Source organism: Motacilla alba, chromosome 6, assembly GCF_015832195.1.
Source record: "Motacilla alba alba isolate MOTALB_02 chromosome 6, Motacilla_alba_V1.0_pri, whole genome shotgun sequence".
NCBI lineage: Eukaryota > Metazoa > Chordata > Aves > Passeriformes > Motacillidae > Motacilla > Motacilla alba.
In genome coordinates, this window is record NC_052021.1 from 8,073,624 (window position 1) to 8,361,981 (window position 288,358).

General features: G+C 40.9%; 1 long non-coding RNA gene across 1 annotated transcript; it reads right to left on the reverse strand.

The window, feature by feature from the left end:
• Window positions 1-242,532: 242,532 nt before the first annotated feature.
• On the reverse strand, window positions 242,533-258,136 carry LOC119702265. The gene is made up of 3 exons (XR_005257301.1): window positions 257,999-258,136; window positions 242,894-242,996; window positions 242,533-242,660 (listed from the first exon to the last, which is right to left on the reverse strand). It is a non-coding gene; the product is annotated as an uncharacterized LOC119702265 (long non-coding RNA).
• Window positions 258,137-288,358: the final 30,222 nt, after the last annotated feature.

The window sequence follows — 288,358 nt, forward strand, 5'->3', positions numbered from 1 at the left end:
TGCTATTTGTGTGTTATCTTTCTTCCATTTCTTTTATGTAATTGGTCCTTGAAATTTTCTTTATCTTATTATGAAAGCTGACAGCACTAAGTAGCTTTATTAATCCTTTCCCCCTGGCTTTCCCAGTAGTTTAATCAGATATTTACTAGGAAACAAGCACAGAATGAAAGCTTCCTAATCCATATGATACAGCTATCCCTGTCAGAAACACAAAACCTGACAAAATCTATTATTCTCTATGGAATCAACCCTGTTGAAATGCCAGGTCCTACTTTAGAGTACTTTTATAAAAAAATCTGGTTTCCTGCTCATGCAGTGAAGGATTTCAAGTGCTCATTGGAGGCCAGATGAGGCAGCCCTCCCTTCTTTGTCCTGGCTCATGCCAACCTCTTGGGCGGCCATCAAGTGCCCTGGCTGCTCCGTACCACAGGGGATGAAAACTGCCGGGAGAAAAATTGTTTCTCAGAAATCACCTGATTTCTGCAACTGGAACCTAAGGGTAAAGTTTGGAAGGCTGCAGAGGGCAGAACAGGAAGAGATACTTACAAAGAGATGTGAAAAGAACCGTAACAACCCTAAACATGAACATTTACACAAAAATTGTCTTGCATGCAGACACAGGTACAGTCATATTTCCAGGAATTCACATACAGTGAACTGCAGCAATGACACATGATGCTAACTTTGAATAAATATGTTGTTCCAGCCTCATCTTTCATAAAAGCAAAACCCTTTTGAACATCTCAGATTATCTGCATTCTTGGGTCTGAAGCCTTGTGAGTGAAATTTATGAGGTTTTGACTTGTGCTTGCCATATAAATGACAGACTTCAGTGGTGCAAGGTACAAAGATGCAGAAATGCTTTTAATAATGAATAGACAAGTCGTGGCTGGGATATACACTGTTTTTCATGAGGCTTTGAGAATCTTCAAATTGCCTTTCATATAGTTGCCAGGGAAGGCTGCAGGCTCTCCAGGGTGTCACCATTTCATTGGCTGGTTGGTTGTTCTCAGTTCTCTGCAAAAGTTGTGTGACAGAGACAAACATAAGAGCAAAGGGAGAAAAAAGGAGGTAGAAACTGATAGTGAAAGCAGCAATTAAAAAACCAAAAATTGTAAGAGTTTTCATGCTCATCTTCGCACAGATTATATAAAACTGATGACAAAAAATAAAAGAAAATGCAGCAAAACCACAAAAATAGCCAACTTACAAATTAATATTTGCTTGGTGTTGCATGTTTGATCATATTTTTCATCATCCTCATTTGTCATGACTAGGAAGAAATGAGCTTGTGTGACAACAGAACAATGGGGTATGGACTCAAATATGTATTGGGTGTAGGGGATGAGTCAGGTATTCTGCACTGTTGTTATGGCAAGAAGATCGTATAAACCTTAGAGGGTGTTAGCACAGAGATGAGTGCAGTAGCAGAAGTTGGGAAAAATCTTCAGTTATTTTAAAGTTTTTTCGTGCAGCTGCCATTAGGATCTGAAGGGCCTATGGGTTTGAGTTTTCATTTAGCAATCATGGTTTAAGCAGGAGCTTTCTTTGTCCAGCTTTCCTATTTCTACAGCAAAATATTATCATTTCTAATGATGCAGAGTCATGTGGGCACAAACACTTGACCAACACATCAGGTTCCTTGCCAAACTCTGAGCCTGCACACAGTTCTTCAAAGACAGCTCCATTGCACAGTGGAGCCAAAGCATTTCTATGTGTTAGACTGAGCACTCTTGGACTTGTGGCCATGAGATCTTCACCAAAAGTAGTTTACAGTTTGAATAATTCACACAAAGGGAAAGCAGAGTGCAATTTTATTGTATCTTTTTTCTATATGGCAGTTAGGTTTAAACTTTGTATAAAAAATGTCCTTGTGATTTGTCTTGCTCTGTTTGTTTGCTCCAGAAGATGCACAGGACCAATTGGAGTGCTAATGGTCTGGTATTGATCTGGAAGTCCTCATTCAGAAAAACATGTTCAGACAATCCATTCAGACACAACCTTTCTGGTCTGCTAACCATGCAGCCCCTCCGAGGGCAGGAAGGAGCAGTACAGAAGCAGAGCATGAAAATGTCATCTGCCATTTCTCCAGTGTCCTGCAGCCCTGGCTTCAGGCTCCACCTAGGAATCAAGCATCCACTGCCCAGATGTTCAGCCTCAGTTGGCTGCTGGGGATATTGCCTTTAAGCAATTACTTGCAAAGTTTGGAGGACCAAGGTTCAAAGTGTTCCCAGAAGCTTGCACACTGTCCTGCAGGGTATTTGTGCAATATTGCTATGCCAAGGGAACACATTAATAAATACCTGAGTCCTTTTGTCCTTTTTTTTTTTTTTTAAGATAATTTCTTCATGTTGGATTTCTTGATACCTGTCTGTTCCTTCCCTTTGGATGAGAAGTGAATTCTGTGCAAGTTTGCAGGTTTCTGCCAGCAAGAGAACCTTTTGAAAGTGAGTGAACAGGAGCTGCACAAGCACTAAAATGCACAGCATCATTTTTCTGCTCTCCATCAAAGTTAACAACTCGTATCTAAACGTGGCCAGGTTTGTTCATCACTGCTGCTGACCCCTGACCAAATTTGCTTTGACAGGTTTTTTCAGGTGTCCTGAAAGTTTAAAAATTACCATAACTGTCCTTTGATTTGTGCATATGTCCTGTTGCATCTGCTTATATCTGTGGGTATTTATGCTTTACCACAGCTTGGTAGTGTAACTGATAAAAAGAGCTGCTTTCAATTACAGCAGCAGAAAAAAACCCCTCAGACCATGCTAAATCCATGTTTGCTGTCTGACCTCAGCAGTGCAGTCCCTGGTTGGTGTCCTTGAACTATTTTTTAGAGTTCATTCCCTCCCAGTCCCTTTAATGTTTCAGTTCTCCTTTCCCTGTTTACCCTGTTCTTTGCTTCTCCTCCCTCTTTCATACTTTTGCCCAGATGATTGAATACTAAATTCTGTTGTGCACTAAAGTAATGTTTAATGTTTTTGCAGGCTTGTCTCTCTTTTTTAGTGCAATCATTACCATTTTCTCTGCTTCCTTTGTTTTCACCTTTCCACTTGACTTTCTCCTATACCACCTCCCTTGTTCTCTTCTCAAAAATCTCTTGAAATAAAAAGACTTTTGATTTCTTGGTGTAGCAAACCAGGACCTCTCCCTTTTCCGATCTGAGACCTGCACCCAAAAGATTCCCTAGCTTGTCCTGATGAGTCTGGAAAGTCTGTTCAGAGATGAAAAGGTGAAGAGAGATAATGGTGCCATTGCTTTGCTTGTCTGTGATGGATTTACAGAGAAATTTTGGTTTGCACACGCCTTACCAGGGAGGGAACAGCTCCAGCCATACAGGGATGACCTCCTTAATCCCCGAGTCTGGATTAAGGCAATTGCAATCACACCTCATCCAGAACTGTCCCACCTTTCTTAGCTTTCATTTTCCTTCCAGGTGCCTGCAGGAATCAATATCCTTTCACTGCACATGGTGTTCCTCAGAAGTCTAAATGCTAATGGTGCCATTTGGCAAGGTGAGCTACATCAGCTATATACAATATAAATGTGAATTGGAAATTGTTTAAGCTTTCAAATTTGTTTCATGCCATTAGATTTTCTCATGATTCATTTGTCATTCTAATTGGATTCTAACATGTACTTTACATTTCAAAACTTGAAATGACGAAGACAGCATAAGAAAGAATGCTTAAGAACAGGCAGCTCCGCAGGCTGTGTTTAATTTACACCAGATGAGTAAATCAGGAAGGTGAAGAGTCACAAAAATACTGAGTAACAAAGTGATGCTGCCTTAGAAATCCAGCAATTAATTGCAAGGATAATAAGAAGAGTGATTAAGTTGATTCATTTAAATCCTCCTGCAGCATTGTAATAGCTCAGTTGAGCAGGATGCTAAGGATGATTTTTACCCTTGGTCTTCCAACTTTTTTCTAGATCTTTCACCTACTCTTGGCTGACCTGACTTTGCACAGGATTACCTGAGGAGTGAACAGGAAACTTTTTCTGCTACAATTTTGTTTCTATAGCCCAAGGTGTTATGCCAGTGACCTCGACACTATCAGTTCATTCTTTCCCATTCTTTTATTCTGAATTGTGGAAGTCAAATCTTAGAGATCAGTGTTCCACTGCACTTCTCTGACAGCTAAAAGTACAGCACTAAAAAAACCCAAGGGGCCTAGCTCTTGTTTGGGATAGAAAACATACATATGTAGCATCAACACTAACTGGAATTTGTTGGTGTATGTCTGAGATGTAGATAACTTCTGCAGTATTTAATTTCTTTCTTTGCTCTGTGACTTAGCTACCTTTTTTAGAAAGATTGAGAATACTGTTTTTCTACATCAGAAAAGAGCTGGAGGAGCTCAGTTTAGACAGTTGTAAAGAAAGTTATTGCTAAGATATGAAAAGTAGGTCCATTTTTTGATCTTTTTGTTTCCTCTCCTCTGCCCAGCAAGCCCATCTTTGTGTGAAAATCCTTTCATTGAAGAATCCAGCAAATGCGGGTACACAAAAGTCACGGGTACATCAACAAGCAAGCATATGAAAAAAAAAATCCCTTTATTATCCATGACTTATTTTTACAACAAGGAATATTTAACACTTCAAGCATGAATACATAAAAACTTACACAGGTGCTGCATGTTTGTAGACCAGATGGGCCTTTTAGACAAGAGACAAGAACATATTGGATACAGCAAAACAAATTTGCATTTTTTAAGGTTTTTTTTTTTTCTTTTTTCCCAGTGTGTTCTTTCTCATGAATACATCAGCAAAGAATTGTGCCTCTCTTTCTAACCAAGTGCAATGCAGGCAGCAGATGTGCTGCTATCCCCACGTTGCTCTGCCCAAGCAGTGCTCACTGAGCTGTGCAGATGGACTGAAATTTCCAAGGTACCAGCTCCAGAGGTACCCAGGCCTTTCCCTGCCAGCTCTAACATGACAGAGGAGCAGCCATTTATGGTGGTGATTTGCATCACTCCACTATTCATTCCCAGGAGCTGGAATGGGACTCTTGAGCAGCTCCTTCCCTGGGCTCCTCTCAAATCACTGACTCCAGAGTGAAGTGTTCCTGCAGTGGGTGATTGGAAGGAGCTGAGTCATTTAAAAACAACAGTTCTGGTAGTATTAGTCACAATTTGTGTTATAATGGTTTCCAGATGAAGGTTCATCACTGTGCAATTATATAGACAGTCTGAGAAATCACAGTCATCTTCCACTTTGGAAGATGGGTTTCTGAGAGGATCACTCATTCCCAGGAACTTGGGATTTCTAAGGAATCTTGAAATGTTTCCCTGCATTTATAATGTTATCCCCTGCCCCTTAATCCCAGCTGCAAAAATCTTTATTATAGGAAGGAGCAATTTAGTTTTGTTGTTTTTCAGAAGGACCTGATGTCTGCTTTCCTTGGTACTGTGGTTCCCTCATCAGCCAGCCCATTTGTTACAGGGCTGTGTGACGAGGGATTTTTTCTAAGGAAAATGTAAACACAAACCAGGCCAGAACATTTTTTTAAACCTAATTTGCCTTACAAATAGTCAGCTCCTCATCAGAGAATGTGAAGAGCTTAGTCTAAAAAGAATTTAATTGAACAGATTTTAAGGAACACATAATATATACCATGAGAAAGACAAATTTCATGAAATGTTTTGTCTTGTCAGAAACTCATTTTTCCCTGACAAATGGATTTCAGGGGAAATTTTCCAGAAGGCCCTGCTCATTGGTCTGTGTGACTGGAGAAAAAATGAGAAGCCTGCACCAGGAGAAACAGAGACACAAAAAATTTTGTCAGAGAAGTTACTGTCTGATGGCAGCAGGCAAGGAACATGGTTGGAATTCCTATATCTTTTCTTTTCCAAGGAAAGCTTACACAGGCACCTACTGTTCTACAATAGTCATGTCTGCTTCAGACATTGCTGGAGTCCAGCACATTTCTATAGCCTGTTTTAACATCTCCCTCATAATTTTAACTGGAGGAGCAACACCTATGATCTCAACTTTGGTTTCTAAGAAGCATAAACCACAGTCAGGAGTTAAGCTGGGTAATTCTGTTGAGGCAGTTCATTTAACCTGTTTAAAAAAACCCAAACAAAACCAAATTTCTGCAAACCCTTTTAACCAGTCTTTGACTCCTAAGTGAAGAAAAGCACACCTTGACATTTTAGAGTGTTTTTAAAAGCATCCGTGTTTTGAGCCCTTTCACCCTGCATATCTGCTTACCACTCGGTATATTTTGCAAGAGGACACCTGCTACTTGTTTTCATCCTGGGAGACTCCTGCAGCACTGCTGTGTCATTGGGAGCTAGACTCCAGTCTATTTGATGAAATGAATCTAAAAAAGAATGAAAGGCCCTCTTGATGTAGCAGGCATGTGATCATAGATTTGGAGAATGCTCTTGATATCTGTTTGATCACATATGGGATCTTTAGACACTCTTAAAAAGTAAAAGCAGCAGTAGAGCTGCTCAAAGGAGAACCCCATAATGGCTCAGACATAATGAGATCCTATTTTCCTTATATAATGGAATCATCCCACCTCCTTTTATTTCCCCAGGAGCACTTGGGGGGTTTGTAACAGAGGTGGTGGTTGCCTGTTGCCATGAAACACAGCTGTTTGCAAGGCAGATAACTCTCTGATGAAGGGATTTAATTTTCTTGTATGTGGATGGGATGAAGCACACTCCTGCACGTCTCAGAAAGGGCTCTGTGTCTGTGTGTGTCTCTGTGTGTGTGTGTGTAGGAGGCTGCCTCAGTCAGGTTAAATTCATATTAGGTAGCACTTCCAGAAATGACTGGAAAGTAGAGCTGTTGTTGATGCAAAAGGTCACAGACATTAATAGCCAGCAGAACAATTCCAGGGTGCAGAATTATTCACAGCTGCCAAAACACAGAGAAAAGAATAAAAAAAGAACAAGGGAAAGAAACAGTTTGAAACAATGGCATCTCTCTGTTATTACTGCTGGTTTTGGTTTTGGGTTTTTTAAAAACATTCATCTTGGAGGGGAACTGGGGTGTTAATTCTGAGCTGTTTTCTGCTTTCATTTTTTAAACAGCAACAGGCAATGTGTCCTTTTTCTTTGTGCTGCTTTTATTGCATGTAGAAGCTTTTGTGGAAATATGAACAGCAGCAAGTCTTGATTAAATGCCTATTCTTCTGACTGAGAATGGCCTTTAAAGGGAGACCAGTCTTTTTTTTTTTTTTTTTTTTTTTTTTCCAAGGGCTCCAGAAGGGAGGTAGAGGGTCAGAAAAGGGAAAGGATGGAAGGGAAGAGGAGGAAAGCAGTGGAAAGGAAGGGAGGTTGTTGAAGATGCAGACAAGAATATAGGCTGTTCTTTAGGATTGAAAATATTTTGTTGCTCAAAGAAAGTCAAATTCCTCTATATTTAAGGCTGGTTGTGTACTTGTGGCAGAGGCACAGAAGGGAAAGGCATAGCTCTTGAAAGCCTTCACAGAAAAAAAGGAATGAAAAGCACCAAGAATATCAAATGGTAAACTTGTGTGTGTGCTGTTCTCCCTCCCTCCCTCTCACCAAGACTCACAGCCCCTCTTATTTTCCTCACAACCCCATGCAGACAGTCAGAGGTTCCAAGCAGGAGACAGAAAATAAAAAAATATCTGTTTGTAGTCAGATATATAGCTGGTATGATTTGATAGCCCAAGATGGTAGCCAGTGATTCTCTTCTATGTATACTGGCATTTATTACGCCAACAAAGTCAGAGATCAATCATTTTCACCCCTGCTGCTGACAGATCAGGTGTAGGCTTACAGCAAGTGAGGAATTGGGCAGATTAGGAGCTCACTCTATTGTTCTGATTACAAATCACAAAGTCTTTGACCTGCTGAGTAAAACAGGAACAGACATCTTCTCTTTTTCCTTTCTGACTGAAAACGGAATGACTGTTGTATTTATAGCCACCCTTTCCCTTCCCACCAGCATTGCCCTCCCCTTCAATACAGATCAATAGTTCTGTCCTTTCCAGCAGATATTTTCAGAACTCCAGCAGTCTGCACTCACCCTGTGAAAGGAGAAAGCCCTGGTTCATATCTGCATCCTCTTCATCTTACAAGCTCACTCCCTGACTGGTTTTATCTGTGTTTCCTCCATTGTTCCTCCTCCAAAGAAATTTTTGTAGGGATGGCTGAGGAGACAGCCAATGGTCTGTAACACCTTTCCCTCCTCCATTTGCTTCCAGCAGTGATTATTGTCTTGTGCTCTTTGGGGGAAGTGAGTTCTCTTCATGCTCCTGGCAGAAAAGTGTCTGTAGGATGGGATTCATGGCATTCATGGATGGTGGTTAATGGGCACAGCTGCAGTGGGATGTGTAGATCTGGGGTTGATGTTGGCTGTCTAGTGCTCTGAGAAATGTATGGACCAGGTGCCCCTTCCTGGAGGTATTTGGGGTTGCATAAAACTCAGTGGGTAATGGAAAATGATTGTATTAATTTTATATTTTTTTTCCTATCCTTACACCATACCTGCCATGTTTGAGTTGTCTGCGAGCTGGCAGAGTGCAGTTGGTTGTTAATTATCTGCTGTATGGACACCTAACAAGAAACTCCTCCTAGGGGCTTGCAATCAGATGCTGATACACAAAAAAAAAAACAAAAAAAAAAACAAAAAAAAAAAAAAAAAAAAAAAAAGAAACCCAAGCAATTCCTCCAAGGTAAAATAGATGTTACTATTGGTAAGAAAATGCAATGGTTTGTAATAGTTTAGCCAATGTTCCTGCTCTTAATATTGCCCTAGAGGTGTACATTAGTTTGTCCAAACTATTGACATGACACACAGGATCAAATAACTGTCACTCTGAATGAAGAGGAGAAGGAGATGAAAATCCAGCCCAGGGAATAATTTTTCTTCTAAGGGAGAGAAAGTAAGAGTCTGTATTCCTCTTGTGTGCCTGCTACTCTCCCATCCTGCCTTTTCTTTCCTCTGGTCGCTGGTAACCAAACCAGCCAGGGAATCCAAGACAGGCTTGATGGGGAATGTGATCCCATGTACAGGTGGTCAGTGTGCTCGCCTAACTCTGGTATCAGTGCATGCCTTGCAAGGTGATGGAGAAGGCTGGAGAATTTGTATTTAGCTCCTATTCCAGTGGCTGCTGTTGGCTGGAGCTGCAGCTGTGGGTGTGTGTAAGAGACGTGCAGGGAGTGTGTGTGGCAATCTCAGATGGAGGTGGTGGTCATCTAAGGAGCTAAGGAATGCTCAGGATGGCAGTAAATCATGACAAAGAGAGTTGAAAAACATCTGTTATCTGCATCAGGCTTCCACTAAACTTGATGTGGAGTGTGTGGATAAAGATATCAAGGATCATGCAATAGTCATCACTAGAGCAGGGGAGATCTCACCACTGTGCAAAAAGGTATAGAAATATTTCTATAGTGAAATTAATATAATAGTCTGTATCATAATATATATTATTAGACTATAATAACATATAATAATATAGATAACATAATAATTATATAGATATTATATAATATTATATAGATAATTATATAGATAATATAATAAATGAATATTGAAAATAAATAACAAATGAATATAATAAATGAATATAATCTATGAATATTAATTCAGCTGCCTCTGAAAGAGTTCCAAAAGCGTTTTGTAAAATGAAGGGGATTTTTTGTTTGTTTGTTGTTTTTTATTTGGGTTTTGTTTGTTTGGTTGGTTGGTTTTGGTTTTTTGTAGTAACTGAGGGCTGATTCCAGGGGACAGATCCTGTAGCAAACAGGCTGAGGTATCCCTGCTCAAATGTCTGCCATCCAAGTGCTGCACTTGGTGTAATGTGAAGAGAATATGAGCCCAGGCTCAGAGTGCACCAGAGGTTCCTTGGGATGGCAGGAATCTCATGCATTTGAAATGGTTCTACTTTAGCTATTGCCCAAGCTGTTTTTAACTTTTTACTTCATATCTATCTGTCATTGTGTCAGAAATCATCTCATAGCAGTCCCGGTGTCACCACTCCAAGCTCCAGACTCAGCAGTACCAAAATTCTGATGTGCTGCTTGCCTGATCTCAGACAGAGTGGACAAAGAAGCCCCGAGGATGTGCAGGCACCACTCACCAGGGAATTGCAGAGGCTTTTTCGGCAGCAGGGTTTCCTCCTCAGCATTTAAACAGGGGCAAGGAAACTGGTGAGAGTCAAACACACAGTTCAGTTGGGCTGCAAGCTTTCCTGGCAATGCTTGTACTTGATTTGCTCAGCTCACTAAGAAAAATCACATTTTTTAAACAAAAAATTCTTAAGAAAATTTTGGTCCCCAGTTTTTTCATGCTAGTGTCCCATGAAAGGACAGAAAGGACTTGCATGTGACAGGAAAGGCTTTTGCATCTGTTATTGCATCCTGTCTTTCCTTGTTTCACAGAAACCACGAGTGTTAACAAAATTTGGAGAAGGCAGAGAGTCTGACTGATTGCATCCACTGTTTTCTTTCCTACTTCAGGTTGTCATGCAAGTATTTTGTGACTTCTGAAAGTGCTTCTTCTGACATGAGCTCAGAAAGTGCTTCTGAAAGACATGAGGAGGGACAAGTCTTAGGTATTGTTTTTTATGTTTAAGTTTCATTGAAGTTTCAATGAATTTCAAACTTACTTGAGCTTGAAATTCACACTAAAGGCAATCTGAGGAGAGACAAAGGCATCTGTTCCTTACTGCCAGTGTTTCATTCTCATTCAAATCATTGCAGGAACTCAGCTGACATCTTCCTGGGGTGTTGGTAGTTCCTCATTACTGTGAGATTAATAGAGGGGAAATACTATGCTTTTTCTTCCCTCTGGCACTTTGAGCCAGCCTTTCTGTTTTTGAAAACCCTAGTGCATCAGACTGAGCCACTGTGGAAGGAAGATGCGGTGCAAGTGTTTTGGGAGCACCAGCTCTCCATGAGACCGGCTTTGGGAAACAATATGGTTTGGAAATAGATCTATAACACATTGGTGTATAACACACCGTCTGAGGCATGGCAGGGACTTTGTTTCCCATGACAGAGTCCTTTTGCAGCTACTATGCCTTGGCTCATTTTCAGGAGAACACCCTGCGAGGCTGACCCTGCCAGGGGCTCCCAGTTCTTGCTCCTCACCTCACACACAAGCCTGCATGGCCTCACTCCTGCCTTATCCTGGCAGAGACAGGAGCCAATGGCCAGGAGCTCCAAACCCCCCTCCCTGCCATGCGGAACAGGGGCTTGGCAGATGGGAAATATCTTTTTGAGGCTGTCTTTGTGTGCCGGCGCTCTCCGAGATGGGTGACCTCAGGGAGACTCTGGAGACAGTAAAAGGCAGAAAATCTTTCAGCTGGTGCCATTTAATAATGAAAACACATTTCAGCTCCTCATTTGCAGCCACATGGATGGGCTGCCTTTTTCGCTTGAAAATGAAATCTTCCAGAGAGGAAGAATAACTGCTGTTTTTGAAAGAGTTTTGCTACATGAGCTGTAACAAACTGACAGCACTATAAAGCTATTTATAGATCCCCAGTTTCAGACCAGGATGCTCAATAAAGGCTGATGGAGTAGATTTATTATGTGAATTTAAGTTAACTTATGTACAGGCATTGTTTCTCTGGGAAATATGGGTCTTTTTTTTCCTTTTCTTAAGCAGTTTTTCCAAGCAGTACTTTGACACCTGAATTACTTCTCCAGTGCAATGGGAATGAGGAAGGGAGTGTCCTTGATGCTCCCACTGGCACTGAATGGGAGGTCACACACTGATAAACGAAGGGTGAAGAAAATGTCTTTGGGGAGTTCTGATCTTCAGTGGTGTTTATACATCCTCTTTGGCTCTACTGCTTTCACATAGTGACTGCTGACACACTCCAGGTACCTTCCCTGAGGTCAAGAAACATTTCTTTGGTTCATTCTGGGAATAGAAGCAGTGGGAATTTTTACTGTTTTCCTCTTTTTTTTTTTTTTTCTCTGTCATGGATGACGCTTAGCTCATCTTCCTACTTGGGTGCTTTAGTTTGATCACTCCACAGTGTCCATCTCATTCAGCTGCCAAAATATGCCTTGCTGAAAACCTGCATCCCTCCTGTTCTTGAAATGAGACACACTTTGCTGCTTTCCTGGGAGCAGCATGGGGAAGTTGTGCTGCTGGCAGCAGTACACACCTGCTGGCACGGCCTGTGGCTGTGTAGGCATCCCTGTTCCTCACCAGGATGCTGCATGCCAGGGAGGGGATGAGCAGCTTCTGCTGGAGCTGCCTACCAGTGAGCAGTGAATGCCTCCTGATTCCACACAGGTGTGTAAAGGCTGCAGGATTTGCAGCTTGGGCATTTTGCACTGAAGGTTTTGCTCACAGGTACACATGTAATGTTAATTCTCTCAGGGAGAGACTTCTGTGGCTGGGAAAGTGGTAAAAAAATATTATCTTAAATGCCTAAACATTGGACAATTTAGTAATAATGAGCTATACTTGATATGTTGGCCCACAGCTTTTTCACACCCAAGGCTTGCTGTGAGTATTACAGTTCTTCCAATGCAGCAGTGCAGAGTAAGACCTTATTTCTTCTAAATGTGTAGATATAAAAAAAGTCTTTTGGCAAAGGGATGCCATGCTATTCAGCAAAGAGCTCCAGCAAACCACTTACTCCACCACTGAAATATTGCAAATGTGTTTCTCAGCAGAGAAATGTGTCTTGGTAAACTAAATCTTTTGCCTGGCACAGATGCAACACTGATTAAGAAACTAGAAAGCTTTATAGCTGTGTCTGTGTACACAAGTCAGAGGGTCTTTGTTCACTGTGGCTAATTATGTTGATTCTTATAAATTTAGAGACAACACGAAAAGTATGTTGGGAGGAGCTGCAGCAACAATGGATATTAAGGGAAAAATTCCCCTTTGAATGGGTTGTCAAGTATTGGAACAGACTGCTCAGGGGAGCAGTTGAGTCACTATCCCTGGAGGTGTTTAAAGATGTGTAGATGTGGCATTTAGGGACAGGATTCAGGGGTGGACTTGGCAGTGCCAGGTTAGTGGTTGGACTTGATGGCTTTAAGGGTATTTTCTGAGCTAAACATTCTAAGATTCCGTGACAAGAGTAACAACAATTGGGAAATTGTGCTGCATATCACATCTTCCTTTTGGTTACCAAGTAATTGGTTCTGCATAAAATGTTCACAGTGCTTGCCTGAAGTCTGTGTACAAACACAGGAAAAGTCCTTTAAAGGCTTGCTGGAAGGGCAATTTGGATATTTTTGTTGTTACTAAAACCCTCCTGACTGAGTTTATGCTGGTATGTACAGGTCATTCAAAAAGATACCTTCTAACAGGAAAAACCTTTGCACAAGGGAAAAATCAGTGTAAAACACGCTAAAACCTGAATTGTAGGGGGAAAAAATCACAGATTTATTTTGTCCATTCAAATCAAAGATTTGTATCTGGCTTTGTATAATTTCAGGCATCCCAAATTTTATTTTTTTAAAATACTACCAATTGGTACAAAGGAGGTTTAGCTCCTTGCAACAGGATAAATGTATGAAAAAAGAGTTATGTGAGGCTCCCTGAATCCATCCTGCCAGAGGGATGATAGGGCAGCCTCCTGGGTGAGAGTGTGCAGTGCTCTTTGATAAATGGCCTGAAGCTGTGGGTAGCCAGCAATAAAAACTGGCAGATTTACATTCTTTCGAGCACTCAAGAAGTCACCAGGGAATATGTCCAGCTTAAAGCATTTCAGAATTCATGAGCCAGAATTCCAAAATCATTGAGGAGCTGGTGCAAATAACGATTAGGAAAAAAAAGTTGTGATAATTTGCTTTCTGATGCTTTCAACTATATATAACTGCAGTTTGTTTGTTTGCTTTGCACTGACCACCTGCAGTTTGCTGTGAGGCTCACATCTCTCACATGAGCACCCCATTCCACCAGAATAAGATTGGAAATTGTGAGTGCTCCTGGTGAAACTCATGACAAAGTTCCTCTCCAACACTTTGGGGAAGAAATTATCTGCTACTTTGGATATATATATATATATATATCTATATACAGATATATAGATATAGATGTATAGGATACCTAAACTCTGGGGTCAACCCCCAGTTTTTGCAGTTTGGCTTATTCTAATCAGTAAGACATTCCTGTTTCCCACCTTTGCCTCCAGTTTGCTCTACAGTCTTCAGCTCTCCAGCCAGGGGTTGGAGGTGTCACTGCTGCGTTTGACCAGGACGGGTGCAGATATTTCTGTACTAATCTTGCCATTGGCTTTTCAGCCAAAATCTACCACAAGTCCGTGACCACCTAGACTGGGAAGAGTGGGATGGATTTCGTTATTGCCCAGTCTGTGCTACACGAGTTTGAGAGTGTCCCTGCTCGGCGTGAGCTCAGCCTGGCCCGCATTACCAGCAGCTCTCACTTGAGGGCCACACATCTTCAACTGAGCAGCTCCTGCCTTCCCCGGATTCATTCATTCGCTCGGAAAGGGAGCGGGATTGCGCTCTGTCTCACGGCAGCACTAATTTCCAAACAGAAGGCAGGGTGATCAATAACCCATTCTTCTGGCAGCTTTACTTAGTTTATTCCTGTGTCAGGTATGAGTTTCCTCAGCAATTTTGCCACCTGCCGGGTTGATGTCATCCATTCAGTCTGGCACGACCACTGGCCCGTCCCTAACTCTAGTGTCACACCGTGTGGTCCTGAGCCACAGCAGAGCTTGGCATGCCAGGTAAGATTAAATAATTCAGAGCTGCATGTAATTGGCCATCCCTGAACTAAGCAGTCATTTGTGATTTATCCCAAAGCATTCAGCAAATGCAGCTGTTTCCATCCACCTGCACAGCTAGGGAGCTGCAGAAGCTGAACCCAGCAGTTCTGCTTTCTACAAGCTGTGTTGTGGCAGGTTACTCTTTTTCTGAAAGGTCAGATTTTGAGGCCCTAATTCAGAAAGGTTAAATAAAAAAGGCCTTCCTAGTAAGAACATAGGTTTAGTTTTTGTTTTATCACAAAAAGGAAAATTGTCAAAGAAAAAGCTCCTGAAATTAATGAAATGAAGGGCTTAAGGTCACGATTCTATTTTCCTCATTTAGAACAAAATTAGCAAAAGCTGCCAAACAGACCAAGAAGGATTCCTTTGCAACCACCTAAAGCATGGGCTGGGCCTGACAGAGGAGCTGCACGTACATCTGCCTTTCCAGCTCTGACCAAGGAAGCTGTCTGTCTCTCATGCTAGGTCTGTCATTTAATACTGTTTAAAACCACAGGACATACTGTAATTTTGCACTGTTAAGCAGCAGCAGACAGACAATGAAAGAAAAAATGGACAGTCTCTAACCTCTTAGGACAATCACATTTTTGTGGCAGATATTCTCCATATTTCTCTTTCTCTCTTGTTTTTCAGAGTATTTATGTACATGGAAGAGGACTTCTGTTTCCTGAGACATCATCTGTCCCTGCTGCTTATACCCTGTTTGATGTCATGATCTTGGTTGCTGTGGAAATGATTAAGCTGTCATCAACAGATTCAGATGGGGAATAAGCTCTGGGAGAAGATGACACAACATTCCTTCTTTCATGCAAATGTGTGCAGTTAAGAATGGCAAACAAACAAACAAGCAAAATAAAGAGGCAAACACCCTTTAGCCTCCCAAATCACCATTCAGACTGAGCAGACTGCTTTAAATAAGCACATTTTTCCCAGGGGCTGTCAGATGGTGCCTAGAAGATGTCACCCACTGTTGTGGAAGTGGCAGAAGGGAGCTAGAGGCCAGTGAATGTCTTCTTGTCTCTTTGGCTTGAAAGGGTACAAATTCCAAAATAGATGCCAGAACCCCTTTTGTCCTGAGCTTTAAGCAGCTCATGACAGGTGCAATAAGTTACACAGGTAAGAGTAGCACATTTTTTTGTGAGTGCAAACGAATGTGCAGCAGGCAGAGCACCAGAACTGTGTTCTCTGCCCTTAAATAGCTTCCAGGGCTGTGTTAAGCACTGCAAGTCACAGGGGGAAAAATGATGCTCCCGGACATTAGACGAGGTTATGTTGACTCAGGAAAATGAAATGCCTCCCAGAGGTATCTTTGGATTTAATTAATATGTGTTCAGACTAGATGGCTATTCTCCAAAGAGGATCGGTGTTAACCAGCACCTGATTGCATGTGGAATTGCACAGGGGATTTTTCAGTGGTTGGTGCATATAAATGGGGAGTGGGTCACCTAGGCTGTGTATTTGTAGTTGTAATTAGAAAGACAAACTGTGTGGGAAGGGAAAGTCAACAATGATCCTGATAATTAGTTGAATACTGCTGTGCACATCTGCTGTGCTCTTTGAAGCAATGCCCCTGTCTCAGTGGTGGGTGTAAATACCTTACAGTAAGTCAAACCCAGCCACTATGACTTTCCAGCCTTGGCAGCACTAATGTCTCAAACATGGTGAGGAAAGGGTTGGAAAATGCTCAAGAGGAAACAAACTAGGGCTGTTTTCTCATTGAAGAACTCTCCTACAATTTTGGAGCTTTTTTTCCTCCTGGATATAAAGCTCAAAGCCTTTGGCTGCGCTTTACCTGCAGCTAAAATAATACACAGCATAAGGAAAAGTTGGTATGTGACTAAGATACTCTTATTCAGACATCAATAGAACTTTATAAGGCATCAGGGTTATATAGATTAAGGCTGATACCAGGAAAATTTTTCTTGAACTTTTAAAATAATTCCTGATGCTTCCAGACATGTGTTGAGGGAGTTTCCACTCAAGAAATATGTGCTGTTTCTTTGTTCTTCCTGATGACAACTTCTCAGAGAGGGCACGGCCTGAGACATGTTTTGAATCAGGGACTTCATTCTCTTTGGATGATGCTGTGAAACAGCACAGAGAATTCATCTTGGGTGTCATTTTTGTTCCCTGTTTCCTGATGCTATTTGGGGGCATTATGGGGGTGTTTGGGTCCCAGGTTTTAAAAACCCATCTACATCCTTGAACACTTTTTTGAAACACCTCCACAGTAACTTTTTTATGTGGCAAATTGTTGTATTGTAGGGTGAAAATAAGCACATGCACAAAGGGGAGGGGGTAAATCTAAATGTCACACCAGGTTATTGTTTGAATTTCTAATTCATAGAACATAGAATTGTAATATTTAAACTTCTCATAAAATAGCAATGCAGAGCAAACTTTCCTTTTCTCTGTTTTTGATGGGGGCTGAAAATAGATTTAATCTTGGATCTACTCAAAACTGCAAGGCTCTATCTACCTTCTTGTTTTATGCTATACAGTCTTTCCTCGTGTAAGTTTTACAGCTGTAAGTCCACTGACTTCAGGGGAGTTCTAATTTACAGCAAGTGCAAGAGAGGCAGCAAAGTCATTTGCAGTGGTATGTGAGAAAGCCAAAGAGTGGGCTTCTCCTCAGGACCTGATGTTATTCCATGAGGAATATCACAGGGACTTGTTCCATGGCCTCCTTGTTCCCAGTACCTTTTAAATGGCACACTGCAGCTCCTGGTTCAGCACTGGGACACACAGCACTTCCTGAGACATCCTGGACAGTAAGGAGTTGTCACAGGCAGGCCAGTAAAGGGGAACAAGGAGAGGCTTGGTCTCTTGGCAAGGCTACAAAGTGCCTTATGTTTTAATGACAGATGCTGTCAAACACTGCACAGATATGCCTCAGAATTAATATATTAGCAGTCAGCTCAAAAGGTCCTTATCTGTGACTAGAAATAATGCAAATATTGATAGCAATTTGGGACTGCCAGTGTAGTTTCCCCTTACCCTTGTATCCTTTTTTCCTTTTTTCTTGTCTTTCTTTCTGGAGAATTTTTTTTCGCAATGTCATTCCTTTAAAGAATCAATGCCTTCCATAGTAAGTTTTTGCACTTTTTATCTTCAAATTGTTGAAGAAATTTTATCTTCGTCATGCTTTGGTTCAGTAGTTTAGTTCATTCTGCCCTATGTAATGAGTGCTTCAAGTGTTTTAGAAACTTTTTAGTAGCTGAGTCCAGAAGCAGAAGTTCACAAGTTGGCAGGGAGAATGGTCACATCAATGGTCCCATCCAAGGAGCTGAGGGCTTGTGGGTCAGTTTTGAGGGAGTGACTTAAGCAAAGTGGGGCTCTTTGGGGGATTGCAGACTTCTCATATTCCTCTCCTGGTTAATGGAGGAGAGAGTGCTACAAAAAGTAGTACAAAAGTGCTACTGACACCTTCTTCTATGGAGAGTCCATGGCCATGGGTCACTTAACCACCTGTCAACACTTGCCAAATGGCAGGGGGAAGTAGTTATTGGTTTACACTGGTGGGAGAGCTCAGCAAATGCTAATTTTCTCTCAGAGGCTGCATGCTCCCAAGGATAAAATATTCACAGTGTCAAATCCTCTGCACCAATTACTGTCTAAGTCCCCAGGCCTGTGTATGTGGTTTTGGTTGGTTGGCAGATTTTCAGTGCCTCAGCACCCCTGTTCAGGGCAGTGAGCATGGTTCAGATGGCAGCACTGTCCACAGCCAGAAGTGTCCACAGTCCACTTGCACAGAAGATGCAAGTCTAGTGCATCTTCTCTCTGCTTTTTGCAGCATAGGAGAGGTTTGATGGATTGCCTTTGGTTCAGGCAGTAAACATATCCCATTAAAATCAGTCTTCTGAATCTAATGTTTGTCTAATAGATTGCTTCCCTCACATCTCCACATATTTAACTCCTAGTAAAGAGTTCAGGCCTCTTGGGAGGACTCCCTGTCGTTTGGCATCTTCTTAGCATGATTAGAAACACAGATCTTACAGGAACAACTTCCTCTGTACTGGAGCTGTTTGGTCAGATGCTATTCAAGCCCTGAAATAGGAGGTTTAATCAGGTTTAATGGGAGGTTTCCTCGTTCTGAGAATCAGAGTGAATCAGATGCTATTCAAGCCCTGAAATAGGAGGTTTAATCAGGTTTAATGGGAGGTTTCCTCGTTCTGAGAATCAGAGTGAAGGGATAAAAGGCTTATCCCTTTCCCCTTGCTGCAGCCTTGCATTCCTGTGCCCTGTGTTCCATGGGGGCTCCCTCCCGTTGGTTCTCCTGCCCCAGAGGCAAAGCCTTGCAGCCATCACCCACAGGAGGGGTCACGTCCCTGCCCTGCTGGAAGCAGCTGGCACAGAGCCACTGCTCCTCTTCCTCTCCTCCTCCCTTGCTGGGAAAACACCCACTGAGATCCAGGGCTGGCAGAGAGCTGGTGCTACCCTTGGACTATAAAAATGTAGGGAAAGGGAGGTGAATTGCTAAAATGCAGCCTGGAGGCAGATAGGGGCTTTGACAAGATGTAAAATTGTTTGACATCTTGGCTGGGGCTGAGGGACCTTTAGCAGCGCAGTGCTGGGGACTGGCAGAGCTCAGCACATGCTGCTGTGTGTCAGCCTGGTTCTACCCTTCCTTCCAGGTAAGGGAAGAAATGGCTCAGGTGAGGGACTGGGAATTCAGTGGTGAATCCAAGAGACAGAGACTTCTAAGAGCACTGTTGTCTCTGCTGCACTCAGAGCTCAGCGATCATCCCATCATCCCAGGCAGCTCCTACTGCTCCAGGCTTTGAAAGTGTTGTTTGTTTATTTGTTTGATTTGAAGAGAAATCTAAAAGATGTAATCACCATACTGCCTCTATCTCTGTTTTAAGCAGCAGCAGAGAGGAGTTGATTACACCAATCCCCCTCAAAGTATGGAGCTTGCAAAACAGGTAAACAATTATCAAAGTTTTTTTTTATCAGAACAAAGTAAATTCCCTCCCTTCAATTTCTTCATTAAAGCAACATTTTTCTTTCCTGGTTTACTCAGGTTTACTCTGTGCTGATGTACTGTTTATCTAGATTTCATCTCCACAGGGTTACCTTGCTGTTCTGTAAACACAAGTATGTCTAGCAAAGGGAAAGTTCATCCTGGGTTGTAACGTTTTGAAGACTGAATCATCAAACCACAGCTCCGGTGTACCATCCTAGCCCCATCAGCGTTGTGTATGCTTCATTCCAGGCAGCAGCTCAAACAGAGAATAAATTATTCAGACTGGAAGTCAGAGGACAGTAAGTTTCCAGAGTTGCCAGAAGTTGATTACTCATTGACGCCTTGTAGAGGCTGAATTCTGAGGGACAGTTTTCATGTAAACACTGTCTCCTTCAGAGTCCTGGAAGCTTTAATAGCTCACCCTCTTCCAGGTGAAAAACAATGCACTTGGTTTCTGTTTTTCTGGTTTTTTCTCTATGTGATAAGAAAAATAGAGTTATATTAAAGAGAAATGAGATAAAAACCAAAGAGGATCTCAGCACAAAAAAAAAAAAAAAAAAGTTAAGAAGAAGCTCCGATGTGTGTTTGTTGATTAAGCAGCAAATATCTCAAGAGCCAGGAATTAATTGTTTATATGCAGATATAGAAGTGCTGAGATGAAAATCAAGAGATTGCTTAGCAAACACCTTGCACCAGAATCAGCTCCAGTCAGTGGATTTGGTGCTCTTATGACCTGTTTTGTTGTCAGCATTTGAATATGATGCTGAATGTTTTGGCTGTTATTCCACAGAAATCTGCTGTGTGAGCAGTGTGAAGGGGGCCAAATGGGTGTGCAGGCTGGTGAGAGCACACAGCAGTTTTGTTGTTAAGGAGAGATTTGTGTGGCTGCAGTGGCACAATTCTAACCAGCTCCCAGCTGATTCCACACTCCTTTTCCCTGGGGCCCTGAAGGATGCAGTGGAATTCTGGAACCCCATAGAACAATTTTGATGTCCTTTCCCCTCACTGATGCTGCAACTTGAACAGTTTCATCGAGCACCAGAGAGTTCTCTGATGAGCAGAGGAAAGCAGAGGAACTCCAGAGGTTATTCATTACAGAAATAATTCAGATCTGTATACTATGCCTGAGTTCATCCTGGATTTGGTTTCCCTGTCTGAATGATACATGGATAAGTAAAAAGTATCTCTCTAGAACCCAGTTTATGCAAGCAAAATCTGAGATAATGCTGCTCTCCTCCAGAAGGCAACTTGAGCAAAAGAAAACAACCAACCAAACCACAGCCTTAGAATAAGCTGATTTTTTTTTCATACCTTGATTTGCCATTCCTTCCTTCCCACTTTTTTGTTGAACACTTTATCAAACACACATATGTTCATTTAAAGTTATCCATTTGTCTAATTTCTTGCAAAAATATTTTCAAGAGTAAGAATTATATAACTATGCATGCTGGTTAGTGGCATAATATCTCAAACTCAATAATTTTGTCCTTTTGACTGAACGTATCCTCTGACTCAAGGCTATGTGCAGCTGTAGTTGAAAAAGCAAAAAGGAAACTGGAGTCCTCTGATTGTTTTAATGTAACTGCTAGAAATCAAGGGAAAGGCTTTAATTTTCTTCAGCGATACAGGAATAAGATACAAAGAATGAACAGGTACTTTTCAGCTTTAAATGTGCTTTTTCTGATCTGATGTGTCACTTGACATGTGTCAAAATAATGTAACTGCAGTGGAATTTAAAATCAGGGAGCCACTGAGTGGTTTGGTACAGCAGTAATTGTTTCCTTTTCAAGTTCTTATGGATAATTATCATGAGTGACAGCAATAACTTTCAGCTGAGCTACCAATTGCCAGAAGGGCTATATCATGACCCTCATTAGTGATGATGTTGGACTGGTGAGGTTCCTTTCAAAATAATGCAGTGTAGTTGCTGTTTACCCCAGTGGCTGTGCAGGACAGCAAATCTGGAATGAAACGCTGAAGAGAAAAAGGGGTTTTTTGAGCTCATATTCTGTTTAACAGAAAGATTGCTTAGAACAAGAATCCACAGGCTCCTGGATCAAGCCCAGTGTTGAGCAGAATAAAATCTCGATTGAAAACTAGAATTGCAGTTCTCAACCATATGCTGATCGTGGTGTTTTAAAACCAATTCCACCCAAAAAATTCCTTAGATTGAGCTGTTCCTGTGAGAGACTGAGCACTGGTTCCATCTGAAGGTCAGCACTGCAGCTACCCACTTCTCACTGCTGAGCTCTGGAAAGGGCTTTGCATTCTAGAAAAGCCTTGCTGAAAGAGGTGTCACCAAAACATTTCCTCAGGAGGGTTAAAAGTCAGCACCTGAAAAATACAGGAAAGAGAAAGTTGAGGCCCTGAGGCCATTAACAGCCCATAACAGAGATACAGATAAAATAACAAGAATTAACAATGCTGAAAGAAGGATTAGCCTTAAATAGGGTTAAAAGTGGAAATAAAGATGTCGTGTCCCAGACTGACAATAATTAGATGAAGTGATCAAGTGAAGAGGGAGAAAATCATGCTACACTTCAAGGTTCTTTCTAATCAGTGGAGATTCATTACAGCTGGCTCAAATTACACTGAATGGAGACAGGTTACTCTGTTACTGAGGGATCTGCAATTAGGGTCTGAGGCAATACATTGGGATTATGAGTGTATTTTTAAGATATATGTCTTCTGCCACACTTCATGCCTGGCTCCATGCGCGAATATTAAACCTGGATTGAGGAGAGTGCAGCACTCATGCAACAGGTGCAATCAATTCTCCTGCTTCTGTAACTTACCACAACCTGCTGGCTCTTGTGGGTGAAAGCTTAGGGTGGAGGGGAAACAGCTGCACCCCGGTAAGTCATTAGTAGCTGCTGATTAGGGGAGGAGATAAAAAGCCAGTGGAACTCCTCACCGAGGATAGGAGGTGGCAGGTGACCAGGGGAGTGTGAGTAATTTTTTTTGAAGCTTTTTAGTTTTTCTGTCTGGGTTTCTTGTTTGTTTGCTTTTTTTTTTTAATAACGTCTAAGTAAAAGATATTTACCAAGTGAAAAGCATCACTGTGAGAGGGCTGAGAGTCTAGGCCTGATTTTTCTTTGCTCTGAGGAGAATGCTGTCTCCTCCCATAACTGGAGGATCTAAATGCTAAGTGTTGGTGGGTCGGCTTGCTGCAGTCTGTACAAAGGGAGTCTGCCTGCTTTCAGGAAGGTCTGGGAGCCTTTGTTTTGCTTTTTTACTGCGACAAAATGCAGGTGAGTTTTATGCTGTGGCTTCTGTGGGCTATGAAGTTGTGGTCCCTCTCTCCTCTTCCAGGGCAGCTGTTCTTTTCTCCCGGAGTTATCCCTATCATCGGTGACCCTGTTGGGCCTCTCAGCTCCAAACCACTGCCATTTCCAGGGCTGCTGGGCAGAGAGAAAAGAGATGCAGTGCTAGCTGTGATCCCATCAGCCATTCTTTGTTTGGTTTATTAGAACACTTTAAGCTTCTCCTTGTGTTTGAAAATGTATTTTGGCAGACTCTTGTGGGGAGTAGGGGCTGCCTCAGTTGGTGGAAAGTGCTACGCTTTTGGAGCTCTGCATCACAGCATTCCCAAGCATCCTGGACTCCTAACACACAAACAGGATTCTTTATGAGTGCAGTTTTCTGCATGGAGATTTAGGAAGCATAGCATGGAAGATAATTATGAGAGGTTAAGAAGCAAGATACAAGGAAATTGGCATTTCTCTCTAATAGAAAGACAATTGTTCAGATTAAACTGAAGAACTATGGGTTGTCACAAATTTATTACTCTGAGAGGAAAATAAGCTCCCAAATTGCATATAGTGCAGTACTTGGCTTGCTGAGCACTTTCCATAATGACTCATTGGTAATATTCCTCAAGTGCAAGGAGGGGAGGATGTTGTTCCTAACCAGACATGGTCTATCATTTCCTGTATTGGCAATTGTATTGTAACTCATAAGTTGCAGATGAAGGACTTGAAGTACTCTGCAGCTTTGTGATAAAAGGGGGAAATGCTTTTATAAAAATAACCTTGAAGGTAAAAGAAAACCTACATCCATCCAGGTGCAGGTCCATTAAATGTTCCCTTGGTACACATCACAATAGAAACATTTAAGCAGGCAGTGTAGCAAAAATTGAAAGAAATATTAAGTCTGAAGTCACTGTATCACCTCACTTTTTGCAGGATGATTTTTGTGTTGAATAGGTTGATCTCCATAGTTTTAGTCGCTCTCTTGGTAGTGAAGCAGTAGTCCTGTCTTGCCCTGTGATCAGGTGGAGAAAATACAACTTCAGAGATACAAGCTTTTTCTGTGCAAGAATATTTAATTTCCTTTCAACTTTATAACCATGTGTGCCATTATTTATCCATGAGCATTTAGAATGTTTCCCTGTACTGCTTTGATTGCATTACCTATTGGAATTTTGGAAAGGCAGATCTGACCTTCTGGGCTTTTTCCTTAGAGGTGATTTATTAGCAGCTGGCTATTAACTGAACAAGAGGAGATTTTAAGAAAGTATGAGAGAGGCATGGGCTTAAGGCAATGGGAGAAGAAGGAAAAGAAGCCCATAATGTGAAACTCAGTTGGAGGTGGAGTTTTGGTTGTGGGCCCTTTCTATAACTCTTAGAGTGATGAGAGGTGTACATATAGATATATACATACACAAATCTCTGTATGTTTGTTTATAATGCCTTATATATATGCCTATATATGCCTTATATATAATGCCTATAACATCCCCTCAGCACCTGTGGTGTGAAATAGTCCAACTCAGGCGAACAGTACCTGAGTTTAATGGTGCTAGAATGGGAAACTTGGGGCCTGAAGGTAGAAGAAGATGGAGAAGTCAATTCAAGTTTCTACCTCAGTCCTGGGAAGGTGTCCTGTCCCTAATGTAGAGGACAGGGGACTTGCACAGTAATTCTCCTGCCAATAGGATTGTGGAGAAAACCTGCAGGGGTGCCTGCTTTGAAACAAGCGCTGTATTTAAGCACAGAGCCCGGTGAACTGGAAAGTCTTTCCATGGCTCAGGGTCTGGGAGACTCCCTTAGCAGCCTGAGGGCTTCCAGAAATGTGTGGGCAGCCCCAGGGCCTTCAAGGACAGGCACAAGGCACAGGGGCTTTCCTGCTCTCTGAACACTGAGGGGAATCACTGCCAGATCAGCACTGATTGTGGCTTTGTGGAGAGACAAGGGGTGATGACTTACCAGCCTGATGTCCCGTCCTGGTCCTGCATTAGCTCCTTCTCTTAGGTGATGTAGATGTGAATTGAAGAAGGAGAGGGTCGCTCCAGAAGGAGATGCAGTCTTTTACCTTTCATCCTACAGTAGTCTCTCTAGAAAGGACATTTTTTTGTGTTTCTATGTGTGTTATCCCTACTAAGCTAAACTTTCAAAAGCCTAAGGGCAGATGCTTAGACACAAGCATTTCATAGAATCATAGAATGCTTTGGGTTGGAAGGGACCTTAAAAGTCATCTGGTTACAACCCTGCTGGTGTGGGGGAAAGGTGGAAGCATTCTAAAAAGCAGCCTGAGACAGCATGCTCTTGGCAGTGGGAATACCTTTCCTGACTGCTGTTTCTCTCCTCATTAAAAAATACCAGAACTCTCCAAAACTTGATTAAAAATTGTTACTACCCAACAGAAGCTGCAGGCAGATCTGCCTTTCCAAAATGACAGTAGGTAATGCAATTGAAGCAGTACAGGGAAACGTTTTAAATGCTGGTATTTAAGTAATGGCATACATAGCTATAAAGTTGAAAAGAAGTAAAAATTATGACTGTCACACAAAGATATCACTTTAAGGTTGAATAATAATGAAGTGAATGACTTGTGTGTGAGTGGTGGTAACAGTACAATGTTACTCATGGTTCCGTGACAGAGTCAAGAGACATTTCCATATATTTTTACTAGGAATATCAAGGCATCTTCTATGAAGCTAAAATGAATAGAGGAAATTACAACACTGAACTGATAACATGCACATTGAGAGATTTGAGGTACTATCAAATCAATGTCTCCTCCCACACACTAGTACTGCACAGAAATAATACATATGAAAATGCTGGGTTTTCCTTTTTTTCCCTTCTTCTGCTAATTTCTTGGGGAATGAAAACTGAAAATAGTCTTCATTGATACACTTGGAGGTTTTGAAGCAGCTGTAAGAGCTCAGGATGCCTTGTTCAGGGTTTAAGTGTTGCTATGTGCTCATATATTTCTGTAACTGGAAGATGTGGTCCCTGTAACAGAGATGAATGTTAGCAGTAAAAGTCAATTTTGTCAGCATTCAATTCTTATGTCTCATTGATAATATTTTACTGATAGTAAATTCCCTAATAGGAACAATGATGAGATTTAGTACCTACCAGCAGCCAATGCTCTTTGGCCATGTTAATAATAATACTAGGAAACACAGAGAAGAAAGAAATGCAGTGGAGGGTGAGATTTTTGTGTAGATTTCCTCTGGGAATCATGCAAATGTTTTTGGACGGTTCTCAGTTCCTTGGTATTAGGATATTTGGACTAAAGAGATTTCTAGTGGCTTCTGATAATTTCTGGGTCACCATGCTGTCAGGATCTCTGTCTTGGCAGATTCTCACAGAACTGGGCACACTTCTAATTTCTGTGACCTTGGACACGTGTGTGTGTGTGAGGTGGGGAAATGCACTCAAAGTGAAACATTTGACTACATTCCTAGGTAAAAGCCTGAGATGCTGAAGCCTAGTTGCAGTACTTGTGGTGTAGTTTTCATGAAGATCTTATTTTAAAATAAATCAGACACTCATTTTTCTTAGAGAGGCATAGCACTTATTGCTTTTCTCTGTTTCCTTTCCTCAAGTGCTTGTTAAATTCTGTAGAATTTGAATGGAAGCTCTTATTTTCTTTCCAGTACTGTTCTCAAAAATAAAATTGAGTTCTGTGATTTCAGCTTAGGCTTAAATGGTGGTTCTTAACAAGAATAAAATATGAGCTTGGGTGCAGCCAAGACCAAGTATTTGCTTCCCAGAAAGTCCACTGTATAAACGTATAAGGATACTTAACAGTAGCAGATACCCAAAATCTGTACTTAAATAGATTAATGATGGGGTAGATGACATCTGTTTTCATCTGTGTAAAGTTTGATGTTAATTTGGTTTTTTTGTAGCTTAAATCTGAAGTTTTGTGATGGAGGGTTAGTGGGTACCTGCAGGATTCGGGATGATTTTCTTGGTTATGTACTGGGTGTTGCATTGCAGGACCAAGGAAGGCTACTGTCCTAAAGCCCTGAAATGAACCAAATACAATTCTCAAGTTCTTTTTGTCAAGAAGATCCAAAACAAAGGATATTGACAGTTTTAATCAGACCACATATGTATAGAGCTCTTATTTAGATGGAGTTTTGAGGGGCTTTTTTTAGTGCTGCTTATTTATATTTGGTTTATGTAATCAGGATTGAAGTGGGTGTACTTTCTGACAGTGTACTCTCCAAACAGCAGCACTGTTTTGGGACCCTGAAAAAATGAACCAAGAGTAAGGAATTTTCCTAAACTCTGTGTTTATAATCAGGAGAGAGAAGGGAGGCAGAAGGAAAGTCATCACCTTGTGGGCCCTAAAAGCAGACAAAATAAAACCACTCTTTTTTGCATTTGTTTTATTAGTCTTGCTTGGGAACAGAGCCTGCTGCTCTGGTCAGCTGATGTCTGTGGCCAGGGCCACCTCCAGACCTGTGTCCATCCCTGTGTGGCTGTGGGGCAGAGGTGGTGGTGGCTGTGCCACCATCTTTTGCCTCAGCAGCCCCTGCCAGTGTCACCTCCCTGAGCGGTGCTGGGGACCTGCACACGAGTGGAGCTGGGCAAGAAGGGGAGAGGGGAGTGTGTGTGTGAGAGTTTTGGTTTGTTTCTGCAGTGCAGAGGGTGCCAGGGCTCCCTGCTGTCCCTGTGATTTGTGGCATTGGTGGAACTGCGTGCCAGGACTCTGTGGGGACACCTGGAGCAACAGGGAGCAGTGGATGGGCCCTGAGATGGAGCTGTCCCCACCTGTGGGATCTGGGAGTCCAGCTCTGGGGCTTTATTCCACTCTTTTCTTCACTGAAAGGGCGGTCTAGCACTGGGACAGGCTGCCCAGAGATGAGGTGGAATCATCATCCCTGGCAGTGTTCAAAAAAGTGTAGGTGTGGTGCTTAGAGAAAGGGATCAGTGGAGGACCTGGCAGTCTTGGGTTAATGGCTGGACTTGATCTTAGAGGGGTTTTCCAAACTGAGTGATTCTGTGAGGTGAGAGGGGACAGCAGGGCCAGGGCAGGTGGTCTTTGAGTCCTGCCACAGAGTGCAGCTGCTTTTGTATCTGAACTGGTTGAAGCAGTTCCTTTTGTTATTTCCACAGTTAACATTTACTTACAGGCTTCCTCAGATGCTGCAGAGGAAGTCAGTCATGAACTGCTACAAGGCACAGGAACAGTATAAAATATCAGGAAATAACAGTTTCTGTGACAGGATTGGAACATGAAGCTCTGAAAATATAAAAAGGTGGCATCAAGTGTCAGAAATAATACTGCTTTGAACTTTACAGCCCTAGAAATTCCTCTTCTGTAACTCAAGCTGTTTAGGATCATAAACAGTTATTCTCAGTACTGCTGAAACCACTGTGACACTCATATCATCATTTTGATGTTTGATGTCTGTCATGCATCAGAAGGCAAACACAATTACATATCAGGAATATCTCAGAGCTGTTTAAGGAGTCAAGGTTAGTCACAGGATGCTTTTGATGCTCCTCTTCTCTGTCATGACTGTAGAGTTTTAAGTGTAGTGAGGATATTCTAGTTAAGGTTTGAGAGATGATTGTTGGAGAAACAGGGCAAACACTTCAACTTACATTTCTAACAAATGACAGAGTCAGTGACCTCTTGTCAAACTGTGGAGAAATGATCAGTAGTACTGTGGGCTCTGGGAATCTAAGGTGAAAAGGTAACACTTCATTTTGGAAGAAGTGGAGTTTTTTAAATGAGCCTTGTGTTGTTTAGGTCATGCTTCTCAGATACCATTCATCAAAACTCCCTGGTTTGGATTCTGTGTCAGTGATGCAGCCCATTGCAAGAGCTGCTGCTTTGCCTCACTAATTTTGCTTTGTGGTTTGAAAGAAAATAGCTCCTATGGTGTTAAAGCTTCTTCCATCTGTGCTCACCTACCTGTGCTGATGCAAGACAGAACCAAAACAGCCCTTTCATCTTGGCTAAGGGCATGTGTGCAACAGGTGCACCATGTTGTACTCAGTCTATTATTTTAAAATTTGGTGGCAGAAAAGGCAAGGACAACATTAAGTCTGTTTTGATTATCAAGCCACAGTTGTTTCTAAGGGCCTTTTGAGAACTTGAATGTGTTGAAAATCCTTGAAAAGTCTACCGCAGTCCTTGGCAGATTTCCATCTGCCTCTCTTCCCCACACCCTTCAAAAGAAGTCCTGCATCTTGGGGTTGAGATCATCGGTGATGATCAGATGCTGCTATCATTGCTGCTGTGTTACTCTCTGGGATTGTTTCATCAGTGTGTAAATTCAGGCCACTATCTTCCAAATGTTTTCTGCTCCTTCTTTTCGTGCTCAAGAGTCCCTTCAAAGACAATAGAATGGCTTGGCAAGTGCAGTGCAGCACATGGGTGAGCACTTACAGAATGAGCACTTCAGTCTCATTAATATGCAAGATGGAAAAGCAGATTGTGAGAGTGAAAGCTCAGTGTGGAAAGAGCAATGCAAGAAGAAATTAATTTATATGAAGAAATATTTTGTACATAGGAACCCATATTGCACAGAAGCAGGCTGTGCTCCAGTAGTGGGGCTTCAGAAGTGAAATTGCCAGATAGTTGGAGAAACCACTGATCCTTAGCAGTTCTACAAACACAAGCAAATTTCATTAGCAGTTTTGTGTTTTCAAATTGTGTGATGGATCATTTAAGGTTTGGCAAACTCCTTTTATTTGTGAGCAAGCAGGAATTGTAAGGATTGATCTGGATCTTTTGTTGCTCTCTTGGGCTTAGAGCTGTGTGCAGAGGAGAGAAGGAATAACAAACTGGGTGCTAACACTGAAGGTGACTTTTGGGAGGAGTTTGAAGCAGGAAGTCAAAAGGTTAATTCAGCTAAAAGTAAAATATCAAATAATATGAGAAAGCTGTGTGGTCAGTCTGCCAGAGACATTTCCAGAAGAGGAAAAGGAGGAAAAGATTGTTGTTGGAATACTAGGTTTTCACCATTGGATGTAATAAAATCTTCCTGATTCAGCTTTGATAGGCTGCTTCTCACCTGTAGTTGTCTCCTTCCTTCTTGTTACCACTTTTATTTTTATTTGCTTTTTGCTGTGGAAGCCTTTTATTCTTTAAATAGCAGTGGTCCAAGGACTGAACTGTGCCTTCATCAGGGAAGTGTGGAATTCACTTTGGTCTTTAATACTTTCCTCTAAAAAGATTGTAACTGCTCCAGTATTTTGAAAACAGATTTAATAATGAAGAGTCAGTGTATCACGATGCATTCCTGAGAAGAAAGTGATAATAATGGTTTCTGTTGGAAACCTGGAAATGCCACTATAGGCCAGTGTGCCCACACGGTGTGTACACTCACTGTGTGGCTGTTATATTGCTCATGGATGCAGCAATAAATGAAGCCTTTTTCCCTGCTGTAAATTCCATGTTCAAGTTGTATTGTTCACAAGCACAATGCAATAATGCAGGTGACTGATAGTTTGGGCACAGCTTTTGTTGGCTGTTCTAAAAAGAAAACAAAACACAGAACCCACAGAAACAAAACTGAGCTCAGTTTGATTCAGATGTTTCCTCTCATGGCTGGCACGGGCTATGAACTCTTTGGGCCACCATTTAGCAAGTTTTCTGGCCAACCACAAAAACAGAAATCAGCTCCAGCCAGATGATCTCAAGATTGATAAAATCAGAGGTTTTTCACCTAAGCACAAGATGGGCAGATGCAAGTTTGGCTGTTCCACCAAGCACAGGTGTTGGGAAATGGGGTGAGGGAGCTCCCTTCTTTTCCCTATTTGGTCCTCCAGTTGTTAGTGAAAAAAAGGCTGACTACAAACCAAATCCTGTTAAATTTGAGAATTTCACCCTACTGATGCTGCACTTCTGTTGGAGGAAAAGAAGACCAGAAAAAATACTGTGTTTCAAGGCAGTATTTTTATCTGGAATGATATATGAAATATAGGAGGCAAAGAAGAAAAGGTTAATCAGTGTGCTGCAGACACAGCTGATAAAGCAGCTCTACTATAAGCAGAACTAAAGAAAGATTTCCATACTGAATATATATTGTGGTTTAAATTTTCTAGTAGCAACTAAAACATTTTTTGTTTGGAGTTTCAGTAATGGCTCTCTTTTGCATGAACTCCAAGATCTGCCTATCATGAATTGAACTCACATTACAGCCTTTCAGGAAGTAATTATTAGGAATTACCTCCTTTGCAGGCTGCAGTTCCATTAAATGTTTAAGTATTTAACCTTGTCAGACCTCGTTGTCAGATTTAACTGAAATTAGTCATTGGATTCCAGGGATGTCCTGTCCCTTGGTCTTGCTATAGAGTGGCTGAAAATACCTGATAGATGGGGTTTTTTTTTTTGTTTTCTCTGACTAGCTAAATGGATCTAATATTCACTGCAATATCCTGCAATAGGTAACTTAAGGTGCCAAAAATAACAGGCTCCATTTTAACAAAATTTTTTCAGTGACCTCTACTAAGCCTTGCATATGGAGGGAAATATATAGTAAGATGTAGGTTATTGTTCCCAACACGATCCCTACATGCTGTATTATTCTGGTACAAGTTAACACTTTTCAATTTTGTCTGCTGGGAGAGCTTATAGAGATACTTCTGGTTTTTGTGAAGATCTTGGGATATGGCAGCTGTACAATGTCACTTGTCATACTTAGGCATAATGAAATGCTGGCTGGAGTGCTGCAGTGGCAAGGACGGAGCAGCCTGCTGCATTGTCTGTTCCTGTCTGGAAAGGCCATTCCAGTCTGTGTCCTGCTTCTCCTTCCACAAAAGTGGAAGCTACTATTGTTAAAGCAGCCAGGTTCTTTCCAAGGGCAGCCTGCTTCTCCTAGGGTGAGTGCACATCTTCTGTCCTGCAGAGATAGCTGCTGCTGGCATGTCCTGGGGGTTAGGGGGGAAAGAAAAAGACGGATTTGCTCTGTTGTTTTTGTTTTTAAAATACTTAGAATGAAACAAACCCAAGCAAAACCCCCAAATCAAACTGCAGACACCAAAACCTCAATCCCCCCTTCCCAACAACAAGCCCAAAACCTTCAGCTGTTTCCAGGACCATTCTGTTGTGGCAGTTCCACACAGCATTGTGAGAAGTGAGCAGATAGATTGGATGGAATTAATGAGCTGGAGGGAATCCAGGCGTGCTGCTCAGCTGAATGGGGACACAAACCTGTTTTACACTGCAGAGGGCTGTGGTGTTGAGCCACAGCAATTTGTCCAGCCTTGATCTGAAAAGCTGCAGACACTCCTGCCTTTTGTGTGCTGTGTCCCAAGGGGTTGTCTGCTTTATGCCACCAGATGCTGAATTCCTGTTGTGAATGAGTGTGGTGAAAGGAAAATTCAGCTCTGCACAAGCACCATCTAAACTATCAAACCTGTGCCAGGGAAGGGTGAGCTGCTGGAAGGTGAAGCCTTTACAAAGGCAGGGGAGATGGGAGATTGCAGTACAGCCCCAGACATGGTCTCACTTTGGTAAATAAATGTTTCTTTAATGTTGATTTCCTCTTGGGACTCCTCTGCTGGTTAAAGATATGCTGAAGTGGTTTGATGGGCCCCAGAACTGACTAAGGAGTGATGTGCTCTAAGTCTAACTTGGTGTTTGTGTCCTTCCTTCCACATATGATAGGCCTCAACAGTTGTCAGTGTGGCTTTAGAAAAAAAGGGAAAAAAAGCCCTAAATATTTTTAATAGTAGAGTAAGGGTCTTTTGTGTTTATGAACCATTTAATGTTAGCTCTAGCATTTCATAACCATCTTTAAACCACCCCCAGGGCCTCAAGAAGCAGTTCAATGATATGTTTAGAAATAAAGGAAATGACAAGAACTCAGTTGTCTTGATTATACACATGGTAGGTGATAAGACTTGAATCTATGGTGGCTACTTGCTTTTAAAAAGAAAGCTGTGTTTTCATAACCTAGATATTTCCTATTAACCCTGTGAAGTGTACAGGAACAAAACTCACTTGTTATTAAAACTTTAATTTCAATCTAGTGTACAAAAAGAATTTTAATTGCTTTTATTATTTTAGACGAATCACGCAGATTTAAGTAGAAGTGTCAGAAATTAATTAGCATAATTAACAGGGAGAGATGCACTGACTGTTTTAAATAACTTGGGTTTTGGCCTCCAGCAAAATCTTTCAGTCTTTTCATTTGAGAAATGTTCTGCCTTTGGGTCTGAATGACTCTGAGTGACAGGAAAATTCATCAGCTTTCACCCTAAGTCACTGGTTCAAGTGTGGTTCAGGTTGGTAGTAAGCGAAAGTATTTCCTAATGCATGCTCAGTGATTTGAACCATGGTTCTAAGGACCAGAGGCAGCTGTCCAGAAACAGGGCTTGCTGGTCTAGACTTCCAGCGCTTGGTTCTCAGAGATGAGCTCCTGTGCTCTGTGGTTCCTAGGACAGGGCCTAGGGAGAGTGGAGTGCCTGAACACATGGCTCTGTGGCTCACGTGGAGAGGCGAGCCTGCACAACCCTGCTGAGAAGTGAGAACCTACCACTAACAGGTAGAATGTAGTGGTGAGGAGAATTTAGGTGAAATTTTGTCCCATTCCAGGGGTCTGCTGTCTGACTTCATTGTCAACTATTTGTTGATAATAAAAAAATGGGGCACTTCCTTTCATAGCTGAGTGCTCTGAGCAGTTTTTTGCATATCCTGGGTCTTCTGACACTCAGGTTATCAAATTCTTTCCTGGAATGGCTTCAACAGGCAGTGAATCTGCTCAGTTGCTCCAACTCAGCTCTTCTGCCAAACCCTTGTTCTGGGCTTAACACAAACCTGCTGTGAGATGCAGGTTTGCAGTCCCTCAGGCACAGTAGAGCACTGAACCAGGGTCTGCTCTTTCCAAATGGAGTTCTCCAGCAGCTACAAAGACTGCTATAGATGGAGGGGGTGTAGCTCATGCTTGCTCTCTTGCCCTCTGCCTGGGAGGTTAATATAAAATGTTAATGCTGCACTTGGATTTTTAGAGTTAGTCAGGAATTTATATGGCAATGTTGAGCCATCACAGCATTATGGCTTGAATTTCCAGCTTCTGAGAAGCAGTTTGGCCATGAGACCATTCCTTGGATCCTAGTTTCACATTTGCTTTCCACCAGATTTTGTACAAAAGAGACTTGAGCATGCACATTTATTGCAAGTGAGCACGTGTTCACTAATCACATTGGTAGCAACCATATGCTAAAATGCATTCAGTCAAAAATGTCTTTGCGTGACCTCCCAGCCAAAATCTCTTTGCAGCTATCAGAGATGTTTCAGCCCTCTTTTAAGGGTTGGCAATGAGCTCTATGTCATGTCTGGAAGCTAAAGAAGTTGGCTTTGCTGCACTTAGTCCATCTGTGTGGTCCTGGGTCCTATTTGCTTTGTCATTCCTAAAAAGACCTTTTGGGCCTTTGGGTCAGTTGTGATTGGTGAGGGAACTGGTCTCTGATGAGCTGTTTCAGGTGACTTGTGGAGTCATTTATCAAAGAGCCTGAGGTGCTCACTGCTTTCCTTGGAGTCTCCCAACAGCTCTGAGAGTCCCCTTCTCAATTAAAATTCCTGCAGAAGAAACAGTGGCTGCTGCCTTCATGGCTGTAGTCATTTCCTGATTGCTTGAGGAAATAGGTGGCCAGCTGGGATGAGGATAAATCAACCATTTGTCCTCCTGTCTTTCAAGCAAATGGTCCATTGATCACCTCCTAATAGTCTTGCTGGACTAAGTCAAGGATCTGAGCTCTAGCACTCTACTGAAATGGCAATTCATCCTGTGGCTATTCAGGTACTATTAATGACACCAAATGGGAAAGGATATGAACAAACAGAGTTTTGAATTTTTTTTATAAGGCAGAGAGGGAATGCATTCTTAAGAAAGCAGTTTGGCCACAAATTTTTTTCTCCATGGGAAAACGTCTGACACAAAATTACTCAGCCCTGCAAGGAGGTGTAAAAATGCATGTCCCACTGTTTCCTAGGCAAAATGGTGAAGTTTTTAATTCAAAGATGTTATGATTTTGCTTCCCCTTCCCTTTCAGTCTAAGCACTTTTTAAAAATTGTATATTTTTCAAACCATTGCAGTTGTGAAGCAGGAGAGGTTACTCTGGGTTGATATTTGGACACTTGAGCCTTGAAAGTGCAGAAAGACTCCTTCAAAGTTGAGAGCTGTCAAACCTTTCTCTTCCAAGAAAACTCCATCTATTTATCTGAACAAGCCATTTCAAAAGATGCAGGATGCACTTCAAAGCAGACTCTCCTATCTGGAGGAGAGGGGCTTACAGAAAGGTTGCATTTCAGACTTAAATACAGGACAAGGAACAATTGCACTAAGGCCTTCTCAGTGCAGATATTCAGACCTGTTCCTTCACTTTGTGTTTGGAATTTCCATTAAATTAGATCAATACTTGGCTTCTTTCCTGATATCCTATCACACTCTGCTGAAGATGTTTTCTGTGATCCATAATGAGCCTTGCTGCTATTCCAATACTAATCACTGCTGAATATTAGCCAGGTAACAGGAAAAGCAAAGAGCTAGGCTGAGCTGAGAGAAATCTGGGCCTGAAGGGTTTCTCCCATGTTCTCATGACTTCATATCTTACATTCAAGACTGTAGATCTGTGTGGTGGGGAAGGAGTTACTGGGGTTTGTTTAAAACATCCAAAACGTGATATTCAGTGGCTGAATTTTACTTTCATTTCATTTCAATGTAGATGCAAAATGGTACATGCTGAGAAGTTTGTGTGGAGGGAGGAGGGAGACGTTGTGAAAGAACAGTAAATAGCTCTGGGTGAGGTATTTCATCCAGGGTGGGGAAGAGACAGCTCTCCCTCAGGGGGCTTGTGCACCTTGTTCCTCTTTATACCATGACATTTGTGAAGTTGTTTTTTTTTTTTCATTCCTTCATGACAAAATTTCTTTTCATTATTTCTTCATATTTGCACTGAAAGCAGGTGCTGTAGACTTGTACAACTTTTGTCTTTTTATGTACGCCCTTCTTGAATTTGGGAAGGAAATTGTCAGCCAAAGCCAACCAATGTATATTTTTCATGTACGTTCCACTTCCTAAAGTGTAAATTGGAAGGTTTTAAAGCAAACTCATCTTGTTTGTTATATTTATAACAATAATTTCATAAGTGGCTTGCTTAGATGTATTAAAGAATTTATTAAATTTATTAAATTTTATTTTTATTATAATTAAATATTGATGTCTAACGGCTACTGAGCTTCTGTGAGGATAAAGGAGACCGATATGGTCTGCAGGGTGTTATCTCAAATGTTGCTGAAATGTTGAGCACGCAATTGCCATCTTATTAGGGTAATAATGTTGAAAGACTTGTTCAGACATTTAATTGGTATCAAACAACATGTGATTGTCTGTTGATTGGATATCAATTGCAACAAGGCAGGAGCTGACATTTGATAGGCAATGGTGACTGATAGCTTGCTTTTGTTATGCCAATTAAATGTCTAAATAGAATTATAAATCGTTAGAAAATCACTAACATGTTTGGCAGCTTGTCAAGTGATCCATACACAGGGGGGGCTCTGCCTGTCTGTGGGAACTTGGACATTTTCTGGCAGACTGGGACTGTTTAGCATAGACATTTTGGATAACAAAATACCCAATTCGTGAAGTTGTGCTGTTCCTCACTAGCAAATTAATTTGTTGAAATGGAGGTATAAATATTTACTGAATTGGGTTGAACACAGTTAAACCAGATAATTCACAAGATCTTACCCAATTTTGCCAGCAGACATCATGTCTGAAAGTTGTTCCTTGTCATGGTTTAATCTATGTATATCTATATATATATGTGCCTACACCTTGATTTACATTTCTCCATGTAAATTAAGATTTCTTCCTTTGTTAAGTTGACTAGAGCTTTAAGACAGAGTACAACTGAAAGTCTTGGAGGAGAGAATAATTTTCTTTTCCATACAACCAGGGTGTTATTTTCCTACATGCTCTGTAGAACAAGGATTTTGTTTCAACCTTGAAACAAAGTACTTTTGTACTGTTTGTGCTTTTGCACTGCACTCATTGCACATTGTAACTGTGACAAGAGTATAATATGAAAACTAAATCAATGAACATATAGGAAAGGGAACTTCTTAGGGAAGGAGAGAAATCTCTGGGTACAAACCTTGATAAGGCTCCTCATTAACTTGTATAAATGAAAATATTTCTGGAGTTATGCTTCAGCCCAGGCCTTATTTGGTTCAGTTGTGCTCTCGTGCTGCAGCACAGGAAGGGAAGGGATGTGTGTTCCTAGAAATCTCAGTGGAAGCTACAATGCCTTGCTCTCTCTGTAGTTGTGTTCACAAAAACAGCCAGCAGACCTTTCCTATTCTGAAAGAAACTCCAAGGGGAGAAGGAATATTTCCAGTCAAGTTCCAGTACAGATTTCTTCTGGCTGTCCTATACTGCTACACTGAATGCAAAGGCAGAAGCTCTCAGTCTGTCAATGACACTTGGCAGCCTTGCTTCTGTGTTGAGCCAGGTGATGGTGGCCAGGACAAGAGGAGGTGTCAATGATCCAGATGGACCAGTTTCCCTTTTCCCCTTCCCCTTCTCGTCCCTGCTGCCTGGGCTTTCCTGACACAGCTGATTGCTGAGTTGGGTGTCTCTCCTCTTTCGTATTTGCTACCCTGCAGTGGCTCTGACTTTTTGGTCTTTGCATCTGCACAAAAGAACATACATGGCTTATAGTTTTTTTTTCTGTGTTAACTCAGAAGGAACAAAATAAGCATTTCTGTCAAACGACAGATGATGGTGGTGTTTGTCTGAATTCAGTTTCCTTGAATGTGCAGCTGTGTAGAACCACATTTCAAAACACCACCTTATTAACTTCTCAGGCTCCTGAAGGTTGTGTCCTATGGCATATTTGCTCAGACAACCAATGCATCTCTTGCATAGAGCACTGAGAATAGCTGTGTGGGTAGTGTTTTGGTGCTTTTGTTCCTGTATGAAATGAAATTATATTTATTGCCTATGAAAAAAAAAATTCATCACAATGCAAGAAGGCTTGTCACTGAAATGTTGTAAATGTCAACAAGTGTTTTTATCATGATGTAATGTCAAAATTAACTTAAAATAGCTCTATTACATGCAAATGAAATGTTTCTTTGGGAAATGATCCATTCTGTGTCAACTTCATTACCTAAACTGTCTTTGATTACTTTGATGTGTAACATCTTGCTGTAATTCAAATACCTTAAATGAGTGCTCTGTAATCATCGTGGTGCTTTCAGCAGAGAGAAGATGGATAATTATGTGCTACAGCCTGTACAGCAGAGAGGTAGCTCTTGGCTACTGTTTGCTCAGCTGGGTTATTGCCATTTGTTTAAAACAATCTTGCTGGGAGGATGAGTAGAAGTGTACTGTTGAATAAATAGGGAGTTTTTTGAAGAGTTGTCACTAAAAGAGTGGCTGAAAACTTTGAAATATTCCAAGTGCTACTGAAGCCAATAGCAATCCTACTTTCTGTTATAGTATTGAACAGAAAGGTTATTCCTTTCCTGTTTCAGATGCTAAATATGCAGTCTTCCAGCTTTTCTGTGCAAAATGTTGCTTCTGGGGAGAGAAATGTACCAGATGGAGCATTACAAAGTTGTTGTGTTTGATGGTTTTTGTTTTGTGTAGTTTGTTGAGTTTTCTTGATTGTGTGGTGGTTTTGTTTGGTTGTTTTTTATTGGTATTTTTGTTGGGTTTTGTGGATTTTTGCTGTTATTGGTTGGTTGGTTTTGGGTTTTTTTGGTTTTTTTTTTTGTTTTTGTTTTTTTTTTTTTCTCCTGTGCTTTATGGAAAGAAAGAAGTCCAGACAGGAATTCTGTGACTTGTTTTTGTTGTTAGAGAAACTTTCATGGAATCTGGGCTCAGTCTGTGCAGACCTGTCTACAGTGAAATGCATTATGTGATATAGTGGTGATTCACTGGTATTTCATTTTAGAAGAGAAGAAATAAACCAATCTGATGTTGGAACATTCTATTTCAGTGTTTCCCAAATGGTGCTTTATTTTCTTTTGGCTGTGATTTGAATGTTTTGCCTTTAGATATATTGATACAGACTGGAGAAGTAAAAATCAAAATAAGGTTTTCCAATTCCCCAGCAAAAGTGTTTTGATTAGTCAAAAATGAATAGAAATAATCCCTCCTTTCTTTCCCACCTACAATTTGTCTGCAAAATATTTAAATTTTAAGGGTTTTTTTCTATATTAGATGAAGCAAGAGAGTTGAAACAGAACTTCTGCTGCCTTACTGCTGCTTTCTGCATTGCCTCAGCCATGCTTCTCTGATCTGTGCCTTTTCATATTGAGTACTTTGTGCTTCACAAATATACATGAAGTAAATACATAATTGCTCTTAATTTGACGACTGAACACACTTTACTGTAAGAGAGTCAGGGCAGTGTGCTGCTCTGTCTGCTCACTGCACTGCAGTAGGTAAGAAAGTTTTTGTTTCTCCCTCTACTCTTCAGAGCAGATTTTCACACACACACCACTCCCCCGTGGTGAGTTTCCCCAGTACTTGAAAGATGTGAGTCCTTCGGACCAAGGAATCCCCCCAAATGGGGTGAAGTTGTCACAGCATCTCACTGTCTTCACTATCCTAGGGAAAAAAAAAAAAATCTTCCCTTCAGAAAACTTTGGAGAAGCACTCCTGCTTGCAGCAAACACTTAATTTCTCCAGTTAATTAGCTTAATTGTAGCTTTGAGCAATCAATCTCCTGCTTGCATTGCTGGGGTAACTTCTGTTGCCTATCAGAATCTCGAGTTCCACTTGTGGCTTGGCAGGAATGCTTGGGGAGGGGAGAAATCCCGTTGTGAGCTGCTGGAGGTAATTAAAATGCTGACAAGGGTGGTAATTCTCCAGCTGGAGAGGGGAGGTAGTGTTAAGGGTGAATTTCTGAGCCCATTCAGATGATATTTGGTGCCAGTCTGAGGCTGGAGGTGAGGTGACAGAGGCAGTGCCACTTGCCATTGCCTGCTGCCAGCCGTCCAGACAGCCTCACAGCAGGCACTGTGCTCACACACTCCCCCATGATGTGAGAGGGCATGATGAGAACAAACTGAGGCGTTTCAAGAGCCTTCCACTTTATCATTCTCCCTAACCTGTCACATCCTGATCCACACTGGGAAGGGAGCCCTTTTCCCATTGCATTAGCTGAGATGGACAGAGCTGGATTCTGTTGGCCTCTTGGATTTTCTGTTGTTTCAATTTGTTTCCTGAAGTGCTCTCTTTCCACGAGGAACTTGTACAGAAATGCAATTTGCCAGTGAGTGAGTTTGTGTTTTCAGTTAGCTTTTTTCCTTATAGTACATGATTTGTGACAATGAAATAGCAGTGTAGTGCTCAAAATCACTGAAACAGAGCTGTTCTGGGGTGGGGAAAGAGCAGTAGCTCTTAAACAGTTCAACTGTTGATCATTTTGCTTTATCAGGTGTCAGTTTTGAGAATTTAAGGAGTGTTACCACCTGGATGTCTGCTCTGCTCTAGCTGCACTGTAAATTGGCTGTGTAGGACACAGTGCTTTGAAAGAAGTACATTTCTTGATGTAAAGCATGGAGTGGAGATGGTGTGACGGTATTAGGAACCCCCAGTTCCTCAGCTTGTACTTTGAGGGACATGTGAAGCTTGTGTCCTGCTCTCAGTGGGACAGATGTGACCCTCTTCCCATTACAGATGACTTTCCCTCAACCTAAATGCCCTTTCTTCCTGACAGAGGTTTCAAACATTCATTTTCCCAGGTCTGTTCACAAGAAAGAGGCTGCTGGTGCATGGCACAGGGGAAACAAAGAGCTGTGAACAGTGGGAAAAGCAAACCTGCACCTTTCAAAGTGTCTCTCGGACTGTGGGCTCCCATTAACTCCTGGGCCTCTTAGATCACAGGTAAAACTCTGTGTTCATGTTCTTTCTGCTCAGTACTAGCAGCAATACCTCAAAAATAACCTAGGAAATAAGAAAAGGTGTGGTGGTGTTATGTCAGGGCAGACTGTTAGAGTGCTCTGTCTCAACAGAGAATGCTCATTAGAAAACTCAAATTAAATGTAATAAGCTGAGGTGCTGAAAACTACCTACCAGGAAAGATCTTTCTTTTCACACAAGCTTCTTAAACTCAGACAGAGGCTGAAAAACTGAGAGAATAGGGCAGCAAGAACAGAGACAGGCTCATTAATTTTCTTTGGATCATAAAAATGAAGGTGGAAATAGCATTTACTTACCTATACACATTACACAGATCTGCCAGGAGGAAAAATAAAAACACTTTGGTAAGAGATGGGAAGGATTCTTTTATCTGAAAGTAGCATTTTAATTTTTCTTCCCTCCCCCCCCCCCCATGAAAACTGCTGCTCAAAGAGAAAATTTCGTCAGAACTGTTCAATAGTTTGGGACACCTGTGTGTCCACTTAAAGAGCAAACAAAACTTCACTTCCAAACTCTTCATGCTTCTTGTTGCTGTAATTCTACTGAAGTTGAGTAGAATTAGCTAGTTAGCATCTGCTTAACACATTAAGCATTATATTCTGATAAGTATGTGAGAAGCTTCTCTTCAACGCCATCAGTTTTGTTCTCTTTTCCTAGAGCAAAACAGCTCAGGTGCTTGTCTTGCATCCTCTGCAGCACATACTCCAGCCTAGGAATAAATGGCTGTACAGAGCCAGAGGAAAGGATCAGAAACCTTGACACCTGAAAAGTGTATCTGAATAATGAAAGATCCTCTTTTTTTTTTAAATCAGTTGTTTCAAACCCAGTCAGCAGCAGTCTGTTTAAAGAAACTTGCCCTTGAGCTGAGAGTAAGGATGATGAATTGCATAAAGGAGAGCTTTTCAGCTTGAAGCATTTGAAGATAAACTTTTGAAAAAAATAATTAAGTGTAAATTCCTGAAAACAAACTAGTAAAAATAGAAAATCTTCTGTGCCAATGATCAAAGCTCTAGGACAGAAGATGAGCTCACTGTTCTCCTGCCCTGTTTTAGTTCACTGGTTATAGGTAAGTGGATTGAACCTGTCACCTTGAACAACTCTGACCCACAAGCACTTGGATCTACTGTTTGTATTCCCTCACCTTTTCCTGGGGAAGTGAAGTGCAGGCAGCTGCATTATAAATATAGGCAAGGATTACTTGAAGAAACTAAAACCTCAGCTTTCAAAAACCCTGGAAATCACAGTCTAGAGGCAGCCACAAAAACTGGGTCCCCAGCACCTTTCAGTAACTAGTACCACTGGACCAGATTTATGAAGTCTTACTTTTTTAGATGGAGTCATCTGATTTTGTTGCATTTAATTGATTTCAGTGCCCACTGCAGCATGGGGACCCAGCTGAATATCTTGTGACTTTCATGTGACCCCACTGCTTGATCTTCCTTTGGGATCCATGGTATTGGTCTGGGTGAGGAAAGAGAAATCTGGTGCAAATGCAGATCTTTTCTTTACATAATGATACCTAAAGAAGAAGCTGTATAAAAAATTAGTTACAATCCTAGAGGTAAAGCTGCTTTAGGAGTTCAACCTGAGCTTGAGTGTGCAGTGTCTGGGGTTTATCTTTGCTAACTGCATATTAATCTTTTCAGTTCTCTTCTGAAAATATCTATATCTTGTAGTGTAGTCCTAATAGACGTCATCATTGCACAGATAAAATCTTTTACCTTGTTGAAGCTAATAGCAAAACACCTACTATTTTATTGGGTCATGATCGATTGCCAGCTGATTCTGCATTTTACTGACACTAGATGGCATTTAAAACTCTCATACTAGCTGGAAATGGTCCATTGTCTGGGAATTATTTCCTGTAGTAGTCCCAGTTTCCTGTGTGGTTCCTCCTCCTGTGCCACTTTTGCTAATAGAAATTGAATTCCACGTGTCAGATTGTTTGTTCTTTATGGGATTTAGTGCTACTTGCTGAACTCCAGATGCATTTTCTCTGCTTTTGTTCCTCCCCACATCCTATATATAGTGAAAATCTTAACTGGCAGTGTCCTTTGCATACAGGCAGTTCTCCATTCTTTCAGTGGTTGTAGGACAGCTGTTATCCGTTGCTACTATTACAAGTGGGGTTTTTTGGAGTCCAACGTTGTGCCCATTGTTGAAGTGGAGTTTTATACAGATAATTCTCACCTCTATTAACAAATAAATTGAGGCTGCAGGGGTTGGTGGGACATGGAGCTTATGTGTACATTTATTAGGCCTATATTTATTATTTCTAGGCCTTGACTTTTCATTTGAGACACTATTTCTTCCTCTGCTGTGCTTTGGAAGGTGTCCTCCATTCAGCTGATTTGATTCTTTCCTTGACTCTCTGCCTCCAGTCTGATGTGAGAAGTGCACTTAGACTGTAAAACCTCTGTTGAAACTTGATAGTCTTTTTTTACCAGAGAAAGTCCCTAGGGCAGGTGTTTATATTTCTTCAAGATTAGTCACGATGAAGTGGAAGACTAGAGAAAGATGGAGGCTCTGCAGATTTGCACCTTCCAATAATCCTCAGTACAACATGAGGAGTTTGCAAATGCACATGTCCCACACAGATGTTTCCAAGGCACAGGCACCTCCTCAGATCCAACAAAAGCCTTTGTTCTGACAGCCTCTCTGTCCCAGTTCCCAACTTCCATAGCTATTTGCACTAGCTGGTGTTTTTACTAATATAAGACAAATGTAACGGTGTCAAATGAGAAAGCAGGGGAAACACTTTGATTTTTCTATTCTAGCTGGTGCTTTGGTTCCCTGGGGTTGGTATTCCCAGGGTGAAGGTACCTGGGCAGAATACTCCAAGTTTTTGCAATGCTGAGACATGTTTATGGAGGCCACCCCTTTGCTTTGCAAAGCCTGAGATAGTTTCCGACAAAGTTGTCTATGTCTTGAACTCCAATCCATTGCCTTGAAAGTGAGTATCTCTTACTCCACTTTGGGTTCTGAGGTCATGGATGAGGATCTGTAATTCACTGTGTCATGTAACCACCTCCTCTTGTCACAGCCTGGCATTTGAACCACCCCTGCAGCCTTGAGGTTAATTCATAATAATGCTCCTGAGATGTGCTGGCTCCATATAAAAGAAAAAAAAAGGGTCCAAGGCCAAAGGTTCAGCCTTCTCTGAGGCCACAGTCAGGTCTGTAGCTCAGCTGAGGGCCTGTGCTGCCTGCTGACCCTTGTCTAGTCTCTAAGTCAGTGTTTTCCACCTGTGGTGATTACGGGGTGCTGGGCAGCCTCCCGTTCCCCCATTTATTTGATTTGCTGCTTGCTTTTGTGCATTCAGGTCATTTAAATATCTTCACCAGGGGCTCTGAGAGAACTCAAGTGCTCAGACACCTCTGAAGTTGAGAGCTGCACAGACACTCAAGTGTGTCAGGGAGCAGTGTACCAGACTTAATGAATTCCTAGATTTCATAAGAAGGGAATGTGCTTCTGTGTCACTGATAAACGCAAGAAACCAGAGATTGATGGAAGATTGAAGTCCTAGGCTGAAATTCAATGTGCTTAAATATATACAAATTGCTTACATAACTGTTTACCAATACAGTAAAGGCTGCAGCAACTCTTTCTCAAGTTTGATTTGATGTTTACTGATAGAAATTTGCTTCTGACACAGCCAGGAGATTACATTGTTTGTGTGACATGGGAAGAAAAGGATTACAGTAATCTTTTCTTGTTTTACGGCTTTATGTAGGAGGAGAAAGATTATAGCATGCTTCCATAGGAACATGGAAATGACGGGGGAATTATCTGCAGCACTTTGAATAGCAACCTGGCACACATTATAACATTGTCACATTACTGCTTTTGCCACGTAACCGAGTCCCCTGTGAGCCACTAGGCACAGCTCTTCAAAGGGAAGGCAATTATCACTTATTTGTGTGTGAGTGTAGACAGTAGCAGTTTGAGTAAAATCAGGCATTTCAGTGGCATGAAGGAAAAGGCCTGGCTGTTTAATAGAAATGCAGATTTTGAATGAACTGACAAAGGCATCCTATTACTTGACTGTGTACATTCCTTGTTTTTTCCCCCCTTAAAGAACTCGCTCAGGAAACAGGGACACATTAGCATTATAAATGGTATTGGCAAGGAAGGGAAAGGGCTAGAATGATTTATTTTTAACTTTATATTCAGAGAAAAGCTGTAGATACCATTTTTCTATGCTTTTCTTGATATTTAGTGTTGTTTTACCAGGGGTTTCAAGTGAAAAGTGTGAGGCCTTTGATCAAAGGATCAGAAAAGGGTTTTTGGCTTCAGAGAAGGAAGTCATCTTTCTTTTTCTTTTTTTCCTTTCATGGAAAGCTCCTTTGTGAGCTCTGATAGCAGAGCTTGTCAGGGGATCTCCCAGACTTTGCAATTGCATTAACAAAATCAGTACTTAGCTGAGAGTTTCCTCCAATCCTGCAGGATTGTTTCCTTTGAGTGTCTGAGGTTTCTTCTCTGAGCAAACCCAGGGAGGAGCAGGGAAGCAACACCCTGGGTCACAGGGTGACAGCCCTGTTGTCTTGCATACCTAAGTCACTTTGAACATGATTGTTTGCTAGAGCCAACACGTGAATTTTCCAGTGGGTTTGGGTGTGTTTTCTTCTTTCCTGTCAGTAGAGATCCTTGGAAACTGATGTAAAATTCAGCCAAGTGGCAGGAGTCTGAGTCCGTGGGTGCCCGAGGAGGTTTTGGTGACAGCTTGGTCTGGAGCTGATTCTCCTTGCCTGGTGCTGTTTCAGCAGATCCTTGACTGGACAGAGAGGGGCTTTGTTGGGCTGCAGTCACCTGTGAGAGTTGTTCTTCAGAAGATTGGAGGATGACAACTTGATCCCAACATTGGGGTCAGGTTTCTTCAGCCATCAAGCATTGCTCTGCCTTTGAAGCTGGATGGAGAGTCCCTTATGAAAAAAACCTCTTAGTTACACCTCTGAGATTCTTGTACTAACACTGTAAATCATCAGAGACTTTTGCTGGGTGCGTGATGGAATTTTTCTTGCATTTTTTTCCCTGTTTGATATTTATAAAAAAAAAAAAAAAAATCTGCCACAGGTGAGAAGATGGAGATATGAGTGTTAGTGAGAAAACCAAGAGACTGACAGCAGGAATGAAAAGCCGACTGTAACAACTGGCAGAACAAAACTGTGAATATTAAAGGATCTTGTTACCTTGGTAATTTAGCAACAGCAGGCTGCAGTGCAGAGATGGGAATAAAGAGAGCTTGTAAATATGAACAGGTCAAATCAAATCTGAAGCGAGAGAAACTTGTCCATAAATGTGGTGTCCCCCCAGGAGAGTGTTAAAATCTCTGTTAGGAAAACAGTTAATAAAACTCCTGGGCAGCACAGCTCCAGGACTGACATGATACAGAATTGTCCTGCCTGTAGCTACAATGCTGTGTCTGCTGCAGGAGGGCTTGTTAAACACCCAAAGTGCCTGGTGCTGCCGAGCTTGCAGCCCGATGTTTGCCCACAGTGGGTTTCCCCTTTATGCCAAGGACCTTTGAATTTCAGGTGTCACAGGTGTCAGGTTGGCTGTTGGGTTCCTCTCATAGATAGATAGTTATCAGGTCTCTGCTATTTCAGGGTACAGATAAAATTCTTCCTATTTTTCTTTTCTTCATTTTCCGCATTATTTCTTTACTTCTGATCCCATCTCAGTATTTTCCACAATACCCAAATTAGTATTGTGCTTTCTAGTGGAAACCCAGTTCAAACACTCAGGGGTGTGAGAACCTTAACATTCTCTTGGAGCTGAAGCCTTCCATGGAAAAATCATTTATTGCAGACCAGTTGCATGCAGTAAATGGGACTCTTGTATGCTGATTCTTACCTGGCAAAGATACCACTAGCAGGGAATCCAATCAGAAGTGATTTTCTTTTTCTAGTCTGTTTTTGTTGTCGTGCTTGTTCTATCAACAATAAACTAATCTGTGGCGGAGCCATTCTAGTAGCAGAAGTAATAGATTCTCACTAGAATTAGGGATATTTTGTGGTAGTTTCACTAAGGGACATAAATGTGATTTTTTTTTTCCTTGATGGATGTTTTTCAGCAGGTTTTTAATAGTTTCTGAGGCTGCCCCTTTCTTCCAGTTGTTACAACTTGTTTTAGAACAAAACCCAGACACCTCTGAACTGCAGAAAATTCTGGGCTGGCAGAATGTTCCTGTCACTGCAATGTGACAGCTACCATCAGGACAGGCAGCAGCGAGAGAGTCTTACCCAACCTACACCTCTCAAAACTTTGCTTGGGGTAGAGTGGAAAGAAGAGTTTTGTTGGTTTTTTTTGGGGTTTTTTTTCATGTATTTGTAAGAGGAGGCTATTTTTATAAAAGATCCTAAAAATATGCTCTGAAGTATTTCTTCAACTTCACAGAACATTCTGTGATTGAAATGTGTTTTAATCAAGTCCCTGTGGATAGATTATTTCCTCTTCTGAAGAGGATAGGAAGATCAATGTCCCACTTCCATTCTTACAGCCAAAAGACAGAGTTGATTAAAGCTGCCTTGTACACCCTGCTAAAGCTGAAGAAAAGCAGTGTCTCCTTTTAATTCAGAGATGCCAGAGGCTCCATCATATGAAGTGGACAAAGAATAGTCTGGGAAGCTTGGACTGCAAAAATGTGATTTACATAATTGCATTCATGTTTACTTTTGCCCTTCAAAATCCCAAGAACAACAAGAAAAAAGGTGGCCCAAAGACACAGTAAAAAGTGGCAGAACATAATCTGTGATTTAAGTTGTTAATGGGCATCTCCACTATGCTGTAATTTTTAATGCTTTTGACATAGTATAGCCATTTTATTCACAGCACTCATGCAGAAGTCAGCAAATTTTAAAATACTCTCATCTGACCCATTTTTATCAGCTTAAGCCAGTTGTGTAACAACAAGATTCCAAATTGTCATAAATTAAAATCAAAGTAAGAGGAGGAGTGGGCAGAAATAGTTGGTAGAACATGTTGTTGCTTTTCCCTCACACTCTGGAAAAGCGTGTGTGAGCCAAGCCCAAGCCAAAAAGCTTTCATGGTATTTCTATTTCTTTACAGTTGCTCCATTTTCCCAATATCCAGTATATTCTGGCATTCCATCCCACAGGATGTCCATTACCAGATGCATCAGAGAATAATTCAAAATCAGTGATGGAGATAATCAGCTAACACTGAGAAGCAGAATTTTTTTTTAGTCCTACAGGCTGAATATGAAATGCAGCCTGGAAAAGGAAAGAGCTGTTTTACTTCCTAGTTTGTGTGGTCACCACTGGCTGAATGCTTTGTAATCACCCAGTAGGATTTGACCCCAAGATTTACACCCATTCTTGCTTTATATTAAAAAAAAACCCAAAAAACCACAAAAAAACCCAAAAAACCACAACAAAAAAACCCAAACAAAGCAACAAAACAAACAAAAAAAAAAACCCCCAAAAACCCAAAAAAACACTCCGGGAAATATTTGAAGAGCTGACATTTTCTGCCTATTTTTTATGATTTATTTTTAATTTAAAGGTGTTACTGCAACATTTTTTTCTGCAGGGGACAGGATAGTTTGCAGTATTTCATGTCTGTCTGCAAGCACACAAATGTGAGGAATAATTCTATGGATTGTTGGCTCAAAATAAGCTTCTGTTCACTTCTGGAAATCTTAGGTTAAAAAGAAAATGTGGATTTGGTATCTAAAATGATACTGGGGAAGCTATGAAATAGGATTTAATGCCTATGAAAAATAAAACCCGTTAATAAAATTGACAAATTCCCATCACCACAACTCGTGGTGGGCAATTATCCTTTGTGAAGTTTCAACAGCCCTTGCTTTATTGCTCCCACAAGCCTCTTGACAGAGCATGGGGTTCTGTAGAAATAAAGCTTGCTCTGCCTTGCCTTGCTCTTTCAATGCTCTTTAATCAAATGGAGGAATGGACTGGAGGAGCTTGCAGCTCTCAGATTTCTTTGGCTTTCCCTGGTGTGATGGAGCTGGGATGAGGTTGCCCTGCTGGCCTCTGAGCAGCCTGCACAGTCCAGGATTGTTGGCTGTGAGACTTCTAACGTAACTGTCACACGTGCTGACTTTTGATGCATATCTCTTGTAAAATTTGCAGACAGGTCCTCTGGGGAACAAAGAAACCTCAAAATAGAAGCAGAGAAGTAAAGTGCTGTCAGGGCAGAGGTCAAAGCACCTTCTCTTTCCTTTTTCCATGTATATAGGGCAGGTGTGCATTCTTTTACATTCTTTGAAAACTCAAATTCTCTCCTAGGCAGGCAGTGCAGCACTATCCTTGTGGGGTTTTACCTCCAGAAGCTGTCACTGAAGACAAATCTGCAGGCTATGAAGGAGAGAGCACAGGATCAGCCATTTTGTGTCCTTGGAGAATGACAAATATTTTTTGCTGAGGAGGAAGCAGAGGACAGAGATTGCCAGAAAGCCCTTCTTTTTTTTTATGGTAACTGAAGTAATGAACTCAAATGAAAGGAATAAAATAGAGGTTTAGAGTGGAAGTGCCATTTCAGTTTTAAGTACAGTGTTGCTACTGCAAAGCTATAAATTAGGGCAGGGTAGTTAGGATGAAATAAAGGAAGCAAGGCAGGGTCCTTGGTAATAGGAAGCTCAGAGGAGCCCAACCTCTGGTAATTGCTGTACATCCCCCACTGGTTTGGTCTGCTCTCAGCTGGTAATTAGCAGGGTTGGCAGGAAGATGCAAAGAACAACTTGCACAGGAGGGCATGTGCTTTCCTAGCTGGGCAGGAAGCTCAGTTTTGCTGATGATTAAGTGCCTGGTTTTTCCAGTCTTGGACCAGAGATTTGTAGCTGATTACTACAGCATGTTTTTCTGACAGTGATACTTAGAGAAATCCATAGGCCACCATGCAGTGTCTTCTCCAATAAATATTCCTCATATTTTTTACCTTCAGCTATTCCAGGCCTCTATACCCATCTTTGTGACCCCAAGCTGAGACCCTGAAATTCTACCATCTTTCTCTGCCCAGGCAGGGAGAAGTCTGTGGAACTCATTGGCCCAATCAATCTCAATATCATCTATTTTTTTTCTCCTTCTGCTTTATTTTCTTGTGAGTAGAGACTCCTTTCTAAGAGTTCATGGAAAACTGGAGGGATGCTGGATTGAGAGAACAGAGAAAACACAGAAACTCTTCTTAAAGACCGAAAAAGACTCAGGAGCTGCTAAATCCCAGGGAATAAAGGACATCATTAGTTTAGAGCTTGCTGTGCTCTAGTAGGTAAGAAAATGCTTTATTTTCTCTGGAAACTGCCTTTGGTTTCCAAGAACCCTCCTGTACTTCAATTGCTTTGGAGGCTCTAGGCCAGGTCTCCAGCTTGCCTGCATTCATGGGAGGTCTCAAATGAGATCCTCTGCCAATTTACACTTGTGAGAATGTGTCCCTGTTTGTAAAGTACCAGCTGCACATTGTCTTACCACTGCCTTGTGTCTGATACGTGATGAAGGGAAGAATGGAAGTGGAACAAACAGTGATAGCCAGTCATAGCTGAAAACCTGCCTAATTACAGAATTATAAACAGAAATTATAAAGAATATCTGAATAGTTTTACCTGTGGGTAAAATTCACTGAGCTGAACTTGGTCAACTTGTGGATGCTTTGTCAGGTAGCTGAAAGCCTCATACATATATGGATGAATGTCTGTCAGACCTGCTTCCTCCTTGTGGCAAACCAGAAATGCTTCTATAGCTCTAATGTCACAAACAAAGCATGTGCTGCTCAAGGTTAAGTTGTTCTTGTCACAGAAAGCTGCTAGGTGTCTTGTAAGGGGGTGTTCCTGGGGAATTGATTTTAGTTAACTTCCTGCAACCTCTTTCATTCTGAAAAATGCTGAGTCACTTAGCAGACAGGGGTCTGAACTTTTTGAAGGAGTGATGAGATGAGTTCAGGGAGTTTCTGGCTAAATGTGTCATCGGCTGCTGCGTGATTCAAACAGGATGTCTCTGAATGACATCTAGTGCCCTCATAATACAGCACTTACTTTCCTTGCAGGGGAAGGATTACAGCACTGTTCTGAGTTAGATAACTAAGCATTACTTCTCAGCACAGCTTGATCTCTGCCTATTTTTCAAGTTACAAAATGGAGTGTGCTCATAAAAGCATCTGTAGTTTAACTTAGACTTCTTTCCTCCATTCCTCATCCCAACCTGCTGTAGTGCCCATGCCTGGTAATTCTGTGTAATTATGGCCTGAGATTTATTCACCTGAGTCACAGTAGCTCTTCAGCTTCATCCTGCAACACAGTAAGCAGGAAACTTCACTTGTGTTGAAATGGATATTTTTCTTAGGCAGAACTTCTCTTCTGGAATTTGAGTGGGACAGAGTTTTTGGGTTTTTTTTCCCCCCAAAATACATAGAGATGACAGATTTCAACCACTTTCATCTCTCTTTTGAATCTACTCCATGACAATCTTGCACTTACTTGCTCAGCATAGGGCTCAGTACATCTCCATCTGCTGTGTCATCCCTTTGCACTTGCCTGCAGTGGACAGAGGTGGTTTAAAGCCCCACATGCAGCTGGCAGCAGGGCCTCACTCCTGCCTTTCTGAGAGCTAATGGGATCACAGGCCGGGATCAAAAGGTTGCAGTAAATCAATAGTCACAAATCTGCACTCATAAATCTCTGTGCACAGAAGAGCTACAGAGGGGCCTCTGCGCAGGGCCTTACAGATAGATCTCATTCAGAGAAGACTTTGCCTGGTTACTGTGGCACAGATACCTGTTTTGACAGAATATCAGTGCTATGGTGAGCAGCCCTTATCAAGCTGTTTGTGCTGAGCTTGCTGGAGATGATGTGCAGCTGCCTGTCATTGCCACAACTCATCCTCTCACCTGCTCTCTTCAATGTAGTCTTTGTGTTAGATCTCATACGATACAACTAAAGGGACTGGGAGGGGACACCCCATCAATCAGTGCAGTGGAAGGAATTTCTGGGAAAAGTGAGATAATAGGTTTTTCGACTGGTCTCCTTGAAGAATCTGGATAGTCATGTGTGAATTATTTCAAGGAGCAAAGATCGAGCCTGTGGATGTTTTCTGTGGAACCTCATCTTTTATGACAGGGGAGCAATTTTACAGGGACAAGTCACCCATGGATTGGGTTCACTCTTAGAAGTAAGCAAATATCTTGTACTCAGATGTTTCTTCACATCTCATCTGGTCCTCTTACCTCTAGTGGAGAGATTTGCATATAATTCAGAGACTACTTTTAAGTTTTTGGGTAAGGTTCAAGCCTGATATGCTCTCTTCTGCTGGAAAACAAGCAGGCAGCTCCTCCCAGGCTTGGTGCATCTTGGGTTAAAAGCGCTGTACTGCAATGCCAGCTTTATCTCCCTGGGGGTTTAGCTGGTCCAGCTCTCTGCCCTGCAGATGGGCAGGAACAGCAGGTGCACTTCCTGTCCCCTCTGTGTCAGAGGCCCTCCTGCATCCCAGGAATACTCTTTACGGAGGTGTAGCTCTTTGCTGAGGGCAGGGATACCAAACCTGGTGTGACAAGTGCAGGTCAGTGCTGCTCGGGGCACTGCGGGAACAGCTTGCAGGAGCACACTGCCATAGATCATCCTTTCCTGTCTGCTCCAGTTTTCCTGAGGAAATAAATCACTTGGCTGTAGGTGAGAAGCCATGTGGCTTTGACACATATTCACTTTATTTCTTAAAGGAATAAGGACAGTGATTATGAAAAGATGGGACAATGCCGTGCCCTTGATTTGCTGTTGAGTGTGGAAGTGATTTAAAATAGGATAAAAGATACACAGGGAAGTGTCCAAACTGCAAACCATAACTTGATGTACTTTAAAACTGGAATATACATAGGGTGTGGACTTCAGTACAGGTTGTTGCTTGATTTTAAGCCCTGGACTTGGGTCCCTTTGCAGTGCACTTACCAGAGAACATGCATGAAAAGTAAATAATTTTTTACCTGTAACTTTTTGTTCAGGAGACAAAAATCCACCAAGTCACAGGAAATAGATCTTCAATTTGGTTTCTAATTTTGTTTTTAATTTTTGATGAGTGCAACCTTTGAACTTGCAGAAGTTTATCTCCCACTGTGATTTTAATGTTTAGTTCCTGGCCCGGATTTCTCCAAGGACTTGAGCTGAGACCGTTTAGGGACCTCAGGTCCAGTAGATGACTAGAGGCCAGAGTCTCTAAAAGGTTTGGTGCTGTAGCTAAAGCTGTATTGATAAACAGAAAAAGGAGAGAGGAAGAGAAAATATATTATTATCTATGGTGTTACTGATGATCCTGATAAATACAGAGTTTTTTATAATCTGAAATACAATCGCTATAGTCCCAAATTGGAATTTGTTTTTTATTTCCCCTCTATTGAAAGCATTTTACAACATGGTGAGAGTACCTGTTTACTGCTAATTATCTGAGTCTGAGCAGCCTCTCTTGGCCAGCCTTTTACTACTTCAGTTTTTCTTGTGTTTCCAGCATATGCAGCTCAGAGCTGGGTTTCCTTTCTGAATCAAGCACTGCACTCACAGATTCTGTAATGCACTACAACCAACAGGTTTCTATGATTAATTTTTTTAAATTTTGTTTTTGTTTTTTCCCCCAAACTCTTATAGGAGTTGTGCTTTCATGCTGCAATAACTCAAGTGACCCTCATCTGAACAGGGACTCAGGGATTCATTGCCTGAATTCTGCTTACAGATAGTTTTGTTTCTTGAGCTAGTGTTGCTTCTCTTAGATATTTTTGTTTTGTCAGTTTAAATCATGTCATTTACAAGCACAGAAATCCCTTCTTGTGCTCTTTTCTTTGGCATAAAATACTGTTTGAACCAGAACTCTGTATTTTACCTCTTGAGATACTAACTTTTTCCTACATGTGCCTTTAGGCACATGAAGAATTTGCTTGTAGTGGCTCTAGAGCAGCAGGAGGTCTTGTCCTATGGACCTTATTACTCTTTCTTGATTAAGCACAAGCTCATGGCAAATAACTAAAACAGTGAGGGGGAATTAAGGGTGAGAGTTTGAGAGGCTCAGCACTGCAGGTGCTGAGTGATCCCCAGCTAAAGAAACAACCTTGATCTCAGAGGCATTCCCCGGAGGGAAATTGGAGCATGTCCCTGCAGCCAGGTGCAGAGCCACGTTTCAGAAGGAAAGGCAACTGGCTGGGTATAAATAGTGCTTTGTTTCAATACCTAAAGATGAGTCCATGTGATTTGGCTTCTTCTTTTTTTAGATGGACTATTCTCTGAAAAGCTGTGTGACCTCTGTGTTGTTTCAACTGCAAAACCTGACAGACCTGAATAAGAGTTCTTGTTTCAAATTTGCTTTCCTATTTGACTGCATTTTAGTTGTGAGATTTTACTGTTGCTTAGGCTATGGTTAGGCTTTGCTTAACCATACCTAAAATACTTTGCCTCTGTTTTTATCACCATCCCAATGGTGAATCAATGAATTGGAGTCTGGACTAACTTGCAGGATTCCTGTTTTTAATAAATGAATAAAAAAGGAGGAGGTGGGAAATTGTTAAAACTGAGCTTCAAGAACTACAAAAGAGATGAGGAGAGAAAAAGGTGCTTGTGCTCAGATGCTTGAGGCAGTGCAAGTTTTATGTTGGTGTCTCTGCATATATGCAATGCTTGAAACTGCTCTGTGTTTATCTTATATCCTTCTTAGGTTATCTTATATCCTTCTTAGGTTAGGTATAACTCTTGTATGTCTATTTCTGTCTCAACATTTAGGAATAAATTAGGTTTTACTGTCTCTTGTTACTTTAGAGTGCTAATGGGACTTATGTATATTTTAAAGGACCAAAGAGCCAAGATGTTTCACTAGGCAGACAAATATTTTTTATTAAAGAGATAGTAGTCAATAAGTAAATTAATGCCTTTGCAAGAATTCATTTATTAATGGACTGAGCTATGAAATCAATCAGCTGAAGTGCTAGTGACAGACATCCTGCCTTAAACATTCATTCTGTGTTGGCTGACTCATGCTTGGAAATGTTGCAGCTTCACTTGGGACAGTATTTTTTAGTCAAGAATATCAAACAGTGATATAGATTTTTCTTTTTAATTTCACCATGCTTTAATTTATCTTAGTTGTTAGGAAATAGTTATTTTATGATGTTCTGGTACTGGGAGTCCTTTAATAAAGCCAAAAGCTGGTCCTCCCTTTGAGTTATCCTGTAGCTGTCATAAATGTGTCCAGCTACTTTTAATCCAGCAAACTGCTGCGGGGTTTTTATCATTTTCACTGTTTTCCTCTGAACTCATAATCATTGCTATCTTTCTAGTCATACTCCTAAACATTAACTCACTAATAACCATGTAGCTTCACTGCTTGAGCCTGGGAATCTGAGTTCAGACACAAACTGGCCCATGGGGAATAAACTCAGGTATAAAGTTTAGGCTGTATTGCAAAACTGAGTGCACAATGTTACATTCCTTTGATATTAAAGGCAATCCTAATGTTAAATAAAGTTCTTGTTGAAGAAAAAATTAGTTTTGAAAAATATCAGAATGTTTTCTTGAAAATGGTCCTGTTTTTCAATCAGGAATACAGTAGTTTTCTGATATCCTGTGAGGTTCCTCATAGTCAGGGAATTTCTGCCTGTATCTGCTCCATTTATGCAAATGCACATTATGTCTCTCTCTATAGGCATACATACATAACTAAACACATACTGCTTTATTGTGCTATCAACTTCCAGCTTTCCTTACTGCGTAAGATGTATAGACCAGCTTTTTGGATTATTTTGTTCCAGATGTCTTAGCTTATGACTTTGCAAATTGCATTTTGCTGGTAATTTCTGCTCACGTTACTAATCCCTCTAATCTGGAGTTTTCATTACATGCTGTTTCCTGATCATTGTTTTAAGTATTAAATAGGACTAGCAATGATGCCTCCAAGACTCAATCATTTGTCATTTAGTATTATCTTTTGTTTGCACAGCTTAAGCTATCTTGTATTTTGTAGGGTAGGTCTCACCTCCAACATGATAAGAATTTAATTGAGAGGAAATTTATGCAATGCAGTTTTGAATCTCTAAAAGCCACATCTTTTAAATCTGCTAAAGACTTCCATCAGCTAATCTTGTTTTGTCAATAAAAATAGTAATGCAATCAGCTCAGCTCAAAGAATCTGCCTGTTTTTCTTCTGGAATTTGAGCGTTGAGGCTGCTGCTGGTTCCAAGATATGTCTATCTGTTCACTCAAATTAAAAAAGTGTAGCTGTGCCTCTCTTCTGTATGAACAGAACTCTGGTGTCAGAAAAATGTATCACATGTTCTAAAGCTACTCTGCAATTATTAGCTGTGCCAGAGTATAAAATAGTGTGTTGGCAGGTCTCTGGACTTGTCAGGAAAGTTACAGGAAGAGGACAGAAATCTCCGCAAGGAATAGAGGAATTTGAAAGTCTTCACCTCTGGTGAAACAAGAGAAACTTGGTGTCAGAGTATACTTTGCAAAGCAGCAAATTAATTTCAAAAATAGTTGCAGGTGAGCAAGAACAATGTGAGATGCTTGAAAACTTTTACAAAAAGGTCATAGTGAGAATTTTATTTCTGCTTGTGAGGATTGACACCCCCTTCTCCCAGCTGTGTTTGCCAAAAACTGTTCTGTATTACTGGCTATTACTGGTTTGTGAAGATCTGACTTACAGTAGGCTGGTTTGTATTTTTGTGTCTTCTTGCTGATGGTCCAAGCAATTATTTATTCTCTGTTCATGCAGTGAATGTGTTGTGTCCTTTGGCTCCTGCAGTAGGAGCTGAATTTCAGATCTGGTCTGAGTGAACGTACTGATTGGCAATTCAGTTTTTCCTGCCTTCTTGCTGAAGACATTGCTGTGATAGAGCTGTCTGCTCCTCAGAAAAATGCTGCAGAGAAGTATGATTTTGTTTTTTTTTCCACTGTATTGGGCAGATATTTGAATTCTGGATAAACTGGAACATCACTTCTGCCTGGCTTTCACTGGAAAGCATGGCCATTGCTGTAAGGCCTCATTTCTCAGGGCAAGGGCTTCAGCAGCAGCACCCACCATGAGGCGGAGGGTAATGCTCTTCCCTGGTCTTTGTTTTCTCACTAGATTATATTGAGCTAGTGGGAGGTTTTGGCTCCTCTTCCAAAACTGAATGTCTCCAGTTATGCTGGCTCGGTAAGAGACCTAAAAGCAGCCAGTCAGGACAATCACAATTATTATTTTCTTTGTTAGGGTCACTCTGTTTTGGTTTCTCCCTTCTCAGGCCCATTCATCTTCTCCCAAGCACAGCATCCACTACTCAGCTGCAGGAGAAATCTGCTATTCTGTGGAAGCAATGTTCTCTACTGAACAGCCACGGCAGGAGCAAGGCATCTGCAAATAGTTCATAAAACTGAGAACATAATTCAGATGTAACCTTCTGAAGGATTTGACCAAAACAGATATAAAATAGTCTTCCAGAGCTTTCCAAATTGCAGTTCAAGGCCTTTTCTTCTAAATTATCTGGTTCTTCAGAAAGGCTAGAGAAGAAATAGGGAAAGGAAGGAAAGAACTGACCTAGTCCATTACTTCTCTCTGCAAATTACAACTAAAATCTCATAAGAGCACAATATGTCTTCAACATTTTCTGTTCTTCCTTTATTTTTCACTGACTGTGTTTAGACATTTCATCTTATTTAGAGATTCTGGCTTCAGTTATTTTCTTTTGTAAGTTTGGAGAAGAGGTGAGCTTTTGGAATAATCCATGTGTTGCCCCATTACTAAGTTTAGGTGAAGTGAGTTTTGTTCATCTCTCAGTAGATTGATCCAATTAGTGCTTATTAGTGCTATTCAGAGAAAAGCTGGTTTCATTAAAGTTAGTAGTGACAATAATATGCAGTTAGTTACTGACCTTTTGGGACAGCAGCTATTTCAGATGAGAATAGATTAATTTTTAAAGAGCTTCTGATACCCTACAGTACAAAAATTAGTTTCAGGCTATACATCTGCCTGGTTTTGCTCCTGGTTTTGTTAACACAATTAAAATGTTGTGCTCAAATAAAGAGTTCTGCTTCTCTAGCTGGTATTGTAGCATATCCCTAAATCCTTCTGGACAGGAAAGGGATGGCAATGCATGCTCTCATTAATTTAGAAGCACTGTGTGCAAGGCTTTTTAAACATTCCCTTTCCTGAGACTGTTCACCAGGAAACTTTTTCCAGGTTTCTTTTACTTTTGCTTTATTGGTGACTTTTAAAATATAGATATTGGTGTTCTCAACAATGCCAAAAACTATGGGGGAAAAAGAAAGTTAGTGTAGTTCCTAACATTAGCTGAGCATATTTCTGACAATTGTTGGAGGTTTTTTTTTTTTGGTAGATGAGAAGAAAGCAGAACAAGTCAACCAGAGACTGACTTCAGCTCAAAGAATGTAGTGCTTTGTGACTTACATGAGTTAGACTCATAGAAGATAAAACACTTTGTTGCAGTTTTTCACATGCTGCTGGATTTTGAGTGTTTGGAAATGTTTGTATTTTTTCCTTGCCTTCTCACTGTGTGAAATGAATTCAGCAAGATTTCTGTTTGTTGTTAAATCTTTCTATTAGGAAGATGCCTGACTGCAAGGTAAGTGTTCCACCAATGAACACAAGAAGGCAGATTGCAAATACTTGGAGAAGCGCAGGATGCAAACTTTTCCTGCAGCTATCAAGGTTCTACTGTGTGTGGGATAATAGATAAAATACTGTTTTGTCATTGTGCAATAGTAACATCAAAATGCCCCAGAATCTCCTCAATGCAAAGGAACTTGAGTCACCAACAGATTGTCTCACACAGAGAATTATATCAGTGTTGCATCTAATTTAACTCTATCCATACTTGGAAATGTGCCTATATAAATGCTTGGATGGGACCAGGATAATTTGTTATGATGTGGTGTTTTGAGTCCTGCTTTAGCTTGCAAAATTAAAAGTACCAGTAGAAGGATGCAGAAGGCCATGGGGGCGGCAGCATAAACCAGAGTGCTGATGGCTTGCTAAAGCCACAAGGTAGCCTTTGAAATATGTGTTCAGATTGCCTCTTCCTGTCTGTGCTTATCCTCAGGACTTTCCCTGGCTAGGTTTCAAGCAGGGTTTATGTTTTGAGATCCAAAATAGTGACTTAATTCAGCCTTTTCAAATTTTATCTTCAATTCTTATGAACCTGAAAATTACTAAATATGTCTGCACCTTTTGTCATTTTGGGTTTTTTCACCTGACTTAAAATGGATCTTAGTCTACACTGACCTTGTCTGCATGTAGACAAAGAAAAGGCTGCAATTCAATGTGGGTGGGTATGGAGGGAGGCTAATTTAATTCACTCTGTGGTGCTCAGAACAAGTACAGTGCTGGGAGTTGAAAAAAAAAAGACAAAAATCATAGTTGATATTCCTTTTATAATCTATTCCAAAATTGAGATGCAAATCTGTGGGCACAGTCCAGAGTAACAGTCAGTGGATGTATTTCCTTATTTCATTATTCATCTCTTTCACAAGATTATTTTGTTTCTGAATGTAAAAGACTCCCTAAGTCTTCACTACAGAACAGAATGTTAAGATGAACTTTTGTGTGTCTCAAAAACTTATGTAAAGTTAGGTCTGTCAGTTATTTTGGCCCTTTTTTCTTTGTTTTTCAGGTTAATGAAAAATGGCCTTTACAAAACACTGTTATGTCCCTGTTTTAATTTTTACCCTTATTTTCTTTTGACTTGACATACATGCCTTTCTTACAGGCATAAGTTATGTTCTATGATGTTAACTAGAATGAGCACATACAGCAGGCAGGATAATTTAGCTTGTATGTACAGTTAGAAATCATATTTTTGGGCAAATGACTGCATTTTTGGCATGGAAAGCATAGGGACATATGGCCATGTGATTGAATGCAAAAGAGCTAATTTAGTTTGTAACTCTTCTGACCACGTCTCAGAATGAAGGTGAGAAATAAGTCACAGATTTGTATAAATTAAGGCTGTAAATGACTACTGTGATTATTTAGTGAGCATTGACCTCTCCTGCATGCTGCTTTTCAATCCAGCACCTTTGCTTGAATTAGACCAGGTGCTGTGTTTAAACCTATTCAATTGTGATTTCAAGGTGTGCAGAGAAGGAGAATTCTGGGTAAGCTATTAATGAACCTTATCATAACAAATGTATCTCTTATTTCTTATCTGAATATGCCTATATTCAGGTTCAGTTATTGCAGCCTTGTTCTCTCTTTAATTAGGACACTGAAGAGCTTTTCCTGTCATCAAACTCTGTTCTCCTGCAGATCCCTATTACACCACAATGAAATCCTTCCCTGACCACACTTCTAGGACAAACAACTTTTGGAACTTTTAGTTTAAATTCTTAAGTAATTTTGTTGTGGTTGTTGCTTTATAAATATTTGCAATTTTTCCGTATTCTTACTTAAAGCTGGGTGTCAGAACTGTATGTGGCATTCCTTTTTCTGTAGACAAGTACACAATTGAAATACTTCTTTACATCTCAGTGCTTCTTTGCTTTAGAGTGTGTAGCTCTTTCAAGCTGTTGCAGTCTGTGCTCAGTTTTCCATTCTTGAATGACTGATAGATGTAAATTGGCTATGAAAATTCTGCCCTTAGCTGCACCTTCACTGCTAAAGAAAGACAGCACAAATCACTGCTGTTAGCAGAAAACTTCAAGACACTGGAAACCTGTATCACCATCTGAGGTATTTAAAGATTTGCTGTATCTGTGGTTTTGGTCACAGGTCTACAACAGAATTTCAAAAGATACAATCTTGGGTAGAGCCTTTTGAAAGCAGGCAAAGAGGGAGCTCAAGGGAGGAAGATGTGAAAAAAGTTGGTGGCAGGGATGTGAGTTTCATACAGTGATTAAAGTTTGGCAAAGCACCATGGGGATTGTGATGCCATCTGTTCTCTCTGTCTCCATTTGATTACAACCTCTTGGGATCAGTGGCAGCTTGATATTCCAGTGGACTTGGAGACAGCACCAGATAGCAGATCAGTAGCTTTGATGGGGAATTTTGCACCTTTCAGTCGTGCTCTTTTGCTCTTTAGTGGCAGATTAACGATTGCAAGGCCAGAGATAAGGCATGAAAAAGCCCATTTTGTCCATGTTTCAGGTTAAACTTCCTCCCTGTCCTCCTTGGGTTTCTGTGTTGAGTTTTGCCCCTGTTCCCTGCCACTCGTGGGTCAGAGGCTGATTGACTGCAGTCTCCGTGACAATTCATTATTTACCATTCCACTTTTTAGTCACATTTAGTCTTCATGGTAACAATTTTATGGATAGAATTTTATCAAGTTATTGACAACATGTTAAAATAGATATTTATTAAGCAATCACTTTGGCATTCACACTTGAAACAGTCTCTTAACAATGCTAATTTACAGTTAAAATTTAATTTTGAGAGCTTTATAATTGGATGGATTTAAATTGACTGATGGCCAGTCACATACTCTTTGATATAATCCTGGTTTCTAGCTCTCTTAAACAACTCTTACAATCTAGAGCAAAGTTTATATTAGGTACAGCAAAAGAAAAGTAGGCTTATGTCAAGGGCTTCTGGAAACCCTCCCTCAGAAAGAGAGTGTAAGTGGCTAGAACTGTTGTTTCATTTAAATGGCAAAAAGAAGAAACTAATAACTACAGATTACCTAAATAAATCAAAGTCAGGATGCTTCTGTTGAAATGCAAATCTGCTGTCATAAAAATTTCTATTAAGTTATCTAATTTCCATAAGCAGGCTTTCTATTGGATAATGATTTATTCATCTAATGTTTTGCCAGAGATCTTAGCTAGCTGCAAGAGAAGCTATCTTGAATAAAAAGAAATCCTTATTGTTTTTTAATTTATGTAGAAAAGGTTGACACTGTTTTCCAAAGATGTCAGAAAAAATGTTTTATTTATATTATACTTTTGTTTCAGAAAAAAAGAGGTAACCCAGTCTATTCAGCTCTGTGGTCCATGGATTGTTACCTGCCATATTTATATTTTTGCATTTGTTTCATCTCTCCAAGGTGTTGAGAGGGAGACCTTTCAGCTGTCCTGTAAAGCATCCAGTAAAAAATGTGTTTGAGACCCCCAGACTGAATGAGAGCTACTCTTTTGTTTCAGTCCTGCAAATTGTATAAAACAACAGGCTTGTAAATCTTTGGGTTTGCTACTTGAGACTGGTTTTAGTTCTGCAAGTGCACATCACTCTTCCTGAGTGACAGTGGGAAGGGCAGAGAGGAATGCTGAAATAAAATCACTGAAATAGTTGGGGGGAAAATTACGGTCGCAGGCTTGAGCTTTTTCTGCTATTGTCTGCAATAAAAGAATTTTTTTTTGTTCTTTGGTGTTTGTTTTTCATTTTTTTACTCTATTATTCTACTGGTATTGGCAGTGTGCATTGTAATCCTTGTGACAGGCTTCTGACTAAGTGTTTAAGCAAAGCTTTCCTTGTCCATAAGTGGAGATGAGAATGAGTTCATTGGGATATTTCATCTCTTGGTGAAGCAGTAGGAGTAGTTGGAAAGGAATAGGAGGAATATTGGTAACATTAAGCTTTTGTGCTTGTGAAAAGAGGGAAGGAATCCTGAAGGCTGGTGAAAGCACTAAAAGCTCTGCCAGGTGTCATTGTGCTATTTTATCCAATGAGCAGCAGGCAGCAGCCTAAAGGCAGAGGGTGGCTGGAATATTAGTCAGACCTGTTTGCAGGCAAAATAGCTTTCTAATATTTCCAGGTGTCTGGAAACAAAAGGCAGAAGCACAGGCCCACCTTTTCAGGATGAGATAATGCACTTTTTTTTTGTTTTGTTTTTAAAGCCACTAGCTGCCTTCCCAGAGAGCTGCTCTTGGAAGAGGCACCTGTTTGAGACAAGCCCTGGACCAGGGGCTGCCTTTGCTGTGAAAGCTCCAGCAGTTCAGGGAGGAGGATGAGAGTGGCTGTGCTCACTGAGCTGGGCAGTGTAACCTGCACTTCAGCCCAGGTACCCTGTCAGTGAGCACTAAAACTGCTCATAAAACAATCCCCCACTGCTGCAGGGAATTTTATGACCCTGCCTTGAGTATGACAGAATATCAATAGCCCTTGTTGAAACAGGACTTTGGAGAAGGTGAGCCTTGGGCTATGTGTACTCATTGTTATGGTCCTCTTTCAAATCTGGCATTTCAAAAAGTTATTGCAAGTGTTTTGTGAAGTGAGCCCCTTGGCTGGCTGGCCTTTGCCAGTGCAGCACTCCAGCAACACAGTGCAGCTCCTCAGGTCTCCCAGGAGTGCTTCAGACTGCTGCTCCTCAATAAGTGAGCAACCTCTCTTCTGGAGCCTCACAACCAGAAAATGTTTCAGGATGAAACAGTTCATTTCCATAAAATGTTTGGAATATCCTGTCAGTGCAGTGCTCTTGCAGTGAAGGGAGCAATGGAGCTCACTTGAAGTGACTCGATTTCAGAGGCAGCTTTTTACCCCAGGTGAGGCAGAGGAACCTTCTGGGAAGCTGTGCCAGGCACTTGAACACTGGCTTATGAAACCCATGGTGAGAAACTTTTGTACACTCTGTCCTCATAGGGATAAAACTTCAGGGGGTTTAGTTATTTTTTAAGTGTTGTGGCTTCAAAATTATAATGACAGCTATTTAGACACTTTTGAAAACAATTACAGGATATTTAATGTAATTGTTTATTCTTTCAAAGGTAATATTCAGGTCTGTGTGGAAATGTTTATTAACTGTTTGCTTTCTAGTTATGTAATAGAAATGGAGTTTAAGTGATACACATTCAATTGCTTGACAACTGACATATATTAAAAAATGTCAGATTATTTTCTTCTTAACATTAGGTTCAGAGGCACCCTGAGCTTCACAATAGGTAGACATTGAGTTGGATAGTGTGCTGCACTGGAGAATAAACGTGGGGGTTTTTAATTATTTCTTAAAAAAAAAAAAAGGCGCTTTGTAAAAATAATTTAAAAGAAATGGAGTGTGATCAGTCTTCATGGCTTGAATTTATATTTAGAGTCACTCGACTTAGGATGTGAGGCTTTTGTGTGTGTTTGCTGCTCAGTGAGGATAGCAGGAAGTGTTTGACATTATGCTGACAATATTGAAGTGAAGGAAAATGTTGTTTCTGCACTATATCTTTCTGTGAATTGAACAGCAGCACTGTTGTGATGTGGCATTGTATAAATGGCAAATATTTAAATGGTGTGCTTGCTATTGCAATGATAAAATAGTGATGCTGCTACATGATGCTGCTTCTAAGGATTTTTAGAGTTAGAGTTGCTGCAATTTCTCAGTCAGTGTCTTTCATGGTGTCACTAAAGAATTTATATGAAATGTCTATTTTTCTGGGGTTTTCTGTTTCTTAGACCCTGTATGCTTGTATTTATTGTATGTGGCTCAGTAATACTGTTTGTATTTTATAGTCTGTATCACCTTCCTGGCCCATCAGTGATTAGCTGACTGCAGGGCTGGTGATTTCACTGTGCCTAATGGTAGGCAAATGCTTTTTTGTTCATTTTTTAGCCGAATGATGTTGGCTGAGTTGTGAGCTACACAACTCATATGAGAGGAGATGTGTGGATTTACACTGAGCGTGAGGCCTAATAGTAATCTCCAGGAATGAGCTTAAAAAAGATGCAAGTATTGTGGACATTTGAAGACTTCTTGCAATTGCATTGACCCCAAGTTGGGTCAGTTTTCTGTGGCAGAAGAGTGTTCTGTTGGCTGCAGTCACCAGGCTGGTGCTGAAGCTTCAGTCTCTTTGTATGAAAAGATTCTTCAATGATCCAAATTTGCCAGCAAGTTTTCCCTGGGCACAGGAAGGAAGCACTTACAGTGGTGGTTGTCTTTATTCAGCCACATGCCAATGTTCTTCTCACCTGTTTTAACAAGGAAAGAAGCTGGAATAGGTGCTGATTTCTAAAAGGCTGGAAATATCAAAAAATGGTTGGATTACCTGTGTTAATTTGGTGCCAGAAGGAGGAAGTTTGGTTCTAGTCCTTGCTGCCCAAAAGAAAATAAATAAGACTACTTAGCTTGCTGCTTTTTTTTTATTAAAGCCATTAACTGTAGATGTAATATAATTTAGCAGAATTACCCTCTGTAGAGCCAGATAGCCAAGATATAATGAAATATAAATCTATTATCTATACACCAAATGGGAGAATCAAATGCAGAACTAATCCTCTGTGTGCAATAGTAAATAGAATGAGCAGTATATATTAGCTGCTGAGGAGGAAAAAACATGTGGAAAAGGAAATTTTGGCATTATATTTTAATCCTGTGGTGTATTTTACATTTCTCAAAATATTTCTCGGTATTGGGCATTTCCCTTTCTGCATCTATAGTACTTTAAAGAGAGGAGCCACACAGCTCCTAGTTAAAATAGGTTTTAACTATTCACTGTCAACCTTCAGGCCTAAGATTGTTTTTCTCTATTAAAAAAAAACCCAAACCCTTTATATTGTTTAAAAATATATGCAGAACTTTGTTTGATTGACTGTAGTGCTTAAATAGTTTACTATTGATTTTTACTGTTCTAATTAAACCTACTTTTGACATCTACTGTAGTAGTACAGGCCACATTAAAATGAGACCCTCAAATTACACCTCTTTCCCACCTTGTACCTCTTGTTTTTGGTAAATGAAGGCTCAGCACAAGGTGTGACAGTGGATCAGTCACCTGTCTGCTTTGCTTTGCCTGCCTTCAGGGCAGGGGGGCACAAACCCACAGTGACTTCCCTGCTGGCTGGAGGAGAATCGGTGTGTGCCCCTTCCTGTGGTCACACGTGAGCTGCCACAACACCTGGATTCCTTGGTGAATCTCCTTCCTGTCCAATTGTTCCCACCACTGCCTACTCAGAACAGGGAAGGGACAGTCCAAGAGAAATATTGTGGGTTTAATTCCAAATCATTATCTCATTTTGTGCCTTTCAAAGCTAAAGGGTGAACGTTATGTAAGGTGCCATTTAGCACGACATGTTGAACATGAAGCCTGGATCCTCAGCAAGCAAGAGAGCATCTGGAACTAGACAATTCTCAGAAAGGTGGAAAACCATCTGTGCTCGGCAAACCATAAATGAATCAAGCCCAAGACAAAAAGCTCCTCAGAATTCCAAGAGGAAATATTGAAGTTCAGCTGCTTTCTCTTCCTGGGATCGCTGCTTGCTATTCAGTGCTTCAGCAGAGATCAGTCAGACCAAGCTCTGCTGCAAGCCTTGCTCTATTCTAATTGTCAGCAAAAGTTTGCAGCAATGAGTTGCTCAAAGTTTGCAGTAATGAGTTGCTTAACTGTGAATGGTATGTGAGCAGTACAGAAGGCAAAACAACAGCAGGGGAGAGGTGTTTGCTTCTGCTTCACTGAAAGTATTGATGAGCACTGTGTTTAGGCTGGTACAAGAGCAGCATTGATCAGAAGGGGAAAAAAATTAGAGATATACCTGCGAAAACATGTTTGGAACTGATGAGATAGCAGATAGCTAAATGCATTATTAACCACAATTTTCAATAAAGAGATTTTGGGGCTAGTTTTACTACTACAAAGTTGGCTTGTATATTGTAAACAGTCCTTCACTATAACCTAGAATTAATCATCTGTTCCTTGGAGCTAATGCTCCAAGTACAAAAAATAAATGCACCAGAAGAGATAAATGAACATTGGCATTCATAAGTAATGTATTGTGCACTTCTTATATGGCACCCATGGCAAAGTTCCAGCAACAAAAGCTTTGGTGCCTGAGCTGCCTGTTACCTCTGAGGGAAGCAATTATGGTTATTTAGTGCAGGAGAGTTAGATTTAGAGACTGTGATAGCCACGAGCACTGTGTGAAGGATGTGGGAGTAGGAAGCAGGTATCTACTAACTGTATAGATTATTACTCACAGCATGCACACAAGGAGATCTCTAGATTATAAGGCTCATGTTTTGTGTTAAATGTTTTGATTGTTCATTGGGTGTGTGTCAGTAGAAAGGTGATTCACACCCTCTAATCCATGCTTCCCATCCAAGGTGCAGATTGATGGTGCTCTACAGGAGCCTGGATCTTTATCTCCCTGCAGAAATACCATCACACTCCAAGTGTCCCTTAAATCCTCAGGTCTGTGCTGTTCGGAGTTGGGATCTCTGCCTGTTGTTTCAAGGCAGTAGAGTGCAGTGGCTGGCTGTACTGCCAAATTTCCCCACACGTTTGGAAAGGTGCACCCCTCTCCTTCCTGGCTCTCTCCCTCTCAAAAAAAAAAAAAAAAAGAAAAAGAAAAAGGTGACTCCATCACTGCCAGATTTTATCAGCCACTTATGGATGAACTGGACAGCTGAGCAGGAGTTTTGGGGGGCCTGGGCTGAAATATTGACTGACCATGAGTGCTAGTGGTGCCACGAAAACTTGAAGTGAAAATGGCTGCATTTCTCTTTTATTTTAGAAGAGGTCTCTCTCTGATAGCAGTGAGACAAGTTTGCTCAATAGACTTCTGCCCTGAGCTAGAGGAGTCTTGTTTGTGGTGGAGGCCCCAGCTAGATTCATGACCTGTTGGGGTTTTTTTCATTTTTGTGAGGTGGGTTGTTTTTCCCTCTGACTGAACTGACTCAGCTTTATTGGAAGAGCTGAAAAAAAATTGTGCCAAAAGCAAACCCAAGCGAGAACAACAGCTGAATTTTTTCCTTTTCTTGCCTTCTTGTCTCTAGTAATGGAATAAAACTAGGCCAACTCTGATGGCTCCTTGGAGCCTATTTAATCTTCTGTCTCAGGCTGTTGTGCCTTTCTAAGAGCCTCGGAGGGCCCTGCTCTTCAGAGATCTGGTGAAGTAAGGCCATGGGAAATTCTGGGGACACAGACAGTTCCCTGCCCACCCTTTGTCCTGTCTCCATGCTAACATTGCTCTCTGGGACTCTGTTTCCCTGTCCAAGTTTTCCAGTGCAAACCAGACATTCTGGGCAGCAGAATGTTTACCACCTTTTGACAGGAAATCAGGACCCCAAACTGGGAAGTGTTCCTGGGTTCTTTGTTGTTTGCAATAGTGGCCTCTATCATCTTCTTCAAAAAGCACTCTCTCCTGCAATATAGATTGGGATTTTTGGAGACCAGAAGAAATAAAAAACTACTAAGTAAGCATGGAGTTAGAGATCAAAACAAATTACTTGGGCAATTTGCCAGAATGGGGAGTTAAATAGATTACAGATAAAGCTTTATTAATTAGTATCAAATCTGCTTTGGTGCCATATGGATCACAGTACTTTTTCCCTTTGCTTCTTCTTGTCATTATCTCTCCATTTCCTTTTCTCTTTCTGATGTGCACAAGTGATTGTGTTACTCTGAAAAGATTAAAAAATGGCTTAATCATATTGAAAGAAAATGCTATGAATCCTCTTGACTTTAATAGCAGCGGCATCTAAATACAGAAAAGTGCTCTAATTGGCAGGTAAAAATTGTTTGGGTCAAATAATCTTTATCTGATGGGAGAAAGATTAGTAAAGTGGTTCCAATTAATTCTGTGGTTCATTTCATCAGATCAGCAAAGTAGTGCTCTAGTTGTACTGTAATTAGCACTTTGTTTTACAGAAACATGTAAAAGTGTGCTGGAATACCTAATTTTTAATGTTTTTTAACAATGTCCTACAGAAAAAAAAACAAAACCAAAAAACAAAAACATATAAGTGTAGTACAGGAGTTCAGAGAAAGGCAAAAGTGAATTTGTTAAAACAATAGAACTTGTGTTTTTGGCTTTAGAGAAACTTGCTTAGTTCATCTCTGTCTATTTAAAAACAAAACAAAATAACACCCCAAGAAAACTTTTTTTTCCTAGATTAAAGGTGCAAAATCTTTATGATATTGCCCAAGCTTTGGCTTTGAAGAATATGCTCAGGGAGAGGCATCCATTACTTGCCAATCTGAGTTTTCCTTTTGGAACTTGACAGCCTCTGTAGGGTTTTACTGTTTGATGGATAATCCTCTCACAGCTGCTCTTCCATGGAAGGCTAGAGATTAAGTTCTCCTCTTTACCTTTTTCACCATCAGTTTCAACCTCCATAACAGACAGGAGATTTTCATTTGTAGGAAAATAAATATGGAGCCATATAAATTGACCAACAGTCAAGTTATCACAGAGCTGGTAGACTTGCAGCTGCTCTTGTTGCAAAATACATTTTTATCATTTCATAAAACAAATGTACAGATGTAATTCTGTAGAACAAAAGGAAATATGGAAAAAACACATGCAGTTATGGGATTTTTATATGTAGACAGATGTCTATATTTGCATTATATTAAAATACTAGACACTGAAATGTTTACCACCAATAACTTTGCGCACAGTCTATGCACCCATGATGAAAAGTAGCAGATTTGATTTTTATGAACACTTCCCTCAAGAAGTGAAAGACCAGAAATTATGTGAACAAAAGTATGTGCTGAAATTAAAAAAAAAAATTCCTTTTTATTCTTAGTGAAAAGCTACACCCTCCCAAATCTTGTAATGCTCAGGGAAGCAGCTTCTGTGAGGTGAGATGTAAGTAAGTAGGATAAGTAGCAAGGTCCTCTCTAATTAAAGAATTAGAGAGGACAGGGACTATTGTTGAAGGAGTGAGAGCGCTGCATGGAAATAGATATCCATGATATAGTTATGACAATTGGCAATACTGTGCAGCACAAATTGGGGTTTGTAATGTTTCCAGAGAGCCTTCCCAAACCTTTACAGAACTTGAATTAATCATGTGCCAGAGAAGCACATCACAGCTACAGGAAACCAAAGGATGTGATGGCTCTGTTCACCCCATATATTGTTTTAAGTTCTGCTGTGGTATTTCAGGGCTGGAATTCAGAAACTGAACTTATGCAGGAGTGTTACATATTTGTAAGCTTTCTAGGTGAATATATCATAAATTTTTAATCAAGAGCAATAGGTTGCTGATGGCAAGTGCAGCTTGGAGTGCTCAGGTGGGCTTTTGGAATTTTTCATTGTGGTTAAAAAATATATAAACAGCTTTCAAGTAGCAGATGCAGAGGACTTATAAACCACCTTCTCTTGTGTTATTTTTGAGCATGGTTTAGATAAATCAATCTCCATATGTAAAAGAGCTTCTTAATTGACACTGAAACATTATCTTTTTGTATTAATTTAGTAGAATTTAAAACTGGATTTGTGGTCATAAATAGATCAGCACATCAGTAGTATTAGAAGTACTTACTGATCTGGAAAGATCAGACAGTCTGGAGACTGAACATTATCTATGCTTCAACAATCTTGTTCTGCCCCTCACTTCATTCATTGGAAATTCAGAAAATTATCAGCTTGAATAAATGTCCAAATCCCTGTTCCACCTTGGAAATTTTTTCTTTCCTTCCTCCTACAACTTTTCAGAGAACATGTTAGAACAACATGAAGGTTTCTTGCACTTTGTCTGGTTTAGCTTAATCAAAAGCTGGTGGCACTGCTGTGTGTACTGGCACTTGGTTGCTCTTCCACATCAGATCCTGATCACATGGAAGCCTGCATCATTCTCCATGCTTCCAGGGCTTGCCCTAAAAATAAACAAGAAATATCTATTATGTAATGCCTGTCTTCTGTCTCAAGCTAAATAAGTGTTAATTAACAGCAGGAAAGAACACCTTAAGTTAAAGAAAAAAACCTTTAAGGCTTCTGCATTTTGGTTTAATTAAAAAAAAAAAAAACCCCAAAAAAAAAACAAATCACGAAACATCCAAAAAAACCCACCAACAACAAAAACCGAAACCAGACCCCCACGCCCCCCCCAAAAAAAAAACAAAAAACAAATCACGAAACATTGTCATTTCATGTCAAAATTAAAGATAAGGAAAATAATTATATCATGTTTTTGCTTCAGTACCCTTCAGTCCACCAGAAATGCTTTTAGTGCAAGCGAATGTGTGTAATTACTGCTCAGTGCTCTGATTGCTCATTACGCAACAGACTCTTACAAGGAGATCATTTGCCTGTCAAGGTTTAGTCACAGTCATTAGCACTCACCTTTATCTTGACAGAGAATAAAATGTTTTACTATAAGCTGCTTGTGATACATTCTCTGCACTGCTGCATTTCCTAAACAGGGACCCAATTAAAACTGCTATTACCCTGTACCCCTTCCTGGTGTATGTGGACACTAATTCTGTTTCACTGAGCAATATTTTTTTACTGGTCACCCTTTCTGTCACGCTCAGACATACACAAGCACAACATAATGAGGTGGTCACCAGTGCTGGGTCAGAGTCAGGATTGAAGCATGAGATAAAGCACAGGTGTTTGCTTCTGGTGCATTTTGGTTATGTAATTTCATACTGACTGCTGAGTGTCAGAACTGTAGCACAAAGATTTCAGGCTCTATGTAATGAAACTACATGAAAGAAGGGTTAAATATATTTTAATGATCTTTGATGATAGGTGAATGTGTCTGGGCCTTACCAGGTGTTTTGATCCTGGTTCTAGCTCCTCTGTAGTGTGAAGGTCCCACAGAGGCAGGCGTATGAGCACCACCATTCACAGTCCTGTGATTTCCTTTGGATGGGAATAACTGCTCTGCACTTGAGTGCTCCTCCACAGCTCATTGATAACAGCTGGTGATATTGACAGTGCTCAAACACCCTTGGATCTGTCATTTCAGAAAGGATTTTTGTTGGTACAAACTAATGCAGCTCTGCTGGCTCCAAATTTTGATTGAGTCTGAAGCCTTCAATTATTAAACAATTGTATTTTTACACATTGGGAAATTCAATTCTCAAGCACTCTTAAAAATTTAAAAGGAGCGAAGTCCACTGTGTTAATTTTAGATCAGGCCAGTGAACAGGGAGTGTCTGGTCTCTTCCAGTCCCAGTTTCAGGGAACTAAAATTATTGCATCAGGAACATGTTCCTCCATCCTCACATGTGTTCTTTAGTTTTGTTTTTTTTTTCCTGTTGCCATTAGTACCAAAAGTGCAAGCAATAGTGTTTTATTTAGTCAGGATTGTTTGAGGTTTTTTTTAAATATAGCCTTAACCCATAGAGACAATCAGTCATGAAAGAACCAGCTTGGTGGGAGAAAGAGCTTAGTCTGAGAGAGGGGGGTATGTGTTTGTACTGCTTTGTGTTTGTGAAAAACAGGACAAACAGGAAAATGCAAATATATTTAAAAATTACAATTTAGTGCTGTGCTACACTGAACTAAAACCTGCTGTCGAATCCTTGTCTCCAGAAAGTGCTATTGACTTTATCCACTGAGCTGGCCTCTCAGGGCTGTCCAACAGTGAGTGTCCAACAGCGTTACATTAGGGCTGATTTTTTGTTTGTTTTCTTTTCTGATCACTGGAATAAAGAAAATGGGATTCTCTAACAGTATTTGACACAAATAAAATCTCCCCCTTATCACCGAGGCTGTAGCAGGGAACAAGGACCTGCCAGGGAAGAGGTTATGGAGAACACATGATGATGAGGCAGGAGTAAACCTTGTCCCAGAGTCTGCACAACTCTGCATAGCTGTGTGGACTAGTGATGGAAGGAAAAAGGCAGGGGGAGGGCAGGGAGTGTTGTGTTCCTGTGTTCAGGGCTTTGGAGTGATGCAGGTCCTTGTTTTACAGACATTTATGGCTCTTCTTGCACTTCTGGAAGTATTTTAACTCTTCTATGGAGTGTACTTTATGACTAATGTGAATTTGGCCTAGACATCTACCTGTTTAATATTCCTCATAGTTACATCTGAGGCAGAGTTAAGGCTTCTCTTTCAATTGTTTTAGTGTTGGGAGCGAGCAGAGCTAAAGCAGCCTACACATCACACAGCCCTGGGTGCCTTCTTCAGTGAAATATTGTCAGGCATTCATTGGCATAATACCTGCAAATTCAATTCAGTTTTGTTGATGTTTTCTTCTGCCGAGTAGCCAGGAACAGAAATACATAATTTCCAAGTGTGGAAGAATGCTCACAGCAAAGTGAAAGTCTTTAAAACTAGGAGAGTAAGTGCTTGTGAGAGTGCCTGGGGAAAGAATGAGATGTCTGCAGCATGTTGGTTGCGCTGTTCCTGTTTAGAGAGCTACAGCCAGCCAGCTAGGAAGCAGAAGCAGTGGCAGCTCAGGTGATCAGTCTGAAAAATGGATTCCAAATAGATGTTGTTTGACATATTAGTTACAGTGGATTGTTTCTGCAAAACTTTGTCTGTATTGGTTGGTAGTGGAATAACTCTCAGTATCAAATTTATTTGCAATGTGTTGTGCTCGTGATGAATTTGCGGACAGAAAAATGAGCTCTGTTAGTTATGTAAATGGTGAATACTTCTGGCAGAGGCATTTTGTCAAACTGCCTCACCATTTCCCAGGTTTTAGTCAAAGCAGGGTCTGACCAGTGCCTGCAGGACTCCCTGTGGCAGTAGGAGAACTGAAGCCTTCTCATTCTGTAGGCTGACAAGACACCTTGTTCCACAGAAAGGCTGTCCTTAGTCAACCCAACATTTTCACAATTGCTTTGTTGATCTTTATCATAATCTTGTGTTCAGTTTCATTTTGAAATAATTCTCAGTTTAGGTTGAGGTCAAAGAGGGATCATTTAGCACTTAAAATTTGTAGTAGATATGTTTCCGATCAGTCATATTGAAACCATTCCAGGAAGTCATGGCATGCCCACTGCAGGAAGGGTGAGCATCCTGTAAGTGCTAAAACTGGAACATCTTGTTTGTCTTTTTTATCCAGTTGCTACCTGGTAGGCCCAGGGTGGGGTGATGTCTGGAAATATTGCCCTGGTGAAAACTCTAAGGCTTGTGCACTGTACTTGCATTCATTTATGGGCTTTGTGTTTCCCTTGCTGCTGTCATTAGCACTGCAGAATATCCACTTGTGATTTGCCTCAGGAATTGTCACATTTTGTTGTCTCCTGCCCTCGTGTGTGGCTGCTAAGGACAGACTGTGGAGAGTTGTGTGATCGAGCTCTTTGCATGATGCCCTCTTGAACCTGACTCGCAGGCTGCCAGGGACAAAGCTCCAGGTAAAACAGGGCAGAATTCTGAACATTTCAGTCTGTGCATAGTGAACTTTTAGTGGGGAGTTTTTCCTGTGTTTAAATGAAGCAGAACTTTAACCAGAGCAAGAGCTACATCTGTGCAGAAGCAGAAATTAGGACTCTTTAAACAGCATAGCAGTAGTCTACCAAAATACCCTCATTCAGGGCAAAGACCCCAAAAAATGCTATTTTCACTATAACTGGTGAGCATTAAGAATGTGGATGATTTTTTATGGATTTTCCTTTCCATTTCTCAACCCCATCTAAAGCTGTCAATGCAGAACAGAACAATTCTTTCCAGCTATTCACACTGGATAAGTGGACAAATCTTGTTATGCACACTTAACTTGTCGTGGTTTGTGATTAGGGCAGAAAGCACTTTTTTCCTCTCTAAAACACTCGTTATCAAATGAGATTTAAAATGCAATCCATGTAAAGCAATTCATGCAGCCCAGGAGATTTTCTTGGGAAATTTCATCTGATACTGGAACCCTTTGGGCTTCACAACAGCAGCAGTCCCACCAATTTCATAGTAACAGCCATATCTACACAAAGCAACACAGAAACAGTGGTCTGAACAGAAAAAAAACCCCATTAGATCCAAGTAGCTATGCTGTAAAGCATAATTAATCCAGGAATGCTGCATATTTCTTGTGGTAAAATGACATTCTTAATTTCTTCTAGGGAACATTTCCTCAAAGCCACTTTTAAGGCAAGTAACACTTGCAAACAGATACAGCTGGTAGCATAATTTGCTTGTGTAGTAGTTATAGCTCCCATTTCTTCTTAGAAGTTCTGTTTCTGTGACCCAAAATGCTGATGGTTTAAAAATAGATTTTTGGACTGGAATACAAGTACTATTAAGAAAAATGATTTGTTATTCCCCCAGAATTATACAGCAGATATTAGTGGTGCTCTGTAACAAGTTCTCCACAGAGAGAGTCTCTTAAAGAAATGGGCCTTGGTTTTGAGTTGTGTGGTAGTGGCTGCATACTCTGGTTACCAATCAAAAATAACTGGCCCATTGTAAGTGTATCCTCTGGGTTTTAGTTTTATTTCCAGATCTGAAGTGGAATAAACAAGGGCCACAGTTCCTCAGCAGTCTGAATTTTTGAGTCTGTTGAAAAGTTAACACAGCATGAGTCAAGAAGCCCTGAGAGCTAAAAATTATGTCCTAGTGATCTGTGCCTCTCATTTCTACTATGTACATTAGAAACTCCAAGCCCAAGTATTTAATCAAGACACAAAATTGAAAAAAAAAGGCAAAAAAAAAGAAACAATTTTCAGAAGATAGTGTTTAAATTATTTGCACCTGATAATCAGAATGACTGGGGAATACCTGCAACATATGGATTTTAATTCTTCCTCATTTTATGTACATAAGAACAGTCCTGGAATTCCATCACTCCCAAGAAAGATTTAAGGAACTTTAGGATCTTATCCTTTGTGGTAGAGCTGCAGAGTCTGAATGGCTCTGGATCCATCAGGACTAACTGTGGCGATTCTTGGAGAGCGCTCTGTGATGAGGATCAAGCTGGGACAGTGTGCTCAGCTGGGAAAGCATCGACACCGAGTCAGCACAGAGATGTGCCAGAAACAATAGGTGAGGCAGCAATCTGTAACTGAGATTGCTGGAGTGCTCAGTCTCCATTCAGAGGGGAGGGAGCGCTTGGAAAAAGAAAGGATCACAATCAGTTTCAACTGAGTGAGCAAAAAGAGACTTCATAAATATTGCAGGAAAGAAGAAAGCGAAGTGTAGTCTTCTTTAACAGGGGGAAGGAATAAACTGATCTCAGGGAATTCAGCAGAGTTATAGTGCTAACAAATCTCGTGAATAGCGGGAAGATAATTTGGACAGCATGGTTTTGGGCACCAAGACTCCCCACAGGACCAAACCCCATATAGTGCCAGTTGCTCTGCTCCCATAGGCACATCAGCTGAGGCTTCATTTTTCAACACACTGGTTCCCAGTCCTGACAAAGCAGGAGCAGTGTCAGGGCAGGAGTGCTAATCTGTCTGACAGCTCTCATGCAGGACAGTTGGCATCTCTGAATTTTGCATCAGCATGACCTGGAATGAAATACCAAAAATGGGCAAATGTCTGACAGAATGGAATTAATTGAGACTGAGTTTGCAATCTGTTTTCCTTGGAAAAAAATTAGTTTTTACCAGTGCAAATACTAAATAATTATTCATTTTAAAAATACATAACTAATGAACTTGCATATGGTAACACTGTAAATTTTTTTTCCAGTACAGGGTTCAGTGTTGATACCAAAGCAGGTCACTCATCAGCCTCACAGAAATTAAGGAGATGCTTCCTTAGTGTCTCCATGCAGTTTCAGAAGCTGTTTTACCATTTTGTTCTCTTTAAAATAAGAGTTCTCACGTTCTCACAATAAGATTTGCAGACAACACTTTGTAAGGATGAAATAAAGTGAAAAAGGAATGAAGCATCAGAAAAAAATAGTGCAGAAAAGGGTTCAGAGTTTTTCCTTCTCTCACTCATATTTCTACACTCCTATTTTGAATGCAAAGCAATACATTTTCCATATTTCGTGCTGACATTATAATTTTTCTAATATTTGAAGTATACTGTTTTTACTGTAGAGGAAAAAAAAAAAGAAAAAAGGGACTAAGAATTCTGTGAGTGAAGAATTATCCAAAGAAGAGTCAGAACTAGAGCAGGGAGTCAGCAGGACATGCATGTGGTCCTGGAGATGTGCCCTAAACATGGAAGTTGGATTAGAATCATGCACCAATGAAAAGAAGAATGCATAACTGAAAGTACTCAGAAGCAAAATCTGAGGAAGACAGCCAGAAAGGCCAAGACTAAAGAGAATTAAAAACCAAACAAATGTAAACAACCCTAATGAGATTTTAGTAATATACTCAAAGGAAGAAGGAAAGAACTAGAAAATAAGTATGTACTAAAAAATTATGAAGCATTCCTTCTGTTTTCATTTAAGCCATTTCTACTTATATTGGGTATGTGTTTAATAAAAATGGGATTAATGAGAAGATAGAAGTCAAAGCAGGTCAAATATATGTAATATTAAAGAATGGTGTAAATCCATAGAGACAGGACCAAAAAAGTCACCCTAAGGCATTTAAAAATGGGCCAATTGCTAATGAATTCCTAAAGGAATTATGGCATTCACTTATTTAAAGGGACTTGAATACATTTGCAGCTGGTCATCTTTACTACAATCCCCAGGAGTGTTATGTACCAAATTATTACCTAGGCAGTTGTTGTGTAGCTTCAGGATAGTGAGGCAGTAAGGTTAAATCCAGCCAAGGTAAATCTAGGAGTAACAGATTACATTAATTTATCATCCATTCTCATTTTTTCCCCTTTGGTTACTGGTCTTGTAATCTTTAAAAAAAAAAGTTATTAAAAGACAGGGAAAAAAAAAAAGCAGTGATAAATGGTTATTTTGGATAAGGAGTAAAGTTTCCAGAAGGACTTTATGAAAATATGTTGTGGGAATTATGTCATTCCATGCCTTTGTAGCTTAGTAAAAAATGGGGTTGAATATTAAACCAAAAATATTTACAATTGAAGCAAAAGGTCAGTGTAGTTCAACATAAGTCTGCTTAGGACGAATTGCAAAATGATTATTCAATGACCAGGTGATAAAATGGCAGATGAAATCCAATGCTGATAAATATAAAACAATGATACCAGGAAAAATAACTTCTAGGACATATGCCATGGTAAGTTTTACCTTAGCTACTCCCATTCAGAAGGACCTTCTTTAAGGTCACTGAGTGTAGTTCACTGCAAATATCATCTGTGTGCTCAGTCACACAGAAAAGGCAAATAGACTCGTAAAAATTATTAGGGGAAAAAAGGAGAACAAAATAGAAAACATCTTTATGCCATCTATAAATCCAGGCTTTCCCTGCACAGTGAACTCAACAGGCAGCTCTGGTCACTCCTTGGAAAAGGGCAGAGGGAAAGCAAATACTGAGAAGGGCAGCGGGGGTGCTGAGAAGTAGGAAATGGCTTTTTTGTGCAGATCTGGTTAGGCACACCCTGAGGACTTGCAGAAGGAATACAGCTGGGACATCCAGACACAGGAGGCACATAGGAAATGTCACTAATTCTCATGGTAGTCCATGGTGCTGAGCACTGCTGCATTCAGTCGTAGCTCCTCTTTCCCCCAGCTGGAATTGAGTATGGATGTAGTCTCTGTGAAAGTACTTGCCTTGGTCCACGAAATTTTACTCATTTAAGAATAAGTATACTTTGGCAAGGTTTTAAAGGAATATCTGTTATGGTATTATTGAATGTATTTGCAAAAAGTGCTCTCTGCCCCATGGGAAATTAGGTATTTTTAATAGTGCTCGGAGTGCTCCTCAGGCATGACCCACATGAATCTCAGTGTTTTGGTCAATGTTATAATTCTGCAGTATGAGCACATCAGTCCTTGAAAGAGGACTGAGTCCAGGAAGAGGAAAGATTGGCTAATTAGTGAGTTCTATTCTGTCAAATGTCTTTTTATATTTACCATTGAGTTCTGTGTTGTTTTGGTCTTTTTTTTTTTCCTAATGTGAATTTTTTGGTTTGGTTCTTTTCGGTGGTTTTGTTTTGTTTCGTTTTGTTTTTACAATAAAGCTGTAATGTTATCATTTTTGGTGTTAGGGGCTGTAGTGATTAGAACAGGAGACAGGTAGTATGGAAGTCCATGTAGCATAGGTATGTAGTGTAGGTAAAGAAGAAATTGTTTCTCATGGGGGAAATAATTAGCTGAATTAGTATAGGGGTTCTAATGAGCGAAATATATTTTACAAGGGTTAAGGGTAATTGTTCTGCACTTCTGTGGTTCACAGCTAAGTCTGTTGTAATAATGCTGCTAATAAAGTATTTTATGTGTCAGCCTTCACCATTATTGCAGAAAAGGCTCTGAATGCTTCAATCTTCTCTGCCTCACGTTCCCCTGAAACAAAGCTTGTGCTAAAACTCAGTGAACTTAATTTAGACAGACCAGCTCCATGTCCCATGCTTCAGTCCTTGAATAAGGATAGAAATTGTGTGGATTTTCAGGTTAAAAAGCAAGACATGAGAGTAATTTTTACATGTCACTGCTTGGACTTAAGGTTTGGTGGAATCATTTGTCAGAGACTTACTTGTCTTTATATCAGTAAGATCTGCATGCATACACTGAAATCTCAATAATTCTAATATTTACTGATAAATTGAGCTTGCAGCATCCAGTGGCAGAGTTAGGCACCGAGTCCTTTGGGATTGAGCCATCTCTAAGGCAGGCAGCTGCAATATAGAGGTGTTGGGATTAATCCTGAGAGGTTGTCCTTGTGTCTCACATGTGTCACAGGGACCTCCTGATACTGGAGACCTGCATGACAGATCTTAGAACAGGCATAATCCCAGTTCACAGAAGACTATGTCCAGTGATGAAAAATTTGTCAGAAAAAATTAGGCTTTGTTCCAGGCACTGGTTTTAGTCAGCTTAATCAGCAGTATGTGATTTTGTGGCACTTCATTTGTTTTAAACCCAAATTAACCTCTGTTACAGAGCCTCTGCTTAGTTTCTGTAAATTAACAACAGGATATGACTTTTTGGAGCTGAGGTTATGTTAAAAAAAAGCACAGATGTGCAGAAAATAATAGCCAGCTAAATGGGAAGCTTGTTAATGCTTCTCTTGCATTTATGTTCCTAATTACTTATTTTAAAGACAAAGTGAAGCTGCATGTTTTCTGTTTGGTTGAAGTAGCTGTATATTGCTGCCTATTTTAATAGATTTATCTTTCTCCTTTCCCTCCTGCTTCTTCACCTCCAAAATGACCCAGCCCACCCAAGCAAGCACTGAAAACACAGTGCAGCTGGACAGCACTATCCCCTCCCTGCAGTGGCTGGGTGAAGCCAAAGCCAGGATCTTGCAGAGCTGGGAATATTTCTTCAGTACAGCTCCTTCTCAGGGCTGGTGTGCTGTTTGCTCCAAGCCATCTGGCAAAAGAAGTTCTGCAGTTCACAGGGAGCTCCTAAACCTAAACCTGACCTGTGGAAAACAGTGTTGAGCTCTTCTGTCACCTGTCCCTGTGAGATAGTGGAGTGGCTCCTTGCTGTGAGAGTTATTCCAAGGGCTGACTTCCATTTTGAGATGATTCTTCCTGTTATGACCAATTCTTGTCTTTGTTCTGCATACAGAGCTGTTCCAGCTCCTCCCAGCAGTAAGTTCAGTACACAGGCTGCTCTTAGAATTGATCCATCTGTTATTTGTCCCATGGATGTCAAAAGAAAGAGGCCAGGTGTAGGAATGGGCAAGTACAAGCCTTGTACAGCAGCTGTCTGGAGTAAACTGAGGTGGATTCTGGCAATACATCTTAAAGAGTTTTCCCTCTGACCTTGTGAAGTAAGGAAGGGAAATGCATTTCAAAGTTAGAAACAGACTAGGAGAGAACAGAAAAGAAATAGATTTATGGCAGTGTCAGTGAGTGGAGATGGAAGACAAAGTGCTGTTACAAGTGCTGTTCTCAAAATGAAAGCTGCAAGGCAGAGCAAGTCTTGTGCTGGCTATCTCAGCATGGTAAAGCTGCCAGGACACAGCTCCTGGCAGCACCAGCTTGTAATCTGAAACCCAGAAGCATTGGAAAAGATCATTTACCCATCCTTGTGTGTACTTCAGAGCTGGTTAAGCATGCAGGTGCATAAATTCATCCATATGTTGATTAAGGCTTAATGAATCCAACTGTTTCTATTTAATCTGGTACAATGAAGGTTTCTTAATATGCTTGTATTGCAACTGGTTTATTTCCAGCTTTGTCTCATGAATCTGTGGCTCCACAGTGAAACACAAACTAGTTTACAGCACAGCAGCCACTCCTGAACTGCGCCTTGAAGTCACATTGTGAGCATGCAGAAGTCCATAGCTGTAAATCCAAGGAAGGGTTGTGATGATATTACAGACAGGATCATTGCCAGTGGCACACAGTCTTGAATGCAAAAAGCTCCAAACCTTTGGTTTCAATTAATTAGGAAATCTTTAAAGATTGAGCTCATTACTGCTTAAACTATCTTCTATGACCATTCCAGTAAGGGGAAAAAATCCTGAGCCTGCTGTGGACCACTGGAATTCACCAGCATATGCATGTTAGGTAAATATTTGAGGAGCAGCTCTTCAGCCTGTGTGAAATGTCAGAGAATTAAAGGCAACTTCCCTTATCTGTGTGTCTCCCAAGAGTCTCCAGTCTCTATCTGTGAGAGGGAAAAAAAAAATGTTGGGAGGAAGGGAAATGTGCTTGGGCTGTGATTGCTTCCCACCTTTGGAGGAACTTACATGTGCCACAAGAGATGAGGTAGCAAATGCATTTAGATTTCACAGTGTATTATGCTCCCTTTGCACTGAGGTAAAGAACAGGGGTGGTAGAGAGCCAAGAACCTGTGTGGTGCTACTGTTCAGGCAATATTTTTGAGCTCTGCTCTTAGCTTGAGGCACAGGACACAATTGTCCCCACTTGATGAGCCTGGTCAGTGAGGTTATGCAGGAGTTCATGGTTCCAGCTCTGCAAAGTCAGGGGAGAGGTGCTCAGGAGCAGCAGAGGGTGCAGGGCACAGTGGAGACCTTTGCACAGGAGGCAGATTTTAGCCAGAACACTCAAGGGAAAGGCAGCAATGAGTGAAAATCTGTCCATTTGGTTGAAGGAGAAATGAGAGGAAGGATGGAGACAAGGCAGTTTTACAATTGCCCTTTTGACTGAGATTTCTTTAGTGATTCAAGTCTCATCTCTGCTGTACTGACAGAATGGGATTAAAAGGAAGGTGGGTGGAGAGAGAGGAGGAAAGCATGCTAAGTAGATTTTAAGCAGGCCAGCTTCAAAGTTTGGAACAGCAAGCACCTATAAGTACACATATGAAAGCACTGAGCATTTAGTTTATAATATAGTTTATAATATGAGTTTATAATATTTTATTAGTTTATAAAATGAGTTTATAACTCATATAATAGGATAGGTTCCATTTTTTCTGCTGAGTTTTGCTACTGAAGTAGGAAGTTACACTTGAGTCATGTCAAAGCACGTCAGTGGTGGCAGATAATGCACCATGAGTCTTTATGTCGTGTGTTACTGAAGGCTTCAGAGCAGTGGTGAAAAATTAAACACAAAACCACATCCAGAGCTCATTCAGTCACACCAAAGCTCCCCTGTAGTAAGGGAGTGGTACAGCTGGTGAAGAGATGGTGCCAGGCTGTGCCAGTTTGTACCTTTCTGTGAGCACTGGGGCTGTGCAGGATGAGCAGGAGCTCGTGAACCTCCATTCAGTGGCACCTCCCTGAGCCCTGGAGTGGAATAGAATGGTAACTCACTCTGAGCAGAAACTGAGGGAATAAGGCTGCAGCTGGCCCCCTGCCAGCAGCTGCTGAGTGTGATTGGGACCCTTTCGTGAGATTTTCATGATGTTGGTCCAACTGAACCAGCAGGTGCTGAGATTTGTGGGATTTGTTACCTGTTAGTCACTAAAGGAGAATTGCAATCAAAGAAAGCCAGGTGTTCCTGAAGAAATGTGGGGCCTAAAGTAAGATAAAAACCATGAGAGCTCAACACTCTTCAGTGGGATGCCAAATCTGAAAGTGTAAGATTAGATCATTAAATTCAGACAGTGGTTTATGATCTAATAAAAACACTAATGTGCTGTGGTGCAGCAGAAGCAGAAGGCGTGGGACAGACCCTACGTCTTGTGTGAAGCAGCACGTAAAAGGTGGGGTGAATTGTTTGCTGTAGCAGATGAAAACTTCACAGAGGCAGTCAGGAGCTGTGGACTTTGCAAAGTGCAGCTGGAAAGGCCAGGTAGATTTCCCTGCATGGCAGAGAGGAGATACAGTGTGCTTGGCTAGCTAGTGACTGAATATTCAGCATGTTTTTGTTCCTAATCATTCATTTGCTTCATGTCAATGTCAGCTCTGTCAGCTGCTGTAAAAATGTTTTTAACTGGAAAGCTGATCACCAGTGAGGTTTTATCTGTGCTTTTGATATTATAAACTGCTAGTATTAATAATCTTTGGCTGTTTTAACATCCTTTATATCATAACATAGGCAAGGGAGGTGCATCATTCTGTATCAGAACAATTCCAGTAAAAAGTTGTAAGTACTTTAAAAGTATTAATTTAATTATTTTTTTGATTGAGATATCATTAAATGAAGATAATTAAATGGTTGTTTCCAAGCCCAAATTCAGGTCTGTTTGGCAGTGAATTAAAATTAATATGGTTGTTTTGATCTAGGGTTTTTTTGTAACTATGATCCAAGGCCCATCTCTTCCTGGCTGTACATTCCAAGGGAAATATACCGAGGATGTTCAGAGTGGAAGATGCATTGTGAGGGCACTTGAACAATGTTTCCCTCTGTCCTCACACTGGCTGCAATCATGTGAAGTGCTGAGAGACTGCTGAGGTTGATCTGGAGTCAGAGGACGTGGGTATGCTTGGATAGTTAACATGCTTACTGTGCTCATTAATGACAGATAAGCCAGTCAGGAATGAAAAATCCTTCTCTGTATTCTTTCCCTCTAGGAAAGAAAATGGAAATAAAGTGCTAAGTTTGTATGGAGAGGTTATAAGTAGAAACTGGGGAAAATTATTTACAAAGGATTTTATTTTACTCTAAACTTTTTCCTAAATGTCTTTTCTATTTAGTCTCTAAAAATTCTATGAATATGAAGTTGTTTTAACCTACAAAATGTTTTGACAACATATTTTTTTTCTTACTTGATGTACAGTTTACAAACACTTTAAAGCTTTCTTTTTTATCATCAATGTGAAGGCTGATTTTTTTTCCCAGGAAGGTAAGAGGAGAACATCTTCCATAAGAGGCACAGTCTTTTTGCTATAAGGCAGAGAAACAAAATATCTGCAAACTATCTCACGTCTTAATAATCATTCAGAAAGGCAGGACTGATACTTTAAGGCCAAGGGTGAACATTTGGAGGAACTTCAGTGGAGTAAAACTACAAACACCTCATTGGAATTACTCCATGAACAATTCAGTAGAAGAATTTTCCATCACATTCTCTGGGCAGAAGAAATGCCTTAATTTTTTGTAACGTGCCTAGAACATTTGTGTATGTTTGTAAGTGAGCTGCATCTTAAGTCTCCTATGAGAGGTAAGGTACTTACCTCCTGAAAGGCAGGGTCCTAAAATCTCACTAACTAGGCTAGACAAATTTTTCATTCAGTGCAGATCAATCCTGTAGAAGGGAAGGTGACCAATTCTTCTGTCCAGTGTGCTCTGTGATTGAATAGATGAGATGTAGGCTTCAGGGAATCATGGGCTTGAACTTGATTTTACTTCTGCGATATGACAAGCAACCTGGCAAGTCTGTTGATTTGGGTTTTTTTGCCTCACTAGAAAAGTAGGATTGATGCTTCTGTTGTTATCTGCGTCCTAGGGAAATATCTCGCTTTGTAGATGGGTATCTGTGGCAGGTTTGAACCACAGGCAAATACTTTTTAGGGCTTATCCCTGAGGTCAGCTTGGTGTATTTTGGCCAGTTATATGCAAGCAGAATTTTCTTTGAGGACTACTTTATATATAAATTTTCTCTTTGCATAATGCTAGTGCAATATATGGTAATTGACTCTCTTCTTGCCCACTTTGCTAGCATTTTTCCAGCTGACAAGTACTAGAACAGGACCCTGAAACCATGGCCTAGCTTTAAGAGCTGGTGTTTGGCTCTACTTCCTGCTCAAAACAGCATGTCAAGTCAAAGTCAAAGGGAGAGACTTCTGGATTAAATCACAGGGGGAGCTCTCCAGTCTGCCAGGGAGAATGTCTGATGAGTACAGTGTGATTCTGATGTCTCTGCCATGGCCTGATGTTATCCTGCCTGACATTATCCTGTTAGGTACATGATGTGAAATGGCATCGTGTTGCATGTGATAAAACCATGTTGCCTTAAAAGCTAGAACAGTAATGACAAAGCCAAACAGGCTAACAATAACTTCCTTGAAAGTCAACAAATAAAATAACAGTTTTCTAATCTAACTATGGATCTTTCCTCTCAGCTGAAGTTAATATAATTTCATGCAGGCTTAGCTTTTTACCATTACATGTACCTTCACACCCACACACAGTTTATTTCTGGTTCTGCCTATGAATTCTTAATGTTTAAGGTTTAATAGGAAATGCACTAGCTGAGTCAATTAGTGCTGCAGCTACTGCTACTTGTTTTAGCCCAACTGTAGCTGTTATAAAAGAAAATATCATAACCTTCACAGCTGTCTCCTGTATCCATCATGAACAAAACAGGATTGCAAGTTCATCTGGTTTGCCAACCTTCCTGTGTCTTAGCAAAATGCACTGGAGTTTGATATTGCTTCTTAAAAAAAAAAATAAATCAGAATTCTTTTGCCATCCAGCCCTTCTCCAGGGTATTGCAGCTGTCAGCATGTCCAGACCCTGCCTTGGTCCATCATCAACTGAGAAGTTCTGAGTTGTACTTGTATGGAATTATCACTGCCTTAGGGGAAGAGGAAGGTTGGCCTGTGCCTTTGCACTGCAGCTGAATGTCCCAAGGATTTTCCTGCATGAAATCTGCCACATTCTACCAATCTGCAACTTTTAGGATGAACTCCTTAGGAACTGATCCTTTATCCATTAATGGCACAAGCAGAGCACTTTTTTTTTTTTTTTTTTAACAATGTGTGTCTTACTGAGTTGTTTCTCAGTTTATCATTTGCAGGTGTCATGTAATTAAAGTTTAGTCTAGCCTAAGGATTTTTTAATGGTACTTTTCCCATTCAGACTATCTCTGGGTACTTTGTTGGATTGGAGAATGATTATATAGGCAATTAGCTTGGTCATTATGCTCTCAGCAATAGTTCACACACAGCTTTTTACATTACGACCTGAATTTTATAGATGAAACTAATGTTAGTCTAGACATCAGGGTCATTCACTCCTCTTTTCAAAGAAGCCCTGTGGGACATTTAAACTTCTACTTAGAGGCCAACAGAGGGTCTGGCTTTATGATTGCTATTAACAGAGAACAGCAGCTGGACTTGCCTAGACATTAAATACTGCAGTGCCAACAGCTGGTTATAGAAACATGTCCTGATCCCCTCTAAAGCCCATGACCTGCTCCCCCATAAAAACATGTCCTGATCCCCTCTAAAGCCCATGACCTGCTCCCCCTAAAGGAAGAAAGTCAATCAGTGAGCAAGACTGCAATGATTGTGTCTTAGTTTGTAATTGCTTGGAATTGTGCTGTTGGCTCTCTTGGATAGCATTATAGCTCCAGATGTCCTAGAAGTCCTTTGCTGCTCTTTGATGATGAGTATTCATCTGTGATACTGTGACTTTTAGGCCCAGCATTTTGGCCAGTGTATTATGCCCACCAGTCACACATGGTAGATAAAGCAGCATTCCCATAAAAAGCCTCCTCTGAGAGGCTCTCTCAGTGAAACACCATCTTGAATTACATGTGAGGAGCTTGTTTGTGTGATTGACTTTGTGTTTCAAGAATGGCATAACCATGCTTTGGTCCTTCTTTCTGTCTTAGAGCCCAGAGTAAGGACTCCAATGTGCCAGACCCTGCTTGCTCTGAGAGTCCTGATTGACAACTCACTGTAGGAACAGAACTGCTCTGTGGCCACGTGGGTTAAGGCACTTTATTTGGGGTGAGGTGGAGGCTAGTGAGGTCTGTACACTTGGGTGACCCTCACTGAGGTAGGGAGCACCATCAGTAGGACATCAGTCTCAGTCAAAACTGGTGAAACTCTTCCACATGTTGGAGATGTCCTTTGCTCGTCTTCTCCATGACAGTGAAGGAAGAACCGGGAGAGGAATAAAATAAGTATTTTCTGAAGAGAAGGACTCACTTGGAAACAACATTGGATCCTGATCACTGGTGAGGACAGGAAAAGAAATTAATTGTGAAATGTGTTTCAAGAGCAAACAGCTCTAGAGCAGGAAAAAAAGGTCTAAACCAAGAAGAGTGGTTTTATGTTCAGTAAGAGGCAGGCTCCAGTTTCCTGGAAGCAAGCGGAGATGGAGAGAGAACAAACTGAGCATCTTCTCAGCACTGGACAATTTCCTTCATTTTTTAGGGAAGGGATGTAAAAGTCATTGTAGCTGTGTAAGTTAGAAAGGAATTTACAGTTGTTGTAAACACCCACTGGGCCTAGCTAAGATGATTTTCTACTGCATGTCTATAAACAGTGTGAAGACTTGATAGTATTTCTGGCTGTGCCTTTGCAGCAGCAGGAACCACAGGACAAAATATATCTGCCATGATTTGTGACTTGTCAAAAAACATTGATTTCTCTGTAGTTCATATACAATTTCATGGCATTCATTCACACTTTGTGCTTTGTGGCACCTCCTCTATTTTGTGCCTTGTCTCAGGTGTACAGAGGGATTTTTTTTTTCTTTTTTTGCATTCCCATGTAAATGAACCAATTGTTCAAAATGCAGTCCCTCCCAAACAGAGTCCAAACTGGGTTTGTCAGCTGGAAGGCGATTGCTTTGGTGGTCTCTGTGATCTGCCTATAAATTGGGAGTGCCTGATGAAAATCAGCATGGTTTAGAAGAGCTGGCACATAAGAAGTGCTTTCATAAGACAGGATTTTTTGACAGCAACATTAGGCAGTGAGATTTCTCTGAATGCCTGGATCTGGTACTTGTCTGAGAATTACCAGTGCAGCAGCTCTTGGTAAGGCTGTGTGTGTCACCAGGTGCACTAACACATGAATGGAACATTATTTAAACCTCAACAAGCCCTCATAAGGGGAAGAAAATAACCCACATCCCTCTGGCTTGCAGCTGATATTCTCACAGATGAAAGTGGATTGTTTTCAAATGCTGTCTGCAGTCAGGACGCAGCTCTCAATGACCACCTAGCACCAGCTCATTTCAGTGTCTGGAATTTTTCTTGTTAATTTTTTTCAGGCAATTTCTTATGTTAAAATATTCTCTCTGGGACTTCTCTTGCCTCATGATTTTTGAAGTGCTGTTATGCCCATGCTTGTTTTTAATAGCCATTTGGCACCTGACAGCACATGTTTTCTTATATATTATCTTCCATTCTGTATGCACTACGGTTTGTTTATTTGGTTGCTATTTATAGGAGGGTCTCCCACAAGGCTGTGGGTACTGGTAATGGTTTTTAGAGAACAGAAATATCCTTGGAGAAATTTCATAATAGGAAAATAACCCAGATGATAAACAGATGCGAAGAGAGAGCATATATTATAAACTGGCTTTTCATGCCTGCATCACTCAGAGGAACCTGTCAGTCCACAGCTGAGCTATTATGGATCTGTCTCAAGGAATATATGCTTTATCCTCCAAATATGATTATTTCCCCTGCCAAAAGAAAACACCAGTAGACCTACATTTCTTAGGAAATCTAAGTAATTTTAATAGGGAAAACATGGAAATTTCTATAATTTACATGCAACCATCATTGTTTTAAGTGCTTTCCATAAAGGACCTCATAATCTATAATGCTTTGAAACACAATAGAGGAGGAATTAATATGTTTGCTGGGAAGGAATGAAGCCAGTCATAAAGACTCCTTTTAAAAATGTTCTGGATATTGTATGTGAGAAATAGTTATAATCATTGATGATAAATATTACACTGAAATGCTGTTGTGATTCCAGCATAATAATGTTTTGTGCACAGCCTGTCCTAAACCACTGGCAGTATTTGAATTCCAGACCAATTTCTCACCTGGCCCCAGATGACAGAAGTCAGCCCTCTTCAGGTATGCTGGCAGTGTGCTGGAAGGGTTAGCAAAGCAAATGCCTCTTTCGTTTAGGCTCAGCTTTCAAAACTTTTGTCATGTACCTCTCCATAAAGAGAACAAGCAGGCAAAGAGCTTCAAGGAGCTCTCGCTCCTTCCTAACTTTTTCCTGTGGCTGGTTCATAGGGACCCTATAGCCAGAAGCCCTGGGCCATGCTTTTATACTCAGAACAGGGATTTTTTTGTGCTGCCTTCTCAGAACATAGCTGTCCTCTATGTAGCTGTTAAATTCTTAATCTGCAGGGCCTGTATTTGTGTGAGCAGACAATGTGTTTGCAGAGCAAATGAAGGAGGGCTGTACAGACATCTGCTTGACTTCTAATAATTGCTTACATTTCCAAATATGTTAGTTCTGAAGTAGCCAATCTGTACCCAAATCTCAAACTAGGCATTCAGAAATCTAATTAGAAGAGTAAAGCAAAACATTTAGATTAGGAACAGATGCCTCATGCTAGGCACCTAATTTTGGGTGTGTTTCTTTTCTTGCTTTAGGGAGGGCAACTGAGCTGGGCAAGTCATTGCAGCCTTCGGTTCAGGTGTTGGAGCATTATCTCTGGACACAGACTTCTTTCTGTCCAAGCCAAACAAAATGCTAATGGCAACTAACTGGTAACAATGGGCCAGTCTATGTTTAAGGTAGGTCTTTTTCCATCATAAATCTCTAGGCCTACAGCTCTTCTATGTTAAAGATAGCTCAATAACACAGGGTGAAATCTTTCATCTGGAATAAATGGAACTTTGTCCAAATGAATTCACAAGTGTGATATATAACAGCTTCCTCAGCTCTTCAGCACTTTTCTGTCCTGTCCTGTCAGTATTCAGATAGAGAGACAAAGTTATTTTAGCTGCAGGTTGCATCTCCATTCAGCTGTATGAATTAGACAGTTGTTTTTTCAAGTTATCACTGTGAATTTGCCCAGGCTATTATGTAAGCATGAAAATGTGAGCTAGTGCTTGTAAACAGTTTCAATACTTTAGCTACCTTGTGTTCATGCTGGGGTAAAGCATGAACAAGCTGTCTCTTCCCAAGATAAGGCAGTGGGTTTTTTTAATTCTAAACATGAGGGCCAGCATGAAACAAACCACAACTTTCGTACATTAGATCGAATTTTTCTGTTTCATTGGTGCTGACTGAGGTGGGAACTTTTTTGGGTAAGATACACACAATTTTCATTACCAATATCTGTTAGAAAACTGCCGCTCAAAGCTTAGCAGGGATTGTGATTGGTCACGTATCTATGGATATATGTATATATATGTGTTGGGCAGACTATTTAATTGCAGTTAATAATCACCTCCAGCAAGTTCCTCATACAGAGGAATGCCTAACAAGGGGCAAATAATCAACAGTCCCCCACTCCCAAACAGATTTATGTTGTTTCTGATTTTTGTCATGTGATTCCAATAGTAAATACTTTTTACTTTTTCCACCTGAAGCACAATTTTAACTTCAAAGAAAACAGGATTTCCCTGACCGTGGATTGGTGTTCAGTCCAGAAAGCACTTTACAATATTACTTGTGCCCACATTTTTACTGAACAGAATAATTACAGCCTAAAATCTGCAGCTTTTCTGGAACTGGGATTGGGATTAAATCCTGTTAATTAGAAGAGAAATCTGAGATAACTGGCAATTTAGAAGTTATTTATGTTTTGTTATGCTATTTGCATGCTCAATGGATGCTCTCAATAATAACAGCTAATAGAGAGGACCAAATGTTGTGCTGATAAAAACTGATTAAACTCTGTTGAAGTCAGTCCAAGTCTGTCCATTTGCAAGAGTGTTTCACTTCTCTGGACTCACTAAAGGAGATTTCTCTCTTTTTTATGTGTAATCAGAATGTTGAAAAAAACCCTAAAGAAGATGAACAACAGATTTGATTCAAAACAGTAAGGAATGAGGGGTGATTTCTTAAAAAACAAATATTTCCTCTGGTCTGTAAGGCAAGGAGGATTCCAAATATTTTTGGATTTTCTGCCTCTCCCAGTCTTGTTAGAAAATTCTGGTGCATTTTTATGACAACAGAGCTCTGATGTTGCCAGTGCTGCAGGGTCTAGTGATGAATGGTCCCTGTCATTTTACCTAGCAGTTTTTCCAGCAATATTTAGCTAAGTCTTGCAGAAGTAACTTTTAAAGGATTATTTGGGGCTCAAGGTGACATTCTGCTTTTACGGTGTCTTATTCCTGCTTGCAGTTAGTTTGACTGGTTGGGAGTGTTAGGGGCAAGGTGTAAAAGCTGATTTTACCTGCTCTCTGCCTCTTGGTTATCAGAGGGAGCACTGGCTCCCTAGAGTTTTCTCTTTCCCTGTTTTCCTGCATTCACCGCCTGGAGTGAACTTTAAACATTTGATTTCACACATCTCCATCCCAGCAGAGCTTGGGGCTTTGCCTCGCTGCATACTTGAATCCCACGTGGGAAGGGGTAACATCCATGCATGTTGTGGTGTTTGTGCTGCAAACAGGTCCCATGCTCTGGAGAACCATGGCTAGATGAGGTTGTTAGACTCTGCTTATTCTGCTTATCAGAGGCTTCAAATTTGGCTGTGGGCTCTAGCCAGACTGGCACAGAAGTCATGTTCTCATTCAAAATCTGCTGTGTGTCTTGGTGGAAACACAATTTTGTCAGTAGTTAAACATATTCTCCCAGCATCATCCAGGGCTTGTTCTCTGAATTGATTCCCCCCCCTTCCCCCTTCCCCAATTTGAAAGTCTTCTAATCAAAAGAAGAAGATTCTACTATCCTTATGCCACACATAACATCCTTCCCCATATTATCATTAACTTAAAGACTGCAGATCAATTTACAAAGATACTTTCCAGCAAGCTAGATATCTATTGTCACGCACAAAAATAAAATAAAAGCAAAGAAAACCCTCTCCAGTCCAACTGGGATTCGTGTATCAGCCACATTGTTTAGTGGTGGATATTTGACTGATTGAAATCTCTGTCACAATGAAGAGCTTTCCTTAGCTGGGCTATGTTAGAGAGCCCAGGAAGCCTGAGGGTCAAATGTGAACACAATAGATGGCAAGTTTTGATGACTAACAGAAACCCTTGCTTCTTTATCAAAAATGCTCAGATAATTTTTATTCTCTTCTTAATAAGCATGGTGGTTATTTTTGTGGAATCAAAATTGTTTCTTCAGTGTCTTGGAACACCTCAGCTCTTTTTTGTTGATCTGGAGTGACTTGGCAAAATACCAAATTTAGCTTCCCATTTATTTTGCTCCTTTGGGGTTCATTCAACACTGACAACTGCAACTGCTGGAAGGCTGTGTAGGTGGATAAAAGGGTAGGTAGGGCAAATCATCTTCCCTTGCAAATCCTCTGTGGTGGCTGTGTGGCAAACCTCTTTTCCTAATGCTTTCTAGGAAATTCCTGGTGCTCTCTAAGGAAGTTTTAAACCTCTTGCTTTGAGCTCCTCCACACTGAGTGAGAGAACTTGGTACCCTAGAGAAAAGCATGCTCTCCTTCCTAGTGCTCTTATTTGGGATCTAAAGTAGGTTCCTCTTGTTAATGGTGGATCTAAACCTAATCTCTGCACCTCCTGAAGCCTTAAAAACCTCTCATACTTCCTCAATTTTCTTATATTCAGTGATTGATAGCTGGAAACTGATTAATTCTTATGAAACTCTTGTTTACATGGAAGGTCTCACCAGCTCAATTTTTATTAAGGACTTACTAAATGATTAAAAGGCTTTTTAAGAAGTGATTAGTCAAATGTCATAGGTTTTCCAATGCATCAATACCATGATTCCCACCAGGAGCCTTGCTTTTAGTGTTCTGTGTTGCTCCTGGAGGAATCAGCCTCTCCTGTTGGGTGCAGCACCATGCTCAGAGGAGCTCAGGTGGATAAGGCAGATGCCAAGAGCTTTGTAGCTGACTCAGGCTTCTCCACTCCTGCCTGTTTTGAAACAAAACCTTTTTGTCATCCTAACAGAAAAACAGTGATTTTTCTCTTATGTTGTAATGTAAGCAGAATTCCTGGCTCAATATTTTCATGGTATTGAAGCTGGACAGCTTCACACATCCAAACAGAATAATTTGGAAATAGTGTGTAACAGTTTGCTTGTGAATTTTCATTCTGTTTTGAAACCCAAACACATTTCAAAATGTTAGAATTTTCTGGGGAGCTGAAGGTCTGAGTTTTGATTAGTTCTGATGCAGAGAGCATCTGTGGCTTGGTGTGTTCTGTGGGTGCTGCAGGATTATCCCTGTGACTCTGCTCCCCAGTTGGAATATTGATAGCTCTGCCCAGTGCTCAGGCAGCTTCTGGCTTGCAAATGCAGCCAGGCTGTTTTCAGCTGAAGTGATCACACACAGAAGTTCATCATCATTTTTAATAAAGAGAATGGAAGTTTGACAACCTAAAAAATCATTAATTTACAGTTTCCCTTTGAAGCTTCCCAGTATCAACAAAAGAGATAAGAAAGAAAAAACTTTACTCATTTTAATGGGATTACAGATTCTCCTGAGCATCTAGGGTTAAACTTGCAAAAAAGAAACTTAAATTGTGATTTTTTTTTCTTTTATTATTTTTTCCAAAGAAAAAGCATATTGCAGTAGTCTGTGCTCTATTCTATGTATGGAAAATCAGCAAATGTGAACAATCAAAAAATGTTGATCTCTGGACTGATATTTTGGCCCTCATGCTGTAGTATGCTTTTTTTTTGCCTGAGGTGGGCAGGCTCATTGACACAGGTACTGTGGGCCAGGCCAGGGAGAGGTGTGGTAATAGAGTCTGTTCAAATGGAAAACAAACACCTTGGAAGTGGATGTGTGTTTCATCCCTGTCCTGACACGCTGGGTTGCCCTCTGTAGCATTTCTCATGTGTGCTCCAGTGCTGCACTGATGGTGTCATCTCCTGCTTTTCTCAGAATCACTTCTGTTCAGCTGGGAACTGCAACTGATCACCATGGGAGCTGCTGGCCTGCTGCAACCCATCCTTTTTAGAGGTCACAGTCTCAAGCTGTGTCAAGGGAAATATAGGTTAGATATTAGGAAAAAGCTTTTCATGGAAGGAGTGATGAAGTACTGGAATGGTCTGCCCGGGGAGGTGGTGGAGTCAGCATCCCTGAATGTGTTTATAAAAAGACTGGATGTGGCACTGGGTGCCGTGGTTTAGTTGAGGTGTCAGGGAACAGGTTGGACTTGATGATCTTGAAGGTCTCTTCCAACCTTGTGATTCTGTAATTGCTCTTTGCTGTGTTAGACACTGGTCAGAGTTGATCATTTAGTGCAGAAGGCAGGATCCCCACCATGGTCTCTCCAGGGCTCTGCTCTCTGTGCTCATGGTGCTAAATGCCACCAGATCCAAAGACACCAGGCACTCACCTTGCTGCTTGTTTTTGTGCTGGACAGAGAGAAGATCTGGAAGCCCAGCCAGGCCTGATCAATGCATAGCAAGAACTGCCTGTGGTGGAGGGTCAGGAGCTGAACAGGAAACCTTCTCCTTATTCCTCAGAAATAAGTAACACACTCCTTTTGAAAGCAGAGGAGATTCACAAGATTGCAGTCATAAAAAAGAGAAACTATATTTTAGTAACTAGGGTTTCCAAATTTTAGTTTGGTTTGTTTTAGCTTAGCTTGGTAACTGCGTGTCACTGTTATGGGCCTGAGATGTAATCTGCCCCTGGTAGCAGGGAGCTGCAAGGCTTGAATAAACCAGCTCATTTAAAAGCTCTGCACTGTGCTGGGAATCAAAAACATGCTCAGCTGCCTGTTTGCTCTGGATCCTGACTGGCTTGCTTATAATACCAGAATCATAAGCCTGTTTTGTTTTGTTTCTGCAGAGGGTGGGAAAAGAGAGACAACAGGAGGAGGCAGGAACTGTTTGTTATTTATGACCATATGTCATTGTACGAGCTATGCAGAAACCAGGACAGTGACTTTAGAAGGAAACTCACTGAAAAGATTTGAAAAGGATTTAATTAATTCCTCCCTCCCTCTATTTTATCTCTGTCTGGAAAGAGCTGGCCTGTGTGGCTTTTCTATGGCTCTGTGCAGGATCAGGTGCCAAACTGTGGTAATTAAAATTGGGAGTGAGGAGGATGTGGTAAGACAAAAAGCCATTTTTCTTGGCATGCACCTCTGTTACAGTATTATAAAAAGAATTTGCTCACAATTTCTTTCAATTTTTCAAAGCTTCAAAATCCCCTTCAAGCCACCTCCTCACAAGGGGAGAAAAAAAACCACAAAAGGCAAAATTTCACACATTAATTATCTTCTTCAAACTTGCACCTCATTTCAGAGGCTGTTCTCATTATAGCCAGTTTTAGGATGATGTGGCTTCAATAATGTGTAAATCTAGAGATTCTGAAGAGGGCGTGTTGCTTTTATGGGTTGTTCATATCTGTAACTGCCACACCCCTGCTGGGCAGGGTGTTCCAAAGAAAACTGTCACTGAAAAGGTGCTAAGTTCAATAAGGGGTGTTCCATAATTAATATGAAATAAGTGAGGAGAATTTGTGCCACTGTATGTCAAGAATTTGAAAGAAACAAGGACTTGTTCCTGAAGAGAAATTCAGGCTGAAATGATACAGGATAAATCGAACAATTGCAGAAGCACTTATCTGCCCTTCACAATTTCTCTTAAAAGGGCTGTAACATGTTTTATTTTTGGTACTATTTGTGGGCAGTCGAAACAATAGTCACCATCATTGATCTTGAAGGGAGAAGGAAAAAGAGCCTATATTAATAAAAAGCATTAATAGTATACAAATATATCCTTTATACTATATCCCAGCATAGCCAGCTATGTTTTATCTTTTTGAACCACTCTAAACTCTGAGTGTCAGTGTGACTGAAAGCCCTTTGCTACCCAACAAAGCTAAAGAAAGCCAGATCAAGCTATTCTATGAAGAATTTCTTATTCTAGCAAGTAAAAGTCTTCTGAGCGTGTGGAAGGGTAGAAACAGCAGTTTGATCTCCCAGCCCACTAATTTCCAGTCCACCATATGGGGATTTTAATGTAATAGCATTATAGGTAGGCAGGGAATTTGTCCTCCACACGTAGGGTGGCTGCTGTTTTGAGTTTATGCAAAACTCCACGTTTATTTGAAGGGAGAAGGATGTCCTGGTTACATAGAGAGGGTAAGTCTAGACATTGCTGAGGTGAAAGCGCCAGCACAAGTAGCTTAATTACCCCCAATAATTTTTGTCATGTCCTGCACCCTTTCCTAACAAATTGTTTGCAAGGAGAGTTCTTCAGATGCTGAATAGATATTTAAATTCACATTCATATGAAATTTGTCACAGCTTTGACACCATAATGAGCTATTCAGAAAGCACAATCAAGTCATGTTTACAGTGCTTTTATTGGCATTCTGCTGTGAGTTACAAGGTGCTTGACAGCTTTCCTCTCCTCCAAGTTGTCCTTTTTTCCTGTTTAATAAACCCTGATTTGTGTCTCCAGCCAGCAGAGCTTAGAGTACTGTTGCAGCTACTGTGACAGCATCATTTTGCTTTATGTTGATGAGAAAGTGTCCTTTGCAAGCAATCCTGGGAATGCTCATGAAGACAGATGGGGCACAAAAGGTGCAGAGGTGGAGGGCAGAACTCCTGTGTGCTCAGCCCCTTGCTGGTGCTGATTCCCTCCAGGACTACTCTAGGCTTCATTGCTTGGGCAGGGCAAGTGCTGTAATTCAATGTTTTAAGTATGTAAGTGGCTTTGCAGGATTAAAATAGTTATTTAGCCATGTACCAGGAAAGCCAGAATGTCACCCTGCCTTCATCCTGGAGATGAATATGTGTCTGTAGAAGCTGTTGCTGGAAGAACATTGAGGTCCTTGCTGAGATGGTGTGGGTGAAGATTTTCTAGCTGGACTCTAGAGAAACAGAAAATAAATCTGGAGGCTCATGTAAATGGACCTTCTTGGTCTCTGGCATGAAATGAAAGCTCCAAGGAGATTTGGATGGGAATAAAATTGTGATAGAGGTATTAAAATGTCCTTAGAGGCAAATCCCCACTCGTGTATTTTATGGTTTTTGTCAACTGAACTTGCTGTGTGTGTGACAGCAGCTTTCCACCACTTCGTCTTAACAGGGATCAGAGGACTTTGACCCATTCTGGTCACAAAGTCAAAGGCAAGGGAAAAAGTAGTAAATGGCCTGAAAAAAAGTGTGGTTTTAGAATATATTTGCAATGAAGTTGTGCCTATTTTTCCTTATTTACAGCACTAGCAGATTTCTTTAAATGGGAGGTTTAGCTTTGTAGCCAGGGATGCATGTGTGCCTTTTTATCTGGTGTCTCACCCTGTCTGATTGTCTCAGAGGTGTGGACTACCTCGGACTGGTGCCTAAACTGAATCCAGTGTAACACAAAGAGTGCCCCAACACAGGTGTATGGGTCACAAGCAGGTATTGCTCCTGGGAACACACACACCCTCTTCATAACGTGCATTATTGCTGGTGTGAGCACAAGGCTGCCCCCAGAGTTTGGCTGTTCTTCTCTGCCCGAGCAGACAGTGGGAGTGCTGGAGTGCCAGAGAGCTTGCTGAGTCAGAGAGCCTAGATTTACATCAATGTAAGAAGAGTTTCTCAAATCAAGATCTAAAAAGAGTGAAAACAAAAACAGATTCAAAACCCTACCAGCCATTAAGCGTAGTAGTTCTCTGAGGCACATTTCACCCAGAAAACACATGTGCTGTGTGCATTTGGCAGTAAATGAGAGAGAAATTGCTTCCCTTTATGCTGCACTCCTCTGCTTTACTTTCTGAAGCACAGGACCTGTGAAGAATGCCATTGGTTTACTGATCCACAGCAAATGAAAAAACTCAGCATATTCTCCATCATGTGTGGTAGAGCTGGATGGAATACATGGGGTGATGCACTGTTGCTTTCTGTGCCTCCTAAATCTACCAATCTGAGCATTCATTTTGAGATAAGCCAGTGATTGATACAGAAACCTAAACACATGGGAACATGCTGTCCTGTGGAGTGACAGGCAGGCGATGAAATCCCCAGAATGTGCCTTTGCAGAGAGTGGCTCCTTGGTGCAATCTGACAACTTCATCAAACAGCAATTTGAAATATCTCCAGAGGAGATGTTGTCCTTTGACTCCTCTGCATGGGCAAAAACATAATAAGAAAAAAGCTTTATTTGCTTTCTATAGTGACACCTTGCTAGTTGTAAATGCGAATTTTCCAAAGGCTGTAATTCACAGCCTTAAAAGCATTCTCCCTGCCTTGTGTTGTCAGGTCTAGATAGGGAGGTGTGACATGCCGGGAAGGCTGACTGTTAAATGGTGGTCAAAAGACTTCTGGGTGAGAAATAGCTTTAAAGTGACCCAGGCAAGGCCAGGGGTCAGTCAGTTTCAGTCTTGAATTGTCATTACTTGGTGTACTCTGCACAGTTACTGTGTCCATCACCTGCAGTCACTGTCTCCTTTTTACTGAGAATTATTTTCATAGGAGTTTCTGAATTTGCAGCCTTAGTTTCAGAGTCTCTTTTTTCCCAAAGAAACCTTCTGCTATCCAGACCTTTGGGGATTCTCTTCTAAGCTAAGCTGAAAAGAAAGGCACAGCTTTCTTGAAGAGCTGTTGAGGATACTAGCATGGATTGGACTGTCAAACAACTGTCTGGGCTGTGCCTCTGCTGGGTGTTACTGGTGCTGCAGAAAGCTCTGCTGACCCGGACATGTGCCTGCTCTGTCACACTGCAGGTCACTGTCCAGCACATCAGCAACTCCACCTTTGGGGTCTACATGAACCTAACAGGTTCTGTTATGTTCTGTTAGCTGAGAGGAACAACTGCTGCTGCCACTGAGTCAAATGTTCTGGAATGCATTTAGCAATGAGGTTTGCCCAGCATCTCAATTCTCCATTGTCCAGCCAGCAGACAGCCAAAAATGCTGCAAGACTTCCTTTAGTGCCACACCATGTAGTGATCAGTATGTGAGGAATGTTATTTGTTATTTGAATGTACAGCTCATAGTTCAGCTTGCTTTGTGCTCACTAGACACTGAAAGCAAGTTTCAGGAGGTAAGAGGCACTGGGACCTCACAGAGTTTGTGAAATCCTGCCATAATTCAAAGTTACAGCATTGCTGATTCCCATTTATCCAGGCCCACAGGTTTCTCTTCTTTTTATCTCATTGTTCACAGGGGTGCAGAACTGTATGTTTGAGAAACAATTTAAACTTGACATTTGGCAAGACTTCCAGAAATAGACTTAAGCATTTCATCCTGTACTGCTTTCTGGATTCTTGTACCCTTATTTTGTTTGGCAGTAGTTTGTTGGTTTTTTGTTTTGTTTTTTTTTTTTTTTAAGGCAGAAATGACTCACCTAGCTGCTTCTTCAAGGTAAATATGAATTAAAAGCATAAGTTTTTCAGGTATGTAGAGCTGTTTATATTTATTTGGCCAGAAAGAAACTGTCTAAAAACATAAGTGACAGATGTGACAGTAAGTGACAGATGCACTTTGTGTGGTCCTTCCAACCCAAACCACTCTAGGATGCTACTAACGGCTTATGTAGTTATAAACAGCATTTTGCTTCATTAATGATCAAGATTTAATGGACATCACTATTAGTGGAGATTAGTGGAGATCACTAACCTTTTCCCTGTTTGGTGGGAGAGGAAAAGTGTTACAGAGGGACAGCAGGTATTTTTGAAAGCAGAATGTACACGTGGATAAAGCTTTGCCTTCTTTTCAGAAATAACTAGAGTGCTTTGGCTAATGTTCAAAGTGGTAACAATATTAAATTAAAACAGCAAATAAGGCCAAGAGAGATGCCAGGAGCATAATTCTAGATATTAAATTTCTAGCTAAGCCCAAATGCAGAGACCTTCAAGATGCTGTGGTACTAGAAAGGACCAGAAAAGGCCTACTTGTGTAGGATCTTGCCAGCTCCCTTTCCTCTCCCCTACACCTCTGCTTCTGCTCCTGTCAGATGCAGCCGAGTTGCAGAATCCCAAACCAGTGAGCTTCAGGGGTCAAGAGATTTTTTAGACTCTTTGGGATTACGCAGTATTAATAATCCACTTTGTTGTTTCAGCCCAGTGAACCAGTGACCTTGTGAAGGAAAGGAGTGCTTAAAAAAATAAAGCAGCCTCCCCTCCAAAAAAACCCAACCAAAACAAAAACCCCCAAGGCATTGGCCTCTCTTTAGTACATTTGTAATATTTTAGAACATCTAAACCATTAAGAATACAGTTTGGGAGTTTAAAAAAACATAGAAAGGTGGAATACTTGCTAGTAAATTGCTTGGCTTTTGACCCTTAAAATTCAGATTGTTAAGGATAAAGATAAATTTAAAACAGGATCTCAGTTTAAAGGAACCTGTCAAGATACTTTCCCATCATCTGTAAAACATCTCCCCTCAGGCTCTTTGTTATATAACAGTACCCTAAGGATCTTGAAATTCAAATCTGTTGTGACTTTGTTTTTTGGGTTTTTAAAATTATTTTTAAATGGTTACTTCTCTTTGTTAAATGTAGTCAATTTGTTTATTGTAGGGTAGTACACAAATCATCACTCTTGTCTTAGTGTGATATATGATAAAGAAGTTCTTTAGAATAAGTTTGAAAGGAAAACCTGGAGAAATAAATAATGTGAAATCCTGTTTAAGAATGATGGAGAATTGGAAAAATTACATATTTTACATATACCTATATAATATATATATTATATTATGTAAATCCTGATTTTTTTTGAGTATGCAAGCACAAAAGTGAATTCATCAAAATATTCCTTTCTGGTAATGCTGAAATTAATCCAACACATGCTGCCAGTATGCACTGTGTGTACTTGTACAGTTTGTGTGCCTGTGCTCACATGAAGTAATCCACCTAATAGAACCTGAGAAAGCTGGAACAAAATGTCCTCTTTCATCTTTGAAATTTCTCTGTTGGCTTCACTGAAATTGGCAGGCTCCCTCCCAAACTCCTTCACTGCAGTCAGAGCATATTACCTGTCGGGGGAAAAAAGAATCAAGCTGACTAATTCTGAGTGCAGCTTCAAGGATGCCATATGAAAAAGCTTCTTTAACTTAGACATTATCAGCAATACATGCAAGGGTGCGATGCCATTTTCAAAATAACTACTTCTCTTTGTTTTTGTGCATGCCTAGTCATCTGAAGTTCAGAAACACACATTATTTTGAAATCTTGCCCAATGTGTGCAGATATTTATATCTGAAATGGTAGAAGAGCTTTAATTTGATTTGTGGCAAAGAAGGAAAGAAGCTCAGGCTAGATGAGGCTTGCATGTCTGTCACACAAAGGGAATCTAAGGGCAAGTGCATTGACTTGTTTGACTGAAAGAAGAAAAGAGAAGGAGCATTAGTTTTGAAATGATGTTAGGAGTGCTTGTAAGGTGGTATTTCCATCTTACAGTGACTCCTGAAATGAACAGGGACAACTAAATTTTAGTACAGAAATGTTCTGCCTTCCATGCATACAGTGATTTATTCAGTTTCTTAACTCACTTTATCACTTCACTTTTTAAAACATTGAACCCAAATTAGATGTGGTGGTCTCTTCCCAGTGACACCAATGTTTAGCTTAAAATTCAGCACTGGTCCCTGTTAGACTTTGCAAGTGATGCTAAGGGAACAGGGGCAGGAAGAGCCATGACTTGTGTGAGCAGCTCAGGGCTGGGGGCAGCTCTGGCTTGCCTGGATTTGTCACAGAGGGGCCCTGGGCAAGAATTCAGTCTTGTATCTGCACAGGTCCAGCAGCTTGTTGCACAATATCACTCTCAAACACAGCTTTAATTTTTTAATAAGTCTCCTCCAAAAAGTCACTGAGCTGTAGCAGTTTTTGGATGGGCATTTCTCTATGTACAAAGTAGAAATTATAGTAGCCACACTTTTTAAGAAGGAATCATGTCCTTCATTAGCTTACATTAGAAGTGTCTCGCTAGCTCAAAAGATTTATTTTAACAACAAGGTGGGGGGTTGAGTTATTTTTGCATTTTATTGGTGCCCATAGTTATTTTTCCCCGGTTTTGCTCATTTTTCCACCACTGGCCACAGCATGCTCGTTGTTGCCTGCAAGTCAGTTTGCAAATGAGACAGCTGTTCAGATTTGGACACAGAGTGGACAGCATCTCTCTGGCAACTGGAGCTGCACAGAGGCTGCTGGCATGGCTCGGCCTGATACTTTGGTTTCTTCCCTCATTTTAGCAGCCATCACTCACATGGGAAGGGACACTGCAGGATTGAGTAGGACATAAGGCACAGATACATAAGGAATGGAACCTAAATAATGGCAAATGTTGTCATTTCCTGCACAAGAAGACCCTGATATCCCTTCAAAACTTTTTTAAGTTAAAAATGTGTTCTTTTGTGCTCAAATGCATATGCATGGGGATGAGTTTCATTGTGTGTGTGTGTGAAAGTATTCTCCAGGCACGTGCCATCAGAATGGGATTTGCTTTAGTTACCTACAGCATTGATGCCAGCACAGAGAGCAGGAGGACGTGAGCTGCCTTGTTGAATAAGAGACCTTTATGCACGTGAATTATAATTTTGATTTTGTGATTAAGAGAAAATTAGCAGTTGTTTTTCTTGGCATAAACCACTTGTGAATTACAGGAGACATCTCTCTTTCCTGACATCAGCATCCCCCCTGACACCAGCTCCTTTGCTCTCCAGTGAATCAGTGGCTAGTTAACACTTCTAAACATTCTTTCCTCACTGTGTGGACACTGTCCAGACTGTAGGAGGGAGAAAATCTGAGGTCATGTGTAAGCATGGTATATAGTCTAGATATAGAAACTTGTACCTGGAAAAATGTCTTCAAGGACTGACTGTCCACTTGCTGTCAGTGAAGCTGTCAGTGAATCTGATCCACTCTGCCCCTATAGTTCCTTCTGAGAACTCCCAGATGCAAAACTGGAGAGCAAATATGTAGAAATAAGTTACCATGGCTGTTGCCAAAAAGCCGTGGTAGCTGTTCCCACAATTACCACCTTTCATCCTGTCAGTTCAATCCTCTCTTCTCGTGGAGATTTGCCTTTTAGGCACCCTTGAAAGCATTTCAGTTACTTTTTTTTCATTAGTCTGTATACACTGGATGGGTTGCCTGGCTTTGGCTGTAATTGCTGGCAGATGCCTCGTTAGCTTAGGAGTGAAACTTCACTACAGGAAAAAAGCCCCTGCCAAGAATCCTTACCTAATGACCCAGCCTCTGCTAATTGCTTCTGCTGCAAACAGGAGTTTCACTCGCCAGATACAGTGCTGAGTGGTGCAAAACCTGAAACAAAAAGATATTTTGGGGGGATGTGGATAACAGCAACTGGCATGTCCTTGAGCACTGCCAAGAGCCTTCTTTCCTCAGGGTGGGATTACTCCTTTCCAGTGCAAGTGGGTGCCACTCACAGCTGTATGGTGGCTGAGGAGAGCAGGGTCTTGCAGATCTGCTGCCTGAGAGGGGGTCTTTGCTCAGGACATAGGGCTTTTCTGTCAGGAGGAAATAAGGAAATAGATTTCCCTGCAGTCATGAGGTCTCTGGCATGCCAGAAGGCATTGCACTGCTTTATTAGAGAAAGGGGATGGAAAAGCAGCAGGAGATGGAAATGACTAATAACCACGGGAGCCCTCGGGGCTGGGCTTTTGGTTCCTTCTTTTTTTTTTTTTTTTTTGGTAGTTTGACTCTCCCTGTGAAGGTTAACTAGGGGAAAAGCCTCTTCTCCACCAGCAAGCTTTCCAGACTGAAATATTGCAGCCACGTCCCCTTGTTCTCTGAAAGCTGCAGAGCTTTGTGAAAAACAGAGACAGTTCTCCTTCTCCTCTTAGAATTTAGGATTTAAATAGCTTTAGAGTTGCTTTCTTATGTGAAAAATGCCAATCACTTGTTTTTCAAATTTTAAAAGTTTAATAGTAATAAAATTATTATAAAGATCGTAATAAAATTAGAGTAATAAAAAATTTGGACAATTAGGATTTAGGACAATATGAGACAATAAAAACAAAGATTACAGATGGTCTGGGTGCCTCTTGCTGGGCAAAATAAGCCCGAAAAAGGACACACGTTAGCAGAGGATTAACCCTTAAAAACAATAGCCTGTTGCATATTCATACACCTCATACATGATGCATAAATTCCATTCAAACAAAGGATTCTGTCTGGTCAGTGTCAGCTTCTTCCTCTGAATCCTGACGGCATCTTCAAGGCTGAGCAAGGTGGGAAGAAGTTAGTTTATCCTGATAAGAGAGCAACAAATCCTCTTTCCCTGAAAGATTTAGGTGTCCTGTGGCTGCTATCTCAGTGGGAGTACCTCATTCCTCTCTTTAAAAAAAGCATCTCACATAGCATGGTTTCTATTTTAACATTATGTTATAACCTTAAACTATATTTAACACACTAAGAAAATTAATACAGCATAACTTGCTAACATAATACATATAATATTCATTTTTATATTTGCAAAAAGCCAATCATAAAATATACATTTTTTCACACATACAAAAGTAGCTCATGTGCTACTGTGTGCAGTACAAAGGTACTGTGTTGGAAACCTTAAATGATAAGGCAGAGAAGAGAGCAACCTACCATAGGATTTTGAAAACCAACAGTTAATACAATGAAAATGTTTGGGACAGAAATTTTGGTGGGAGACATGGAAGATCTAGCTGGAAGCACACAACTGCCATTAATTTATGGAAGCTTTTGGGAGTGCCAGCAGAAGAGCGACAAAGTAAAGTGGTGTCTGTGGCAGATGAGCAACCTCTAGTCATGTATCTAAGCTTGGAACAGGATAGTTGGTGCAATTAGGACTTTTGGGGGGAGGTGGAACAAGTTCTGTGGGTGCCGATGGCTTCCCAGGTGTCCAAGAGAATGGGTCAGGTGGTTGCTGGCTAGTAGTCACCTATAAAAAGGTTCCTTATTTCCAAGGGCAGAGGAAATGGGAGCTCCCTCCAACTGGCTCATCGGCTTCTTTCTGCTTACTGTGTGCTGAAAATGAAAGACTAATAACCTCTGCATGCCTACTTAGTGTTTCCTGTCTCTTGCAGAAATTTTAGAGACCTTTTTGTGAGCCAGTATTTTTGTGGCAGCAGCTGTTGGGAGCTGGAGCTCCTGGGAGCAGGGCTCGGGAAAGCGCAGTCCTGGCTTCTGCAGATAGGCTGCTTGATAGAGTGATGTTTCTTGGTGATTGCTCATCCCTCTGAGGCAGCAAAGCAAACAATGGGAATAATTTATGCTTGACTCTGATCCACATCTGTCAGCCCTTGGCATATACCCATTAGGAAACAAGTTGTCCTGGCTGAATTCCCCGGTGAAAAGGAGGTGAGGACTTCATTACATTTCCTATCCGTGCACATCACAAAGCCAGCCTGGCATTAATTGCACAGCAATGGTTGCAACAAAGCAGCTCCTGCTGCAGTGGTGGGAGGAGAGGGGGGCGTCACAAAGGAAGCCTGAAGTGCCTGGAGTTTCCTCCTAAATCTAATTAGATTTAGAGGGCCCTTCTGTTTGGAGCAGGCTTTGGATCTGACCCAAGAACAGCAGCCCGAGGCAAGGATGATCAGTAGAGATAGATTCAGGGAGCTGGAGGAAAACAGTCCAGATCTTGCCTGTGCTACTCATTGTTAGAAGTCCCAGTTTGGGCAAACATTAAAGATTTCCTCAAATGCTACACTGAGTTTAATTTGTAATCTCTGGTGAAATCTTTTTTTCCACTGCTACTTTTAGGAGGAGAAAAAAATCAAGGAAAAGTTCTTCATGGGAATGCATGAATGCTGTAATACCCCATAGGAAAAGTTCTCTGTTTCTACCTGCCTCCTTCATTTTTAAGAAACCTTTTTCTCCTCTCCCTTATCGATAGGAGAAGCCAGGAGCAGGACTTCAAAAAAGGACCAGAGTTCTCAAACATTAATAATGCTCACAGCAGAAGTCTCAAAAGGCCCCAAAAAAGATTATTTTAATAGGAAAAATTTGGTTTTGTGTCTCCAAAATTGTTTATTAATATCCTAGCAATTCCCTTGCTCCATGCTAGAGGAAATCTCTGTCAGTGTCCAAAAATCTGATTCAAAGGCAGCACTCTCATTTTTACAATTTTCCACTGATTTACTTCCTGGTGCCTGCCAGATCACATAATCCTAGTTACCTGCTTCATCTGTCTGCTTCCCGAGGCTCTTAGTATTTCTCCTGAGTTTTTCTTCCTCCTTTTCAACCTTCTGCGCATGTTCTGGTCAGTGACACCAAAATTCATCTACTTCTCTTCTGGCTTTCCTGTTTCAGACATCAGTATCCTTGTCTTCTATGTTTTTCCTCCCCTCAGAAGTCCAGAGGGACATGAGTTTTGCTTTACAATGTGCATGTTTTCCCCTTCTTATTTGCTTTATTTCTGAAATCTCTGTGATTTCTTTTGCTAGGGAGTTAAAATAGCCTCAAAGAAAACAGCAATCCTATAACTTTACCTTTTGAAAATTAGAAAAAAGCGGGAATGTAAAGCATCAGCTGCATGCTTTCAGTTTCTTTAATAATCTCTTTTCTTTTGCTTTTTTTGGTAAACTTGATGGTTGTATCCCTGTCTGTGTCAGTTCCTCACTGAGTCATGGGAGGAAAGCTAATCAGGTCAAATGATGTAACACGACTTTCAGTCTGCTTCAGTCTTTCTTTCAGACTGCTTTGCAGTCCCTGGATGTGAAACTCCAAATTCTGGGTGTTTTTTTTTCAATGATCAGGGTAAACAGCTACTTTAGTTTTTAGAGAACTCACCATGTGAGTATGGAATCATACTCACATGAGATCTGTGAATGGGAGACACCTGCCTGTCTCCAGAGCAGTAATAAGTGAGAGCATAACCAAAGACAAAAGGGCTAAACTCTAAATCATTAAGATTAATCAGGTGTCTGCAGCAAGTGTAAATTACCTCAAAATGTTGCTACATCTGTATGGTTGTGGAAAAACATCCCTGTTCAAAGAGAAACAAACAAAACTGATTGGGGATTTTGGAAGAAAAAGCAACAAACATTAGTCATAGGGAAATATGATAATCCTCTTTATTTGCTTTTAAGCAATTTTCTGGATTTTTTTTTTACCAGAAATACAAGCTTACATAAAAGTGGTGTTTCTTCATTGAATTTTAGAAGGGTATTTCCCCCCTAAATCTAGCTGAACTGTGGTTTTCTCCTGTTTTCTCTCAGAATTGTTCTGCACATCTCACACCGTTGTCTTTAGGTGAATGAATAGCTGGGGAAGTTTCTCTAAGAGGCGTTCACAGTCCTCTTTTAAAAATGCAACGAGACTGCAATCTTTAAGGAGATGCAAACAGCACCTCAAGTCCTCCAGGGATGTTTTGACTCAAGGAGCAAACCTATTTTCCCCTCAATTGACTCAGTAATGAAAGGATGGAATCCTGGAAACATTTATTAGCTGCTAGGTGAACTGGAGAGAGACAAGCACTTTGCTGTGGTCTCAAATCTTTATCAATTAGCAAACGCAGGTGTCAGGGAGACAGGGAACAATACAAATCCTGTAGCAGCAGTGGTGCAGTTCACATTACCTGCCTGGCTTTCTGCAACCTAAACAATTCCCTGCACCTTAGTTTGGAAAGAGGTGATGTTCTCAGAAGCCATTACTGTTAAATCGATGCTATTGACAGGAGATCAGTCTTCTCAAAAGCATTCATAACTCATCGAAGCACATTACCAGCTAGCTGCTTTAAAGGCTATCTGAATGTTAAAATAAAGTTTGATTCCACTGGTGTAATATGATGTTTGTGTTTGTCAGAGATGAACTGCAAGCAATGTTTCGTTTGCTCTCACTGTTGCTTACAGCAGTTTTGGGCTGGCACGCTCAGACAGGCAGGGAGAATGAGAAGATAAACTTGCAAAATCTGCAGCTTGGTCAAGTGGTGTGGCTCTGCCTTTTGTCCCTTTTCCTGTTTGTGAAGGGTCAGTCAGCATAACACTTGCCACAGTCTCTATCTTCTTAGGGTGCTGGGCAACTCAGAAGCTGAGTGCTGGCACCAGAAAGAATAATTGCAGTGCTGACATCATCTGTCTGGGAAAAAAATACATGAGTAATGGTAAAAGACAGCGTGTCTCAAAATCTGAGCAGAAATAATGAGTCGAACCTTGTCATTTTTTTGTTAAATATTTACCTTCCACTTGAATTTGAGGTGCCCACTGCCCTCCTGTGACCTTACAAGATATATCCCTTGGAAGATTTCTGGCAAAATTTTCACAACTGAGCGTTGTTCCTTCAGCTGGGGGCTTTTCAAATGAACTATTCTTTGCTAAGCTCTTTGACACACACCTCTCATCTACATGTTTGCTGCCCTGTGTGCCTCCCATGGCAGCCGGGGCAGCACTCCCATCGAGGAGCCTGCAGGGCTGCTGGCTGCCCTCCACCAGCAGCCTGGACACTGCCCCTTTGGCCATTCTCTGCTGCCTGAGCAGCTTTCTGGCCACCACACCCCCTTTGGGCATGCTATTGGTTGTCCTTTGTTTATCCGTCCCTCTGCCAGAGTAATCCTGAGATTAGGGTGCATGAGAACATATGTTCAGTGCTGCTGTATAGAAATTGGAGGTACTGATGGGAGGCTGTTACCTCAGAGAAATACCAATCCTTTCATTTAGGATCCAAACCCTGGATCTAGGCGTTCTGTTCTTCTGCCTGGAAGAGAGAAATGCAAAGCATTGATGCCAGAGATTAGTGTACACTGTATCCTGTGTTGCTGTTTTCTTCCTTGTCTTTTCCCAGCCCTGGTGTTCGCTGCAGAGTGAGTGAAGAGAGTTAAAGGCACTGTCATTCGGAGCCTATTGAACAGCACATCTGTAGCTCATTAGCATCCAAATGCCTTTAAGCTGATCTTCTCCTTGCTCACACTGCTCCAGAGCTTACAGGATGAAAGAACCAAAAGTTCAGAAATAATGGGTTGCATTGTTGCTGAAGGGAATATCTGATTAGTGGAGGCTTGCCCATGTACTGTATAGAGGGAATACAAAAATGCAAAGGAATTTTCTCTGTATTATTAATGTATAATCGCATTTTAAAAACACTAATAATTAGGCAAACGTTTCTGGAAAATATGAGGCAGTTTATTCATAGTCTTCCTGTGTTTTGCAGAGCTTTGATTTTTATGTAGGTAATTAAGAAAGAGGTTATGATCTCTAATAATTGCTAGGCTAGTCTCTTTTAAGGAAATAGTTTGAATAGTAGTCAGGTAAGAAAAAGGATTGTGGCTAACTTTTTTCTCTCAGACTCTCACCTGTGCCAGGCTGGAGTTGAACTGAGGATGGGCTCACTAAGAAGAAACTGGACTAGCATGGCTGCGTTTTGGTTAGCTGATGTGTTCATCTGTGCTGGTTGAACCACAACTGAAGTGTAACATGTTTTTATAGGGAGAGGTGCTCTATTCCTTCAGTAGTGGACTAAAAGGAGACACTGCAGTGTGAGAGTGAAGTGCTTAACGTGAGTGCCTGAGCCTGGGGTAGCTGGGGTGCTGTGCCACGGCAAGGAGGTGTTTTACAGACCCACAGGAAGGAATTTCTTGTGCCAGTTCTCCCCGCGCAGCAGCATCAGAGGTTCACTCAGCGATGTAAAAACATGATAACCAAATGGTGCGAAGAGATAAAAGCTGCTATCTGCTCAAAATAAAAAGGTCATTAGGGTCATGCAAAAAGCCTTTGCTGGAGCCATTTGCATTGTCAGCTCTTTCGGTGGAAATCCCTGACTGCAAAACTTGGAAGTGGCCCAGCCCAGCAGCTCTGGGATTTACCTTCATAAGGCAGAATAACAAAAATCGATCTGTTAAAGTGTCTGCATGTCTTGCCCCATGGAAAATAAGATTTTCTGTCTCCTGCAGCAAGAGAGCAGGGGAAATATCTGAGGTGGTGGGGGAGAAGCAACACCCAGCAGTGTCTGGTCTGGGGGCCACAACCTGCCAGACTCTGCGTGGCAGCCCCGAGCAGCCAGGCGTGGTTGGAGGCTGTGTCTCCCCTTGTTGTGCTGACTGGAAACACTGTCCATAAGAGCACTGTCCATAATGTGCTGACTGGCAGCTCATGCAGCCAGGTTAATCTGCAGCAGGGCCAGACCCAGCACCTGCCAGCTCAGCCTGTGCTGGGAGCAGGGGGTGGCCTCTCCCCTTGGTCAGCGGAGCACTTTTTCCTTTCCCGGTTGCACTGCTGGGGCACTCTGTCATTTTTCAGCTTGCTGAACACAGATATAAGTAAGTAATGTATACATTTCAGGCCTGCCACTGCCTAGGGTTATTTATGAACTAATATTTTCTTTATCATTAGGTAGAAGTAGTTTTAGTGAATACATACTGAATGCATAAATCTGCCAGCTCCACTCAAGGAGGGGGCAGCAGCTGGAAAAGAACATGCCAATTGAGGCAAATTTCAGAAAGTATTTTTTTCTGTTTTCATGGCCCGGGGTGAACCTGATTTGAAGGCTCATTTCTGATGCATTGGTACAGAGGGTATAGCCTTTTCTTTAAGCAAAATAAATCCTTGGATAGCAAAGCCTGCTGAGGGTGTCAGAGAATCATTAGTGCAGGAGATCTGTTGTCTCAAGATGCTCTGCACCAACCCCAATCATATCCAACAGATGCCCTGATTTCTGCTTCTGGATAAAGGAACCTGAAGAGTCTGGACTCCAGCTGGCCATTTAAAATAAAAAATCCATTTTCCTGACACATTTCTTTTTTGTTCTAAAGCACTTCAAGTTTAGTAGACAAGAAAGGAAAATATAATGTTTTAATGATATCCATTTTACATACAGTGAACAGAAACCTGTGCTGTATTTACTCCATCTTTTGCAAAGCAGACAGACCTACTGCAAGCTGCAAATTCAGAGTTACTGTCTGTCTAGACAGCTGGAAATGAGTCTCCTGTGCTGACTAAAGGCTTCTCTCCAGTGAATGCAATACACATACCCACTAGTGCCTGGCAGCCTGGCTCCGTATGGCACCAGCACACAACCTATATATTTGCAGAACTTTGGATGCAACCAGCTTTCTGCAATGTGAATTTCCACCATGTGTTGACTGCCTCCATTGTATTTTTAGGAAGAGAAGGTGGCTGGATCTCATGTCACACTGTCCACAAGCTGTGCTGTGGCATAAACCTCGTCACAGAGATTTCGTGGTTTGTTCCTCTGTTCTCAGAATGCGAATTCATTTCCTTGACAAAAGGCTTTTATTTCTTGTCCATACCCTCAGCTGTGTCCCTCTTGCAGCTCCTTTCACTGAGGTGCAGTTTAACACCTCAGCAGAGCAGGCATTCAGATGCTGTCGAGGCGGGCAGGTAAATTGAGTGTGTCTCCTTCATGGCACAGTTCCTCCCCGTGTGTGGCAGTGAGCTATGCTGCTGCTCTGAGCTGTAATGCTCTAAAGACTTTGAGACCATCTGTTTGAAAAAATGCCTCTTTTACCTTGCTGGGCATGTCTGATGGAAGCCATCACAGCAGAAGAAGGTACTCTACAGCCGTTTATCTCATCTAATGCTGCCACTGCTCTCCCTTTCTCTTTTTGTCTTTCATTCTCTCTCTTCCCTCTGTGAAGTATCAAGAAACAATATCAACACATTACACTAACCAAGGAAGCATCTGTAGCACCTGCTTTTGCATCTTGTGTGAATAAATGCAAGATGTGACAGGTTTGACAGATGTAACTGTCATGAAAGGAAAGCTGGACTCGCGCTCTGGGGCAAGCACAGGAAGAAGAATGTGAAGAAAAGAGTGGAAAGGACATCCTTTGTGTCACACTAGCAATTTATGTCCATTGCTTTCCCCATTAGCATGCAGCAAAGAGGAGAATTTTGCTCTGGCAATGACTTGGGAAAGGCTAGGGAGTGATCAGAAGGGCGCACTACATCTCTTTCCCCACAGTACTGGGGGAACTGTGGCCAGCTCTGAACCCAGCTCGTGTTCCGTAGCCCTGGCCAGGAGCTCTTATGGACAGTGTTTCTACAACTGGTGGAGTCCAGCCCAGAGCCCTGCACTGATCTGACCTGACAAGGCACCCCTGTGGGCAGAGCTGCTGCTCTGTGCTCCACCTCAGCCTGTGCAGAGTGCGGAGCTGAATGTCTGGCACTCTGCAGACTGTCCCTGCTCCCTGCTGTGGCTGGGACAGAGTGCCACAAGGACAGCCCTGGGCTTGGCAGGAGGCAGCAGCACAGCTCTCCTCATCCCTCCTGTGCTGCTGCCTTCTCCTGCAGAGAAGCCAGAAACACAGAAGTGGGGTTCTGCAAAATCTGTTTGGTGCCACAGAAGTGTCAGCAATGGTGTAAACAGAGCAGCAAAGCTCCACTGATCTAGCAGACAAGCACAAAAAAAGGAGAAAGCTGTGTATGTGTGTTTTGTTTGTTTGGGGTTTTTTTCCCTTTCTTTCTAAATACCAACCTTCAGTCAATCAGACATATTGAGTAGTTACCAGGGGTGGCCAGTGAAAAGGCAGAAATGGTAGGCACAGAGTGTCACTCCACATGAGGGCAATCGAAGGAGATATTATGACACGTTCATAGCCCAGAATACACTATACTGACCCAAATTATCTATAACCCTCTGAAAAATCCCTTCATTTTGCAAAGATTTAAGTACTGTGATGAGTTATGAGGATCATATTGGGGCATAGTTAGAAACTTTTAACTGCTCCTAAGCATCTGAAGAGAAATCTGTGCGCACAGACTGGGTTATGCTTCTGTTTAAAGGCAAGAACAAACAAAATACTGCTGTAACCAAGTAGCAGTAAACTGCATGTTAACAGGCCCTACTATTCTCAAAGGTACTTTATTTGATCAAAACCAGGCTTTTGTCCCTAAAGTTTATGTGTCTCCATCTTTCTTCCTCAACTTTAATTCATTTTATTGAAATGGACAATATCAAAGTACTAAGGTGTTTTGGACCCAGTTCAAAACAGAAACTTTAAAAATATTTTTACCTTTATGCACTAAGGAAATCAATAGATGTGTTGAATCTCAGTCTACAAAGCACGTTGGAACCAGGAGGACAAAGTGACTGGGAAACATGAATTAGAGAAGTGACAGTTCGGCTGCCATCAATTTTCTGCAGAAGCGACATGTTTATCATGGAAGTCACTCCAGCAAGCAGCTGCATTCCCAGCGAGTGTCATCTATCTGAGATGATGCAATCTCTCTTTCCCTCATGTCAGATATATAAGCCAGCTGTAAAATGGCCTTTGCAGACAAGCAGGTTTGGGCTTTTTTTTGAGCTGACAATGCATTATTCATGCGTTGGGCACTGTCGAGATGGCTTTGGGATTGCTGTCAGACTCGGGAATCTTTTTCCATTTTTTTTATAGGCAAACATGAGCAATAGCATGAGGGTCAAGCCTCTCCTTCCCCTCTCCTTTCTGTTGTTTCCCCCATTCTTCAGGCTGTGTAACTTTCTGAGCGTGACATTTTCATGAGTAAAGTACAGAACGCGATACGTGAGGAATCCCAAAAGGCAGGCAGAGAATGCTGCTGACTTTCATGTCCTGTTCACCTTCAGCAATAACTTGGTGTCTTAAATGGTTTCCATTCTGTAAGTTTGATGATGCGTGATATGGGAAGGAGAGACAGTGTGAGGGGCGAGGCAAAAAGGAAGGATGAGTAAAAGAGCAGCTCAAAAATGAGGTGACTACCAGAAAGTCCCCTTGAGGGTGGTTGTGATTTTTGAAGGAAATTGTTTCCAAGAAGCAAAAAGAATTTTCAGACTGGGAAAGAGAAAAAAAACCAAAAAAACCAAACAAACAACTGCTTTTAGGTTTTATACTTGTCAGAACTTGCAGGTAGTGGTTGGTGCAGCATTTATGTTAGGTATGAGTTTAGTGCTGCAGGGTCCAGGCCCCAAAGTGGAAAGAAAATGGAGTGTGCCATGAGCTGTGAAAGCTCACTGTCCTTCTGGCCCTGGTGCAGGTGCAATGTGAGGGGCATCGCAGCAGGACAGGCTGGTTTTGGCACCAGCATAATCTTCACCACTTAGTTAGTTTTTCTTCTGTAAACTAGAGATAGACGTTAGTGATTAAAGACAAAATCTGTTATGGACCATTAGTTGTGATCCCTGCTTGTCATACAATCTCTTTAGATAACAAGTAGTGCTATCTTTGATTTGAGCTAAGTGCATAAAAAAGCATGTTTGTTGCAGGGCATAGGTTCCTGATGAATACAGTCATGAAAGAAGGCAGTCACTATGTCAAGAGGGAGTGTTTTATAAATAACTAACACATTTAAAGTCTCTTAATGTTTATAACTCATTTGCACACAGATTTATGTTTCTGAACATCTGAATTGCTTTTAAAATATTTGCCTTGAAAATAGTTTGGCATTCATGTAGTTAGGGTTTTGTTTGGTTTTATTCCCTCAGGATTTGGAGCTTTTGGGAGAAAATAAAAGAAAAAATAATGCTGCTGGTAGATAAAATGTCTATTATTATAGTGGGATAGTCCATGCAGCCCTTGCCAGAGCCAGGAATGTGAGACCTGCAGGCAGCAATGGAACCTTTGTGACTGGATCAGTCACTGCCTGTGTGATGCCTTCTCTGTGAGTGCAATCTTCCTTTCACTCCTTTCCATGATCCAGGGAAGCTCCTAGTCACTCATTTTGCTGAGCAGGGTGTGCAAGGCTCACTTCTTAGAAAACACATCCTGTCAAAGCCAAGAAGAAACCAACGGGTACTGCAAGAATCATGCCCTGCTATAACAGAACTGTTAAGGCAAATTTTCATCATTTGATTTCAAAATATTTTACATAAATTTAAGTATGTTTACCCAAAGAAGCTTAATCAGACAGAGGGTTGAGTTACAAGTAGGAAATCTCAGAGCTAGTTAAGAATTTGTCCTGGAAATGCCTTGGAATGGTTAATTAAATTGCTTTTTCTTGTCTCTCTCTTTTAATACTGTTCTGTAGAAGGAAGAAAATTTACTTCAGGGAAATGTTTAAAGTAGTTTAAAATTTATCCAGGCCATGTAAATACTTTTAGTTCAATTTTTATGCCACCAATGATTTCTGTGAGTTGCTTTCAGTTTGAAATGCACTTAGGCAGTGTTTGTAGAAATAAACAGATGGAAGTCCCTCTTTTTGCACATCATCAATTGTTCTCCTTTTCCCAGTTAGGGGTGCAGAAGAAATATTATAGATGAGAGAAACATGGGCAGATGAACCTGAGAGGGACCAGAGTTTGCTATGTTTGCTGGGTCTAGGGGACATCATTGAAAGTGTATCTTTATTTTTCATCTTCGTTAATGTTTGCCTTTACAAAATTGCTGATAAATTGATGTATAGCCCCTCTTATAGAACAGAAGTCCATTCTCATTTCTAGACCTGTAAAGACTTTAGGTTTTGCATAGGAAGCAGTGTAAATTTTGTGACAAACTTTCAGGGCAGCTCAGTCACAGCAGGACTTGAGTCAGTTCAAATGGCTGAGAGTGTGGTGGGGAGCAGACAGAGAGACTCTCATCTTTGTTGAGAGTCTTAAAAAAAAAAAGATCCATCCATGGTACTTTTTTTTTTGTGCCATAGAACTGGCACAAAGCAGAAAAGGATGCCTCAAAAATAAAAAGGTTTGGAAAACATAAAATGGCTAAACCATAGTCACCAGTGACAATACTCGGGCTATTTGGGAAGTTTTTGGCAGTGCATTTCTGTTTCTGACCTTGTATCCTGAGCCAGTTCTCCTCTAGGGAGCTGTCCTGACAGCAGAGGTGGGAAGGTGCCAGTGGCAGCAGTGCTGCTTTGGCAGGAGGTGGAAAGGGGTGGTTTATTTAAATATTCAGGCATGGCCACTGAGGTGTCCCAACGTATGGCTGGTTTATGCCATTTACTCACCTACTGCACAGTAAGCTCTCATCATCTGCAGTTACAGCAGGACCAAAAATCTAACCAGAAAAGAGAGAGTTCCCAAAAACCTAGAGGAGATGCTCCAGCATGGCTGAGATATTTTCCATTTTCAAACTTTCATTTTTAACTAAGCAAGTGAAGTAGCCTGATGAACATGACAGTGTTCAATTGCATGCATGGAAGTTATCTTTAAGTGACTTTGGAGCTAAAATGTAGATAGAGAATGAGGAAAAGTACAAGCTCTGATTTGTTTCTTCCTCAGCATGTCATTATGGGAAAAATCCTTTCTTCTTTTCCTCTCCTGACCTCATTTGAAATGTTTCTGAACTGCCACCTGTAAGACCAGGGAAGTGGCAGGAGGTGAGAGTGCCTGAGTGTTGCCTACATTTATTGGCAGAATTCTTCTAACTTTGGAAATGCTCTTTTTGAACCTTAAAAACATTATCTTCTGCTTCCAAAGTTCTGAAAAGAAACAGAGAGTTTGGAATTAATTTCAAAACATGATTTCTATTTAAAATAAGTTTTGGCATTTTTAAATGTTTCACAAGTGTGGCATTTTTAAATAAAAATACTCTGTAAATATTATTAACACTGCTTAAAATGTAAATTCTTTTAGCAGCTGCCTTATATATCAGGGTTTTTTTACTTAAAAAGAAAAACAAGCAAGAAAACCCCTTCTTCACTGAGATTTCTGCTTGTCCAATTGTAAGCCTTGTCAGATGCTGTCAGCTAAGGATAATTGCAGAAGAGCAGGTCAGACAGGAGAGCTCAACATCCACATTGCAGGCTTGTCTCTTTCCCAGATTTGCTCCATGATCACCACAATGAGTAAATCTTACTTTGGAATGACAATGCAGCATTTTTCATTAAGACCAGAGAACTGCTGTGATAGGGAGTTACACAAAACCAGAATAAAACAAAATCAATCCCCGCCCTGCCCAGGAAACAATGCCTCCACACACAACAAAATGAAGAGCCTGTTTACTGAGAATGTTTATAGGAATTTGTGTTGGGATATTTTCAATTATGGTGACTAGTTTAAGTTTCCATGAGGCAAATAAATGCTTGAGCTAAAAATTCTTGTAAAGGAGGAATTCACTTCTTCTCCCACTTGTGCCAGCTTGCTTTATCTGTATTTATACACATGTGCCATATTTATATATTTTTCTAGACAGTTCTCATTATTACCACCAACCAGGGTTGGAGAAGGAAAGTGCAGATGATGAAATAAATTGGAGTGTAGGATGAAAATTCTGCTTTTTCATAGGAAAGCTGTCAGATGGATTAATGGCTGGGCTGAGCCAAATAGCTCCATTATCAGATCAGATAAAGACCTCTCCCCTCCCTGGCTAAAATAATTGAGAAAGGGGCTCTGATATGGATTTTTTGAGAGATGAACTCCTTGAGAGTAAATTAAAGACAGGATAATAGAGTTCCTCACTACGCATGTGTAACCACTGCTCTGATAAATTGGGATGAATGTAATCTTATATAGGCCAGCAACATCCAGGTCTGTCAAAACCCCAGCTATATCTGTATCTATCAATACAGATGTGTTTTATTTTCTTGCAGGGCTAGGAAGGAAGCTGCAGAGTGTATGAATGAAATGGAAAATCACTGCAGTGGGTATGCCATACCCACACAGAGAGAAAACTCCATTATCTTTCACTCAACCATAAATAATACTTTTGTTCAGGAAAAAGTGTGCGTGGGGATGTGCAATAACCTCTCCCAGCCTAGCACAAGGAACACAGGGAAGAAAGGAAAGCAATGAAGGGAATGAGCTCAGTGTCCCATCCTGGGCAGCAGCTGGGACCTGAAACCCCACAGGGAGATGTGCTTTGGCAGGAATTCCAACCTTCCATGCCCATAGTGGTCACCCAGGCTCTGCAGTGACATGAGGAGCTCCCTGGATGTGGGCACAGGTGCTGTGTGAGGGGCTGCTGGGTGCTGTAATGAACCATTTAATTCCCCTGGAACTCATCGTGCTCTTTGCGTGGCACCGAGGGGATCAGCTCCTCCCTGGTCCCACCATCACTGCACTGTGGGGAGGCTGCTGGTCTGTACCTGCCTCACAGGGCTGGGCTGAAAAATTAACAAAACAAAGTGAAAGCAGAGGTCAGAGACACTAGCTGACAAGATGAACAAGACAAATGATAAGGGAGGCTGGGGGAACTGGCTGGCTGTGTGCAGAAGGGCTGCAGATGAGATAGGAGTGCTCCAAGCAGGGATTGCAAGGTGACTTGGCAATGTTCTGCAAATATTTGAGGGAATAAACATCACTGGGGAAGAGAAATTAGTACAGCAAGTTTTATCATAGAGACCAGGGAGATGATCTGCCACAAAAACTTTTTGAAAGGCATTAATAAATGGTGAAGTGAGCCTTTCAGGGGCAAGAGGAGATGTAACATTGAGTGAGATTTTTTTAAAATGAAATTGGAAATCAGCCACAGAAACCAGTTGTGCTTTGGGTGAAAGATGAAGATGTGGTGTGCTAATGTAGGCAACTTTGGGGTTTTTATTCTTTGTACACCACTGCTTCACATGGGTTTTCCCTCAGGGATGTGGTGTTCTAGGGAAATGGTGATAACTAAGAAAAGCAAGTTGGAGAAAATGCATCAACCCTTTGACAGCATGAGAATTGAGTGTATAATCATGCTCAGCCTTGTTCAGAAGCCCAGAATAACAACTTGCAGTTGTCTATATAGGGGCTTTGTCCCTTATTTGCAGCAGGAATGCTGAGTGTTGAGGACTTTTTTTCAAACTCTATAAAGTCACCGAAATTCCTTGTTGTATGCTGACTCTTTAAAACCAAAGTGCAACACATCTTTGTGACACTGCTTGTCTTAAGAAAAGCTGTGTAATTCCCCATCACTGCATTTATTTGTACTTTCTTTGTTATTTTTAATTTATTTGTATTTATTCTTAATTTATTTGTATTTATTTTGTTATTTGTCACAGCTCCTAACAATTCATACTATGCCATGCCACAGCTGTAGTTGTCTCTGGCTCCTGATAGCAGTGGACCCGTGGAGGATTGCTCTCAGCAGAGTTGGGTTTAAATCAGCATCTCTGTCAGATTAATAGGTTATGAGCAAGCACAGAGGCAGGAGTTTGCTCTCTGGAGCCCTGTGATTTCTGCCTTGTCTGCCTGGCTGCTGGGGGAGCTGGCTCTCTGTTTCTGCTCACCAGGTGGAACAGCAGATGAATGTGTGTCTCAGCATCCCTCCTGGCTGGATCTAAACTGATTCTTTTTCAGAAGTACTTTACTTGTCACAGGAATATTATCAATATTAAGATCTGAACACTGCTGTTTTTTTTTCTTTCATCTGTGTTCCTGTGTTTTTCTGCTGTTTATCTTCCCTGGGTTTGCTGTAGGTCATCCCTTTCAAAATGCTGTGTCTTCCTTTTTCTTCTGTTTAGGGATTTGATTTGCCTCCTGAAATTGGTGGTGCAAAAATGATTTTTTCAGGGAAAGCTCTTAAAGGGGATCTGATTACCTTCAAGTCCACACTCATCATCAGTGCTTTTGTTTGCCACCTTATCTATCATTCCTGAGTCACAGTATCAGTTCAGAGATCTCACTGAAGACTGAAGAGCCTCATGCTTGTCTTTACCATATCACCTCTTTCCAAGCAAATGCTCCATACTGTGAAATGTCTTCTCTCTGTTTTGCCTTCATCTGGTTTTTAAATTTTGCATGAAATAGTTGCATGGCCTTGGTAAGAAATGCTTAGCAGAAACGTCTCCTCAAATACAGAAGGATTTTCTCATCATCTACCCTGCCTCTATTCCATTCCCCTTTGAAGACAGGAAGGGATGGATGGATGTGAGTGAGTCACGGCGTGCTGCAGACTGCCACCAGAATGCTCCAGCAAGCATTTCCTACACCAGGGGTACTCCCCTTTTCAGCCTATCTGACCCCTGTTAATTGCAGTGGTGCTTTCCTCTTGCTTGTTTGCAGACAGATGCTTGAAACAAGGTGCAGAGCTATAATCTGTTCTGAAAAGCCTCTGTGAGAGGACAGGATTGGGGATGCTGATTCGCTTTCCCCTGTTGAGAAGCCAAGCGGAACAGATTAACACACTTAGTGGTAACACACTTCTCAATCTCAAGGGTTCCACTTGTTCTTCCTTCTTCAAAGCAATTAACTGTATATAAATTTGATTCTGTATGGTATATGCCTTTTGACTGTTTTAAGATCTTCTCCTGGTGATGGTGAGGTTTTCAATAAAACATGAAATAATTTACGTGACTGGATTACCCAAGGTCCTTTTTCCTACAGCCCAGTGTGAGTAATAAAAATGTGAGACCTGAAATACATCTGTGATCTCCAAAACCATAATATCCATGCTACTTAAAACCTATTTAAATTACAAAAAAAAAAAAAAAAATTAAAAAAGGAAAAGTAAGCTGGTTTTGCTCCATCCTTCTATCTGAGAAAATGACCTGCATATCAATCAGATGCATTTTACCACTTAATTCTTTATTACAGGGTTTTGGAGAACCAAATTATTTTCTATCTCCCATGCAGGGGTTTTGCTCTGAATATTCAATCCTGTCACTCTTTTGTTATCTTGCTTTCCAAGTTCTCAATTTCAGAATATTAAAGAAAAATAAAAACTGGTTCATCTGCATTATATGGAAGGAAATGGAAGGAAGGCAAAGTGACAGGAAAAGCTTGTGGGAAAGCAGTGATCATAAATCCCTTCTTTCATCTCCTATTTCTCTGCTGTGACTACATAACCATTTTGTTTCCCAAACATCTTTCAGCTGGGCTGCCTCTAGGCCATCTCAGATCCACACACCCCTGGTGTGTGCTTCCTGCAGGAGCAGCCTGGCTCTTCCCCATGGATTGTGTGCCAGTGTCACAAGGCATGTCCCCTCTGTTTGTTAGCAGGATGACCAGCAGTAGCAGGCTGCTCACAAATGCCAGCTTTAATTACAAATGTTGCTTGCAAGGGGAGCACACAGATTATGCCTGGGTATCTTAAAAGGGCCTCTTGCCTTTTGAACTCTGACTGCTGAGTTTTGAAAAATAATAAGGCTTCTGTTCTCATGATTGCTAGTCCTTGCTGTCACCCTGTCCTGGGAGGAACCCATACAGAAGCAAATGACAACAGACAATCTTGAGCATCTTGAGCTGCCTGATGGTAAGAAACAATGCAATTTCCCATTAAAAAAAGAAATAAAAAAGCTCTGGGAATAAGTTGCTTGCATTGTTTTCTCCAAAGAATGCTGACCCTTTGGTTCTTGATGTTAACCATTGTAGGGGGTGTCTCAGAAGCACTCAGTTTGAAACAGAGAGCACCACATTCCTCAGCCTGCCTTGTTTTAAGCTTGCATGACCCACAGCTGAAAACTCAGCACTATGCACAGTAATGTGGAAACCACTGGCTACTAATTTCCTCCTGGCTGATGAACTACCTTGTGTGTAATCTTGCTTAATAAATGAGTCCATAATAGTTCTATTAGTCACTGTTTTGATAGTGTAAAGTGGATGAAAGCATAATGATGTTTACTCTGTAGGCCCATAACATTTTCATAGAAATATAAAGAAAATCTGAGAACTGGGTCATAGAATAACATATTGCCTGAGGTATGCATCTATTGTACTATCTTAAAAAAACCCAAAAAACATATATATCATATATATATGTGTGTGTGTGTGTGTGTATATATACATATATGTATATATAAAATCATATATACTTAGCATAACACAGGTCCAGGCATTAGATCATGGTGCACTTCAGATTCAACAAACTAAACATCAAAATTGACTTCAAACTCTTCTTGTTTTGGGCCAGTTTTACTGCAGGGTATAACTCAGATTGTTGAATGATGTTTCTATGAACACTTGAGAAAGATGGCTGGAAATTGATCTGCTGACTCAGAGTTTATTCTTCAGGGAATTGCACAAAGAGGAGTTGTACGTGGTGAGCTGGCCTAAGAGTTCAAGGTCAGCCCAGAAGCTTGGCAGGGCTGTGTTCTTTCACCCATGATATTCAATTATCTTGCTGACTGGATGTGGAGATGAGCCCTTGGTGATTACAAAGGAGAAAGCAAAGTTTGGGGATTTTATTAGTATGTGGACAGCTTTTTCAGACTTTGCTGCTGACCTTGGGTATGATCAAACACAGAGAATTTTTACAAAAATCACTGCTTTGTAGAGAAAACAGAAGTTATCCTAAAATGTGGGGCTAAGTGAATGACCAGGAGAACATTTATCATGTCCTTAAAATTGTAGGGTTAAGAAAGGCTGGAGGGAAAAGTCATGTAAGTGGCTTCCTTTCAAAGTAATGATACTTAATCCTTTGCAATTTTCTTGGATTCTTATCTGCTCTCTGCTGGTATAATTCCACTAATTTTCTGTACCATCTCAAAGGAATGAATTGTCCCTCACTCAGGAGATATTAAACAAAACCAAGGCAGGTGATTTGCATCGTTCTGAGCTGCCTACTGACACTATTTTTAGGCATGGAAGGTGATGGCTGTGCTCCAGCTCTGAGAAAAACAGAGATGAGAGCATTGATTCATTCAAACATCTATGCACATTCTTAATATCTTTTCTGGCTCACAAGCTGGTCACTCAAAAGCAAGTTCTTGGTGGTCTTGTTTGTTTGATTTTTTTTTTTTTTTATTTCGTTTTTGGTTTTGTTTTCCTTAGACAGCGTAACATAACATGCCCCAAGCTGCATAGGTTCTAAAAAAACAAAGTGCAGGTCATATGCTCAAGGGGTGGAAAGCCACAATCCTAAATTTGCTGCTTGTTGATTTATGGGCTCCAAGTCAAGAGAGTCAGTTCGTTGCATGTTTAATTGGTAGGGACACGGTCAGCTAAGGTACAATTCTGATTTGAACCATTTATTTTTTGTACCATAACTGTCATAAATTAAAAACTTGAAAAGGAAAAAAATTAAATTAATTGTTATGGGTTGATTTTCTTCATGATCTTTTAGAAACAGGCCTAAGTTAAAATCTAAATAGTTTTTTAAATGACTTTATGCAACTATTAAAAGAAGGCTTTTTGTCCCTTTTGCTTTTTCAAACAACTTAGTTCTGTGGTTAAGACTTTCTGGGTCAAAGCAGCTACTTCTAGAGGAGTCAAGCTGCCCTCATACATATTCCATTGCAGAATATTGACATCATGTGAAAACAGTGGTGATTAATCCTAAAATACTCTAGAGTAAGTCACTGAATAGCTAGTGCCAGGGAAATTAATTTTAGCTGAGAAAATCTATACTTACTTTGAGCTGAAAACCAGGGAAAAGTACTACATGAGATTCAGGCAACAGAAAAGTTTTCTTTTGAAGGTAAATATAGTTTTCTCATGCACTGCAGTAATTTGGAACTAGGAGTAATCTTTTATTCTTGAGAACCCCTCTGGCTCTCCCCAAGTTCTCTTCTTCCACTGCAGTTCATGGTTTTGATTAGTGCCATAGGGGATAGATTTAGGTGAGCAAACACAGACACAAAGTCTCACTTAAAAGCCACCAGAAAGAAATAAGCACTTCCAGGGTCTGTGTCCTCTCTCTTAAAGTATTTTCACGAAAGTCAATTCTGTTCTAAAACATCCCTTTCCTTCTGCTGACTCTCAGGGAGTTTCTGGTCATTAGCACAGATTTCGGTGTTGTACAGCAGCCACCTGAAGCTCCTGAGCTCCTGGTCACTGTGTCTGTGACAATATCTTGAGTGATCATTAGGAGGTTTCTAGGGCTGACTGTATGAAAAAGAAATAAGTGGGAAAATATTAAAGTATAAAATGGAAACATTTGTGCTTTAATGAAAAAAAAAATTGTAACATTTTCTACTTTGGTTAGAATTTCCTCCATAAACAATGGGCTTGGTGGTTTTTGTCTGGCTCTAAAGCTAAGGATATTTATGCTAAATCTGGTTTTTGAAACATGAGAGTCTGTGGATCAGGGCATCTTTAAAAAAAAAAAAAACAAAACCAAAAATTAACTGCCCTTACTACAGATTAGAGAATATCCTCGCAAACAAAAAAAAAAAAAAAAAAAAGAAAAGAAAAGAAAAAAAAGTGAGCGAGCCATATAGGCTGCTCAGGGTATCTCCTAGCTTATTTTCTGATTAAAAAATGGCTGTGGCAGAAATCAATATTGCTTGATCTAATAAATCCTTTGCTACCTCTGTGATGACATATACCCTCTACCCATCTTTACCCTGGTTAAACTTCTCCTGGAACAAACATTAAATACTAATTCAACCAGGAACCCAGTGAGTGATGGGCTGAGTGAAAAGCTGTGTTGTTTTGTTTTAGCTGGCCCTGGTTTATTCAGGAGTGCCAGAAGCTGCCAGCTAGAGGGGCAGTAGTTGAATATCCATGGCAGAGGCAGCAGGCACAGTGGTAGAGCCTGATTCACTTGTGCCACCCTGCCCAGAGGCAGATCCAGCTGCAGCAGGAAGAGGAGTATTTTCTCTTCCAGCTCAGTTAGTCTTTGGATCTTTTTGGGAGCTGGGGAGCAATTAGAACCAATATAGTATCTAATGAAAATAGTGGGGATATTGATAGGAAAAACAAATTAAACTGTATTAAAACAAAAGTATGTTTTGTGGCTTTGTGACAATGAATGTACCCTACATGTGCCAATTTCGACTTCAAGAGAATAAAAGAGTAGCAGCCAAAAGGTGTGGAGATAGCCTTGTTCCAGCACGTATTATAAATAAAGGAAAGAAAAAGAAAAGGTGTTTTCATCCTGCTCAGGTTCTGAGAGGTCCCTCTGTGCTGCCTGGCAGGACAGGGGAGGATGCTGGTGTGCAGGGCTGGGTATGACACAAGTGGAGCGGGCTGCTCCAGGCAGCTTTGTGGCTGGAGCTGAGCATTTCAGAAGAAACTTCTCAAGGCTTTCTCCATGTAAAATAAAATGCCTCCAAGTTTTTTTCTCTGAAGGAGCATAGCTGTGATCTCTTAAATTCATTCAGCCTGCTGCTTCACAGTGTATTTCCCAGAGCACAGGGCATGCTGTAGCACTGGCTGGGGGCTGCCCAGGGCACAGTGCTGGCAGGCAGCATTCATCTTCATTACATCCTCTCATAACTGCAGGGAGGCCACTGTACCAGCCTCAAAATCACCTGAGGTTTTTGAAAGTTGGAAATGCTACTAGTCACCTGTATCAGCTTTCCAATATCCTGATTGGATAAAGACTGATAAAAGACTGATTGATAAAAGACTGACATTCCCTTTCACTCTGAGGCTTTATTTTATCTCAGAGTTGAGATTTCGTGTATTTGAAATTACTGTTTTGCTATAATAGTATAAATAAGGTCGGACTAGAAAATGGTTCATATTCTGTAAGGATACAGTTTGACATCACTGAATGATATGCAGGACAAATAATATGGATTTATTACCAAAAATGTTCAAGGAAGCTTTCTTCCATTAAACTAAAAAAGTAATGCACAAAGAAGGTCTCTGCAGGAGAAAAGTTGATAAGGAAAATTTCAAAAGAAGATGTTTTTAAAGTGGATCACTGAAAAGAGATATTTTAGTTGTATTGTTAAGACATAGCATAAGAGTTCATACACCTGATCCAGGGACTGGGCCACAGAACATCACACTGAGTAGGGTAAAAGAGTCACAGCTATAAATATTTTTACCCTAGGAAATGCTAAGGCTTTTTTTTTAGGGGTGAAGCCATGCAGATGGCTTCTCCAAAGCATCCCACTTCAGCCACAAGAGCTATTTGTGGTAATTAGTTTCTTCCTATGTTGAACTGGTTTTGAACAGGCACAGTGCTCATCAAAATATTTTTAATTCCCTCCAGAAGAATAGAGAGATGGGTTTAAACATATGTGACAAATGAGTTCATTCAGTGATGTTTCTGTTCATTATTCATTACAGGCCACTGAGGAGAGGTTTGCAAGCAGTAGCACTTCAGATAGTGCTGACATTCCTGACTTGAAATATTCTCATGCTGGAGCTCCTCTTCCAGTCCAGCTTTTTTTGACAGTCACAAAGCTGAAAAGCATTGAAGTCCCAGAATCTGACTTCACTTTGTCTGCTTCTGGCTGTGGCCCATGCTGGAAGTCTGTCCCTCCTAATGAAGTGCTTATCTTCGTCTGTGCTGTTCTGATGGCTCTACCCCACCATGGTTTTCCTTGGGAGCCTGGGATTCACTATTTAGTCTTTTGTTTGTGTGTCTTTCTTTCCACATCTTCCTTTCACACCATGAGATGATGTTCTCCCTTTGCGAGTACCTGGGCCCAGGGAAAAGAATTCCCATTTTCAGGCATGCTCCCATCACCATGGATGTGTTGGGGGAGGCCAAGGGAGGCAGAGCTGTCTGCTTTCTGCATTGTCACCTGCCCTGGGTCTGGCCATGGTGGGAGGGCAAGGGGTGGGTTTTGCCTCTGATTATGCTGTGTTGGCTTGATGGGTGGCAGATAACAGCATCTCAGCATGTGTCAGTCCAGCAGCTTTTTAAAGAACAGAATTGCTGTTAAATCCCTATTGCAGATATCGTTAGACTTGGAGATCAAGCCCAATTAGTTTCTTTCTGTAACTTCTGCCACCAGTCCTTTTGTCACCTGCTACAATCAGTTTAATTAGTGTAGTAGTGGGGTTATTTTTATGCACACTGCCAGTTTTACTGGTCTGGTTTTTTTTTCCTGGAGTGCAGAAGAGAAGTGGACGTCTCCAACAGAGTGAGATTGCTTCTCAGAATCTCTGTTTTCTTTATAGCTCCTATCTAACAAGAAGAGAGCTTGTTCTAACTTGTGTCTGCTGATGGCAGATTCAAGGGTTTCCAGCCTGGGAAAAGGAGAGGGTTTACACCCTCCCAGTGCATTCCCTGAGGCTGAGTGTCATTGGACAGGTCAGCTCCAGCTGCCACGAACCCGCTGGAAAATTCTGTATTAAGATTATATCCAACAGAGGAGTTTGCCAGAGTTTCCTGAGTAGTATAAAAGGAGCAGAGTGTGACAGCATGGCAGTGAATTTTTTGGTGTATCTGAAGTCTTGTTCTAGTTGCCAACTTTACTTTGTGGGCAGTTGCTCAGTAAATTCATTTGTGTCTTAGCTCCACAAAAGTCTGCTGATGTCACAGAACAAGTGAAGGAAAAGAAGTCATCTTTTCAGTTCTGGAAGTGTTGAAGGGGTTCCAATTTCCACTCTTGAAAATGCTCCCATCTGATGACATTTTATTTTCTTTCTCTTATTTCTGGCTATCATAGACATGATAGGTAAAAAAAGCTATACTAGATCAAATTCTGATTTCATATGCCTGCCAACGAAAGTTTTCTCCCAGAAAATATCATTTTAGTTACAAATAATCTTTAACTTAGGTTTTTTAAAACAAATTCAAATGAAGTTTCTGCCATTTCTGCTACAAAGCTAAAACACAACGATGAATAACTTTGTGTGGGAAGTCCTTGACACTTTTTCTTTTAATATGATATGTGGCAACTTATCACTACCCATATTTCTGATTGCTTAAACGGCTTTCAATCCAGAAGATAGTATTAGTACAGCATGTTTTTCTGTTTGATACTGAAATTTGGGATATGGGATATTTGACTCAAACCCAAACACTTACACCCAGCATGTTCCCACTGATTTTGTCACTGCAAATCCCAGTCACTTAGGATGCCATGCTTGCTTTGCCTGAGTTGCTTTTGCTGGTGGTAGCGTTGCTCATCAGGAAGAAGTCATGCCTTAGGTGTGCAGGGTCTCAGGAACAGGAATTCTTTCCTGACTGCTGTGGTGAGACAGGTTTGCACTGCTCCCTGTGACTAAGTGTGACAGGCTGCTGTACCTGCAAGAGGAAAAGAACTGCCCACGACAAGTAGAGAACATGCTGGGGAAAAAAAAAAAAAAAATTAGAAGGCCCTTCTGCCCACAGAGTTATCTTGAGGTCTGGAATAAAAGTTCAGGATGAAACAGAGAGTGAAAACAAGTAGCTTAAAGAAAAGGAGGCCCCTGGGCTTGCCTGTCCTGTACAGCCCTTAAGGAGGGTGAGTGGAGCCTGAGAGGGGCCAAGTGGTGTCTGTGCAGAGAATGAGGTGCTGCCACCTCTGGAGAGATCTTCTGGGATGGACTGCAGCTCTTATCAAACCAGAGGACTCTGAAGCACCACAGGCACAGTCTGCTGCACTGACAGCCCTCATGAGAGGAGATTAGAGGGGCTTTGTATGTTCCCTTGAGCCTAATGAAGGGTGAGAGACAATATGAGAACAGCCTATAAATACACCAGGGGAGACAAGAGCTGTGTGGGTGAAAGGAATGTGCTGGCACAAAAGCCAAGAGCAGGGATGGTGCCTATGAATAAAGACAGGCTGTACCAGAGGAGTACATTCTGATCTATAAGGGGTGGAAGTCTGACATGGTAGAGACAGAAGATAGCTTTTGGGGAGGAATGTGACTGTTTATTTCATAGGTGGTCTACAATAGCAAGTGGACCAGGCTTGATAGTCTAGTCTAGTCTAGTCTAATCTAATTTAATCTAATCTTCTGTCCCTGTCCTGGGCTTGCTCTGAGTTGGAGCCCACCAGTCAAGTCAGTCCTCTCTCTCTTTACCTTCTTCCCTGCTCCCATTCTCAGGAGTCTCCTGTGGAGGGATCTGTACTCTCCTATAGCCAGTGACATCTGCAGGAGGGGAAGACGTCCCCTTGCAATGTCCCTTTTTGCCAGTGATTACACCAGACCCTATGATGAATGTGCAAAACATTTTGTTTTCTTTTAGTATTTTTCTAAGAAAAAAAGTTGAACCCCTTAGGCTAGGTTTTCCAGTGAGATCTTCCTTTACTTTCTGTATGGGGAAGCCCTTTCAGCAGTTATGACTCATTGTGTCGCCCACATTTCTTCTGAGATAATCTAATTGTCTAATGTTATACACTGATAATTTATCAGATTAAAAAAAAAGGAACTTTACCTGGTGTAGTGTTATGAATATGAAATTAAATTGATTGACCTGGATTTAGCTATTTGACTGTGCATGTAAATATCCTCTTCCTTACCCTAAATCCAGTATCCCATTTATTTCTTTATTATTTAATCTTATTTTTTAAATTATTATATTCCATTTTATTTTACGTGATATTGTATCCCATTTATTTTAGCTGAAGTACTTTGCTTATAAATATGCTTAAGGCATGGGACCTTAGTTCTAGATGTTTCTCTGAAACATTTCAGCTTGTAGCTTTTAATCTATCTAGTTAGATAACACAGTAATTACTGATGGGAAAGATCAATGCCTCCAGAGCTCAGGGCATCCAAGCAGAACCTCCAGCCATCCTACAGAAGAATATGTTTCTGCACTGCCCTGCCCAGCAGCATCAGAAATCCTGTTTAACTGAGGTGGATGAGTGCTTGGAGGAGTAAATCTGGATTGAAGTGTGGTCTCTCACGTTTCCAATACTAAAATCCCTTTTACCTGCTGTATCATCCATACTGCATTTCAGCTCCAGGCCTTTTCATAGATTGTTTGTAGCTGTATGAAAACCTGTTTAGGGTTAAGGAGTTATGCCCAACTCTATAGTGTCGGGTTTTATTTCTCCACTCCCCATAAGGATAAAGGCAAAGAAAGTCTCCATTTGGATATATCATGAGAGTATGAGAGCCCTGTCTCTTAATAGGCACAAGATTTAATTTCGGATAGCTTTAATATGTGGATCAACTACTGGCATTGTTTCCAAATACGTTTTCTTGCTTTTATTCTTACTGTTGATCATTAAACATGGTGGCTAAGTAGTACCATATCACCCATATGGTTTTTGTTCTTAGAAATTTTCTTGAATAACAGCTGAAGTAATGTGGAAAAAGTTACAGCACTTTAAAACCTCAGCTCTATAAAACCTAGGACAGGGCCTGCTAAGAGAGTATGAAAGCAACAGCAATCTGTAGAGTCTGCTTTCTCCTCAGACTGAGGAGTTGCTTCCATCTGCACAAAGGGTTCACCTGCTGCAATTCTGGTTTAGCTTAACAGTCTGTTTGTTACTATTTTTGACTTGATTATTGTTTGGTTGGAGAGATTTAACATGAAAATTCGTTACCAAATGGGATACATAGAGGTTGGAACGCGAATTCAAGCAGATAGGAATCGAGAGGTGAATCAGTGCTGATTTCCCAAACTCGACGTTACTGCATCCTTGCTGGAGCATTTGGAAATCTGCTGGCCTTGTTTACAGCTTCCCAGGGTTAAGGGCCACAAGATGTCAGTGTAGCACCAAACATGAGGGAATGGGAAGCGGGTTTGTGCAGCCCCCTTACATTGTCCTGATGGTAAAAGGCTGCTGACTCTACCTACAGAGAGAGGCACAGTGGTCAGGAGATGGCCCGTGTGATGAGGAGCTGAGCCTGGAGCACGGGAAGCAGGCAGGGAAGGCTGGCAGGAGCAGGCACTTGGAGGGCCGGGTATGAGCGTGAAAGGCTGAGTGTGCCTGCAGGAACTGGGCAGTGCAGCTCCCCTTTTCCGGTACAGCACAATCCTCTGGGCTTGCCCATCTCCCCTAGTCACACTCAACCTGTTGGTTGCTACTCACTGGCAGCAGGGAGAAGTGTGCTTTATTTCACAGGTCCTACTCTATTACTATGTATGAAGTAGTAATTCTTGATACTGTAGGAGAGCATTATTGAATAGTGGTGAGAAAAAGCAAGTGAAAGAAGAACAGTTCCTTGCATTGTCCTCTGGGTGACTGATAAAGAGAATCTGGTTCTGAAGTTCTGAGACTGATAATAGCTAAAGAGATATCTCCAAAAGCTTGGTTTTGTTGTTAGTTTGTTTTCCCTGTTTTCTATTTCTAGGAAGTATAGCATGAATCCAATACTGAACAACAAAGCTGTTTGTTAAAGGCATCTCAGCCCACTGGAACTGTGCTTTTCCAGGAGTGACTGTTTCTGGGTGTAAAAGGAACACTTACTCTTTGCCTGTGTGTATCTGTATCCCCAAGTGTGACAACAGGGGAACCCACAAAAAATGACACTGGACAGGGCAGAGATACCTGGGTCTGATTCCTGAAGTTTAACCAGCTGTACAAACTAGTCCATTCCCTCACTCACTTATTCGTTCTCTTCCCTTTGCTCTTGCCTCAGAGGCAGTATCTCGTTTGAATTTGCTTAGTTTTCCTTACACAGTTTCCTCTTCCAGTTCAGATTTGTTCTGTCACAGTATGGTTGATTACAGAAATGTGAGAGAAATTGCAAATCCCGGACTCATTGCTGGCTACCAGATTTTAAAAAATAACTAAAGGAAACCAGCTATTATATGATGTGCCAGATGAATAATTCCAGAACATATTTTATTAAAGAAGATGAAGTGCAATGCTAATCTTTGGGAAAGTTTCCCTTCATTTCTACGGAGTTGTTAGCACAGTTGTGGCCTGGAGCTAAAATTGTGACTGAGCACCACTCTGAGCCTCAGACATCTGTGTTTGGGATCTGTTTGGCACAGGTGCTTCCAAAATACTCCCTGTCTCTCTTATGGACTGAAGCTAAAGCCAGTGCCACAGACATGACGAGCTGAGAACTTAGAATCCAACACTTGCCCATCATTTTCAGTTTATGTCTCTTTAAATCTGTGCTTTTGAATTGCCAGTTCCCAGGCTGTTTGTCCACGAGGACAGGTTATGGATACCACTGAGAACTGGGAAATGGGAGCCATGGCCGGGAGAAGACTCTGTGGGAACTGCTAACCAACCTCTGTCCCTCCAGGGCAAAGACCAAACTCACCTATATTGGCCAGACATAATGACATGCATTTCTCTAACTAGTATTTTCTCACAAAATGTGTGTTCTGCTTAAACAGCTCTCTCAGTGTTGTGTTTTTGAAACTGCTTGGGAAATCTGAACGGAGGGTAACAGAAACTACAGCATTCTCTTAAACAAAGATTGAAACAGTACTTCATGCAGAGCTATCACTCTCATCCAAAGGAAAGTAACCTCAAGCAATCTACATGATAGAAATTATTTCTGAAATGTGATTTCAGTGTATTTCACATAAGTACAGTTTATTTTCATTGATGAAAATTGTAAAAAAGGTCAAAGCAGATAATAGTGACACTAAGCCCAGACTTGCTCAAGCTCTTTTAGTCTCTGTGACCGTGCAAGCCAGAAGCTACTGAGCGTTGCAGCGTAAGTGCTGAGCTCTTGGCTTTGATGTTTTTGTAAAAGCCACTGGTTCAGTGACAAAATGATGATCTGATAAAACCTGTTTTATCGCTATATTACTCATTCCTTTTTTTTATTAGATCAGATCTATGGTAGGAATAACCATCAGAATACCCAGGCAATTTTGTTTTGCACACTAAAACCTAATCAGACATTGCCTAAACACTTTCTTATCATTGTAAGTGACAGCAAGGTTTGATCCTATTTCTGCCAAAATCAATATATGAAAACTCACACACATAACACTTTAGATGAACTATGGCACTCGTCAATTGTCCTCCTCTTTCTCTGATTTCATGAACATAAAATGTTCCTCTTTACATTGTGGGCTCTTAGAACACAGATAGATGTGGACTTTTTTGTGGTGAGAATACAAAGTGCTAAGTCTTCATTAATGTAAGGGCCCCTATAGCAGATGTATATGGATAGATACTCTGATATTTAGAACAGCTTGGTAAATTATTACCAGTCTGCACAGCCAAAGTATTATGCCTTAGGTAGAGAAATTAAGTATAATTAGCCTGCTTTGTCACCTTCATTGTGGTAGTGGAGATGGATGAGTAGATTTTGAGCTGGCAAATATTCTTGACAATATTTTAAGGTTGTTTCTCTTTATGTACTGGTTAAGGACAATCTGGTGTTGATGAAGCATCTTGTAGCAAATTGAGGTAGTAGAAAGGAAAATCAAACAGCTTGGCTTGAGGTAACATTCTTTTCACTTCTATCAGATGTGTACACTACACTGACTTTAAAAGCTGTGCTTTGATTTCACTTAAGTGCAGCTATTACATATTGCTATCACCCCAAAGAAAAATGCAAGGAATCTTCTAATCATATGGTAGATAAGAAAAAAAAAAGAGTTACTTTTAAGGCCTCATTTGAGAATGCTAAACTGAAGTATGTGTCTCTAGCTTAGTGATTAGTATCTATTGATAAATCCAGGCATGAAAGACTGGGAGTGCTGATGCACCTCCAAGAACACATCCAAATGATAGAGATAGCTTTATGCAATGCATTTTTCTGGCAGAGACATGAATGGATCTCTGTTTCTCCTCCTTTTGTATTAACATGAATGGGTCTCTGTTTCTCCTCCTGTTGTATTAATGTACTTTGGTTCACCACACTATCCAGTCACCTTTTGGTGTGAATGGAGGTAATTAGTTCATTGATGTCTTAATTACCATCAGGTTGTATTGTTGTTCAGTGACAGATGATCACTGTATATTTGACCATAGACTTGCAAACCCCTTTGTCCTTCATGTTGTTCTCATATACATCACAGCCAGCACAAAATCTGCTGTCATCCTTTGTGCTTTTGGGAAGGTGTCCTTTGCAGAAGGCTGGGGTTCAGAGAAAATCTTTGTCATGCAGGCTTGTATTGCTGCTTTTCCCCTTCAGTTTGCTCTTCCTCTTCAAACCCATTTTCCCAGCCACTCTGGAAACAGGAAAAAAACCCCAAATCTTCTTTGACCAAATACCCACCCACCCCATCTCTTGTAAGCTGCAAATCTAGAAGTTCAAAGCTCAAAAAAAAAGTTTTGCTCCTGAATTTGAGCAATCTCCCTTTGCTCAGTAGAACCTGGTTATTAAACATGCTCCTTTCAGGGCTAGCTTTGGACTATATATGATGTCAGCTGCTGCTTGTCCTTCCACAAGTCAGTCTGGTTCTAAAGAAATGTGGCTGTGGTCCTCTGCCTGCCTGGCATTGTTTGTCCTGCCAGGTGATGCAGCAGCTCTGAGATCAGTATTAATGAGTGTGGGAGCAGAGCCACAGCTACATGATGAAATCAGCAGGTCGTGCTTCCCTTGACAAGGGATGACAAATTGTCCACGCTGTGTGTCCTCGCTGTTTGCGTGCCTGCGTCATGTTTGTTTCCAGTACTGATGCATTTCAGATTTGCAGTGTTCTAATGTGACAAATAACACAGCCTGAGTGCCATGCAGATGAAGAGAATGTCCACATCTTTGGCAGCAGAATTTTGCAGCGTTGGTGCATTTATAAGTATGCTGTTTGAAATGGGACACTGAAAACTAATTACTGTAAGAAAAAATATATAAAGGTTAATAATGCCCAAAGAGAGATTATGAAAAAATGGAAGTGTTGTGTTGAAGAGCTCTCCAGTGTAATTGCCCAGATAACCCAGGGCCAGATGGTATCAGCAATATCAGCAGTGCTCATGCCAGTGAACACCTACCTCACTGCATTTTCCCACTGCAACCAACAGCTCTGCTGGGAGTGCTCAGCCTAAGGCTGTCAGCACTGCTGCCCTACAGAGATCCTAGGGAACGTTTAAATGTTATTGAAACTCTGTTAATCTCACAGTCACCAGCAATGCCTATGGGACAGCTGACTAAATACAGCCATTGTAAACCTGACTTCAGGTACAGTTTATAAGTAAAATTGGATGGATAAAAGAATTTCTGCCGTGTGAGTTACTGATGACCATTTATTTGCAATTTTTATTTCTTATTCTAATAATGCTGGGCCAAAAACCATACTGGCTTGTCAGGGTCTGTATACAGATTTCAAACCATGCAAATCTGGCAAGGAGAAAGACAATCTTGTGTAAATCAGATTAGGTCAATATTCAAGTCAATAGTGTGAAGAAATGATTACAATAGCTGAGCTAAATTTCAGTGAGGATTCAGGTTTGGGTGGATCTGAAACTTGTTAAAACCTGGAGAAAGAACTGGAATTCTCGTGTAGAGTTGCACTGGCCTGTTGAATACCCATAGTCCTGAATGCTGCTTATAACTGGTGTTCTAAGCAGAAGTGTGTTCAAGTATAGCTGCAGTTTAATTTAGGAGAAAGGCTGAGTAGTAAACTTAAAGTAAGCTGATGTGAGGCTTCTTCCTCCTAGAAGTTTGCAGGAAATCGAGAGCATGTTTTTTAATACTCCAAATAGTCACTGATTTGCACTTAGCCCCAAATAGAAGTGCTTTATTTCCTTTATCTTTACATGAAATGCTTTCCTCCTCCTTTTAAAGGAAAGCTTCAAAGTCGTCAACCCAAAGTGACAATAATGCTGTTAGGAAAAATTCTCTGTGGCGTGAAGTTTCACACCAAACGCTATGAAGTGAATAAAATCATCCTGAAAAATAGCACTTGAGCATGAAAGGCCATCTCAGCATGTTTGAGTGATTCATACAAGATACAGTCAAGATTTATTTGATCTGAATTTTTCCTATGAACACTAAGATTCCTGATAGCTAGAACAACAATTACTCCAGTAACACCTTTGGGATACCGTCTACTGTTGGGAAACTTCCTGGAGATCATTTAGGTTTTTTTTTCCACCACTAGTAATATGGCTACATCATTCCTCATCTTTCTTGGGAATCAGGAGGAAGGCAGTCTGCCTTGTGGCTCGCCCCAGAGGACAAGCTGTGCACAAAGCAGAGCAAGGCTGTGATGTGCACATAGGTACTCGTGAATCACCAGATGTATCTTTAATTTCAAACTCAGCAGCCACAGCCATCCCTTTCAGTGGATTTCAGTGGATTCAGAGTATTTCAGGAATAATCTAATGAACTTCAGACTGCATTTTACCATGGAGAGCTTTCTGTCTTCTTGGACCTTTCTTGGAGATTTGCTTTCTTTTCAACAGATCAGCAATACCAAAAATGTCTGTTCCCTGCTTTTTTGCTTTCTTTTCTTCATGTCTTCTTGAATAAAGCCAATTAGGTCTCTGAATGGGGAGCTTTTTGGGTTTGGGGCTTTGTTTAAATGACAACCTGGAGGATGAGGTTCCAGCACCTGCGGTCCCTTGAGGGAGTGTCACAATTTGATTTTCCTAGGTGATGATATTCTTTCCCTTTTCTCTCTCCTCTTTTGGTGTCAGGCTAATATTTGTACCTTTTGATAAGCTGACCTCCACAGGGACTTTTGGGCCTTAACCCCAGCATTCTCAGGCTGTGTTACTTTTGATAAAACCAGATAGTTTTGGGATCATAAATCATTTGAAGAAAAATTCCAGAAAAAGTATATTTTTTTTCCTTTTTCTTTTGGCCTTTTTTGGGGGATTTCAGGTCCCTTAACACCCCTCCAGAAAAAGGAATAGTTTTTTTTAAAAAAGAAGTGGAAAAAAAAGGAACAAAGTGCTGTTCTCTTGGAGACCTGAAAGAAGCAGAGCAGGGAGCACAGAATACTTATATGCCTGATAAATGGCTGTGTGGCAGAAAAGTAAAACTCTGAAATGGCAAGACAAAGCATGGAGGTCTTATCTTGGATAAAGGATGATGAGGTACACTTGTTTTAGGGAAATCAGATTGTTTGGCTGACTTAGGGCTTTGACTTACCTGGGACTTGATTAATGCAACAGATTACATATAAAATAGCTAACATGATGAAAACCAGGAATAGTTCTTTGTGGAAAAACAAAAGCATTTGCTAATCCCCAAACCAGCCTGTGAGATGATTCCTTTCCATATGAATCCAGTGATCTGGAACTACTCCGGGAAACCCTCTTACCTCCTGTAAAGAAGCCAGAACCTCACTAGAGATGCAGCTTCCCTGAGGATTTTAATTCTGGGGAATATTTATTGCCAGCTCCTCTTCAAATTATATTTGGATAGTACTTTCTAGACAGAAACACTGGTTATTGGGAGTCTGGTGATAGGTTTTACAAGTCCTGCACTTGGATTTATGCCATGTGGACCCCCTGCCTTGTTTGTCTACAGAATGATGCATGCTGCATGCTCTATACAGAATAATGCATGCTGCTTTCCCCTTTGTAAGTTTAAAAGTATTGTTATAATTTAGGGGAATGAAGAGTAGGGGTGCAGTAGAACATGCATGAGACTGAAAATGTGAGCTGTCAAAGGTGGGGGCAAGGCCACAGATTGAACCAAATAAAGGAAATGTGAGTTACACCAGAAGAGAACAAAGGAGGGCCAGAAACTGGGAGGCATACAACTCCTGGTCATCAGCAGGGACCCAGAAAACTTCTGGAAAACATCCCTCAGAAGCAGAAGGAACATCATAAAAAAATGAGAAACCAGCACAAAAATAAAAACTTGGAAAAGAAGAAGTTAGGTTTCCATCAGGTCTCCTCCACAAGATGGGGATTATGGGTAATGGGGCTGAAAAAGCATGGAATGAACAGCTCATTTTGAGGTGGATCGAAGCCACTGATTTTGGACAGAGTAGGATTTGTCAGGATTGTGGCAAGGTTAGAATGTGGGCCCTGAACTACTTTAAGGCATGCTCAAAGCCTTACAAAGTGAGAGAAACTAACCTACTGCTACAGCTCACCCAAGGAAAACTGCTACGTGACAACTTCAGGAATTTAGGCCAAATTGAACAGGGAAAAGCAAGAACATCTTTTAAATTTACTTTGCTTTTTTCAAAGCTGCATTGTTTTCCAGAAATGCAGGAACTTCTTGTTTCCACATTTTTGCACAGAACTCAATTACAATAAGGCATTACAATTTCACTTAAAAGATGGTCTGATAAGAAAAAAACTTCAAAACCTTTCAGAAAATTGAATACCACCAAAATCATAGTGTAGTGAGAGGCTTCTGTCATTCTCAATTAAAGCTCACAACCATTAAAATAAGTAAAGTGATTTGCATTTGATCTAACATTTTTTAAAATTTATGTTCATCCACCAAAGGAAAAAAAAAACCAAAACAAAACAACATGATTCCCCCAGATCTAATTAGTTCTGGATACAGGTACAGATTTTCTGCCCTTTTTCCTTTTGGTTTCAGCATTCACCCAGCACAGTATCTCTTGATCTGTCAATTTTTCTGAGCCGTAACTTAAGAAAGATAGAGTTACTGCTGAAAAGTCTATTGTAAAGAAAAAGATTGATCTAATGCTAACAGAGGTATTAAACCCCAAGGAATTGAAGGACACCTGTGGATTTAAAAGACAGGAAACACTTTCTGTGCAGATAAACTGTGGAGAGTTCTATTTACTGCATCTGGCCAGCAGCTGCCCAATATCAGTGTGTGTACCTCAGTGCTGCATCCAGGCAGGAGCCAATGCTTCTGAGAAAAGCTTGGAGTTTTAGCCCTTAGCCAAGCAATCATTAAGTCATTTAGGCAGCATTTCTGACCCTTGAGACAGCTGTACCGCTTACATAAATTTCCCTCCAGAAAAGCCAGTGAAAGTACCCAGGGCAGCCCCAAGTTTTCCCTGTGTGATGTCACACAGTCAGACTGGCTTGCTGCCATGCAGAATATCCCAGCTTTCCCTCCTGCTGTGCTCTCCCAGCTGAGCCCCCACGGGCTGCAGGGATGCTCTTATTTGCCTTCTGTCTCGGTGAGTGCCTGAGCAGAACCTGCTCCAGCAGGGAGAGCAGGGGGCTGTGTGCTGGGTCAGGGAGGAATTTGCCATTTCTCGTGGACAGGGAGGGTTTGTCCCCTCGCCCTCCAAATGTTCTTCCTTTGTCCTGTCAATGCAATGAACCTCTGCAAGGGCAGTGTTTGGAGTGAAGGAGCCCAGAGACTTCACTCATACTCTAGGGTTCTCTCTCTTCCCAGCAAATAACAATGAGTGGTCAGTGCACAAATGATTGCCAAGCTCAGCCCATCTGTGAAAAGGCAAGAGGCAATTTCATTCTGGGAAATGTCCCACTCCTCCTCCAGGTGAAAGGCGTGTGTTTTCTCTGGGTGTTATAATCTGTCGTGCCCGTGTGGTTCAGGCTAGCACCAGGGACTGAGGGTCAGTCTGTCGTGCCCGTGTGGTTCAGGCTAGCACCAGGGACTGAGGGTCAGTCTGTCGTGCCCGTGTGGTTCAGGCTAGCACCAGGGACTGAGGGTCAGTCTGTCGTGCCCGTGTGGTTCAGGCTAGCACCAGGGACTGAGGGTCAGTCTGTCGTGCCCGTGTGGTTCAGGCTAGCACCAGGGACTGAGGGTCAGTCTGTCGTGCCCGTGTGGTTCAGGCTAGCACCAGGGACTGAGGGTCAGTCTGTTCCGAGCCCGGTGCCCTCCCTGCCCCGTGGTGAGGAGTCTCCAGGTCTGTGGCAGGGTCAGCACATGCAGCACCTCGGCAGGGACTCCAGCAGCTCCTGCACAACCCCAAGCATGTTGTCATTGACTCCTCAGGCTAATTAGGCCAGAGAGGTGAGATCACGCTGGTAAAAGAGCCTGTGAGTGGGAATGGCTGAGACGTTTGCACACATTCCCTTCTGCTGCTTTTCTTCGGGCGCGAGGGGCATCAGCGGAGGGGCAGGGAGGTCAGCAGGGTGTGGGAACAGCTTGAAACACTTCAGCTGGCTTCACCAGGCCTCAAGAGTCAAGCCCTAGGCCTTATCCTTGCGGGCTTGATCAAATTGCCTATGGTTTCGAGATCTTTCTTGACAATATTTTTTCCTGAACTTCTACTTTTTAAAGAAAAGTTCGAACATTAAAAGTCAGAATTAAAAAATACAGTCACACAAAAGGAAATTTGCAGGTCAGTTTAAATCCTTCTCTACCTCAAACCTCACATAGAGCAAAAACCTATTTTTTTGTCTCCCACAGAATACAATACTTTTCAGTGACTTTTTCTTTTTCTTTTCCTTTTCTTCCTTCAATAGAATAAGTCCTCTTCACTCATTCTCCTTTGTTTGAGAAAATAACATTACTCAAAAAACACCAGTGCCAAATTTTCAACTCCTTGCAACACTCCTCTGTACTAAACAACATCCTGGGGAACTGGGGAACGTTCCATCTCCTCCTGCCTGCTCCATTTGATGACCATTTGGACAACAGGAACATGTGACCAGGGATTTATGGCTTGGATTACAGTAAGGGATGGGTGTCTCTGTTCAAACTGTTAGACTTGGTTCTCTCCTTCCAGGAAAAAAAAAAAAAAAAAAGAATGCCATTGCTTTCTCTCTAGTTTTCTCTCTGAGAATGCCTGGTTAGAGTTCACGTATTTGTCACTGCCATCAAAGCTGCATCATACCAGGCAGAATTTTGAAGAAATAAAAAAGAGCTGTTTCATTCCATTTTTGTATTCACCTGACTGTAGAGAGAGGACATCATGCTAGAGCATCCCCTGGTAACTTCAATGCTGCTTGACCCAGAGCAGATGTGATTTTTCTGAGAGGCTGAGCTGTGTGACAGGGAACAAGCTGCTGGGGTAGTGTGGACATCTGGTATGGGCTGTGCATCAGAGGATGTACAGAAAAGTGGCTGCAGTTCCTGTGCTGCCTGGAGCTCCCAAAGCAATGTGGTGGGGAACTCTTACCCCTAGGATGAACTGTGCATGGCAAGAACAGCTCCTCTCCAGTCTTGGCCAGGAGTAGCAAAACCACGATATGAACTGGCAGAGGCACAGGTTCACATGTCTGCAATTAAGATATTTCACAGAGATTTCTGTGCTTGTATAATAAAACCACAACTTTTGGAAATGCAGACATAACTCTTCCCCACTACATTCATCATGGAGTGATGAGACAACTTTTGATTTTTCCTTCCTGATGCCATTTCTCTGATCCAACTAAAAAAGAAAAAAGTCGGTGACGATAATCCCTTGGGAGCACAGTACTTAACACTCATTTGGCAGGTGATATTTACTCTGTTTTAAGAGGATTAGACACAGTCATAGTCCAGAAAACCAGTCAAGGTATCTCCAACATCAGTGATTGCTTTGCACAGTCTTTGCCCTTTTAACCACCTCTTCTATAACACTGGGGGCCACTCCTGGTTCATTCTCTGTGCAGGGCCCAGGGTTTTCCAAAAACGGAGAGAGAGAAGCTCTGCAAACAAGACACATCAGTGCAGTTGTATTGAAGTTGCTATCAAGGCATTTATTGGTATGCCAATTGCACTTCAGCTTTCCAACTGTACAACTTCCTTGTTTTTCAAACCAGCTCTTGCTTGTAGCATTTGAAAACACACCATAGACAATGGTGTGAAATGCCAGCAAAAAAATAAATGGGGAAGTAGGAGAAATGAGGGGTTTTTTCAGTTCTGGATTGTTTCTTATTTATTTATTTATTTATTACTTGAGTTGGAGTGGAAATATGTGTAATCATGTGGAAAGTAAATTAAAACAGCTCACTAGTGGGTGTTAAAGAAACACCTTAATTTTCTGAAAGAGGTGTCTGTTGAGAGACGATAAAGTAAAGCACCTTTCCAAGCTGAGCTCAACTCCAGAACCTTTTGTAGGGGAGTGAGGGTCCCTCCAGCCCTAGTGGTAGCACCAGGGCCAGAAGATGGTCTTGACTCTGTGTTGGCAAGGTGTGCTGTGAGGTGCAGAGGGGAAGGGGGGGTTCTTCTTTGCTTTATTTTCTTTCTTGGCTTCTTTCTAAATCATCTGCACTTTCATTTCCTTTCCTCTTCAGCTGGGCTGCCCCCGTGCTTGCCTGGCTGTCCAAGCAGTGCTCAGCTGGCAGCTGTGCCAGGCAAGAGCCTGCGGAGGAGTGTCTGAGACCATGCCTGTGGCAACGGCTAGTGTGGCTTTCATCTGCTTTAAAGAAAGGGAAATTGGTATTCTTCCATCAGTTACCTGCACTCATGAATGGGTAATGAGAGTGACACTGCAGCTCTTGGTTAATGCTCCTTGCAGAAGTCAGACCCGCTCCTATAACTGCACCAAGACGTGTTTGACCCCTGGGCACCAGATTCCCTTAAAGCCTTGCAGAAGGGAGAAGGAAAACCTTTTATCACTATGTCTTTTTCTCAAAAGCATGAAAAATGGAGCAGGTTGAAAAAGACGACTGGAAGGCTGCTACATGTAGCAGACAAACAGATGGGCAAAACAAACAGAGGAGGGATCAAGCCCAGGGCAAGAGAAGAAACAACTTCTGCTGAATGCATTTCTTGGTCTGGGTCAACCCTTTTAAGTAAATGTGTCAGATGTTTGAGGCAGTGCACACTTCTTACATCATACACAGGAACTGGGATGTGAGGCCAACTTTGGCCTGAAAGGCTTGTACAGAATTCTGTGCTCAGGACTGTGCTAGTGTGAAATGACAGCTACAGTAAATGGCAAATTCTGCCTTCTATGCATGTGCTTGCTATTCCAGCTGCTTGAATAGTCCAGCTGCTTGTTGCTCCAGGTCTCTTGGAGCACGAGGAGTCAGTTGTCTCAGAATGGGAGAAAAGGGAAAGGATACCCTGAGCAGGGAATTTCAGTCAGAATTTATCAGGCATCAGCCAGAGCGATAAAGTTCCTAGAAAGGTTTTACTGCCCATCAGGGAAGTCCTGCACATTTCCTCAAATCTAAAAAGATACAGTGGGAGAGACTAGGGGCTTAATGGCTCATTTTCAGGCTTTCATTAGGTCATTTCATCCATTCTTGGGAATATTTTCCACCTAGTCTTAAACCCACTTTTCATTTACATTTCACGGGCTGAGTTCTGCAAGAACATCTGCATTAATTATTTTCTTGAATTGTCCAAATATGAAACAATGGACTGAAAATGTTTCATCAGCTAAGACATGCATTTTTTTATTAAATATTTGCAGCTTTTCTTAGTATAATAAATAAACCTCCGTTGGAAAATCACTCTAGAGAAAATGTTTAATTAAAAAAAAAGACATTGAATTAATTTCTTTATCTGGCTTTTATTATAGAAGGCTAAGAAAGCAGACATTTTGAAATGCTGTAGTTGTAACAGATTGTTTTTCTTTCTTTTTCTTAAGGCAACTGCTTTGATAAATATTTCTAGCTAGTCATAATATCATTGTACAAATAAAATTTTTCTCATAATTATTTAACATTCCATTAAATATTTCTGGAAAAGCTGTGGAAACAATAACTGTGATTATGTAAGCAAACAGAAAATCTGAAAAGTAGTCAGAGGGTATTTTTATTGCTTGTTGCATCGTGGGTCCTTTTTTGGTTGGAAATGCTGGCAGGGAATGTGTGTGTGATATGAATGCAGGGCTGTGTCCACAGCCAAGGCTACGGCTGAGTGGGTGGGATTTGAAGTGTGCTAAGAATGTTGTGGGTTTCCAAAGAGAGTTTTTAGCTCTGATAGTAGCCAGACTCTTAGGATGAATTAACTGCAGGGGTGTTGGGAAGCAGTTGGGAGGCTGTTTGGGGGAATGAAAACCTTTATCTCTCTTGCCAAAGACGAAATGAATTGATGGAGTAATTTTGGTGCTCTGACTCAGTGAAAATGGCACATGTGCTCATTTCTTAAAATGTACTGTTCTGCCTGAACTTGCAATGCTGCTGAGTTCAGTGGGAGAAGTAATGTAAGTAAATGCACATTTCATGTCCCCCCCATGACTCCAGAGCAGGGCTCCTGTGCAGAGCCTCACGTGTGCTCAGGCTGTTGTGTGTCGCATCTACCCATGTGAGCTTGGGGGAGGAATACCAGTGTGGTGGTCTTGCCTCTGACAATGACTTGCTCTGTGGCCTGTCTCACTATTGCTGTGAATTTTATGTCCTTGGGTTCGAAAATGAGGATAATAGTAGTGATTTACCCTGAAATATGAGCCATGCAGCTTAAAGAGGCCATATTTGTGAGGTTTTCTACTACAGAATGTGCTATAAAACTCACACTAGTCACCGAAAGGAGGGTTTGAAGGGCCAAGTTAGTGACACAAAGGACAGGCTGCAGAGCCTGTGTAACACTGGGTGCCCATCTAGAGATGCTGCAGAAGAAAAAGAAGAAAAATCTTACATCATCATTAACTGTAGATTGGGTCTTCTGTCTTCTAAACCAGGGTGCAGATACACCCTGCCCTCCAAGAGAGTGAGATGTTCTCCTGTGGTTACCTGGGCCTGGACAGGCTCTCTCCTGGGGAAGAGTTACTCCTGTGCTGTAAATGAGAGCTGTCTTAAGGATTCTGCTGGATGTGAGCTTTTATCTCTGCTCCATTGGTGGTCCACAGCAAGTGATGCTGGAGCGTGGCTGGCAGCATCCTTTCTGTGCCAAAATGCTTGAAGGAGCACCAGCAGGGCACTGGCTCAGCCTTGTGTGCTCCCTTTCTGGCTAATGCCAGTGTCCTCATAACATGAACCAGGGCACAGAAGTGAAATGAGCCCTGGAAATGTAAGCAGTGTACAAACATTTCTTTACTGATATGAAATTTTCCTCAATTGAAGTAGAATTTTTACTGTGAGAGCTTTGTAGGCCAAAATAATTTAGCCAGCTGTTCTATTGTGCCAGACACTTGGCTTGCATTCAGGATATGTTTCTTGCTGTTCTGAAGTCAAATAGAAAACCAGTATTCCTTGTCATATTTAATATGTTTGCCTTGGGAAAACCAAAAGTTTCCTGTATCAGCATTGCCTCTACAGCAGGGCCATCTAGGTCTGCTCTTTTGTGAGTTTTAATATGCCACTGCTGTGTTCACTGCTCTCATCCTTTACCTACTTTCTACCTGCTGCATCAGGAGGAACGTTTTCTTTTCCTCCTCTTTTATACAGTGCTGAGCTGATAGATGTTTTGAGCAAGGCAGCTTTGGTTCAAATTGGGTGTATTGCTAGGGCAGGGCAAACTGATGAATTGTAAATGTTGGTTTTGGAAAGATGTGTCCAAGGCGCTGCAAGTTTTTTGAACTCTAGGACACCACTGCAGCTTCTCCCAAAAAGAGGAGAAGGAGGAGGGAAGGGAGGAGGCATCTGCAGCAAAAATATATGACAGTGTTGCAGAGGACGATAGCCATAGCAAGAAAGAGGGATCTGAAGTTAAGCTGGGGGCTGGGGCAGCAATCACCTCACCTAGTGCTAGGAAGCTGTTCATCTGCTCCCAAATTCCCTTTTAGTGACAACTCATCTGGCCTACTTTGGTGTCAGCCATCAAATGAGGTTTATTAGGAGCTAGGAAGAGATGTTATCTTGCTGGACTTGACTAAGGAGAGTCTGAGTGGTATCAGGTGATTTCCACCTGGATCCTGCACTGGGGTCACAAAGAGCCAGAGGATTTTTGCACTATTTAGAAACCCTTCAGCTATTACAGGGAGTGCTGGTCCTCTGTGCCAAAGGACAGGGAACCCCCAGGTCCGCAGGGTAACAGCCACATGGGGCTGACACCGTGCACAGCACGAGCTGTAGAGGATGCTGCTGCATAATCCACCTCAGTGAAGAAGGACAAGCCAGCAGATTTCAATAGTCCTGTACCACCTTCCTTTCTGTACCCTGAGCACAGTTCTCCTCCATCTCACAGTGCACAGCGCTGTCTTTCCCAGTTTAAGACCCTGATCGAAGCCAACTCAAATAAATAGGAACATTTTAGATAAAACCATAATTGAAGGAAATTTTTGCTGTATTTGCCTCTCAAGGTGCTCCAAAACTCCCTTCACAATTAATTCAATCCAAAGTCAAGAAACATATAATTTCTTTCTAGTTAGGAACCTTGTTCGATTTTTCCCTTCGTGGATTAAAATACTACCACCATAATCAGCCTTTTTGTTTTTATTGTGCATTTAGAAGGCCCATTCATTCACAGGATAAATTTATCTAATTGGATCTAAGGGTGACATCTCTTTCATTATACAAATAACTGTGGAGGCTTTTCCTGCAAGTGAGTACATAAATACTATCTAAAGTTTCTGTTGTCATTCCTGACCAGGAAATACAGCTACAGGCAAAAGCTAGCAAAATGGCCAGGTTCAAACAAGCTGAGTTTTTCTGCTTTAGTTGTTTTTTTCCTTCTTTCTCAAAACACAGTAAAGAATTCATGGCCTTCCTGCGTGTGTACCACAAGCTTTCTTGTTTTTCCCTTGTAGCCATTATAATCTAACAGAACTTTTTCATGTTTTTGTATGCTGGATATCCAGGGTGTGCCATCAAGCACCAAGCAGGCAGAATTTGAAACTAGAGCAGCAGAATGCCAGATTCTGGCACAGCATCTGGCAGGAGATGGACACAATTATATCCCTTTCCTCTTCTTGTGCAATCCCCTTGTTCCCTCAGTTCCCTTCTCAGCTTTAGCCAGAGCATCAGTTCTGGTTAGGGACTGGAATGTGTGTCCCAAATGGAGGCCTAGGTTTGCAAAGGCAAACCTAATGGTAAATTTTTTTTTTTCTTTTCTTTTGCTGCTGATGAATAGAAGACAGGCTTGAAAATGGGATTGTCTTCCTGCTGATAGACTGCAGGGCTTATCTGTAAACAAAAAAGTATTTATGGAAGTAGGTGTTAGTTGTGGCTTTTCAGAGCTGCCTTGAGGTATCGAGGAACTGTGGGATTATCTCTTTTAGGTTGTTTTTTTTTTTTTTGCCACTCATCACTCCAGTATCTGTACATCTGCTGTATAAAACAGACTAGGAGAACAAAGACCATTGTGAATCTCATGGGTGTTTGACTCATCAGCTCTCTTTCTGCTTACAGAAAGTTTGGCCTGGTTGAAAAATATTGTTTATAAGTGTCAGAGAAGCTTTCAGTTTCTCTGGTCTAGTTTGAGATTTTAAAACTTTTAGAGAGTAAGGAATTTAGAAGCATCTTTTCAAAATACCCCTTTAGACATCCAGCTATTAGATTATTTAGAAAGGTGTCAGGGAAGAAACCTTTCATGAGGTAGCAACCAGATTTCAAAGGAAGGTCCAAACCACAAGAAATATCAACAGGGAGAAATGCATTGTTTCTTTCCCAGAGTTTCTTTTGGTGAAGTCTCTGTATTACTTGTGATTTATTGTCTAGCTCTGTGCTCAGAAAATGGTTTATCTCTCACTATTTTTCATATCAGATGTCCATAATGTATGACTATTGGATTTTATTTGTTTCCTAATTTCCAGTCTAGAATCTTTAAAACAAGCTTAGCGGCGTAAGGTTTTTTTCTTCCTTTCCTTGGTTACTACCAGTAGTAAAGATTACTCAGGCCAAACTAGAAAGACAAGTATCAAATTTAACAGAGAAGGAGAACAAAACAAAACAAAAACAAAAACAAAAAACCAAAACAAAACCAAAAAACAAACAGAAACAAACCCCTGGACATTAGAGATTCTCTCATATTCTATGTTTTAAATGTGCCTACTAATTTCACTTCCAGTACAAGCCAGAGCACTCTGGCACTTAGAAACCATGCCAAGTAAATAGAAGGGGAGACATGGAATGAAGAGAATGTTTTGATCAAGTCAGGTTTGCCTGCAAACAGGCAGGCTCAGCTGGGCTCAAGTCTTACTGCTGAAAGACAAAGGAGAGGATCGGGGAGAGTTTTGGATCTCTGAGAGTTTTGGATCTCTGAGAGTTTTGGTCCTCTCTGAGTTGTGAGCTGCCCAGCACTGCATCCCAAAGGAGGACCAGCTCTGCCAGCTGACTTGCTGTGGTTGGAGAAGTCAAGTCTGCTGGAACCAGAAGGGTTTTGCAAACATGGCTCATTCTAAATGAGATGGCTGAGGGGATGATTATGCTGCTAGCTTAGCAGCCAGATACAAGGGACAGTGACTTTTAGAAGGCATTTTTTCAAGCTCTTTTGGGCACAAAGCTATTTAACTGGGTGATTTTTTTTTATTCATAAGTAACACCCTAAATGGGATGTAGCCATTTTGTATGGCTTTTCTGCTCTTTCTGTGTATTAAAGAAGCAGTCATTTTCATTGGAGGCCTAGCTGGAAAAGAGAAAATGCCATGTGGCCTAAACATGCCATTGGGGAGGGCAGCAGTGATGCTCTCAGGGCTCTGAGAAAAGAAGGTACAAACAGGAGCCTGAAGGAGGAAAGGAGAACAATGCAAATGCAGTAACTTGTCCAACCTATGAAAAAAATAATGTGTAAGAGTATCAAAGTCTGTACAGTGATCAGTCAGCAGGTAAAGAGAAGACAATGGACCTGTACAAGATGATACTGAGAGCAAAGATTTTGAGGGAGAAAATGGGAAAAGAGGTTTAGCTGAGAATAATGGCCAGATAGTGACATACAAACTTCTTTTTTTTTAATCCTGCTGTTCTTTAATATTGAAACTTTTGCTCATCTTGCCAGTTAATCAAAGTTAGCTGCCTAACAGGGCTGCAATTAAGAAAATGATGCAAAGCTGTTTTTCCCAGCTGTTTTTTTTTTTTTTTTTTTTTTTGGTAGGTGTTCTGTTGAAGCTAGAATGTCCTTGCTCATTATTACTAAAAATAATAAGTAATAAACAAATACATGCGAGATGTTCCAAACCCCAAGGCTGTCTGTGTGCAGCACATGGCTCACCTGCTGGCAGGCTCTGTGCTTCTGGGCTGTGTTACTTTCCTTCCAGTAACAGTCTACACTGATGGCTTTTTCCAAAGCAGAAGTCAAATCCTCCACCAGAGATGTGCAGTGCATTGGAGTTGCTGTTTTCTGGCCAGCCACCCCTGCTGTACCCCTCTGTTAGGAAGTGCTCACAAATACACTAGCAGGAGAATTATTCTTTTAGGCATCCCATGAATCTGTAACATCTCTATTCCAATTTCATCTCTCTGTATTGTTTGCTGCCTGTGCAATTACATTTTGTCTTCTGCTGAGGTCACTGTCATTGCAATTGTTTTAATTGCAGCTGATGAGTCGTGGGCTTTTGAAATCATTAGTGGTTCCTATGAGCTCCAGAAACAGAATAACATCATTTCTTCCTTGCTGTTCTTAGTCTTCCGTGAAAGTGAAATCTATACAGAACTTAATTACATTTTATATCTTATGTGTTGTTTTAACTGAACTAATATTTACAAATGGATTTGATGAATATCATTGCATTTAAGGCAAGGACCCCCTCTGTGTTGTCTTTTCAAGTTGCTGAAAAGAAATCAGAAAGAATGAGTTCTTTAGAAAACTTTAATTACTAGCTGATTTCATTGACCTGCTAGGCTGGTGGCATCTGCCTTCCAGTCTTTTTCAAATCATTTCTCTTTCATTTGGATGTTTAGGGATACATTAGCATGTGGCCATAATAATTACAAATTATAATGATTAAAAATTAGGGAGTTTCTGCTATCAGGAGTTTTTCTCATTCCAGCCAAAGGCAAAATACAAGCACAGATTTCTGTTCTTTTCTTTGTACTTAGGGGATGAGATTTGCAGATGAGTGTAGGAGGAAGGAAGCAGCTGATGGCAAGTTTAAGGAAGAAAGGAAGCATTTTGTGGGGTCTTTTTGAAATCCCTGGCTCACATCCATCTGTTAGAGGGCACTCTGGTTTCTTGTTTCTGGCCACAACCTGAAGCAGCTCTTGAGCAGTAAAGGTTGAAGTCTTGGCTTCTGTCGCACTTTATGATTTCAGTCCTCTGACTTAGCCTTGTCCATTACTTTTATGTTTTGCCTTTGTGTTTCTAAACTTTTAAACATGGTAAATGAAGTGACTGCAGGCATTTAATTAAGAAATACTAACAAGTTCATCTGCCGTATTCAGCCTCTTTTTAAGGAGCTGTTTACAGCGAGAAAAGACAACTGCGTGTCAGTAAAAGCAAATTGTGCATTTTCAGAACCCAATGCATCTGTCAATTAAAGCAATCCTTCAGGCACTCCCTGAACCCTCTCTGACCAGTCTTTTGACCTCCTCATCTGCTGTCAGACTTCTAGTTAGAGAAATTGATTTTTTGCAGTCTTTTCTAATCTAAATCTTCAGAATATGGAAAGGTGTGACCCGTTTCACAGCCACTCTACATTTGAGGTGGGGACCTTCTGCAATTAGACCAATTACATGAAGACAACTATCCCATTCCTCTCCTAAATGGGGTAGGAGGAATTCAGTGATACTAGGCCGCTGGGAGATGGAAAAAACCACCCCTGTTCTTCCTCCAGTCCTGGATTTTTCATACACAAGCCCAAGAGAGGAGTTGGGGTAGAAGCTTTGAATTCTTTCTCATCCTTTGGCTGTCAGAGGTGGAGAGGTTGGTTTGGTCCAAACAGCCAGTGCTGCCAGAGCTTCATGCTTTGTAATAAAGCTGCTGTCTGCTGCAGCCCTTCTGTAATGAATTCTTCAGTGAACAGAGAGGTAAGTCCATGACACCTCGAGCATCCCTTGCTTGCCCTGGTGTTCCTGACTCCAGAGCCCTGTGTTCACACGCTGCAGAAATGGAGTCTTGGTGTGTGCAATGCTCAGAGTCTCTGTTTGTAAATATTGGACTATGACCTGCCCTTTTAACTCTAGCACTTGCTTGTCATTCTTAGTTTAATAGTAGCAGCTAACTAAAACTTATTTTCTGATTTGTTTTAGGAAATGTAATGATCATATTAATTTTTAACCTGGCTGCTTTCTCTGTCCCAGTTTTAGCTTCATAACTTAGTTTCTTTTTTCTGTCCTTTGTCACCTTTGTAGGCAACTGAAATGTTCATTTTCCTTTAATAATCCAGTCCTTACATTAGGCTAAATCAGGAAGGGAAAAATTCCTAAACCAACCTGAAGACAATTCTTACTTGATAAGTGAATTAATATCTTTCCAAGGAGAAGAGAGATGAAACCAAACCACAATTAATTTAATAAATTTTCCATCTTAATGTTTCATGGGAGGTTGATGCTTCTTACATAACAGGGGAATTTGTCTACCTATGTTCCAACACAGCTGCTCTTAGCCAGATGTGGCCAAGAGTTGCCCTAAATGCATTTTTTTTGTGTAATTGGGCAATATATCTCTTTTGGGGCATGTAAAGTGTGACTAACAAACATCTGCCATGAGCATGACTGCCTCTGCACTAGAGACATGCAAATAGGTTTTCCCTGCTCCAACAGACACTGGCATCTTCTGGAAACTTCAAACATATTAGTGAATATCTAGAAATGTTTCTGACTTGAGTGTTCTATTTCCTCTTATTTTATTCTCTCAGTGTCCTTTATTAGCACAGTCATTTACAGGAAAGATGAGATGCTGCAGGGGGTTTTCTGTTGGTTTTGCCATTGCTGATGTTTGGTGTCTTGTTTTTGGTTTGTTTTTTTTTTTAGTATCACTCACCTTTATTACTTAACTAAAATTTACAGTACACTGGCTGTGGCATCTGCTTCATCACTGCTGCAATGTATGAATATTTCCAGGAGTTTACTTTTCTTCCCTTTAAACAGAGCTGTACTGATGTATGTGAGAGCTAGAGGTAAAGTTAGCTGTGAGTTTCCATTATAAAGGTGATGAGTTTTTAATTATTTTAGTGAAATTGCTGTTTTCCCCTGGGAGTAGGACACAGGTGTAGCTCTTTGAGGAGGAAGGAGTAGGGCTGGAGGGAGGTAGATTTCTCTGTGGTGTTAAGCAAATAGTTCCATCTGAGCAGGCTTTTTGATTTTTATCACAGTTTATTTGTAGTATTTATTTGTTTCCTGCTTTTAAGAGAAATGAGAAAAGGAAGCTCTTGCAAAACATCATCAGTCACAAACCAAAACCACGGCAGTCAGAAAGTCAATATTTTCCCAGTTTTTCCACTTGTTTTTTTTTTGTATCTCTTGGTCGAAGGGGCAGTGCTGCCGTGTTACCCTCAGAAAGGAAACACACAGTGTTTTTTATGAAGTAAAACATACATTTTTATGAAGGTACGTGAGTGACAGTGTCCTGTTCAGTCTGGAGCGGTGGCTGTGACTTCCGGAGCACTCCCTTGTCCCAGCCTGTGTCAGTGTGAGCCACCAGAATGGCAAGGCAAGAGTGAGGAGGAGATGGGGCTGAATGCAGTCAAAAAATGATGCCAACAGTCTACTGAACAGCTCATTCCTCCATTGGAGGCTGTTAAATCAGTTGCGGAGTCCCATGGAAGTCCCAAATATCAATTATTGGGACTAACTGAAGGTCAAATTATTGTGGACCTCCCCAGAGGGCAGCTTAAATTTTGTGCAAACTTAACTCTGATGTTTCTCAGTTCTAGGAGCTCCATTTCTGGCTAACTGGACATTCATTTATCAAGGTTCTAATCTTCACAGATTTTGACCCTCAAGTTGCTCTCTCAGAATGGGAAACAGAGATGAGCATTTCCATGGGGCTTGACAAATCTCCCCACAACTCACACTTTTCCCTGCAGGCTCAGTATCAGTACCCATTCTGCTGCTAGTTTGAAGGATGTGACACTAAACTGATGAGTGAATTTGTAAAGCAGAGTTGAACTAGTTAAAAATTCCCATCATCCACACCAAATTTATTTTTTGTTCTGTTTTATGGAATGATTCAGAATGGTTACTAACGATGAGGCCAGCATGATCCAAAGCAACTTGAGAAATGGAGTACCTTTTCTGAATAGAGCATTTAAGAGAAGCTGCTGTAGTATTGTGCTTTCATTTTTTTTATTTGATAATTCGATTTTAAATCAAACAAACCCCGCATTCAGAGTATAGCTTTCTGTGTGTTGGGTTCACTGTGTTTTCTATGTCCACTTAAATCCCAAACTTGTAGCATTACAGTTTATAGCAGGATGGAGCTTTCTGAATTAAGTGTTAAGGATTGCAAACAGAGTGAGGCAAATTCAGCAGTCACTACTGCATCAACACAATGGCCATGAAAATAAGTTTTATTGATCCACACCAAAATAAGTACATAAAATATTTTTGTTTTATAACTAATCCCTGTAGAAAAGGGAATAAAATAAAAATGTTTCCTGAAAGAGATGAGTATAATTCAATTCTAAAATATTTTCCTTTTGCAGTACCAATAAAAATCCTGGAGTAATTGGTCACAAAGCAACAAGCTGGTTTATAAAACACACTCTCTCAAGTAAATAGATAAGCCATAGATCCTGAATGAAATTCTTTCCTGATAAAGGATCCGTGCTCACTTGCATTTCCTCCCAGATATCACCTCTTGCTGGTGGAGAGCAGCCTGTCGCTGGCTTCCACACTCTCTCAGCACTGTGCCAATGAAAGCTGCTTCACTTTTGCTCTGTTGTCACTTGCAAGACATTTTGTGGTATAAATCAAACATTCCTGCTTTGCATATAAAACATGGATGGACTGAAAGTCTGTCTTTCCTGGGGAAGTGTCAGGTGCAGGCTGTTCCCTGCACCAAAGATTTCCCAGGTAACAGAGCAGCTGTGGCAGGCTGGGGTGTGTGTGCTGTGGCAGGGAATCCATCCTTGTCAGGCATTTATGAATTCTGCCATGGCCATGGTAAGGAGTTTATCTATCCAATTTGAGCTCACAGATATGAGGTCTTCAGGGAGGAAGATGCTGCATTGTGGCTGAAGCAGCCCTGGCACAGGAGCCTTCCTGCAGTGTGAACTCCCACTGTCAGACTGAACTACAGTTCTGTTCCTGGAGAAGCTGCACAATGCATTAAAATAAGAGCTGGGAAAGGCTGAGCAAAATTTTGACTATTTCTGACACAAAGGGCAAAATGACAATTATGTGAATACTTGTTTGAATCTCTGCAAAGGGCTGATATGGTGAAATGTTGTTGTATGCAGACAATCACTAATGCTTTTGCTGCTATTTTTTAATGGGGTATAGACTCCTGGCAATACCCACATCATCTTTACAAAAAAGAATAAAATCAGTTGATATACCGAATGTATTCATTTTTCTATTAAAATGTCTTTTGGGATACCATCCTAGGACAAAACCAGTTTCTCTCCTACATAAATAATTTTGTTCAGCTTGCTTGGATATATACAAAATGAAGATGAAATATCACTAACCTTTCACAGTTTTTTCCAGTTGTTAGAATAGAAAAAGAAAATTCTTTTTTCTTCATCCCTGCGGACACTATTTCTTAAAAAAACCAGGAAGCCTTGCCTCATTTTTACCAAGTAATTAACCACTGATGAATTTCAAACTGGTGTCAAACACTTCTGCTGTTCTGCTCATTGAGTTCAGCCAAAACCCAGTTTACCTTTGAAAAATAATTTAGGTGAAAAATTATTAATCTGGCCTAAGTGTTTTCCAAGTAATGCATCTGACACCTTTGGAAGATTTCTGATTCAGTCCAAAATCCCTGTAACTTGCTTTTCCGCTGATCTCTACTGGTGTAAGCACACAGTTGGTGGTGATTGGGAGTGGGGCTGCGAGCTTCACCCCTAAAGTGCTGCAGCTGTGAGAAGCAGGTGAACAGCATGGAAAGCAATGAGCCATGGAGTGCCCAGGTGCCCTGACCAATCCCAAAAGGGAATAGAATGCACACAGGTGTAAGGTATATAAAGTGAAGGGTATAAAAGGTTGTACTGTAGAACCATAAAGGGCTGCAGATGCTTGAAGTATTTTTTGGCATTGGTTGTGTTCTCACCATGGTCCTGATGTGCTACATTTCTGCAAACATCTTGGATTAACAACAAAGCCTGTGAGAAAATAGTGATTTGTTTGGCTTTGGGAGGTAAAACACTCTGTGCTCATGCAAAATGGGTCCCTACTCCATCTTCTTGATTTGGTGATTTTATCAACTGGCAATAACTGGCAATTTCCACTAACATGGAGAACGAGGGGTGTCAGCAGGTTGCCTGTGTCAGCTGAAAGGAAACCCACCTGGAAAAGTGGGAGAATTTAAAAAGCAAAACTGGTTTGAGAAAGGTGACTGTATTCTGTTTGTCTTTTGTTAGTTCTGACTGTGATCCTCGAAGGAAGGAAATGTCATCACAGCATGTTTCTAGAAATCCCAAAATCAGCGAAAGGTAAGATTTATGGGCGTGTTTTTGTGTCCACTGCTTATCTCTAAATACAGTAGTAATAGGCACAGAGAAACCTTTTTCAGCTGGAAGAGTCCCTGAGGACTTTCCAGAACAAATATTTAATATTCCAGTTTTTCTCTCAATGTTCATGTGAGTGTAGCAATCTCACCAAGGGCTTCAAAAATCATGGGGAATTTCCTCAGCAGTTTTGCGCTATACAATTTCTGTTTGTTTTACAGCTCTGCTCAATCTATAGATACCAATTTCCTATGAAATGCTATTTTTCTTTCTTTTTTTTTTTTATTTTTCTTTTTTTTCGTAACAGTTGGTTTGATCATGATTTCAGCAGCAAACTATCAGGCTCTCCACTGCTGTTCCCCAACCTACATGGCCTCTTGGATCTTGGCTTCTGGGTCTAGCTCTTGTTACTTTTGCTCTACTGCAGATGTGTAACAGCTTCTGGTTTTGAGACAAGGTAGAAAAGAGATATACTTGCATGGATTTTGGGGTGAAAGGAAAGGAAATTTAATAATCTCTTTCAAAAAGCATAAGAAAGTTACACACACCTCATTGTCTCTTTTGTGTGAATTTTTTTGACGCTAGAAGGGAAGTTAAAAAGAAAATCTAGCCTACTTAAACACTTGTACTGCTTCAAGGAGAGTTCAAGATATAGTGCAAGGCACAATTAACATTGGCTCTGGCAGTGGCTGTAAAGTGTATGCTTAAAATGAGTCACAGAAAAAAAAGTAGCAAGTAGTTTTACTGTCAAAAATACGCTTTATTATTAAAAAAAATAGATTTAATTTATTCTAATTAGGACACCTGTTTAAGAGAGGAGCATGTAAAATAGTGGCAAAGCACTGATGAATTTTTGAATCATGTATTACTTTTATTACCACCTGAAGCCCATATTTAACCTCCTGAGTAGAGCAATCAGCACGGATGATGTAAGAGGGGACTTCTATATTAGTTGTGCATGAAACATTAATGCCTTCCAGGGTTCTTTTTTTCAATACACAAGCAAATGGGAAAAAAAGCAGAAATAAAGGATAGTAGGGTAGACAACAAGGCATGAGGTGATAGAACCAGTGAGAACTGTAGTAAGATAAGGGATGCAGCTGATCAAAGTGTGGTCCCAAAGACTGACAAGTGAATGGGTGTGATTAATGGGCCAGCACTGCAATGCCGATTGTGCTAGTGACAGGAACACGGGGAGAAGTGGAGAAATGGGAACTTCTGGGGCAGAACTTGAGGGTGGATATTCAGGATGGCAAAAACCATGGTGGAATAAAGGATTTAATTGCAATTTCAGAATTGAAGGACCTGTGCAAATCAGGAGAAACAGAAAATGCTTGTAATGGGATGGAAGCAAGCTGGCAAAGCATGGCTGAAATGGACATTTCTGGACTCAGACTGCTTAGGGTGAGAATGATAAAGCAGTTTTGAGGTACAAATTACACTAAAATTGTTATCAACTACAAGTTAAGGAGAATTAAAAGAGAAGGATAAAAATAGCTGTGTAAATAAGTCTGACTGAATTGGAAACCCTGCCCTAGAGGGCTGAGAAAAGGACTTTGAAATGGGGCTGCTCCTCTCTCTGCCAAGGCAACATATAAACAGGGATGGCTGGGAGCAGGATCAGCCTCTGTGGGAGATGGGGATTTGACAGCTCAAAGACAGGAGCAAAGTATTTTAGGACAAGAGGAAAATATTTTAGGGGCCATTTTAAGAGCTGACTGAGGAAAGCACGGGCTGGCTGGGAGAGCAGTGTGGAAATGGCAGAGAAACTTTCCAAGAGCTAAGGAGGGAATTTTGTGTTGCAGAAGTACCTCAGCTTGTGCAGTGGTGGATGTGCCTGGACACAATCAAGTGCCTGCCTTAGTAATGGGTTAAGAACAACAAATTAAGAGGATTGAGAAGGGTGTTTGAGGACCCTTTGGGATTGCTCTGTTATTGTAGGGCTGAGTAGCTGAGGCTCTGTGGCATTACTGCTGGGGAGCAGAGGAATGATTAATAAGCCTGGGGCAGTGCCCATTGCATTAAGGCTCTCGAGTTCAAAATAGCTTTGAAAAGATGTCAGGTACTCCAAAGAATTTAAATACTAGCAGTTTCCTCAAGTTACAGGTAGAAAAGTCATCTGGATTTTATTTTAGGAACAACAGAAAAAGCCTTCAAGGCAAAGGGCTGTGTATTCAAAAGGGTTATGAAATCCCTGAAAGGAAATCGGGGGTTATGAGTTAAAGTAATGCAGAAGAATCTAACCAAAGTTAGGCTACAGCACAAGAAGTCAGGACAAGGTGATAATTACTTCATCACATTGATCTGGACACCAGTGTGGCTAAAGAAGAGCAAAAACCTTGTCAGTGATATATATGGAAAAGAAGAGGGGGCTGCTGATGTTACTCATGGCCCCAAATAAGATACCTGTTTTCAGCAAGGGAGAGGTTATTGATCCTGAGAGCAAAACTGGGTAGCTGAAGAGATGGAAATACAATCAAGGTAGAAGAAAACCCAGAACAAATCACAGCAAAGATGGGCAGAGAATTTCTGCCGTGACTTGGTCACGTGTTAGAAACCAGCTCTGAAGGAGGGCATTGAGCTCAGACTTGCAGGTGAGTGCCAGGATGGGCTACCCTGGGAGGCTGAGTGTGGTGCTGCTCCTGGGCTAGCTAGAACTGGAAGCTGTTGTCCCAAAGCACAGTGAACACTCAGCTCTCAGAGCAGGAGGGTGGTGTGCTGGAGCAGTGGGCACTAGACCAAAAACAATAAGCTTGCTGCTGGATAGTTCAATCACCCTAAAAAGCAGGTATGATAGCATAGCCTGATCCAATTGCCCAATGCAACAGGGGACTCAGCTCAGTGAGCTCTTTGCTGACTATTTTTCTTTTGTAGCCAATAATGATATTCATTGCAGGTGTCAGATGTTACTGCTCTGACTTCATTATTCAGTGGCTTAAATGCTTTGACCTGAGTTTCTTGATCCTTGATCCTGCCCTGTCTAAAATGAAATCTCTGCCTAGAAAACATCTTGAAGCAGCACTTCAGAGCTCTGTGACAACCAATGAGCCTTATCAGGTCACTGAATTAAAGCTGTAGCAGAATTTGTTATCCTGAGCCTTGCAATCAGTGATACAATGTAAAGTCCATTTTAGAAAACTTTCTGTGCTTCCAAAAGACACCTACAGGATATAAAGTTGCTCTAGTTTCTCCTAATTTTTGTACACAAGGTAGTGGAAGACAATTGGAAGGGTTTCTCATATTTCTCTCTTGCTATAAGTGCATTTGCAGCCATTTGCAAAGTCTGAAAACTACACAGGCTGTTGAAAATACTTATTGAATATGAGAAAACAAAACCATGTAATTTGTCTCAGAGCCTAACCACTGGAGCAGTGGGTTAAGTTAAATGCTGTCTCTCTGAGTCTATCACCTTTCTCTCTGCCACTTGTGGTGGGAGGAGGCCCTCAAAGAAAGAATATTTGGAAACAAAACACTGGTTTTGGATAGGTCAATAAAAACCAACACATTTGTTCACATTTGTTGCAGAGCAGCCACTATGAGAGATTTGGGATAGGTTTGTTGGGGTTGGGGTTTTTCTTGTTTTTTTTTTTTTGGTTTTTTTTTTTTTTTTTTTGTTTGTTTTTTGTTTTTTGTTTTTTGTTTTTTTTTTTTAATAGTATCTTCATCTTTTCTTATCTCTGGAAGGTGCCTGTTCCTAGGTAAGCTTTTGTGCACTTATTTTTGGAATTGACTATTTTTATGTACTCATGCACTGAAGTTGCTGTTCCTCAGCTATGGACCACACTGTCCTGGCATTCAGTACTTGTGCCTAAATCCATGCACTCAGAAGTGAGACCACAGTAGGATTGTGCAGGTGGCTGTGCTGGGGGGCTCTGCCTTTCCCCAGGAACGAGGGGTGCTGGCTGCACTCTTGTTGCTGCACAGATCGTGCAGCCCTTCCTGCTGAGCAGGAATTCACCCAGCATGCATAGATTCCATACTAAGAGTTGTCTGCCTTGTGCTTTCAGGCAGATGTGAGTCTCCCAACTGGTTCTCCAGAGCTGGTTCAGGAGAACTGAGTCTCCAAGGAACAGTAAATGCTCTAACACTTTTTTTTTTTTTGTTCTGAAAACTTCTGTGAGGCAACAGCTTGATCAGAAATAAAAACTAATCCCAAATGCTGCAAATGAGCTGATAAATGACCAACTGAGTATTCCTACCTAAGTATTCATTTGATGTTATAACACTGTTGATCTCTCGGTTGTTACTAGGACACAAAATCATGGCATGCACACTGCTGCTCTTAAGGTGAAGAAAAAAAGAACTTTATTTTTCCGATTCAAACATTTATAGTTTTCCAAAGTGACAGTGGATTGGAGGGTGACAGTGCCACCTCTCCAATGACACTGGACTAATTAACAGTCTATCAAATTTCTTCTCCTCCATAAAAGAATGTAAAACAATAAGTTATTTTGAGAATTGTGTGAGAAAGTTTGTTACAAGAATGCAAATGTCAGAAGGCTTAGGAAAATCTTTAAAAATCAGGGCCACACTCAGAAAAGCCACACCTTTGGATGAGATCAAATGCTCAAGGTGAAATCAGTAGAGGCAATTTGTGAGCATCTGAGAAGCATCAAGAAGCTGAAATGTTCCACTGTGGTATCAGAGGTTAAATGCCCTGGCCATGAGTGTCCCAGGAGTGAAAATCTGTCCACAGCTTAAATCAGAGACAACATGAAGTATTAAATGCAGACTTTTTAATTATCCATCTGTGAAATCTCACAAGCTGCTGCTGATTATTAACTCTCACACTTTCTTGTGGGTGTTCATGGGGCTGCTAAATATATGTTGCACTGCTTTATTTGTTTCAGAAAAAGGGAAGCAAAATGGATGGGCTAGAAAAATAGAATCAAGATCCTTTAGGCAATTCTTTTTCTGCATCCCAGGACAGAGCTGAGAGCTCATGGTTCGGATCCAGATCAGCAGGGTGTTACAACACAGAAATAAAACATTGTGTTTTGAATGAGAAAATGTGTTGTATAAGTCAAATTAGAATTCTACACTGGATCACAACATTTTAAACCTTTTAATTTACGTTTGTAAGGCGATCCAGCTCAAGAGACATTTGACAACAACCACAAAATAACCTTTTTGAACACATACTTCCTGTTGGCTTCTTAATAGACTTTTTTTCTTTTCAAAGCTGAAATAAATAAAAGACGGGAAAAAATCAATATGTAAACACGTGGAGAAATTTATTGGCTGAGAGTGTGGGCAGAACTAATTTAGATAAGGCTATGTTTCTGCAGTAATCCAAGGTTTCAAAATAACCTCCTTTGCAAATGTTTGACCTTATGAGTAATCCACAGTTGATGAAGGTGTACCAGAAAAGTTTGCTTCACTTCTGGTACTTGTTCATTCACTAAAAACATAGTTATTATTTGTTTTAATCAAATTGTCTTGATTTATTTTTGTTTTTGTTTGGTTTGTGGTTTGGGTTTTGTTTGTTTGTTTTGGGGGAGTTTGTTTATTTTATGGTCTTGTTTGTTTTTTGTTTATTTTTTTTTAATTTTGCATTGAAATATTGTAGTTCCCTCGGAGATTGCAGAATATGTCTTCTACACCTGGCTTCAAAAAGAGCTTTGAGAAATGTGGAATCTGTTTTTCCATGTGCTCACAAGAAAAACACTGTGAAACCATTCATTCTGCTTTCCTCTGTACTCCTGAAAAGCCTGAGACACCAGGATAAACTACTTCTCCCATGCCAGTTTTTAGCCAAAATGTTCTTCCTGGAACAAGACACCAGTTTTTTTTTGACCAGTATCCCATTTAGAGGTTTTATTTGGAATTATGTAGAAGAAAGCACTTTTATCCCCATGGTTTCTTTGTGAAAGTAGTGAGGACCTTTTTTTTTTTTTGAGACAAACAGTTCATTAAAAGAACTTAGAGTGTGATCCTTTTTAAACAATTTTTCCATTTGAAGATAGAGCTTTAGGCAGGGCTCTATTTCAGCCAAAGGCAGGATTGATAAAACCTTCATAGTGGTACCTTAAAAAGATATGGGCTAGAACTGTGTGCTGTTGGACTCTGTTTGGGCTCATAATTTCCAATCCTTTGTCAGTCCAGCCTGTGGGGCTCCCAGCTGAAGCCTGACTTTCCTGGGATCAGTCTGCAATGCAATAAACACAGTTTCCCATTGGTCTGTCAGGGAGGAACAACATTGGGGGTAAATACAGGAATTATTTCTGGTGGCTCCAAAAAGCTCTGTAGCTTATGGGAGTAGCTGGACTCTTGTTCTATCTCATGTATGCAACAAGTTGGGAATTGCAAAGTCTGTCTCTGATCCTGCAGCTCTGCTGTTTATGTCTTGCTTGCGCCTCCCAAACATCCAGGAGGCAGCTGCTACTTCCTGCACCTTTGTCACCCGCATTTCTCATCAGCCTGGACAAGTGGCCAGGATTCTGTAGGTCACTGCTTTCCACGTGGTGTCCTTGCAGCTGAATGAGAGGATGAATGGTGAGGAGATCTATCTCTGCACACCCTTGCACGGTGTTTGGGGGGCAGCTCTTACATTCTGGGCGATATGTGGCTGTTCAGTCCTGAGCAGGGTGTTTTCACTGTATGTTGCACCAAGCTGGAGACAGCAGGAAGGAGGCTGAATGAATAATACAGAATTAGCTAGGTTGGGGAAGACCTTTGAGATCATCCAGACCAATCTGTTCATGCCTTGGCAAGGAAGATGTGTGGAATTCCTTATTCCAGGCAGTGCACCGAGTCTGTGAATTGCCATTGTAAACATTCACAATGTATTCCAGCCATGCTCCTGAGCCTTCCAGCTCCCACAGAATGAAGGAGTTTGTATGAATGCAAGCGGGTGGTTTGGAAGCTTTCAACAGCTCAACAGGGCCCCTCCTTTTGCTTCTGCTTCCAGCAGAGGTCAGGGAGTTAACCTATACAGAAGACATCCTATTTGCTGCTTGTTCTCAGGAAACAATTCCTATCTGACAATCCACCTGTTAAAATCTTTTCAGATTGGGGTAAAAAAGCAAAAACAACAACAATCAATGATTCCACAGCCATCATTACACCTTTCAAGACTTGTTACCAACCCAGTGTATCAGACTTTCAGCAGCCCACCCACAAAGATACTTGGTTCTGTAAGAAGTATAAGGACAAAAAAGGTCAGAGTATTACTTTAGTAGGGCTTGTCCCATAGACCAGCATCCCTAGGATTTTATTACTTATTTGTCTGAGTGGCTGCGCAAACTTTATGGAACTTTAGCATTTAATATTCAAGTAAAAATGAGTAATATTTAATTGGTGTCTTTTTCTATACCATACTGGGCCTGTCACCACTGATTTTAAATAAATGACTAGACTAGCAAAAATCTTAAATTCTCACATCCTCTGCTGCCTCATTATAAAGATATTTCAGACAAGAATACAATTTTTTTTCCCCAAGTCCTTTTATTTCCTCAGATATTAACAAACACTGGAGGGGGAGAGGTTCCTTGGCTGAACCTGTCAGCCATGCATGGGAGAACATGAATCCTGACTTATCAACAGAGCCATCAGATCTCTCAAAACTTAAGCTCTGGCTTAGGTAATATACACGTATTATTTCAGACCACTGACTAGCAGTATACTATCAGAAGAGGAGAGGAGCTTGAGTTCTGTTTCCTTCACACATTGGCAGTGAAAAAAATAACTTCTTTTTTATGTTATTTCACACTTCTCGAAACAAAAATTCTCTCACAGATGTTTTGTTCAGAGCTCAGCTTGATGGGAAAAGACATATGTGGGGAACACATGAATCAGCATTTCACAGTCAGACTTGTTTACTGCCACGTGTTGTGGAAAGTCTTGGCCAGAAGGTAAGGGGCTTTACCACCAGACAGTGACAAAAGTGTGACTCTGTGATTATTTTCCTCTCGTTCTAGTACTAGGAATTGCTACAGCTTTCTTTTCACTCCTGTACATCTGTGTGAGGAGAGACACTCCAGCAGGAGTGAAAGCAGCACTGGGAGGGTTCCATGAATTCAGCCCTCAGGTTTCCCTGGTGGAGACTGGGCACTGGGAGGGAGGCTGGCTGCTGATAGGGGGTGTGAGGAGCACACCAGTCCACTGCTTCCTTTAGAGATGGGGACTTACAGCTCTCTCCCATAGCTGCAGTCCCAAAATGAATAATTTCCTAGAGCTATGCTGCCAGTGTCAGTAATGGGAATGAAATAATTTCCTGCAGGAATGGTGGGAGTTCAGTTCACTGTGGCAAACCCCATCTCAGAGGTCCCTCAGCAGCAGAGCATTGCCCCAGGCATCACTGGATGTGGGAGCTCAGCAAAGTTCCCACAAATCCTTCTAGGATTTTCAGTCTTGTAAAGGTCATAAATCCCAGCCTGGGATAGCTGTGAGAATGCCAGTCCCAGATGTTTGCTTGAGTACTTCAGCCCTGTTTAGACAGGGGAAGGTTGCTGGTGATTTGAGGGCCCTTTTGTGGCTGGCCCCACGAAGAATTGTTTCTGCAGGGAGGGCAGGCACCCCCACCATGGGATTTCCCCCTGGATTTAGGGGCTCTGTGTCACTGGAATTTTTTTGGCATCCTGTGCCAAAGTTGTAAAATCTCAATCTGGAAAAGCAGCACTGCCTATTGCCCTACTAATGTCAGATATTGTTTGTGCTACCTTAGGAAGCCTCTGTAGTGGGAATAGAGCAGGGCTGTGGAGCTTGTGCATGGCTTTTCTCCTGCCTTTTGGACAACAATGGGCTACCTCTGCCTGGGAGCCTAGAGCATCTAAATAGCAGCAATTCCGCAAAGTGCTGCTCTGGGCTTTGGTTTCTTTCATTAAATCCCATATCAACATTTGCTATCTTTCATGGGGAGTTGGAAAAAGGAATTCTAACATAAAGAACTTGAGTATCTGAATTTGCATAGACAGAGCTATTGCTGTCATTCTCTGTCCTATCCTAACTACAGTCCTGAGTCAGAGTCTTTCGGAGCTGATTGCATTCCACGTGTTATTTCAAAGTGTTCCTTTGTCTTTTCCATCTCATACTGGAGATGCAAAATCATGGTTTCCCTGTAAGAAAATCCTCAATCTCTCATTTCTTATTGCATTCAAGTTCCATCAATGTGTTTTCAGACCAAAAAATCAGAAATTTACTGTGACAGTAGAACTGGAAACATTTATTTAAATCTATATTATCTATATATTTTACTTCTGGGTTTCAAGACATGAGGAAGCTGTTCTTTGTTTATTTTCCTTGAAATCATAATTACTACATTAATCATCCATCATTTTCAAATTCACCAGTTTCCTGTAGATACATTCATTTTTATCATCAGTGTTTGGCCAGTTCAATCAACTGTTCCTGTAGGATATTTTTCTGTGTTTCTGTGTACTTCTTAGCAAGGAAAACAAAAATAAACCCCAAAACCACACATTAAATAATCTATCAGAAATCTTAGAAGGCTGAAAAAACCCCCTATTTCTCTTTTTTGTTAGTTTAGAAATAAAGTACCAGAATAGAGCAGCTTCTCCCCTTGAACTCAATACAATTTATTTAATAGGGTCTCCTATTGCAAATAACTTAAATACATTGAAAATCAATATTAGATTTATATAAACAAGCAGGTTTAGTAACCTGAAGGGAGGGTAAGCTGAAATATTCTTATCACAGGCACAATTTAGACTTTGTTTTAATTTGCTTTAGAGCATATATATTTTTAAGTTATGCTATATTAGGGATTTCTTTGCACATCATTTAACATTAAAATATAAAATAAACAAGCAAGGTAATGTCTTATTTAAATATTCATAAGTGGCTGACTCTGTGTCTGTGAGTACTTTCAGAGCGATGCTGTATCTACAAGGAGATGAAAAACAATTTATTATTAGTGCATATTTTTATAATCTAAATATCACCCCAGAACAGGAAGTTTTGGCAACACAAAGTCTGTCTTGCCCACTGTGCCAGGAAAAGAATTGTCAGGAGATATTTTCTTGCTCTCTATTGTGTGTTCTTAACCTGATGGAAGGCAAGGTGACCATTTTCCCAAACCTAGAATTTCATGGTTTCAGGGAGCCACCAGGAGTCTCAAATATGTCTTCTGGTGGTCACCATGTTTTCTAAAGGAAGTACATAAACTAAATCAAACTGGTCTGTCTCTTCACCCCATTCCTGGACTGAAAACGGCAGCACATATGCTGCTTCAAGATCAGCAGAAAGTAACAATTGTAGCGTATCATATTTTGTATTTCTGAAAAGAGAAAATAACTGCACTGGGTTGTTTTCTTTGGGGGGGATACATTTTTTTTAACTCAGTAGCAAAAGAGCTCTTCTCTCAAGGAGAATTTCTTATTTTTGAAGATGAAAAACTAAGGGCTGAGAAATATCCAATTTCCTCGCTTCAGAGTCAAAAAACCTATCAGAAGAACTTGGAAAATTACAACATATTCAATGTTTGATCCATTCAGTTCTCAGCCTTAAAAAGAAATGATTAAAAATTCATTTTGAAGTTAGCTTTGCACGTATCCTGTAGATACAAGCCTGGTTGACAGAGTGGGTTCAGATTTGTAGACATCTTTGTACATGTAAGAATAAATAAACAAGAGGGCTAAGAATAGATGGGAAAGTGCAAACCCGTTTGTTGGGCTTTGCTGACAAACTCTCAGGAGTGACATGTAATACATTGGACCTGATGCAAATTTATCATGGGGAGGTGGCTTTAAATATTTGATGTGCTGGTACAGGGCAGCTTTCTCATTAGGGATTAACAGATAACATATTTTACTGTGCCTGTGTAGCTTCTTTAGATAAGTTACTTCTGAATTTTACTGCTTCAAATACTCCCAAGATGAGACCTGGAATAAACCATAACTTCTGGTAGCTGGCTAATGATCCATTCTTGTACCTTTACACGCTACTTGCAGTGCTCTTGTGGAAATTGAAATGCCCAGGTTGATCCTTTTTAGCAGAAAATGGGTGGCAGAGGCTTGGTCACTCCTGAAAACATTTTTGTCAGGGAGGGAATTCACAGTGAGACACAGAAATCCTGTCCTCTGCCAGTGTGTTCACTGCAGAGTGAAAACACTTTGATAGTGCCACCCCTCTGACGGGCTACTGCAGTTCAGAGAACTGACTCACTGTTGGTTTTGAGGACTTTATGTCCTCAGTTAATGGAAAAATGCCATAATTGGCAGACTTTGCAGGAGAAAAGCAATATTAACTTGAGAATGCTTTCAAGTAGCCCATTTATTTATTGTTCTTAAACTCCTTCATAAAATAAGAGGATGTGCCCCATCGGAAGCTTAATATTATTCTATTACAAAACAAATTCTGGCCATAGTGTTTTCACTTTTATCTTTTTTTCCTGTGAGCTTTCCTCTGTGTAATGATGAGGATTATTTGGGGGGGCAGAGGCTCTTCGTTCAGACCAATGTGATGTGAAGTCAATGTCACTCCAAACCCAAGGAAAAATGACTCAGGGTTGATGGAGAATTGCCAGTCCCACCTGATGGTGGCACTTATCCCCTAAGTGAAGCCTTAGCTGACTGTATGTGATTTTATTTGGGATGTACCTTCTGCAATTGAGACAGAAATGACAGCTTAGATGGGAGAGCATCTTCATACCCTCCTCGCTGCTCTCTACATCTCAGCCACTTCTCTACAACACATTTCTCCTAATTCCTATATTCAGATTTGAGTGTAGCTAAGAACTGCAGGATGTATTCCTCCTGTGGTAGGATAAGGACAGAATCACTGGAACAGTCCAGAATGCCGGGGTGAAACTGAATTATGGGAATTCACCTGGCAATTCCCCTAATACTTGACCTTTTAACTTGTAGGACCTTTCTGACACAGTAGCTTCATATTCTTTAATTTCCCTTCTTTTGCAGGCTGATGTGCTTGACTGTTTCAGAGAGCAGAAATTAGGATGCAAAATGGGCTGTGGCTTCACAGAGAGAATGCTGGCGAGCTTCTTGTGGTGCTGTGCCTGGGAGCTGGAGGATGCTTTTGCTGGAGTATCAGCTAAGCATTGGTTCAGAAGGCAAAGCTAGTAAGTGAGGAGGGAGGAAAAATTAAGTCTTATACACACCTAGGATTCAATATTTGTTTGAAAATCAGAAAAGATGACTCGGGTCTAAAGGCCCTATTCCTGGACAACAGTACTGGAAGGCAAAGCAAACAAAACAAAGAAGCAATGAAGGTTGAATGGCAAGTATTTGATATATGAGATTCTGGTTTTGTTGTCAAAATAGCTTGATAGCTACAATGTTGCTCCATGTTTTAGTTTCAGCTCTCTGGAGGAAACATTTTAGGGAGAAAATGCCAATGTGGTAGAAGTTTGAACAGATGAAGGATAAACAAATGGTTGGGGGGGACAGGAATGGGGGACACAGGGTTGTTTAACGTGTGCTGACAGAACTAACATGGCATATGAAATCCACATTTCAGTACCTGTCCTGAAGCCTCTGGTTGCCATCAAGAACGTACCTAAGACCTAATTTTTGTCTAGACAAGCAGTGAAGACCAGCAGCTGCGATTTCTCTAACAGTTCATGCTACCATAGCACTCCACTGCATTATTCATGTTTTCCTGACGCATGAAACATTTGGTGTCAAGTCCAGCACATCATTCAATTTAAAAAAGAAATTAAAAAAAAAAAATAGAGTAAGAGGGAGAGAGAGAGAAAGACAAGAAAAGGACATCAGGTCTTATGCACAACTGTCATTAGTTGTGTTGGTATAACTGGCAGTATGACTAGGGATCTTGAATTCCTTCCAGAAATAAAACCAGAGCAGTTCACTTTTTGCTTCTTTGTTCTTCTTCTGCCTCTCTGTTGTTTGGCTTCTTAAGGTGTTATAGAAGAACTAAGGATGTACTTGAACTTCCATTCTTGATATTAGGTGAAAATTCCTCCAGATGGGGGGTGTTTTTCAGAGTGCCACTGGGTCTTTGGCTCCCAGCATCATCCTGACAGCGTTGTTTTGTGCCACATTTCTGATGTTCTCCAACTTATTGCCTTTACACAACACTTTGGCACATTCTTTATTTTCCTTTCTTCCTGAAAAACCTTTCAACTTCCCATTCTCTGTAGGCTTCAAAAATCAATGTTGCACATTGTAACCTATATGATACCTGTGCGTGCCTGCCCTAACAACTGGGCTCTTGAATTATATTTATCATTCATTTGGCCATTTGTTTCTTCCCTGCTGATCTGCCGTCAAATAAAAATTCTCACTTCACTGTGCATGTCTTTCAGTTGATGTAGATATTTGAGCATTTTCAGGGCATGCTTTAGTGCATTGATTTTATTGTCCATGACTTTTTTTTTTTTTTTTTTTTTTTTTTTTGGTGGTGAAAAATGCCATTCTGGGAGTAAGAGAGACCAAAACCTCCCAACTCTCCCCAGAACAACACGAGTTCAGCCTTTCTGCTCATTCTAAATCTGGGGAGATCACTTTGGCACAGGGCATTAAGCAGTTTCCTGTGGTGGTTTCTCAGTCCTTGGTCTCTGGTGAGATTGTAAATAGAGGTGAGGATTTCTGTCAGCTGTGATTGTGTTTTAGAAGCTACAGCCGCTCCTTTTTTAGGAAGTTCTGTAATTTCTCTACAGTTTTCTTTCAAGAGTACCTCACTTTCTTCACTCCATCCTAGTGACTTGCATGAAAACAAATAAGTAATACAGTCTAAGTATTTTTTTCTGGAAAAAAAAGAGATTTTTTTCTGTAATGAGGAGATCTTAAAAAAAAATCAAATATATATATTAGCTTTCTGAGCTGTTCTGCTAAGATCTGAATTTCCACCAGAGAAAGTAAAAGGAAGGTGTCCATGTTTTAGTAAGGAAATTTTTGTCATCTTTTTGGTATCAAACTTGGACTGGGAGGTTTGGGGTTTTTTGGTAATTCAACCCTTCCTCCCTTTCTTCAGTATCTTTTGCCAATTTATTGTCAAAATACATGGTACTCCACCAGAATATGGTGTCTACTTGTTGCTAAGTAGAAAAAAAAAATAGAAAAAATTTGGGCCACTCTTCCTTCCTCTTCTCCTCCTTTCCTCTGTCTTGTTCTTTTCTACTACATCTGCTTTGAATTTTATTTTTTTATCTCATTTTATTCCTGGGCTAAATTTTCCTGGAAAATTAGGGTAAGGCTCAATCTATGACCAATATTCTGGAGAGACATCTGTGTCGTAGTGAGAGTGAGGACTGTATTCTTTGCTCATGTTCACCAGTTTGTGGTGGTGCAGGGCTTTGAAATTTGCAGGAAAGACAGCAGAGTTTGCAGCATAGTGCTGTTAGGGATTGGCCCTTGTAGGATTCAAGTTGTTGATCAGGTGAAGTCCACAGATCATCTGTTTTATCTCTGTTTCATTTGACAAATCTGACCCAGCTTATCAACCTGTTCTGTGCACGCATGGACAAGGAAAGAGAAGAAATGAAACAAGATGCAAAGGATTTTGGTGTCCCTTCTGTTGGGATTATGGTTGAAAGCTTTCTCCCAATGCTCTTGCATGAACATTCTGTCTCCAAAGCTGAGGTTGCCTGGCATGCTGCACAAGCACTGTACTTTAAAGAAGAAAGACTCCATAATTTAAAATTCAAAATGGACAACATGTTATCTGCACTATTTCATTTAGCATGGAATTTTGAAGAAACATAGAAAGTGATAGTGAAGGTACTTTTCTGCAATGTATCATGTGCTGTGGGTCTGAGAAGTTGAGGCTTGCCTGGTCTCTTATTTTTTCTTCTGTTGCATCTTCTCTACCTTCTCTTCTGGATTATTTTTCTTTATTTTTTTTCATTTTTTTAAGAAGTCTGCATAGGCAGCTTGTGAATTGCAGAGTTTAATAGCCTCAAAACAGGTCCTGCATCATCTGCAGTTGTAGTTGAAGGACAAATCAGCTCTTATTGGAGACTGGAGGGAGCAGGGGATCACCTTGCTGAGCAGAGTTGAAATGTAGGGGTATCTTCAAAAAAGCAATTAAATGGCTTCCTGAATTCCCATTTCTGCTCTTTAAGCTTGCTGTGTCACATTAAGAGCCTTTCTCCTTCATCAGTTCATTGCCATGAGAATAAATGAGCTGTCACACACACTGAGTACTCTGGGCTAAATCCTGCCCGGAGATGTCTGAAGCTTTGTTTGTGTCAATAGAAGTTTCACCCACGTGCACATCCATGAATTTCTCTGCCTGTGGGGTGGCATTTGCTTGACATTATGGATTCAGTAGATGGAGAATGGGAGGAGTTTTAATTTTTAAGGGGAAGTCACGAGTTAGTCACCTGCAAATGGGATATAGTTTCTACTTTTTAAATCACCACATGAATTAATGAAAAACCCTCAGATTTACAATCAAATTTATGAATCTCTGTATATAAATGGGTAGTTTTTACAGCAGTAAATTAGGTCAGATTTATTTTGTGTTGCATGTGCTTTTTAAAAACCCATGATGTTGCAGCTTTGTGTATACACAATAGGAACGTATCACAGCAAAATGTATTAAATGTGGTATTGAGCATCAGAGGTGGCCAGGTGATTAGAGCTAGACCTTATTGAATCCAATCAAATGTTTTTGTTGACTTCATTAGAGATTTTTTTCCTTAATGATAGACATAAAAATAAACTCTTGCTATTTAATTATCGTATTTTATGCTTTGCTGCTAACACTGAGAGTAAAAGGACCTATACCTACTTCCTAGAGTAAGCCTTTGAGGAAACGGGGAATCCTTCACAAGCACTAACTCTAAAAATATATTGTCTTTGCAACAAAATAAAATCCCACTATCTAGGCCACAGAAAATAAAATTGATTATTATAGCACTGTAAAAAAAAAAAATAAATAAACTTTTCTAAAGGACAATGGAGTTCCTCATATGAAAGTGTTGTATTTGAGAAATAATAGATATCATGAAAAAGTAAATCAGTTTTAGCAGAAGCAGCACTCAGTGAAAGATCAAGGGGGCTGGTGGAGACGTTGGTGACAAATTTGTTGTGACAATGCTGTAATAAGATATTTTCATTAGGTCTGTGTTTCCTCCTTCCCCTGGCTGCCAGAGCAGGGTGGTTCTGTGTCTGGAAATGAAAACAAACCTTAACATGATGGATCAGAACTTGGAGAGAATATTTCTATTTACTTTTGAGTTTTTTTAGTTTGTTTGGCTGAAAATGTCACCTACTCCAGTCTGAGGAAGTAAACTCCCCTGCACCAGGCCCTGGCAGCAGACTTGTGACAAGGACCCTGAATGTGCTAAATCAACATCAAGATGATCTATAATACAAAGGTCAAAATAAACTTTACAGGGTAAATAGGAAGGATGAGAAGTGCAGCTATTTCAGAAACTTTTCAAGTGACTCAAAGCCTGCTGACTAAAATCAGTGGGAGCCAAGACTGGGGCATCAAAGAAATGTGAAGGAAAAGTTTGTTTCTCTTGCTCATCATGCTCTTACTTTTATTTCTCTCCCTCCTTTGTAGGTAGGGTAGGACTTGTTCTGTTTGTTTGTTTTTTAAAGTTTGCTTTTTTTTTTAAATTCTTTTGTTCTTATGCCTTAGTTCTCCTCTTAGAAAGCAACAATTTGAGAACTGAATTGCTTCCATCCCATTGGATTGAAAGAAAAGATTATCTGGTTACCCTATACTTTGAGATAAAATGTTTTGTACCATTTCCATGTAAACATAAAAGCTTATTACAGCTGTGTGAAGACAATTGCAAACAGAAAATATTAGCAAACACTTCTGATAAACAAGCATATCCCCCAACATAAATTTTTTTTCAAGGAAAAAAGCTAAACAAATCTAATAAATTAATTGATAGCTTTAGTTACATCAGTATATATTAAACTGCCAAGAAAAAAAAAAAGAGAAACAAACATTGCAATATTTATGCAACTATCCTCTGTATTAAAAACAAAAGGACAAACCCCAGAAAATGTATGATGAATAATGCAGTTATTTCTAAATGGGATTAGTTGTTATTTTAAGTTCTTTGTGTCACATCACAATTTTTTTTTAGGATGTGAAGTGACAGGGAGGACTGGGAGGCCAGTCTCTCCCAGTGAGTGCCTGTCTGCTCCTCGTGCACTTGGTAAAGGTAGCAGGAGTTTCATCTGGGAAGTCCTTTCATAAACACCCGGGAGTTTTTTAGAGCTGGATTGGTTTGAGTCTATGATTTTGAAATTTTGGAGAAAAGAGATGTCAGAGAGGGTAAGACATCTCAAACAAGAAGCTCAAAATGAGAGCAATATGGCTGAAATTGAGGAAAATAAGCATTTTCTGCCCATGTTGGCCAGTATTCCAAGTATGTACTTGAAGGACTTGGCAGTATTTTAAGTCTCCATTAGCACAATTCCTTTTTGGAATTACTACCACTAAAAAGGTTTGGACTCGGGGGATATATTCAGCTGCAGAAGCTGACACCAGGGCCACCACCTGAGCTGTTCTCTTGGTGGCAGCACTGGGGTCAGCCTGTCACCTGGCTTTGGTGACCTTGGTGGCCTTACAAACGCTCACCTCCAGTCTTTAAAAAAGACATTTTAGCTGAGCTGTGGCAAGCAGCACAGGATGGCTAAAGCCACCTGTGTCTCCCTGCAGTGACACAAGCAGCTCTTTTCTTGTCTCCTGTGTCACTCTCTGCTCTCTTTCACTGACCAAGGGAGAGGAGCTCTGAGCTACACACGGCTGGCCTGGAGACTGTCAGGTTTGCACACTGAGCACAATGTCTCCAGTGTGGTGGCCATCAAATATCCTTTATCAGTCGGGCTCTTAGCTTCAGGGCACAAGCATCATTATTTATGCTATGGAGGAGGCTGTGTCACAGGAGCCAGGTGTGTGAAATTTCTGGAAATCAATGGTGAACTTTTGTAGTGTAGCCATAGATGGTAGCCCTAGAATGGATGAATCTGTGGGGTGCTCTTTGCAAAGAGTGAGACATGCAGGTATATGGAAATTTTACATCTTTATTTCCCCATAGCAGTCTGCATTTTCTGAACCAATATCCAATATTCAAGATGTTTTCTGTTTGTCTGACCATACTATCTAGCAACCAGGTCCTTGCTAAATACTTTATTATTTATTTGAGTGGTATCAAAAGATGTGCTCATTTCCAAAGTGCTTGGAAAAGTGTCAGGTGATTTCCATTCTATGACCTGCCCTGCTTTGCATGAGGAGAACAGGCATTCAGAGCAGTCTGTCGAAGTTGAGAGCTCTCAGACTGCCAAAATGACTTTCAGAGTTCAGGGCCTGAGTCTGCCTCCTTTCTTGGAATTTTCTGAAATCCACAGGTGTTCCTTTGGAGTCTACAATATTTCATGAATTTCTGGAACATCTTTCTCATCCCTTTTCTGTCTCTGAAGTGAGGGTGGATGTGTCTCATGGGTTCCACCCCCTGAGAGGAGGGTATGTTATCCAGAACTGCACACACTTGCACAGGATGTACTCCCCACGCAGTGCATGGCCAAGGTTTTAGCTGAAGCTGTAGATTTTCATCCCAGGGTGAAAGGCTAAGTTAAGTTTCCTGAAGAACTTTCAACACATTTGAATGATGTCACTGCTATTTTTCTTCCATGTGTTCAGGGACTCTGAATTGCTATAACTTGTTCTAACATTAGCAACCCTTCAAATTCTCTCCTCTGTGCCATAAGTTCCAACATATTAATCACCCTTCTCCTAGATATTCTAGGGGAAAAGAACATGTTTTCCTTTTATTTGCTCTCTCTGACACATGTCAAAAGTGTGCTTGTGTTTATTATATTTTTTTCTGCAAGGAAAGAAACCTTTTAGCTTTCAGTCTTTTCTCTTACAGAAATCACCAATGTCAAATAAGATCTTCCCTTTTTATGCTGATGCAGGTCCCTCATGATAAAAGAAAGATATGACTCATACATATGCTACTGCAGAAACATCTCTGCACAGATAGGCTGAGGTAAAAGCACTCACTGGAAGCTTTTGCATCATGTGGGATGCAGTGAATGTCCTGACAGGAAACCTGGCCAAGGTGTGAGTGAGTCTGGTACAGGGCTTTAGCTGAGTTTGATTTCTAGTGAAGCTCTGGCACTGCGGGGCCACTCCAGGATCCACACCACAGACATACGACAAGTGATCCCAGCCTAAACAGCTGCACCTGGCATGTAGGGTCTTACAGGGAACCAGGTGGCAAAAATACGGCATAAACGTGTCCAACTAGAGGAGCTGGAGAGAGCTGGAAAGGGAGGGGTTCAGTGTCTGAGAGCACTGCAGTTGTTAGGAAACTCTGTGCAGCCCTTCCGACTGCTGACGAGGGAATGACGAGCTCAGAACAAGTTGACTAACACAAATTTGACAGAATTTGTTTTTGACAGACTGTTTTGTAGTTTAAATTCCTCCTGAGACTCTTTTAATAGCCTAAAATAGCTCGGTTATGGTTTTACTTATCCCTGTAGCCAGCAAGGGATCAGGATATTAATGCTGACTTCCAGAGCAGTAATTGAACATCAGAGTCATCCCTGAAAAACTCTATCCAAAGGTAGATGGCCAGGTGCAACTCTGGACTTGTTCTGTATCATTTCATCATGGTACAGTGATTGGAAATGTATCATAAAATATAACCCTCCAGGCTACTCATGCTAAAAGTGACTAAATAGTAATCATAGCATTTTTCACTGGGTGCATACCTAATGGGAACAGAATACAAGTAATTATTGTACAAGGGGAAAAACATCTGTTGTGAATATGATATAGGAAAGATAAGTAGCTGAACTGTGTGTCTGAGAGTGTTTCCAAGAACAATAAATGTTCTATATGTATTCAAGCTTGAAATGTGTTGCTATGGTAGATACATTAATTACTGAAATAGCAGCACATAAGTGAAAAAAAATACAGCTTAAAAGTCCTTCTGATATTGTGGGGGGAAGCAGTGTGGAGCACAGGGGGATCTGTCATTTTAAAGTAAATACATACCTGAGTGCTTTTTGCTGGCACAAAGACATTTTGAGATTATCTGAGCTATTACAGCTCTCTCCTCCATATCTAGCTGATGCATGAGGGACTGGGAGGCAGGAGAACAGCGATGACACCTTCACACCTGTCCATACCTCAATCAGACTGCTCCCTTTGTCTCCCTACCTCCTGGCCCATGGGCTGTCCCATCCAGCACTGAGCAGAGCGTTGTTTCCAAGGAAGTGCCCATTCCCCCATTTGACAGCAAGCAAAGCTATTCTCTGTCACTGAGCTCTGCTTTATCTCCATATTGAAGACATTTTTGAGCTTTCTTTCCTTGTTTTTTGAGCCTCACAGTGACCACAATCTTTGAAAAAGAACCCTGCCACCTGAGTGTGTAAGCAGACCAGTTTCCTGACTCCAGAGGCATTACAAACCATTACTAGAGGAAAACAGCAATCTGTCAGTATCTAGTTCCCTGGAAACCTCATGGTCAGTTCAGGTGTTTAGAGAAAACAGCTGTAATGGAAAACAGTTGGACACTTAAATGGTCATTAAAAATAACTCAGATGCCCCTGCAGAGCTCATAAGCCTTTGCACAGATGTTCTGAATTGAGAATTTGGTGCCAGAGGTACAATTTTCTCCCAAATTAAAATCGGTGTCAGACCTAATCTTGAATGGCAATATTAGAAGAAAATGTCAGTAAGATCTAGCTCAGCCGTTCCTTCAGAGTTAAAAGACAGTTGGAGCAGAAGTGTAGGAACCTCTGTGGGGCAGCAGCAGAATGTTTTCTCAGTTGTTCACCTTTCCATCACATGCAGTTTAAATTCCTCTTTTTTGGAATGTTGCTAAGAGGTAAAAAGGCCCAAATACCACAGAAAATGTTGGTTTTATGTAATTCTGAGATCAGTGGGGAAAAAAAGCCAAGAGAAAATCCATTTTCCAATAGGAAAATCTATTTTGTAGTTACATAATTAAAATACAGCTCTAGAACAATATTCCAGAGTAAAAATACTTTTATACCTTACACAAAAACATGTATAGACACACAGAGTGTGTCTGATGCTAAGTGTGGTAGTGGTGCCCAGCTTTTGTGGATGCAGATGTGGTGTCCAAAATGTAAAGTGACATTCAATGAAATATGTTTTGGAACGACAGAAAGAATGGCCTCACTTAATCTCTGGCTCTGAAACACAACGATGACTGTGTAATTGTCAATGACTAATTTGAATTTTTATAGTTTTTGTAAAAAAACTAATTTTTTTGCTGAATCCATATGCAGAAACAAGATGGCCTAGAGCATGGGTTGCTTTTACTGTTCCATTCCCTTTCTCCCCACAGAAATCCACTCCATAACAAGTGTGTTATCCATAGCAGGAAAGCACCAGGATGCTTCTTGGAATCCACACCTCTTTATCAATAACCACAAAATGACAAATCTACCTATGATCAAAACTATTCTAATAACCAGCGTTAACTTCTATAACATTTTCAAAATGGAAATTTATGCATAAAATAAATTGGGGGGGGGGAAATCAAAGCTTTTATGGAAACAGGTACCACAAATAATCAAATATTAAAACTGAGCAGAGTAGAAAATATTAAAATAGGAGAGAAAAGAAGAAAAATATTATATTTCTTGCAATTTTTCTTAAAGCTTTGCCATTCAGCATACCTCCATTCCCCCCTAGCCATATGTCTCAGGTATTTTCAAATGAAGCTGAGTTCTTATAAAGATGCCCAGTATTTGTTCAATGCTTATTACCCTTTCAATACTGTTGTGGTTTCTGTGAACCTTCCCTGCAGTACCTTCATTAAAGGAACGAGCTGCAAGCAGAACTCTGAAGAGACCTCATTCATGCACAGTGCAAGAGAAGGAATAGCAAGTCAATTAGCTAGCTCTAAAATTCTCAAGGAAAGCAATTTTAGGGGATAAATCCAGAATTGAAAGACTGGAGAGGAAGCACACTGGGACTGGCTGATTAAAATTTACCGGGGAGGCTAGAAACCAGCAGTTATGTCCCAGGAACATAGACCATCACCTCCCTGATCCAGATCCACTCAGCTCTAGCAACCACAGCTGTTAAAGGACTGCTAATGGGGGCTGGTCAAACTAAGTTGAAGGAACTTGGCCAGACCCCAAAGAGTCTTGGTGCAGCACCCTTTCCATCAAAGTTTCTGGTAGGGAAGCAGGAGCATAGCTGAATATTGTAGCAGTAGCTGGTTCTGGTGACTGTGTTGTCCTTAAAGCTTTGTTAGAGGTGCAGCTTCAGTGGTAGAAAACCAGCAGTGGTGAATGTTTGGCTGGTGAAAGAGAATTGATATTTCAAACTCTAGAGAAAGAATGAATAGCTGGTCTTATTTCATTTTTTTTCCTCGTGAAAGATTATGCTGGATCCCTACCACTGAAGGAGATGAGGATATTAGAGAGTTGCTGTAATAGATTATGCTTCTTTTTCTTTTTCCAGTTTTCTCTGGGGAAAGGAGTGTGAAGCTTGCGTTTTCACTCTGCTGTTGGCCTCAGTCGAATTTACACATTGCTTGGTTATTTTGTTTCTTTTAAGATACATTTCTCTTTCCCTGTCTCTAGTGTCTTGATGTATTTTTTCAAATAAGTGGCTGTCTGAACGAGCTAATAGTGAGAGTCACAGATGGACAGGCTGCACTTCAGAGTCGGCAGATGGGGACTTGAGACAGGAAGATAAATCTCTTTCAGACTGCTGGGTGACTGGGGAGAGTCGATTGGGGGGGTCTCTGAAGTAAACCCAGACTGCTAGGTATCTGAGGAGAGGAGGGATCAAATGATGCTTTTGGGTGGATGGAGGGGTGGACTCAGCTGCCTGAGTCACTGCTGAGGGCCAGTGAGCTGTGTGGGGTGGCACAGATCAGGCTGGCCCCACAGAGCTGTGGTCACACCCCTGCAAAAAGCAAGCCATGGAATCTGAAAGCGCCAGGGACTTAGGAGACAGAGACGTCCTGCTTTGCAGCACACTCTGTCGATTCCTGCCTATTCACATTTATGTTTTCTTCCTTCTTGTGTGCAAGGAAAATATCCTATAAACAGGCAGAATGGCATTTAAATGTCACCACTTGCTGTCCTTTAGACTTCAAAGGAAAATGAGAAGAAGGATTAGCTATCCCAGGGCTAGAAGTGGGAGTCCTTTGCCTTTCCCTTGCTCCTCAGTTTTAGCAGTGAGCCCAGAGAGGGCTGTGGCTGGGGCTGAGGTGTGTCTGTCCCACAAACACACTGACACACCTGCACACATGGTCCTCGGTGACACTGGCCTCCCAGGAAAGCCTGCAGATAAGCAGGATACCAATTTGCTGGTCTGGTTCTTTTAATTCTGCTTCCCACCAATGCCTAGTGGCAGGGCTCAGGAAATGTTATTTTTTACCAGAGCTGAGGATTTTGTGCATATTATTGAACAGGAAAGAGTCGACATCCAAAAAAGAAATTAAGTAATTTACCCTCAAGCTTTGCAGAAGTCAGCCAACATGAAAAACCTCATATTTTCAGAGCACACGAGGATATGTCTCTGTTCTTTAACAGTGTTTTATATGTCCCTTACAAACTGCCACTTTCAGAAACATCATATATGTTCCTTGGTAGTTGTTGTAATCAAGCAGTTTTATAACCTTCTTTTAGGAAGATAGAGGACTGGAAATCGCTTGTACAGATATTTAGTTTTTCTTTTCCATGAATAAGTCATGGCAATACAAGGGAATATGATGGGAATGCTTTTAACAGAGCTTTGTCTCTTCTACAGCATTGTTATAAAATGAGGGAAGTCCGAAAATATCTACTTGGTATATGCATAATTCTGCTAATCTTTGCTTGTTTCCCACATGATGGTCTCTTGTGATGTTTCAATTTGAAAAAAATGCAAAGCAGGAAGAATTTTCTTCTGAAATTTTAAAATATAATTTGTATAATCTCAAGTCTTCCACTGTGAACATATTTTGTGGACTGAACTGCATTTCCCTCCCTTCCTGTTCTGCTCCAATTTCTTGGCTTTAAAGTTCCCTGTTTCCCCCAAGAGCAGCATGATCCATGGCCATTCACGAGGGTTGGACTTTTCTATCTTCTCCTTGCCTGCATCAATACTGACAGGCACATGCCTATTAAAAAAAAAGGCACCTTGTATTTCCTAAGCTATGCCAAATCCTGAGGCAGTTTTCAGTGACTTTCTTAGGGTACAGAAAAGCAAAAGGAAAAGTTTAACTCAGTAAAGTGACCACTCCTGTTTCTGAGTCTCACAGTGAGTGTTGGTGCTTTGTCTTCCACAATAATAGCAGAGGATTGGATTTATTTGATATTTTTCCCTGCCACATAATGAAACCCTTAAATTGATAAAAAGGAGAAATCAGTAGAAATTGAACTGAAAGAAAGAGATAGATGTGTAAGGCTAAAATATATTCTTAATTTTATGTCTGCTTTGGAGTTTGGTCAGACTTTGGCCTGAGTAGAAGAAATGTCCAGGAAGTTTGGACATGGAAAGACACCTGGGACAGGCACCATACCTGTCCATGTCTTGAGGGATGTGCCCCTCTATGCAGGCTGAGATCCATATAATTGCATTCAATAAGTATCATTTGTTGTTTCTAAAACACAGAACACAATGAGTCCTGCCAGGGACCTGTAGCCCATGATCAGAGAGAAATTTCTTTATTATTATTAGCTAAGCATTACTTCAGTATCAGCTGAATATGCACAGCATCTTAAAAAAATGCATGTTCTAAAAGTAAATTAATTTTAAAGGGTTATCCCTTCAAAATCCCTTTGCTACCCTTTGGAATTTGGTTATCCTTCTAAGGATAAAAGGATAGCAGAGACTCATGCTTGTCAAACATCCAATAGAGAAATCAGTACATATGGATTAATTGACTTGATTTCACTGATGAAACCTGCTTTTGTGAGAAGCAGTTGTCTCAGCCCCTTGCTAGTGATTGGTATGTCACATCCTGCTGACAATTCCAGTGCTGTCCCTGGGGCCAGTGTGCAGCTGTGCAGCCCTGGCATTCCTGAAGACCTTGCCAGATCTTTGATTTTGGCACAAGAAATTAATCTATTATTTCTATACAACTTCCAGGGAAATTATGATAATTCAAACTCTCTTTGGTCTCTATGTTAGACAAAAATTTATCAGTTTGGAAGTTGCTGGAATCTTCAGCTATAACATTTTTAGTTTCTGGTTTTTAAAGGTTCACAGCAGTAAGCTTTGTTATTTATTCTTGGAAGATTGCATTGGTAAAAATAGAGGGTGAGTTGAGATTTGAAGAAAAATCCGGAGGATGAGTGCTATCTTGAGAGACAAAGCATGGGCGAGTCCATGAGTGTGTTTTTGTGTCTCTTCACACATCTTACAGAAGTTAATAGAAAGGCACTGCCATTGTCACCCACTTAGCACAAGTGCTTTCCAAAGATAAGGGAAGACTCTGGTAGTCTCAGAAAGTGTTTTTCAAGCTAATGCCAACTTCCTCCAAGTGTGCATTGGTGCATGAGCCTGGCTACGGAGTAAGGACAGTCACCTAGAAATGTCAGCTTACTGTAAACAAGAAGTTAAAGTTTATTTTCAATGTGAATTTATGCCATACTTCTTTAAAAAATAAACTTTATATTTTAATAATAGGCTTTTCATTCTCAATAATTCAAGCATTTAATGTCCTGTCAAATTTTAGTTTCCTTTTTAATAGCATAAACTACATAACATGCATAGTATAAGGGAAAATATTTTTTACTCTCATATATTCCAAGACACACTTTAAAATGTTTTCAAGTACACTTTTCAGGGAAATATGAATTGCACAGAATATAAATTTCCCTGATTACAACTCAGAACTCATTTAAACCCTTAAAGGGAGGGGAAGGTACGTAGAGAAAATGTTGCACTCTGTACTGAACCTTAAATCAAACTGTTTGTGTTTGTGCTCCTATTGGCTTTCATGAATTTGAGGCCACATTTTTCATTCCAACTTTTTTAGGACGGTCCTAATGCTAGATTGGACCACACTTAAAAGAAGGAAATAAATTTCTAATAAGCAGCCTCTGAATGAGGACTGAGAGCAAAACAGTTGCCTGCCCAGTTGAATGAAGGCTGGGAGGAAGGTGTGGTGTTTTCTGGGGGTGGGAAATGGTTTCAGCAGAGAGACTTTCCTCATGGCTCCTGCCTGAACTGCATGCTCTGAGGGGCTGGCAGTGGTTCTCACAGGCTTTCTGAACCTGTGACACGTGCTGTGTTCATCATCAGGAAACAGCCAGAAGCCACACGAATGGTTTGTTTCTGTTGTTATTCTGGAGTTTATTTATAGGATTTGTTGCTTGCTGTACAAACAAGCTGCATTGTTTGAGCTACCAGTGGAGGAAATGCAGACAACTCGAAGGTGCACACTTAGTTCCAAGTCCTTTTTGCTATGGGGTGACCTTAAAAGTTGCACGCGCCCTTCTTTGGTGTTGACAACACACAATTAATGAGTTGCATATGGAAACCTAACTGAAGATATTTTCCTTTTGATGTCTGTTCAGGATTTACACTGGTGCCGAGTAAAATTGTATCTATCCCATATCTAAAACAAAGCAGGCAGCACAGGCTAACAAATAATTATACTTTTTATCAAGGAAGGCAAATTTCTGAAAAATCTGGGGGCTGTGTCCCAGTATTTCCTTCCATATCTTTTGGCAAAGTGCACTTGATTCTTCACGAATCTTTATTAGTGCTCATGCTTGACTAGAAAGGCCATCAGTGGCAGGTGTGCGAGCCTGGGTTGTGTGATGATTAGCAGGAGGGTAATGAATCAGCCTGGGCTTTACATCTGTGGGACAAATCAGGGGCTCCAGCTGCATGTAAATAGTGTGTTGTTCTGTTTTACAGCATTCTACCAAAACCCGTGCTTAAGAAAGAAAGAAAGAAAGAGATTTTCATAATCTCCAAAAAGAAGGGATGAGAAAACTTAGTGTTGCTTTGTTTTTAACAAAATCTGAAAACTATTTTCTCCGGGTAAGTTTTGTAAAACCCTTTCTTGGTTCATGATCTTTTTTGCTTCTAAATAGAAATGCTATGTAAAGCTTTTTTAATATGGTGAGAGAGCATTTATTTTTTTCTCTTAGACTTCATAAGGGAATAGTATAAAAACAAACCCAAACCAAACCTTTATATTTTCATAAAAGCTAGATTAAATTAAAGCTTCAGAAGTTCCGAGTTCTGCTCAGAAATTCTGATTTTTATTTACATTGCCTCTTTGTCACCTTGGAAACACTGTTCTGTGCAGAATAGCTCAGTGGAAATGTGGGTCCCAATTGCAGTTCTTAAATTTCTCCTTTGCAAAAACACCTCCCAGAACTTGCACATGTAGAGGGAAACTTTACCTATGAGTATTTCAGTCTTTTTCTTTAACTTTGGTGCTTACATTTGTTAAGAAAAGGGAAAAAATGACCTTGAAATGTACATGTACATCTTGTTTCACAGACACCTTCCTGTAATAGAACAAAAACCTTTCTCCATAAGGCAACAAACAGCACTACATGAGCTATATGGGCTCTTGTTGCTGATGCTGAAGTATTAGGTCTTTCCTGAGACACTGATGCAAGAGAATAGAGAGAGACACACATATTTCTGCAAAGCAATAATTCAGCCCAGAATTTTAATATAAAGAACACCAAGGCAGTATCCTGTTATCTGAATTTTAATGACTGTATCTTTTTTATCCTGTCAGTTGCAGCAAGGATGTGAGAGGTTTCATGAAACATTAATGGCTCTAACTGCAGTCCTCTCCATTTCCATTTTTCTCTCTTTTTTTGTTCTCTCGATGTGATGTAAAATATAAATTTGTGAGTGGAACTGCTTTCTGCACAGGGCTCTATTGCTTGCTTGATCTTGCAGCAGTGACTGTGGTTCCTCTTTGGGCTGGGAGCTTCCACACTGGCTGCCTAATGAGAGGGAAAGAGCTGGAGAGGAAGATCTTGCTGATGACAGATCATAAACAATTTGAAATGCAGTCTATATTTTAGAGACTTTCAAATGAGGGGCCAGCTGGATGTTCTGTAGTAGCCTCAGTCTTGTCTGTAGACTGCTGGTTGCTGGCTGGATGAGCTGTTCAAAAGGCAAAAAGCCACAGGGAATGTCAGATCCTCTCCTCAGACCCCCAGGAAACAGGGCTGAGAATGGGGTGGAGGGGGACTAAACTCAAACAGTTTTTAGGGCTCATTGGGTGCAAGGGCATGCCAGTGGATGTGGAGATTACTGTACATGCCAGGCATGCAGTGGGGCTGCTGGGCAAAGTCCTGAAGGATAATGAATTCCTCCAACAGCCAGTCCCTCAAACCTAAAACCTGTGCAAGGGCTTGTCATTTGACTGAGTGCTCTCACATTGTAACTTCCAGGGGAGCATTGTAGGAAAATACAGAGTTCCCAAGCCTAGTGAAGAATCCTAGAGGCAAACAAGCACAGCTTGACACAGCCATAGAGGCCCAGTGTGTTTGGAGTCTGGAGGCACACCGTTTGTGGTAATTGGGGTGGGGCTGTGGGAGCCTCATCCCCAGTGGGTGCAGCTGTGAGAAGCAGGAGAGCAGCATTGACAGCAATGAGCCATGGAGTGCCCAGGGCACTGACCAACCACCAAAGGGAACAGAGGGCACACAGGAGCAATGCATCAACATGAGGGGGATAAAAGGTTGGGCTAAAGAACAGGAAAGAGCTACAGATGCTTGAAGCCTTCTTTGGTGTTGGTTGTGCTCCACTATCATCCTAGCAGGAATTTGGTATGTGAGGTGCTGCACAAGGAAATGCAGCACTCTGATCCACAAGGTGCATAATAGGAAATGTTCCTATTTATTTAGAGGAAGCCTGCTACAGACATAGATATGCTTTGTGTGATGCCATAGCATAGTGACTATAGCATGGCAACAGCAGATGTAATCCCTGATGGGTTTATTTTCATCCTAAGACAGTATGACACTGATGTGTTCAGTGAGAGGGTGTCACCACGCTGCTGTGACGTGTGTGTGTCCTGCTGTCTGCCATTCCCTGGGACTGGGATATTTGCTAGCAAATGTTCTGCCCTCCATGAGCATCATCCTGAGAAACAAACCCACAAGGCTTTGGGGAGCAGAGGCACCAACATGTCCTCTCCTTACCTCCCCATTCCTTAGGCAGCTCCCAGAGTTGGTAACAGCCTGACCTCCAACAGCTTCCTTCTTGTTGTCTCTGAAAAAATGTCTGTTTTTTTCAGATGGCAAAAATATGGCATACTTTTCCAGTAGCTGGAGAGCAGTGTTTTTCACTCTGTTGGAGTTTGTGTCTGTCTGGAGGTGCTGGATGAGTTTGGGATATCAGGGATGTCACCCTGAGTGAGGCTGAGACCTTCTACCGTAAGTAAATTTTAATTAAAGTAGAGGTTTATGTGAAAAGGGGAACAGACATCAGCTGCTCTGTTTTTCAATAAGCATTCTTTCAGTTTTCTGTGATTTTTCTGCTCTGGGAGCTGTGAGGAAGGTTGGAGAGGTGCAGTGGGTATATCATGGCCTGTGTGCATCAGGTGTATGATGGCCTGTGAGAAGGAGCTTGGGATTTTGTACAGTAAATAAAGTAATATTTAGTAACAGCAGTGGTCTTTTAGCACTGAGTTTGGTTAGCATGGCCACACTGAACAGCTGGAGAAGCAAATGGTGTGGCAATGTAGTGTGCTGTTTAGCCATGGACCAGTGGAGTCTGCTGCTGTCCACAGAGCCAAACTGATTAATGCAGGTATTAACAGGTCTGATGCATGTTTAGATTTCATCCATTAGAATGATCTATTTTGAAATAAGCTTGGAAATGAGTATCCAAGAACATTCTCTGTGGAACAGACTTGACTGCTAGTATACTGCACAGCTCTGATAAAAAGAACTGCAGAAAAAGTAAGGCCCGAAGAAAGTCAATGTGAAACAAAATGCAGTTCCCTCTGACTATGCTAATTAAGGGAGCTCACACATTTCACCATGATTAACTGAGAGGCAGTGGTAGAGCTCAATATACGTGGGAGTTCATTTAATTGTCTGTAGTTCTACCTTTTAATTTAACAAATGCTTCTTGATTTGAATGGAAATCTCTAATTGCAAAATGATCCCTGATGCAGCGTGTCACAACAAATACATACATTAAGTTACAAAAAGAAAACTTTGTCTGTTTATATTATTTTCACTGTTGTCCCAGGCTTTCTTAATTCTTCCACTTTCCTTCATTTAGCATAAATTTCACAGTATGTCTGTCTGGAACAACAACAACAACAACAAAATGGGATGTCTATTATCAATGAATAAGTGGCATTTACAAGTGGGATTTAAACAAATCTGCTGTAATAATGGTGGATGGTTTGTTTAAAATCAGAGTTTTCTTCCTGATAGAACCACCAGGAGAGGTTTTGATGGAAAACAAAAAAGGTGACATTTTGTACTAGATGACATCAATGAGCTTCCCTGGACTCTAGAGAGATTCTCCTTACTGCAGACTCAGGGCCAGCGTTAGGAGATTAAGGGTTTACATGACAGCCAGTTAATAGAAGGATGTTTGTGGGAGGAATGTCTGGTTTTTCTAGAGTGAAAAATAGAGGGACAATGTGAAGTGAAGGAAAGGAAGGGTAAAACAGAAAAAAAAGCCAGATAAAAGGAAGGGGAAAATCCTCAGAAATGGGTAGGCCAGTCTGAGGACTCCCATGCACTGGTGCTTTGAGGGGACTGGATTTGCCTGCAGGATAATGAGCAGTAGAGCATCCTGTGCCTGGCTTGGTCCCCTCAGTGCAGCAGCAGAAATCCCTGCCTCCACCATTAATCTGGATTCACTGGAATGTCACACTCAGGGGAAATGCTTCTGCTGCTGTAATAGTCTTTGGGAAAACAGGAAGCACTTGCAATGGAAAATGTGCAATCTGAGTGATAAAGAGGGTCACAGAGGCTCAGTCCCGCAGAAAAATGACCTTCATTTGTTTTCTTAGTATGAAGCAGAAGGGAGATAATATTTTCCCTGTGTCAGAGCTGATTGTTCTAGAACTAATGTGAAAACCCCAAAGTTGGGGAAACACATTAAAAGGAAGGACATGACAGCCAAAGAATAGAACACAGACTAAGACAATACTTCCTGTCCCATTTATTAAATGCCATTTTTAGTTTCAGCTAAGAATATACATGCAAGGCCTGATCATATATAGAAAATCACAGTACACTAAAAAAATAAATTTCTCATTCTATTTAGGATTTTATTAATAACTGGCAGCTTTATCACAATATACATTAATTACATGTTGAGCTACATTTGCATAACACCACAGCTGCCATTTAAAGCAAAAATGCACTCAGATGTTTGGTAGATCTAAGCATTTTTTTCAGATTTCAGAAAATGTGCCTGTTAGAAGATTTAAGTAGACCATGAAATAAGACAATTTCCCTGCTGTTTTTGCCTATGTAATTCATTCAGCACAGATGATGAGGAGATACCGAGTACCAAAGGAGTTATATTCTTCTTGCCCTGTGGTCTCTGGGCAGTCTGTTTTCTCTACTTGGCATTAAATTCACTGCAAAGGTACTAATCAATGCAGTGTGTTCAGAATGTTCAACTACTGTAGGGAATTTTGGGGGTTTCTATTTCTTTGGGTATTTTTTTTTCATTTTTTTCCTTCTGCCAAGTATCACGTCCTCAAACAAGAAAATAATGACATATATATGTATATATAATTTATATTTCATAGTGATGAAAGTTTCTTTGTCATTACTGCATAAACCTGTGAATTAATGTCCTGCCAAGGTATGCAATATTTTAAATAATAGCTGGCTGTGGAGGCAGGAGGTGTCATCTGCCTCAGGACAGACAGACAGAGCAGAGCTGCAGGTCTGCCCACTATGAGCCATTCCCAAGCTCATTTTAGGTGCTCTGGGGTGGGTGCCACATCCTGCCTGTGTCACACTGCTTTGCAGCACTGCCTATGAATCCTGCAAGTGAGACACGGCTTTGCTTCCAGGTTCACTACCATCACTTTGTCTGTGTGGTGGAGCTCCTGATTCTTCCTGAGTTAGTGTGCTGAAATGTTGACTTCTCAGAAACTCCTGGCACGTGAATAAGTGCAAGAGTAGCAAGAAAAACAGCAAGTGTTGAATACATTGGTTGCTTCCACCTCAGCTGCTGAGTGTGCAATACTGTTGTTTCTGACATACTGTTGTCTTGTATAATCCTTTTGTATTTTTCTTTTTCTTGCCCTGAGAACAAGTGGTTGTACTTATGGGCCTGTGTGTAACTGGAGGCTCATTCACCATTGCACAGAGCAGAGTCCCCAGAGACTCTGAGCTGAGCCTTTGGTTTCAGACAGGTTTGGAGTGTGTTTGGGGATCTATCATCTTCACACAGCTACTGTTCTCTGTAACAAACTCCTGTTAAGTGCTTGCCCTTAAGTGTTTCCATTGCTGGAGATCCAATTTCCAGAAAGTCAGTTGTCCATTAAATACCAGTTGCACAGTTTTTTGGTCTCAGATCCCTTGTTCAATTTCCATTGAGAAAACTGACTTCAGCTGAGTTGCTCCAGATATAAATCAGTGTGATAGAAGGCAGAATTTGCCCCTTTCCTTTTCAGCCAAAATGTGTGCTTCCAGTGTCTGGAAAACTATAATCTTTCTTCTTTGTGGCTTCTTTGATGCTTATCAGAATCCCCCAGGGATAAAATAATCCACCTTACTTGCTGCTTAACTGATGTAATACTACATATTTAAATACTTGCACTGCTGTCCAGCTTGCTATTTCAACAATTTGATGTTTAAATATTCCTGCTTCGGGTGGAATGCCTGTAAAAAAGCATATGCAGGAATAGTTCTCTCAAAGACCGAATACTTTTGCTCTTGTTTGTCTCTTGCCTTTCATTTTTGCTTTCTAAAGCCCAATTTGTCCAACTTGTCTATCTCATGTTAACCTGAAAATCTAACTGTAAAATGTCAGCTCCCTTTTGAGTCAGCTGGTAGAAACTGATCTAACAGGCCGGAACATGGAAAGCATGGTGCCTGGTGCTGGGGCATGTGCATTGTATTCCTTTGCACTTATCCAAATGGAATGGGATGAATTTCAGAGCTCCTGAAAGTGAGACATGATTTGGGTCCCAAGTAAAACATGCTGCCGGTGTGTTCCACATCAGAATGTGGAATATTCCACGCTCCACTCCCTGGGGCCGTCTGGCACTGTAAACAGGCAGCAGTTTTATGTCTGAATTTATGCCAGGAGCAGGTTAACTGCAAGGAGAGACCAGATCAGCCCCAGTTAATCCCTGGTCCTGAAGCAGCACCTCTTACTTTCTTAAAGCAAAAATTGGCTGTGCATAAGGCATAATCTCTGTGTGAAGGATGGTTGAATATAAGTGATAAGCCTTGTGGATATGTGGCAGGGTGCCAGGGTGACGCCAGCCTGTTCTTGCTCTAGGAATCAGGAGGTTGGCAGAGTGCAGGGCAGGCATTTGCTCTTGTTGTGTGCACAAGAGCCACCCAATATTGTTCCATGTATTCTCACTGACTAATGCCTATCCTACAGTGAATGGAAATGACGCTGCCTTTTTCACCAATAAATCAGGTATGCAAACATATCCCCTGGCAAATCAAGCAAACAAAAATTAAAATCCTGATGGAATCCATGGAATAATGGAACACAGTCAATTAATGAAACCACGCGGATTTCCGGGTTTGCCCAGAAATGCTCACCCAACATTCACAGATGTTCACAGCAGGAAAATTTCCTTGATCCTCGTTCAGATTAGGGTTTATGTTCCCTCACCCTATGAATTTTCTCATCTCAGAGAAAGTTATTAGAGAAGATCAGATATATTTAAATTCCTTTTTTACTAAAGGTTTTGGGGTGCAGAAAAATAACCTGTAACCACTTCTGTCTACTTCTTTATTATTTCAGTCATTTAAACAGCTATTCTTAGGTTCAAGCAAATGAAGCTTTCCTGTTTTCCATAGTTGCATAATTAATCTGTAAGAACTTTGACATTTCAAAGAATGTGCTGTTCCTAGCCTTTGTCAGTATTTGCATATTTCTCTAGATTTCTGGCCTGATATTTACACTTAATGAACGAATATGAACTCAGACTCTTGAGGTCTGATCAGACTTTTTGTGATTGACTAAGCCACAGAGGATAGACTTCTAGGTATTGTTTCCTTTATTAATATCTAGTCTGCTTCAAGCTGCAGTAGTGAAGAATTTGCTGGATCCCCTAGAAGTTAGGAACAGTTCAGGATTTGGGCCTCTTGGCTGCAATAGTGAGCAGGAAAATTTTCCATTCTGGTGTTGTCTGCCATGCTTTAAACTCGATAAATTTTGTTACAGCACAAAACTTTGCAGCCTTGTGAGGACCATGGGGAAAAGAACAATGAGACAAAGCTGGGCATTTCTAGGCCCATACAATGAATGAAATCAGAGTTAGGTCATTGTTTGTACATCTCACAATGTGTGGTTTTATTGGCAGATGACTGAGAAATGGACAACTTTACTTTTGGTGACCTTTTTTTTCCATGTAAGGGTGATGACCAGTACTACTACCCTCAGGCATGGGTACAAAAATAATCACTTTCTCCTAGTCTGTTGAAAGTGCAAAGAAAAAATGAGTGTAGTATATTCTTTCTTTTCTTTTTTAATCTTGGTATGCTAAAGGGAATTGTGTATGTACCTCTCTGAAGAGCAGATGATCGAGAACACCGTTTGCTACCAGAAGTCCACTGGAAAATTGCAAAGAGTTGCCATTTGCACCATGAAATCCCCAGGCACCCACTGGGAAAGAAGATACTGTGTAAGTCAGGGCAAGGATCCAATGAGATATCACCCAGACTGCAAAACCCCGGGTAGTAATTATATAAAATCCTGGGAATTAATTATATAATATAAGATGTTGCACTTTCTGGTTAAACTTGGGTTCAACATGTGTAGCAGAAAAAGGTAAATTACTTCAGCATTTATTGATCCATTTATTTAGGCAGTGCTGCTTCCCTCACAGATCACCTCCTGGATCTCTGATATGGCTCTGTTCTACTCAGAATGAAAACAACAACCTCCTTGATGTTGTTCCTGTAACTGTGGCTCTGTGAGGAACTGAGCTGGTTGACATTAACTTCAGTGATATTTGGACCTAGCACAGGAAGAGATGCAGGGAATCCCTGCAATGTCAGGCTTTAAAATGCTGGGTAGTGCTGGCTGGTGATCAGCTAATGATGAGGTGCAGCCTGTACTTGTTAGAGGGAATACTTCCTCATGGCAGAGAAATTCCCTTAGGAAGCCTTAGGGAATCATCCCTTGGGAGACTTCACCACAGCTACAATCTTCACAGCTACAAGCTTCTCCCATCTGGACAGCTGTGGGCTCCGCTCTGCCCTGCTGCATGCCAGACAGGTTTCTGTGGCACTGCACCAGCTCGGCTGCTGGCAGGAGCAGAAGGGAGCTGCTCAGCAGCAGCTGGCAAGGGCATCCCAGCAGCCCAGACCTAACCTGCTACCAGACACAGAGCCCACTGATCCAGAAAGTGTTGTCATTTCAAGGTTAAGTGCACAATCTGGAGATGTTATGTGGGAGAGCCATTCCTGTGCTCACAGGGTGTGTGCTTAATATGTATTTAGCTTTACTAAATACATACAACTTCTCTTCAGTAGGTAATGCTGCATGGATGCAGTGCTGAAAATGTTATTTGTGGATAAGGAACAATGGATAAGTGTTTGACAATAAACCTCTGTGTATGTGTGCGTAGAGGCTGGTGTTGAATTATCAGTGAAAACAGTCCTTTAATAGATATTAAGGTATTTTATTGAGATCACATGTGATTTCATACCCTGGTAGCTCCACAAAAGGCAATGGAGTGGTCTGTGCTACTAGAATAAAACCAAAACATTAAACTTAATCTACTCATAAAATCAGGAAGAAACTAAGTTCTCTGTGGTCTCTGTATGTGAAAGCCTTCTGTCTGTCCTGTAAAAACATACACACAGTTTCTTCCAGGGCAGAAAAACTGGAATTTAAAACTGGGAAGAAACTACTGTTGAACAGAGAACTGCCCATGTTGCACTTCTGAATAGATTTTAATCTTTGACTATGGGGGCATCTCTCAAGAGTGGTTCAATTTTGGGTTTGTCAGTCTTCTGGGAAACAACTGTCACCATCTGCAAAGGCAGCAAAAAGTCTTATAGAATATTTATAAGAGTATGTTTTTGTTTTACTGTATAACTCTGACAAAATCATGTTCTTAATAGCATACAGCAGTTTTTGTAGGTAGGAGATGATATAAAACCCTTTCATGAGAATTAGGTGAAGGTATTTGTAAGAATCAGTAATTTATTCTTAAATACTATAGAGAATAATGCACTTTTGATCATTCAACCAAAAATTTGGTTTTTAGGGTTTTTTTGAGTAAAATAGATGAAAAATTATATCTGAATGTTTTCAAAACATCATTAGGTCTGCTTTCATTTTTTTCCTTGTATCATCTTAGAAGATGCTCTTTGACTAACAGCACAGGCTAATCATGGACAAGATGCACACACAGAGAGAAATTCATTCAAAAAGGGTTATCAGCTGGTCACTGCTAAATTTGGATTGCACTAAAATGGAAATTCAAGTATATCACAATTTTGTTGTTCTCCACAGAGCAGTGAAGTAGCAGAGTGTCCAGTGGAAAAGCTTTGCTTTACCCCTGTGTAACTGAGCTGAGAATTCTGGTTGAAGGAAAAACTCCTGTGCAGTGACACTAACAACTTTTTCACAGGCTGAGACAGAGCTCTAATACACTTATCATTAAACATGTCCTAATATTTGCAACACAGACATTCATGTTTGTAGTCTTTTAGAGAGGTTATAAGAAGTAAACTTAGAAACCTCATTATTCATTACTTTCTTTCTGAATCTATTGCAGGTGATAATTTTTCTCCCAACAATAGACTGTAATTTTGTTATGGCTGTAGAAATTTCTGTATGAATGTGCTAACAGGCATAATTCTCTAATAGCATGATAGATCCATAACAGATTTAGTTAATCTTCTGCTGCATTGTCTCTGAGCTGTGCTCATTAATTATATTGAAACAGCACAGGATGATATGTCTTGCCCTAAACTGCTGTTGCTGGGATCTGGCCTCATGTAGGGGCTGCCCCAGTGCTAGGTGAAGTCAGATCACAGCTCCCATTAATGCCACTGCACCAAATCTGTGCCAAACAGCTCCTGCTGCTGCAGGGGCTTTGGAAGATTGGGAGGGTTTGTGTTCTGGCTTGGTGGGATAGAGGGGAATGATCCCTCAGGTCCCTGTCCCGAAGAACACGCAGCATAAGGAGCACGAGAAAATGGGCAAAAGCAGGGTGGCAGGATCATCATTGAGAGGGCAGTTAGATTTCCTACCAAAAACTGCCAGTATTTCAGGTTGTCCTTCAAATTTTAAAGGATTATATTTGGCTTAAAAGAAAATACTAAAAATTGCTAAGAAATATGGAAATATTTAATTTCTTAGCATTTTAAATGCAAACAAACAATAAAAAAACGCCTCAGTATCATAAATTGGGTTAGGCTGGGGATATGGTTTATGGAAATATTTCCAGTTCATTTTGTTCAAAATCCCCCTGAGTGTCAGCTCACTCTCAAGTATCAGCATTGCTGTGTTTTAATACCCAATCTGCCTTTCTTGCAAAGATTTTTCAGATAACTTGCATGTATAAATTTCAATCAACATTCTCTACAGGACTTTTTAAAAACACTATTGAGATCAATTTAAAATAACATTTCCAATGAAATTTTAAGCTTCCTACAATTATTTTCAAAAAGTACTTCTCATATACAATTATGTTATTAAATTGTTGTCCATATCATAAAAGTGAAGACAACAAAATTGCTATTAAATGAAAATATAGGACGATTTTGTACTCATTAAAGAACAGGATTGCAGAAATGGGATTGTGATATCACACATTGCTTTTAATTTCTACAAAAAAATGTTCCTACAGTATATTTTGGCTTGTGTGCTTCATAAGCTTGGAAATTCTTCAGGCTGGCTTTGTCTCCAGAAATGCAGGAGTTAGGATCACTGAAAAGGAAATGGGGAGAAGTGTGGGGGAAGCAGGTGGATGTAAGGTGGGGACACACCCTGACACCCCCCAGCATAGACAGATCATTGGAAAGAATGGATTACTTTGCTCTCCCTTATTGGTTCCCTTTTCCTTATTTTGCTGCCATCCTCCATCCATCCCCCCAGCTGCCAGGCAGTTATACCCTACTCCTGAAGAAAAGCTTTTCCATCTCTCCTCTGGCTTCCCAGGCAGAGCCACGAGCACCTTGTACAAGTGCCTGTGATGCAAAGCTCATGACACATGCCAGGGTTTAACTCCGCTCTTGGGCTAAGTGATGCTGCTGAGGTGGCACTGCCTTGGAGGAGATCAGGCCGGGGTTTCTGAGCAGCTGATAGAAGCTTCCCAGAGACAAACTGGGATGCTAATGGGATTCTGGGGTTAATTAACCCCAGATAATGAGGTTAATTAACAGGGTAGCAGTTAGAAATAGAATATGATAGGTTACTGATGGCTTACCATGATCTTGTACTGTGTCAGAGAAAACTGTGTGTCAGGAGATGGGATTCCGAAGCAGGAACTCATTTAGGGTTCCCTCTCATCAGCAGGAAATCACTGTTTGATTAATTTCAGTGGTGAGGAATCATTTGGGTGACAGTGATTACAAGATGAGTAGGAAAGGAAGGAGTGAGAACTGCAGGACTAGATGTAAAAGTTCTCACAAAGAAAATATTAGGAAATGGTTAATAATTGGTTTCTGAGGTAATTTTGGGGATTGAAGTATACAAAATACCAAACAAAACAAAACAAATCTCAGAAGTTGTTCTGAGGGATTAGGCTGGAAGAAAATCAGTGACTTCTCTGATCAAAGGGAAACTGAACAATAGTAAGAAGTACTATGGCTCCATCAGGAGTTTAGGAAAAAACTGGACAATGATACAAAAGAATAAAGGTAAAAAATGAACCAAGTATAAATAAGACACAAGGTTAAGGATGATTGGCATGGACATGTTGAAAGAAAGCTAGAACAGCTGAGGGCCAAAATTAGTTACCAGGACATAAAAGCTGAGTAGAGGGCTAGCATCCTCACAGGGGAGGTCTCAGTGCAGGAACAGCAGCCAGCCCAGAGCAGGGAAGGGCTGAGATGAAGAACCTGCAGGACTGAAGTGACAGGGCATGAGAATTTTCATCAGACTGAGGAAGGATTCCTTCTTGGCCCTTGATGTAGTAGAGATCCTCACTGAAAAGAGCAAGTCTGTGCCCCTGGTGGCCTGGAGGTTCAGTTTGGCTCACTGGGTGCTACCAAGCAGCTTGTGGGCAGCAGCCAAGTTCTCCCTGCCCTGAGCCCTCTCCTCCAGCCAAACACCATTCTTCTCAACAGTGAAATGCTTGAGAGTTCTGCTTTTCTTTCAAACATAATCTAAATTGGTTTCCAGGTTTGGGGACTGAGTCTCTGCCAGCTATTTTGCATAAGCATTGTCTCTTTAGGATAAAAAAAGAATTGGTAAAACTATAAGTCTTAGTTGCAAAAAAAAAAATACAAGAAAAAATAATTTAGATAATTTCTTCACACTGGAGGAATGACTTGTTGAGAAGCTTGCACTAGTCTTTTATTTCATCAAAACAGTATCTAGATCAGCTATGATGTGTTTTCCAGATATCCTTGATTGAACTGTGGGAAAATCTTCAATAGACCCCTGTATGTGGGTTTTGCTGACAGCCCAAGAGACTTGTCCAGCAAAAAGTAGTTTAAGTAAAAATGAAAATATGCAAACCAACTCTCAGGCTGAATAGGTTGCAGCACTTCCAGCGCAACCTGCATGATTTCCAAAACCTGTAGGCAAATTGCAATTGCTCGTTTATGCCAAAGCCATGGCTTTATGCAGTGTTGAGGCCTTAGATGCCTCAAGTAGTGCTGTCCTGCATGGCTGAGAGTGTGAGGCCAGCACACATCTTCCTGGAGAGGTTTCAGCTTGGGGCTCGTGTTTTGTAAGGAGACAATTGCCACTTCTCAACTGCTGCTAATAGACGTGTGTGATCCGAAAGAGACCCAGAGCTGCTGGTGCCCAGTAATATCAGGCTTTTTTTCTCTGCTAGTAAAAAGTCATTCTCACAATAAGATGCAGTACTTGCCAAAGGAATAAAAAATGGCAGTTTTTACCTTAATGGGAGCAATTTGAGGAACTGGAGTCGTTTTAGGAATGCACTCCAACACGGCTGGAAATGGATTAAAGGTGTTGGTGTCTGACTTTGTTGAAAATGAGGAGGGCTGGCTGTGGCCGTAGCCAAGTTGAAAGTGAGTGCTGAAGGAGCTCGAGCAAACCTTGAGCATGGTCTGAACAGTTGCTGCAGTCTGAGCAAGGAGACTTTAGGGTAGTGTTGTATTTGTCCTTTCTAAGCATTAATTTTTAATAAATATGACTTCAAAGATTCATTCATGTCAACTCATATATGTATCTGTGTCATTCCATGTTTAAGTAAATATTGTTTGCAGTGGTGCTTGTGGGACAGCCCTGGTCAGTCAATGGCAGCAAAGGGCTGGGACTGGATTGATGTTTATCTGTGAATTATTTGAGTCATATCTGGCAGAAAATCATATTTTGGTGTTGCAGAGAAGATGAGCTGGTGTCTTGGAGATACTGCTGGGAGTGCATTGTGGAGTGTTAGTACACTTTCCCTACACAGAGAGTGGCTGGTACTGCACAAACTCAGCAAAAAGCACAAAGAGTGAATGACAGCTCTGGAAACTGTGGTTCCTTTGTCTCCAGCACAGGCACTTCTGAAGCAGTAGCTTTGAGTCCCTTTTCACTGTCCTTGTCATGAGATGGTAGTGCCTTTTTCTGCCTTCTGCTCATTTGTTACTGTGATAGTCTGTCCAAAAATACTCTCATCTGCCTCATGATTTTCAGACCACCGAACATTCTGTTCGACATCCTGGTTTGATGGGAGTTTGCCAGGACCTCGGGACTGGAGCTCGAGTTCTTGCTCGCAGGTGTGTTTGTCCATTCCATGGTGCAGTGAACCCAGTGAAAGGAGAAGGGGCATCTCAACCTTTCTTCGCCTGCATCTGGTCTGCGACAATGGCCTGGAGTTTTCCACCCCCAAGCCTGGCTGGACTCTTTTCTGGAATGACTTTTTGGTGGTCCCCGCAGAAGACCCTTCATCTACTGTACAACCTCTGTGACAGACGAACTGAGATGGGAGAAGTCTTTCTCTCAAAGACTGAGACATGAGACCCTTACATGGAAAACCCCCCTTTTTCTCCTAAGGACTAAGATTGAAACTTCTAACCCGGGGTGGGGAGGGTGTGTGGGGGAGGCAAGTAGCTGCAGGTGTGACCACTGGACCAAGAAGACAATAGCCCTTGCTCACTGCTGACCAGATGAGATCATAAGACCATTGTATTCCCCCCGCCCCCCCCTTTCCAACTTTCAATAGAAAAATTCTAATAAAAACCCCCTGGGTTAGCCTGAGATTTCAAGATCTCCCTGAGATTTTGAGATCTCCCTGAACTCGGAAGCGACTCCTCGACTGGACCTCGAAGAGCTTAGTCATCTCTGCGTTTGGTAGCTATACCCCTTCCTCTCTCTACCCTTTTTTCCTTTCCCGTAGGTTTCTTTCTCTCTCTTTTCCCCAGTCCCCTCCAACGCATTTTGCTGTGCTTATTCAATTAAGTACACTGGTTTTGATTGTTACTGCAAACCCCTTGCAGTGTTGGTGTTTTGTACCCTGAGATCAAGTAACAAACCATCACGGACCCGTTCGTGACGGAAACCATGGCAGGTGACACTCCAGAGGCCCTTCCCTGTCCCATCCTTCCTGTGCCAGGATTAGCAGCACAGCCATGGCTCTGGGGGGTGATCATTACCTGTACAGATATGTTGAGGTGTATTCTGCTGCTACAGTGTTATTATGAATGGTTAAAACAGCACATCATCTCTAAAGGACAGAACTGGTAGGAATCCATTGGCCCTTTAAAAATAATTGGATATCTTCTCATCTTTGTTAATTTGCAGCCTTTGGTAATTCACATTGGGTGATCTAGTCATTAGTGCAAATTATATTTAAGAAGTAGAACTTAAATATATTCCATTCTACAAAGCCTTCCAAGTATGGTAGGAAAACAATTGTGTTGCCAGTTACTTGATTTGTGTGGTATTATATTAAAGAAACCCTGGTAGAATTTAATTTGGTGTTCTGGGTTTATGGTGTATCACAGTTTATGTTATCCTCAAAGAAGTAAAATTTAATTATAACTGAAACACTAAAACAAGTATTCTTTTAAAATATTGAAAAAATATATATTTTCTTTTTCTCTTCCACTATCTTGTTGGAAACAAAAATCCATTTCTCACTGATTTTTTCAGAGTAGAATAATAAATACATAGACAGACTTGCAACACTATTGTTAAAGACTGGAGAATTATTGTCTGAAAGAGCTCTTCAATTGCTACAGTAAAAAGAAATCCTGCAGCTCTGGTGCCAGTATAATTTCTTTTTGCCATACAAATAAACAGGTTTTTAGCTACAGAGTATGTGTAATAAAGGTTTGTCAGATCAGAAAAGAGGGGTTCTTCATTAACTGATTCTGAAAATATAAGTTGATGTTCTTCAAATGGAAGCAATCAGAAGAATGCTTCTGCATCTTTAAAAGCAGAGAGTGCTAATGGAGAGAAAGGAAACTGAAGTTACAAAATAAGTTGAAGGAAAATAAGATATTGGAGAGTGTTCTTGTAGATATAGAGCTGACATGAGGACAAAAATGCATCTACAGATCTTTACTTTTGTGTGTGAACCATTTAATACAGAATCTCAAGCAAGGCTGGTGATAGTAAAGTGTAAATTCAGAATAGATTTCTTCAAAGTAGCAGACAAAATGACATATTATAGAAGCAGCACTGATTTTTCCAAATTTTTTGTTTGTTAGTGGTTTGGTAGCTCCAGGTCAGAGTCAGAAAGGGAGGCTACAAACTAAAGCTGCAGCATTTAGGATGCAAATCTCTATTCTGTGTTCTGAAGAGTAAAAGAACAAGTTTCCTAAGTAATGAAACTGGCACGGCAGTGCAAATTCTTCTCTGTTGCTTGTCCTTCTGTTATTTATCAGGGAAATTAACAGCTGTATTTACAGCCTCTGAAGTGCTGGCTGAGGAGGAGTCCTTGGAGACTGCAGAAAGACTCCTGAAGGATGGCGCCTCACACGCCACTCCACTGTTAGCTCAAAGGAAATAAGACATGAAATGAGAGCAGATTATGGGCACAACATCAGCGTGGCAGCATCTGCAACAGTACCTGTCACTGCTTTTGGAATGTGAGACCCAGCAGGATCCAGCAGCTCTGGCACGGTGGGTGGCTGCCCCAGCTCCCACATGCTGCTGCCAGCTCCCCAAATTGTCACACTGCTCTGTTCTTTGTCTTTCAAGACTAAAGGGGGTTTTTTCACAGCTTTCTAAAAAGGTGGTGTGGAGAATCTAAGGCAGTTAAGTGTTTGCTGTTTCTGTATCATGGGTAAATAATTATTGGTATTGCTGGTTTAAGCTACAGCAGGGGTCACTGGCGGTCACAGGGTTGGCAAGGGAAGGAGGACACTGGTGACAGCAAATGTCAGGTTTTTTCCACGTAGAAAAAATGAGGTAATTCACAAGGAGACCCAGTACAAATTAACCAATGAATAGTTGTGTTATGGTCTCCCTGACCAGTCCTGAGTTTCTGCCTCTCTGAGAGAGCAATCTTTCCTCTGCTGACTTCAGTCGCTGCAGTGTAGAGTCTGACACTGCCCCTCACCACTGTCCCAAGAATTTTTACAGCATATTTTTCCTCTTGTACTCAGTAGGAAGCAGGTATTGGGCTTTCCCGGCTTGAATCTGTGAGGTGAAATGTCTTCCAGGATACTTCAGGGAATTTCACAGGGCCACAGAATCACAGAATATCCTGAGTTGGAAGGGACCCACAAGAATCCATAAAATAAGAGGAAGGTAACCCTGCTTTTTAGTAGCACTTGACAGATTAAATCTATAGTAACTATGGGCAGCTGGCCCTTATAAGGAGCATTTATAGACCCTTTAACCCTTTCCAGAGGAAGCTCTGTGCTGGCACATGAGTGGTTGTTCTAAAGGTGTTACAAGCAAGTGTCTCTAGAAAGTGAGCAGGGGGGTCAGTAAATGAGTGGGAACTGTTGCAGGGACCATATAAATTTTGTGCTGATCTCCCCTAAAGAGTCACCTTCAGAAAAGATTAAGTTTTGTCATACAGCCCAGTAAAAAAATAAAAGGATGAATTTGCCAAGTCAGAGACAAGGGAACTCTGGTATACTGGACAAAATAATACAGATTTATTCACACAGACGTGGGGGAGCAAATCCCATCAGCTTATTTATCATCAGCTAGTATTTGACTGTGTCTCCTGGAATAGTTGTATTAGAAGATTGTAGACTTCAGCAGCTGATAATTTGTACTAAATCTGCTTTTGCTAGCCATGCTAAGTCTGACATAATTGTGCCAGACAACAAGCTGCCATTTTATGAGCATATGCTTAGGCCATTGCAATGAATTATGGCCCAGCATATCCCCATTATCCTCAGTCTAACTTGTTGATTGAAAACAAAATAATAAAGTGTCTACTAAAATGGAGATGGAGGTCAGACCCTGACCCATATTTAATGTTGTTAAATTACCAAATGACATCAATGGAGCGTGGGTTGTCATCTGCTGACATCCTGTTCAATAGAAAACTGAAAACAGAGGTCTGGGCTGCTAGGAGTGTATGTCAGAGTCAGTGGGCACTTGTAGACATGCAGAGAGATAGATAAGACAAAACAAACATGCCCAGTGTGATTTAAAGGCCCAGAAGCTGCAACTGCCTCACAAAAATGAAGCTGTGCATGTCTGTGCTGGGAAGCTGTGGCTGCAAACAGCACAGTTGTCAAAACATGCAGCTTCATCTAACTGTGTGTGTGATCACTCAGGTGTGTGCTGGGGTGATCTAGTGAGCCTCTTCCAACCCTAGCAGGCAGGAGAGACAATGAGCTGGTGCCACAGAGTCTAAAACTCCAAGGGGCTAGAACAGAGCAAAACCAGAACAGTCAAAATCAAAAGACAAAAAGAAAGCTGTGCTTTTTTTCTCACGGAGTCAATGCAGCCCCAGTCTGAAAGGGATAATTGTGTGGTCCTGTGTCTGCACTCCTCTGGAAACAGCTCCATGTCGTTCCAGGAGAGCCATGCCCAGCTCCCGTCAGGTGCATCCTTCCTCTGCCACTGGGAATGATCTTGTCATTACTGGGTGATGCTGCTCCTTACTTTCAGAGGAGTTCTTCATTGTAATGGCTGATTCAGCTCGTAGGAAATGGCATTTTCTTCTTTCTGTGGAGTCTGCTTTGTGCAATGGAGAATCATACATGAATTTAATCATGATATGTATTCTCTTGGATACAGTGGCTAGTCTGGTATATTTAACTGTGGCACCATTTCCTTTTTTGCTCCTCCATTTTCCCCCAAAAAGGAAAGGAGGTTCTCTGGCCTGTCATGGAGGTTGAATTGTCATCTTGTGAACTCCTTAAGGTGAGATTAATCTTTGGGTTAAATTTTTCTCCATAGCTTCATACTTAGGAATAAGATGCTGTATAAAATTTAGGGACAAATGTGAACCTTTAGGATGCAGTGATCCTTCAGTAGATGTTTCACTCCTTTCTCAAAAGCAAAGCCTTCAGGGTATTCCTTGGGGTTTTTTGTTGGTTTTGGTTGGTTGGTTTTCTTTATTTTTTTCTTTTGTTTTCTGAGCATATGTTTATTTTCAGTACCTGGAGATATACACAAAAAAAAAAAAAAAAAAAAAAAGAGAAGGAAGGAGAGAAAGGAAATGGATGAGACAGAACTTAAGGCGTACAAGCATGTAGCCTATGAGGTTAATGGCACCAGCATTCTGCCTAGTTGGGCTAGATCACTAACACTTTCTCAAGGGTGCCATTTAAGAGCTGTTCTGGGCATCACCTTCCTTTAAGAAACACCCCACCTCACCACAGACCTTATTTTTTGAACATAATGTTAGAGGATAACCTAGAGGGATAGAAGGTAATGGATGGGAACCAATTTAATCTGAGCAGTTGTGAGTGTTGGATGAAGCTGTTCTGACTGCATGTTGACTTTCCAGGTAGTGTCAAGGTACAAAGTTTTGTTCAGATTTCAAAACTGCCATCAGTTCAAATTGCTGTGACAACACATCGAGTCAAGCAAGGATGTTCCAAGCCTCTCCCTTAGCCATCCTGACAAAGCTGCTATTTAGCATCCCCAAATGCTGGTGTTCATTTCTTGGTCAAATCAGTCTGAGTTTTAGATGTGACAGAAATGTCATGCAGGAACTGAGATTACTAATATTTATGGTTGCAGTTGGTTTTTTCTATTTCCCCTTCAAGTTATGACTTCAGAGAAAATCTCTTTAAAAATGCAGCTGTGTTCTACTTCATGCCATGCTGGTGTAGCTTCATTAATTTAATGTTGTTCCTCCTTATTTCTGGGTTAGTATCAAAAGAATCCAGCTAATTATTTTTGAACACAGAAACAATTCTGAACAGGCCACACTTGCCTCCAGCATATACTCTCAACTCAAACTAAATATGTTTTGATATCTAAAAGAGTAATTAAGAAAAAGTTCCTTTGTTATATGTCTCCATTTTATTGGTGTTTGAAAATGCTAATAGTGAAATATATCATAAAAGCGTAACTTAATTTGCTTGGAGTCCAACAGAATATAAATAATACAGGTTTTCTCCACAAAATTAAATAGTTTGTTAAAATATCAATTTATTAGCCAAAGATCACGGAGTTGTTTTCTAGCTATTGTGGGAGAGAGCTGAGGGTTTATTGCTTAAACAATCAACTTTCTACTAATGATGACTACTGCTCTTAGGAGGGAGAAATATCATTAGAGGAAAATATCATAGTTATAAGTACTAGTGATTAAAAATATTGGGCTATAAAGTCAGATTCTTTAAAAAGTAAGACATTTTCTGGGGTGGGAGCATATGTAAGCATATTTCACAATATCTGAAAAAAGGTGAAAATTTGTGAAAATACAGATCTTAATTACTTGAATAATGTATTTCCATGTGCCTGTGATCTCTAGTGCCAACTGCTTGACAAACCTCATGTCATATAGATGATTCCATATGTAATATAATTGGTTTCAACTACAAACTGCCCACACAGGGAGTTAAACGTGCTCAGAGCTCTTTTGGAAGAGGCCCCACATTGCAGAATTGATGGTTTTGATCCAACAACTCAGTTTTTTGCTCATGCTTTCAGCCCACAAGTGAACCCCTACTCACAAGTGTAACTCACGTCAAATACTTGTTTTAGGTTTCTTGTTCCAGGGCCTATTCCAAAAATATCTTCCAGCAACCACTAATTTGGGCCTCTCTCTCCAATCTAGTCCCCAGTTAGTAAATCTCCAAGTAATTTTAGTTGTTTGCTTCTCTTTGGGACACGCCAAGACATTGTCAGGGAGAAAAGGTCCACAGTGATGGTTGTGTGGTCCTGCGAGTGTCATTACTCCTGAGAGGTCCTTAGTGCTCCAAAGTGTGCTCAGGAGTGGCACACACACAGGTGACCACAGTGTTTCTCAGCCTTCCCCTCTCCTCAAAGGTACTAAACTCTGCATTCCCCTCTCCAGACCTTTAGTCTACATCTGTCTTCAGCCCTCTCTTAGGGGCTAAGCAGGCCAGGGACCTTGTGTTTTTCAAGCTCTTGCTGGATGGCATCCTGTTGCTCACCTTCACTAGGAAGTGACATTGGATGTCACTTCCTTGCTTATCTCATGGTGACTAGGACGTGACAATCGCCCTCACAGAGCATGTGGGGAGTGAGAATCACAGAGAGCTGCACAGTCCTGATGTGGGATCCTGTAGAGATAACACAAAAGAGAAAAGATTTGACCTGGGGGGACTTATGTAGTATGGCTTAGGGAATGGGAGAAGGCTCCAGAGCACAGAGGGGAAAGCTGTCAGGCTGGAAATAATGGGGTTACAAGAATAAGAAAAGATGAGCCTGATGTGACAGAGAAGACCTGGATATACATTTCAGCTTTGAGTGCTTGGAAAAGCAGAAATTTCTAATAGCTTTTGGCTTTTTCCTTTAGCAGCTTTTCAATGCAGCACTCTGAAAACAAGTGGTTAAACCAGCAGTGGAATAAATACTTTTCAAGCTACAGATGAGAATCTTCATCTTTCCAGGGCAGAGAGCCTCCTGCACTGAGTGGAACCATGAGATCTAAAAATAACAACTGCTTTGTTCCCTGCTGTTCTTGGAGAGAGCCAACAAGGAAAAGCTCTTTTACTTTGCCCAAAAATGGGTAGCAGGTCTCACAGTTGTCTAGGGAAAGGAGAAGGGAGAGAAAAGAAGATGGCATTTGCATTTTAACTACAGACAGGGGAAACAGATGTTGGCAGAGTTGAGTACTCAGAAGTACAGGGGCTGTTTAAAGTTGCTGTGGTTTTTAGTTTTCTTTCTTTTTTTTTTTTCTTTTTTTTTTTCCAGAGAGGAAATAAAGGCTCTCTGTTTTGTTTTGTGTTTACTCAGAAGGGACAGCACTGGAGGGGTGGGGTGGGGAGAAGAGGGAGCTTTGAGATAGTACATAAAAAAGAACATGAAATGTGCCCTAGGGTTTGCTCTACCTCCTCACCAACAAAAATTCATGCCTGGCTCAGGGTCTCCAGACTTTGTGTCTGAATACTTTCAGCAAGTTGAAAACAGCCTTGAGGGATGTCAAGTAGGGTGGAGAGACTGTCACATAGAAACCACCATTTGATTAGTTTGGCTACACAAGTGCCCTGAAACCTGCTGGCTGTGAGCAAAGACATTTAGAAAAATTAAGATTCCTTCTCTGTTTAACTCTTGAAACCCATAGCTTTTCCTTTCCACCCTTTAATTGGGAATAAAGCACCACACTGTTCTTTGAAATATCACTGTAATCAGCCCTCCTTTGTCCTCTGCCCCTGTTTCTGGCTAGAATACAACCAGTGAAACTCTGTGGTACACCAAACCAGCTGCCAGCCACATAGCAAATTATTTTCTTGCAGACTTAGGGTAAACAGAATACATTTTTTAAAAGAGTGAATAAAGGGAAAGGCAGAAGTAATGTAATGTATTGTATAAATTCCAGAGATTAAAGAAGTTCTTTTACAGTTAGGAAGCAGCAAAAAACTATCAGTGATAAAATTAGAAGAATTTTCATAGTACTACTACTAATTAATGTGTGAAATATTCTGAAAAAAGCTTTTGAATTATGTATGATAGCTCATTGCTTAACTAGAGACAAAGAAACTTGGCTCTTAATTCTGGCAAAGCCTTTATTATGCAGGCTTTTGGTAAATCACTCCATTCCAGTTTACCCTTTAGTGTCAATGGGGAGCAGAAAAGACAGAATTCAGATGAAGCCCCAGCTCTTGGCAGGGAGGTTGGAACGAGCTGATCTTTCAGTACCCTTCCAGCTCAAGCTATTCAATGAGGAGATGAGGCAACACCCTGACACACATTTCTCTCCCAGGTAGCAAAGTCACCTCCAAGTGACCAGCGAGATGCTCAGGCCTGGCCCCTCATTCTTCAAGCTGCTGCTTTTGCTGGCAGCAGAAGGTCCCGGCCACTCAACAGAAAAGAGAAGCTGAAAACATGCTTAAGGAGTAGGGCTGGGGCAGCACTTTACCCACTCTGCAAACATTGTGCTCCCTTCCCTCGTGCTGGTCAGGGCATTCCTTGCTTGTCTTTGCAGCAGATCTGTTGAGTCCTGCAGGCCTGCATCGGTCTGCTGGCACATTTGTGCCACAGACCAGACATGCCTGGGTCTACAACTTCTTATAGGAATACCCTGTAAGGGAGGAATCAGCCACTAGCTACTCCAAAGTGTGTTCATTTCTGTGACAGGGGCAGCGATAAATCTGTTCTGTTCTTCCCATCTAAACATAAAAAATACACTTTGCTGGTTTTAACAGGTGAAGGGTCACAAGACTCTGAGAGATACACATACACAGACATTCATGAACAACATATTCCGTAGTTTTGCATCTAAAATCCAGAAAAAGTTTCCCAGCACTTTGGTTTTCCTATTTTTATTGACATCATTTCTGAACTCCAGTGCTTCTGGGCTCCTGCTGGAACAGAAGGTGCGTTCATCGCGCTGGCGTTGGTCACCATAGTTACTGGCTGCTGCAGGGAGGAACGCTGCTTCTATCTCTGCAACTTTGGGAAGTGAAATTAGACATATCATAACCCAAAAGAAATACACGAAAGCGAGACAATTGAGGTTATGTTGCGCTGGTTTGCAGCCGTGTGTCTTGAATTACAACCGTCTTGCGGGTGACTCATGTGGCGGCCCGTCACTAGAGAGCGAGGTGGTGGTGATTAACAGGCATGGGTAGTAACAAAGGCAGGAGTGAGCCTGTGCTCGCTGCAACAGGATGAGCTCGATGCTCTGCAGCCCACACAGCACAGCCCCTGCAGCCAGCGCAGGGAGGATGTGCTCCGTGCAAGGATGATGGGCGCGGGGAGGATGCGCTCGACGCAGGGATGCTGAACTATCTGGTCTTTGGAGGATTCTCGTCCCCGTTAACCCCATCTGCTGCTTTAGGGAGTGGTTTCCTTGCCACAGCAGGACAGCGGGGAAGGAAGAGTGTGCTGCTGTGGGCTGTCCAGATGTGCCCACAAATGCAGGTGGTGCTGCCGCCTCTCATGGCGAAAATGGAAATATTCACAAAGCCTGGTATTCGGGCTATTTTTTTCTCAGCTTCGTCCTCTTCCTCCTCTGGAGCTGTGTGCTCTGAGCGAGTCGGGTGCCCAATCTCATGTGCAAGTCAAACACAGCATCAGCAAGGCTCTTCCCACTGCCAGCTTCTCTAACAACCCCTCCTGGCTGCTCTGTGCTTCCCAGTCTAAACTCTGGCTGCTGCCTGCAGGGTTAAGCATGCCTGAGTTGTTCTACAGACAGGCAAGTGGGTGTCAAGTCAGAGGCTCCCAGCAGCCAGGCCACCATGAGGGGAATGACTTTGCCTTTGTGCAGCTGGTCGATGGCCACTGGCCAGCACTGCTTCATATTTATTCAATTTTCTGTGGGCAAGTCTTGTTGCTGATATCAGTGCTGAAGCAGAAGCATATCTGCAGCTCCTTCTCTTGCCTATTCATCTGTTTTGATCTAACAATGCTGTCTCCCACTATTTTAGGAGGGAAAATCATTTAACTTCTGCTCCTCTTACTCTGTCACTACTGTTTTACCAGCCTTGTAGGCAGCTCGAGACATTGTAAGCAGCCTGAGCCCACTTCAGGCTATAGAAAGGCAAGAGAAAGCCAACGTGGCTTTCTGAAGTGGATTTTTTTTTTTTTTTTTTTTGTTAATTTAAACTTCATGTTTGAGTACCAGAAAAAAAAAATCTAAGCAGAAACTAAGTCGGGACTGTCCATCTCCTGTGGATTTGGGAACACAGTGACTGTACTTTCCCTGATGGGGAAAATAGTGACCATTTGCTGTAATTAACTTCAGCTGAAAGATACTCTTATATAGAATTTCTGTCTTTTGGAAGTAACAGTTTAATTAATATCTTGAAGTCTTATCTGGTAAAATCTAGCAAAACTAGTTAATTCCTGTCGCCTCTTTAGGGATAAAGGAATATTTTATATGGTACAAATATTAAAGCTTGTATAAGACCACAATAACAAGCTGCTCCAGGTTATCAGGGTCCTCTTTTGGTATTCCCCAAAGCAACTCACTGAGTCTGGGTCTGATTCACTCCTATTGACAAACTACCTCCACAGAGCATCCAATTTCTGTTAGTACCTTGAGCAGAAACTTGTGAGGCTTTGCAGTACTGTACAACTGGAATGCTCAGCGTGTATCACCAGAACTCTTTGGAATTAGTTTCAGCTGAAATTACACACAAAATGATGAGCTCTTTTCTTCCCAAATTCAAACACTTTGAAAGATAAAGTAAATATTTCTGGATAAAGAGAAGAATGATGAAACCTTCAGGGACACTGACACCAAGATTTATGGCTGGAAAAAAAAAAAGAAAAGAAACTGCTTTGCTCCTAGTAATGCAGAACATTGGGTTTTGCTTCAGTTGTCTTCATTACTGTGCTGATAGGAATGGAAGTAACAAAAATTTTTCTCATCTCACTTATGTTATTTTTTTCCCACAGTTAAAAGGGGCTTTCTGAGAAAACAAAAATGCATTAAGCAATATGATAATCTACAATTTTTAAAGGGTGTTGTATTAGGAAATTCCCAAATTTGAAATCACATTTTGTCCTTTTTTCAGCTTCTAGCCTCTCCTTAGAAGTTTTCACTTTGGTCAAGTTCAAATACACATTGGAAGGAAGAAAAGGCATTGGAAAAAGGAAGCATAAGCATAACTTCAAACTTTAAAAGGGGAAATTATGTTAAAAAGCCAAGTACAAAAATGCATACAACCTCACTGAGATCTTTTTGGAGAGCAGACTTTGGTCTCAGTTGGGTGTTGAGGCAGAGCTGCACTGAGAGGAGGGTAATGGAGGGGCTGGTCCTAGTGGGGCTGCTGAGGGCACAGGCAGCTGCTCTGCTCACAGAGAAGCCCAGAGCAGATGTGAGCAGACAGAGAGGTCACCCTTGGCATCCGGGGTGAGCCTTAAATGCTCTCCTTGGTGAAGCTGCAGCTCTGTAGCTTCAGGAGAAGCTGTTGTGGTTTTGGCAGTGAAGATTATTTTCTTCTTCTTCTATATGTGTCTTTATATTCTTTTTGCTTTTGGTATAAGCAAGAAAATAATACTTGTTTTTTGGCCGCTAAGCTATTGTAATTTGTCTCTAAGAATTGGAAAGCTACCAGAAACTTGTGTGCAAAACAGATTCTTGTTTCCCCCCGAGACCTAAAGGATTAAAGGCTCATCATTTTATTGCCAATTGTTCTAGAATCATTCCTGTGCAGTTTAAAGACAGCTCTGAAACCACTAAAGCAGTCATGTTGTCCCTACTGAAGAAAGCCACAGCACTGTGGCAGCTCCACCTTCAGCCTCAATGAGTGGGAGTCCCTCTGCTGCTCCTACAGATCTGCCAAACTTATCTGATCAATTTTTGTAACTTAATGGTATCAACTTGGTAGTGTTAAATGAGGCTATTTAATGTTGTCTAATGATTTTTCAGTAATATTTTTCTTCAAAGTGTCTAGATCAATGGTCAAAATACACTCTTACAAAAAATTTTGTTGGCAAATGACTTTTTGTAATTCACCCGTAAGACCTGATGGTTTTCTTCTAAAAGTACCTGTCTGTGCTCTATACTACAGCATAAGATGAAACTGCAGGAAAACTCCAAACTCCTTCTTTTCAGGAATGAAACTCTTAACCTAGAGCTGGGATTTTTTTTAACTCACATCTGTAATGTGTAGTTGGAAAATTATACACATGGTGAAAGAGAGGGCAATGCAGCCATGCCTTTTGTTAGAATCTAGTTTCAATGTGGAATTGATATCCATCATTTTAATCAGGGTATGAAATTTCTACAATGGCAATATCTGGAATATGAAATTTGTTCTTTTGCAGTTTTTGTAAATATTTTGGCAATATTTTGCTACCTTGTGTGGTTCAGTGCCTTCTGCTGCTCCTGCTTTCTCCTCCTTCCTTTCTTCACTGTCTTGCCACTCTGGTTTTCCACTTTGCTCATTCTTTCCCACCAGTAATTCATGCCTTCACCCAACCCAAATCAGTCTCGACAATAAGAAAATAACAAAGCAGTTCCTATGGCCCTGATAAGATGTTCTCCAGGACAGCTGTGCTCCCAACCCTTTTGTGTGCTTGGTGTCTGCTGTGGCTTTTTCTTGTCTGTTTGGCTGTGAGCTCTTCAGAGCTCCCCCCAGCTCTTACTGTGTGCTGCACAGTGATTTTTGCATAACAGGGCCCTAGACTCATCCTGTCCCTGGGCATAACTGTAATAGATACAATAAACAAAATAACTTATCCAATTCCTTCCACTCGGCTGAGCTTTCTTTTTCACTGTCACTTCTCCATTTGTAGTACATGAAGATAGATCTGAGTAAAGAATGTGTTCTTTACTACCTTTAAATCTTTCTCTATAAAAAAAGAGCCAGATGGGATATTCCAAATGTACACAATAAACGATGTTCAGAGAAGGCTTCACTGGGACTGTTTCAAGCAGTATAACCCTCAATTCAGAGTTGTCCTTCTCTTCTCAGCACAAGCGATTGAAAGGATAATTCTTTTTACTGTGTCTCCAGATCTTCACCTTCTTACCCTTAATATGGCATCATTACAGCTGTCATGGATAAACATGGATTCTTGCACATGGGGAACACAGGGAATGCAGCCCTTCTGTAATATAAAAAGAACTGTGTCAGAGAGGGATTCTTCCTACAGCAGTGGGTCTAGCACAGCCTAGGTAGAAGTCTTTGAAATTTATTGTCAGGGGGCCTGAAAAATGTCCCAGAGGCACTTTTCCATTTTGATTTGTATCTCTTCCTTCCCTGTCAACTGTGTTGGCCACAGTTATTTACACGTCTTTAGGGACAAACAGATGTCAGCAATAAAGGCAATAATAGAGTTGATTCAGTTTTTAGGTATTAGCCAAGATCTGCAAACACATCACTTGATACTCTGCATTTGTCATGATAAATGTGACAGCATTTAACCTGGAAAGCCTTCAAGGCAATACAGCTATTTCCAGAGGGATTCAATGTAACTGGACCAGAATCATCTTCAAAATCATCTTGTTTTTCCTTTGGCAAAGGCCCATATTCACCTTTTGAACAATAAGTGGCATTATTGCCACAGGGACAGCCACATCCAGGAATCCTCCCTTGGAGATGGTGGCAGTGTGACTTCCAAGATTTTTCCCTCAATTTTAGAATTTTTACAAGGAGTGGAATCTCAGGGAGAAGAATTGGTTGTACATACTCTGAGTAATCAATTCTCCTACTGAGTACATACCAGTGCTGTATTGCATGGGTTAAACACTACAGGAGGGGGTGATCAGCACATGGAAATATATTACTGGAAAGAAATTCAGCTTTAATACTGTGTTTATTCTCCTCTTGGGGCTCAAGTGCTCTGTGAAATGAGGTCTCTGAGCCAGCCCCAGCAGCCACCCAAGGTGTTTACTGCTTGGGATATGCAGTGGGGACAAGTGTGAGGCAGAGATGGGATGAGAGCTAAGCTGGGCACCAGCTCTGCTGCCTGCCTGGAAGGGAGCTGAGGGCAAAGCCCGGGCCAAGCAGGAAAATCCAACTCTTCAGCACTTCCCATTGTTTGGGGTATAAGACGTGCTGCTGCTGATCCCTGCAAGGCAGTAATCACAGGCACTCCCAACACGAAGCAGGGTAATCAACTGACAAAGTGAAATAATCTGAGAAACCATTAGCTTTGTAATGACTCTTGGAAGTCTCATTAAAACTGGTCACTCACTGATTGTTCACATTACTGGAAATTTGAGCAAAACGTTGTGGGCTTTTTCCATGGCTGAAAAGTTAGGACAAATTTCTCTATTCTGCAAACAAAATTAAAAATAAAGAATAACGGATTTTTCTCAAGAGGTTTTAAGAGCTCCATTTGCAACCACTCCCTTTATTATTATAATAATCCCAGTACCAATATTAACTTTTCTCTCTCAGTTCCTCCATTCCAAAACATTTCCCCTTCAAACCCAATCATGTTTAAGTGTAAGGTTTATTATCCATGCTTCTCTTGACTGAGGAACTTGACAGTTGCCTGAGTTTTCAGTTCATGCTCCCTGATCAAACTGTCTCCTGCTAATTACTTTTTCTGCCTAATCATCACTAGCCAGTTTTGCTGCCTGATATAAACTCCCTTCATGGATGGCAAATAATATGGGAAAGTGAATAAGAGAGGGCTCATCCTCTCAATAGGCTCCATCAAGGAGACAGAAAACCATTAGTGCAATACAGAGTTTAAGAGTTTGGTGTTTTCCTCAGAACTTAGGGAATCTTTGTTCTTCTCTGGTTTAGACCGAACTCCTCAATGACTGAATTGGGATAAACTTTTTTTGCAGGCATTTTGGTCTCTCTACTTTCCCAACTGCACCTCTGTAAGTGCTCAAAACCTCTTTTCCCAGAGTGGAGGGGGAAGGTCTGTGATATTACAAACCAGGGCAGTTCTAGCCCCACATGGGAGCAGAATGGTCCCAGGGGGCAGTGAGCGGGACTGTCAGAAGAGTTTACTTTGAAATTTGGTAGCTAGATAAACAAATTGACAGGTGTATTGCTGGGTAGCTGAAAAGACCTCTCAGTTTAATGCTTCAGTGCATTAACTGCCAATGCATCAATAATCAACTTAACGGGTGTATTTGTAATCTTAAAAATAAGGGGCATGCTTCTCAATTTTCACTATCATGTTTTTTATTTGTTTGATAATGGAGTGGAAAATTTTTGTGAGCCTGGAAAATGCACTCTAATTTGCTAGAAATGCAGAGAATTACTTCTGTCCTGTTATACTGTGCAGCACTGAGTGATAGCGTCCAGTTGACTTCCCCAGCTCTTAGATGAAATTTCACTTGCTCTGGCTTATCTGTGCTGTCTGGCCCCAAGCAGTTCTGTGGTTTGTTTTTGATAGTGTCCATCAAACTGAATCCACACTCCCAGGCAGCAAATGAAGCTTGATTTGTGCCAAATACATTGTACATTTACAGGTAGTGAGTGGCTGTCAATGCATGTTACTAATAGGGAATTGGTTGTTAGGGAGTAGGAATTTAATAATGCCTGGAAACTATCTGCTAGCAATAATGCTGGAAATAAATAACTACCTGAACTGCCTCTCCAGACAAGAACTGTCTGGCATGGTTTGCTAGAACTTTGCTACTGGGACTATAGAAATTGAAGTGCTCTGTGTTTTGTGATATATACAGCCTGTCTGTGCATGTTATACCTGGTAGGGCCGGTGAACTACAACTCCTTCGATGGCTGTAATACTGAAAATTGGTGTGCAGCTATCTGCCCTCATGGATGGATGCCACAGGATATGTGACATAAACCCCACCAATGTGTGTCATCCATAGCCTGGCTTGTACACCATTCCCATGACAGACTCAGACCAAGCTCTGCTTTTTCCATTCACACCAAATAATGCCTGAGTTTGCTGAATTGTTTTTGACAAACAGTGGTGTGCAGCCTGTGCCGAGTGGTGTCTCTTTGCCCACATGAATTCATTGCAGAAGGCTTATGCGAGGTGCAAAGCAGTGTTGTGAGTTTTGTTAATGCGACCTGAACCTTTAGACAGTCTGGAGGCTTTATATTAAAGCAGTCTTTTTTTACCACAGTAATGAAATGGAGTCAATGACTATTTTATCTCTACAGGTAGTGTCAAATTTAATAAAAATGCAGTGATTTCAGACAGGCAGCTTCCCCAGAAATCTGATTCAATATTCAGATAATCATATCCCGTCGTGTTTCATTGTCAAGTGACAACTGAAATCCTTGGTCTCACTCCTAAACCACAAAAAGATACAGACTGGATTTGGGATTCCAGATAGCCAGGGAAGCACAGGTGTTGCCCTTGTTATGACAGACTTGCTGCTAGTGTGCCCTCTTCAAAACACCTCCAAATAACTTTTGAGGATGTGTTTTGATAAGAGGGACTGAGGAAAACACACACCAGGCAGGGAATTAGAGGATCCTGTCTGAGGGCTTTGTTGTGTAACTGGAATAAGGATTCTTTCTAGCATTTTGTTTTTCTGTTCAAGGTACTCTGAGTATTACATGAAAAAGAAATACAGGCTTTCAGCGATAGACTGCAACTGAATAATGTTTCCTTATTCAGCTTGAGCTATCTTTGCCACTAAAAATACACTGTATGTAAGCATGGATACCAAAGTGACTGGATATTTATTGATATTTTATGGTGTAGCTTCAGTTACCAGGCTGATAAAGAACTTGCAGAAATTGTGATATAAAGGTGGCTCTTGAAGCTGAGCTCCTTAAGCAAGTCCAGAGCCTTGAAAAATGGAGGATTTTCCTTGCTGATAAGTTTAATGAAAGTACAGACAAAGCTTCCTATGTCAAAACCCAGCCTTTTTAGTGAAAAAGAGAAATCCTATGATAATTTCTAGTACTGGAGTTTGAGTAAGAAGTTTCCTTTCAAATGCATTGGTTTAGTAGTCCACTAACAGTTTCTGAAGTACTTTATCTGAATTCTATTACTTTTTCTTCAAAGAAAAGAAAGGTCTTGTCCTAGGGTTTTTTTTTTTCTTTTTGCTACATTCTGTGAAATTCTGTTTGTCCAGTTTTCATTGATCCAAAGCATAAAAATCCTTTTTTTAATTTCTTTTAAGAAGTTTATTTTCCCATTCTTTAAAAAAAAATCTTCAGGAGCTATGTATGCACTCAGATAACTCAGAAATAGATTCCCTTAGAACTTCTGTCTTGCCATGAGCTTGCTCCTCAGTAGAGGAAAAGCGGCTTTGACTCAGCTGAAAAAAATGTCTCTCAGATGTTGCAGAGTCAGTGTTTGAGCAGCTCATACTGTTCATGGGCAACAGATGATTTGCCACAAAATTAGCAACAGGCTCCTGCAGAGCCCCTGGTGTGGAGGGAGCCCACCAGTGCAAGATAAAGAATCCTGGGGCCTTCTCTCTGAAGTACACCTAATCAACTCTAAACCATAACTGAAACCTTTGGCCAAAGTACAACAGGGTAACACCAGAATACTGGAACTTGTTTTTCCTCTGGATGAGTACTGTGAATCTCAGATTCTTTTCCCTTGGTGCTTCTTAGAACCCACGGCTGAAGGCAGGAGAGCAGACTGCTTTCTTCTTCTGCAACTGCTTGTTTTTATGTTGTGTGACTGTCCCTGCCTCACTCTAAACTGCTGATATAAAAAGGCAATAATAAAATCATCTTACTGCAGAGTTTGTGGTAGATAGCACATCTGAAATACACATAATAGGAGTTGGAGAAAGGAGAAAAATAGAAAAGCATTGGTAGCTGAATCCTGAACCTCAAAGCCAGTTTTATTTAGTTCAGGATCCTAGTTGGCTTTGGCTTTATTTTGCATTTTTGGAGATGATATTTTGTCTGACTCTTGCGTGTATCACAATGCCATTTTATATTTTAAAACATTTTAGAGGTATTCAGACATTTTTAGGTAGTAGAATATAGCACAGCCAAGAACAATGCCAGTGTACATTCACTTTCAGAGTCCCATTTTTCCCTGGGATTTTAAGGCAATGTAAGATCTAAAAGTTGTTTGTTTATGTGCTGTGCAGACTATGGCCTTGACTTTCAAAAGCAGTTTTGAAAGCTTCTTTTCAGCAGCAGTTTTGAGGGCTGAGAGCATGTCAGTCAAACACACAAAGGCTGTAGCTTGTCCTGATTGCTTCTGAGTGCACCAGCCTTGCCTCTATGAGTCTGCCACTTGCCCTTCATACATGAGCTTTTTATCAAAAAGATATATTTATCCAAAAGCTAATCACAGGTTTTATTTTAATATGTGTATGGTGGGGAGCTGAGAAGAGGAACTGTAGCTTGTTGCTGCCAGAGATTCAGAACAGAAACTACGTGAGGCTCTTTCATCTCCATCCCTACAGACAGAGACCTTGGGGAGGGGGAGCTGCAGGAGCAGCCACAGTGACCATGAAGCAGAGAGCCCCCTCACACACGTGAGCTTGTGGCTCTGCCTGGGGCTGTGTCTGCTCTGAGCTCTTGGATCAGCCCTGGCAGTTCATTTTCCTGAATTCTGCTGTCTTTACTTTCCACTCAACACCTGGCAGCCACTCAGCAGTGCTTCAAAGTGAAACTTCCCGATGGAACATATCATTAATTTAGTGTCCAGTGCCAAGGTTAGCTGCCATTCCTCCAACATAAATGTGATAGAACCATGAATCTTGCCATTGTATTTTTACAGAATTGTTATGGTTTGGCATTTCCAATCATGTCCTGGTGGTACAGTATAACAGAACTGAGAGATGAGGTGTTTTCAAAAGCAAAGCCAGAGTTGTTAGCTGATAGTGCTTTCCTTTGGCTTGATGGTATTGTAAAGAATTTGAGAGCAACTGGAGATTAATAATGAACAATATCTGTCCAGCCTTGCCTTTTTTATGATGATCCTTCCAAATGCAAGTGCATCCTATCCAGAGGGCTCAACACAGCCATCATCTCAGTTCTGGGCTCTCAATAGATTACATTTTATACAAAAATATTTTCTTTGATGCTCTTTATGTGTGTTCAGCCAATAAAAGTAAACATAAAGTTCTACTGTATTTCCCAGAATATAAAGAAAGGTAACAAGAATGAATGAATGTGAAAAATATACTAGACTGGTTTTAATATGAAACTAACTTTTGCAACAAAGAGGTGGCCCATAAAAACTGAAAGTGTCTGAGATTGCAGGGTATGATAAATTCAGGTAGAGGAACCCATGTAAGTTACAGGTCATCAGGTAGCAACAGGCTGAGAATATCAGGATCAAAGGAATAATAACAACTTGATAAATTCCTAAGTTTTACATGAGACCATCAAACAAACCAGTGGTGACAGACAACTAAAGCTAATCAAAGATCATTTTAGAGGTGGCATTCAAATCAGTCTGTGCAGTGTGATGAATTGGGGAATTTGAAAGGCTGACCCCAATATGTATTTCTGGCAAAAATCTGTTAATAGAAAGGTGATTTTTTTAACAAGTGAAGAGCATGAAAACGGGGGGACATGGTGCATGTGAATGTCAGCACAAGGATTGCTTCTCTATCCACTCAGGCCTCCTCTATGACTCTTAGGGATCCTTTTAACAGAGGCCTGATAAAAAGTTGCAATTATAGAAACATAAAAAGACAGGACTTGGTTGATGAAAAAGAAATTTGAAGTTTCTTATAGCAATTTTACCAAAATAAATTAAAAGACAAAAAGAAAATGAACAAGTTTTATACAATTTTAAGGAACAACAAATGCAGGTTATTTCTTTTTTTTTTTTATAAAATATCTGAAAAGAGATGAAGTTTATGAAGGAAATGACAATTTTACCCCCATATTATGTTATAGCCAGATTTGCAAAAGTTTATGCTTTTGGTATAAGATGAAGTGTTTTCAAATCACTGGAAACTGAGGAAGTGCAAGGTTTCTGCACTTGGTGAATAAGGCAAGATCACTGGCTTGGCATTTGCTTCTGATCTTGCTACTTTGAACAACTTCAATTTAAGAAGAAAAATACTGTTAAATAAATGAAACAATGTGGGAAATTAGGTCAAAACGTGCTATAAACTTTGCATTAATCAAATTCAGGGGGCAAGTGAGGACAGTGAAGGGTAGCTAGGGGTCTGAGAATCTAAACATGACTTTCAGGGGTGAAAGGCAGTAATAACTTCCTTTATTCCTATATTATAAGTCTGTACATATATGGAGGTAGTCAAGACTGTTTTTTGTGTGAACTTAAAATTTAGGAAGAATCTCCCTCCCAAAATTAAAATTGGACATGCTGGACAAGTTTGCAATATTAAGGGTTTAAGTAAAATATCCATAATGTTGTTTCTAGACCAGCCTGCTTTCTCTTCTTGTATTTAAAACAGGGAGAACTGTCAAGAAATGGTCAGAATCTTCATAATTACCTTGTTTAATTTTAGTCCTGTAAATGATTTCATTATCTGCAGTGTAGATTTCTATAGCTAGAGGTGAGGCATGTATTGATTAACCTAGTAAAAATAATATCCATTGTGCCATTTGAGATGAAAATATAGATCCAGAATGTGTAAAACTATGGATCTGGGCTTGTGAAAATGAAAGTCAAATATTTTCAAACCTCTTGACAGCTGCATTAGCATCAGTCATTTGAGAAGCTTTACATGAAGAGCTAACTAAAGAAGAATAATGCCACTGAAAAAAAAATATCCTAAGCAGGCAAACTGGAGGAATAATTACTTGTACGGAAAAAACCCACAAGGACTGAATACTTTTTGAAGGATTGAATTAGTAATAAAGTAAATGCAGAACTATTTTTAAAAAATTGCTCTGCAAGTTTAAATGAAGTATGCTTTCCCAGGAATTTTTATCATGGGGCAAGAAAAAAACAGAAGAAAACCTTCCTATGGTAGAAGTAAAGCTTTTTCTTACATGCAGGGGGACTCTTCTGACTCTTCCGAGGCCAAAATTAGGAAGTATTGGTAACTTGTGTTCTTTTGAGCCAGAAAGAAGATACTAGATAGTCTATTATAAGCATCATAATAAATATATCAATAATAAATATGAGAAGCCAGGTTTGATTTTTGTCAAATCTTTTATCAGCTGGTCTGGGGTTTATTGTGAAACTTGGTGTGAAAGAATAATGTCCTTTCTCAAACCCAGTCTTTCAGAAAGTGCTGGAAGGCCACGTTGCTCCGCACAACCTATGGCACTGACCAAGGCCCAGGTGTTGCTCTGCTTGGCTTCCTCTCAGAGCCAGGCACACACAAGGGTCACCAGGTACCACAGGCACTGTCAGGGCCCTGGCTGAAGGAATGCCAACCAAGGCTCAACCCTATTTACTGACATTATAAATAGAGTGTTAGATCTGTAAGATACAGAAAATTATATGGAATACAGAATTATTTATATTCTGATTTGTACTGAAAATGTATTTGTGTCTTTAGTTTCACTCTATTATTCCATGTTTTTCTCTTGTTTTCTCTTGCATGATTAAACTTTTCTCTGTCTTTTCTCCCTCTACACTTTTATTTTAATCCGTGGATCTCTTAGTGATTCTCTGTTGATGTATCTTTATATGAACTTGGACTGCTGTGATTGAACCATCCTGGCAACTAGGATGATTTTCTCCTTGAGGCAGATCTACACAGAGATTTTAGAAGAGGTGCATAGCTCAGTTCTTTCTCAGCATCTCTTGTAACCTGTCCCTCTCTGTGTGGCAGAAGTTGTTGCAGACAAAACCAGGTTCTGTCACTTGGCTGCTGTTCCAGGCTGAGGTACCTGGCATTTCACGTGCTGAAGGTGGCACGTGGCTCCTGGCTCCTAAATCTGGCTTTGCTGCTCCCTGGGGCTGAGGGTCTTTGAGCAGAAGTGTGTGTTCCTCCTTTGCTCAGGGCCTGGGGCTCACGAGTTCCAGCCTGGCACAGAGACAAGAGCGTGATTGGCAGGTTTGGGTCTCTTTGAGAGGCAGCAGCTCGCCTCTCCTGCTGCCCTTCTCCAGCCAAACTTAGCTCCTGCTTTGGAAAAGAACAGTGCAGTCCAGCTCACTTCCCGGGAAAGCTTGAGAAATGCTGTGAAAATAAACAGGGTTACCGAGGTGGAGTGCTTTGTCTGAGTAGAAACGCAGACCCGTCCTACCTGCTGGATTTCCTGGGACAGCAGTGCAGTTTGCTGGGACTCTGTGGAATTTCCTGGGGGTATTGAAGCACAGCCCTTGGGTATGGCATTGATGCTGCTGCTGGAGACTGCAGCAGGTTGGTTTCTGTGGGACCACATCCGCATTTTACCACTGAGTCACCACAGCAAACGCTGCTGTGTGCAGAGCAGGCCTGTGCCAAGGCAGGGCAGCCGTGGGAGGGGGCACCGAGGGCTGCTCCGTGCGCTGCTTCGAGTCCCTGATTTATCCCTGGAAGCAGCACATTCCTGCCATCAGCAAGGGAAAAGCAAATGTTGTGCTAGTGATTTACATGCTGTGAGAGGAGGTTTCCACGGGTTCCTTTTGCTTAGTCACCCGCAGGATGCTCATTTAAAAAGGAACAAATACAGAGCCTGGTGATTACTGCAGGTAAAGCCTGTTCAGAAGCTGTTAGCTACAAAAATCAAATACACATCTACAGCAGCCTCACACAGAACAAGCAGCCATCTTTTTACATGGATATATGAATCCTTTTTTTTTTTTCTTCTGCATATAGAAAAGCTATTACATAAATATGCTTCTCCTCTGTTGGAGAAGAGGAGAACTAGGAATTTTTAAACTTATTTTCAGCAAATAAAGCCAGTATGATCACTGTCTTTTTTGTACTGTATCCACTTACAATCCTATATTCATTTACATACCAGAGATCTGTCTTTATCAAGCTCTTCAGCATTAACCCTCATATGTAAAGAGCTTGAATGACCAGTCTGTGAGTCAAAATATATTAAAACATTTATAGTGAAGGCATCCCCTGTATTCAGGGGAAACCTTCAAATAATAAAGAAAACCTCCAAGCTTAACAAAACCCCAAGAAACATCCTAGCAGGAATGGAGCAGCATGAGATTTGCCTGTTGTAGGCTGAATATTTTTCTGGAGGCAGAGGAGCAGCTGGTGACTGATGGCCCTGGGCTCCAGTCAGCCAGCAGCATCTGCAGGAAGATGGTCAGTGACAAAGAGATGTCCCTGGGAGGAAGCAAGGGTCATTTGTATCACACCAGTAAAAAAGTCTCCAGCTTAGAAGATTACTTTATCTGCAAATTGGCCTCTCACAGATGGGAAACTTTTCCGTTGCTGAGGACCAAATGTGTGTTCACTTTTATTTGACAGCATGTAGACCAATATTTGCCTTCATATTACCCCACAGTAACATGAAAAACAACAAAGCCAGAGACAAGAAATGTGTGACATGAAGACTGGCTGTATGCAAATTCATCCATAGATTTCTAAGTCTCTCCTGAGTTCTTTATTTCCTCAGTTCTTTCTGGCCACAGTGCAACTCCTTTTGGAAGGGCCTTGAAATTACTTAGCAAAATGGGATGCTCTCTTCAGGCATTTTTGCTGAATAAATGCTGCTTTCAGTTCTTAATGCCATCAGCTATCCAACTTCCTACCAACCAGTGTGACTGTAGGCAGAGTTGGCAGAGGTATCCTGTCCCACCAAAGGTGTGATGAGGGAATTGGGGCTAGCTGCTGGAGCACTGGTGTGGAGCAGAAGGCTGTTTCCACACCTGCGTTAGAGTAGCAAGGATGGAGCTGCTCAATGAACACCACTGCTCTGCTTTCACACAAGAGGTGCAATTAATGCTTTTTAATGGAAATTAAATTCTATAGCAGCTGGTGATCCAAAATGTTGACCAAAAAAAAAATGGACCCTAATGAACTGTGCAATCTTCTTAATTCAGTTAGTTTACATAATTACATTTCTACCTCCTACTCAGCTCAATAATTGCACCAATGCCCTATCTTGAAAACCCATCTTTGTGCCTTAATGGAAAGGTTTCAATTATGCTGACCCAATCTGCTAATAACAGTGATCAATAGCATTGCTTCATCTCAGTTTGTTTTTAAAGAACATCTATGTTCATGTGTTATTGTCATAGTAATTGGGATCTGCTGTTACAATCAGCTCTTCCAGATGTTGCAGAGTTGGGGAGGATTGTTTCTGTTCTGGCTGTTTGGGACAGTTAATAGTTGATTTTCTTCCTTTTTCCTTTTGCTTCCTCAGTGTCTCAGAAATCAGTGAGCAATCCACTGTTGTTCTGTAAACAACTCCTTGGGAGCAGCTTAAGTTTACAAAACAGTAGCTTGATGCCAACCAGCTGGTGAGAGCAGCTCTTCTCATGCCACGTGAAGTCAGTGTCAGGTCACTGTTCATACCAGCTGAGGGTCTGGCCTTACAAACCTCCAGATGCATCTCTCTACCTGGCCCCTCTCTGCTGATGTCAGGCCTGTGAGCAGCAGCAGTGCACAAGAACAGACAAGGGCTCTGAGAAGTGCAAGGTCACAAAATTGTCCCTCCCATTCAAGAAAAAAAATCTTTTTCTCCTGACCTTGGGTATGTGTTTTTGTTGGGTTTTTATTTTTTGGTTTTTCTTTTTTTTCCCAGACTGTTTCAAGATGAGTGATTAAAACGTGGAATCTAAAAAGCATTTATGAACCTGCAGACCTAATGGGCTCTGCAGGAAGTGTTTATAATTGTGTGTCTTCTTGAACCACTCTGCATATATTATTGTTCTTGTTGCCTTCACAAACACCACCACCCCTTCTGCTCAAGCAGCACACACTCAACAGTGGTGAGCTCATAGGCTGCAGCCTCTTTGTCTATTTATTTAATTGAGAAATTAAAGGGATTTTATTATTTATTACTATTTTTAGTGTTGCAAGGCTTTGAAAAATTAGACAATGGTTGAGCTACAAAAAAAAGACCTTTGCTCTTACACCCTGGAAGGGTTTTTCCTTAGTGTTATTTTTCACTGTTATCCCTGGTCATTCTGTGGTTTTATTGGAGTTATCACTCTAAAGGAAGCCAGGAAAAAATCCTGCTAATGATGAATCAGTATGCCATAAAGCCTGTCAAACCCCCTTCATATTAATGATACCTTTGTCACTGGCACTGAAGCTTTGTTTTGCTGCTGTTGTTTGGCCACTGTCCCTCTGTCTTTCAGGGGTCATTTCAAGTCATTCCCTTTTGACTTCTTCACCACGCATGGTGAGCCATGCAAAAGTATCTGCCAAAAATTCTGTCAGCTTCCTTGTCAGATGTGTCTGCAGCTGCCCGTGCAGGCTTTGGTCACAGTGGTTCAATCAGTTCACACTCACTGTCTGAGAGATATTTCAGCAGCACACTGAAATCTCATCAGCCTAAAACATGGCTCTGTGGGATACAGTGAATACACTGGGAAAATGCTGCCATGGCAAAGAGGTTGAGGTTGAGGTTTTGAGTTTTCCTTTCCTGGAACAAATCCAGGGGTCACTACTGGACAGCAGTTCCGTGATGCTGCAGCTCCTTGTGTGGCCATGAGCTGCCATCAGTGGACACCTCACATGTTTTTGAGCCATGAAGCTGGGTTATCCAACCCACAGCAAATGGAGGGCTTCCCGTTTCAGAAGGAAAAACCTTTTCAGCAAGCTCTGGAACTGTCCAAGGTAGCTGCAGGCAGTGGCAAAACACTTCTCTGGGAGAGGCAATGTACAACATTATTGCAAGGCATGAGGAGCAGGCAGGGCTCCTAATTTGGAAAACAAGTGCCTCGAGACATCCTCAGGAAAACCAACAGCTATTTTTTTAGCATTTCAGTGGATGGAGAAGGACATGAGTGAGTTTTCTCTGGCTTTATTTGGTGTGACCAGGCAGTGTGCAGGAGATGCTGACTTCCACACAAATGATAACTCCTCAGCTTTGAAATATGAACCAGGAAAGCAGAACATCTCAGGGGCTCACCTTGGTGGTGCAAATGCCTGGAAAAAGGCTTAGTAAGGGTTCTAGGAATATGGTGAAACAAAGAAGCTCCAAAAGCAGCCCCGCCTATGCTGGATCATCAGAAATATGCAAAGTATTTCATTTCAGAGGAAAAGAAAAAATATGTATATTGTTCTCATTAATAAGTGGAGCCCTGGTGGCATGAAGAGAATTGTGTTGACTTATTTTATAGGAGGCTTTAGTTTTGCAGTATGTGTGCTTGGATGCTAAAAAAAGCAGCAGGTTACTTCACAGAGTGCATAATTTTGCAAGTTTTATACTTACTTCAGGCTGATGATTTCCTGATTATACTGTGTCCTTTTGCTGCAGAAGCTGTTGATCTTTGCAGAAAAAAAAAAAAAAAAAAAAAAAAAAAGACTGAAATGCAGAAACTGTAGTGCTGTTATTTTGTGGTGACAGGAAAGATGCACCAGCATGCAGGTTTATTCTTATGTGACACATAATTGCTCAGAAACTATTTTTAAAACCAGGCTGAAAGAAAACACAAGGATGGCATAGATAAGCTGTCATTTGACAAACCTGCTTAGGCTGCATGCAGGGAAAGTTTAAGTGGTGTAGGGACCATGACTGCAGCTACCAAGGAAGGAGGAGAGAGGGGAGCAGAGCATCCCTCTCCCAGCCTGCTCAGCTCACATCAGTGACCACATCACCCATGTAATGTGCACTGCTTCCCCTCTGCAGCATGGAATGGGCTCACCACCCCAGGGAAATTCTGGCTGAACAAAAGCTTTCTGGATGCTCTGCAAGCCCATCTCATTTTTATCTAACTGCAGTTTGCTGGCACTGTAAGCATTTATAAATCTCCATAATGCCAAACATTTTCTCCACTTATGAACCTTCCATCACTAATGTTCTTAGACTATTGTGACTGCAGCAGCATTTTCCACACTGTATCTTTAGTTTTTGCCATGCTTTGTGCTAACAGGAAGTTTAGAATGCCCAGAATGCTTTCTTTTATGCTTAAGAAACACTTTTCAGCTTTTCATCTGAATCAAGCACCCGGTACATTGTGTTCCCCATTTCCTGCAGAAACTCTTGATGTGCACTCCAGGTATGCAGGATTCAAAGGCATTCTACTTCATTTGTAACCTGAACCCAGTCCCTCCTGAAGTGAGAATTGATAATATGAGTTAGTTTATTTCTGTGTCCTCTGTTTTGTGGGTATCTGGCATGACAGCCAAATGTCCTTCCTGCCAGCCCCTTCAGCCCTCAAGAGAGTGAAATATGTTCCCTCACCAACAGAGGAACAAAGCTGCAGCTGAACGTTCAGGCTTATGTCTGCTGAGGGTGAGAATGAACAGCTTCAACCCCAAGGGTCACCGACCACACTGACGAGGATCTCCCCATGACAAAGCCCATTTTACTGAGTGTCTTGGTGCTGGCAAGAACAGAGGGATTCGAACAAACTGTTGATATGATATTTAAAAAGAAAAGGTTTTGGGTTGCGCTATGTCCAGCCTGGTACTCAAAGTCCCTTTAGGCAATCCTTGAGTGCTTTAAAGCACAAAGCACTCCGAGTGCGATGCTGTGCCCTTCACAGAGTAACCCTGTCCTGTCCACCCAGAGCGGCAAAAACCCACCTTAGACTGAAAGCTGCAGTTCCTGATTGCAATATGAGACTAGAGACCTTTGCCAGAGATGTGACATTCCTGGGAGAAGCTCATTTCATGGACCACCTTGGTAACCACACTGATCCCATAGACATAGCACAAATGACATGTCCTGTCTCAGAATGATAAGGTACATTAAAAACTTATTAGCCTTTATAGGAAGTGAAGATGCTGTCAGAAGGGCTACCTTTCAGCATATGTGCAGGTCCGCCGTGCTCAGTCAGCCATGGCAAACCATCCATCTTGGAGATCATCTGGCAGCCAGTAAGCTGAACAAATATGTTTATACATAAGGCACAGAACCCCGGTGATGTAACTAAGAAACTGAATTATTACTTCTGTCCCTGAAGGCTGACTGTTGTTTAAAATTCCGAGTTATTGGGTTTTATACACTTTGCAATACAATTTATTCGCTTATTCCCCTTGTAAATTTTCAAATACAAGTATCAGAACATGATCAAGGGTACTATGGAAACACAGTGATTCAATTTAAAGAGCAAGCAACTAATCCTTATAGAGATGTGTTTCTATAATTATATATTTATAGTTTCAGAGAGTCACAAGTATACTTGAGGGAAAATGTTCAGTTAATGTGAATTACTCTAATTTATCATTGGTAGTAGTAGGACAATCCCTAGAAACTATGAAGGATAGGTGATAACTCAATGTGTCCTGCAGAAAACAGCAAGAGAATGCCCATCCAAAATACCTTGTCTCTATAGCCAATACTCAAAAATGGAGAACAAATCATTATCCTATCTACTTTCAAATATGCTGCTGAGATGGAGAAATTACGTGACTTTGCCAGAGACATTATCAAAATCTGAGGAAGAACTTTCCACTGAACTAAAGAAATCTTCTGACAAATTTCCTGTTGAAAATACCTTGTACTAGAAAATGTGAGGGGGGTTTTGTTTGCATTTTTTTCCCCTCATGTGGAAGCGTGTCCTTTCCACATTTTATTTCCCATGAATTAAAAATGGAAAAATCTGGCATAATTAGTGTGCCACCTAAAATATTTCAGATTTAAAATTTACAGGAGAACTTACACAAGCTTTTTAGCTTTTTACATGTCATGGACATTCTCTACTAAATATTGTTAATTTTCATGAGGACCCCAGCATTTCAGTAATCACCAGGCTGTCTGTATGCTCCTCGAAAAGTAGCCACAAATGCTTCAACAACAGCATCCATCCATAGCCAGAATGACTCAAACCTAATTCCTGTCCCATGTGTGTGGTCTATGAAACAACAGAGAATATTTGCGGATTCCTTCTGTGCAGTCTAAGGGAAATAACATGCCTGAAGGTTATATATCTATTTATTTTTTTATCTAGGTTGAACATCTGATTGTGGAATATGCAATCCACTAGGGAGAGGAAAAAGAAAACCCACCTTAACCTTATAATTAGCACAAATGAGTGCAGTGGCCTAGGGACAAAAGCACTGTGCCAAGTTCTTGTGCCAGGAAAGTTCGTGGCACAGGAACAGTTCTCCAAGAGAAGACCATGTGAAAAAAAAAAAATTAAAATATTTGTATCTCTTAGTCCAATCCTTTTCTCCTTAGAACAGTTAGGATCCCTTGCAGAGTGCAGTAACCCAGTTTCTCCTAGCATGCAGATGAGCTATTCCAAGAGCTGCTCCAGCAGAGCTGGGAATTCCCTGCAGCCCTGGAGCACTCGGGACACAGCACTGGGCAGCTCCTCTTTGCTTTGTGCTGCCCAGCACTTCACCCATTGCTGGAGGGGCTCTGCACAAGAGAAATGTAGAGTATGTGCCAAGAGTATGGCACAACAGGGGCTGGGCCACAACTGAGAACTGGGCCAGCAGTGACCTGGAGCACACTCAGACAGGAACTGTCTGCTGTTGTGCTCATATACAGCTGTGTCTTGTAGCTCTGGGAATTATAAAGTGTGCTCTGCTTTTGCTGTCAAAGACCTAATTTGAAACGATATACTCTAAAACCTGGAGAAGCTGTATTAAAAAAAAAACAAAACAAAAAAACAAAAAACAACCACCACCAAAAAAACCCAGACTAAGAGAAAGTAATTTGTGACCACGTGCTTCTCTCATCAAGTTAATAACTCATTCTTGTAGCTGGAAATGACATAGCATCTCAGAGATCACAGCAAATAAGGATTTAAATGGCTAACTACAAGGGAAAAGGCTACACCATGTAATGCAATAGTTCACATTTAACAGGCCCTAGAAGATCATTTTTTCAGATTTGCAGGACTTTTCTGCATTCTTGAAGAGGCACAGGCAATGCCCCATTTTAAAAATGATGTGAAAGAAGACAGGATCTGAGCTTTTTTGAGAAACATATTTTGCATGCACAAAATTATCATTATGTGATTTAGTTCTTTTAATCAACTTATGCTTGCTGTAAAAATACAGCCTGCCTTTGGGCTTGTCATCTAGGAACTGGTGACAGAATGAAATGCTAACAGAGAAAGAGTCATGAGGACAGAACCTCCAGCTTATATCAATTTCCATGCTGCTAACACACCGGAGGGTCAGTTCATTGCTAGGAAAAGATAAGGGTTTAAGCAGAATGGAAGCTTTTTCCTCAAAACTGCCTAAAACCCAAGTTGTATGCACATCCTGACAGGATTGAACAATTCTATTTCCTTTCATCTTCCTTGGTGCTGTTTCTTATGAGACCAGTGCCTTCTGCAAGGTAGAACAGTGGTGCAGGGAAGCCAGTGTCCCCCTGTGCTTACTGTGCAACAGCTCTTGGCCCTTCTGTACTGACACCTCCTGAAAGATCTGCATGTGGTGGTTTTCAACCACCTCACTGGTTGGAGATGTGCTGCTTTTGTGCATTTGGAGGTAGCTTGGTAAAGAATTCTTTGTGTTTTGTTACTTTCAGCAGGATTGGGTAGTTCTCCTATGGCTCTTCTCTGAGATGCATGACACAGGATTCGAGGGATTATTTTTTTAAAATATGCATTATTTTATTATGTACACCCTTGGGCCCAGATGCATAAAGATTTTCCAGAACCTGATTGATGAACTAAAATTATGAGACAAATCTAGATCCTCTTTCAACAGCAGGGAAAGTCCCATACACAAAACTGAATGCTGGAGAGGAAACTTGTCCTGAGTGAGACTGCTGAGTTTGTTAATGCTTATTTAGTTTAAAATGATTAATGGCAAAACCAGTTTGGGCCAAAGAAGATGCTGATAAAGATTCATATATTCCGTGTCTCAAGCTGGGTCTTGTGTTAAACTCTGCTAAGGTCATTCTGAGTTTAGAAACTGAAGCTGCATTTGGTGTCTCTGTTGCTGCTATCAGCCACAAGCTGTGACAAGCAAACAAGGCCACCACTTACCTTCAACACGAAAGGAGACCCAATTTCAGTAGTTTAGCGTGGCTTATCCAAGTCAGCTTTAAATATCTCAGAAAGTGCTGCAACTGAGGTATTTATGTTTTCACTGCTCACCTCAATTAACACAGTGATTGGCTGTAGAGAGCACCACAGCTGGCACAGCTTTGAGGAACATATGTTAGGAAAACATCAGTTTGACTGGAAGCCGGTTTTAATGGACTAGTTTCGTGGCTGCTAGCAAAATGGGGAAAAGAATGAGAGCTCTCCTTTTTTGGGGCTATTTTTTGAATTGCAAAACAAATTTCCTGTTCTATGCTTTCTGAAAGGTAGATGGAAACCTCTGATACTGCAGAGAAAAATATAATTTAATGAGATTACCTAACGTTCTCTGTTAAGGTAAAGGAGGACTTCTTGCAGTTTTATTCTTTGTCAGGGCTGTAAGGGAAGACTTAAGAGATGTGAGAGGAAAACCAAAAAGACCAGGCAAATACATAGGCAATCTATCTACGCACAAATAAAGAGAAGTGATCACTTATTCTCAGTGAAAGGGAAAGGGTGACAACTGAAGCCTTACAGGTGATAGACTGAAGACACTCCAGCAAAATATTTGGAGAAAACATTGTAATTTAGGAGTGAAAGAAACTGCAATGTCATTTATCAGCAATTTGTGGAACAGGTGGATCATTTTTGTCTGCTGTAGGCTAACCCTTGATGAGGTACTTTGTCTTTCTGAGAAAGAGTGGGTTGAATCTGTAGTGTCAGAGATTTACAGGGAAGCACCAGCCCTTACTGAGAGGTGTGTTTCTGACTTAGAAATGTGTGAGTTTTTTGGGTTGGTCTTTCTACAGCTTTTTTTTTTTTTCCCCTACCCTACTTTTGAACATCCTTCTCCATCCCCGTTGTTTTGTTTGTTTTGTTGGTTTGGGTTTTTTTTCACTGAAGGGTTGGTCCTTAAAAGCAGACACTGGTTGAAAGCCACTATCCTCAGGTATGAGCTTTCATTTTTAGGTGGTAGGGTGTAACCTATGAGCATGTACCCATTCTGAAATGAAAATGTGCCTAGTCCTTCTCAAGTAGCTTTACCACTGCTGCCCCAAGATTGCTGTTGGATAGGATAACAAGGATGGCTGTCTTCACTAGCCCACTCCACTCTGCAGTTGTAAAACCTGGCATTCTGGTTTAAAAGGACAAAAGATACTTTATTAATTATTAGTTAGCACTGAATACTTGCGCTACAATGAGTGCCAGAACTTGGGAACTAGTTACAAAAATTTGTGTCCTCTACTTTTAATTCCAAAGTTTGAATTCAGTTTTTAGCTATACATTAAACCCTCTTTCAGCTTGGCAAATGATTCTAAAAGTACCTTCCTGAACAAAAGTGATTCAAGGATATAAAATGTTTCCAGATACGTTTAGGAGATTTGGAGATGATCATTAAGGAAGAAACCTGAGCAGAATGCATGTGAATAGCCCTGGCTTGCAGTCACCTGTGCAGTGTAAGAGAGGGAACAGTCTATCCCTGTGCATCATTTAGTTTCTAGAAGGATCCTGGGTTCTCAGAAGTGTTTGCTGAGCCTACTGGCAGTGAAAACAGAAATAGACAGTGACTGATTTAATTAAATGATAAAAATCTATCACCACCATGCCAGAAAAACGTGCTGGAGGTAAAGAGCACTCTGAGAAAGAGGCAGATGGATAGTTGTCATTTCTGCCCTTGACAGGTGTCCCTGGGTCCAGCCTGGGGCTGAGGGAAGGCAGCACCAAGGGGTGGCAGCATGAAGGGGAAAGTGATTTATTCCTCTTGCTCTGAAGAATTTTTCATTTGTGGAAACTGAGCCTCATGGGGACAATGAATGGAGGCAGCTCCCCACCACAGAGCTGGAAGGACACTTCCTCCTGTGTGGTGTGGAGCCCATGGGCTGCTGCTGTGCTCTCACGTACTGCAGGGTTATGACAGAGCTCTGACTTTCAGACAGGAGAGAGAAAAATAATCCTGACAAACCTAGGGCTAGCCTAAGGTTGTGGGTAGGCAAAACAAAACACTGAAAATACCTTGGTCCAGACTTAAGACAGGCAAGAAAACAGGGGGATTCCCAAAGCTGATGAGTCTGAAGGAAAAAACCTCCACTAATCCATGAGGTGTCTCTAACCCTACAATACAACATGAGGTAGTGCAGCCTGAGCTGCTCCATCGCTGATGTGGGGACCCCATGCTCAGGCTAGGGGGTCCACTTACCTTGGTATCCACACAGAAAAAGAAAATAATAGAAAAAACCTAGTAAAGCAGCAGAATTTTTCAATATCTCATGAAGGTAGCCAATTACATGAACATATTTAATGATTGGAATGAAAACTGCCACTTGCTAGTTTCTGGCTGCAATCTAATATTATCCCTTTAAAACATTTTTGTGGAAGGTCATTGTTCCAGTTAACTTTAGCTGTTTATTTTAACTTTTCCCCCTGAATAAATTTGATAGCACACACACTTTTTTTTTCCTTTAGAAATAGAATATATTTCTATTTCTAAAAGAAAAGAAATACGATTATTGCAGTAAAATTTTATTATTGGGAAAAGTATGTCTTGACAAAGGACTTTGGAGGTTATCAATAGGTCTTGAACAACCTAATCCCCTTTCATCCCACTGCTTTTAGAACTTGATTTTTAATGTGACCTTAGATTGATTTGATATGCATATTATATATATATATATATATATATATATATATATATATATATACACACATATATACGTGCATATACCTAGCCCAGAAACCTGGAGTATCTTTTAGAATTATTTTTCCAAAAGGCAGCACTCTCAGGGTGTTTGTGGGATTTTATTTCAGCTGCAAAATGGTTAAGAAGTGTTGGGCTGTAAAGAAATTAATAAGTAGAGTAAAGCAGTGTGAGATTTTACACCAGCTGAAGTGAAAGTTGACCCTTTGGGAGAATTCAGGAGAGCCAGAGTTATCTTTTCACTGAGCCTGAGTGTGGAGAAGCAGCAGTGATGAGCTCCAGCTGTCTCTCTCACTAGAGGCAATTACAGGTGTACTTCCCCACACTTGACATCTCATTTTCTGGATCTGTTCAGCTAGGATAGCACTTAGTTCATTAGCTCCCAGTGGTAGGGTATATATAATTTTTTAGGTTTTAATGAAAGCCAACCATAAAGCCATAATGCATTCTGAGCTTCTCCAGTGCAAGGAAACAGGAATAGTTTCTGACAGATCTCATGCCTGCTGTATTTTAATATACTGGGGTAAACACTGTTATAGCCTAGATAAGCACTGAGAGGGAAAAAAAAGTTGGTATCTAAGTGGGGAAGTATAGGATAATTTGGCTTTATAAGTTTATTGCAGTCATTCATGAAGGAACCTGTCAAGATTTGTGTCTTGTTGTGTTAAACATGATATGCAAGGAATATCAAGAAAAAGGAGGGATGTCTTCCCTTTGTTTTCCCTCAAGAAAAAGGAGGGAGGGTGAGAAGTGATCATCCTGTCTAGGTCACAGTGGCAAGAAGGAGGAGACAAAGAGACAATGCCCTTGGTGCAACTATTCAGTCTCCCCCCCCCTTTATTAAGTCTCCTCTTTCCTGTTACACAGTGGTTTTCTCCAAAGAGTAACAAAAATATGACATGCTCACTCATTCTCTTCCGGGAAAGGATGCAATATGATTCACAATGTATGTGGGAGAATTGGAAGAGTGTTATTTTTTCCTTATTTTCTTTTATGTCCTTAATCTTTTTTGGTTTTGTTGTTTTGATTTTTGGGGTTTTGTTTGTTGTTTTTTTTTTTCCCTCTGCAAATTCAAAAAAATTGATTAAAATAATAATTTTAGTCTGCCTTTCTACAATTCTTACCTAGTCCTGGAAGAAGATCTGGGAAAAGGAACATGTAGGAAGACAAGTAGAATAAAAATCAGAATAAAGAAAAGTAACTTAAATACAGTTGGGATCTTCTTCAAACTTCTCTCAAAGAGAAATTTTTCACTAGTTTACAAAAAAATTCTCTTCAGTTTGGTAAGGAATTTAAGGCTTCTTTTGTGGCAAGTGGTTTGTGGATGTCAAGGTTCCTTCCCAGTCAGAGCAATTGCAAACATGTTAATAGCACCAATTTAATCTCACACAGTTCAAATTGCCTCCACATTTAGTAGTAAATTCTCATATATGTTAAATAAATCCTCTGCATCATGATGAACTTTTTATCAACCAGAAATGTTAAATTGTAAAAGCAGTGGGAAATTAGAATAAAATAACAGAGCTGAGACTAAGGAAACGTGTTCTTCAATTAGTGTACTCATGCATGTCCTGCTTTTCTACTAAAATGCTATTGATTGAAAAAATACTCTCCTCTGGAGGTTATTCTACACCTCAGTGAAGTTGTTCATGAGTCAGAGATTAAAACCTTAAAGGATGAGAGAGCAGCACAGTTCCAACCACTGCTGATGGATAGATCAGTCTCTGGGAGTGCAGTTTGGTCTCTATCAATAACACCACTTTAAGTAATGTGAAAATTGCATCTTATCCCAGTAGGCACAGGTGAAACAAACAGCTTCAATGAACGAGTGACTGTGTTTCTGTGTTGAATAACAGGGAAGAGATTACACAGCAAAAACTGTAACATCCCCCTGGAACTCCAGCAGCACTGTCTGCTGGCCAGCTGGCTGTAGTTGTACTGTATCAGGAGTGGGTTTAGTGCAGTAGATCAATACCACTGAACATTAAGTACCAGACTTTTCCCAGGGTGCTCCCTGCAGCCATGGACGGCAGCAGCCACAGCCCAGGATGTCTGAGACTTGGTCACACAGGCCAGGTAAATCCTTGGTATGGAATGTGTTCTGCACAGAGCTGTTTGCACTAAACCACACACAAAGCCTGCAGATGGCACAGACCTTTCTTTAGCTCTTCACGTCTTCTCAGTGCTTGACACTGAACGTCCCATCCTGGTTTTATTCTCCAGCTACCATTTCTAGTTTTCACACGGGCTATGCCTGAGCTCTCACCTACATCTTCCCATCTCTTTCTTCTGCCACTCCTCTGCAGGAACCACTGCTCTCATCCCACACTCTCCACCCTGGCTTTGGTACTGGCCAGGGACTTTGATCTGTGGGGTGTGTGGGAGATTTTTCTGTGTCTCCTGAAGAAGTCTTGTTCTTCACTAGGAGAGATGTAACTCCTTCACAGGACACTTTCTCCTCATAAATAAGAAAGGCATGTGTTCTTTCTACATCCATAGAAGTGCCCCCAGACCCTCTTGTCCCAGAAATTCTCCAGATGTGTGAGGAGCAGCAGTTTTCCAGCCATTTAGAAAGTTGTTTTCCCCATGTGCAGCTCTTACTGTGCTACGTGTCATGATGCCTGGCAAACTTCACACAGCGACCGCCTGAACATTCTTAAAATTTTTATTTTTTCTGTAGCTGAGAACTCACTTGTATTGATTTTTGGGTCTCATTTTTACAACTTCTCTGCAGGTCTGGATGTCCTTGTTAAATTCAGGCAGCTGGGAGTGTGGGGCTCAGTGCTGGCCAGCAGGTGCTAACCAGCAGCTGCTCTGCCCAGAGGAGACACCCCTGGCTCCAAGGGATGCAGCGTGAGGCACTGGCATTCAGTGGGAAGGAGGAGCATGGAAATCAGTAATACTGAAAAGAAGAGCTGGAAATAACCAGCAGTAAATTACATCTGATTTTGTTAGATGATGTACTGGGGGAAATAAAGCCCAGCAGGATTTTATGCTTCCAGCGTAGGCTTCTCAACACACGGCTGGGATACACTTACTCCTCTTCCTCTAGCTCTAGGGGTGGCAGTACCTAGAATAATCCTCTGTGTTCCAACAACAGAACAGGGAGAATATGCATACTCCCCCAAAGGAAAAAACAGACAGCCCTAAAGAGATGAGACATGGAGAAGTGCATTGCTCAGACAGTCTGCAAATTAAAGGCTAATAGAAGCCCATGGATTTGTAGTTGAATTACATGTGGACAGAAAAAGGCTAAGGGGTGAAAATATAAAATTATGTCAGAAAGATGTGAACACACCTAATAAGGGAAATGAGTAGAATAAAGTTGTTAGTCAAATGGGACAAGATCTTCTCAAACTAAGAAGTGGAATTACTGGAAGTATCCAATGCATTAAAAGATTGGAAAAATCTTTAATGCGGAGCAATACAGAGATGGACAAGCTACCAGAAACTCAGGCAAAGAAGACCTAAAGGTGTGATGCCCAGTTCCTTTGTCTTTGTCTGGTAAGGCAGTAAGATGCAGTGATGCTTTGTTTTTCAAACATATTCCAGGAATGTTGTGTCGTGAAGCAGTGCAGTAGCTCAGACCTCTGTGCCCAAGTTCACAAAGAAATGTGCCTGACTCCTGAAATTTGCCAAGTATGCTAGTTTTCTCCTGAAGCATCAAAGTCTTTATAGTGAGACTTAGTAGTCCAGGAGCTACCACTAAAAGAAGAACTGTGAGATATACTTAGAGTTTAATCATCCAAGTAATCATGGCAGAGATGGTATTGCCCTGACTGTACACAGACACGGCTCTCCTCTTCTGTGCGTGTTTAAATGACCAAGTTAAGGATGATGCCTGTTAAATGTCATCAAATGCAACAATTCAATGGCTGACAGAATAATTGAATAATTTAGATTGAATAGAATTTCAGAAGGGCATATTGTCTGTTTTCTTGCTTGAGCTATGATCAACATTAAATTCAGACCATAACAAGCTTGTTTTTTACAAATACTTAAGTATAAAGTGTCCAGACTACCAAGTACAAGTACTTTTGTAAACAGTTGAGCAACAAGTCTCTAAAACACCCTGACAAATCTGATCTTGATAAAAGCATTCTCCTAAACTTGCAATTATTTGATTTTAAATAGAAAGAGAAAGCATTTTTGAATATTGTTAGCATTCATCTTTTCCTAAACCAGCACAGTTAGATACTGTGCCCAGATAAGAGGTTACTTTAGCATCCCTTGTGTTCAGACATATCCTTTTTTCCTGAGATGGGAGAGCTTTGACCCCAGTTAAACATGGCTAGGACTGTCTCTCATCCCTTAGGAAGAGTGTATAAAACCACAGTTCAAGTTGTTATGCAGGAGTTCGCAAACCCCAGAGTTTGTAGAAACAGAATCCAGGGAGTTTGTGGTTTGCCTGGTGCCTCTGCACCAATAACCTGCACTTCAATGTGTTCCCACTATAATGCTTTAAGACTTTCTCCTGTGTCCCCAGCTGCACTCTTTGTGGGGTTTGTATTGTTTGCTTTTTCTCTACCAGTTTTCCTCTTTCACTTTTCTTCTTGTCTTCTTACCCCTTTTTGTCCCTCAAGGCTCAGCGTTGCAGCCGCCAGCAGAGCCTGATTTAAGGCTACCATAGTACAGTGAACTGTTTAATTCTCCTAGACATTTCCCTATGGCAACTATCCATAAAAATTTGTTTTGCTGAGGGCAGTTCATGTCATCTAATAGAGAACTGAAACAGGAAATCTTATTTAAGGTAAGAAGGCTGTGCACTTCCCATATCATAAGCATGATGCTAAATTCATTGTGACTATCACAGATTTTCAGTTTTCTCTGAGATTATTTCTCTTTCTTGGCCCTTATTTGAACAGAAATAACTTCTCATATTCTCCCACCCATGAAGTGAGGTAGTCAGTTCAAAGAAGCCTTTATTCCTCCTGAGTGATGCTCAGCATCAATGCTCCTCTCCTCCTTGAACTGGGCCTGTCAGGAAAGCAGTTTGGACAATACCCTCTGAGACAGCTGTCTCAGCAAGAGAGAGCAGCAAGGGCCTGCATTAATATTGTAAATGGATCTCAGAAAGCTTCCAGAATTAGGAAATCTAGTGTTAATGAATTTGCAAGGCTAGTGAAATCAGGCTCCATTTACAACGGATCAAGCCACAGGAAAACCATTCCCAAATTCCCTGCACATGAATTTTTGCTTTTGTTTTTGGTGGTTTTTTTCCCCCCTTTGGAACACTCAGTAGTTCCCAGGGGTATTGTCTGCAGAAAGCAAGGGCTGCTATTATTTGCTATTATTTACTACCATAACTCCATACACCTACCATGTATCTCAGCTACCCATCCAGACTTTTATTTATAGCTACTGAAAATCAACATTTCCAAGGCGTAATGTAGCCCATTCTATAAAGAGAGCTTCAGCATCTGCTCTTATGGGACACTCTTTGCTCAGGAGGTGTCATCATATCTCAGAAGCACACTTCCACCCTTATGGATGTGTCCCTGCTTTGAATCCTGCCCTGTGCAACTTAAAGCTGGTCATTTCCTTCAGCCTTAGGGTGAGAAAAATCAGGCCATGAATTGTTTTTAAAATCTCATTTCTGTTTTACTTTTTGAGTCGCATGATGAGTGCCAGTGTGGTGTCATGCTGAACTTTATGCATTTCAGTGCCTCAGAGCTTTGTGAAGGACTTATTGGTTTGTGCAGTTAAGGAATCATGGCACTGGACAAGTTGCTCTTTTCAGTTTTGTTTGGAAAAAGTTAACTTGTGAGTTGGGATACCACAGGAACAAATGCTACAGTGTTCATTGCATAACAAATTAATCTTCTTTACAAGCCAATATTCCTTTACATGGACAGATTACAGGCATTTTTCTTCAGCTGGGCAAGAGGAACAGAAATGCAGAACAGTTTTTTTCCTTCTTGCAAGAGAATAATCATGAAACAAATAATAGGAAATACAATTGTCCCTCAAACACATTATAATAACTTCATGGTCTGTTCTAAGATTTTTTTGAGAATTGGAGCAGAAAGTCAGGAATTAATGATTTCACCCCTTCTAGTCTATACATAAAATATATCCCAGCTGGCACAGCTTCCCTTGCTTGCAGCCTAAGCTTTTGAAATCGGGCGATTATCATGAACTCTGCATCTGTTTATTTTTATTTAAGCAACATCCCTTGATCCCCCATACATATTCTTGTAACTTTGGCGAGGTTAAAGAAAGGCTTGAAAGTATCAACCAGGCACAGTGGAAAGCAGCTGCCTGAGCTTGCAGATGACTGAAATGCAGCTTTGGAATATGCAGCAGGCTTCCCAGGCAAGCCAACCAGTGCAGTGGTACTGGGGAGTGCAAGGTGCTTAGGAGCAGTTCAGGCTTATACCTCGTAATGCATGGCCCTGCTGTCTCCAAGATTTCCCTAAAATCAGGCATTTCATTCACTGTAGCACACTCTGCTAGATTGTTACTGAGGCAGCAGCTACATGAGATTGTAACTGAGGCAGCAGCTGCATGACCAGTGTGAAGATGTGAGAATTATTTGAACCGAGTACATTTTTCCAGTAGATAATGGATTTGATTAATGTGGCCTCTTCATCTTCAAATTTAATGGAACGTCCATCTGCAGATCGCTGTCTGATTAAGTTCTTACATTGCCACCTATCATACAGTACATATACACATCATTTTCTCATTGCTAAAATTTACTTGGCAATTTTTGTTAATATATTTTTCCATCTCCTTTGGCCTCATTATGAAGGAGTCATTGACTTAGCTTGTCTAGCCATGAGGTCTATTAGAGGCTACTGAAGCTTTTTCAGAGAAGACTTGTAACCAAACAAAATGACAGATTATTGATCTCATAAAATGTTTTCTTTTTTATTTCTTTCCTCATGGATCATGCAAAATACTGACCTGTACCAATACTGCAGCTATGGCACTATAGTAAGTGTGTACATATATATCTATATTGTCCTTGATTCATTAGGTTTTTGATTGTTTTAATCACGTCTTGTTCAAGAATTTAACACAAAATTTAGTGAAAACATCACTTTTTTTCAATTAAACTCACATCAAATAGTGTCAAATACACCATCACTTTCATTGCTCTGAAATAGCTGTAGTCATTAAGCACTCTAACAATATTATGAATCCACCAGCACTCCAAAACATCTCTATCAGAGTGTTGCTGTGTTTGCCCAAGCAGATGGGTATTTAGAAAGGCATAAAGCAATAACCCAAATGGTGATATTAGGTGTTATATAACTGCTCGCCCACACATCCTCCAGCTCTGGAAAGCAAAGCTCTGTCTCCTTTTGTCATGCTTGATGTTTCATTTACAGCTGACTTTCTGAAAATGCTTCCATCAACAATTTTGGAATTTGCTCTCTACAGATAATCATGCAGTAGATAAATCATGCATGTTTCCTGCAGAGCCAGTGTGGATAGAGGGCACACACAGCAGAATGTAATTATGCTTCCCTGTGGAGAAGCATTCCCCAAGAACTGGTCACCTGGCACGGGGAGCCAGGCAGTGGCTGCTCAGTTGTGTCCGCTAGAACAAACCTCCAATTTGTTTTAGGTTGATTAACAAACATGTATTATAATCTTCTGTACCTTAAGAGCTCCTTTTCAGGTGTCATCTCCTGCTTATGACCCCTTAAATATGTAATTTATCTATTTGAAGCACAGAGCAGTGTGACTTCACTGACTTTTGTATGAGGCAGATGCATATATTCTGTAAGATTTCCCATTAATCTGCCTCTCCTATCATTAGGCATGAAGGGACAAGGTTACTTCTGTCTCAGTATTAAAGGTGTTTTGTGTCTCTTTGTGTCCCCCAGTATTGACTGGAAGGTGAAGGGGGATTTCTGTGTGCTTTTCCTTTAATCTAGGAGGTAACATTAGTAAGTACCCCTGTGCTCTGTAACATCCTTAAAGTTCTCTGTTTGTGCAAGGTTGGGGGGCATGAATAACTTGGAACAAAATGCAAGTGGTTTCCTAGACAGGTGATTGTTTTTAATGGTCTCTTTCATCTTAGTAATCTCATTAAAAGGGAAATGATGGCCAAAACCAGATTCCCTTTAAATGCTAAAACTTGTCAGGTTATAATTTCTTTCACAATGATGTACACAATTAATGCCTTTCACTTAATGATATGTAGGCAAATTTAAATAAAAAAGGTATAAATTTCATCAATCTTTGGAAAATATTTAAGTACCAGAGAAAGTATCCGCTTCTGAAGAAATACAGTTTACATAACGAGTCCTCAAAAAGCTTTGTTGGAATTTTTCCAGAGGTGCAAAAGTACGTATTTAATGATACAATAAGAAAGTGAGAGGATATTGCATTAAAAAAATTAAATTCCCCTTTTCTTCTGTACCTTTCTTGACCTACAAGTCAGCAACTTGTCTTCTCAAGAAATATCTGAAAGCACTATGCAGTCAAACTGCTGAGGTACTGCATATAAAACTTGATAAATAGATCTTGATAGCCACTACTCTTGCTTTATAGAATATATAGCATGAATTCTTAGGAAATCTTGCATTAACTGAACAAAGAAAAATGGCAAGTGATTTTATGCAATGCTACAGGACCATTAAAATGTTCTTTTATTGACTCATATTTATGACACAGTAAATCTATTGGTACTCCTCTTAATTCTTCTCCTTCTGTCTTCCCTGTTTTTATCTAATTTAAATCTAAATGTAGCAACATGGTGTTTACATATCTGTACTTCAAGCACAAGCACGTATAATCATTGTCCTTGCTCCTTTCTCGGGAAGGATTTCTCAGTCTCTGGGGTATGATTACCCTCTGTAGTGTGTGTCACTTAAATTTGTCGAATCTCAAGAACAATGGCAACATCCCTATTCATGTCTCCTTGCAAATCCCGAGTGGAAATAAAGAGTTTCTGCAGCTTAGCTCGCAGGAATCAGCGCCGTGCCCTGCCACGCTGAGGCTGTTCCAGTGCAGCCCTGAGTTACAACTCCAGGAGCTGTGACTGCACCACTGCAGGCTCTGGCTGTCTCCTGGGGAGCTCTGCGTGACCACAGGGCTGGAGCAGAGCAGATTGAGATCTCCTCAACCCTTGCTTTGGGCACTGAGCACAAACCCCTGCTTTGAGCACTGACCTCCGGGTCCTGAGGATGACACCAGAGGAAAGAAACAGCCCCTCCTAAGAGCATCCCAGGGCCTGTGCTTGGAGCTCCAGCTCTGGGTGCCATTCCAAGCAGCTCCATCCCTGTGCTGGCTCCTCTGGGTGCCTTGCCAAGCAGCTCCATCCCTGTGCTGGCTCCTCTGGGTGCCTTGCCAAGCAGCTCCATCCCTGTGCTGGCTCCTCTGGATGCCTTTCCAAGCAGCTCCATCCCTAGCTGGCTCCTCTGGGCACCATTCCAAGCAGCTCCATCCCTGTGCTGGCAGCAGCTGGAGCCTCCAGCGCTGAGTGCCCTGTGCAGTGCCTTGTTCTACAAACAAAGCAAACCTCTCTCACCTTCCATTTGCTTCTCTGCTTCCCTTTTGGCCAAGGTCAAGGAATAACTCAATGAGCAGAGGATATGCTGCTGGCTTTCTTCTCACATGGCTGATGGAAACATTTATCTGAAGGTTTCTTACTTAGATCTCGACAGCAATGGCTTTAATCCAATACTTTTTAAGTCCACCACTAACAAAGGGTTTATGAAGACCTCCATCTTTCCAACAAATTTCTTACCCCCAGGCTGCTAAAAATGCTGTCACTCCGCCAATAAATTCAGTTCTCTGCATTTTCATTATTCTCTACTGTTGTTTTTAAGCTATTTAAAGACATTTAAAACACTCCTCCAGTGGGACTGCTTCTTTGTATTTTCACTTTTTCGTGTTTTATTTTAGTTAAAAGGTTTGATAGCCTTAGGGCAGATGTCTTCAATATTTTTCATTAAAAATGTGACCCCTAGTAGATAGCTTGTGCTATTTTTTCCCCTACTTGACTCGGTTACTGCAAAGATCACATACTGCACCTAAAGAAAACTACCCAAGACATGTTACCTATTAACTAAAGTGTCATGACAATCCTGAGACTTTACTATGAAAGTGTTTCTGCTACAGATCCCAAAGGGAATTTAGTTTGTCTGGGGTCCAAGCATGCCTGGTTAATGCATATACTTTTTTTTTTTTTTTTTTTTTGAAGCAGTTAATAATTTTCATCTCCTCTGTGTTTTTTAATTCAAACTGGGATTGGAAACAGAACTGCTGTGATGCACGGAATGTAATTTAAACCTTGAAGTTTCAGGGTGTCCCAGGTGGCCATATTTAGCTCTTGGAGCCATCACCATGAGTGATGGTACTTTTGTACTGAGTCTCTTGACCTCTCTGCAGAGCTCATGACCCGTGGAGCAGGTATCACACGGAGTGAGCAGCCTCCCTGTGCCCTACTGAAAAAGCACCTGCAAGCTAAGTCAGTGCTACTCTCAGTCCTCCTAGCTGAGGACAGACAGTTTAGAAGAGCCAAGTCTCTGCAGAAAATTTCTTTGTGTTATATGAAATAACTTCTGGAAAATAAATACAAGCAGAGGGCAAACTCCTCAGTTGTTCAGTCCACCCGTCTTGTCTCTGTGATGCTGCTTTTTTCAATTGTGTTTAGTCAAAGTATGTTCAGCCACACAGTATGTGAAAACTAAATTTTTTGGAGTCTGGGAGCTGGATGTGCAGTTCTTCAGGCCTGAGATCCTCAGCTCAGAGGAAGTTCAGCAACCCTGTTCCTCATGTCTGAGCTCAGAAGGAAATGGCTCGGTAAGTTTTGTTCTTGCAGAGTTGAGTAGTCCTGGGGTACACGTTTTGGGATCTCTTTTTGGGGTGTGCAGTGGAAGTCCTCAGCTGTTATTTATTGGTGTGTCAATGCTCCTTTTTGAATCCCTGAGTCACACCTGGGGACTTGGGCAGAGGCAGCACTGCCCAAGTATTTAATATTTGGCAGTAAGTTACCACTTTCTATGCAAGAATATTCTAGCGCTTTGCAAACATTAATTACATTTTACAGACCCTCTGAGGAAAGATGGAAAGCTAACTCTGCTTTTGGAAGACATGCTGATTTTGTTGATTGACTGTATGCTGAAAGAAATGTAAAATCAACCTTTATGTTGCCCAAATATATAACCGATGTAAAGTTAAAAGAAAAAGCAGCAAGATTCCAAACCCTGCTGCTGCAGTGCCAGAGAGGAAGAAATGAAAATCAGTTTGTGACTAGAAAGGAGTACTTTGATAACTGGGTATATCACTTTGCATATGCTACCTGATGGGTCTCTTTTTTGTCGGTATATATGACACTGTTTTGTCTAATTATCCCTGACACTTCTTTTGAGCTTTATTTTTGTTTTGTATATACATATTGGAGAAGAAAGGTCTGCCTGTCCCTGGGAATCATGTATAATTCAGAATAACTATTATCCCTTTGATGGATAGAAAGCACATAGGTACAGATCTGCAAGCAGAATCAGAAGGGGAGAAAAAGAAATGCAATTAATGTGCTCGGCATATCACATACAGATCCATGTTCTCATGCTCAATAACTGTCTGAAAGCATTAAACACTGCACTGGGGTATTGGCCAGCATGAAGGAAAAGAGGAAGCTCATAGGAATCCCTTCAGGGAAGTGTGAGATATCACAGGATCTTGTCCAAACCCACTCTCACAGCCATCCTCCATTCAGTTCGTGGTGTGGAAGCTGGCACTGAGCTCCTGCCCCCCTTCCCTGTGAGCCTGAGCCTGGAGCAGCTCAGTCCTTGCCTGTTGTCACGATCCCCCTTCCCAGCCTGCCCAAGCCAGAGACACTTTGATCTTTAGTTTCCAAACACAACAGAGGAATTGGCAGATGTTATTAAGACAGAAACAGCTTTTAAATGACACATCTGTTTAGTCTTTCTTTTACTACAGTCCCTTTTGTGACACATTGTTCTCTTATTATAGCTTAGGCATTTCTTCTAATGACAATAGAATCCTTTTGGGTTTTCAGCACCTGTGCAAAGGATGTGGTTACCAATTTGGAATAAGAGTCAAGCTGCGGAAAACATCTCACTGGAGGTTAGATCCATGTTGTGGTTTTACAGAAAAAAACAGCCCTTGGTACTTTTCTGGTTTTTACTCACAGGAAAAAGATATTACAGAGCCAATGTACTATGATTTTACTCATTTAATTAGAGATAGAATAGTGCATTGGACCAACTAAAATCAATAAACTATAAATTAGTGAAAGAGGTGATTTGGATGGTACAAACACTAGTGTAACACAATACATGATCACTCTAAACGGGGAGCCTGCCAAACAAAATAATATTTTTGAGCTGGTTGTGGAATGAGAAGGTTATAAGACAAATGGTATTTTTGCTCAGTTTGTGACCATATTTTTTTGATGGAAGGAGGGATGATTGAGCTTTGGTTGGGCCAATGATGTATGTGTGGCATGGGGCAGCAATCTGTGGAGGCATTTGCTTTGTACTGGGAAACATTACAGGGGCCATAACTGACAAATGTATTCCTGTTGGTCTGATTCCTGACAATTCCTGCATGGCACTCAGAGACACTTGGCATTAATAGCCTAAGCAAGCACTAGCATTACAGCATTTGAAGCAAGCAGTTCTTTGTGAAGTACAAGGTGTGCATAGTAATTTATCATAAATTATTACATCAGCTTCCTTGGGAATTTAACAGTTTCTAAATTGTTAAATTGCAATGAGTTCCTGTGTTGCTGTGTTTGTAAGCACAACCTGAAGTTAGGAGTTCTCGTCCCTTCAGACTGGGCTTGTGAACTTCTCATCACCTGCCAGCACTGGCCTGATCCAGGTTGAGTTCCATGCAGATTTTATTGTGCCTTTATGTAGGTCCCAGAAGGAAGGGGAAACATCTTCACAAATTAAGGTTGAAGTAGTGAGATGTTATTGTTTTATAAGGAGCAGGCTGAGTTCACGCAGTGGCTGAACATGACTGTGCAGCCTTGCTGTGGGCTTAGCTGTCCTATCACCAGCTTTTGTGAGTCCTCATCCTGTGGCCTCCAATTGCACTGCTGTTCACAGGACACAGAGCTCTTGACACCTTCTGAAGCAAGAACTCTTGATTTTGAGTGTTCGTGAACCATGGAATGGAGTGGTTGTGAGGCTGAGAATGCAAACCATGGGCTCTCCCTGTTGTAATCTCCATTATGGAAGCACAAAACTCAGCCATGCTTTTCTCAAAGTCAAAGCAGACAGGGGGTAGCTGCATGTTCTACAGAACAGCAGTCTCTCCCAACTTATTATTTGTAAGGCTGGAGATGATAATTAATGAAGAGAGTAACACTGAATTTTAATTGGGCTGTAATTATAATACAGCAATTTATAAAGTGAGACTTTCAAGACTGTTCATCCCCTACAGCATTTTGTTCCTCAGCTAAATCGAACTATAAAAGTTAGAGGGAGATAAATAATTGGTTCTGAAACATACTTATCACAAGTGGGTCAAGTGCATTTGTGTGCATGGGCACCATTTATTGCGATTTATGTGGAGGAATCGCCTCCATGTCAGATCTGATAGCCTGAAGACCAGGCATTTGCTAATAAACAGGCAGAGCTGACGCTGGGAGCAGCACTGGACTTATCAGAAGTCAGGAGACTTCCAGCTGGATCCATGCCCTGAGACTCATGGAGAATCTCAAATGTGAACCCCAAAATTGCCAAGAATATGAGTGGGATAGATGCAATGATTTCCTTCCCCAAAATGTTACAAGCTCCATCTAAAGGAAACTTCAGTGCACCTAAACTTGGATTGGCCAAGAGAAAAAACAATGAACCTGATGTAGTTCCACAGGTAGTGGTCTTCTTAATTGGGCTTTAGATGTGAAGGAACTGCAGATCAAATCTCTTCCCCTTATTTGGATTTTTGTGTCAGCGGCATAAACAGTGGTGGCTTTTGCTGCTGCAAAAAGGTGTCAGAATGTTTGAAAGGGAAAATCAAAAAATGTCCACTGCTGGGCTAACTCCAGAGATAAGATGTTTATTTCAAATACCCAACCACTGGAAGATCTTGATCCCAGCTTCTCCTGTGATATCTCTAATTTTTCTTGCCCCAACTGGGCAAGAAGCGTTAGAAGGGTAGATTTTCCTGTGGTGTGGAAGAAAGATGCAAGAATGGTGTGATTACTTGATTCTGCCTTTATTTGTAAAATTCCATCTGCAAACACTGCTTTTCCTGAAGTAAAGGCAGTCTCTAGGAGAAAAAGATGGAAAGATGGCCAGCTGGTCACAGTAGGGGTCAGCATTAAGGATTCCTGCAGGAGGAAGGTAAAAACAATTACCTGTTCTCAGGTAGAAAATATCCCAAGAAAAATAGTAATAGCAAAGTCCATAATCCAAGTTGAATTATGAAACAGGTCAGGTCTAGAAGGCTGTAAAGACCCCTGCCTTCAGCTAACTCATTAACAAGCCTCCCATCTCCCACAGGACATTTCTCTTGTTTACTGAGTTTTCAACCCTGAGATTACAAATAATGAAAAGTAAATACCTAAGCATGTTGGAGCAGGATTTTAAACCTGAGCTTGTAAAAGCAAGTTGAGGAGCTGGAGTCCCATCACTGCAGATCTTCAGGAGAAGTTTAGAAAAAAGATCTGGAATGGAAAAGCAGATAAATTACAGAGGACATTGACAGACCTACTTTTCTATGATTTGTGGTAAACCAAAATTTTCCCATTTCTTGGGCTATACTTTAGGATGTAACCTTAATTTTCCAGCAATGGATAATGAAGGGAATTCCAATTGGAAACCGCTTTAATTTTGCTAATTTCCCAAAAAGAATGAGGAGAAAAAGGAAATATCTACAAATGCCTCAAGTTGAATAAAAAATGTCATTTTAAATTGTTGTCCTGATAGGAATACAAGAGACCTTCATGAAAGACCTCCCTCTCTCTTCACTCACACACATATACAAACTTCCACCATTAATTCTGCATCAGCCATTTCTGCTTCACACAAGGAAATATCCCACTGGGGATCTTTGCATAGACCAAAAAAATAAAGCTCTGAATATACAGAAAGCAATATAGGTGGTTATTGCAACCATTATTTCGTATGGTTGCATTTTTTTTGTTGCTCCCATAGAAATTAATCATTTCAGAATAATGTGGAGTCAGAGGCATCTTTTCTGTGTGGGAATTGAGAATATCTGAAGTGGCTGACATTTGGTGGAAGGAAAAAAGAACAGAATATATATCTCTCAGAGCTGAAGCGTTCTACTCAATAAAGCAAACTGTTTTTAGGAAAGAAAAACATGTTTCTTTGGTGATGCTTGATTATGATTTCCTTTATTGTCAGCTGGCAGAGGGGGGTTGATGTGTATTGTTTAGTCTGGGAAGGGGTTCTGCCTCTTCTGTACCCACAACAGCAAAACTGAGAATTATCTCAATTTACCATGGAGAACTTAATGAATTCAGACTGCACGAGCGTGTAATTTCCAGCAAGGACTTGTGTTTATTTCCTTGGTTCATGGTGTCATGAAGTTGTGTCTATTCTGGAAACTATCAAGGCTATGCAATTTGGCTGCTGATAGAAAAATTTCCGTCCGTCATGTTTCCTTTCTCTCATGTAAAAGCATTTAAAGCTATTGAAATTAGCAAAAATGTTTCAGTTTGTTTCTTCAGATGTGTCAGTTAGCAACAACTCATTTTGCAGCTGCCACTCATGTTTAACCGAGCAAGTGAGACAAGAAAACAAAATTGTGGTTGTTTGTGCTGACTGGTTAAAATTTGTGCTCTTGGTACAGTCTCCATTCCTTCAACTTCTTCAGGAGTTAATCGGGCATGGACACTGTGATATCTAGATGGGCTTTCCCCCAAGAGGAAAAGCTTAATTAGGCTGCAAGTAGGAGCAGAATGTGTTCCACAGTGCTCCACGGTGGGTGACACCGTGTCCTGAACGACTCTGAGGTTTTGGGTGAAAATTAGGACAAATTTGAGCTCACAGTGTCTTTCGTGGTGACTGTAAGCACTTAACAAGTACACACCAAACACAGGCAGGTTTATCACATCCTCCCTTACTGAGGCTTCCAGTAATGATATCCAAGAATTGGACTAGGTTGGATACTCTGATCCCAGGCAGTGCTGGGAAAAGCACTGGCTCACTGAAATGCCCTGGGACAGGCTAGCTGCCTATATGCTGCCAGGGTCAGGGGTGCTCTGTGAGTCTGTAGCCCCTGAAGACCAAAGCCTTGATTAGCATGATAAAACAAGATTACAGCATTGCCAGGAGAAATCCAAATATTAAGAAATCCAAAAATGCTGCTTGCAGGTGGTGTAAAAGCTTTAGAAAATGCTGGGCTATGGTTAACCCAGACTGATGAGGATAAAGATGTTTTGTACAGAGGGAAGGCTGAGACAGGAATGAAAAATATGATTTGAAGAGTGGATGTCTGATGTCAGACTGCTGCTAACGCAGCCTTGATCTTTCAGTCCTCCATATCTCCCCGCTTTTGATCACCTCTAGCATAAAAAGGTCAAAATGTTGCACTATTAAAGTCTGCAGTGCCTATAAACATGGGAAAACTGTTACTTGTAAGCCATAATCATTTTGGTTATTGCAGAATAATACTGAACACCTTTCAAAATGCATATACACGTAAATCTGGCATGCATATGCATATTTGAAATCATTGCTAATCAGCTTTAATTGCTCAGGTCTGTGCTTTTAGGATGTTTCTTAATGTTGCTTCTGATTCTTTAAAATTCTACAACAATTTGTTGGAATACTATCGTCATCTTTGACTAGTTTAATGAACACAGCCCATATGGAGAATCTAATATGCTGCACGTTCATGCAGGAGATGAAAGCCAGCAGTAAAACCCAACACCATGGCAACTTTTTAGCGACAGAATATCAGCAAGAATTTTCCAGGATTTTCTAGGACTCTGAAATGGTTAGTTAGGAAAAAAAAAATCTCCTCATGACAATGACATTTTTTTTTCTGTTTCCCACAGATGCAATTTCTTTCTAAATTATAGGTTTTGTCTGAAATTATATATTTATTTATTTATTCATTTTTTGACAGCAAGACTGCGAGAAAGTAATAGTCTACTATTCTTACTAAAACAGTATGGGGTACTGGATTTATTTTAGTTGGAAAACTTGAATAAAATGAAATTAATCTCTGAAGTTTTAGTAACAATATTTTAAATATTTTTTGTGCTATTACTTCCCCAGAAAATATTGTAATGTCGATTTATTGAGGGCTTTGACATATTCAAGAGAAGTTCTTTTAAAAATGCAAGTAAGGAAGGCTTAGAAATAGGAATTGGCTTATAATAGATTATATGTTAACATACTGAAGCTACTCTATAACTAAAAGATGACAATGACCCTGGTAATTTAGAAATTTTACAAATTTTCTATTTTTTTAATTGTTCAGATTGTTACCATGAGGTTTTTGTGTTTGTGTGTGTTTTTATTTTTACTTTTTTGAGTTTCTGTTGATTTTGTAATGAAGTGGCAGATCAATTTGCAGTAATTACTTGACAGTAGTAATAAGTGCTGATAGTGGTTTGCCACAGATGTAAAGGAAGGATTTGTGTTTCTAGAATTGGAAACCTTAATATGCAGATCACATACAAGCTTGGAAGTGCTTGAGAAAGGAAATAATCATGTAAAACTGAAGTTAGTAAAGAAAAGATACAAAGACATGCCTGAGGTAAACAAATTTTAAAGCTTTCCTCAGAGCAACGTTTTTGTCAGAAGACTTTCTTGCTGTGCCAGGCCATGCTAAAAGTAAAGAAGAATTTGTGTCACAACCATGTTGGAAAAGCGCTTTGATAATAGAAGATTAGCTTTGTCTTGTTCTTTTGCTGAAGAAGGGCCAAAATGATTTGTAATAATTTGAAGGGCAGGTCAGAATCAAAGTTGGTGAAAGGATCAGAGGCCATGTGATTCACAGCCTGCCAGGCTCTTACAGATTTCCCAGATCTGGCTGAGGGGGTTCCGTGTTACTGGAACCTGGGGAGCTTAAGCCTCTTGGATGCTGCTGTTTCACTGGGCTGGCTGATACAGTCTGCAAATTAATTAAGAGTATAACCGGATTGGCACTGAGTTGGGATCCTCACAGGAACACAGTCAACTTCCAAACAGATTGATTCTGCCCCCAGAAGCTTTGTTTCCAGGTACAGCCCAGAAGCCAGCCTATTTGCTTAGGAAATGATTTTATTTTTGAGTAGTTGTCACAAGGAGCTTGCTATAAAATTCTGCTGGGAGTTAATATTCTTGGGATTTAGTTTAAGATGCTGGTCTTGGCAGAAACTTGTTATGCAAATAATATCCTCCAGATGTGAAGTGTGCTCTGGAAAATACTAAAGAATGCATCTCTATGAGTGCAGCAAGAATGTACAGAGTAGTCTGCGCAATGATTTTATAACAAGAAACATAAAATAGGAACACACATTGAAACCAAAAAATGTACATTATATATGTCTCACAAAGCTTTGACCCGGCCCAAATTTTGAGCAGGGATTTTTTCCTGATACTTTCCCCAGAATCATTTCCTTATAAAACAGTGTAAATTACTCAGGGATGGATTCACCTATGGAATCCATGCACTCTTACTGGGTGGGCACAAGAAAGGAAGAAAGACAGACCTGGATACAAAAGAGCTCTCAATGTATTGTTTACTTGGCATTAGCCCATGGTGAGTCAGAGAGGTGTGAAAGATTAGAAAATAGCAATGAGATCTTCTATATTTCAAGATAGTTTTTATATAATTTGGAAACTGAAAAATGAAACTCTGATTGTTTGTTTATACTGAAAGAGCAGTGCATTCCTCAGTGACAGGTTTTGTCTTGAAGCAGAGCAGCAAGGACCCCAAAAATATATCCAGCATAGCAATCAGCTGTGAAATCTTCAGAGGTCCTGTTGCAACATGTGAAAATTTTGATCAATTTTTGCAGCAATTATAATACTTTAGGAAAACAGGAAAAATAGCCCTACACTGGAACAGGGCTTAAGGCTCAATCATGCTTCAGAAATTGTGGTGATTCCCACCTTCTACTGTGCCACAAAGCCCCATCTCAAGTCAGGATGCAGTTAGGCAAGAGGAGTGAACATGGTAGAGGCTGCCAGGACACAGCAGAAGTGAAATGAGGAGTTCAGTGAGGAATGCTCGGGCCCAGCTGACAACTTGTTTAACAAACACCAGCTCTGCCACGCTCAGGGCTGCCCCAGCAGGATGGGGATCCTCACCACCTCTGCAGCCTCAGCTTCAAAGGTCATGACTGAGACATCTTTTTAAGAAGGCTGATGAGATGATGTCAGAAATAGTCCAAGTCCAAAACTGTTTATCAGCAATGTTTTACAGTTTTGCCAGGTCCTTCAGTGGATCTCTAAATTGGTCCTACATTTAACCAGAACTCATGATGCACTTTATAGAAAATTCTGGATCCTGAACAAAGCTGTTCATAAGCCACTACCTGGAATACACCCTTGTCTTCTACCTTAAGAGAGTTTTTTCCTCTTCACATCGTAATTGTAAGCATCTCCATTTGCTTCGTCCTGCTTTTTTATATTATTTTAGCACAAAAAGGAAGGTAATTGTAACTCAGTAAACACATTTTTATGCAAAGCTTTTATATCTAGCCTATAAAGCTCTCATTTGTTTCTTTCTTCTGCAGGCATAAAAGTTTGCTTATTAAATATAATAATAATAATAATAGAGTAGACATAAGCTCTTTCTCAGCTGGCATTACTTCAGATTCCAGTGTATTTTTCCCCAGCCTCGCTTCATTATAGCTCCATTTCCCAGTGCATAACCAGCATGTGTCACAGTGGATGAAGTCTGGCTTCAGAGTAACATGTCAGTAAGATGATTGCTCTTGGAACACACAGTGACCTTATTCTGTAATTAAATGCAAAACCTATGTGGAAAAAATTGATGTTAAAAGCCTTAACTTATGCTCACCAGAGACTGGTGGTGCAGAGACAAATGCTGACATATTAACCTCAGTTGTTTAGTTTTGGCACCAGAGGACTCCTGCCAGGGGCTGGGAAACCATGGGCTGAAGTGGGAGTGGATCCCGTCCAACAGAATATGTAATGGATAGAGCTTTGTTTGACAAAACTTTCATATTTTAATGACCATAAAGGTTATCAAACCCTCAGATTCCTAGAGTGGCATTTTGAGATGAGTTCACTGGGGGGAAAGTCTTTCTGAGATAAAAAAGAAAATGGAGGGGACTGTGTCAGGATTTCTGAGTTCCAGAGCACATTTTGAACTCTTTCATAATTAATTTCAATTGTGATGGACGATACCCTAACAGAATCTGTCCAGTTTTAAGCTAAATGCAGAATATATTGCAATATTCCCCAGAAGTAAAACGTGTTTTATGAAAGTTTGGAATTTTTTGTAATTTCTTTAGAATCACTTGAAAAAGTCTGAAATTAGGTAAATAATTTTGAATAGAAGTTTCTAACCCAACTTTTTTAGTCAGTACAAGAACATTTAGGTAAGTGGCTGGCTTTCTGCAAGGTGAACACAAATGAATGAAATTATTTTTAAAACCATTAGAAAATGTATCGTGTTTTTCAATTTCCCTTCACTGTCCCCTGACCTTCATAGTAGAAGTGAACAAAGTTTGTATTCATCTGGGACAGCTTGCAGACTTCCAGACCTGAAGTTTCTGCCTTTCTTTATCTGTAATGATCAATTTTTGTTTCTTGTAAGGTTACCTTCATCCCTACCAGCCCTTCCATTTACTCAGCTCCCACAAGTTGTAGCCACATCATCCTTCAAACCAGCCCATCGTTTCAAGGCTGTGAGGTGCAAGCTCCTGAGACAGCCAACAGGACCTGTTTGTCTGATACCCTCTGTGGCCCCTCTTGATCTGGCTCCCCCACTTCCACTGCCACATTTTTGCTCTGTCTCCTGACACGAGACGTTCGCTTTTGATCTCGTCTCTCTCTTCTTTCTTCACAACTCTGGGTTTTCAGAAAGGCCATCTCAGCCACCTGGCATTTGGAGGAGCCCACCTGATTTCCTTCTTGACCTAGAGTTACACGGTGAAATAGCAAACAGCAAAATGAGTCACCTCAGTCCCCAACTCAGTTAAGGTCATGGCCCTCTGAGACGTTCGGTGAGAGTTGTTGGGTTTTTTTCTCCCACTACCTTTTCAAATCCTTGATTTCTGCTCTTTGACTGTTTTAGGTTGAGGAAGCCTAGTTTTGTAGCAGGTTCAGCCTAGAATGCTGTGTGCTGCTGAAGCACACAGTCAGTAGGAAGTGAATGGCTTTAGTCAACAGGTATTTTTGGCCGACAAAAATAACAATGAAAAAAGAAGCGTGAAGCTTGGCTGAGCCTCACTGCTACCAGAGTTCATTTTGATTTTGACATCAGAATGCTCCAAATGACCAAGGAAATGATCTGGGAGACACCAAGAAAATGCTAGGAAATTTTCTGTGACCTTGCGAGCTCCTTTCACTCCCTTCCCTCGTATCTCAGCAGAAATCTGAAGTTGTATCAATGGATGAACTCTGAGAGTCCCCTGGGGCAGGTTAGGTAAACCTTGAGGGTCAGATTTTGACTGGTTCTGTAACTGCTTCTCACCACTAGGAAATACTGCATTTGGTAGTCTTTTAAAACCCTAGAAAAGATTTTATAATTTTTATTTTTTACATCCACTCCAGGCTATCAGTCAGGGGTCTCCTTGTCCTCCCTGCAGGATGCTGGCTGACTAGAGGAGGTCACCATGAGGGAGGGACACTGTTGTCACCCTACCTTGCTCTGGGATGTTTCCTGAACATTGAACCCTCAGGTACTGCAAAACCCAGGTGGTGTAGACCACATTCCAAAGGTTTTAATTGGGTTTTCAATGAAGGAGCTGGGTATGCAGCACTGCCCTGAAAGTCAGCTGGCTGCTGCTGTGATCAGACCTCTCAGGAGTGAATTTCTCAGCTTACAGGGAGAGTCAGGGTTGGATGAAGTTTCCTTGGGTTAAAACTTTGCCTCTCCCTATCCAGCCAGCAGCCAGTAGAGAGCAATATTGCACACACATGAGAAATTAGTTCACTAAACCGTATTAGTCTAAGGGGAATTAGCCACTATAATTATTGTTTTCCTTCTCGGTACTGCTGTAATAACTAAGCTATACATAAAGGGGTTTAAGCTTTGCTAATTTTTTCATTCTTCTCAATACTTGCTTCTTATCTTGTGTGTAGTCAATGGGTTGTCAAACCTGAAGCTGGCTTATTTGGTATTACATATTTGAAATGATTTATTCACTAAGAACCCACTAATGGGATGTAACACATAAAAATTAGATTAAAGAAAAAATCCTTTAATCATCTAGTTGAATAAAGCTTTCTGCTCCTATGATGAATTTATATATGCTCTCTATTTTGTATAAACTGATATTATTTTCAGAATTCAATTTGGATTAGATTACCACAAAGGAGTCACAAAATTGCAATACATGTACATATTACATTAGTACTTCAAGATCTCCTTCAACTCGTGTTTTTGCTGTCTCCTTTATCAAATTCAGTCCAAATTTTTCCCTGATGTAATATTTATGATACAACTATACATATGTTATGTATATATGCACATATAAAAATATATATTATATATATAAATATGTATATAAAAATGTACAAGGTGCTCAGTTTCTGAAATAAAACAACTTATACTATAATACTTGTCCATAATCACAGTTTTCAAGCTGGAGTCTTTCAAGTAAAGAATGGATGAGAATGGATGATCAAACTTTTATAATTTATCCAGTATATCCTGAAGTTTCTGAACATGGTAAAGAAAACAAAACAAAACAAAACAAAACAAAACAAAACAAAACAAAACAAAACAAAACTGCATGCACACTAAATGTATCTATATAGTTTTATAATAGACCCTCTGTTTGAGTCACCGTCAATAAAAAATAAAAAACCCAGACCATAAACCACCACTGGTCTGTTCTGGAGCAGAAATTATTGTCAACCAGAAATGCCAACATCTCTCCTCATTTGTGTCCAGACTGTGGACATGCCCTCTGACTCCCTGAGAAGTATTTCAAGTCTAGCTTTAGATGTGAGCATCTGCACCAGGAGCTGAGAGCCCATTCCTCTCCTGACAGGAATACACTCAATGGAATAAAAGAGCAGTAAGATCAGCTACATTACTCAAGATTATTACTTTCTGCCACATTGTGTATTCATACTATAATTTACCACCACAGGAGATCCTAGGAAAAAACTCAGGGTTTCACAAAGGCCTTTGTGGAGTTGTGGCTGTAATCAGAGGCAGCTACACCACAACGAGGGCAATCAAATCCCTCACTCCAGCAAGCCTGGGGCCTGCAGAGGGGACTGGAGGGACTTCCCTCCTCTTCCCCACCCACCCACCCAGAAGACAGTGCACAGCTGGTTGTGGCTTATATGGATTTGGGATTTTATTCATGTGTCAAGAGCCAGGGGCTCCTGAAGGCCAAGGAAAAGATGAATGGGACAAATGACCATCAAATCCATGATAAAATTTCCTTTGCTTTGGGAATTCCTCACAAATTGTTGAAGATATATTGACTTAAGTGATCATCTACCAGAAAGAACATAGAAGTGGCCTTTGAAGCAGAGAGAGATACTGCAAAAGGGGAAAAGAAATTAAAATGTGGAAAAGAGCAAGTATATGTCAACAGAAATAGACAATACCATGTCTACTCTTCCCATGGAAATCTTTTACTGACTTCTAAGGCATGCATTTTTTATCTCCAGATTTCAGGTGACTCCTTTCACCTTCCACAAGTTGACTCTCATGTTGGTGTACAGTTTTGGGATATCAAATAAAGCTCACATATCCAATAACATCTGGCTTGCTGGGAGTGGAGGAAGATTGTTTTTTATGGATTCAGTGCAGCTTGCCCAAAGGCTTGCAGGGTCATAGATGTGCACAGCTGGCTGAAAAGAGCAGGGTGTCCTTGTTTGAATCCCCAGAGCTGGGCAGCAAAGCTCAGCTCACTATAACGACTTCCCCTGCTGCCCCCATGCCTGTTGGCCACCTGCCCTGGGTAGCACATCTGGTTGCTGGCCTCTGTTCCTTCAGTGTGCCTTGTGGTCAGCAATCTCTATCATATTTTATGATATTCCTGAATAAAGGCAGCTCAGTCTTTTGCTCTATTTGCTCTATTATTCAGGGTTTTCTTTTTTAGGCACTGATCTTTATTAAATTTTAATCTTCTGAGACATGATTGATACAATGACTGCAGAAAATAAAAGAAGACTGCAGGGCTTCCTCCTTAGGTCAAAAACCTGTGACAGGATAGCTGGGTAAGGTGAAGCAGAAAAGAGCGAACAAATCTCAGTCACTCATTTCTCCTCTCTGATGAAATCCTTGCAAAAGCTCATTAGCTAAGCTCAGATTCTTATTGTCTTCATCAGCCTACCTAAGTAAGGGCCAGGAAGAGCCCCAGGAGGGCATGTTGGACAGCGGAGTTTGAGAGGCAGGGTCTGCTGGAATGAGTCTGTTGTCTGATAACATTTGTGACAGCAGCATTTCCCAGGAGGATGTGGGAGCTGGGAGGTGTCTGTGCAGTGGCTACAAGGGGGAAAAAGGCAACCTGAAATCTCCTCAGTGTTCCATTCTCAAAGTGTGCCTTTTTGTAATGAGGGGTCCTGGCTTCTACCTCTTTCTCAACATTTCCTTCTATCAAAAAGAAAGAAATATGACAGAGAAGTATTTTCAATATGTAGCAAGACAAATGTGAATAGGAAAAGAAATAAAGGGGCATCTGGCCAACTTCTCTCCTACTCCCACTGCAGAATTCTGGCTTTTCTCTCTTTTTAAAATGGTTTCTCTATATTGTTCAGGAGATGGATGATGAACCACTGAAAATAATTTAGGATGGCTTTCTAATAAATCAGACTTATGAAGAGATCTAAGAGTAAATTAGGATGAATTTTTCAGGGAAAATTAATCTTGAAAAAAACTGTGGAAAAAATGTACCTTTCAGAACTTTTTGAGATTTTCTTCCAATGATAACCTTTTGTTTGTCCTAAGCTCCATCCAGACCATTAGTTAACTTTAAAAAATAATAAAATAAGCATTTAAAAAAAATTCTACAGCCAAACTTGATTTAAGACATATAGGTATAGAGGTCCTTTTATTCCAGGAAAGGTCAGATCCTGTGTGCTTTGAGTACTCCCAATTCAAACTTATTTCAGAGGAAGTGAAGGGTTCTGAGAACCAAACAAAAGCCACCAGAACTCTCAGGAACCTTCCCTCTATTTAGCATCATCTCTTGATATTAGCGTGGAGATATTAGCAGTTTGTGGCCTGGAGATTCCATTCACTACTCCAGCCTGACTGCTTTCAGACAGGAGTTTTCACTCAGTCTGAATTTGTTGGGCTTCCAGGTAGACACCCTTGTGACCGAGAGCTTGACGCTCTCAATGAATTCATTGAAGAGGAGACGGATGTTCCCATGAGAGGGTGGGCATCAGCTGTGTTTTTCTGGCCTCTTGGGATGCCTCTCATGTCATGGATGTCTCCCAGCAAACCTTCCCACCCACTCTGTGCTGCTTAGGCGCATTGTGATGGATGTGTGCGTCCATAAATGCACAGAATTAGCTCACGATGCTCAATTTAAAATAAATTGCTGTGCAAAATGTCAGTTAGGCTATGACCAGAGTCCAGGATCTGCTTTGACAAGACAGCAAAGCAAGCAGCAGAAATACACTTGTTTCCTTCATGTTCTTGAGTCCTTTTTCCTTTGTATGGCTTTTAAATTGTATTTAACAGTGGAACTGCATCATGCTACAGCTTCTCTTTGCCTCTGAGGAAAGCTCCAGAGGCTTTACCTAGACAAAAGCCAAAGATTTGTACTGTGAAGGTCTAGGGAGAGATTCAGGGGACTGAAGTTGACACTAAGCACCTGCAGAGGTGAGAGAAACAAAGCTTGAGAGGCAGAGAACATCCTCAGCATAAAAAGAATGAGAAAAAAAGAGAGCTATTGTCCCCAGCAGGGATGATATGGGGATATGCTGGGTCAGGTAGAGAGGCAATTCTGAGCAAATTTCTCCTTTTAGCTTGTGGTATTATAAAAAGGGTTTTTTTAAGTCCTATTTTGGATTTACAGTAGTCAATCTAACCAAATTGGTTGAATGAATAGAACTGTGCTGCTTCATTTACTGAACTAAAAAGTCTTCCCAGTTTACTGTGGTGATCACCTCCATATTGGTGTGAATAATAACCATTCACAATTAAAATCATAAACCCAATACCCAATCTATGTTAGCTGGCATTTATTTTTCTCATGCCCCCCAGGCTTGGCAGTGCTCTGGGACAGAGCTGTGTGTCTGTGAGTGTCCCAGAGCACACAGAGTGGCAGGGCTCTGTCTGGCAGGGCAGCCCAGCTCTGTCCCTGTGCTCTCCCTCGCTGTCAGCATGGGACACTGGTTTCCCTACCTTGTGCATCCTTACTCCCAGGCTGCCACAGTGATTCCACAGTGTCAGCTCAGAGCCTTAATGCAATGAGAAGAGAAAGAAAAATAGATGTTGCTGCTGTCTGAAAGTCCAGAACACATTATTTTAACTTAGTAACACTATGAAGTCAGAAGCCACTTGGATTGCAAAACAATCTATGGGCTGGTACATGTTTCAGATGTACTTCGTGCACAGCCTTTATGTACAGCACAGATACATTATAAAAAGACAAAATAGTTCGACACAGTGAATAGGCAAATGTTGTAGAGGAATTTCACATCGATTCAATTCCATTTACAGCTCATAAATTCTCTTAGCATTTCCACACACTTCTGACTTTGCCAGTGCGCGGCACGAACGTTCTGATTCCGAGGAAATGCTCACAGACTCTCCCCTCAGCCTGTATTTGTGGCAGTGGGGATGGGAGTCTGTAAATGGCTTTTATGCCTTCCTTTTTTGTCACCAGAGCACAGAGCTCAGGCAGGGAGCACCCCAGGGACACAAGCAAAGGATGGTGCAGGCAGCGCAGTCACCCCGTGTCAGTGTTAACAGATGGGGGCTGCAGTGGGTGTGTGCCTGTCCTGGGAACAGGCTCCTGCTGGCATTTGCAGCCACCGTGTGCTGGAGAGAAGCCTGGTCACCCAAGGAGAGCCCCTGCCCTGCAGTGAGCCATGTGCTGTGTTTCTGCCACCCTGTGCTGCCAGGTGTCTCAGTGCACCGCTGTGCCAGCCGGTCTCTTGTTTTGGGAATGCCATTATCATTATCAGTGCTCTGGAAATGTGTAAGCTGCATATGCACAGCCAGCTCAAAGCCAGATAAAGCAAAGGTTAATTGGATAAAGCTGTTAGTGGTCGTTGTGCAAGGCAGACAGGAATGTCAGGCTTCAGTATGTGCATGTTCCCCTCAGCAGACGCAAAGGCTGGTCCTACCACTTCTGCCTAATAGCTCATCTTGTTTCTTGTAGGAAGCATAACCCTGTCTTCCATTTAACAGCAAGGATGGAAATTGCTAGAGTGAGAGAAAAAAACACTGCTATTTCAATGTTTTCTTTAGGAGGAAAATATAATTTTGTGAATGCACTAATTTATACAGAATTCTGTGTGCAAGGACAGTAGCAAAAACAAGATACATTTTCCTAAAACTCTGGGGAGCAGCACATTATTGATTTAATATGGAATAACCTGTAGAATAATCTGTGAAAACTATTTGTGTTTATTTCAAATGTCTCTTTCTTGTTATATAAAATCAAAATACATTCTATACCACAATGTGAATGTTATATATCTGTATATTTTAATTAGTTAGAAAGGTTTACTTTAGAAAAAATTAGTTCGATGAAATAAACCTATGTGATGGTTTTACATTGCAAATACATTTTGCTGTTTTATTAGGCTTGTAAATTCATCTCAGTGGCAGCTAAAGCAAACAACAGAGAAAAGTTACGTGTTTATAGCTGCCAGAGCCAGTAATTTAGAATAAGAAAGTTTTAAGCTCCTTATGTAGATGTAGTGAAGGCCATGATATTTCAAGGTGATTTTGAGGGCAAGCACTTTTATAAAGATTTTGAAATGCCTTGATAGGCTAATCCAGCTCATGGGTGTTGCATATCGAAAATAATCCCTTTCCTTGGAGCTGTGCTCCTCCCACAGTTGGCATCCTTGCTGCACCTCCCTGCTCGGTCACTTCTGCAAAGAACACATGTGGAGATAAAACTTTTCCACTTTCAGAGCTGTTTCTTACAGGTCAAATCTAAAGGATTTTATTGAAATGTTATGATGAGAAACACACTACACGATATGTAAATTCTTAGGTGTGGATAAGCAGAGGTTATCACTGGCTACTGCTGTGAATCTGGCACCCTTTAAAGGAATATTTCTCTTTAAAAAGAAAAAGCAAGAATTACAGTTAATTCTGTCCTGTACATTGCACAGAATGTACAGGAGTGATAGATGAGTCTTATTAGTATATACAGATTTATGAGACACCATACAGCCCTTGAGAAGAAAAATCTCCCAAATTATTGCATTTTACCTCTCTAACCTTTGCTTTTATGCAAGGTTAGACTGCATATTTAAAAAGAGTACTTGTCACATGCTTTCTTTAAAGATTAAGACTGCTGAAGACTGGGCTGAATTTGCCACCCTAAGCACCCTCAACACTGCAAGTAGCATGAAGAGTTTGTCAGGTCATGATTCCAATTTGCCTGAGAGACGAGAAATGATTGCATTCTCTGGTACTCACATCCTCATTCAGGCAAGAAGAAACTTTTCCAGAGATGTTATTTAAAACAAGGAAACCTTTCTTAACCATTTAGTGCTTCTCTCTTGGTGAAACCAACTAATTATGCATAGAAGTAGCAAAGAAATAGCTAAATAATTGTTTATTGTACTGGCGGAAGAAGAAATTAAATGTAGAGCTGCTAAAGGAAAGGAGACAGTGGAGGCAAAAGGGAAAGGTAGAAGGTGAGAGGAATGGAACTGAAGTTCTTATTTTCCTCTCAGTAATTTGTCTGTTGTAGTTGTCCATTTCAGCATAAAATTTTGCAGTATATTGAAAGCCATCTATGGGTGTGGGGAGATTCAATAAAACTAATTTCTTACTGGCAGATAAAGAGAAACTTTCTGAATCTGTAGGAAGGTTGTTAGGGGAGTGTGTCAAAAGACAAGGTTTACCTAAGACCTGATCACAAACAAATTCAGGCAACTGGAGGTTTAATGAACAGGATTGCTTTTAAAATTTTGCTTTTCATAATAATTTTCATATAGAAATGCTCAAGCATCCTCCTCAGCAGTGAAATCAGTCTTTCTCACCCAGTCAGAGGAATGGCAGCAGTGCTGCTGAGTCCTGGGCCAGGCTGGTGCAGGGCTCGGTGACCACAGGAGACTTTTGATAAGGAACCAAGCACAGAGGAATTAGTGATTTAGCAGAGATGACTCCATGATGATTCCTAGGAAACAGCAACTCATTTAAAGGAGTACAAATGACGAAAGCTATTTCTTATAAGATTGGCTAGTGTTTCTCTTTAACGATCAATTCATACTAAGGTTAGAACTAGATGGAAGGAAATTCAAGCTTAATCTCATTTTGACACAGAGTAATTAAGCACTCCCCAAGAGCAGATGGTTTTGTATTGTAATTAGAGTGCCCTCAAATGATCACTAAAACAATACTCACAATTATTCTGTGATGTGTCTTGTCAGATTCATAAATTGAAGAAAACTTTCCTCGGTCCCTTACTTCTGCTGTGTTCTTAAGTTTCATTTAGAAAATGCATTCATGTGTATATGTTAATGACTTCTCCTGCTTGCATTCACTTACTAGAAGTGCCTTGCAAGAGTACAATCTTAGATTTGTCCTGTATGCAGGCACCTGGGCCCTGGCTCTCCAAATGCAGTGTGCAGAGGATTGTGTGCACAGGACACGGTGCTCTGGTTTCCAAGGAGACACATACATCATCCTTGGGGTAACAGAGACCTTGGCAGAGTGAGAGTGGCTACAACAGCCCTGTGTTTATCAGTTTCCTTACCGACTGGGAACACAAAGCCAGAGCCTGGTAGCTTTCTAGTGCCTGCCCCCTGGCAGGCATGAGTTGTCAGCCTTGACCGCTCGCAGCACTGGTGCTGAGCTGCTTCACATGCGAGTTATTTCTGTGAAAGAGCAGCTCACATGGGGCCTCCTGGTGTGTTAAAAACCATCGAGGTGTCTGTCACCAATAACATGCAACAATTCAGGTGCTGTTTCCCCTCTCTGCTGGTCACCCCATGGCTGGCAGTGATGGGGCTTCTGTGCCACCCACCTGCCTCCAGTTGGAATAATCTGCAGCAGGACATGGCAGGGCTCAGATTAGGGAGGCAACACTGGGCTCTGCCATCAACAATTGGAGTAATACCCCAGTGTAGGCACTGCCTTTGAAGCAGCAAAAACTTGTGGTCGAAATCCCCTGCAAGAGTGCTGGAAGTGGACTTAGAATAATCTCACTGAAAATTAAATAGAAGTGCTGTCTAGACACCTTGTTCTGAAATAATCTTTTATTCTGTTGACAATTTAAGTGGATTTTCTAGTCAAATTGCATTAAGCCTGAGTTTAACTCTGTGCCTGTGAACATATATATGAAATAAGGCACCAGGCTGGAAAAATCAGTGTTTCAAATTGTATCCAGCAGAGATACAGCATAACAACCCTATGTCTTAATGGCTTCAGTGACAAGCCATACTAAGGCAAAGTGGAGGTTTTTTTATTCCTCCTCAAAAAATGAAGTTATTTGTAGGTTATTTTGGTAGATGTTCTGAATGGAGTGCACAAAACTGCAGTGATGTAGCTGACAGGTAATAGGAGGCAGATATGGACTATAAAAGCAATCATATTCCCATCACAAGGAAGGTTGTAAAATCTGGGTTTTTCCTCACATTGTTAATTCAAGCAGTAGCACCCTCTGGAGCAGATCAGAAAGTAGCTGTAAAATACACATTCACTATCAGGTGCTGCTTTTAATTCCTTGGATGTAAGATGTCTCTCAGCTTATCCATTCTTGTTGCCCTCCAGAATCCAGCTGTAGATAATGTGGATAGTCATGTTTTTGTTTTTTTTTTTTTTTATTGTCTGTCAATAATAATGTATTTATTAAATGACTTATAAGAAGCCAGACCTTTCAAATGCATTGTTTTAATAGAAAAGGTGAGCATAATAACTCAGTTTCTTGTATGTGCCCAGATGACAGTGGAGTGAATACTCTTCTCTCTCAGCTTAATTCAAAGATAATTTTCACAGCTTGATTTAGTCTTGTGTCTTCTCCAGATGTGTTCATGGAGGTAATAGTTGGGCAAAAAAAAAAAAAACAAATCAATGCTCACATCATAGTACATGCTATATTTGGCTCAGGCTAAATTATATGTAGTATGCTAAGTGCATTTTTCTCGCCCTGAAGAAAAATAAGTGGAAAAGACAACCCTTTTGGGGTTGAGTAATTGCATGGAACATTTTCTGTAGGAGACTCTGCAGCTTCTTTTAAAATTCCACAGAAACTACTGTAAAGGAAAATCTACACATGGAATGGAAGTGTGAAAGAGAGAGTGCAAGGGAGTGAAAGGCTCTTCTAAAACCTTTCTAAAAACCAGTTCTGAAATTGGAGCTTGTGGTTGAATATTGGTGGGATGTGCTCAGATGGCACTCAGTACCCCAAGTGCAAGCTGTGTGCAGCAGGGATGTTTAGGAGGCAGTCGTGCTGCATTGTTTGTGGGTTGATGCTGCCTGCCAGGAGCCTGACAGTAAATGCAGGGGGCATTTCTAATGCAGTAGTGGGTGAGTGTCCTCACGGGGCACACAGAGGCAATGCCCTGAGGGGAGAGTGTGAGCAGTGCAGGAGGTGAATGTGGCAGAGGAGCAAAGTGAACTTTCTGAATGAAGCACAGCAGAGCAGGATTTTATTTTACAGAGCTCATGTTCCTTTTGTAAAAGCACTGAGGCAGCTGAGCACGGTCAGAAACCCCACAGCAGTCATTATTCTGTGTTTTACAAACCTGCTGGTTTGGAATGCATATGGTCATTTCAAAACCATGGCTTTGGCAGGGCACTGTGGCCACAGGAGGATGGATGATCATTCTTACATTTGCTGTTGTTACCACGCCAATGTGGGACTGTATGAGACAGAAGTCCCAATGCAAATCTTTTATAACCACATTGGAACAGCTAAATAAAAGGAATTTTTGAACATACTGAACCTGAACATACCTTTTCCAAGGTATTTTGATAGAAAATGTCTTCTGACCACATCAAAAATATCACAACTACAGGTTGATTCCCTCAGAATTTCATTGAGAAAAAAGGCAACATTACTGCAAGACAAAACATTACAGTTTAGCATTGCAAAACAAACCACTTCATATATCATTTAAAATGGGATAAAAATAAAATATTTATAAGAGGGAGGGGAAGAGGCAACATCAGAAGGAAAAGCAAAATGGGATGTTTGGAGGAGATGCAAACATTCCCTCATCACTGCCCTTGCTCCCTTCATTGGGAAACATCCTTGTATCTGACCTGATTTTAGAGGAGAATGAGAAGTTATATCTTATAGCAAAAAAAAACCAAAACAAAAAACAAAACAACCAAACAACAAAAAAACCCCACCAAAAAAACCCATAAAAAACCATCAAAACTCCCCCCCAAAAAAGCACACACTTTAACAAGATGGTGATATTGCTTTCAGTGTTTTTGAAAATGATGCCACTAGTCTAATCTCTGAAGATATTTCCCAGAGCTTTTTAACAGGATTGCTTGCTGTGTTTGCTTCCAATCTCATCCTCACTGGTGAAGGTGAGCAGTGCAGATCAGGTCGAGGTCATGTCGCTGCAGCTGGCTCTTTACCCTTTCAAGGCAGCAGTCCATGGAGAGCTGGATCTGCTTCTCCTGACCAGCAGGGCTTTGGACCAGTACTGGATGGGTGTCCTGCCATGGAGCAGCTGGGAGGGTGCCCGGGACAGTCCCCTGCTGTCCCCTGGGCTGCCTGTGCGCAGGGCAGGGCCAGCAGGACACAGGACACAGGGCTCAGGGCAGGGCCAGCAGGACAACCTCTCCCAGAGGGCAGGGACTGCACCACAGCAGTGAGATCTGAGAGACATCCGCAGTGTGCAGAGTTAATCAAGCTCTGGCCTAATTAAACCACACTGCTGCTGGGATGTCTTTCTGCCCACGGTGTCCAAGACAATAAGCTGCAATAAAGGAGGCCTGGCAGTGTGGTTTTATGCATCTCTTAGCAGGTCAAATAACTGTGGTATATGAGTGCTGGTCATACAGAGAGACAAAAGGTCAAGATTTGTTAACTTTATCCCTCCTGCCAAGTTAAATTTGGTACCTGTTTGACAGTGTTAATTAAACTGTATTTCATTATTTTCCATCGCATACTAAACAAATACTTACAAACAGAACTATTGAACAGCTGAATCATATTTAAAATTACTTCTTTGTCATATATAAAATTTTGTGATGTGTAAAATACTGTTAAATCAAAGGAAAAGCTTCTCTTATAAAGAGACTAGAATGTATTTATGCTGTCAGTCTCTTTGAGAGCTCTAATGATCACCTAAACACACTGAACTAGGCTTTATTTGTACTTCTGGCATTGTGGAGGAATTCAATACTGCTCAATGACACATGTAAAATTTTCCCTCGATGCCTTTCAGGGTACTGTAGAAACAACCATACTAAGCTGTAAACAAGAACTACAACAACATAAAAATATTTAAGAAACTGATGTAGTTTTGGACAGACATAGAACTGACAGGCAGAAATCATTATTAAATAATACTTAATTCCTAGTTTATTGCTATTGAAATAAAACTCAGAGCTTAATTTAGTTTTTCTCTATATTATGAGAGAGTGTAAGGGTGTAATGTTGGCACATTGTACAATTTTCTTGTGAGTTTTCCATACCTGCTATTTCTTTGTAAGTTCAGAATTCATCCAGAACCCCAGTTTTGATTTCTTTTTGGGTTGGTTTTGGTTTTGGTGGGGTTTTTTTGTTTGTTTGTTTTTTGTTCAGTTGTGGGGTTTTTGTTTGTTTTGTTTTGTTTTCCAAGCACGTTTTCAGCTTGCTAAAGGAAAGAACTTGTAAACTAATTCTAATAATTCAACGAGTAGTAAACTAAAGAATTAAAAGACTTTGGACCACAATCACTTTTTAGTACTATGATCTCGTGCTTTACAAATAATCTTCAGGAATTGTTGCAATTTACATTTATCAGTGTAGCACATTCTGCAAGGCTGGACTATTTTTTTTTCCATTGGTAGCTGACAAGTCCTCTGCCTGGAATTCTTTTTCAGTTTTGCACTCAGAATCATCTTGGAAAAAACCATAGAAATGCTTTTAAATGTGGACCAAAAAATGGTGTTGCAATAAAGTAATTCAGGTACAATTAGTCAAAAAGCAAGAGAACAAAAATTTTATTAGCTCTTATGAGATGATAATGTGGCTCTTTGTTTTTATTCTGTCTGTGGTATGCATAGTAAGTAATTCCTTATTTCTGTAGTGCATTATTTAGTAACCACTATTATCTCCTAATTCATGCATCAAACACCATAATATCTTCTTACTAAAATCATTCTGATGTTCCCCCTAAGCTACTCTCCGCTTTCTTAGGAGAACATTACAAAAAAAAAAACCCAAACAACCCAAACCAGAACTGAATGATCTAATTTTTTATCTGAGGTTTCTGAGAATTTGTATTTGTTCTTTTTAGTCTCTCAAGGAACTCAGTGAACCCCTTTAAATTCTCTTACTGCTGGAACCACAAAGCAGAACCAGCTGCCATCACAGAGTGGCAGGAAATTTCTGGTTACTTCCACTTTAGGCCTCTGAGCCCTGGAGATTCCTGAGGATTTTGTCTTTCACTCTGCAGCTGCTTAATACTTTGGGGACCTGAAAACCACCTACAAAGAATCTGAAACCCGGACACCTGGAAATAGGTACCTTCTGAGAAATGGGAACCCAAAACTGAAGGCTACCTAAATCAAGAGTCCCTTTTCCACAGCTCAGAATCCATTCAGCTACTTTAAACCTTTTGCCCTGGCAAGTCCATCTTTAATTTGTCCACAAATTTAGGAACACTGTGCATATGTGAGAGTCTCCTGCAGGGTCACCATAACTGAAAACTGATTTCACTGGTGAAAGTAGTGAAACCTCCTCATGGGAGGGTCCAGATTGGCTCCCCCGGAGCAGTTTGGACACCAGGGAATGTCTAGAAGCCCTTTCTTGGTTCTGTAGCATTGTCCTGAATTTGTGTCATAGAAATGCTGCTCTCTGTACCTCAACATCAAACTGCTCTGAATCCAGGACCTGAGGCACACCAAGTACCCAGAGGAGGGAGGGAGGGCAGGAAGAGAGATGGAATTTTGTTAATAACCATACAGATTCCCATTAAAAAAATCCCCTTTTATGTTTGTTGAAACTACTGGAAGAGTATTGTTTTCTAATTAAAATGTTTTCTTTGATTAAACAGAGAATAATTGGAATTTTTTTTACCCACTAACTAGGCAGAAGGAGAGCCCACCAAATGTTGAGGAATCAATCTGCTAATGGGAAGGATTTTAATTAAATGTGCCTGAGTGACATAGTGGCAGAGAAACTGTATATGAAAGTCATGACAGTTCAGCAGGTTAGCTCTAAGTATTAATGTGACACATATAATTTAGAAAGAAACATTTTATATCCATTGTTAACTGGGTTTATGATGATTTGCTAAAGAAATCTGCCATTTCTAGTTACACTAGAGGTCCATTCATCTGCCTGACAACTTCTCTGTGAACCTGATCAGCCTGACAGTGGGACAGACCTCAGAAAACTCTTTTACTATCAATGTACACAAAAATATATGCCCAAATAATTTCCCAAATAATTTCTATAAGAGAGAAGTGCAATATCAGTTCAACCCTGCTGGGAGATTCCAGAGAGCCAGCTCTTGAGAAAGCTGTGGAAGAGTAGCCTCTGTAAATGCTGCTAATTGTGTTAAACCTGCCTTGTCCAGTTTGCTACAACTGATTAGCACAAATGCATTCATCTCAGATTTGGGTGTTTTGCTGAGAAAGGGGGAAGGAAAATCTAAATCAACTGACCCCTCTGCTATTTAGGTTTTGACATCAAGAGGTTTCCAAGGCTTGGCACATTTGCCATGCCAGCTGTAGGCACATTTTGATCAGATTGGTGGCTATCCTGACAAGTCATGCAAACCTTGCAATGACACAAGGGACTGGATATGTGTTGTCAGACGCTATTTTCTGTTCTATTTTCTCCCCTCTTACCCTGGTCCCTTCTCTCACTTCCAGGATTTTTCAACATCTGAAATGACAATGTCAGAAATTGCACAAAATTGCATCACACAGGATGTTGCCACCGCAGGAAAAGATGACTGAGGCAAGCTCAGGCTGTCTGCACATCTACAAGAGCACTGTCATGTCTCATTCATTCCCTGATCACAGCTGCAGGACCAATGATTTTTCCTAGCACTGTGCTTTATTTCTTGAGAGGAGGCTTATTTGAATGAAAATACTAATACAAGCAAATTAGTTTTGGGCATGCTGAACTGAGATAGAACCTTTTTGCTTTCTGATTTATTTTCTGTTCAGTAATTCAGGAGATTTATATGCAGTCTGTCTCTGACTGATTTTTCCTCTGATGGGATTCACAGAAGTGTGCATTTAGAACGGGTAGCCTCCTGTAGCCCTGAAACTCAGTTTCTCACACCAGGGTGCTGGTATGCTGAAACCAGACACAATGAGGTTCCTCTGCTCTCTCCTCTCCTCTGCAGAGTCTCTGGCATGGGCCAGAAAAGCAGGAATCACCTTTCTGACCACGCAGCCTGACCTCAGGCATCCCACAAAGCTCTTGCCTTCCCACAATATCCGTTCTCTCCCATGAGTTGTATTTGTTGCAGAGCCACTTTATTCTGTAAGGCATTTTCTCTCTCTCCTTTATCAGCTGTGGTGGTTGTGGCCTTTCATGGGCTACAGGAAAAAGAACATAATAGACACCAAGAGAGGTGTCATGGAGCTTCCACACATTCATTCTCAGCACGCTTTTGAGCAAGAGGTGGGGAAAGGGCCATGATCTGTATAGAAAATGCATATGGCAGGGGAGTATTACTGTAGCTGCCAGACTCAATAGCATTTACTCAGGGAACTCTCATGAATTAAGTGGATCACTGCATGCAATCTACAAGGGTACACATCTCAGGGGTGAAAGGAAAACTGCTGTTGGGGTCATCATGTTGGTTTCCCTATCCAGAAAAGAGATAGCAAGTGTACAGTGTTGAAGGGGACAGAGGAAGTCCAGTAAATGTGGAATAATAGGTGTCTGGAAGTATTAGATCAAGTCAACCCACTGGACAAGTTTTATAGTTATTTCTTATTCCTTGAATTTACTGCTTCTGAAAATAGTTCAAGTCCTGTATCACACAAGGCAAGAGGCTGCTGTCATCTTAAATAGCCCGAGGAAAAGTGAGAATTACAAAAATAAAAATTAAATTAGAAAAAGAAGGACAAAGTAAGACAAGCTTGCATTCAGATCAGGGGTTTTTTGCTTCCCTCTAGCTCTGACTGGGGAATAGCTCCAAGTGAAGTCAAGATATTGATAAAATTAAAGCAAGAAGGGGAGATTGAGTAATTTAATTTCATTTTCTAATTAAATATGTTCCTCTTTGGAGGTAAAATATGTTAGTGGTTAAAGGAATAACAGAAAACTAACCCTGAGGTTATAGAAAGGTGTTGAAGACTACATCCTGATTCCAGGACAGTGGGTGACAAGGCCAGCAGTCTGTTGTAGGAGCTAGAACATGGGAGCACCCCTGCTCTTCACTGCTCCCAAAGACGCAGTCAGAGCCAGATTCTGGCCAGCCATTTGTCTACCAGTGCTTTCCTTTCTTCCTCCATCCACCAGCCTTCATCTGGTGAAGTTTCCATGGTTTCATTGTTGATGACTGAAGGTTGCTATATGGCTGCCACAAATCATAAGTAAATGTGTTTACAGTGCTACAGAAATTTTAGTGGGTGCTTCTGCAGACAGCGCTCCAGAAGGACAGGAAAAAGAAATTATATAGACCTAAAAATGGTTTAAAAACAATTTATAAGAAGACTTGCATACAAAAATTTAAACAACCATTCCTTAAACAGGGAAAAACACCCCACCCATCAGAGGCATTTTTAACGAATCATGAAAGATATGGAGGAATGGTTTTTGGTGCTGGCCAAGTGTCTACTGGCAAACCAACCAAACAAGTTGAAAATGGTTTTTCAAGGGCTTGAATGAGTTAAACATATGGTATCTAAGTCTGATGCATTGGCTAAGGTTACCCAAACATTGTTTTTTGGCTGACAGAAGGTATTCTATAATCTAGTGGTGTATGGTTTCCTGTATGCTCATACCTATTGCGCTTCTAATCCTAATTTGTGTTCTCCCCTTGCTTTCTTAGCTAATGTCCCCATTGGCTACTGAGGGAATATTGTGAGACTTTTTGGCTTGCTCCTGACTTCTGCAGGATAAATCTACACTGACTTTCCTCCAGAAGGCAAATAATTTTTTCTGTTTGACATAGTTGTTAACTAATATTTTTAGCGACTAAATATATTTGAAAGTTACCTCTTTTGAATTTGAATTGCCCAGTTGCCAGAAATTGTCAGTGAATGGACTGGAACAGACACACGTAGATCGACAGTGCAAGTCCTGGTTTAGCTGGAAACCAGAATGCAAATGAAGTAAAAAAGATATCACTTCAAAGAAGGGTCATCTTGGGAACGGCTGACTGTCTTTTCCCATGTGTTGCAAATCAGGGCTTGCTTGTCCAGAAAAGAGAGACAGGTTGTTAAAGAGTTTGCTTTATCTTGCTCATCACATATCTGTTCTAGTTAGAGACTGAGATGAAATATTCAAGGCACCAGGCCAGCAGCGGGTTCCCCGGCAGGTTTCCCCAGCGCTCGCGCGGCTCGGAGAGACAAAGCAGAGCGGCTGCTGAGGCACAGAGCCTCGGTGCCAGAGGGCTGCAGGACACGCTGCTGCCTCCCAGAAGGCTGCAGGGACCTGCTGCAAGATGTGCTCATCATTTTGCTGTCCCTCTCCTTAAATAATACATGTGATCACTGTTTTTTCCTGGCCTACATGGCTGGGAGTGCCGGGCTTTCGTGTGAGTTAGAGCTTAGAGCAGGCTGAGTTGGGTTTAGTTGCAGTGAGAGCTTTGTGATCACCTGCTATGCTTATTCATATTATCGTGATGATCTGACATCATCCAAGGCCTATATTTCAAACAAAATCATGAGACACATTTTATTGTCAATGGAAAAAAAATGCTTTCAGGAATAATTTTTAAAAATCAAATTTATAATTTATCTCCTTTTTGTTGCCAATCATGTATAATTAGTTTGAAATTAATGTAATATAGTTATTCTAACTATAGGTTGAGTTGCTTCCATGAATAATTCTTGGCTTAGGGTTTGTTTCTTTCGTGAAATTCAAACAGACCAGATAACTGTTCTCTGTCCAGCTAAATTCTTCAGAATAATCGTTCTGGCAAATCCAGAAAAAAGTTCAAACACCTCTGTCTTTGAGCTCATGATGAATTTAATTCACTTAGAAAAAATACACAGGTTCACACAGTAGAAATAAACACACACAGTATAAATAAACTAAAATCTGACTGCTATCGGTAACTATTAGGATGTAAATTATTGTTAAAATAGTCACATCAAGAACTGGATGGTTTAGGGGAGATATTGCTGAGCTAAACACAAGGTACTGGGCTCTCTAAAAGATTAACTTGGCTAAATTAGGTCAGATCATTAGCTGATCCACTGGTGTCCCTTTATTTAAACTCTCTTGATGTAGCTGTGGCACAGGAATGATATACACCTGCGCATCTGAGCTGTGTCTTGCACTTCACTTCCCAGTGGTACTTCAGCATTAAGGGGAAAAAGCAGCTACATTTTAAAATGGTTTCTACCATAAGGAGTGGTAATATCTGTGCAGACTGGCAGGATGTCTATGTAGTACCTGTATCTAGCAGGTACCAAAATTCCTTATGCGTTGAAGGTAAGAGAATAATTTCATGGCCTGACATGATAAGGAAAAAAACCCTGAAATTTGAAGATACTTCAAGATATGGAGCATTAGCTTTGGTCCTGGGAGAGAAGGATTGCAATAAGGCAATTAGAGATGCATACTAAATTAATTAATCCCACAGCTTTATCACACATCTGACATTTTTGAGAAATAATTTGCAGGAAAATGTTTCCTCGTGTTCATCCACGTATGGGATTTTCTGTTCAGCAGCGCTGCTGAACTGGAGGGTTCTGAGTGTGCTCAATACCATGAGAGGTGTGTACCAGAGATAGAAAGCCACATGAATAGTCAGCCTGGTATTCTATAATTCCATGCTACGTTTTGCTTAATGTCATGGATACAGAAGATTAAATTCTGGGGTAAAATTTTATCTATTTCTACACTTTAACTTTTATAGTATTTTATAACTAAATTACAAAAGGCTTTTTTTTTTTTTTTTTAAGTTCAATGGACCTAATACTTTCTTCTGGTTGCAAATTACCACAGAAAATGGACTTTAAAATTGACAGTTTTCTCTCTGTAAAACTAGCATGTTTAGATACATTTGTGGTTCTTTGCTGTGAAGTTATACAAACTTCAACTCTGACATTAGGCATACAAATAGCAAGCATTTAATCCAGCCAAGTGTAAGATGTGTAAATCTCAGTTGGCTGCCTAGGAGAGAGATAGGAATGACCCAAGCATCCCCTGTTTTCCCCAGGGGGAGATGAGCCCCTCCTGTGATATTTGTGTTCTTCACTGGCTTGGAGGGAAGCCTAGAGGAACTCCCTCAGGTAGAAATCTGTCCTAGCTGAGGGAAAAGGATAGTTCATATTAAGGCTCTTAACTTCATTCCACCAGGGAGAAAAGGAAACCCCAGGACCATTTATGAGTCCTGTGTATGCATATTTGCAGAGAGGCACATGTGTGCCTCTGATGTTTGCCAGCTCTGCACCAATTTACAGTAATTGTACTTTACAGAGTGGAAGGGCTGGGCTGGTACTTGGGGTTATGGCATACTGGCACTTCTCCCAGCCTGTCGACATGTACAATTGAATCTTATTTTTCATTCCTGCTCCTGCTGTGAAAAATAAGCCCTAAAAACATTTATTGAAGTACAGAGTGATGCAGCAGTGTCTGCCCACATTTGCAACCTGAGCCAGAGCCAGTGAGAGATGTGAGCTGGCCCTTCCATTTCCTCACTTATTGTGGGGGTTATGTGACAGCAGTACAGGAGTCAATATTAAGTGCTGCTTTGCAAAAGAGTGGGGAGGAATCACAGCAGGAAGATTTACGCATCTATCTCTGAGTGGCCCTTCATTGCCATGCAGATGGAGCTGGGTAACAGTACATCTCCCTCTTCCTGAAGCCATAAATAGCATCCCTGCATGACACTGCATATCCCACTCATCTTACACTTAATTTTTAGGCTACAACTAGATGTAAAGCCAAGGTTTCTGTTTTGTTACACTGTTAATATCATTTCTGCATCTGCTTAATATGAACAACATATTTACTAGCTTTTGTGTTAGATTTTCTTGTAGCAGAAACTTATCTTTACTATGTTCTAAATTAAACTTTCATGCCTTTTCAGCCTGCATATATTTTTTCAGTCAAGGATTATACTGGAAATATTAGGGAGTTATTAGAAATTATGATTAATCAATTTTATTACAATAGCACTTAGAAGTCCCTGTTGAGACAGGAGACCTATTGCACTGGGCACTGTAGGGACACATAAAAGACTGAGTTTCTGCTTCAAAGAGCTGAAAATTGGACCAGAAAAGACATGTTTCTCTTGGCTTCAAGGGAAACTGAATAAGGGCTTTTGCAATATTCTTGGGCAAGCTGGAAGCCCCATGTTTCATTGAAGCCTTTTCTTTTTAATTCCACTGTTTCATAAAAAATATATAATGAATGAAGCTGTATTGAATTTTTAGTTAAAAGAATCTCAGGCTATCTCTGCTCTGTCCCCCCACAGCCTGCTCCTTTTGCTCTCTTCATTCTTCCTGTGCAGGAGCTGTACAACAGCCCTGTGTTCTCTGTTCAGCAAACCTTTTCAAACAGCTACATTTGTGTCTTCTCATCACATTTCTAATATTGAATTTTCACATTTCAAAAGCCATTTTACTCCTCATTCTTGTTAGCTCTGTAGTTATGGGAAAACAGTCAAAACTTTCAAAGTAGCAAAGAAAAGGAGCAAGAAGGGAATGTCCTCCCCTCTGTCATTCTCCTCTCTATCAGCTCTGTTAGCAGAGGAGTTATCAAAATGCTGCATGAGAACTGCAATGGTTAAAGACTGTGCTCTCTCTTACCACTAAGCTTAAATCAGTTTTCTTCATTGTACCAGAGGAGAAAAAAGGCAGGGAGCAGAGCTGAAGGTTATTGCCTCTGTTGATGCAAAGGCAGAGAGAAATCTACCTTGGGAGACCAAGTAGAGTAGCCAGCTCCCAAGTTCACAAAGTAAATCTTCCTTTGTGCTTGGGTTTAGCCTTATGCTTCTGAGGCTCCTGCTCTGCATCTGGTGAGTTGTCCCTCTAAGCTCCCTCCCACCACTCTCAGAAGCTGTGAAGAAGCTGGAATGAGAAGGTAAGGAGAGGCTATGTGTGGGGGGCAGCCTCAGAGGGAGCCAGGCAAACTTTTTTGAAGGGACTGATTGGTGCAGATAGTGACAGAGCAAGTTCCAGCCAAGTGTGATTGATGCTAAGAAGGATTGGCCTTGTTTTAACTTGACTATTGTTCCCTGATAATCTGTGAAACTGGAGTGGAATTCAAAGCAGCATTAGTCTGGGCATTAATCTGAGCACAGTGGTTCCTTGCAACTTGTTCTGATCACCAGTGCCTTTAATCTTGCAGTAAATTTTGATTTGATTTCTCACTATGATATACCTCCCCATGGAGATGGAGAGGGAAACTGCCCAGGCCAGTGAAGTATTGGAGGACCTGCTTGAAGCCATTGTGAAGAAAAAAAATACAGCTTCTCAGGCTCTGAAATCTATTTTCTCTTATGAATAACAAGCTGATGGTTTTAAATTGAGCAAAACAAGTAGCTAAATCACCTTCTGAAAATGAAGTACTGAACAAGAGAGCAATCTCTCCCATGAATTTCTGTAGACAGCAGCAACCAAGCTCCCTGCAGTCCCTATGACACAAGAACCTGTTATTTAGCTTTCTATGGAATCGGGTGAGTTATATTAGCTGACTCAGAGACTCTATCAGGACTCTTTCTGTCTGCTTCAAGGCACCTGGCTTTCAGGGTGTGACCACCATCTCCCCTCTAAGCGTGAGGTCGCAGTCCCAAGCCTGTTGCCAGGTTCATGATGCTCTCTCAGGCAGACTAGGCTGGGTGGTCCAAACCCAGGCAGAAGGACTGGGAGCCAGATCCTTCCCGACATTCCTTGCTGTCAACATTTTCCTGCTTCTCCTGGGGGAGAAAGCTGCAGCCTTCCATGTGCAGCTGTGCCAGGCTCTGGCAGAACTTTGTTCTAGCAGGGGTAGCCCCAGGTTGCCTTCAGCTGGGCAATGCTGCCTGGTGGCAGAAATGTGGTTGTGCCCCTCCTCCCTTCAATTCAGCACATGCTGTTAACAGCCTTGTCTTTTACTGAGTCTAGTGAAAACTTGGGATCAGTGTGGTTCTGCCACTTCAGTGCTTTCTTGGGAAATACAACCAGGCAGCCTCTTGCCAGCTGCTCAACTATGGAGCCAAATGAAGCCTCTGAAAAGAGTTTAGACTGTGGATGTTTCTTCCCCATCCACAAATTCTAGGAAGGTTAAAAAAAAATTTTAAAGCCTTTGTAAATTAAATTATGCTGCTGTGATAATTTTGTAACCTTCTATTCTCATTCTGTACAATTTCCAAACAATGAGCAATTCTTTAATGGAAAATTAATTGGAATCTTTCAACACTTTTAATATGCTTTCACTGTTTTCCTCCCTTTTTGTATCAGGAATTTTATTATAATTGATATTTCCCATTTGTATTGGGTGAATTTACACTTCTTTTTAAAAAAAATTAAACAAAAGCGAGTGGGATTATTTCTTTGTGATAATAATGCCTGAGGTGAACCTGTTATTATTATGCTTATAGATTATTTAGGAACTAGCACAACAGGAAGGTGGACTGCTCTTAGCCACTTAGTCAAATTGGCAGCAGCTGAAGCTCACAGAGGAGCCCCTGTTGCCAGGGGCCTGGGCAGGAGCTAGAGAGCCATTTCTGTGCCCTGAACACCTGCTGCAGCTCTGCTCTCCTGTCCTGGGGCCACATCAGGGCGCTCCAGGTAGCTGAACTGTCAGTAATGGTACAGCAATTCAACAGCAAGTTTTAATAAACAGGGTGGTTCAAGACAGATGTCTGGATTAAACCTAAAGCCAAGGTGAAAGCAGGAGGTGTTTTTCAGGCACAGGTGCAGGAGATTTACAGAGGAAGAAAGAACAGTAAGCATGATAGGAGGAATGGAGTATTTTGTTCATTTTTTGAATGCCTTAGAGTCTCTGTGTTCTGCTGTTTGCAGGTTCTTGGTGCATGCCTCCAGCTAAATTTTCATGGTACTCCTCTCCCTGTTTAGCCCCGCTGTGTTTCCTTGCCCTGTAGCACCAGGCAACAAAACTTAGTAATGGAACACACACAGAAATCACTTTAAACTAATGCTGCCCCTCTTTCATTATTCAGTGAGTTATATCCTGGGCTGCTGACAAGGGTGATCTTGAAAGTAAGTTTAAATGCATGTTTACATTAAATCCACACTCTGTGTGTTTATTTAAGTTAGTAATTTCAGTGCTCTTCTGTGCACTTACTTCTCCTCTTAGGAGAAAAAAGTCCTCATTTAGTGAGGACATGAATAAAAGAAAGAGAGAACAGGTACAAACATTAATTCCTGATGAAGAACTTAACACACATAATACACATCTTTAAGCTCAGCTTCTTGCGTTTTTGGAAGGTTTACATCAGCCTTATGCTTAATATTGCCTTAATTTACAGCTGCAATTTGTAATATTATCCTACCTTCAAAAACAAAGTATCTTGAGGATAAGTTAAATCAGGATAATGCTATTATTGTTTGGTGAAATATTTATAATTAGTTGGTGTCATGACTTAAGCAAACAGCAAGCACTATTCTTGTCTTTCTTCATACCAGTGCTGGGAGAATGAGTCTGAATAGCAGAATTGGCAAAATATTGAGCTTTCAAATGAACACAGTAATGAAATAAACAGGCAAGCTGATCACAGTATGAAGACATACGGATCATTCCCTTGGCATGTCTGGATTTAGTACTAATTATTTATGATACTTCATACTGTGATAATGAATACTCTTTGGTATGCTTTGGAAAGCCGATGAAGTCCTACTGCCAGATTCTGACACCTTTCTTTTTAATTATCTAGCAGTTGTCATGCGCATGGCCTCCATGATTTAAGGAGGAATACAGTGTCTCTCAACATGGAAAAGAACAAACTTTGGCTGTTCAAAAAATTGGACAAATACATGACGTGGGACAATCTGGTTCAGAGAAGGGTTTGCACTGATATTCTATGAAAGCAAGGAATAGATCTATTTTGATTCAAGAGAAGTCTTGCTGGAGTAGTTAATCAAAAAGAGCTCCAGCAGAGGACACAAAAGCATTTAGAAGAGGCACAATGAATTTTGACTGCCTTTGAATCTATTTATCAAAGCCATAGCTGTTCCCATTTCAACGCAGGTGGAACAATAATAAATATCGAACAAAGCAACTCAATCTGTATTCAGAGCATTTCAATACATGGAAAGTTAACTGCAAAAAGAATGCAAGCTAGCAGAGTCAGACCTATTGACTCCTGCTACTTCTATTCCTCATTGAAAATGAGTGGCAAATGGCACACAAAGATCTGCAAGATATTTACATTATTGCCATTAACATATAACAAGAAGCGCATTCAGTAATGGGACTTTATTTTTTAACACAATCAATATTCTTTTACATCATAGGAACCTAATTCAGCTGTAAACCTTGTCACTTTCTTTCATTTTGGGTGACTACTTTACATGTCAAATTTCAGACTCAGTAGGGCCGTATTATTTTCCTAGCTGACACTTATCCCTCTAGGAGGGACTTTTTGCCATGAACCCTGTATGATTAGAAACAGCTTCTTCTGTGGAAGACAGGCAGCAGGAAGACTCCAGTTTCAAGTGGTGAGTTCTGGCTAACACAGGGGCCATCCCCTGCAAGCAGGCAAGTGTGGCACCAGCAACTCTTCCTGACAGTCCTCGTTCACAATCTTTTTAAGACCACAGTGTCTGCACAGCCTTCCTCCCTTGGATTTTTCTCCCGCTGTCACTATAGTAGATACTTATAGAAAATCACTGGAGAGAATTCCACCTGCCTCAGGCGGGGCACAGCGGAGGCTGATGCTTGCCAGGTACTCAGCAGAGATTGTCCTAAAGAACTCTCCTTTAGAGGCAGCCTGGGGTCTGCATAATCCCTACTTCAGCCACAAATCCAAAGCAGGTCCTTGATGACATAAAGGGAAAGCAAATGAACAAAACCTGGATATATTGGGCCATTATAAAATGCAGTTAAACACCTAAAGGACATCATCAGATCACTGATGAAAATAACTAATGTTCAGTAGCTCACTGCTGCTGCTGTCTGGACAAAAAACAAACCACAACAGCTCTTGCCCCACCCCTCCAAAAAAAGCCCAAACCAAAATACACTATCTCCCCCTTCAAGACAACTTAATCCAAATTTGTAGTGTATATGTCTTCTGGCCAGATCTAAAGTGCTCTGAGACCAATGGCAGAAACTTCATTGCCTTCAATGCCTCCTCTGGCTTTTGGGTCAAGTCAGCCAGTTAAATGAGTCTTTTATCTCCATGATTAGTGCCTTGCAGCAGATGATAAAAATTCAGTCTCTTTCTTTTGTCTTGAAATTTCCAAGGCTTATGGGTTTTGTCTGGTTTCACCTGAGTGTTCAGCAAACAGCTTGGCACATCACTGTTTGCTTTTGGTGATTTGATCTGTCCTTTGGGCAGCCACTCAGGCACTTTTTCATTTCACGTGTCCTCATTCACAGCGTGCTGCAGCACTTCCTCAAAACTGGTTCAGACCCTGAGAGCAAAGCAAAGCATTGGATTTTAATTTTGAGTTGCAGCTGCTGTTGTCAAAGTTCACTGCATTAAGCATGGATTTCATTTTTACTGCTCTCTCACAACACCAGGAACTACATTAACTACAAAACACATGTGCTTAAAGTAAGTAAAGTAATGGAGAAATATATTGTTCTTGTTATTTGAAATGTCGCACAAGATCTTGGGCAAATTTCAGTAGCACAATGAAACCAAGCTGTAGTTTCCACAAAGGCATAGTTAGGGATGCTTAAAGTGAATAGATTAAATGTTCTTTCGTTTTCTCTTGTTGTTGCTTCACAGCAGTGCAGTAAACAACTGCCTCCATGTTGTAGCTATGAAGTTATGAAGCATTTCTCTCACTGCCTTCCATTTTGTGGGAGTTCAGGTGAGAGGATTTGATGATCCCCTGCCTCGTTTGCAGCCATATCCCCTCTATTCAAAATGACCAGCTCTGTATCATCTTCTACTCATCTATTTTCTCAGCTCAAAAGCCATTACACTGCAACTAATTACCATATTAAACTGTAACTTGAATGAAGCAGGAAATGGGAAATGGAATGGGTTGGAGAAGAGCCCACAGTCTCTGTAAAGGATGGCTTGGACACCAAATGTACAAATGTTAAGGTGCGAGTTCCCCAGCTTGCTAACTCAGAAAGAAAGGGCTGCACACCTTTGTGGGGCTGTCACGAGTAAAGGTATGCAGGCTGTAATCTCAGTCTCTGCCCGCTTCCCGGCCTCCCCTAAATGCTTCTGTTCCCATTGGTAACGTTTTTCATCTTTCCTACTCTGCTTTTGGAGGGCTTTTTTCACCCTTTTCTTTCCCTAGCTGTGTCATTGAATAGGTGAGACAATGCCCAAGACAGCCTCAGTGCCTGGCTGGCAGAAAGGAGAAGGGAAGATAGGGTTGCTATGGAGCAATGTGAAGGTTACTTCAATCCCTTTAGTAGCATTTTGGCTGCAAAAGTGTTGCAGGGGAAAGCTGCAATAATCCTATTATTTCTTCTATTTTTTTTTCCACCCTTGACTTTAAAAAATTAGTTCTCTAGCAAAAAACCAAAACATTACAGAACAATAATGTAAAGTGTTGTAAAGCTCATCCTGTATATCTGATTGCTCTGATTCCAGACATACTCAGTACATCTCTTTCTGTGGCCATCTCTGTGGCCAGAGTTGCAATACACATCAAAAGGTGTTCAGCTCCAGCCATCTCTAGGCCTCATGTTTAAGAGATTAATATTATAGAAACCATTTTCAAGTTTAAAGTGTCCTCCTGAGCATTTCAGCCCTGGGATCTCATGTGATTACTTGTCTAAATCTCGTTAGTGGTGGATTCCTATGTTGCCAAAAAAAACCCCCAAACCCAAACAAGCACTATTACAACTGCTGGCTACAAATGATGAATTGATATTATCATATTACCAAGAAGAGATGTGTAATAACATATTACAATAGTTCTTTTTATATAGTTAATTTTTTTTGTTCCTTTTCTTCTTGTTAAAGAGGATTTTAAGGCATCAAAATAGCTCCCAATGAGATGTTGATGATGCAAGAGAGAAAACATTTTTGTTCTTGTCACATTTATTGGGAATCTCAGTCCAAAAGGCAAGGAGTGAATATAGAAGACAGAACCATACCAGTGGAACTGTGGCACTCGCTAGTTCCTCCACTATTTCTGAACTAAGTTTTCAACCTCTGCTGCCTCTGCAAGAAGTTTCTTTGGTTGCAGTGGAGACTTCACCACCAAGCCCATGCTCAGGACTTGTTGCTGTCAAACAAGTAATGCAAACCAGCCTGAGAGATCACTAACAAATCAATTAACTCAATGATAGGTTAAATAAGACACAAAGGTTGGCCAAATATGAAACAGCCCTGTGTTCCCACTTACTGACTTCTCATCTCCACTTATTGACCTGATTGCATGAAATACAGAAACAAACCTTCAGGGAACCAGAGATGAGTTTCTTCCTTGCAGCAGATTTTGAAGACCCTTACCATGGGGTTGAGTTCTTGACACTTTCATGTGCATCTCTTCCAAATATGAAGGTTTATTCTCTCCTTAAGGGTTTGAAAATTTTTATTTTGTTTTGAAAGCTCCCATTTTCATATATTTGTTTAGCTTTTACTTTTCTTTTTTTCCCTTTGATTCTGAAACCCTTCAGAAGCACTGTAAACCAAAAAGCACTTGAAGGCCATAACTGACTATAAACTATAACATCCCTTCAGCAATGTATGGACTGCCCTTGAGCTGACTGGAAGAGAGCTTTCAATGAATGATCTCATCACCCTTCATTAGCCTTTACATCCTTTTCCAGAGATGGAATTCTGAATGCTATACTTTTAATCTGCTCCTGGAATTTCCATTAATTCTGTCTGTGGGAGTCTGTCAGCGTGCAGAAGTTTTTCACTCTCCTGCCACCTATTACAGACAATTCCAACTGGAAACTCATTTAGGTGACTTGAAACTACAGAAATGTGAGTAGCAACTGAAATGTGCCCCATATTTGCTGTCAACTGGTCTGCCTGAAATGCAGATGCAAGCAATTAGAAAAAGATATACAGGCTTAACATCCTGCTTTGCAGAGTTACAGAGCACAGACACATATGAAATATGAAGGATGTCTCTTTGCCAACTTCTGAATAAATTATTAGTTACTCATCCAAATGATTGGTTTGGTGCAGTTTTGGATTAGCGTCTCAAAACACGTTAGATCAAAACTTAAAGTCTGAAGCCCCAAAGTACTGATGTTCAGGTTTTCAGTACAGCCCAAGGCAGAAGTTTACAGACTTTTCAACTCTGAAATTTGGTACCTTGGGATTGGGAGGTTTGTTTTATATAAGACAGGCTTTGGAAGCCTGAATTCACAGACACTGATGTACCCAGAAAATGCCAGGGAATTAAACTATTCCAGAGTAGATTTTCCATAGAATTAATAGCAGAAAATCACATTTGTGGTATGATGCAATTGTCTCAACTAGAATCCCTGTGTGAGACAGATGATGCATGGAGAGAGTTGGGAACTGCATAATGCATGAGTTGAGAAAGAATGGTTTTTGCTTAAATGTAAGGTTTAGAAAAACTGCACAAAATTTAAGAGATAATGAAACAAGCACCCAAAGCTGTTTTTTAAGGCTTTACTTTTTACATATTTCCTAACCAAATTAATACACAGACACAAGTAAAGATGGTGTAACATGGAGCCACTGTGCATTATGAAGCCTGGCAAAAATGACGGCAATCCATCACTTCATGCTTCATGGCATTTCACAGCTCAGACTGACATTTCACATCACTGACAGAAACTGCTGTGCTCTCTGCCTGAAAACACTAGAAGGCCGTCCTCATAGACGAGGAAGGACTTTTGCTTCAGCTGCACACGTAACATGAGCATGCACAGTCAACTTGTGCCTACCAAGTAACATTTATATGTTATGGAAAGATAATCCAGGCCATAGATTGAAGTATAAACATTGCTTTTTTTGTTGTTGTTTTTTTCCCCCTCACATTCAGGGTCATTGTTGTATTATTGAATCTTTCCTTTCCCCTGTGATAAATAACACCACTAGTAACAAGTTGAATGTGCAGCTGTTGCCATAAATGGGTCACTATATTGCTACTAGGAAAATATGACAGACTTAAAAGCTGAGGGTGGGGAAACACAAAATAAAACATCAGATGATTCCAAAGGCTTTTGCAATGTTGGCCACTCTTTCAAACACCATATGCTCAATATCATCTGTACCCACAAAAATTTCTGATATTTCAAAAGCTGTCTGCAAGCTTTGCAGCACAGATGCTGTACTTTCCCTTGGTATTACCATGGAAATGGATAAGTTTGGAGGCAGAGTAGCAGCTCAAAATCTCAGAAAACTTGGATAGTCTTTTCCCTTACCCTTCTTTCTCTTTCCCAGTCAAGAATTGGAATTTGCTCTCCTGCTTCTTTAGCAAAATCTGTACCAAAGGAAATCTTTGATGGAGACCAAGAGAATCTATCTCCTTGATATCTCCTTGACAATGACAAAGACATACCTGATAATACTGCCCATAAAATCTCAAAAACCTCATGAGTTAAGCATATAACTATTATGAAATATTTAACTTGCAGTCCACAGAGCTTATTCATTATCCCAGAAATAGTCAAAGAGGTTACTATTCATGTGTTTGAATTTTGGGACAGTCCTGTGCTGTTATAATTTATTTTGACCTGCTAAGTCATTGCTACACAATGGTGGCAAATAGGTAGTAGCAACCTTGGAAGCACAGTTTGTAAAAAGCACATCTTCCAATAGTGATGGTGTGCATGTGGGAAACTTTGGGGTGAAAGGAAGATGTCAAGGAGTTAATGAACACTTTTCCAATTCAAGTAAAAAGACAGTAATTCTAGACATGGATGATAAACAGGTTTCCACAGCAATGAGAAAAGTTATCCCCCTGTTACTCTTTCATCACCTGAACTCTGCAAAACTGCAAGTGGCACAGGAGGTTTATATGGTAATATATGTGAGAAAAATCCTGACTGAGCAATCTGCCCTGAATGGAGCCATAAATGCTCTGTTGCTGTGTAGTCTGCCATAATAATTCACCATTTTTCTTCACAGTTATGACTGTTCCTTTAGCAATGCAATAATTTTTTATTCCATCATAAATGCAGTTTTGATAAGGCAGAATACTGAAAGTGTATTCATATTTATTCTACATCTTACAAGCTCTATTGGAATTATTTTGGTTTTAGATTCATCTCTTGCTCATGTATCCCAGAGCTTTCTTTATGGCACCAAACTTAGAAATGACCTTTTCCTTGGGTTTCTTTCTGCTTTATGCCACTCATCAAGTCATCAAAACTGAGCATGAATGACTATGAATCCCCTCACCCCATTCCACATGGCTCAAAATGCCTTAAAAATGAGTAGAAACTTTATGAGTCATTTACAACTGGAAAAACAGAAAACAAAGAGGAAATATTAAGCCTGTGGTCAAAGAGTGAATGTTATGTTCTCAATGTAAAAGTGTTATTATCTTATTGCAAGAGTCCCATACTTTCTCAGTAATTTCTCACGGGCAGTTCTTCCCAACACTGCTCCTCCTTCTTCAAAGTCCAGACAGCAACTGACTCTAGGTCCCAGTTCTCCCTGTCTTATAGGACTGTTCTTCCTTATTGGTTACAGCCGTGAGTCAAGCCTGTTTCTGATCTTGGATAATTGGCCTGGCTGCAACTCTTTGGGAGTAAAACTGCTTTTTACACATTTTTTATAGTCTATTCCCACCACAAGTGAATAACAGAGTTTGGACTAAAACTCTAATTTTTTTCAAATCTGCAAGAAGACTTAATGAGTTCAGGGCTGTGTTGTGCAGACATAACAACTGTGCTGGAGCTGGCATGGGCACTTCTGGCAGGGCAGGCTTTCATCAGCATTAGACCTCCTCCCTAATGCATAATCAATGTGACACAGCATTGGATACCAAGCACTCTAACTCATTTCCCGTGCCCTGCCCACTTGTATGAATTTTACCAAAAAATGTTTATACTATGATTAATATTTGTAGAGCTGGTTACAAAATAGGCAAGCACTAAAACATGCTAGGTGAAATAGAGGGATAAATGTGGGGGTGAAAAAGAAAGAAAATGAAACGGTTAAGAGAAGGGTTTTTTTTGGAAATAAATGTAGATGTTTTATTTACATTTGTTATTGTTAGACTGTTATTTATTGTGTCACAGTTAGTCTTGGCTGCCATAGACATCTATACATACTTCATGCCTAGAACTGAGAACACCAGTGCTCCTCTCTGTGATGATTTTAGGTCTGCCAATATTTGCCTTCATGCATGAACAAACTCAGCAAAAATGGGCTATCTGGAAGAGGACGTGTAATCTCACTTGAGATACTACCTTTGGGAAAGCAGGGAAAAAAAACGGATGGCTCAGCTGAGCCAGATCTGCTAGGGACATGGGAAGAAAATAATGGAGGGTGTCTTTATTCAGGGCCTTCTCACGAAGGCATATATTAAAAACTAACAGTAATAATAACAAAAAGAGAGAGGGAGATTGGTCCAAAACAAGAGGGAGCAATGGAAGAGGAAATAGTCCAGTGCTTTCCACTTGAATCCTGCTATGGTCAGGACTCATAAGAAGTATATCCTTGGTCATTAACTTTTATGAAGTGCTGATTTCCCTTTTGGCTTCCACCCGTCCATCAGCCCTGCAGCAAGGGCTGCCATTCTCACACAGCTGAGCCAAGCAATTGCTCAGGGTGATCCTCCAGTACAACATTTTCTCACTACCAACCTCTCCCTTCTACCTAATAGCTCTGAGACAGCCGTGCTCTGTCTGACTGAACGGCCTCTAATGGCCCAACTGTTCCTAGCAAGACACAGCAGGTTTGTGTGCCAAGACTTTAAATGTTGCTGTTGTGTTTAGCACTGTTGGGTATACGGTGAAGTGGAAAGCACAAAGCAGCTGGGTGTTCTCAAACACACCCTTCTTTTCCTTCCTTGCTCCCCTTCCCTTCCCTCTTTACTCACTGTAAATCACCTGAGGCTTGTGTATACAGCACTCTAAAAGGTGCAAGTCAGGGCTGGTGGAGGTCTCTAGAGCCATTTAGAGCAGTTACTGTGTTGGTTTTCAGAAAACAAAACATTTCAGACATGAGAAAACTTTGACCATCCCATGTTAGGTGTTTTCTGATTTTCACAGCAGGGCACAGGTGGGTCTGAAGCCTAAGTTGCAGTAGTATAAATCACAATTTCCTTCACAACCTCAAAATTTTTCCACAATTCACACAATTTGAAGTATCAGACCGAACAAGCTTCATGCTATGTGTTTTGTAAACATTCAGGGAAAGAAAAGGATATCCCTGTAAACTGTATTCTATACAGAAGAGGTTTTGACACTCCTCCTAAATTACTAAGGAGCAGGGAAACAAAATTACATGTTAGAAGTAGTCAAGAGATTGTATTAAAAAAAAAAAAAAGGCAAACAAAACTACATCTCCCCCAAACTAAAATCCCCAGAAAATGGCAGTTATCTGATGACTGCTGGAAGGAATGTGGGTCTGTGTGTGGGACCTTGTACTCACAATCTGGTCATGGAAGGAAGTGTCCAAGGAAAGCAGGCATTCCTAGAAAAGAAGTCTGGGATTGTTCAAAGTATCTGTATTTCCTTAAATGACTCCTAGACAGTCACCAGATCTTTTGTTGTCTTTGTTTTTGTCACACCAGGAGGTTTAAAATCACACTTGCCTGGCAACCAGAATGATAATGGGTGGAAGCAGACTGAGAGTTGAGAATAAGGCAGCTGTCCTTAATGGCCAGAGTGCACAGAAGTGCTGCTAATATTCAGCAACTTAAACCAGAACTTTGACTGAACAATTTTCTCTCAGGAAAACACTCAATAGTTTTTCATCAAACGTTGTAAAGAAACACATATTAAAAAATAGGTACAGCAAATAGAGAGATAGTTTTATAAAAAGGCATTTTATTTAAGTGTCTGCCCTAGAACAAACTGGGAGAAACAGCAGGAGGATTTGTTTTCATACTACAGAAATCAAATGAAACCCATGGAAGATATTAGATTTTTAAAGATTTAAATACATGTCATCTCTCATACATTTTCCTCTCAAAAAAACCCAAGGAAAACACTTTAATTAGGTATTCTTTTTCAGATTCTCCTTCTTAAATAAGAAAGTCTCCCTTTATAGACAGAACTATTTTTGCATCCTAAGTGATATATTGGCTTCTGTAGCCTGAATTCTAAATCTTTGCACTGAAAATCCAGATTTGTTTTGGGCTTTATGAATTCAAGAAATAAGTAAAGAAAAGAAGCATTAAGAATTAAGTAAACTAAATACTTTGTCCAGTGATACATTATATGGAGCCATTTGTGATACTTAAGACATAATAGGAGCCAATTTATACTCATTCTGCACCATTTGAGTGTGTCATTTCTGGGTCACTTCATTGCTAGATGTCACTGTATATGACCATCACATCATCCTCACTTTTCCCCTTTATCAGTGCAGTGTCTCTGTGTGTTTGTACACAGCAGCACAGTGTATGAAATGCAGCAGTAAATATGCCTTTCTTCCTGAGAAGATATTTCTCCAGGCTGTACCAGACTGATTCTTAGGAAGGAAAGAATTCATCTTGTGCTTCTACTGAAGACCTCAGTGGCCCTGTGTGGAAAAGGGGGCTCTTCTGTCACCCACCTCATCAGGAAACTCAGCACCTCTTTTTTTTTCCTCTTTGCAGCTCTGTTCTTACACAAAGGACAAACTTCCCAGACACTCACGGTCAAGGAGCAGCAGCCACACAAGCCCTTCCCTGAGAAATCTGGCAACAGGTTGTTGGAACAGAGAAGGAAGTCAGTGATGCTAATAATCCTCCTGCAGCAGGCAGAAGCTGATATTTTAATAAACATTGCCTTTTAATATGAACTTTTTCCCTCTCATGTTGAGAGAATTGTTTATATATAATAAGGGAAAAAAATCCAATTTCCATGTCACAAAAAAAAATTTCCTTCTGTGGGTCACCAGAGCTGAAAATAAACCAAGCTGGCTGCCTCTGGGGATTTATTGAACTTCAAGTGCCCATGGCTTATTTCATGATTACAAAAAGCAGAATAACTTTCAAATTTGCTACATGAGAGATTGAAACAAGGTCCTCAATGCTGTTGCATGCTGGAGAGAGGAGAAATGGAAAGACTATATCAACTCTAGTACAAAACAAGGCTCTATTTTAGTTCCCTAGCATGCAGTGCCCACTGGAGCCAGTGGAAAAAGGCTTTAAAAATTATATCTGATTTAAATAGGAGCTTTTAAAAGTAGCTGTGCATGCACATCACAAGGCTCACCATCAAAAAGCAAATTAACTCTTTGTGCATTGAGTGTAGTGGATGCAGAAACAAAGATGCTGTTAAGTGTTTTTTTGAATACATAAAGACCAAAATGTATGGCAGGACTCTTTCATTCTGATTCTGTTAAGGGTGGAAGAGAAAAATCATTGCTGCAAGGAGAGTACAGATTGAATAATACTCTGGGAGCATTTCCAAATGTAATGGTAAAAAGTTCTCAGAAACAAAGAGTACTCTGAACATCACACCTTTCCCTGCTCTCCCTGAGACAGCCATTGAAGAGTTAATGCTGCTTCTCCCCTCCCAAGATGGGTAATCAGAATAAAAGGTCACAACTGTAGGCCCTTTTTAGCTACCTCCAGTCCTAGATGAAATGAAAATGGTGTCTTTTTAAGCTGGGGCTGTGCTTGGTTATTGTGTGTACAGCTCTTTGTCCTTAGGGGTTGCACAAATATCTTTTTTATTTGTTGCAGTCAATAACACCTAGATCTCTGCTCCTAACTGTGGACTTGTTGGGACATGATAAACACATATTATAGCTTTGGATTTTGCAAATATTAAAGTGGATGCTCTGTGTTGTGCATTGTAATATAATGTTAGCTCTTGCAGAAGTAGTGAAATAGTAACTGATGCTTTTATTTTTGGAGCTACCTGGCAATGGTTAAAATATATCAGACCTATGAAGTATGTCTATACTTCTGTGTGGAGTAGGTGATGTTGATTTAGAGTACTTGAGGTTAACTTGCAGTACCTGAAGTAACTAAACTGTCTGTATGGTCAGGTAACATCTGAGGAATGGGTGTGATGAGGAGCCCTGCTACTGACACTTGGACTGTCAACAACTGTCACTTGATGAAAGCACAGAACAGGGGGACCTTGTGAGGAGGTGACACAAGACCCTCAAAACCACAACCAACAGTGCTGCACAGGCTCTAAAAAGGCAGATCAGAGGAGGGGCCACGCTAAAAAGTTCCTAAAGCAGGTAAATGAGTTAAAAAAATGTTTGAACATGTATAATGGTTTATGAATGTGTTTCTGACTGGTGCAATAGAAAGAAGGGTTGCTATTGTTAGCTGGGGTACATCTGGCTACAGCTACGCATCCAGCACTGTGACTTTTGCTTTATTGACTTTGCCCCTTATTGTCCTTTCTTAAATTTTTAGAAATTCAGCTGAGGACTGGGCTTCATTTCTCACATATGATGATGTGAGAAATGAAGGCCTTCAGCTGCTTGGAAGCTGCAGTTGTATCCTATAAGTACCTCCTAACTGTTCGTAACTCCGCAAGCCATTGATGGAACACTGCAACACCTCATTTATGTCCCAGATACTGGAGATGTGGGGCACATCTACAAGAGAGTGGGAGAGTGCTGCAGCTTGAGAAGAGGACAAATCAGGATATAAGAGCAATGTCTTTGTCTGTGGGGCAGCCCATACTCCTCAGCAGGGGGAGGTGTCTGATGACCAAGGCCTGTAGCTCCTCTTGTGACTATATCTGTTGTTGCTCACACATGAGATGGTCCCTGAATTAATTTCGAAGTCTCAAAATCAATGCACTGGTAAAAAGGATAATGGAGGCTAAGGCTGCTTTCTTCCAGTCCTTGTTCCACCAGTCTTATTTCATTTGTTGCACCTTAGTGAAAAAGCTGAAAGAGTTAAGTGAAAAAAATTGAGGGTATCCAAAGAATGATTTTCTTCTTCAAGAATGAAGACAAAAAAGAATGGCTGATATTTTGTACACTTTTTATGCATTTTTGTCTTTCTGGAAGAATCATGAAGATCAATTACTCACAATCAGTTCTTAAGGGAATTAATAAGTAATTAGTAGCATGATGCCCATCTGTTTCTGTATTTGATGGCTGCATGCCACAGTGCCAACCTCTGCAGTGATGCCTTACAATCCACAGCAGTGAATTTGGGGTTGCTGGCCCTGGAGAAGCCGAGTGGGGTCAGTGGGGGAAGGTGCTGATAATGCCCCTGGCCTGGTCAGGTGTGAGAGTTCATGGTGGCTGCAGTTCAATAACTGGCTCTGGGAGCACAGGTAAATGTGGCTCTCTTCAAAAGAGGTTCAAGTGACTCCTCTTCTGTGTAGTCACAGCTGTAAAGTGATTTGGCTTCCCTGTGCAACCCTGGACTTGTTAAAATAAAGTAAAGAGGGAAATGGAACATTTACAGAGTAGGAAGAGATGTTAGCGGAAATGGTCTGAGCTCTCGCCTTTTTTTTTTTTTTTAAAGCGTTCTTGATTGCTAAATCACTGTGTTTGATGGAGGAAGGGGAAGAATTTGCTTTCTGCTCCTTCTGCTAGAAAGAATGTAGAGGAATGGGAAAGGAGTCAGGGGCAGGGAGCCAAATCTTCTGTCTAGTGAAGGCAGTAGTGTCCATGATTGTGAGTATCATCTATAAAAGACTGTTGAAGGAAGATGGGAAGCACTGAAAGAAAAAAGGAAGAGATGGAGGTGTTAGAACTGAAGTATCATCTTTCTCATCTCAGCCCAGTTAGTGAAAATCTGGCTTTTAACTTTACCTTCTCTACTGTGTCTTTATTTTGAAAACTTCACCTCTAGTAGAAGATATGACACAGTTTGCTAATGGTTGCTCCAATGGATTGCTCCTTCATGTAGTCAGATCTCTCACACATGCCAGTCTGCACTGAACACAGCAGCTTTGGGAAAAGCACTCCCCAGAAAGCAGTCTGGCTTCCATCTCAAGACATTAGGTGTCGTCTACTCATTCTCTGAGTAATCTCATTTCTAACCTAAATAAGATCTGTGGAATTGGCTATGTAAGATACTGTGCATCTGGTGTTGGTAAGAAATCCCAGTTTCTGTATGATTTCAGAGTAAAATGCAAAGTAGTGTGAAGAGTAGACTGAAAAAAAAAATAATTAAATGAAATTAAGATTCAGGTCTAGCTTTTCCATACTTATTTCAAAGTCTGTTGTCATAGCTACTGCAGCATAAGGCTGGCTTAGTTTGTTCACTTTTTCTTTAAAGACATGTTCACCTTTTTAAGAAAATTGAAGTAACTAAGCAAATACCTGGAGAGAAAAAATCAAAGTTGTCCTTTGTGCAACCATAACTTTATCATGATTTATTATTTGGATCAGGGATATTCAGCCTTTATCGGATAGGAGCCCTTTGTTCCTCAGGCCACAAAGCCAGAAAATAGTTCAATGAATATTAAAACACTCTATAGAGCAAAACAGTTGCAAACTTCAAAAGGGTCAAAATCCAGCACGGCTATGTCCCCTCAGTCTCACTTGCTAGCAGAAGTTATCTAAATATGTTATTATGGCCTCAAACTTTTGGCTTCTAGGAACAAAATAACATTTTTATTTCTGGACGCAGGAGGTACCCAAGGTTTAGACATATCTGAAAACATTAACCTTTTAAATTTGGCTTAAGCTATGGCAGATACACGGTATTACTTAGCTCTTTATTTATACTGCTCACCTTATATCAATCTTTTACTCTAGAATTAGTTTTTACATCCCATTATTGGACAATTAAGATGAAGCATCTTGCTTGGGTAAAATTGTGGTTTTTAGATTGGACTGGAAGTTGGAAGTCAATGATTATTTTATGGCAGGTCAGGCATAATTTTTGTCACCCATCTGAGTCAGCTGCTGTGACCTGGCCTGTGAGCTTGCTGCTGTCCCCTTTGCCTCTCCTGTGGCCCTGCCCCTGTGCATGACTCATTTCTTGAGCCAGTTTCCTCACAGCTCAGGGCACTTGGGCCCTTAGCTGAGCTGGGTCCTGGCTTATCACATTTGGGGAATTCCCTCTGGCCAAGAATAGCTTTTTATACACAATATGTCAAATAATAGGCACTGGCAGAGATCTTATCTATCATTGCCTTAATGATCTGACAGATGGGTGTCTTATCTCAAGAAAAGATGGAGAAAGGAATGTCTTGCTGTGCAGATAGGAAATATCTCTAAACCCCATGTGTCATCCACAACTTGATAACTTACTTTGTTTCTGCTTTGCCTAGTGGCAAGTAGTTTTTTC